We start from the raw sequence: 279,907 nt of genomic DNA, 5'->3' as shown, positions 1-279,907 counted from the left end.
AGCCTGAACAGGCAGACTCATGTAGTGTGCAGAGCCCTGCAAAACCCAGACCAGCCCCTTCAGGGCCCAGTAAGAAGCATCTCCATGGACAGGGTTTCAGTGTGGAGATGGAGATACAGGCTGACAGAGCACACTACAAGGGCTGGAGGGTCTGTAGCAGCCTGGGCACACCTTACCCACTCATCCAAGCAGCAACAGGCAGGGGCAGGAGTCTGGCATCTGTGCAAGGTGTAAAGTCCTGCTGTTCTCTGCAGCACTATGTAAAAGTCTGGGTGGGGGGACTGCCGGGGGAGCAAGAAGAGGAGGACAGCAGGTCTAAACCTCCCTCTCCATGCTCTCCACTACCTGAGCAAACTATCCTACTTCCATCATCTGGGGGACCACAAGCCCTGCTTGGATGAGGTGTTGCAGGGGAATATGTGGTGCAAGACAAGGGCTGCAACAAAGATCCACAGACAGAGGTATGCAAAAAGCCCAGCTCCTGGAGCCCTGATGAACTGACTATGACTCCTATTCAGGGGCAGCTTCTGCCAGTGCAAAGCGTGGCCCTAAATCGGTCCTGCCAGGCACTGTCTCATCAGCCTTTATGCTCAGTTGCTGCTTTTCTGTAGCAGGGAACATCAACAAAATGTGGAAACTGAGTCTCAGTGGCACACAAGGCTGGACTTTGAGGGCATCTCATCACAGCATCACTTTGCACCAGCATACGCATTGAGTCTAGCTCTCCTCACATGAGTCTTTGGCTAGGGCTCAGCCAGATGAGCTCTCTCTGTATGAAGGGAAGATGGATGTTCATCCAAGTCCATTGTCAACAGCCTTGAGCCCAGGACCATGAAACAAGCTGGGTAAAATGGTGGAGAGAGGAGCACAGGGAGCTTTGCATGCTGCCTGGCGTGAAGCATGGCTGGACCTTCTGCAAGGTATGATGAACCATACCTCAAAGTGTCTGCTTCTCCCCATGACTATGCAGAGACCTCAGTCCCAACCAGTTTGCTGCCCAGCATGAGCAGGATGAGCAAGGGCAGTGGGGACAGCTGGTCTCTCCTGGCCTGGGAGCCCAGAACAGTGGGTAAAGAGCAGCCTTCTCCACCCTGAGCTCACACAAAGGGTAGGCGGTTGCCTAATTGCCTACCCATGGGAAAGAGGAGACTTGCTCTCTGGAAATGGAGGGGCTGGGCAGTCTCAGGCGGCCGAGTGACTTATTGCAGGCTCCTGGGGTAATAAATTGTAGCTAATTGTGGGCAGGTGACAAAGGCAGACTAAGGGAAAGGGAGCGGGGACATTCACTCCCCTGGCAGCTGCTGCCCAGCCCTGCCCCCTCCTTTCACTGCTCCTTTCAGGCCATTTGAATTGTGCAAACGCAGCACTTTCCAAAACCTGCCGACCTCCCTCTCAGGGGTCTTCCACCTCTCCTGCCCCCTCCCTTCCCACTCCCTCCCTTGCTGCCTGCTCTCACTCCTTTCTCTGGGGTGGGAGGTCCTGGAAGGGGACAGCTCTGCCAGCAATGGGCTCATGCCATGGGGCAGCCCTTACGATGCCATGGCATGGGAGTCCAGAGGATGTTTCTCCATGCCCCTGAGACCCACGTGTCTTCTTCAGGTCCTGCTCCCAGCCCTGATGCAGGGGGGTCACCTGGGCAGGAGGAACAGCACCATGTTCTGGCTATCTATCTTCAACATGCCACTGAAGGAAGCACCAGGTAGTGCAGCCCTAGAGTGGCTTCGATTTGGACCCCGATGAAGGGAAAAGGCCACTTGGACCCACACGTTACTCTGATCTCAAGTCAGAGTGGGGCTAAGTTGAAAACAGACCCTGTGAGGGGAGAATCCAAGGGTTCAGCTTGAGGAGATGGGTTTTGTCCAGCAAGCGCTGAAAGGCCAGGAAGCAGCATGTGCCCACCAGTCCATGTTGGACCCTCCAGGGATGACCCAGGCTGCCTGGCCTTGTCCCACATTTTTGGTAGCTCTTTTCTCTTTGCTCCATGCGTGTGCCCTGGTGAGCTAGAAAAACAAGCACTAATAGGGGAAACACCAGCAGCAAAGAGTTTTCACTGCATTGCCAAGCCCTGGCTTTCCAGAGACACCTCTGTGAAGAGCTGGATCAGGGCTTACCATGATCTGGAGAAAAGCATCCCATAGATGGGACAGGGAGTGTGATGACCCTTAGGAGGGGCTGGATCATACCTAGGACAGCATCAAGCAAGGTCCCTGGCCCAGCTGAACCCACTGTAAGAGCCCAGTGCTCCTGCAGGGTCTGTGGTCCTGGACACATTTGTGACTGGCTCTTTGTACAGGTTGGATGGGTCAACCACGGCAGACACTTCATACCCAACCCATTCCGTGTTGCTTTTGTGAGGCATGTCCTCAATTTCTCTGTGCTGTGTTTGAAGACAATATTTTGCATTTCTCCACTTCCCACTTCCCCTTGGACAGCCTTGCTCACACTCGCCTGCTTCTTCGCAGCTTGTCAGAAGATGATACCCACACTGGAAAAGCAGTTTAAAATCAAGTCTTAGCAGGCAGCTGAAAATTAGCAAGTGATATGCTATGCAAAAGAGCTAGAATTAACTCCTTCCACGCTACAGGGGCTACTCCACACACCCACCATCCACCCTAAGCCACTGACCATTTGAACTCAGTCAATAGTCTGATAGCAATTAGTTGGAGAGAAGCAGCTGGCAAACATCAGCTACTCATGACCGTGCACTAACTGGATTTATCACATGCTTGGAAATCATGAGTACTTGCCCGTAAATTCACTGTTTCCATCTCACTCAGCCACAAATGCCCAAAAGTTAAAACCCCATATCTAAGTATGTCCCTCAGCTCTCTTTATACACAGTGGTGACCTCTTCTAAGTATCTGTCTTGGGATGAGCTGGATCACTCTGTGGAGGGTTATATTCCTTCCTGCTGACTGACAGAAGTCTGTCATGAAGGCCTGGGGTCACCAAACTGTCCCATGAAAAGCACGCACTCACTGAATGATGGAGCTTTTCCTCAAGGGTTTCCCAAGAAAATTTCAACTTTTAGCAGCTGCTTGCTAGGAGCTGGATATAGACATATTTCTGGGAGATCAGACATGCATCCAGGTTTAACCCAACACGTTGACCCCTGAGGTACACCACTAGTTACTGGCCTCCAGCTAGACTTTGTTCCACTGATCACCACCCATGGGCCAGGTCATTCAGCCAGTTTTCAGTCCACCTCACTGTCTGCTCACCCAACCCATACATCAACAGCTTGTCTATGAGGATATAACGGGAGACAGAATCAAATGCCTTACTGGAGTCTAGGCAGACAATGTCCACTACTCTCCCCTCATCTACCAGGCCAGTCTTTTCATTGTAGAAGCTTATCAAGTTGGCCAAGCATGACTTCCCCTTGGTGAAGCCGTGCTGACTACTCCTGACGATTTGCTTGTCCACCATTTGCCTGGCAACGGTTCCCAGGATTAGCTGCTCCATCATCTTCCCAGGGATCAAGGTGAGGCTGATGGGCCCATAGTTCTCTGGGTCTTCCTTCTTGCCCTTCTTGAAGATAGGAGTGACCTTTGCTTTCTCCAGTCTTCAGGCACTTCTCCCAGTTGCCATGAATTACCCCCTGGCCTCTGGGACCTGGGATTCCTTAAGGCTGATCTTGCTAGTAAAGACTGAGGCAAAGAAGGCATTCAGTATCTCAGCCTTTTCTGTGTCCTCTGTAATAAGGTCCCCTGTCTTATTCAACAATGGGCCCACATTTTCCCTACTCTTTGTCACCTATGTTCTTACAGAAGCCCTTCTTGTTGTCTTCAATATTCATGGCCAGATTCAATTCCAGTTGGGCCTTAGCTTTCCTAACTTCACCCTGGGTGCTTGGACAATGTTTCTGCATTCCTCCCATTCCTCTTTGCTTCCACCCCTGTATGCTTCCTTTTTGTGTTTGATTTTGCCTGGAAGCTCTTTGTTCATCCACACAGACCTCCTGGCATTTTTGCCTGACTTTGTATTTGTTGGGTTGGAAATCTCTTGAGCTCTCAAAAGAAATTCAGAGAAACTTATCGATCAGAAATGTTTATTAGTCCTGGTGCCTCTGTATATTCAGGACAATTTCCTTCCAAGGCTGGATGTGACTGAATCAAGCAAAGACAAGATTTAAGCCTGCCCAGGCTAACATGATGCAGGTGAGATCACATCACCACAACACAACATGTGGCAACAGGAGCTGAGCCATCTTCACATGCAGCTCAGTCCCTTCCAGCAGAAAGCCTCCCACAAAAAGGTGTCTTTGTGCACCACTATATTGCTGCATGGGCATCTGCAGTAGAAAATGGGAAGACATCTGCGTGATCAAAAATGATTGCTGCCAGACTCTGTGGCAACCAGGCTATTTCAGGGGTGAAAGAAATCTGAACTCAAAATGGATGAGCTTATAGCTCTGCTGTGCTCTGACTTGGGGTATCTCCAATAAGCTTGGCACTATTAAGCTCATGACAGATGCATGACCTCAACAGCACATCTGCAAGGCTCTCAAGAGACAACTGGACATCATGGTCCCAAAATGATTTGCTGAGTCCATCAGGGAGCCCTCTGACTTGGACATCTGTATGATCATTCAGCAATGTCGCCTGTGGGCATGCTTGTCTACCCAGATGTCTCGGAGAGCACAGGAAAAGATATCATGCATGTTATTCCAAAGCAGAAACCCATGTATGCTCAAAGAGTTTCAAGCTGCTGAAGCCTCATTAAAACTTAATACTAGTTCAGATTTAGTAGCTACCAATCTTCTGGTAAGCACCTGATCTCCCTACTTGCTAAAACTAATTTTGAGTAATGAAGGACTCGCTCACCACCTTCCATACCCAGGTAAGGACCTTGTCCCAGAGTTGGGGGGATGAAACAGGAGAGCAATTCCTGCCTGATGAGCATGCTGTGCACATCCTAAGGGTGGAGACTTACTGACCAGCACCCCTCAGAAGCAACCAGAGCTCCAGCCAACACAGAAACCTAACTAAATGTGACCAGGAGATGGCTTTACCCACATCACTTCCAGCCCCCTCTGCCCAGAGAAATGGGTTCATTAAGGCGATAGCAAAGGCCCATCTGAAGCCATTTGGCAGCCCAGGAAAGATGCTATTAACTCATTGCCTTACATCACTTGTGTTTAGTTTCAGCTCAAGCAGGTGCCTCCACACTCCCATTCCAGTAAAGCCACAGCAGCTTTGCCACCCATCCCACACAGCTGCACTCCCCATTTGGGCCAGCTAAGTCCCGCTCTGAAAGACCACAGTGTCCCCGTGGCACTGCCCTGTCCCTGGGGTGGTGTGGGAGGAGGCTTTCCACTTCCAGCAGCCACTTGCTGGCCCAAGGCACTGCTGCTCCAAGCGCACACTGGGCAAATTAGATATTTGTAAGACACCTGACCTCACCCTGGGATGCCAAACCAGGCAGTCTGAGCTCAGAGGGTGCACGGGGGTTGTCGAGGCTGATGCTGTCAGCTTTGTCCCACACTGGCTTGCAGAGGTCCCATCTACTCTCTGCAGGCAATGAGCAGAAAGTGCTGCTAACAGAGATGTGAGTGAGGAGGCTCCAAGCCGTGTTTCATGCCAGAGCTCACCCTCATGTCTGCCCTGATTCCCACTGTCCCTGCCCGGCTCCTCCTAAGGCTGGCATCACCCCCAGCATTGTCCCCCTGGCTAGAGCTGACCCCTGGGGCTGTGGTTTGAGCTATCATGATGTATTTCTGCACTGCCAGCTGCCACTGATCTGGTGCCAGGAGCTGATCCAGTCTGGAAGAACAGGTTGAGGAAGAGCATGGTTCGACTGGAGAGCATGTGTCAGCCTTTCCCCTAAGCCCTGTATGAGGGTTGTCTCACCACTGCATTTCTCTCTTCACTGTGCAGAGCTGATACCTCCGCTTCCCTCACTGCCACCTCCCTGGGACACCTGCAAGACCAGGAGCTGAGAGCTAGTAGTCAAAAAGCCACGCTGGCCACTGGCCACTGCACCGATGTGTTCAGATGACAAACTCTGTATTCGAGGAGAGGTCTCAGCATCCCTGTCCTCTGTACCAAGCCCTGAACATCCTGTAGCTGCTGCCTGGGCCAGGGGAGGCTTGCATTGCAACATGTCATGGACTTAATTAAACCACTGCAATTTCCGGGGCAGCAGGACAGCTTTTCCCTGAGGGCACGTCTGCCTCCCATGCTCCACAGAACTGCTCTATGAGGCAGGCCTATGGTTGCCACGCTTAACTGCCATCCTGCTATGGAAATCCAAGTGGTTTCCCATGGTCTGGTCCCTGCAGAACGTACAGACAGATGGAGCCCTGATCCTTGCCTCCCCACTGACATCCACCTGGTCCCTCCTGCATCCATGCCAGCCGGCTGCAAACATGGCTTTTGCAGGGCTCTTTCTTCCTGGACCGCAGATGCAGGATGAAGCCTCTGTGGCAGAAATGCACTCCCTTGGCACAACTCTACCCGCAGGGTGGTGGATAACCACCCCTGCCTCTCATGCATGGCGCGTCCTTTCACCTCCAGGGTTGGAAAGCGCCATGCACTAGGAAAAGAGACACATCAGATCCCTTCCCTCTTCCAAATCTTTCCTTGCTGCCTCTGGTCTGCTGTGACTGCCTGCACAGCTGTAGATGGCCAGCCATCCTCCCTCCCATTGCCACAGTGCTTCAGTCCCCAAACCTGCAAGAGGGCTGTGAACTGCCCTCTCTCTTTCAATAGCTCATTTCCCTATTTAACTACCTGGGTTGCTATCCTGGGGTTGTGGGGATTCAGCAAAAGTCCTCCCAGGGGACTCAAGCACCACAGGAATAGCCCCCCCCTTGGCCGGCCACGCTCCCCACAGCCCCGTGCTGGGGTCACAGCGGCTGCTGCAACCAGCCCAGTCAGCACCAGGGCCGCAACAGCATCCGAACCCCGGCTCCCTCGAGGGGCTTGCCAGCACCTGGCACCACTCGGTGGGTGTTTGTCTGTCTGCCTTTCTCCTTTGAAAGGAGTTTCCATAGGAACAGGCAGGACAGCAGCCCACTGCAGCGTGGTTCTGGTGCATTACCCAGCGTGAAAGCACGCAGCTGCACAGCATTGTCCAGCAGCTGTTCCCACATCCCCCCGGCACTCGCTCAGCAGTGCCGTCAGAGCATTGCGAGGCCGCTGGGCCGTGGGGACAATGGGACCACAGCTCTGTCACCCAGGCCCTGGGACCCAGCCAGGGCTGGAGACGTGCCTCCTCGCGGGGTCCGTTCCCTCTCTTCCACCCGCAGCGTCGGAATGCTTCCCAGCAGTGCAATAAGTGACATGGGAGAAACCTGCCCCATGTGCCGTGTTTCCCCCCCTGCTGCCCTGTTCAAGTCCCAGGCAGGACAGGCACAAACCCCTTAGCCCAGCTGGCTCCCCACCATGCACCTCAAAACCATCCCAGACTCTCCGGGTGAGGGTGCGAGGAGTGCGGCTGTGCTCACCATCCCCTCCCGCTCGCAGAGACGGGGAGATGGGTCACCAGGACCCGTCTGCGTGTGTGGCATCAGCCCAGCGCCGCGGCCGCTCGGCGTGGGATTGGCAGCACACAGTAGCACAAGTGGCTGCGCGGGGGGCCTGGAGCTGGCTGGAGCTGGCCGGAGGATGAGGCACAGTGCATCTCCCAGACCGACACTGCCAGCAGAGCTGCTGTTGAGGTCCAGCCAAAACCTAAAGCCGCCTTCCCCAGCTGGGAGCCGCACGGCTCCCTTTCCTCCCTCCCGCACCGACCCCCAACACCCGGCTGCAGCTGCCTCTCCTGACACTGAAGGGCGCTCTCTGAAACCCCGGCTGGTGCGGTGCCGCTGGGAGGATGACGAAAGGGCTCGCAAAGCCCCAGCCGGCTCTCACAGTGCTTGTGTGTGTGCCCGCACGTACCCCGGCCGACGCGGGGCTGCACCTGTGGGAATGCCTTGGCGGAGGGGGTCTCCGCAGGCCAGCTTTAGGGTGGACTCTTGTCCTCCCAGGAGGGTTTTCAGCTGGGAGGAAACTGCATTAGTGGCTGTTTCCTTCCAAATCTCCCTTTTCCCTGGAAGCCAGATGGTCCCCTGCAGCTCCTGAAGGGACAAGAGCTGCAGGTCTCTCTCATTGCTTCTTCTCCGGTTCAATCTGTTTCCCCATTTCTTCCCTCATGTCCCATTCCTGTGATGATGATGATGGGGGGGGGGGGGGCTGTGAGGGTGAGGGACAAGGTTTGGTGAGAGGGGGTAGAGCGTGGTGGGCCACCCTGGGAAGCAGCAAGTGATGGAGAGCGTGGGGGAAGGACAGGGAGCAGGAGAGGAGGAGGATGGGGCAGGGGAAGGCTTCATTTTTCAATTCACTGCTCCACTAACCCTGTAACTAGAGACACCCTGGCCTGGACAGGATGGACAGCTGGAGGTTAGCAAGCACCTTCTCCTCCCCCAGCCAGGGGACAGCAGGGGGGAGGCAGCTGGGGAGCCCCGGCTGTCCGAAAACCCCAGCCACCCCATGCTGCCCCAGCTCTATCAATCCTGGGAGCAAGCCCATGTGTGGCTGTGCCCATTTGTTATGGGGCAGGGTCTGCAAGCCTCCAGCCCTCTCAGTTCAGCTTGCCATCGGTGTGGGTTGGGGGCACAGAGCACGGAGCAGGATCAGACCCAAGCCTGGCTTCCCCTAGGCTCTGCAGGATCAAGGTCCTGCCATTTTGGGCGGGCTGGGTTTCAGCATCACCCAAGCCATGGCGTGATGGGGTGGAAGGTGGTGGTTACAGCAGATTGTGGCACAGCAGGGACCGCGTTGTGCATGGCCAAGGAGATCCCATCTCTGTGGTTCTTGCGGGGTGAGGGCTTCTCCCCATCCAGTCCCACCCTGCTGACCTTAACGTACCCACAGCATGCAGGTGTCCCATGCCGGGGAAAGCTCCTTTCCTGGTTCAGAGAGGGTGATGTCCTGGATGTCCTCAGGAGTCATCCCCAGCCTCTGCAGGCTGCAGTGGAGAGGAGAGAAGATCAGTTTTAGGAAAGAGACCTCCATTCAGGGCTGTTGTCCAACAGAGAAGGGTCAAAACAGGACATACTCTTCTGTAAGGACATACTCTTCTGATGTAAAAGGGCATCACATAATACTGGGACTACTGCGGTGACTTGAACTAAATTTGGAGCTTGACTTCATCTCAGCCCAAGAGATGTTGGAGCAAAATCCTTCTGGACATCTATGAAGGGGTAAGATGACCTTTTCCTTTTTTCTTTTTTTTTTATTATTTTAAAAACATGGCTGCCCTGGCTCATCCTGTACATGTCCACAGCACGGTTTGGGGCCAGAGCAGAGCCTCCCACTGGTGCTGGTTACACCAAGCTTTCAGGCTGCAGCCTTTGGTGACCATGTCTCCATGAGACCTTTCTTTTTGTTCTTGTTGTTTTCAAATCCAAAGTATTTGCTCCAGGGAGCAGCTGGGAGCAGCCATGTGGGCAGGATCCTGCGGGGACTTTGCATGACATCCCCTTGGCATGGGTACCAGGGCAGCCTCTTCCCTACTCTCACACCCACTGGGTCAGAATGTAGCAGAGGAGCTAATGCTGGTGCCCCTAAGCAGGGAAATAGCTGAAGAGCTGAACAAGAGGGAAGTTTTGCACTTTGTTCCTTGAATAGCATCTGTAGAAAATCTGGTCAGAAATCATCCACCAAAGGGAAGTTTTCAAGACATAATCAGATTTTCACTTGAATTTGTCGTTTTTATTAAAACATCTGCTTTCAGAGGAAATCTTCGGTGTTTCGTCTGAAAAAAAGAAAAAGCATTGAATTCAAAAAGGCCACTGCAACATCTCCCAGCAAAGGAAAAGCTGGGTAGACCCTGCCATCCAGCTGAAGAGTGCAAACCCAAAACACCTGAAGGGCAAACATCCCCTTGGAGCTGAAAGGAGTCTGCCCTCCCCAATAGTCAGATTGTCATTTTTTTTGCCAAATAGCTCAAACATCCCATAAAACCAAATGTCCCGAACATGCTTACGTGCCACTGGCCTTTGAACTGTTGTGGACCTGGCAGCGCCAACAAAGGTGCAACTGGGGGAGCTCTGATAATTGTTCCTATACATGAAGCCACTCTGCAAAAAACTTTTTAAGACATAGTAGCATGGAAATGAGCAGTGCCAGGGGGCATCCAGGGAGAGCGGCTCACTCAGCATCCCAGCCCAACCATCGCACAAGGCATCTCACTTCACCCCAGCACTGGGGTCCCACATCCTCTGCCCCCTACTCAGCAGAAGCTCCCTGGCATGTAACTCATTAACGCGGAGCAAAGCTCAGCCCCAAAGCCTGGCGGGGAGCCAGGGCGTAAAAGCGAGGCCCTGTGACATGCACCAGAAGGACAATCCTGGCTGACAGCACCTGGGACTTGGCTGGGACCCAGAGATGCTGCTCCAGCCGACATCCCCAGCAGCCGCCCCAGCAAGGCCAGGTTGGGTGCCGCAAGATGCGGTTTGCATGGACTTATTGTTCCATGGGAAACTGGCTGTCTTCCTGCTCTTCATCTGTCAGCAGGATTTTCAGAGAATATGCTCCCAAATATGAAGTGAATGCGGCAGGCTGGGCTGGAGCCCTTTGCTAGAAAACCTGGATGTCAGAGTGTGTCCGGTTTAATCCCAGAGTCTGTGAGAATCAGTGTAAAGTAGCATATCAAGTGAACTTTTCACTCTGTGGCAGGAGGGATTACCACATCCCCTTTGTTTGTTGTGCACTGCGTAACCGAAAACACTTTAACCCTTTCTTGCAGCCCTGCGGCACTAAGTACCCATGAAAATTCCTAGGAAAACTGCAGCTGTTTCACTCTCTGCTGGGTGGGGGGAGATGGGTACACTCGTTTTCCGTGAGCCGTCGCTCCTGGGCTCCCTCTCGGCTAGGGAAATGGGTCTTGCTTTAAAATGCATCACAACCAAACTCCTTGTGAAGGTTCTGCACCAGGCAGTGCAGGCAGCACCAGCTGCTCCTGACTTGTGCATAACCCTGGCCTTGCAAAACCTTGGAGGAGGCTCCACTGGTTACATGTACAAGCGAGTTTTGCAGCTACAAAGCAGCAGTTTCAGCCCTTTCAGCACCCACACAGCTCGCCAGTCCGTCATCTTTTACAGCCCAGCATTAGCGCAGTTCCAAGGAGAAAAAACACACAAGAAAATCCTGCCAAAATATCAAAGTGAGATCATTTCTGTTAGAAAATGTTCCCTGTGGGGAGGCAAATTTTGAGTGAAGCAAATCAGAAAAGTTATTTTGCTTCAAAATGAATGAAAATGTAAATGCTGGCCTCTGAAAAGTGTCTTTATTTCTGATAAATCACTGGTTTCAGTCGTCCCTCCTTCTTTCTTGGTTCTTTTCCATTTAAAATGTCTCAAAATTTCAGCAGTGCTGGGCAAGTCACCAGGTGACAAGGTGTCACAGTTTTAATGTTCCTTTTCCTGCTTGATAACTTTCCTGCAGTTGGAGAAAACGAAGGGGAAATAAAATGGGGAAAAGGTAGAGAAGAAAAACTCCAGGACATGAGTCACCTCATTGCCCTCAGCAGCAAACTGAGATGAAAGAGGGAAAACTTCCCGTTTCCAGTTTCAAAAGAAAGGCTTTGAAACGCAAACTGAAAAGCTGAGTTTGAAATGCATCTGGACTTTCCACCTTATCCTGCAATTTCCCACCAGCAATAGGAGAAAAAAAAAATAAAATTTCTTTTTTCCTGGAAAAAAGCATTAAAAGAAAACGTTCTTGGTAGGGGACTTTCTCCCTTAGGAAGCTGGTGGTTTCATCTGCAACAGCTTCTCAGCAGTCTCAAACTCACTGTGTTGGCCCCATGATGCACCAATTTGCTCCTCAGGATGCAGTTTCAACCCTCTCCATCCTGCACTGTGACCATCACCTCCAGTCACCCCTCACCTTGTGCTCAGTGATGACATGCCCTCTTGGTCACAACAAGTTTTCCCTCCAGCTCCCTCCTCTGGAGATGCCCAAGGGAAAGCAGCTGGGCAACCCTCCATTCACCCACTGAAACAAAAAATCTTTAAGGCCAGCTCATGTGTAAGTGCTAGAGGAGTTTTGGGGGAGCATTTTTAGTTATTTCATATGTTTGCAGCACAAGGGCCACATCCTGATGTTCATGTCCAGCACTACAAGTGGGCAGCTTAACAGCCTCGAATGTTGCCTTCAGACTCCCCGACTCTGCTAGGACCTGCCTAGGACCAGTAGGTACTGGGGGCCACTCGGAAGGTGCCCCCATCCAGACAAGTGCCTGCAGCCAAACAGATGCCTACTCTCACATCTTCCCCACCACAACCTGGGTGCAGAGCATGTTGCCTCCAGCACGTGAAGGAATCTGTCGCTAAGTGGTTCCTACAGTCACCTGCTTCCCAGCTTTCCTGAGCCCGCGTTAGCATCCAAGAGTCCTCTCTGCAGCTGAATCCCTTGCCTAACCCAGGCTCCAGTGTAGGTGGGTCCTTCTTCTGAATAGCAGGGGGACAAAAGGGAATTGAGATACTGATTCAGGATGGGGAGCTGGCAAGGCAGCCCAAGGAAGACATGCGGCTGTGGTGTCTGAGAAGTTTAAGCAAGGCCGAACTCACCCTGGCATTAGCAACCTGCTAACTCCGCTGATCCGGGGAGTTTCTGACTCTGCTTAGCATCACCATCTGCTGCATTCTCCTCTGCCTCAGCCCAAGCACTGCTGACCTGGAGGCTCTGGAGGTTGACTTTCTCTCAGTGGGGAGTGCGTATCTCTTCCCATGTCCCTACGTCTAGAGCAGTGGTGGAAGGTTTACTGGTGCCCTTTAGTAGGCATCACCCTGAAACTGGCTCTTGTTCTGCAGGTTTCGTACTCCTGAGGTTGCCACAAGGTGCAGGAGTGGAGCAACCAGGTGGCAAGATGGGGAGAGGAAAGCATGCATCACTGTGAGCTTCCCTCGGAGGGTGAGAGATCAGCAAATGTCTCTGTTGTCCATCCTCATACCTCAGGGAGGAGGTAAGCAAGCCCATCCCGAAAGGGATGTGAAGATGCAGCAATAAAGCCAAGTCGGGCTGTCTCAGAGTATAGCAATTTTCCTGTCACTGAGGCATTAACGTTCAGAAAATTTCTTGTAAAAAAGACACCAGGCTGGACCCAGAGTGGGGATAAAATGAGGGACAACCTGGCTTCCACTGTGCTGGAGGGTCCCCAAATCCCTCAGCAGATTGTTGCTGTGGTTAATCCCCCAGGTGATAACATCTCTTCCTCATTTCTAGTCAGATTTTGCTGAGCTTCAATTTCAATCTGCAAGGTCCTGTTATACCCTTTTTTTTTTTTCCTATAGGATTAAACAATCATCCCCCAGCAGGAATCTCTTCCCCTTGAAGGTGTCACATGAGTTTCAGAGATATAGTTTCTTAAACAGCTCTCACTGCAAAATGGCTCCTGCTGCTGTTTGGTGGCCTCCTTCTGGGAGGTGGCAGTGGCACCGCTGGCACCCACATTGCTCCCATTGGCAGAGTATACCAAAGCAGCAGCCACCTCCTCTCCAGTTCTCTGCTTGGACCCCTGGGGCTACTGAACCCACCTGAGGCTCCTCACCCATCCACACTTGCTGCTGCCCCAAAGACAAGCCATAGCCAGGCCATTGTATGTGCTCCATCTGTGGCTTTGCCATCCCTCCCTCCCTCATCAACACTCAATCAGCCCATTTGCTTTTGGAAAAGATTCATGGGAAACTCTTTTACCTTCACAGATCTTCCCCACTGTTTCCATGGTTTCAACGGCTCTGGTTGGTAGCCAACTTAATCATTTTTAGGGGGGTCCCAATTCTCTCTCACTGTTTATATTTCTCCCCTTCGCATCTCCTGGAAAAGAGGATATTGTATTTGCACGTGACAGATGCTGTTGGTTAATAACAGCAGGCACAGGGGTGAGACCTTGCACAGGTCTATTCTGAGTTAGCAGCAGCATGGGCACAGCTGACTTCTGGAGGGCTTGTTCCTCCCTGCCCAGTCAGTGGACATTTCTCACACCACTGTGATTTGGTATTTTAACAAAATCCTATTACTTTTATCTACTCCACCCGTTGCTGCTTCTCCTTATCCTAAGGGTGAGTGTGCTCAGGAGCCTCTGGGTCTTCACATCTTCCTGGCAGGATGAAGAGGCATTAGATACCAGGCAATGAATGGTGCTCACGGGCCACTAAATACATCCATCCTCATCTCCCTGTTAGTTGGGACCTCAGAGGTCATGGCCAGGCACTGGAGCTGGTGACACAGCCAAGTGACCCCAAGTGTTCCCAAAGATGCCTAAGTCTACTGGCCCGCAGGGATGCCTTCTGCTCCAGGTTACCCCAGGGATGCTAAAAGGTGTGCCAGACAAGAATGGTGCTAGCAGATTTGTCAGAGGAAGCAGATAATGGCAGCTCAGCCATTTCCACTGAAGACTTCTTTGCACTGAGATGATACCAAACCCAGATGTCTTCATGGGTCCTTGTAGTTGGTACCTGCTCAGGCTGTGATGAAACTCCTTCTAAGAAAGGGTTTGAGCCTCATACGTTGACTCTGGAGCACCACTTCCATGGTGTAGTTCTCGGTGGGGACCAGCGTGCCTAACACTCCCAACAAGGTGTCAAGGAGGAATGGCATAAGAGAAATGACCTGAGCCCACAGAGTACAACATGAGCAGGCTGACCTTGCAGAGATGAGTCAGTATTCGGTGCAGAGCATGTGAGGAGGGTGATGAGACTATGATGGGCAGGCTGTGAGCACACATGTGAGTTTATGTGAGTGAGATGTGCATGCATGGGGAGGGATGCGAACATGCCCAAGCCCGGTGGGGTACACATGATAAAGAACATGTGTGTGAGAGCACGCATCAATGGATTGCACATAAAGTGTGTTAGGCCATGGGGACAGGTGTGCAAGAAGTGCACGGCCCCACAGTCATTTGGGTGGGCGCTGTGTGGGACATCATTGCATATGCCTTAGGATATAGTGGGATGTGCCTGGAGGGGCATGTGTCCAAACGGGTTGTGATGGTGTGAGTTCGTCAGGCAGGACATGAACACACACGAGTGAGCTCAGTATGGGAGCACACATGTGAGGGCGGGGGTGGGAGAGGAAGAGGATGCCGCACACAGATAGCGCTCGGAGACATTGTGGATTACTGCTGCTAATTCCTCTGGTAAGAACAGAAGTCTGCTGGCTGGGAGCAGGAGCTGAAAGCTGAGCCCCTTGTTATGTTTCCCTGTTCCCGCCTGCACTAATCCCTTTGAGCCCCAGGAAAAAACTGCAGAGAAATCAAACGGGCTGTTCATGCCGCCCCAGCGTCCCCGGGATTAATTAATTTGGGATTTGTGGGGAGTCACAAGGTCACGCTCCCCCCACTGGCAGAGCTGGCTCTACAAGGCAATGGCAGGGCTGGGCTCTGAGTCTCCCATCTGGGGGAAATGCCCCATCACACCACAGTCTGGAGCAGGTCCCTTAGATGGCCACCCTGGGAAAGTGCTGTGCACTGGGCAGGATGCAAGGGCATGGAAAAGCACCGGGGGGGTAGGACTGACAAGCAAGAAGTGTGTCCGCATCCCGCAGAGATCAGCCTTCAGCTAGAAGCAGCCACTTGGGTGGGATCCTGCCTGCGTTTGGCCAGGTACTCCTTGTTTCATCGTCAATATACATGGCGTCCCATCTGGGCCAGCACAGAAACAGAAACACACCAAAGAAGGACAGATGCTCCAAAGAGATGGCTTCAGCCCAGGTGTGACCCTCGCCATCCTATCAGACAAGAGGATAGGGCAGGAGGAGTTGACGACCAGGTGAGGTGAGCTGTTTGCCCCGCTTATCCCTTCCAAGTAGGGAGCTCTGATTGCCTTTTGAAGATAGAGTCTCAGATGCCAGATCCCCACTTCATTCCGTTTGTGGTTATTTAAATGATTCAGAAATTTGTTTTCAGGGAGCAGTTGAGCTTATGATGTGGGTTTTCTGAGTGTTTGCCTAGGAAAACTCATCCTCAAGAGAGCACATTGGCACAAATGCATTTCAAACTGTAATTGAATATTTGTGGTCATTTGTTTGGGCGGTATCTACCCAGCATTTGCAAGGAGACTTCATTCATTCCCACCCAAAAGTACTTTGGGATCCAGGACCGGCATTTGTCCCAGCTGTGTTGAGGATTATGCTTAGATGCTTAGATCTGGATGCTCTGCAGCCTCCTGGTACCAGCAAGTCACAGAGGTATGAGCACTGAGCCCATGGCCATGAAGGGGCCATGAAGGAAGGAAAAGAAATTATTTTTAGCACCTGCAAAGAGAATTGGGAAGCCTGGGGCCTTCCTTTGGGGCCAGGGTTGGAGGGGTCATTAACTCAGCACTTCAGTTTCTAACAACACTCAAATGAAAAGCACAGAAGAGTGTCATGAACAGGAACTAAAACTGGTCCAGCACCCAGACCTGGTCCTCACCCCCTAGTGAACAGCCACTTGACACAGTAGCACTGAATCCCTTACATACAGACAGTTTTGAAACTGTCCAAATCAAGGTGCAAGACCCCAGGTGGCCTTCTGCCAGCCTGCTCCAGTAAATTCCTCCCAAAGCTTTCGAGACCTTAAAGCAAATGGGCTGCCCCAGTCACTGGCTGATGCTGCCAGAATGAAGAGCTCTGCACAAACCTGAACCTTATGTCTCTGAACCAAGATGTTCAGCCTTGCAATCACCCATCCCCCTGCCTCCCAGGTCTGTGCTTCCTTCTCTCCCATCTCTGCTCCAAGCCTCCATGAAGCAGTTCAAACCTCATTATCAGCCAAGCATGGGCACCCTGAGGCTGCCTGCATGGGCTGGGTGGCAGCTCCTTGCCCAGCTCCGAGGGGTTTTGAGTCAGAAATGGCTCTGGTGGCAGGGGAAAGCCCTCATCAAACAATGACATAGTCCCCAATTGATGAGATGCTGGTGCCTGACCTTCAGTCCCCTTCCAGCCTGGCAGCACCCCAGCCATGACAACTATAGCCATCCAACCATTCCTTGGGGTTATTCCAAAGTGAAATGGTGCTGTATGGTGGGATCGGAAAACTTAGCCGAGACTTGGTGCAGACAGCAACTCTTCTGTTTAGAGTCAATACAGACTGATAACTGGGGAACAGAGACATATCAGCTTCCCTCCTAAAACCAGAGATCTTGCTTTCCAGTCGTCACAGAGATTTGTCTGCTCTCTAGTCTGGCTGAGCTGGAGTCAAAGCTGAGAACATCGAGGCCAACAAACAGGTCTTTCCCACACCTGGGTGGAGCAAGTGATGTATAAAGCCTTTGCTTTCTGCTTGGCATGGGCAGCTCTCATGGGGAACAGTCTGCCTGGAGGCCGAGGAGACTGCCCCAAGTGCAGATGGACAGGCAGCAGCTCCCAACCTGCTGAAACCCAGAGCTCAGTGAGCCACTAATTCAGTCCTCAGCTCAGTATCAGCACACTTATGTGATACACTCCAGGTCCAGGTCTCCACGTCTGGGACCAGCTACCATAATTAATGATTTGTGCAAATTGCTCATTTGAAATGGACCAGGGGCTCCGACCCAGAGGAGTGCTTGTGGGTAACCCTGTCTAGGTGACTAGTTTGGGGGTGATGGGGAGACAGAGATGTCTGAAGTAACAAAATATTCAGTTCTTCAAGGTGGCAGGCTCCCCATGCTGGTCCAAATCTGGACCAGCATGGCCTCATGCCACTAGTCCACATCTCTGATCATACTCATTACCTTTCTCTGGGCCTTTTCTAGTTCTCCTCCATCCTTTCTGAGACTGAACAATCAATACCATACACAGCAACAGTGGATTTTCCACAGGGCTGTGATACATCCCATTTATTGTACCATTTATTGCACAGTGTTATCAACCTGGTCATTCAAACCCAAATCCATCCCTCCTGAGCTTGCCAGACCAGATGCCAAGCGTATGGTATATGAAGGGTTTTGTGCAGTATCTAAGGGCAAGGGATGAATCCTGGTGGAGTTATAAGCCGTGACAGCACCGGATACATTTCCCACTGCTCCGGACTCAATGGAAACCTGGGCTTACAAGCACTGTGCATTGAACGTGGCCAAATGCTTCGAGGAAGGATGACTGGGGGTCATGCTTACAAGACAGGGTCTTTTCCCTTGGTAAGCAGCCACACTGAAAGGGCCTTAGGCGACTGTGGAAACAACATGAGCTGAGCATAAGCTCCCAGGACAAAAGGGAGCTTAGCTGGCAAACAGTCTTACAGGCTTTAGCAAAGGGGCAGTGAATAGAGGGGAAGCAGCCTATCTCCCTGCATGGCGGGAGCAAGTCCATCGCTGCAATATGGGCACGGCTCTGTTGTCTGCACTTCAAAGCAGCTCTTGACAACGTGGAGGAAACTGAGGAGAGGGGCACAGGCATGATTCAAGGTCTAGAAAAGCTGCCTCTGAGCAAAAGGCAGCAACAGCTTTGGGTTGTTGGAGGGATGCTTGAGGTGCAGCTCAACCTGCACACCTGCAAGGAGGTTTTCAAGAGCAAACAGGTTTCAGTTCTGCAAAGACCAGATGGTGAAATGCAGCAGACACACACACTTTGCAGCAGAGGAAGCAATAAAATGTGGGAACGAGTGACTTGGGGACCTGGCTGTTCACTGCTTCTCTGGACTCAAGGCTGGCCATCTCACTTTCAAAGTCCTGTTCTAGGCTTGGCCATGGATCTGAGCTTGCTGCTTCAACAAGGTCCTGGCAGAAGGGGAGACCAGATCAGACCTGTCCCTCTGTGCCATGCTCTCTGCCTTGCACAGCTCAGGCAAACAGAAAGCTCAGGAGGGTGTGCAAGACACACACTCATTTTTTGCGACAGAGCCTTATATAAAGAACAGGGCCAGGATTAACGCAGCTGCTGCCCCCAGGCCAACTGCTCTACAGGCTTGTCTGCCAGAGCAGAGCAGGGTGAAGGACTCGAACCTGCTTACCTTTGTCTGGCAACTGATCCAGAGGCTCACGCCCCCCAAATACACGGGCCCCCTGCCCCGGTCTGCTTGCATGTCTTCTCCAGTGCCTGCTTTTCAGCAGAGCTTGTTTCTGATGACTGGTTTTGGGTGTCTGGAGGCCCTTCTGGTATGGCAAGGGCTGGGGCTGGTATTCTGACCCTGCGGCCATCTCCCCGATACTGTTATCAACCCGGCGTGGCCTCGGGTTTCGCGGGGGCCAGTGCTGTCCATCAGGGTTTGCTAGGGAAGAAATCCGTGGGACAGCAGCACTGCCGGTACTCAAGGGACATCCATTCTCCAGGGCATCCTTCCGCACCCCCATGGGACCCTCAGCCCTTTGGGGGCTGAGCCACTGCATCGTCACACTTGAGCTCTTCCAGAGGCTCTGTGAAGACTGCACCAGCCTGCTCCCATCATTTCCCCACCTGCATCCCCTTGCCCTGACCCACAGCGTGCCCCAGCCCCGTCAGTGTGCAGGACCGCTCAAGCAGCACAGGGATGCCTCTGCAACCAGCCATCGGCTCAGGCATGAGCAAAATGGGTCTTTGGGAAAGAGATGCCATGAAAAGCCTGAGTAACATCAGAATACAACTGCTGGGGTGGCAGGACACAAAGAAAAATCAAGCTCACTCATCCCACCCCGGCTTCACAGCCAGCAGGACATAATATGGGTCAGCACAAATCACAGAAATTTAAATACGTGTCCCAGCTGTGCTTCAGATACCTCCCAGCTGAGAGAAAGTGGGTGAGTGGGATGTTGGATGAATCTGTCCCCTGTGGCTTTATCTGCTTGCTTTTTGGAGTCTTTAATGCACTTGGCCTTCACAAACACTGCAAGGCAGTGAGTGCCACCGTTTAGTTACACACAGTAGAAAAATACTTCCTTTAGCTAGATTTAAACCTGCTAGCATCTCCCCTTTGCAAAGTCTGCTCTCCACCCATTCCTAACTCATGAAATGACATTCTTGCTCGGGCTGTGACAAAATAAGAGCTTTTAGTGACGGAGCTTGTCAGAAGCTTTTGGAAAACCAAGAATACTTTTTCAAGAGACTCTTCCTGATTTACACATACATTTCTTCCTTCAGCTAGGAGAGGCACCACCTCCGCAGCAAGAAGTCATCTTAACCTTCTTCCAGGCTAACATGCACATGTCTACTCATTTGGTCTTTTATTATATATTGATAATTTGCTCAGCGCAGAATTCAGATTCACTGACCTTTAGTTTCCTAGGTCATTCTTTCAAAAATCGGTATCATATTTACCAGCTTCCAGTCTTCTGCGACAGAAATTTAGATAGCAGAGTCCACTAAACCTCTGACTGGGCTCCAACCCTGTTGAGTACAGTGTGACCCGGTGACTGTTTCTGTCCAGTTATCAATTCGTTTTGCAACTTTCCAGCTTGACTCCTCAGCACCAGGCAATTTCTCAGCTCTTTTTTTCTGGGAAGCAATGCTGCAAACTCCAGAGACAGGCAGGGGTTTCCCACACAGCTGTGGGCATAGGGCATCTCCCTGCCCAGCCTGCATCACTTCTGGGGTGGCTAATACCCTTGGGGAAGGAGCCGCATCTCCTACTTGGATCTGCTCTGGGATCAGGTGCCATCCCCCAGGGCAGGGGTTGGGACAGGCAACTGGGTCCCTGCCTACTCTCTGGGAGCAGGATAAACCCCAGCAAAGAAAAAGGTATATATTTCAGCATTTCCCCCACTAGTGGCTCCAGAGGCAGTGTATGCTTTGTGTTCATACACCCTGCTTACCCCATCCCACCATGTAACCCCCTGCTTTTCACATCTCTGCCGGCTGCGATATTTTGGGGTGGTAAGGCAAGGGCACATCCTTTGCACATGCCTGACCCTGCAGACAAGTCTGGGTGTGCAAGGTGTATATGTGACCCATGATATATAGATTTTGTACCTCTCACTAATCCAGGCAGGGCGTTATCCAGGTAAAGCCCCTGCTCACACCTCTCCATGGCTATTACCAGAGCAGAAGCAAGTTTCTCTCATGCCAGGACCAGCGTTAGCCTGCAGACAGCCCTTCCTCTTCTTCCCCACCGGCGGGGGTTTAGCACTGGCCCACCAGCTCCCTGGGAGTAGGGCAGGTGAAGCCAAATACTTTTGCTAATCCCAGCTCCGAAGAGCTGCTCTCAGGTTACAGACGATGTGAATAGGATCTATGTTCCAGGGTGATCAGACTTCCTGGAATTTCTGCAGGACCAGTTATCTGTTCCTGTAACCATCTGCAGCTGAATGTGCTGGTATGGCCCAAGTCCAAAATGCCCCCATCTCTTCAGAGCCCGATCTAATGTCTTTGGGTGAAGCATGGCTGGCAGCAGGAAAACTACCCTGCAGCTTCACACATGGGTGTCCTTTATTGAACAGCCCAGAGCACCTCGGAAACCTGATCTCCACAGCCTTCGACAGCCCAGACAAGAAGAGACAAAGACCCCCTCAGCCACTGGACGTGCCGAATGTGACTCCCTAACTTAGATCCAACCACAACCTGACACTGCCTGTGCAGATTCATTTAGGGTTGACTCAGCTCCCCAGCATCACCGAGAGCTTGCAGCACTCCTGAAATGTCCCTGTGCCATCCCTGTCCCTGGAGGAGTGTCTCAGATGAGGAGGAATCCTCACGTTGCACCCTGCTCCTCTTTTAGTAGGTCTGATGCCTCTTTTTGGATGTCACGAGGTCCCCAGGGCTGGGCTGATGGTGGGATATTGTCCCTTGCTCAGGACAAAGCGAACTACAGTGAGCAAACAGCTCAGGTCATGTGAATCCAGTCAGTGAATTTCTCTTCACAACCTTGCCGAAGATGCTGCAGTCTGCCACTCCAGTGCGAACCACAGCATTTTCTCCCCATCACTACCCATGTTGGCTTTCTGGAAAGAACATGTGCCTTAAGGCCTGCAGGCATCACTGCAGGACTCGGGGGCCACACAGGCTGGCATGTTTACCCTGTCCACATGCTCTCCTGCTGCCGGCTTTCAAGCCTCTGAGTACCTCCCTGCTCCACCGCCATCCATGTTACGGCAGCAGAGCTGAGCAGAGGTGTAGGCTGTCACCCATCTGTGCTCCTTGGAGATCAGCAGATGCAGTTCTGCTAGTTGAATGGCACTGTTGCATCCACATGAAAAATGCTTCACGCAGCACACGTGCCCAAAGTCTGGCCTGACCAGAACAACAACCCAAGGGCAGGAGGATGGAGCTGAGCAGTCATGGTTCACAGGATGACCTTGTCCCTGCTCCCCATTGCAGCTGCTAACACTGGTACAGCGGGTAGAACAGCGCTGCTGATCCCAATCTGGGAAGGTGCTGTGTGTCCTTTCTGCCTTCAGTTGCTTCCATGAGGCCCCCAGTGCTACTTCGTTTGCAGATCCCCTTATTTCATTCCCTGCTGAGCTCATAGCTGGCCCTTCATAGTCCTGTAGTTACCTCTCTACTAGGGTCTCTGCTTGCCCATGAATTTGCCTCCTCTTTCCAGCCTGAGACACCATGAGCAGAAAGAACTGCCAGGGAACCACAGAGCAAATATCCCCTTTACCCATTTCCCACCACCCTGTAGCCCTGATGCTACACTTCTCCAGCCTTTGCAGCCATCACACACGTGGTGCCATGCATCCCTAGGGACACCTCTGGGTATCCAGGGATCAGCCTTAGTAGCTGCCTGACACCACATCAAGCTAATCAGCCTGTCCTCTCATGGCAAATGCTGCCCAGGGCTTTGCACATTAATAGACAGCAATTAACCAGGTGAAAAATAACAGAAAAGTCCATGGAGCGAGCGTCTCTTTGATCTGTGCTTTCTGCTCCTCAGCAAAGCATGTTCCTTGCCAGGCTTTGCAGGGGAGAAAACACTTCTGCGTGGGAGAAGCTGTGTCTGGCAATAGCAGCCTCAGCGGCATGAGACTTATAAATCCGACGGCAGAGCATCCTCAGCCAGATCACACCATCCTGCAAGGGCTCTGTCTGCTGCTCTTGGAAACAGCTCATCCAAAGCATCCCAAGCAAAAAAGAGGGCATCCAGCTCCACTACCAGCAAGCCCAAATCCTAGCGCCACTCCAGACCCTCAGTTGGGGGAAGATGGACAGAGCCGCGGCATCCAAGCAGGGTTTCTAGGAGAGCTCCATCCTCGCCACTGCAATCCGGCTCCCGGGGAGCGGGCTGTGTCCTGAGGAATGTGGCTCTTGAACTGAACTCCAAAGACTTTTGCAAGCCTTTCAATCCCAAACACAGAGGCTGAAAAGGGGCGAGTGCCCCCGCAGAGGGGAGAGCAGTGGGGTGGGATTAGAGCCGGCACTAACGCCCTGCTCTCAGCAGCGGCGTCTGAGCAGCGCTGGGAGAGGTCAGGATTAGGGGAAATCCTTTCAGACCAAAAGGGAGTTAAGCAGCTCTCTCCTTGCACACACAGAGGGGGCACCCCTGAATCTCTCCCCTGCAAAAGGCCGTGCTGGGGGCAGGAGGCAAGGGGCAGCCTTTGTCCCTTTGATTCAAAGCAGAGGGCAATTAGGTGATGGACTTAGACCCCAGGGAGCACCACTCCCCGCCTCCACGGGGATCTCTCCCTTTTTCTCTGCTTTCTTTCATCCTCCACCCCAGCTCCTAAATCCATCCGCACTAGGCCTTTAATTGAATTAGCCCAGCACCTTTCACTGAGAACAACTTAAGACGATTTCAATACAGTGTGATTGCTTCTTACAGCCCCAGACAGGTTTGACAGAGACCACAGGGCTGAGTTTAACACTGGGCAATTTATCCTGGGTGCCTCTTACACCTGAAATACTGTAGGTACTCTTAAAAACCCAGCCTCTGGAGCCCTGCCACAGCCTGGAATTACAGTTTTTATTAAAAAAAAAAATACAACAAATATTTCTGGACTTTGTGAGAAGACAGAGCTTGAAAATAGAAATCCCAAAGGGACAACCCAGAGCCTCTGGTCTCTGCAACTCTGAGGACCTGATGGCCGGTGTTTGCAACACTGAACATCACTACAGGTCGCTTGGACACAACTTTGGAGACCACAGCACCCCCTCAAGCTCCAGAGGCACGGCTCAGCTGGGCCAGCACGATGGCTAAGGCAGCCCCTTGGGGGTTGGGAAGGTGCTGCTGCTGTCCCCATAAACTCCTCCATCCTTTTCCACTCTTGTGGTGGTTCCCTCATCCCTGTAGAGATGAAGGCACCAACTGCTGCCAGGTCTTTCCTGCTCACCCAACTCCTCTTCCTCGCACTTTGATGCATTCACATAAGATGCTCTAGAAGTGCCTCTGTTAACACCCCATATTTTTAAATCAGTTTCCAGCATGTTAAGTCCTTCTGGATGGGTCCTTTCAGTCCCCAGGCACTTTGGGGCGGAATTTCTCTTGCATACATGTGCACAGCACAAGGGAGGGAGGGAGGCCAGCCAAGGGCACATCAGTACCTGCCATGTCTCCGTGCATATCTCTCTGTGCTGCCGGCCAAGTGGCATGGCTAAGCTCCTGTATCTTACCCCCAGGAGGGACTGTCCTGAGCAAATAGAGATGGATTTCAAATCAGCCAGACCCACACACTGCAACAGCATGCAAGACTTCTGTCTTTCTACTGGCTTGTGATTTCAGGGTATATTACAGAGGCGTTGAGATAGGTGTGTTAGCAATCCCTACAGAGCCAGTTGGTGAGGAGGTGGGTTGTGAATGAGGCCGTCTGGATGGGTTCGCATGCAGATCTGGGCTGCTCCAGGCCCATCCGCTCAAAGACAAGCCTGAGAAGGCACCCTCTAATCACAAACACCCCTACCCTGACCAGCATGCTGCCCACAGCGCATTTCTGCAGCAGCTTTACCAAGGGGAAGATGGTATCAAACCAGTCTTACGCTGCCTCCTCCTCCCTGTTTCCCATGTTCCTTGCCTGGCAGCATTTAATAATGAAGGCACTGCAACCTGGGATGGATATGGGGTGCTCAGCCCATGCAATTGAGCAGCCTTGCTCTGCTCAGATCTTGATCTCTGCCTTAATTTGGTCAAGGACAGGAGACATCCACTGTCTGGGAATGGCCACAGACCCACTCTGTGACTGTCTCCATTCCCAGATCAGCTCTGAGGGGCCAGGAGCTCTGCAGGGGCAGACGCTCTAAATAGCTCATGAGAAGCAGTCTGGTCTTTGCCTAGAGATTTCACCCCCAGCGCTGCTTGCACCCATCCCATGAGCTGGTTACATGGAAGCACCAAGGATATTTTTAATAAGAGGAAAACAAGGAAGAGGTAGACAGAACTGTGTAATTAATCATCCCTTTCACAGGCTGAAAACATCACTTTCTTTATCCCAGCCCAGAGCTGTTATGAAAATCTTTCAACTCTGCTCAGGCTCAGCTGTGAGGTCCTGCACCCCGTGCCCTCGTCCCTGCTTCCCCGGGGAGGGGGCAGTGCCAGAAGGTGGGTGGCTCTAATAGAATTTGGAAACATCTGCAAGTCTTGTCGTACAGATGCTATAATGGGGAATGACACATCAGTCATTCGCACTTAAGGATGGAGAAGACCTGCCCACCCAGTCCTTCCTTTTCTCTTAATATAGTTATGTGAGAGACAAGAGCAAGCAGACTTTGGAGGAAATGGAGAAGACAAGGCAGATTTCAAGGGATTTCACTCTCTTCTTTCCGAAGCATTGTCTTCATATTTCCTCCAAGGCTGAGATGCACAGTCCAACATCTGTCCTGCCACCCAAAAGAGAGCAGTGGCATCTCACCCTCCTCCCCCCAGTGCCTTGGCCAGTATAGTGGTGGGTTTGGCTGGAGACTGAAGAGAAATAGTAGGAATGCTGAAGTGCAGGAGAGGCAGCCAGACAGGCTTTCCAATATGACAAACCAACATTTGCAGGGGTGGAAGTATGGCTGATGCACCTGAAAAGCCAATCATAACTTGAACAGTCTGCCAGATATGCCTGCCATGGTATAAACTGAAACAGGCCAGATTTTTTATTGCTATGTTTGACACAGGAAGGTTATAAGATCTAGAAGATCTCCATTTTATACAAAGACGAGGCATAGTTTCACTCCCTGTCCCCCTGTGCGTGTTCACAGCTGCTGGGGAATCTCACCCGTGCAAAGCAGAGTACTGCATAGGTACAATCTTCTCTCTGTATTGGAGAGACTAGGAAGATTTGTGTCTTCTCATGCTCCTACAGTACTCTTTCCAATCCCCACCGTGAAAAAAAAAATCCAGGTCTCATTTTGCTAGGTGCTGGAAATGCACTTACAGTCGGCGTAGGGTAAAAAGTATTATTACCTAGAAACTTGTCCAGAATCCTTCAGGGAACAAATGACAAACTCAGGAACTGAATTAAGCTATAGGGCACTCCTGTCTAATACCTTAGCTCCAGCCCATTTTCCCTCTCCTGCTATCTTTCATTTAATGCACACCTTGGAATTGCACTGAGTAATTACAGATGTTCTGGGCAAAACTGCAGGTTACTCCTCTAGCTGCACAGCTTGTGATTTGCAAGGCAGCATGTGTACAAGCGAAGATACCTGGGAAGAAGCAATTTGCAAATCATTTTACACGATGAATTATAGAAATGAACAAAAATGTAGGTCAGATGGGCCCTCTGGAGGTCTCTTGTTCAACCCCCTGCTCAACACAGGGCTAAATTTGAATTTAGCTCTGATTACTCAGGGCCTTGTCTATCTGTGTGCTGAAAATCTCCAAGGATGGAGATGTTTTTTGGCCACAGCCCCTCAGGGCCCCTGTTCCAGTGCTTGACCACTTCCAGGATGAAGAAAATTTTCCCTTATGTCCTATCAGAATTTCTCTCAGTGTAACATGTTGCCATTGCTACTGTCCTTTCTCTGTACACCTGAGCTGGGTTTTTCTTCTGTACAGTTGCCTTTAGGTAGTGGCATGGGCAGTTAGATCCCCATCAAGCTCCTTCTCCATTTCCAGCAAACCTGTTTCCTTCCACTTCTGCTCAGACGCATCGCATGCTCCAGCCCCCAACCTCCTCTGTGACCCACTCCAGTTTGCAGACACCTTTCTTTTGTAGAGGAGCCCAAAACGGGGGACAGGATCCCCACTTGTCCTTCCCGGCATCCTGTTCCATGAGGATAATGCATCCCAGGTGCCAGGATCTGCCTTTGCCGTGAATCTCATGAATTTCCTGCCAGCCTCCTGAGCACGTTGATGTCCCTCTGAACAGCAGCTCTGGCCTCCAACGTATCGACCACTTCCCTCAATTTAGTGTCACCCTCAAACTTGCTGAGGTTGCATTCCCTCCTCTCATTTAGGTCACAGCAACCCAGGGCATCTTCATTTTATCCTCCTAAACAGAAAAACTAGATGTTTCCAAAGAAAAAAGGCCTGTGATTTTGAACACAGTTGGTCAGTGTCTTTCCCAGCCATGCCTTTGGTTTCAGAGACCAGGGGGACCAGCCCATCCTCCACCAGCACAAACCATGGGATGAAACTTCTCACCAAGTGGGAAGTCCACAAGCCCCTAAAAGGCTGCTGCAAAGAAAATAAATCCCCCCCCAGGGGTACAACATGGGGCATAAATTGCAGGGAGGGATATTGGAGCGTGGGATACTGGGAGAAACATTTAGCAGGAGAGTAGGAGCACAAGGGCAGGAGCTTGCTGGATAATCTTTCAGATCATGGTGACCTTCTTAGCAGGGGACGTGGACCATGCACTTCTTGACAGGTGTCAGTTTGTCTTCCCTCTGAGGAGCTGAGGTTGTACATGGAGTCCAAGAAACTGCTGGGCTGCAGCTCCTTTGGTGTCTATAGGAAAAAAACCAGCTTGAGATGGACAGCACAGCCTCCTCTATCCTCTCCTCCTCTACTGGGTGACAAAAGGGGTCCCCAAGGACAACAGGACCTGGGAGCCAGAGGCATGCAGAGCCAGGAGGAGTAACCCTACAAAGAAGCCCAGAGAGCAAGTCCATGCCACAGGTCTCAGAGCACTCCCACCTCTCCCTGCCCAGATGCCAGCACCTCAGGGCTGGAGCAGCAGCAAACAGCCCCCGCTCCCGTCTGCGGGGCCGGAGCGGGTGAAGGCAGGTTCCTGGGCCGTCAGCGGTGTGAGCAGGGTGCACGCAGCAGCGAGACGGTGGCAGGGACCGACAGCCGGGCAGCCCACAGCTGAGAGCTGTCAGGCAGCTGCCTGCCAGGGTGGGCTGGCCAGCCTCTCTGGCAGGAAGATCAAGGGCTGGAGGGTGGGAGGAGGACAATAGTCCATTTTGGGGCTGAGCAGGAAGGGTCTTTCGGAGGAGAGAGGCTGAGCAGAAAAGGGCAGAGCCTGCTGGAAGAGGAGGTTTTGCAGGGAGGAAGAGCTTGCAGGGTGCAATGAGGGATGCCTTGCAATGCATGGGGAAGCTGGGCTCTTCCCCGCTGGCCTGGGCAACCATAGGACACTTCTGCCTTCCCACAGATGCTCAGGACAGGGCAACATGAGGCATTGAAATGCTTTTGTGCCAGGCCTGGATGTTGTGCGGGGGGGGGGGGACCCAAAGAACCTGGGGCTGGCCAGGGCTAAGGCTCTGCAAATAACCACAGAAACCAAGGAGGCAGCCAAAACGTGTCGCATAATTGCAGATAAACACATAATCTACTCAGGTTATGCTGGGGGGAAACCACAAACCACGAGCAGACAGGAGAGGAGAGAAATAAGCCAAAGGGAGAGAGGAAAATCCACCAGAAGAGATGAAAGCAAGTCAGTATATCACAGGGGCTGCTGCTCTTCTCCTGACCCTCCCCTTGTCCTCCCTGCCCGGGAAATTTCATCCTTGCAAATTTTTCAAGGAGGGGTTCAGAAACTGGCAGAATGAAGCTGAGGCAGGAGCCCCACCAAGAATCTGCATCTGTCAGGCATCTCTGCTGAGGTGCGTGGAGAAGTACATGGGGGTTTACCACTGGGCACCCAGGGCAACAGGGATGGTGGCCAAGCTCTGCACTCCAGCAACAGGCTCTGCAGCTCCGTCCAGCTCCAAGAAATGAAAGGTCTTGGAAATACTTTGGAAATAGCCACACTGGTAGAGAGGATCCACCGCAAAGCCCAACTCCCACAGAAAGGAACAAGGGAGGATGCTGGGAGTGGGGCTGAGCGGAGACAACCACTCTCATCCAGGGAAAACTATTCAGAGAGTGTTGGACTGAAGATGTGCAGATGGTCTGGAGTAAGAAAACTGCAGGCATTTCCTTTCCTGCCAGCGCCTCCTGACCAGCCCTGCGCTGGTCTGCTGGAGCCGATTCACAGATGAGTGCAGGCACAGGAATGCAGTGGGAGTAGACACTCCTTTGAACATCCCAGCCACGGCACGGCCGGTGGGAACGCGTAGCCAGAGAGGCCGTGCTGGGAGATAGCCACTGCTATGAGATCTGCCGTGAAATCGGTTCCCGGGAACGTTCTGCCAACCAGCCACGGCTTTCCCGGCAGGGGTAAACATCCACCAAAACAAAAGAAGATTTTGCTTTTCTTTTGGAGACATGGAAGTAAATGCAATCCAAAGAACCCAAAGAGCCCTTTGTGCTCCTGCCCCACCACTCCAAGGCCTGGGTGAGCTTCAGCAGGTCCTTGTAGGGTGGATGTCAGGGGTTGCTTGCTGGAGGACAGCGCTTCCCAAAAAAAAGAAGAGCATCTGGCGCAAAAGACCCCATCGGCACTGTTGCCATCCCCTTGCCTTTGGGTTCCCTTAGCTCTTTCCATGGTGCAGAGGTCTCCAGGCTGCCAGCACATTGCATAACCTTGAGAGCAACACTTAAGTGAGACTTGTCACAGCTCTCCCTTCTCCAGTACCTGCCAACGTTAACAGAACACAGATGAGCTGGAGGGTTAGGCTTAGACTTTTAAGGACCAACCTGAGACCAAAAGGTGACATGTGAAGTTCCTGGCTCTTCTGGCACTTGAGGACCAAGAATCTGCCCAGGTGTCCCCCATTCAGCTGCAGCCCAGACAGCAGAGCAGGGGACTCAGCACTGATGACAAAGCATCCTCTCAGCTTGGAAAGCCAGGCAGGGTCCAGCCCCACCATGGGGTGCATAATCCTGTCCCTCTACGTGTCAGTATGGACTGTCCCTCCGTTCAAAAGCTGTGTCCCAGGTGCTCCAAATGAAGCCAGGACATTCCCTGTCTCAGGGCAATGGGTGGCCTGCGTGGGAGTAAGTGATGCTCTTCTGGGACCCAGTTCCTCTGCCGTAGTAACAGGTATATAAAAAAACAGAATATACAAAATATTCCCCAGCCATCAGCCAAACATCCCTTCTGCTAAACGCTTGACCTCTCTGCATTATGAGCTTTCTGTAGAGACCACACATAATGCCCGTGGATAAATCTCCCCTCTCCGGTTTCCGTTTCCATGAAGCCAAACTGCTGGCTCACACCTTCCTCCGCTCTTCACGGGGCATCACGTCCTGAGCGAGAAAAACCACCTGCTGTTCCGCTTCCCTCCCAAGACACCCACAAGGGACCACAGCCCCAGCCCCCCCCAGCCCCCCCTGCAGGCCAGGCAATGCTTAAGAAGCTCCACAGGTCCAGGCTGAAGGATACTGCGAGCAGCGGCATGGGGAGGATGTTTGTGAGAGCAGAGGCACTTTTTGCCCGTCCATGGGGGAGACGGAAAAAGCGCAGCTTTCCCCAGCATGTCTATAAGTGAGGGCTCCTCACCCTTTTCCCGAAGGCTTACTTGACCTCCAGCCCAGGTGTAGCCATGGGGCAGCCAAGCTGCTCCATGGGGCAGGAGATCGGACCACGCAGCCAGGACCACCCCAGGTGGGTTTAACCCTGCGGGAAATGGTTGCCAAATGGTAAGGAAAGAGGATGTGGAAGAATGTCAGATACTGGGATGGCGGGTTGGGTGAACCTGGTCAGATAACTGGGGGTAGGCGGAGAGTTGTGTGGGTGGACTGGGAACCCAGAGCTCAAGGGAGGAGACAGTCAGAGGGAGCGTGGGAGTGCCTGGTCAGCAAAGGGCTGGAGGCGGCTGATGGATTCCCTTTGCGGACACGATGGGAGCTGGCGGCAGAGGGGGTAGGAAGGTGTCCCACTGGGGTCTGTGGCTGGAAGCAGGGCTGCCATGTCCCCAATTCACAGGAGGGCAGGAGGCCCCCAACCACACAGGCAGCAGTGCAGGATGACCTTGGAATATCTCCTGAACAAAGGTCACAAGGCCAGGGAGAGCCCAGCTTCCTTTATTCATCACTGGCCTTAGCCAAGCTGCTCGGAAATAGATGCAACACACCTTCAAATAACGAGGCTGAGCATCTTTACAGCCTGAATCCTGCCCAGAGGGGCTGCAGAGACCATGAGTCAGCTCTGTATTAATAGCAGGGCAGAAGCCAGGCAGGTGTCAGGGGCTAACAAGGGCACTACAGACACCACGCTCCCCTGGCCTGAGAAGTTATTATTCCTCCAAGGAGTGAATATTTCCTTTGCTCCAGTCATTCCCCACTTCCCTCCTTCCTGAGGGGCTGGATGGGTCTCACTGTCCCCACCAGCTCCTATCTGCTGCACTGGACAGATGTGGCTTCCCACAAGGAGGGACCCAACACCACTGGCAGCATCCCAGGCAGCAGAGCAGTTTGAGGAAGGATGCTGAGCTCGGTCCCCAAATGAACACCAGGGCAGGGGAGCTCCTTGAATGCACATCCCCCAGCCTGACCCATACATCCCATGGCCAAGGGCCACAGGGTGCATCCCTTGGAAGCTCCCGGCATGCTGTCCTGGAGGGCTGGGAAAGCCTTGGCTTGCACATGCCGCCCGGAGCAGACTCCCAGCTCACTTCCACCTGTTTCCGATAAGCTCGCTAATCCATCCCCATAATGATTCTTTATTAATGGATGCTGCTGTCTTCATTACATGCCTTAATTAGTGTTTTGTGAGCAAATTCAAGGGGATAAGAAGCGTGTCACATTTTCCAATGGGGGGTTTGCGCACAGCTACCAAAATAACTTTGTCTGTGAAGCTGGAGTTCCTGTTTCACCCTGCCCATGAGCTGTCGTTGTGAGAGCTGTTTCTGCCTAATCCGGCAAGCAGGCTGGGCGAGCTGAGCTGCTGCCTGCTGCCCAGCCTCCCCTCCCTTCCTCCCTGGCTGGGCTCACTGAGCTCCCGCGAGCCAAGATGAATTTCAGTCATGCACAGACTTGAAGAGAGATTTGTCATCGGGAATCAAAAAATCCTAGAAAAGTCCAGACTGCTGCTGCCCTGCTTGCCCGACTGCTCTCCCCCCGCTGCGCTGTCTGTCTGGGGATGGGGATGGAGGGCAATTGGGGCTGCTGCGGTCCCTGCTGACCGATGCTGCTCCAGTTGGTCACTTGGGCTTAAAGTATGAGGATGTTCCCTAAGATACCCGCAGCGTCCTTGGGGAAATGACAAAATCCCCTCAGAGTCTGCTTACTCCTGGCCCAGGGGCAGGAGTGACCTGGGATGGCTCCAAAACAAGAGGACGTATGGAGCCGCATCCACAACAGGAGCAGCACTGGCCATCACCAGCCGCCCTGGGCAGAGAGAGACTGGCAGGAGCCAGTCCCATGCAGGGAGCACCACCGGGATTGGACCTGGCACAGCCAGCCCTCAGCCCCACCTGAAAAGGAAAAAAGCCAAAGCAGTTTGTTAATGTGACCAGCACCACTCCTGCCCCGGGCAGGACGTGTCCTCCCCTGGCACAGGCTGTTCTGTATCCAGCACCCTCCTGAAGCCAGCACAGTCCCTGGCACCCATGGGTGCTTTGGGACCAGCCCCCTGCCCCTCATACAGGTGAGACCACAAGCAGAGACACAGCAGAGGTGCCCCGGTCATCCTGACCCCTTCCCTGGGGCCAGCCACCATCCATCCCATCATCACAGCAGAGCGGGTCTGGAGACCCACTACTTCATGTGGCCCTGACCCAGGTCTGCAAACCCTTGATCCCACAGGCGCACATATGCCAGGTCTTGGTGTCAGAAATTTCCTAAAGTCTAATTGTGCCCGAGCTGTTTGCAGTAACAGCCTGAGGCTCCTCCTGGCTTGTGCCTGGTCCAAAGATCCTTATGCCAGAATCAGGGAGAGGATCGAGGCACCAGGGGAAGTTCTTCCACACGAAGCAAGCAGGGATGCCAGGTCCCGGTGCGTGCCAGCCTGGGCTGCATTACACTGAGATCCAGCACAGCCAGCATGAACGGGGATCATCTCCCCAGGTGCTGCAGTCGTTCCCCCCTGCATTAACCCCTTGACATCCCGGCCAACACATTTCGATTCCCATTAGGGGTTTTCCTACTTTCCCCGAGAGTGAAATGAACCAAAACTTGCCCCTTCGTCATGGCTCTGAGGAGAATTTAATTCCAAGGTTCAAAGCTTCCCCATCCCTTCCCAGATAAAAGGGTGATCAGCAAAAGGGGATGAGCTGGTTAATAAAAGCTGAGGAAGAAAGCAGGACAGAAGGGCTGCGCCTATAGAGCACAACCCAGCAGGAGAGAAGCAGCTTTTCTCCGAGCAAGCCTTTCCCCAGTTAATAATTACAAGCCAGGCCCGCCAGTTCCAACCCGCTGCTCCGCAAGAAAAGGCAATTAATTTAAGACTAATAGGATTTTAAATTCAAAACAATCCCAAGCGGGTTTGTATGGCGGGCTGTGAATGCGCCAGAGAGCCAGCCAGCAGCAGGCGGGATGGAGGCTGGATTTGGCAGAGCGGCTGGAGGAATTAAGGGCGAGGAGATGAAATCTCGTCTCCTGCAGCCGCTGGGCTGGTGATGGCAGCTCCTCATTCACCAGGCAGCTCGGTGGGGGGGTCTCCTCAATGGGACGACAGTGAGGAGGCGTTTTATTGAGCTCACGCCAGTGGCAGCGGCTGGACACAAAGAGGAGCCGCTGGCCCATGCCGAGCCCAGACCACCTCTGATGCTGGGGCCAAGGCACCCCAAAGCCTGTCCCCACCAGAGACAGCCTTGTGTTGGCCTGGGGACTACAACCATCCCCTGGCTCCCCACAGCAGGTCCTCCATGAGGTGTAAGCATGCCCCAGCCAGACTTTCTCTGACCTGGCATGGAAAGCTGGGGTCCTGGGAAGGTCAAGGTGGGCTCGGGGCTCTCCAGGGACCTGCAGCTCAGCCCGCAATGGCAGAGATGCTCATAGCCCCATGGCTGGGTTTCCACCTCCCATCCCAGATGGGCTGGTACAAAATTTCCTCCCAGTCCCTGAAGGACTTTCCAGCAGCACCCAGCCAGGCTGAGCTCAGAAAAAGGGAGTGATGCCAGCCCATGTCCTAGGAGAGGGCAGGGGACTCATCTGTCATGGGAGTTGCATGGTGATGGCAGGGAAGGGACAGGCACAGGGGCCCTGCCCTGATCCCCTCCTTGGCATCCAGAGCCCTGCCAGCTCACCAGCATCTGCTGGGAGATGCTGGAGTGGGAATCCATCTGGAGCCACCCAGCACTAGAAGTGTGTGTAGAAACAAGAGAGCAAGGAAAATAACAAGAAGTGCTCTGCTATGGGCTGCGCTGACAGGGATCTGCAGCCTCAATGACCAAAGCCACGAATGGGGCTTGAGCCCACGGTTCCTCCCTCTTCACACTGCAACCCTGCAAGGTCTGGGATTTACCATTGCTGCAAGGGAAGGCTTCCCTAAGACTGACTCAAACAGCCTCTCCTGAAGTATTTTAGCATGAAGGCATCCTTCATTTCACTCCAGAGCAGCTGGAGATGTGGGCTTAGCCTCACAAGGGGGCTTAGATGTCACAACACCCCCAAATACCCTCATGAATCTGGGTTTTGGCATTTGGTCTCATTGGAGCAATTCCCTGCTGTGTCGTCAGGGACCCTGGGGAAACAGGGATCATCCTGTGCATCTTCAGTGCCATCAGCCATCATGGGAGCATCCGCCTCTCACAGTGCATGTGCAAGGCAGGGAAAGGGATGCTACATTTTGGAATATACACCTCTTCCACAGGTGCATGAAGAGCATTTTATGAAAGTCCCCATGCAAGTCAATGGGATTGGTGTTAAGCCCTCTCAAGATCCCAGGGAGCTCAGCCTAGTAAATAAGGACTGTTGGTGTCTGTGCAGTGCCCTGCACCACCCTCAGTGCCTCTGGGCTATGGAGAACCACTCATGTTGAACCGCAGCAACCCCGTCCCCTGCCAGGTCCCTGAGAAGGCACCATCCAGACTGGGGGCCAAGGTCACGTCTCACACATCGTATCTGTCTCCAAAGCAAGACAGGTGGAAAAGATGGCCCTTGGCCAGGCATGGGAAACATTCAAGAGGGTGATGAGGAAGACCTTCCCAACACCAGACTGTTCCTCCACCAAACTTTCCACGTTCACAGGCACCAAGCCTGTTCCTAACCTGGGTCACACAGTGCATTCCTCCTTGCCTTATTTTGAGAGATCATTTTTACCAAATTTCCCACTTTCTGTAGCAAAACAAACCACAAACACCAGCCTGAGGACAACTCCAGCCTCAGCTATGAGAGTTGACAAAGCTGTGAAGCACTCAATGCTGAGTCTTTCATTCTGGGAAACACTGAGCAACCTATGTGTAATGGGTGGAGTTTCTCCAGGAAAACAGGAGGAATTTATGGACCTGGCCACAGACTGGGGGAAAGCTCCCATGAAATGTCTTTGTCACTAGCCACAGGAAAGACATGACCTATGGTGCTGCCCTCACGGGCCAAGGATCTGCATGAAGCAGGGGGCTGGTCCTACATAGTGATCCCACATGAATAAGATGAAAGGCCAGGGATGTTCATCCAGTTGCTACCATTAAATGAATTCCAGCTGGACACACTTAGCAGGGAGGTACAGGGATGGAGAAGAGTGATACCCCAAACACACAAGACTGTGACTATGGAGGGACGAAAAAGAAGGTGGGCTGGTGTTTTGCCCCACTGCAAAAAGTTGCATGTCCTTGCAAAGCTGATAAAAAAAGCTGTCAGGATAGTAGGTGGAAGTAGGACAGCAGATGAGGAGGTGCAGTGCAGGGGGAGATGCCAGGGGCCTGAGGAAACAGTCATTGCCAAGGCTCCCCAAATTCTTGCTGCATCCTCTCATGTGAAAGCACCAGTGGGAGGAGGAAAATCCAGTGGCTTGCAAGACGGCCAAGAAGTCCCAGAAAAATGGCCATACAGTTCTAGCATAGGAAGGAAGATAAAGTCTTTCTTTGCTGCAGGTCTTGATGAGGAAGGAGTGGAGCACCATTCTACTAACCATCAATAGCCAGACAAGGGAACTCTGGTTTGGTTGGATGTCGATGGGACAACAACCAGCTGCTTCTCCCCTGCAAGAGGAGTGAAACTTTGTCCTGTCTGAACATCACGGTGAGAGAAACAGCACCCAAAGCTAAGCAGGGTCCTGCTCTGCTCAAACCACAGTGTGCAGAGGGTGGGTATCTCATACAAGTCTGGGTCTGGATGTGAAGGAAGCCTGGGGAAAACACAGATGTAATGTTTATTGGAGTAGGAGGAGGACCTCATACCCCTGGTGCAGAGACAGGCCAAAGCATTATTAGAAAGCATCACCCAGCAGAGAACAGCAGGAGCTCTTTCTAGCTGTGGCTTATGCCACTGTAGGGAAAACTAAAAGCTAGCAAGAAAGGCAGAAAGAAAACACACTGTTGTTCCAAGAGCAAAAGCAGCAAGAGGCTCATGGCTGGTGGAGGAAAAGCCTGTCGGGACATGACGCAGAGCTCTGCTGCTGACATGGGGTCAGCCCAGCTGAGAAGAAGCCCGTTCTCCTGGGTCAATAACGTCGATTGGGTTTGGGATGCTCAGAGGACCAGTGACAAATGCTGGCCACCAGCCATTCAAATAAACAGTAGGCAGCCAGTTGGCCAGTGGCCACTCAAATAACCAGCCCCAAGCTAAAAAAATACAGTAAGCTAGTAAATTTAGTAACCTAAAGAGAAACATTCCTCTACCAACCAGCATGCAAATAAGCCAGAAGGGGATATAGAGCTGACACAGTCCCCTGTTCGGCTTTTGATATTTGATGGCCCTTATCCAACTGGCTGCCAGTTGGTTATTTGCATTGGAACAGGAAACAAATTTTTCTCCTATTTATACTGCTTACCTCAGGAATAAACTAATTACTGTTATAAAATCCCATTCCCACAGTGTCCAGCACACATCTGTAACCCCTGGAAGGGACAAATGCACACAACTTGCCAGCTGGACTGTCCCATCAAAACGGCCAAATTGCGACTTGCTTTTTTGCTGGCTCTCCTCACTGGGTGATGAAGCAAAGCCTTCGTTACAAATACCCCCTCCTGCATCAGCTGTTTACCTTGCTCGTAAACAGATCGCTGCTACAAAACACTCTTCCAAAACTGCCCAGTTCACAGCAAGACAGCCTGGGGACAGGAAAGAGGAGCAGGGAGCAATCTGCTGGTGTTTCAGTTCCTGTGGCCAAGGACAGGGCCAGCTGGTTGCTCCAAGTGTCCAGGCTGTGCAGCAGCTGGGATGGAGATGGTCCGGCCATGCCAAGGCCCAGACATGCCACTAGATGGAGTTCGACAGCGAGACGTCCCCATGTTCCTGTCCGCCTGCCATCTCGGTCTCCAGTGGGAGATGGTCTTCGGCCGCGCTGGCAGAAGGGGATTTCTGAGGTCCAGCACTGGCAAAGGACTCCAAGTCCCACCACGGTGGAAACCATCCCACCGTCATGCATGCATGCAGATGTCATGCCACGTGCTCTTGGCAGAGAGGCCCCGCAGTGCCTGACACCTTTCCTAATCTGGATATCACGCCCAGTTCCTTCCCACCAGCTAAAATACAAGAGGAAGCTTCAACATCAACCACCGCTCTGTGTGCACGAAGGGACCCAAGAGCCATGGCCATGCCCAGAAGCCCTAGTCAGCATGGACCAAGCAATGCCCAGCAGTGCAGCAAGAGACCAGGCTTTCAAGGACACTGAGGGCTGGCCAATTCTCAGCATACATTTTGCAGGATTTGCTGTTTCCTTCAAGACCCAGCTGCCGGAGTCAGGGGATTAGGAAAGAAAGGCCGCATTCTTCCTCTTCATCCTGTCTGTAAAGACTTTCTTGTAGCATGCCGCTTGCAGATGGCAGCTAAGGAGCATGCAAAGTGTATGCTTTGTTTTCATCTGGTTTTTAAAGCCAGACTTGTGACTTGCCAGGTCCTGACCCACGAACACTTTGCAAGCGCATGTTAGAGCCACTTTCCTCACTGCAAACTCCCTGCTGCCTTTGGCTCCCTCCCCACAGGGAACCTGCTCCACCTTTCAGAGGGAAGATGCATTGTGGTTCCTCCTTTCCAGAGTCCTGCTCACCTGAGCCAGAAGACCCCCTGATCTTCGTGGGGTGCCATGCCATGGCATCCCCTCTGCAGAGCCCCGCTGGGGTCCACATGGCTCCCTGGATTTGGAGGCAGGGAAGAAGTGATGGGTGATACCCAGTCCTCCGGCTGAGCTGCCTACAGGTTCAGGCAGATGTGGCCACCTGCACCAGACACAGGTTTGAAGAGTCACCCTGCAGGGCTGGGAACTGGTGTAACGAAGTGCAAGTGGCAGGGAGGCAGGCTCACAAGGGATCCTTAACTATATCTTACTTGGGATGCACCTCATCTGGCATTCTCCATGCAAGCTTGTGACACCAGACTACAGGAACAGACTAGCAGAGATGAGGTGTGAAAATGAGGAGGAATGTGGACTGGGTGACAAGGAACACAGTGCTAGCTAGATACTGCATTCACAGACTTGTCTGCTGGGATGTGGATAGAGCAACAAAGATAGTCTTGCTCTGGGCTCACCTGGTTACTAAGAGCTGGTGATTTCCTTACCTTTGGCATTTAAGTACTTCAACACTCTTTGCTTGCGCGTGACTTTGTCCCCAGGTGTGGCCAGGCAGAAGTGTGCATGCATCTTCAAATATGGCAAGACGGATGGGGACAAGCATGATGCTATCCAAAACGTGCATGGCTGCAAATGACACAACAGCACTTTTTTCTTGTGAGGGTGGAGTAGTCCCTTCCAATGTTTAGAAACAGGTTTCCATTCATACGTTAAAGATATGCTAGGAGGAGCCACCTCAGGAGAGGTCACACCATCATGCTGAGGAGCCTTTTCACATCAGAGCAAACACTTTCTGAAAACATCCAACTTCTCTTTCAATTCCCAGATGTGGGCTGTTTTCTATCCGCACTCTCCTCTGGAGTGTTTGTCTGTCTGTCTGCTGTCTGCACATCCCAATCCCAAGTACATCTACCCTCCTGCTCCCCTTGCCCAGAGCATAAGCAGAGGGAGAATCAGAGGAACTCATCCAGTTTGGATGAAATACCAGTTATGACCCACACCAGCGAGCCTGGTGTGGATAAACCCTCAGCACTCTGTGACTGTCATAACAATCCACAGTCAGCCCAGGAAGGTGGCCTGGCACTGGTCCTCGCTGTGGACATCAGATCCAGGAGAAGGCTTGCGCAATGAATTTCTGAACATTCATTCCTGCGTGTTGAGACTTCACCTCAGGGGGTTCAGGACCCATGGAGAGCAGCTCTAAGTGTTAGGGGCCTGGGTGAGAAGAGAAGATGCTACATGGCTATAGCTCATCACCCAGTCCTTGTTGGACGTCCCGTGAAGGTTGTTGCCTGCTAGAGCCCAGCCTCTACCCAGGGAGAGGGTCTAAGGGCAGGGTGATGGAGGGGCCTGGAGCTAGTCCCCCACATTTCTGATCTGCATTCAGATTGGCCAGCCCCAGGGAGAAAGCAGTATCTTTAACATCACTGGGGGTTGTGACAAGGGCCAGATGTGTCCCTAGCACCAGCCCAAGCCAACCCTGAATGGGACAGCTTAGGCAAAGAGCATCTGTGCCAGAGCAGCACCATTAACCCAGGAAAATAGCCACAGGACTTTGAGGTCCATGTGTCCTTGCTGGCTGCCATAATTGGGCCACAATGCCTGTTTGGTCACCAGCCATCCAGACAGATGAAATGAGCTATAAAGAGACCCAGACCGACAAACCCAGCCCAAACAGCTTACTAAGTTGACAGGCAGGCCCTGGCAGAAAGCAAGGCTGACGTGAGCTGAAGGGGCTGCCCCGGGTCTTCCTTGGAGCTGTCAGCATTGCAAGAAGCTGGGAAAGGAGAGCAGAGCTGATGGCTGCCGAGCAGGGCCACCCCTTGCAGACGGGAGAGAGAGCAAGCAGGGCAATGGCAGCAGGAGAGGTGGGGTATTGGCGCAAGAGCAACTTGCGCTGGGCAAGGGAGGCAGGCGGACAGGGACACATGGGATGGAGCCAGCTGAAGATGGCTTGCAGGAAAAGATGGACATTTGTCATTGCAGGTGTAGACAGAGGGGGTGGGATAGGTGCATGCCTGCCCTTGCAGGAGGCAAGCAGTAGGTGAGGATGGAATCAGGATGGGTGATGGATCGGTGAGCTTCCTGGGTCCATTTCCCAGTGATGTGCTTTCCTATAATCCCTCCTATCTCGTGTCCAACATGATGTGCTTTCCTATCATGAGCAGAGCTGGATGAGAAAGGCCCCTCCCATGATGGAGGGCATGCTGAAGGGTCTCTGTCACACAGGGCAGCTGTGCACCAGGTGTCCTGGTTTCAGCTGGGATAGAGTTAACTGTCTTCCTAGTAGCTGGTACGGTGCTATGTTTTGAGTTCAGTATGTGAAGAATGTTGATAACACTGATGTTTTCAGTTGTGGCTCAGTAGTGTTTAGACTATAGTCAAGGATTTTTCAGCTTCTCATGCCCAGCCAGCGAGAAAGCTGGAGGGGCACAAGAAGTTGGCACAGGACACAGCCAGAGCACCTGACCCAAACTGGCCAACGGTGTATTCCATACCACGGGATGTCACATCTAGTATAGGAACTGGGAAGTGGGGGCAGGGAATCGCCGCTCGGGGACTAGCTGGGTGTTGGTCAGCGGGTGGTGAGCAATTGCCCTGCGCATCATTTGTACATTCCAATCCTTTTATTACTACTGTTGTCATTTTATTAGTGTTATCATTATCATTATTAGTTTCTTCTTTTCTGTTCTATTAAACCATTCTTATCTCAACCCACGAGTTTTACTTCTTTTCCCGATTTTCTCCCCCATCCCACTGGGTGGTGGGGGAGTGAGTGAGCGGCTGCATGGTGCTTAGTTGCTGGCTGGGGTTAAACCACGACACCAGGTCAGGAGGTTCCCTGAGCTCTGACAGCAGCTTGGAAACTCTGTAATGCAAGATTTGAGCTGAGTTGGAAAGCCCAACCCAGCAGAATGCCAAATCCCCCTCCCCACCTGCAAATCCCAAATCCAGACATGTCCCCTGGGACCTGAGCAGAGACAGCATTTCCCCAAGGTCTTGAGTCTACCCAAGATGGAGAAAGAACCTCTGAGGCTGGGGGGAAGCCAGTGGTGCCCCCGGGGATGTTTCCACTGGGCTCCCTGTGCAGCAGCACCACCAGCTTCTTCACGCAACCTCTCTCCACAGAGATGGTCTCCCAAGAGGGCCCTGAGCATCCCCCAGGATAACTCATGAGAGTTAGGTAGACTAAGACTCAGAACTTAAGGCCCTCTCAGATAATCCTAAACAAAGAGATAGAAGGCTGGAAAACTGGGAAGGGAGTTTGCATTTAGAAGACATCCCTTTTCAGGAGGGCCATGGAAGAGGGGTACAAGAGCCTTTCCTCTCTCCTGCAGGAAGGACACGACATCGAAGAGAAAGCAAAGCCTATGGATCTGCCAAAAGCCATTTTTGGAAGGGTGCTCCTGCGGGGTCTGGCAGTGGTAGAAAACCCAAGTGGCTTACAGCAAGAGAGACATGAAAAGAGGAACTGGTGTGACCAGGCCAGAAAGTGTTCAGAGGGACAGCTCAGTCTCGGGGACATCTGACAGCTTTGTGGAGCCAGCCCTTAACAGAGCAGAGTGGTTGGTGGAAACAGGCATGTTTCTCCTCCGCTTTGACCGTGGCAATATACCTGGTGAATGGGGATGGGGAGTCCACACGACACCATCCAGAGCCTCTTGTGATCACCTTGGACCTTCCATAGCTCACCAGAGACCTCAGACCTTCTGCTCTCTGTAGATCACCGTGGCCTTGGAGATGGTGGCATGTGTGACCTGGTCCCTTCCCACTCATGATCTCAGCCTTGTGTCGTACCTTCCCCATCCACGTGCTGGTGCAAGGCTGCTGCCACACAAACGTGTGACCTTCATTTCAGGTTCAGCCTACCCCAGCAGCAACACCATCACCAGTCCCCCATTTCCAACTCCTGTCATTTGCTTTATTGGCCAAGTGTCCGATGTCTCCTCACACATATCTGGAGACAAGTCACCACCATGTGGAGCAGGCAGAGCCCAGGACAGAGAGGCACTCAGAGCGGATTAGATTTGAGATTGGGTTAATTGCGCCTTTCCATCATTTGTTTGGCTTGGGATAGGTCCAAAACATATGAATGAAATCCCCCCATGCACGCTACGCTGCTGACAAGCGGATATTGCATCTGGTTTGAATATGGCAAGTGGCTGCAGAGGCAGAGACAGTGTGGAGCTGCTTGAAATACAACACACACCTCCTCATGCTCCCGGTCCCCCTGGACCATGTGCCCTGAAGTTACGTTATGCTGCAAGACCCCACCCTGCATCCCCAAACTTTTGTCACCACCTCCTCATGCCATCATCTCAGGCCACCGTCACCCTGACCTGTGCCTCTGCCACTGCTGAGAGGTTCATAACCCTGGCCAAAAGGCAGGAGCAGGAGATGGAAGAGGAGGAGGACAACCCCTTGGACCAGCATGGGGTCACGTCCATAAAGTGGGCTGCGATGACCAGGACGGCTGTGGATGACATAGATGAAATGGTGATGTTCCCTGGCATTGGGAGAGGGTGGGAGGGGAGATGCAAAGGGAAAAAAAAGCAGGGTGGATGCCAAAGGCTTATTTCTCTAACCCTCCCCAGAGCCCCTCGTCAGCCTGTGAGCAGGGTGTGCGATCACTGCGGGAGCTGCAGCACGCAGGACATGAAAGGACTGGCGGACAAGCTGTCCCCAGGGTGCTGAGGCTGGCTCAGGGGGAGGTGGAGCCGATGCCAGGAGAATTTCAGGAGAGGAAAGTAACCTTTGGTCTAACGTCGCTGGCTGCAGGGTGCAAGGTGCCAGGGGCAGCCTCTGAGGCAGTGGCACCGGCAGCGCTGGGGTGCTGGTGTGGCAGGAGAGCACAGGATGCCTTTATTCCCCCTGTATTCCCACAGGTCAGAGGCTTTGCAGGGGCTCCAGTAAAGGAAGAGAGATCCAGGCCTTTGTAACTTTGCATGAAGATATGGGAGCCTGCAAGACCTGCTTGCATAGAGCCCCTCAGAGCATGGTGCCATGCAGCAGCTGGAGGTGCAGGGCAGTGAACGGGTGCCCTGGCAGATAGAAGCACATGCTAGGGAAGATACAGGCTACGAAACCACTGTTCCCGGGGTGAACATACCCAGGAAATAAAAAGCAGGTCTGGTGTTAAGTTGAGGCACAACATCGGGGTTTGGCAAAATAGCTTTTGCTCACAAATGACCCAAAAGTTCATTAATAAACTGAAAGCAAGCCCAAACCCCAGCCCCCTCCCTGCAACGCTTCCATTTCTTGCTTTTCAGGAGGAAGATGCAAAAACATTGGCCTACATTAAGCTGTTCCCCATAGATTCTCATTTTAGTTTACCTCGCAGGGAAATGAGCCCCCAGGGTGCGGTGGTCACTTTGTTGGTAGCTGCAGCAGCACCATGCCCAGAGGACCGGGATGGAAGCAGGGTCCAGCCATGGAGATGATGGATGTGCATTGGTTTCCCTCCTGGGCATTGCTGCTGGCACATGCACCCCGGTCAATCCCTGCCCCAAAGCTTAGCTGCCTCCTCTCACTATGAGCATCCGCAGAGGTGGTAGATGGAGAAGCCAAGAGCCTTCCACCCTGGTGGTGTGTGGTCCCCAGCCACTGCCTGGAGGGCAAAAGGATTCCCCTGTACGTTTACTCCAGCTCCCACCATGGCACAGAGGAATGCCGATGTCCATGTCGGGAGAGCCACGTAGGACCCTTCCTCCTCCTTGCAGGACAGCCAAGCCCTGATTTGCACAGGTGTTGAGCACCCACCATCCCCAGCAGCCCACAGGGCTGCCATGATCACTCAGCGCCTCCCAGGATCTGGCCTTTTTTCCCCTGTTCTTTTATGAAGATGTTATTTTACGGCTTGTTAATTTGTACTTTTTCGAGCTTTTAACAGGGAGCAGGGGCCAAGTCCCCAGGCAGCCCATTGGCCGTGAGAAATCCCATTTGGTATCATATAAATTATTGCAGATATTACTAATATTGCGTCTATTGTGTAAATACTGACTAAATGTTTGAAAAACACAAATAAATACGAGCTGAGCTGATGGCTGGAGCAGCTGCCTATGAGCCATTCTGGGCCCCCAGGGGAAAGAATCCACATTTTAAACTAATGTGTAAATATGTAACCTGCCTCCATCCCCCGCCAGATCGGCGTGAGCAGTCCTTGGAAGCAGCCCAGTCCCTCAGCTGCATGGCTATGATTTAACAACAGCTATAAATACATCTCATCCGCCGGGCAACTGCACAAACAAGGGCTCACCTGGCAGTAAGGGGTCACCGAAGAGTCTCCCACCTGAGACCACTGCACACAGAGGGGCACGTGCTGGTGGGAGATGCTCAGGGCTCCCCAGTCCTTAAAGCCTCCCTTGGGTCCTGGATCTCATCAGCCCAGCCTAGCAGACCCCCGTGTTGCACGTTGCAGCCAAGTATGAGCTGATGGACTGCCGTCAACTGATGGGCCACCAGGATTAACTAGGATGCTGCCTCCAAGCCAAGCAAGCTTCCCTTGTTGGGGCAGGTGCCCCCTGTCGCTTGCAAGCTCTTCCCCCCCGCCATTCCCCATTGTTGCAAGAAAGTCGCAGAGTCCTCCAAAGTCCTGGTCCCTTGTCGCCATCCAAAGTCCCAGAGCAACATGTCCCTTGCCAGAGGGCAGGAGGACTGGCCAAGGACTGTGTCCCCACATCCCACTGCCTCCCAGCTCAGATGCTGCAAGTTTCCAGCCCCTCCCCATGAGTCCCCAGTTCCCCCCGCATCACCCAGGGCTGGCTCTGAATGGAATGAGGAACCCCCTTAACCCCTTCCCCACCCAAACCAGGGGTACTGCAAATTGTCCTCTCGGCACAGCAGACGGAGTGGTGAACTACAGGCTGCAGACAAGGGAGAGGAGACAGCCTGCATCCCTGGGCTTTGCCTTTGTTGGACATGGGATGATGCTGGTTTTTACCCAGCCTGTTTTTTTGTGACCTCCCCAGTCTTTTCAATCAAATTTAACCCGTGGCCACTACTCAGTTGGGTACAAACACTTCTGGGTTTGCCCAGAGCGGCAGAGCTCCTGCGGAGAACGAGAGCCGCTGGGTTGGCTACGAGCAACGGCGTGGGGAAGATTTGCTCCTCCGCTGATGGATGGCAGCGTGGCAAAGGTGGTGCCAGGCTGTGTAATGGATCCTATCACCCGGGACTGCAGAGGGAGGTGCCGGCAGCTCCAGGGCCCTCAGCACCCTGCCAGCAGGCGGGTAGCGCAGGCAGGGAGTGAGAGGAGAAACCAGGCCAGGAAGATGTGAGTCAGGGCAATAAGGTCATTGCAGTGGGAGCTGCTTGAGACACTTCTGGGCGGGTGCCTGTCCCCTGAGGCGAAACGTGGGATTTAATGCGATTTCTCTTAAGAAAGGTGAAGATCGCAGTACGGGTTCCCATTTCCAAAGATGCAGGTATTTTTCAGGCATGGGGTGCCAGCTCTGATCTTGGCTGTAGATGGGAAACTAAACCTGCATGATCTCCACAGGACCAAACGCTGCAGGGAGACTTTCCCCAACTTCTCCTGCCTCCTACCCCCTCTCTGGGACACCCAGAGAGATGTTTCCCCACTGATTTTCTTAGGGTCTCCCACTGGAGATCAGCCCAGTGCAGCATCTGCTTGTGAGCTTGGAGCCTCCCAGGCACCACCATGGCCACAGACTCCTCCAAAATCCAGTTTGGCTCTTCCAAGCCCCTGCAGTTTCTGTAGGTGCCCAGGTGCTCAGACTTGGCCTAACAGGAGCAAATTCCCTTCTCAAAACTACCCTTTTGGCTCTTACATGTCACACCTCTGAGCCCTTATACAGGTTCAGGCATGAGTCCTTGGCCAAATGCATCAAATGGAGACAAGCAGGGTGAGGGACCAGGGAAAGAACAGTACAGGATTGGGTTGTGTATCAGGGCTCAGCTCTTCCCCTGTAACTACAGATTAAAACAATAAACTCAGAGAGATCCAGTCTTTGGCAGGGCCTACGAAGAAGTGAAGTTTGACTGGCCCTCAGTTCACAGGCACACCCAAATAAATAGCATTGTTTATAAGGACTGAAAATTAAAAATTAAGGGCTGTGATTTTCAAAGCTCCCTGAGGAGCCCTGACATTGAACTCCCATAAAAGTTAATGGCATGAAATCCCATCCCTACATTTCTCTGGAGTGATAAAAAGAGCTATTCATTGTGCAATCAATTGCAGAAATTCATAATAATTTATACTAAAGAAATCCTAAGTAATTTCACTGCTATGGAGGGTTTCAGTTAGCAATAAATCTAGTAAATAAAGTATGTACCATTTGAGTAGGAGAAATGACTGTAAGATTCAGCAAATTAGCTAACACAAAGCAATTTCAATTACTATCTCCTAGGAATTACAAGCCACCAATTTAAATTTGTTTACTCTAGTTTGAATTTTAAGTCATTTCTGCTTCAGATGAAAGGCAAAACTTCTGTGGCTGATTGAAAAACATTTGAGGAAAATGTGGGGGTTTGCATGGTTTTTGACAAAATCATGACCTGTCAACCAAACTGCATGGACCATTGCTGCTTCTATCAGCCTCAGTTCTGTCCAGAGAAAAACATAACCAGGAGAGATTTTGATGCAGACTTTGGCCTTCCCTAGACATCTCTGCTGAGTTTCTGCATATCGGCATGCACCTGCAGGTACTGGGTTCCCCTGCCATCACCCCTCACTTGCAGAGAATTGTTCAATTTGATATCAGGCACCTTTGTCTGCCCTTTTGTGTGGTCTGCTGAGGATGAGATAGATGGTGCATGGGACTAGATATGCCACATGAAACACCACTTCTGGAGACATGCCATAAAGTGAGTTAAGCCCATCCAAACACATGCACGCAAACACACACATGCTCTTCAAGTCCCATATCCTCCCAGCCCACCCATGTCCACGCTGCAAGCATACAACAGGAGGTCACCAAAGCCACACGTGCCCCACTGACACTCACAAGCAGCCAGGAGGGACACTCCTCCTCACCCCATCCTCAGACATCATCCGTGCTGAAGGAGCATGTGAAACGCACCCAAGGTGTCAAATGCCATGGTTGGAACATACATCCCTCTCTGAACACCATGGTCCTTTCTCCACTGCGTGTCTGTAGCTGGGCATCACACCTCTGGCTCCACTCAGCAGATGGACCCTGCAGCCATGCAAACAGCTATCTCACTTCCAGATGAACAGAAGATCAGCAGCATCATTCACGCCCAGGTATAATCCTCTTTTTTAGGAATTTGATCCACAAAATTGTAGCTTTCAAGTTGGCTGAAGAATTAAGCATTGATCCCATTACAATTCAGTAGGAATCATGTACCATCCTCCTTTAGGTTACTCTGAAACCCTGCCCTACTTTCAAGCCTTTACACAGATGTACATCCAAGATCAAATCAGCTGTACCATCAGAAGTCACTGCAGCTAAGAGTCACCAAGAAAAGGTCTGTAAGGAAAGAGAAGGATGCTGCAGGTCACGACATCAGGCATGCACACAGTGTGGCTATCCCAAATTAGTGATCTCTTTTTAAAGAGATGTTACAGTAAAGGGAAAGATAAAGTGGAAAACTCTTGAAACTCTTCCTCTCATTTGAGTAATTTTTGGGTCTTCCCCACAGGCCACAGCCCACCATGCCATATGCCCACTCCAAAGGCTGAGCAGACCCAATGCGGGGTTTCCAGGATTTGCACACCTGGAAAATGCCAGCCAACCTCTGGAGTCATACCAATGACGAGCAGGAAGAGTGAAGAGCGAAGTCCACCCCATCCCACACCACAGCAGTTGGCTTCACCATCAACCAAAGGGCCAGAGCGTTTTACGTGCACGTTGCCTTCCTGTGGGTGGGTGTGAGCTGGCTGCAAGCACCACGGACCATCGAAGTCCAGAAGGTCTGAGAGGGCAATGGCTCACGCTGGCCAGCCAGTCACTGGGCCACTGAGTCTGTCCCACGGGTCCACGCTCGTGGCCGGTGGCCCCGTTCCCTTACACGTGGCTGTGTCCCCCTCTAGTGGCGTGTCCCAGCCAGCACGCTGCTGGCCACCGCGGTGAGCTGGACGCACTCACCCTTGGCCTGGTCACCATGAATTCACGCCTCCATGATTCCTCGGTGGTCCTGTGCTGGGTGGCAGCATGGTCAGGCCTGTGATGCACAAAGAAGACCTCCAAGAAAAAGTGCTGCTGCTGCCCCGTATCGAGCGCCAGCCTCCACCAGCCATGGCAGGGCAAGGTTTTCCTGTAGGGAAGGGCTGGTCCATCAAGGTGAGCAGGACGTTCCCAGTCCTCCAGACCTCTCCAGCGGCTGGACTAGGAAGGGCTGGAGGATGGCTTGGCCAAGCAGGACAATGTTACAGTCAGTCACAGGTACCAGAGTTTGTAATGGCTCCCCTGCCTCATATCAAGGAGGGGGTTGAGAGGGTTGGAAGAATTAAGTGGAATTCACTTCTGGCAGCTGCTGCCTGCAGATGAAGACATGAGTTATGGCTATTCAGGCTGCAAAGCTAGCAAGATGCCTCCTCACCACAACTAGAATATAGCACGCTGCATCACTGTTAACTTGGACTTCCTCAGTGGTTCTGGTTTCATGTTCCCCCCACCCATAGTATCACCACAGGGCAGGATCGAAACTTGTTTCTTTGCTGCATTTGTCTCTCAAGATTGTGTTTAGTCCTGAAAAACACAGCAGGTCAGGCTCCCTGTTAGCTGTGTGTGCACCATGGGACGTAGCTGTTCTTGCTCTCCTAAACATTTAGTGTTTGCTTTGCTGGCTGATTCTCTTAAGCAACTGCAATTTTTTCACAGCTTCGTGTTTCCATATATCCTGGTAGAGTAAGCAACGCAAACTGCCCTGGTTTCCTCAAGAGAGCAGACCATGATCAATCAGCGTGGCGTTTCCTTTGCTGGAAGAACAGACTCACCGTTGGTTTTGAAATGGTGCTAAAGCAGGTGACCATAAGAGCTCTAAGAGATGATGGGACACCCTGGGAATCTGCTGAGCATGCTGGGATTGGGTCAGAACCTTAAAAATGCATCTCACCAAAGTGTGTTTCAATTTCTCTCTAAATTGTGATCCCCAAATTAGACGTCCTTGTACACTTAGCATCAGAGTATCTGCTGAAAAGGATGCTGTGAGTGCTGCAGGCTCTGCTCACATTCACTGTGAAGTTCGTGCCATCATCTCCTGCACCTCTGGAGAGGAGCTGCTTGGAAATCAGTGCTCTAAACGTTTCCCAATTTTCTTGAAAACTAGGAATTTTCCCCAAGCGACAGAAATCAGTAATCTGAATAATTAAGAAATTACCAGAAAAATGTACTTTGGGAAGAGAAAAAAAAAAAGAAAACTTTTGAGTATTTTTCTAGTCATTTCAGCAGGCCTTGGTTCATGCACACTGGCCACTCTGTACTGCTCATCTCAGCTTGGTAGAAAGCCAGAGAGATGGTTAAACATCTTCCCTTTGGCTTTCCCTCGATGCCAGACGTGCCCCAAGGTATTTCCTGAATCTTGCAACATTTTTGGGCTGTATAAAGTCTGTCACTTTGTACAGTGTTTCTAGGATGGAAGATGACCCATATATCAATGTCAGCATTTACAACTGGGAGTCCTTTGAGACCCTTGAGTCACCCACGACTGCACTTATGAATTTTGGCATCTGTGACAGCAGCTCTGTGGGCCTGGGTAGCCTGACTTGCTGCTGTAATTTCCCCTTCAGAGACACCTGGGGAAAATGCCTCAAATCAGCAAGCGGTTCACAAATTTCATTTTTGAGTCCTCCTCACATGGGCTGCCAGGGATGAATTCATCTCAACCACTCACCCAAAAAAAGTCCAGTCTTAGGAACTTACATGGGCTTCTTTACATCTGTGCCAAGAATTGCCACAGGCTCTGCAAGAATTACCCACTGGGAAGAGATGCGATGAACACCCACCAGAGAGGACAGAATTTCTCCATGGATTAAGAAGGGACCCTGGCTGATTATCTCACAGCTGACACCCATTTTTCAGGTGGTTACACTTCAGGAAGTTGTGTTGAACCCTTTGTGGTGGACTGCCATGCGTGAGCTTCCCACAGTGTGCTGGGTGTCTGGCCTTTGTGGGATGGTGCATCCAGCAAAGGACCTAAGGACCTCAAAGAGGTCCAGCGGGCCAGCGATGCCCTCCAGGCCCTCAGGTTTTTCAGAGACCACTGTAGAGTTTTACACATCTCAACATGGCATCCCCACCCAAAACCTCAGCATTGCCAAGGCCTTCCTTCCTCCATGGGTTCTGCTATTTCTCCCTCCCCAGGAAAGGAATAGGTGCCCATGAGGGGAAAGAACCCACTGGGGTCCAAGTCAGAGGACACTGAAGAAACTCTTGGGAGGAGGAATGTGGCTGACCTCTCAGCTTCAGTCTCCAGGTTGGTTACTGCCTAGAGGGTCTTGACCTAGGACATTTCCCTTGATGCTGAGCGTCTGCCTCAGAAAATATCTGTGTTAGGGAGCTCCTGTACTCTTAACATCCCTCTTCCCTGAGGCACTGCTTACCCAGACACCCAGGAGTGATGGGAAGCTCCGCATCCTCCATCTCCACTGCTGGGTTTCCGTGCTGTGCCTTCCTGCTCCTGGCATCTCTTCCTCATCGGCTGCGATTCAACAGCACCGCTGTTAGTGCATTCCTCGTAGGTAGCCCCAGAGCACTGTTCTTCTGTGTCTGCCTCACTAGCACCATCCTGGTAGGGCTCCTGCATCTCAGCACTCAGTGGTTCACCCTATGGCTTGGACACTTTGCCATCCTAGTAGCCCACAGTGCTCTCCGTGTGTCCAGGGCACAAAGCCCTCTGATGGGAGAGGACACTGGGTCTAGTAGCCCTAGAAACAGTGCTTAGCTCATCCTCAGCCCCCAACAGCCATCCCTCCACTGGCCTTTGCCCAGAAACACCCCAGGAGTTACTCTGGAGGTGCAGCTCCCCTCATCAGGGAGACAAGATGCTGCTTCACTATCCATCACCACCTGGTTACTGAGTACAAGAAGCACAGATACATGGACAACACAACCTATAATTTTAATCTCCTCTCCACTTGCTATTTAGCATTCTCCAAGGCATCCTTGCTCCTTCCACCTGCCCATGGCTTGTCCCCCAAACATATGGAGTTTCCCCTCTCTTTCCTCCAGCCATTTCATTCTTTCCCACTAACCTGAGTGAGACTGTGAACATGTGCCTTTCTGATCCCGTCTCCTCCCCAAATTTCCTGTGTCTGAGCCCCTCTGCAATTCCCCCCTTTCCCTGGCTCTGCGGTACTTATGACCTATCTCTTTGTTCTGCTCTGGAGAAATCCCAGTGCTGCAGATTTGGCTGGCTGGGGTCCCTGGGCTGCAGCCACCACGTTGTCCCCAGGATCTTTCCCATGAACAGGGGACAGGCGATGGACGCAGCACTGCCAGTGCAGGACTGATTTCTCATCCCCTGACCCATGCAACATTTTCCTGACTTCAAGCTAAATTCACAGATCAATATATACATATATTCATATTCACAAGTCAAACATATGCAAGCACCCACAGCCATTGCTCACCTCAACAGTCCCAGCCTTGGTGATTTCTGTTAGAGGTTTTGTGGAGCACATCTGCCCCATGGCTGAAGAACCCCTCTAAATTCAACATGCAAAACGATTCACGCCTAACTGATTGACTGTCTCCCATGTATCTCTTGGATCTGCACTTTTGAACCTCTGATCCGCAAATCCCTACTTACATGGGATCGACAGAAAGTAACTCATCAACCTGGAGTCTGTTATCAGTACAGTTAAGTTGGTTTAGAAGGGCCTGCATTGCCACAGGAAAATTTTTTGGATGCAGCAAACCAAAGCAGGTTGAAAACCACTGAGATTTGGGATTCTGAGGAATGATGATTCAGAGGCTCTGCACTTCTAGAGCTGGAATGTTAATAAGAAACTATTGACTTTAGTTGGGATGAACGCTGCTATATTGACGTGAGAAGGAAGTACCAACTGAGAAAAAATAAAAATTAAGTAAATATTTGCCAGGTGGGATAATAAATCCTGATTTATGATCAATGCAAAATGCAGTGGTTGCGTTGCTATATACAGTCCATCGGATAAACCGAGCCACTGCATTTCCTTTATTTCAATTAGCTGCAAGTAATTTGCTGAGATATTCAGGGTAATGTGTAACCGAGATGTTCTGAGGGCCATTCCCAGCCTACAGCTAAATAACCTGACACCTCTAAGTGATGTGGAACATTTTTAGCCTTTGCTGGAGGCAAAACTGAAAGTTAGACAGCGCGACCCTAATTCTTCCCCAAATTGCTGGGATGGTTTCTGCTGGGTCCCTGCCCCACAGCCACGCAGCCTGGGTGGGAGTCAGGGGTAAGGAGGCTGCCCGAACACCCCAGGGGAGGTTGGGTGCAAGGGGGGTCCCGAGCTACGGCTCCTCCCAGCCTTCACAACCAACCCAGGCAAAGGCAGCTCACGTCAGCACGGAAAATTCACCCCGTTGTCTCTGACCACGGAGTGACTTTTAGCAGATGGGAGATCAGCGGTTCCCTTCCTCTGTGTGCGTTAGGCAGCTTTTTTGTCCGGACTTCTGCACGTCTCCGTAGAGCCATAAAACTCTGCCTTTCTTCCCTGCCACAGACGTTTCAAGCTTCACTGATTAGGTTTGCATTGTATGTAGCTAGCTATTAAAGCCAAGCATTTACGGTCCTTCCAGTTTTGCAGGATAATTTCACAAGTAACAGCCCCAAAGAAGTCCTTTGCTATAGTTGAATAACCTGATTTGTACAAATATTTTAGCAAAAATCTGAACTATTCTGATTTCTACGTGGCTTCCCTCCCTTCCTAAGAATAACTGTGTGAAATCCTCTAAAACACAGGATAAACATAGTGGTTTCACTTTATTATAACAAAGTATAGATTTTTTGCTGCTGCATCACCAGGTCTCTCACTTGCCTTTGTCTCCAAAAGGTTTTGTTTTCATCATTTTATCACCATATTTACGTAGAAATGCGCTGGACAGCTGAGGGGATTTTACTGTCTCTTACATTTCCTGTTCTGTTGTTTAATCAGTCATTTCTGAAAAGAACATTACTTAAAATAAGAAGTTTCCTGCTTCCTGCTACAAGAAAAAATTAAATTGAGGAGCCCCACACAGCCCAACACTTCTGTGCGAGCTTCATTCCTGATGTGTTTCAGCAGAAACAAGGATTTGGATAGGGATAATCAGATTCAATTATTGATTACATTTTGGCAAAGCAGAGGACTCGAAGTTGGTCTGAGTGCAGGAACCTGTCGCGTGGTTATCTCCCAAAGCCCAGCCCTGTATCTTCCTTCCAACCAGGAGACAAAGCCCTACCCATGCGCCTTCATCAGCCACCAGCATGAAGACGTTGTAAAGCCACGGCCAACGCTTTGTTGCATTTGCATCTGAGAGGCCCCATTAAGCAACGGACCAGCTCTCCAGAAGATGCTGCTCATATCTCAGGTTTCTGTTTCCTCCACTTTGTGGATGCAGATTGTACATTACGCCAGCAGAAGAGATGGTTCAGCACAAACATTGGGACCTCCTGGAGATGGGTGTGGAGGGGAAATGCTGTCCTCATTTAAAACATTCCCCACTCAGGGAAGGGGAAGACAGGTTGATGTCCTCCATAGCCATGCTCTGCCGTAAGGCCGGTGTCTTGTCATTTGTCTGATAGCCAAAGACAGAAAAAAACTCTGTTCCTTACTGATACTCCATATGGCCTTCAAAGGGCTTTGCGAAGGAAGCTCCACGACTTCTTTGCCAAAGAAAAGAGGGCAAATTTATGCATGGAGAAGGCAGACACCTTGGGTGAGATGCAGCAGAGGACTTTGGTCCTGGACTTCTCCACTGGCACAGGCAAGCTTGCTTGTCTCTGCCCTTGCCCCAGGAGGAAGCTTGGAGGCTCTTTCCAGGCTCTGGTGCACAGTTTTTCTTGCTGCCTGAGATTTAGAGGATTTTCTCCAGCAGCATTTTATTCACCATCAGTAGACCCAATATCCCAACTAGCATCTCTCTTTTCCTTGATTTTTCTTCTGTCCCTTCCCACCTCTGGGTTTGTATCCCCAAAAGGTTTTGTCTGCATGACTAAGCAAAATAGGCCAGGGAATGCTGCTACAGAGGGTTAAATGGTATGGACCTGCTAGGGGCCATATAGCTAAGCCTAAAACAAAGCTGCCTCGTCTATCCCATTCCTTGGGACAACACCTCCCTTGAACCTTGCCTAGCCACTGCCTGGCGGGATGCAAGTTGGCTGGGCCAAAACCACACTGGCAAGAGCACTAACAGGTTGGGTGGTGCCAGGAGAGACCTGGAGCAAGACACATCCCCACAACCTCCTTTGAAAACGGTCACACGCAGGAAGAGAGATGTGAGCATCACTTAGGCTGAGCACCTCGGCATTGATTTCACCACCTGGTGCGGGAATAGGTCTTATCTGCAACATGCTGAATGTGAAGACAATGTGAAGACAACCCCACCACAAGAGGTGTTCACCCCTGCCCAGTCCGTTACTGGCCATGGCCAGGCTGGAAGACCCTTTGCAATCCTGGTGGCCACCATCCCTCCTCCCACCCTGCTCAGCTGAGCATGGCTTCCCACTGGCTCCAGCGACGGGGGATGAAGTCTCAGTGCTCCTGAATGCCTGGAGGTATAATAAGCACTGAAGAGGAGTCGATCAGGGTGTTATGTATCCGACCAGCCTGCAATCTCATTTTCTTCCTAGGCAGGGTGAGTAGGGCAAAGGTTGCAGTAGCTGGCTGTCACTCCAGTGCTGGCTCGCTGCACGTGCATCACCGTTCATGACCACTTGTCCGGCACCTGGATCAAGATTTGTTTCAGCAGTGCTACAATCTGTTTGGTTTGGATGGCGCCCGGGTGAGTGGTGAAGTCAGTTGTGATATATTTTAAACCCCAGAGCCTGGAACTGTGATACAATCTCCTCTGAAGATAGTACAAGCCAGGGGACAATTCATTCACAGCCCTGTGAAAAAGGATATATTTGGCTGGTGGAAAACTTGGCTCTTTCTGCGATAGTTTGGTTTGAAAGCATTCACCATATTCAGTGATGCTCTTAAGTTCCCGCATGGACAGCACCCACAAATTCACCACAAACACTCATTTTTGCCATTTCATGGTCTGTTCAGAGGCACATCCAAAAGCAAAGACCTTAAATCCCAAGCCACTCTGCTGGTTTTTTCAGTGCCCTATTTGACAATAAACTCAGAGGAGTGAATTTTTCCAGCCTTGGCGCCAAATTTCAGGTGATGGCATGGCAGATTTGTTAGGACTGAACGTCTGCACCTGTGGTTTCTGAAGACTCACACAAATAAATGCACATCCCCAAGCACACATGCTGAAGTGCTCTGCAATCCACACGGACCTAAAGGCTTCCTGTTGCAGCTGAAGAAGGACCGTCTTGATTTTCTAGTGACCATCATGTTGTGTTTAGTCAACCAGGTGAGCACGGGTTACAGCAACCACTCACTGTTTATAATGCACTGGACACAGTTCTTTTGTCAGAGCAATTTTCATCTTTGCAAAGCTGCTTCTGTTTGTGAACTGCACTCCTATACAGCACTTTCTCTGAGCAGTCATCAGTGCTGCTCTGAAATGTTTGGATAGTTTGAAATAAATTTCATCAGAAAAACCACAGGTTTCTATAAAGGAGTACAATTGTCCTGTGTTTTCTGGTATGGAGGCTCTCAGAACAGCTTCTCCTTTCTCCAGGACAGGATTAATACATGTACTGTTGCTAAGTGTCCGATATTTATGTTCCATTAAGTTCAAAACAGAATTTATTTCTATTCAGCATCAACTCCCACAGCCTCAGATTCACCCATGAGTTTTGCCTCCCTCTTTCTCACAGCTTTTCTCCCCATCGCATGGCTGACACCACCGTCCAGACTGCAGACTACCCCACTTTCAATCCCATTTCGTAAGCCCCAGGGGCATCAGAAAGTAAAAAAGAACCTGCAGAATATCTCCCACAACCTCGATGATTAATAGCACTCGTCAGATCCAGAAATTGAGCAAGAGTGCTACCTGCCTGCACTTATTCTTCAGTGTAGGTGCATTTATATCACTTAAATCCAGAGTCTGGCCACACCTTTGCACGGTCCTTTGCACGGGACAAGGGGTAGTAGCTTTAAGCCAAAAGAGGGTAGATTTAGATCAGATGTAAGGAAGAAGTTCTTCACTGTGAGGGTGGTGAGGCACTGGCACAGATTGCCCAGAGAGGTTGTGGATGTCCCATCCCTGGAAGTGTTCAAGGCCAGGTTGGATGGGGCTTTGAGCAACCTGGTCTAGTGGAAGCTGCCCCTGCCCACAGCAGGGGGGTTGGAACTAGATGACCTTTAAGGTCCCTTCCAACTCAAACCATTCTATGATTCTATGATTTGCAAGCTCTGTGCTTTCACGTCGGTCTCAGAGTTGGAAACACCCTTCCTGCTACCACCACTGGGACCTTTCCCTTGCCTGTGATATGGTGATGGTAATTTCTCCGCAGCCTTTGAATAGAGAAGCACCTGGGCAAGCCTATGAAACACTCATCAAGTGCATTTTATTCCTCTTCCCATCCGACGAAACATTTACACATCAAAGGGAGCCGCCTTATCTAATGGGGTTTTGATGTTCATTAAAGCACCACATGGGCAGTAATAAAGAGCGATGCCCTGCAGCACTGGGGTGGTCAGCAGGCGCTGAGCTCCAAGCCACACTGGGGGTGACAAGGGCTCTTCGCCCCCAGCTGCTGTCCTGAAAGGGTGGCAAAGGAGGGGCCCCACTGTGGAGGATGCTCTGCACCAATGCACAAGGCCAGGAGATCTGGTAGCTCCCTTAAATGCTCTCCTGCATCTGGGCCTTCGTCTCTTCCAAATCAGCTGGGCTTTGAAGCGTTTACAGCAACCTGGCATCTTCTAAGAGGCCAAAAGAATCTAACTCGCAGCAAGCACCTCAGCTGCAGGTAACGACTGAGTGGTGTTTCATGGGTAACTTTGAAAAGACCAAGGGACACCCCCCTCTCCTGGTGAGTGCCCGTTTCCACATTCTGTCCGTTCACACTCATCATCTCCTCCACAGCAGAGGCTGTAAAATAAACACCCCTCCTGCCCAGCCACACCGTTATCATCTCCACAGATAGCTCACACAGCACTTCCCTTCAGGGTGACTCACTCCAGATGTGTCTGCATCTGCCTTCCCTCTGGCATGGGGCTCCCACCCACCAGTCCATGGACACCCTAGTCCCAACACATCCCGTGGATGTGATCCCACGCTGTGACTGCTGCGAACAGCCTGGCATTCATGCATATACCTCTGCATATACCTCCCTTCCTGCTGGGAAAGTCGTGATGTTCCCCTCTGCTCTACTTGCTACGCTGGAGACAGTGGCTTGAACCTCCTGCAGAAGCAGGTGGACACACTCTACAACCCCTCGCCCCAGCCAGGAGAAGGTGTCAAGGCAGGTGTGTTGCAGGTAGAAGGTGGGAAATGAAAGGGAGGAGGGAGCAGACCTGGGGGGGAGCATCTCCACGGGTGCTGGGGCCAAGTGGCTGGCAAGCTCTGCTGCTGCTAGCAGGGTGAGGAGCAGAGTGACCGGGGGATCTGCCTTCCCAAACACCTCCTTGGCCCACCTAACCTAACCCACCCTTAACACAGGGCCGGTGAAACGAGTCTGGAGCCACGTGCTGGGAGGGGACATCATGGGGCAGAGGAGCCACTCTCATCACCCAGAGCACACGGGGCCCATACAAAGGGCCCTGGGAAATCAAACTATGGCATTTCACAGAGGTCTTCCCGCTCATGTCAGGCACCCACCGCACCATCCTGCCATCACAGCTACCCCAACAAGAGCCGCGGGGTGCCCTGAGCCTGCCAGCAGCCAGCCCTGGCAGCAGGAGCATCTCTGCCAGGGATGTTCCTCGGGCTGCAGGTGTCCACACCAGCCCCTGTGACCCATGCAGAAACCTGGGACCATGCCCACCCCTCTGGCTTCTGTTGAATTCTCTGGTGTTTCTCCCTGGGGAGAGAATAATACAATCGAGGCCTAAAAATATGATATTCCCGTGGACCCACGTGGCTCTGGCTAGCCAGCCATGGCCCTCTAACCTCTCATTCCCCTTAGCCTTTCAATTAGCTCTTGCCTTCCTGATGACTTCACTCAACACCCAGAGCGATTAGAAGCCAGAGGAAGGCCACGGCTTTGTCTCCAACGATGAGCCAGATTAATCAGCTCCAGTTGCACTGAATTACCCAGTCGGGGCTCACAGCAACAACCTCCGATTCTCCAGCAAAGCAGCCAGCATCCCGCTTTCAACCGGGATAATCAGCAAGGACATGAAAGCCAGATGAATGACTAGGTGAGGGTGGGCTGCCGCCTGTCAGGAGCTGGAATATAAGTCAAAGCACTTTGAAATTAAATCCTCGCTTTGACAAGGAACTAATGCAGAGATTTTAAAGTAGGTGTAATACACTTAGACAGACATGTGTGCAGCCCGGTACGAGTTGCCGTCCTTTGAATAAGTGTGTCCCAGCTACACTGAGAGCAGGAAAATGGAGTTGAAAAGACAAAGGGAATTTTGAATAGCTCCAAACCAGCTTGGCAAGATTTTAGAGATGGTAGCAAGAGGTTTTAGTAATGGACCTAACTAACAACATTGTCGGGAGATTTGGTGCACAGTTGTTGGATGCCTGGGGTCTTGGATTTCACACCAAACAGCCATCTCATGTCGCTCCTGGCTTTCAATTAAGTCATTCGTGCCCACGTGGACCGCTGGGGATAGATGGAGGCATTGTGGATGGGGGAGGAGATAGATTCCCACCGCATCTCTTGGCCTCCAGGGTGGGCAAGCCATGCTGCTAGTAGCTCCTGGGATTCCCAAGAGTTGACTTTTCTAGACAACTTCAGAGGTGGGTTTAAGCCTTGATACTCGGTCAGGCATCACCCTCCGCATGCACAGCCCGGAGCCCGTCACCAGAGCTCCGCGGCCGGCTGCTCTCCCTGGGGGCAGCCCTGCAAAGACACCAAAAGAGTTTGCAACCTCGTCCCTGCTGCCGGCTCTGGCCGCTATTCCCTCCTGAGAGAAACCTCCCAGACCCCTCTCCCCGTCTGTGAATTCTCAAATGCCAAACTTTGGCATTTACAGTGAATCCTCAGATACCGGGATTTGGGAAATCCGAGTGGTGGTGAATGGGGAAGGCAGTCTCGGCGATGCCCAGGCTGCTCCCAGCAATACGGAAACCCGAGGCAGCGCCAGGCCCCCCCCATCCCGAGGGCTGTGTTTTTTCACAGCCACGCGGAAACTACCCTAAAAGCATCAAATGCGAGAGAAAAAACAAAAAAAACAAAAAAAACAACAAAAAAACCCCAAAACCTTCGAGATGCCCCCATCCCTCCCTGCACCTCCAGGAAGAAGCAAAGCCCCGGTGCCCCCATCCCACCGCTCCCACCAAACCCACCCGGGGGTGGGGGGTTGCGGAGGGACCGGGGGGGGGGGGGGTGTCTGCAGCGGGGCAGGGGGCACCGGCAGAGCTCCCCGCCGCCCCCCCCCCCCCGCCCCGCCGCCGTCGTCCCGCCCCCGGGGGTGTCCCCGCCGCCGGGTCCCGCCCAGGTAGCGGCGGAGCTGGGGCGGCCCCCGGGGCTGCCCCCGCCCCCGGCCCGCCCCCGGCCCGCCGCTCCATCCCGGGATGGGCCGGCCGAGCTGACAGTCGGGCTCGGCGGCCGCCGCGGGCGCATCCACCGGGCAGCGCCCGCAGCCGCCGCCGCTCCTGCCCGGCGCCCACCTGCGGCGGCGGCTGCTGCTGCCCCGGGCGGGGGCTCGGGGTGGGGAGGGGGGCGGCTGCGGCTCCTCTCGCTCTATCCCTGCCTGCCCTCCAGGATGAGCCCGGAGTATTTCCTGCGCTCCTTGCTGCTCATCATCCTCGCCACCTTCTCGGCCAACGCCAGCAACTGGCTGTGAGTAGCCGCGGGGCGAGGGAAGGGGAGGAGGGGGCTAGCGCTGACACTTGTTGATAGCCCCCCAGCCCCCCCGGGGGGGCGGCGGAGCAGGTGCCGCCGGGGTCGGGCAGCATCGGGGTGCGACCCCCAGCTTCCCCCCCCCCCTCCTCCAGCAATGATGCCACTCGGTGGTGGCAGGGGTCGCAGCCCGCATCCCCGGGCAGGTGGGCTGCAGGGGATGCCGACCCTCCCCAGCCGCTCGGGTCCGGTGTATTAACGAGGCCGGGTGGACAGGGGCCGGTTATCGAGCCCCCGTCCCCTTTTTGGCCTTCAGTCGTGAACCCGGACCGCGCTGGGGGGACGATGGAGGTCGCGGCGTTGGGTCGGAGCGGGGCCTGGGGGTTGGCGAGGTGCCGCACGAGGGTCAGCGGTCCGGGGAAGGATTTGGCAGGGCTGGGGCAGCCGAGCGCGCCGGCCCCGGGGATCTGCGGCGGGCAGGGCTGCCCACGCCTCGGCCCCCCGGTTCTGGCAGGAGGACGGGTGGCGGGGGGCTGTCGCACGCCACAGAGGAGCCCGGTGACATTGGGAACCCGCTGAACAAACACTGAAATAATGTGTAAGGTAAACAGGGGCGGAAATCGTTCTGGAAAATTCCTGCGTGTTTGCCAAAGCGGTGGGACTGTCTTCTGGGGAGACCCCCCCCCGGGGCAGAGGGGATGGAGCATGACAGCACCTTCCCGCCTAACTTTGAACGAAGGCACCGGTTCCTCCTAATTAATCTGCTCTGGTGGGAGATGGCGCTTCCCCTGCTCCCGGCGTTGCCGGCTGCCGTGAACTAATTAGTTCCCGGTGCATGCAGCCAGCAGACCCGCTCTCGGGCTGGGAACAGGGGCCACCTCCATCTCACCTCCCCAGGTCTCCATCAGCAAGGGCAGGTACACCACAGCCAGCTGGGGAGCCCCTGGGGTTGTTGGCACGAAAGATCCCAAGTGGCTTGTGCCTCTCCCCACACCTGCGCTCAGGTGGGCACGGTCCCACAAGCACGAGGAGTCCTCTCCGCATCCGCCTCCCATCTCTCCTGCCTTTAGGTCTGGCTCGCCGGAGGCTGTGGGACGTGGGTGGATTTTGGAGGATGCTCCCTACGCCCCGGGGAAAGTGCCAGGTCAGCGGCATTCTCCGAGTGTCCTGCCCGTGGGAAAAGGTGCTCGCCCTTCGGTAGCCGCCTGAGATGCGTTAGCACTTAGTCCTCCTCCCCTCCTCCTTTGCCAGATGGAGTGATTTGCGCGCCACGCGTCTCCGGCAAGTGGTGGGTGGATCATAGCAGCTATCGAGGTGGTCTGTTAAGCTGTCACGCTTCTGGTGAAGGTATATTGGGAACTGTGGGAGTGTTTTTCCTGCAGGGAGAAAGTCCTGCTGAAGGAGCCCTGCGGGATGGTGGCAGGTCCCCGGAGAGAAGCAGCCTCGGCTGCCGCAGGACGGGCACGGGGAAGTGCTTGGCGAAGGGGGATTTCACGAGCGAGGCTGACGAGCCGCTCAGCTTGGATGCGCGGAGGTGGGACCCCCCGGGTCCCCGGCACCGCAAGCAGCTGGGATGGTATTTGGGAAGCCGAGGCGGAGGGGTGGTTCGCCGCAATAGACGGGGAGGGCTGTGTGCAGCCGTCCGTGCTGGCGAGGCAAGGGGTGGGCGCGGGGGGCTCAGCGGTGGGAGAGCGGAGGGCTCATTCCTGCCAACAGGGGAGGAAAAGCAGATGCATTTCAGTGCGTTTGAAAGGAAGGGGGTCCACTTTTTTTGATGTTGCGAATGTATCATGATAAAAGGATCGTCCACGGCTCGTGCTTTTTATTCTTTGCCTTTAGGATTAAGACAATTCCCATTGTTTATCTTCTCACATCAGAAACAAAGGCCGCTGGAGGCAATAAAGAGAGTTAGAAGGATCCCAGGAGTTATCAGATATTCGAGGAATGAGTGTGCCTCGTACATCTTCGTGAAGCCTCACGCGTGTGGGCTCCAGCATGCTCTGCTTTATCACGGAGCTGCCCGGGCGCTGCCAGCCCGTGCCCAGCACACCGGGGCCGGATCCAGCCTCGCTGGGCGCATATTTCTGCGCATAGGTGTGTGCGCTGGGTGGCAGCGCACGGTGAAGTTTGCGTTTCCAGAAACCTGCTGGATTAGTGATTAAGCTCAGTTGTGACTTTTTTTTTCTTCCCCCCCCTCCAAAGCTTCTTTCGACCTGTCCGGACTCGCATTCCCCCAGCGCTTCAGAGAGACGCTGCTTGCAACACTTGAGCTGAAGGTTTTTCTGTAAGCCTGGCTTTGTGGGGAAGGGCTTGTTCTGGCCATGCAAATGGTGTCCTCTGAACCGCCCCATCCCGTATAGAAGGGAGACGCTCTAGGTATCTCTCGGAGGGATTGCTCTGCTACAGCGACTGTTGAGCTGGAAGGGACTTTGCCAAATCTTTTCATTAAACAGACCAAGCTACTTTTTCTCTGGTTAGGAAGCAAACCTTAGGTGTATTTTCTCAGTGTTGAGTTTGGGGAGTTGCTGCTTGGCTTGCTGTCTATCCAGAAAACCTCTGTTCTCCAAATCTGAAGAGATGCTCTGTTCCCCTTCTCATGAGAGCCTCGCGCTTGCTCTTCCTCCTGCCTTTGGAGGCTCAGAGAGTTTTAAAGCTTTTCCTCCTGCCTCTTCAGGCGCAGAACTGTAAAATTGCATAAAGGGCTGTAGTTAGTGCCTTTTAGATCTAGCTGGTTGTGCATGGGAAGGTCCCTCCAGCTTCTGCTCTATCTCTGGAGGAGTCCAGGGACATCCTTTATACGGGGGAAATAGCTAAGTTACTTTCCAAAGCAACTCACATTTCACAGACTCGATTCAGCTCTTGAACCTGCACGTGCAGTAGTGTGGTTGAATTTGGAAGCATGTTCTCTCAGTCGTCCAAAACCATCCCGATGCTGGGGGGCGAGGTTGTAGAGGGTTTCAGCCAAATGAGCACCTCTCTAAAGCCAGCATGCGAGCACCAGGCTCTGGTTTCAGAGGGAGGTAAAGGGCAAGCAGTCACGTAGTTATTTATTTATTCATTTATTTATCTATTTTGGAGGGAGGGAAGCCCACCTGAAGAGGTGAACTAGAAAATGTGCAACGTGGGGTGTGGGTGTAAGCATCCACTAACTGCACATGGCACTGGGGCTGCTGTGATCTGTAGCTGTTCGTACGGTTTGAATGATGAGAGTCAAATCCCATGACCGGAAAGCATCAGATACAACAGGGCAGGGGTCCTTTATGGGCGAGACCCCCGGTTATCAAGCTATCTGGAAATCATTACAGCCTCTCTCCATTTTCTTGCAGCTAAAACTGGCTTTGGAGGAGGCTCTCCATATGTATGCTGGGTAGTTGATATGCGGTTATGCCGCTGCAGAGCAGGGTGTGCCACCAGCAGCTCCGTCTACCCCCTATTTACAGGGGTTTAAAACTTCCGTCTGGGCTTGAGACTTGGCTTAAAGGGCCAGGAGCACAGATGGGCTTTTAAACCCTTTTAAAAAAAACCTGAATTTGAGCACTCTGGGAAAGCTTGAACCTTGCAAGTATCCGAACAAGCCTGGCTAAGCAGCTGCTCTCTAATAGTAACTACTTTTGAGGGCTGGAGAGGGAGGGATAAAAGGAGTTTGGATTTCTCTGGCCCCCTTTCATCTGAACATCACAAGGTGCTTTGCAAACGCTGGGCCTGATTCTCCGTGCTCATCCCTGACAGCTTCGAGGATGTTGCAAGAGCAGCCTGAATGCTCATTTTGTGCCGGTTTGGATCATTGTGCAATGTAGAGGATTTGGGAAGAAGCATGCTGGGGTCCTACACTTGAATCCCTCTGTTTTTAAACCAGACTTGATTTTTTTTTTTTTTTAAGGTGAGTCTCCCCAGCTTTGGTAGCGGAGAGATCTCACTTCACCTTGAGCCTGGCTTGGTTTAATTTTGTACGAGATTCTTTGCATTGTCGTTGCGACCCTCCCATTTTCCACCTGGCGAGGAACCAGTCCAACATTTTCCCAGCGGATGCCATGCCACCACGGCGCTGATTCGGCAGGTGCAGCTAGCTCCAGGGCAGAGCTGCGCCTGCCGAGCCCCGCTCCCCTCCCTGTGCTCTTGTTTTTTGATGCGAGGATAGTGTCAGGAAAGTTCCTCAAGTCACATCTGCTCTGGCGGCCGGGATGGTGGATTGCACCGATGGGGTTTGATGGAGAATTTCCTTGCTTTGAGGGCTGCTGTGGGTCGGATGAGCGGCTCTCCACTTCTGGGGTGCCCAGGGCTCCTTTGCATTGCTCTGGGGATCCTGCTGCGTCCGCGAGGTTGGTGTATGCAACCAGTGACACCCATTCCCTGAGGCTGAGGGGAGGGAGAGTGAAACCGGCAGCCTCCATTGGAAATATTTATTAATTTTTATTTACTTATTTACAATCCTTGCCACTTTTGACAAAAGCAGCTAATTTTAGCTCAGCGATGAAAACAGACTGGCTTTAAGGGTTGCATCTTGCCTCTGCCAATCTTGGTGCTGGACTTCCAACCAGTTTGGCTTGTCTCTGAGTGCTGGTCCTGTCTGGCAGGAAGACTTCAGGGCTGCATTTGCCAGGGTGTAGGAGGGACCTGTGCGCTCTGGCTCCTCAGCAGTGATGGGCATTTGTGTCCTAAGGAAGCCTCAAATAAAACTACATCCCAATCTTTAGCAGCAGAGCCTTATTCTAGGGAGGATGGACATGAGAGAGATAAAACCACTCTGCACCCCAGATTGTGCAGAACTGGAGCAGCTCCAATTATGAGCAACAGCAAGAAGCAGATTTCTTTTTTGCAGTGGTTTGCTATAACTCCGTGAGTCAGAACTGGACTTTTGCATTGAAGCAAAAAAAATATTTGTTACACTGATGAGAGCTACTGTCCTCTCAATTAATTCATCCGTGCTGATGGAGAGAAATGCATTACAGCCATTTATCTGGACTTTCTTAAAATGATGAAATTGCTGAGCAATCCTGGAGGTTAATGGTTTCGAGGAGGTTCTTCCGTATTTCCTTACAAGTGCAATGACACTGGCTCTTACAGTACTTGGTGATTTTTTTTCTTAAAGCTTGAAAGCCTTGCGAATCCACAAAAATCTCAATCATCCAATGCTGCTCAAATGGCAGACTCTGCTCTGGGTACAAAGTGCAGGTAAACTTTGTTTCCTCCAGCCCCAGGGTGTCTGCCCCCCATGCCTGTGGGTGACCCCCAACAGCATCCTCCAGGCTCTCCAGGAGCTGCTGCCATGGGCTGGTGCAGTTTGCAGCTGGGAAGGCGGCGTGCAGGATCTGGCTGGCTCAGCAGAACTGGAGCCAGTATTGTGCTTTCACGAAATTACTTGGGGGAAAAAAATTAACTGAGTATCTTGGCCGATGGAGAGCAGCCTAGGGTCTATTGCAAGTTGGGCGAGATCAAACTAATCCTGCAGACGGCTTCTCTCGCCACATCTTTGCAAATTCTGATTGAAACTAAAAACTTATCAGATTTTCTCCAACCAGGTCTAGCCTGAAGCGCTGCACAAGGGGAATTCCCACAGAGCTCAGCCTGGTGGCCTGCACTTGCCTCCTCTTGCAACAAGGCATGGCTGTTTGTATTCGAGTCCAAGAGTAGCTTCTGTTGACTTACAAAGGAAGATGCAGTAAAGGATATTTCCTACACATCCAAAGCAGATTTCCAAAATGGATGCCGCTCTCAGGGTCTTCCCAGCTTCCATCCTGGTCTTCCCAGCTTCCATCCTGGTCTTCCCAGCTTCCATCCTGGTCTTCCCCATCACAAAGTGGAGATGTTGCCCCTGGATGCTCAGAAAGCCAAGAAGCAGCACTGGCTTGGGACCAGCAGCTGGGCCATCTCGCTGTCCCCAGAGACTTGTGATGGGGGAGGCAGGCCACCACCAATGGTTGGTGCATGGGTAGATGGGTGTTTGCTAGGTGCACGTGGTGTTAGGTGCATGGCCCACGATGTAGGGGGGACAGGATTTGAGCTGTAAGCTCACCTTAGAGCTCAGGCGGTGGAGCTGCATGCTCAGGTCTGTAGGCAGGTAATGGTGAGCATGGCAATGCCTCCTCCTGGGAGACTGTTTTGGCAGCTGTTAATGGGAGATGGGGATTAGGGTATGAAAAGCACGGTTTCAGCCAAGAGATGAAATGTGCAGTAACTGTGACAGGAAGGACTGAGCCAGAGAGCTGCTTTTCTTCCAGGGAAGAAACCAGACAGACTCTCAGATGATGACTGTGTAAATCATGGTTTACACTTAGAAGGGATGGAAAGGCAGGCTATCTAATCCCAAGAGGGGGATACCTAGTCTCTGGGAGTGACATGTCCTGCTGCAGAACCATCAGCTGGATAAGGGCAATGTTGCAAGTTGCAGGTCTCTGGCAGATCCTGACAGGAACATGCCCAAGTCCGCAGACCTGCCGAACCATGCCAAGGATGTGGGTGGTACCTACGAGCCTGGCCGTGTTGGCACAGGGAGAGTGGTACTAAGCCCAGTGCCGGACACCACGCGAAAGCGCAGGGGCTCTCTGGCCCACCTAGACCTGCCAACCCTAGGACATCTCTCCATGCCTTGTCTCTGCTTGGAAGAGGAAAGTAACAAGGAAAAGATGATCCTTTTCTCCATAGCTGCAGGATGGCTCCTTGTGGTTCCTGGTCAGTACCTCTATCTGTATGCATCTATCTGTCTATCTTCATGTACCTTTTTTTTTTAAATCCTGAACAAGCCTTTTCTTCTTCCTCAGAAGAAACCTGTCTGCACTAGACAGTGTCAATCCTAAATACAACCCTGAGTCACTGGCTGACCATATGTCCAGCCACAAGAGGCACAAAGATGGGCCACTGATTCAGGCTGACTTTGTTCCTCCATGAGCAGGGAGGATGTTTGCAGAGGCTGCCTCTCAGAGAGGAGCAGAGCTGAAGCATCTTTGCCATTTAAGACTTGAACAAACCTTTTGTAGCCTTGGCCAGGCAGGTTGAGTGTTTGCTGAACAGGGTGAAGCTTCTGAGCTCATCTGACTTCTCAGCATCTTTAAGTGATATATCTGTGATGCCACTGGCCTGGGTCTCACTGTTATCATATTAAAGAAAATATTCCCCAAATGAGACAGTACAAAGAGTTCTCACACTTGAAACTCATTTGTTTAAATAAAAGAAACACCAGAGATTTCTGCTTTCTCCAAGACATCTGCTACATCTTCCCTGAACCGCCTCTATTAAGAATTTGTCAATGACTCAAATTTCCATACCTTCCCACGGCAGGGAATCTCCTCCCCTCTCCTTCTGGCTTTATCTGCCAACTGCTGTGGCTCTTCCTATGTGTTCTCGTCATTCCACCAATTATTCTTCCTCCTGAAATTATTATCGTAATTTTTATTTAAGTAGGGCTTCCCCGCCCCCGCCTTTTCAAAGCTCCCTGGATTTGAGGTTTCCTTATTTGCCATCTTGCAGGGTGGATCAACTGCAGCTGCTTAAATTATGGGGCTTCAATCTTGATCTATATACTGTGGATGGAAAAAAAGGAAGGGCTTTCTGTCAGTTTTGTGTTAAATCAATGACTTTTATTAAAAGGGAGCTTGTTCTGTGAGTGACTTGTTTGGATTTAAAGGCAGGAGAAAAGAAACGTAAATGCCATGGTGAAACAAGAAGACAAAACTTGAGCAAATGGCTTGGGCAGCAGCTCACCCCTTGAAACATTCTTTGCCCAATCTTGGAAAGGGAAGAAAATATGCCATTATTTGGGTTTTTTCCACAAGCAGGGCTGTTTTGAGGCTGTATGTGAGAATTAAGTCATAATCTAGAGCTCTGTGCAGCTCTGCACAGCAATCAAGATGTGGTACCAGGATGGAGATCTGCACCGAGACCTTGCAGAGGGCAGGAACTGTTGGGTTTCCTCCTGTTGTGCCTGTCTTGCTGTGTGTGCAAGTAGACAAAGGCTTTGTCTGTGGTTTCTACCACCTCGGTCCAGGAAAATGAAGTTTGGAGCAAGGTCCTCGTTAAGGACCAGGTGCAGTGCTAAAGCTGGGTTTTCATGGTGACCGTGGGATGCTGCAGATAGGTTTGGTGCCTTGCTTGGGCTCCACAGCCCCGAGAAACACTCCGTGAGTTGCGACATGAAAGCAGCTTTGAGTGCTGCTGAGGGCAGAGCACGTTTCCCAGCTCTTATCTCACCCTTCAGCTGCCCCAGAGAGGGGAAAGGGGGTGAGATGTTCCTGCCCGGTGCCCCTGCATATAGTGTGGAGAGATGCCATGTGAAAGCCTCAAAGCTGAGGTCCTTCAGCAAAGGTCCTTCCTTACATCCTTGACTCGAAACTCTGGATTCCTCCTGGACCAGGGACCAGGATGGGAGCCTCTACCCCACCCAAAAACCACCTTTTTTGGAAAGCAGTGGTGGTACTCATGGGACGTAGAAGACTGGTAGCAAGCTGGGAGTCTGAGGGGCCATGGCATTTTAGGCACAGTTGCCTCCATCCCCAAGGAGGGGAGGACACACATGGGCTGAGGAGGGATGATGGCATACAGAGGACCTGTCATGGGGGAGAGAGGCCAGAGCACCGTTCTGGATAGCTTCATCTGATTTGCCTGCCTTGCAAAACAAATTACCAGACCTGTTCTTGGAGAGCTTTACCTATCTTTGAAGTACCCTTGGCCTTCGTTTTATCATCCCAAACAGCATTAAACGCTTGTTGGGGAGGCATCTTATCAGGCACATCTACTTGGAAAGGCTTGAAAGGCTCGGGTCACGCTTTTCTTCATGTGTGCTTTGAATTTATAGCTCCCCATTGCCTGGAGAATCCCGCCGAGCTGGAAAATATATTAGAAAAGGAGATGATGCCCCCATCCTGAGTAGAGCTGATGTTAATGTGGCTGTTACACCTGCGGTACGGCGCTCTCCTGCCAAGGTGCCTGCAGTTGGACCGGGCACTGACTCATCAGCAGGACCAGCCGTGCTGCTTTGCAGGAGCTGGTTCCCTGTTATGATAAATGCTGCTTAAGTTGCAGGAAGTGGGAAAAGCCAAATCAGCACATGGGGTTAGTACTGGAGGCAGAATATGGTTTTCTTGGCTTCCAGGCTCAAAGCTGATCAACTGACCCACGGTGTCTTGGGATGAATCTCACCGCTTCATTGTGCATCAGCTTCTCCACGCTCAGACTGAAGTGATGGCTGGACCTGGGAGGGGACAGGGCTGTCACAGTCACTCTGGGTTTGCTCAGTGTCAAACCCCCTCAAAGCTCCAGAGGGTGATTTGCTGCCTTCATCCTGGGTCAGCCGAGTGCAGCGAGATGTGGGAACAGCAATTGTTGCACCCTGTGTCTGGGACCACAGCGCAGGGATGGGGACGCTCGTTGCACGGTGCGGGGGCCAGCAGAAAGGTGACAGCCCTGTGTTTGACCACGGTGCGGTTTCCAAGCCAGCCGTGTGCATCAGGGAGCTGCACGGCCGGTCCTCTGCAAACAGGGCTGTGCCCTTGGAGGAGCAGAAAGCCTTGGGCAAAGATGCTTAGCTAGTATAAAGGCTAGAAAAGAACTTGGCTCTGAAACCACGGCAGCCTGCCACTTCCCGCTGTCCGAGAGGCATTGCATCAAGTGATCTCCATGCACAAGGAAAGCTGAATGCTTTTGACGGCTCGCCATGCAGACTCCCCACGGACACTGCAAGCCAAGCCGGCTTTCTCACCGTCTCCCACGGCCTCCCAGTTGTAAGCATGAAACCAAGCTGGTGAATAATTCTGCTGATGCACAGAAGAGAAAATCCTGTTCTCTCCTCCTGGGGCAGACTGGCAGGACTAATGGGAGGAAGAGGCTGTGACAACTTGATTTTGTGGCTGAAGTCAGCAGATCTGGCTCCTGGGACACATGGGAACAGGCAGGGAGCAGGAGCCACTTTTGCACAGTCACTTCTCGGAGGCAAGCGAGGCTTCAAAGGAAAAATCCTTAGCAGGATGTCGCAACTTGGGAGGAGGAGGAAAAAAACAAGCAAACAAAAAAACCCACAAGCTCTGTAAGGCTGGGAAATGCAGAATCAAGGAATGAGGTTTCCAAAAAGCCTTCGCTCAGTACTCGCATCTCTTGGTGCAGATGAGGTAGCAACATGAGCTGATGCTGGCGATTCCCGAGGACGTTAAAGCTCGGTGTGGTCAGCGGGTGCACGCATGAGTTTTGCCTGTGCAACGCAGGGGATGTCCCTGCTCCACAGCAGGACGGGGCTCCACCAGTGGCAGTGTCACTTAAACCGGGTGCTAGCAGCTGTGGGAAGGAGGGAGTCTCAACTATGCACATGCTGGCACAGGCACAGATAGAGGATCTGGGATTATCCTGACCGAGCTGTGCGGGTCTATCTTAAAACCCCTCAGGGATCCAGAGCCTGGGGCATGGGTGAACACGCACACATGCAAGGCACAGTGGGGTGGGTTACTGGATGTGCAGGATGGACCATTGGGCCCATGTGCTCGGTGGGGACATGTCAAGAGCTTGTGGGGTCCTTGCCCCAAAAGGGGCAGCTCTTCTTTCCCCCTAGTGCTGACACTCAAGAGCAGCTCTGTAACTCCTTCTGCTGAGCATGGGGCAATGGAAAGTAGAGCACGTCACCTCCACGCTGGCCCAGTCTCTTCCAGGTCGGCAAAGACCTCATGGCCACGTTGGCTAGCCGGGCTGGTGGAGGAGGTGCCCAGCATATGTGGTTTTGTCCACGGCAGGCTCCTGACTCTGTCCTCCTCACTTCAAGCCCTGCTCAAATCACAAGTGACAGGAAACCTGGCAGTTCCCAGAGGCCATCCTTGCCTGCTGGGGGCCGGGGGAGCTAAAAGCAGGCTGCAGGAGGGAAGTGGTTTGGAGGGCAATGTTTGTCGGTGATGAGCACAGAGCCATGCTGCGGGAGCAGTGTGGCAGCTGGAGCTGGCAGCCGAGCGCCTGTCCTGCTTGTTTTGGCTGACTTCAGAGACCTCTGGCTTTTCCTAGTAGCACTTGGATGTGCCGGTACTCAGGAGACCTGACCAGGCACATTCAGACAACACCGAAAATATCTTCCTTGCAGGCAACAGAGGCAAAGGGGAGCCAGCAGCTGGGCTCCCCCAGAGACAGGGGACCAGGCTGCAGAGGGATGGTTGTTTTGCTTGGGCTTGCTCTCTGCCAGCCAAAAACACATCCTGCGGAGCCACTGCAGTGGCACATTTAAGGTGACCCCAGATGGGCACCAGGCCTCGGCTATGGAGGGGATGAGAAGCTCACTCTCCTCACTGTCTGTGGTGCAGGGTGTCCCAGCTGAACATGAGTTCGTGCTCCCCCAAACCTTACCTCCTAACCAGTCGTGCTGGCTGTTGCGGCAGGTACCTGGCAAAGCTGTCTTCAGTGGGGAGCATCTCCGAGGAGGAGACTTGCGAGAAGCTGAAGGGCTTGATCCAGCGCCAGGTGCAGATGTGCAAGAGGAACCTGGAGGTGATGGACTCGGTGCGGCGCGGAGCCCAGCTGGCCATTGAGGAGTGCCAGTACCAGTTCCGCAACCGCCGCTGGAACTGCTCCACACTGGACACCCTGCCTGTCTTTGGCAAGGTGGTAACGCAAGGTGAGCCGGGAGGACGCGTGCCTGGGGTGATGCTGCATGGGGGGAATGGCTACAACAGCAGCCCAGTGGGCTGCAGATGGGTTTTGCTTGCTTGCCCCTGAGCCAGCGGCTGGGGAGAGTAGAGAATGGCCCAGTGCTGGATTTTGGGGCTGACGGGTCTTCGCTGGGCATTTCAACAGGGCTCTTTTGACAGTGTTGGGGGCAGCATATCCAGACCCTTGCAGTTCCTCAGCTGCTGGGTGCTCCTGCCCCCCACCCCAAACCTTTTTCACGCCCAGCGGGTGCCCATTGCGTGGAGGCAGCAGCCCAGAGCATCCGGAGAGCCTGGATCTTTTACAAGGACATGCCAAGTTCGAGCGGGGGGCCCTGCAGTCGCCCTGCGGTCTAATGTCTTCCCCGCCAAGCCCAGGAGCTTTGCTCCGAAAAGCCATGGTTCCATTTATTCGGTCTCTTCTCTGGGCAGCCCCGGAGCGGTGACCGCTGCCAGACTGGTGTGCTGCTCTCAAGCAGAGCCGTCTGTGGGCGAGACCTTGGGAGGACAGCCCTCTGCCGCCCGATGTGAGTAAAACACGCGGTGGCTGGACCCTCCAAGGTCAGCATCATCACCCACCACCACCCCCCAGCTGCCAGCCTTCGGGGGGATTTATGGCCAGGGCAGCCCCTAGCCCCTCTGACCCCCGCTGCACAGAGGCGTCCCGGAGGCACAGGGCTGTGATCAAACCAAGCAAGGAACCAGAGCATCAGGGTGAGGAGACGGAGGGGAAAGCCTCTCTGCAACCCCTGGAGACCACCAAAGCGGCCCTTGCCTCCCCTCAGGTGCCACTGCCATCTCTGATGCGCCCTCTCGCTTCCCATCCCAGGACCCATAGACAAAGCCTCCCCCCCCAGCTCCTTGTTTGACTTTCCTCCCCTCAACGCAGGGGTGAAGATCTCTTCTTGTGAAGGTTCAGGGACTGGAAATACCAGAAATACCAGAAACTAAAAGTCGTCTCTTTTTAGGCAGCCACAGCACAAACCGACCAACACGATCCTACTATTAACCTCGATTAACTTGGAGGCGGTTCAGTCCCCGCGCTGGCTGGGTCCTCCCCAGCCACTGCCGCCTGGGCCAGATTACAGCTGGGCCACCAAAGTCTGGGCTGCGACCACCAAAGTAGCTGCTCTCTGTCCAACCGGCAAGCCGGGGTGATGTCTGCTCGCAAGCTGTCCCCCCCTCTACACCGAGCATGGGGCTACCCGAAATGCCAACCCTCCTTGCTCAGAGATGGAGGGGCTGTATCCTCAACCGGCCTCGGAGGACGGTGGGGATTTGGGTGTTGCAAGAGCTGATCCCTGGCCACGCCGCCCTGTGTGTTTATGCCCAGGGGTGTCCCCTGACTTCCCAAACCAGCTCTTCCTAACCGTGTGGCACCACATAGGTAGACGCAAGAGCTGGGAAGGGGCTGCACGCTGGGGACCAGCGTGGTTTTGCAAGGCGCTTTGGGAGCAGGGTGGGGTTTTGCAGGGTAGTTTGGGAGGTGCTGGGAGCTACAGGACCCTGTGTGAGAGGATGACAAGGATCTGCAGCTGCAGGGGCTGTTCCTGGATGTGGAAAGCAGCCAGCTATTCTGGATGCAGGAGGGATTTCATGGCAGAGGTGCCCTGCAAGCACCAGGCAAGACAGTCTCTCCATATAAGCTCTGGAGAGCTCTCCCCACATTGGCAATACAGCCTTTGCACCTTCCTTATTGCCAGGTTGTAATTTACCTATTGCATTCATGCTTTTAACCTTGTGGGACAGTTCCCAGCTCCTTCACTATTGCAAGACAGGACTGTCACTGCTGCAGACGATCTCCCAGCACCGAGGTGTCTCTGCTGAGACTGGTCCAGGTTTGGCACTAAGCAAACAACATCCCTAGGAGTGGGGAGGATGAGTGTCCTGCATGAGGTACCCCATCTTGGGAGGAAGAGACAGCACAAAGGGCTTGACCTGATAGCTCTGCATAGCATGTTTTGCTGAGAGCCAGTTTTCAGACCAGCTTTTCAAGGGGGTTTATGTGCAACACCTGCGTTAGGAGGGAAGAGGAGCAGAGACACATGCAACAGCACATCAAGGGTGCACCACACCTGGCTGCACCCCCTCCAGAAAGTCCTCTCACATGCCTCACACTTGCTGCCACGTTTCCCACCGTTGTTTGTGCTGTTGCAGGGACGCGGGAGGCAGCATTCGTCTATGCCATCTCTTCAGCAGGGGTGGCCTTCGCAGTGACCCGAGCCTGCAGCAGCGGCGAGCTGGACAAGTGTGGATGTGACCGCACGGTGCAGGGGGGCAGCCCACAGGGTGAGCATGCAAGGGCGGAGGGATGGGACAAACTAGCAGGGCTGGAAAATGGCCAAGCATGGAAATGCCCACTTTCTGGAGCCATCCAGAAAGGAGGTAAAAATAAAAAAAAAAGCCTCCTGTTAGTCTACATCAGTCCCTCAAAAAGGCATCTGGGGGCATCACCCATGGGACAGAGAAAGCATCTTGTCCCTGTTCCCCCCACAAGGCCACAGTCCCCAGCTTCCCCAATCCCCAGCTTCCCCAATCCCCTAGGCAGGCCAGCCTAGTCAGCAGCAAGACAGAAGAGGGGGCAGGTCAGCTGTATTTTAGCAAGAGCGGGGCTGGAGAGGATGAGCAAGGCAAGCTGGCTGTACGTCTCATCCGTGCTCTCTGCCTTAGGCTTCCAGTGGTCAGGCTGCTCCGATAACATCGCCTACGGCGTGGCCTTCTCGCAGTCCTTCGTCGACGTCCGCGAGAGGAGCAAAGGGGCTTCTTCCAACAGAGCGTTAATGAACCTCCACAACAACGAGGCAGGGAGGAAGGTAATGGTGAGGGGGAAACCTGGGCAGCCAGTGCGGCTCTGCAGCATCCCAGCTGGGCTCTGCAGCCATTGCTTGAGCCATTTTGGCTTTATTTAATCCTACCAGCTCACGTACATCAACATCACTTCCTGCACAATCCTTCCAGACCCCATACTTTGCACCCTTCTTTCTGCATCCATCCTGAGCCGACCATCCCATCTTGTTTCTTGTGTCTGTTCCTCCAGGCGATCCTGAACAACATGCGGGTGGAGTGCAAGTGTCACGGTGTGTCAGGCTCGTGCGAGTTCAAGACGTGCTGGAAAGCCATGCCCCCCTTCCGCAAAGTGGGAAATGTCCTAAAGGAGAAATTCGACGGTGCCACAGAGGTCGAGCAGAGCGAGATTGGATCCACGAAAGTGCTGGTGCCCAAAAACTCCCAGTTCAAGCCACACACGGACGAGGACCTCGTCTACCTGGACTCCAGTCCCGACTTCTGTGACCACGACCTCAAGAACGGGGTGCTGGGCACCAGTGGCCGGCAGTGCAACAAGACCTCCAAGGCCATCGATGGCTGCGAGCTGATGTGCTGCGGCCGGGGCTTTCATACGGACGAAGTGGAGGTTGTGGAAAGGTGCAGCTGCAAATTCCACTGGTGCTGCTCCGTCAAGTGCAAACCCTGCCATCGGGTGGTGGAAATCCATACATGCCGGTGATGCACAGAGGGGAGCACCCATCTGTCCCCGTCTCTAACTGACCTTGCTTCTCCCTTGCCCCAGAGCCAGGACTGAGGAAGTAACCCAGATGCTGCAGGGAGAGTGCAGCTCTTTACAGAGACAAAGCCCCAGAGGAAAACAGATTTTAAGAAAAAAAAAAAAATATTTAAAGTTTCAAAAAATTGACCATTGTTGGATTTTTCTATTTTGTTTTGTTTACTTGCTTTATTTATTGCTGAAGCCAGAGCCCCTTGGTGTCCTGTGCCAGCAGGGACATGTCTGCTCTCAGCGGCTGGCTGGGGACCTGCGTGCCGCCTGCTCTCATCGGATGAGCTCCCGCTGACTCCGGAGCATTGCAAACAGGAGGTGTTTAAGCCAAGGCTAGCGTTAGGCACTCGGTATCTTCTGTCGCAGTTATTTTTATTTAAGGCATGCGCTGAGCATCCCAGAGCACTGCTTGCCTTGGCTGAGCCTCGGGAGGGGATGGAGCACAGCCAGCATGTGCAGCCAGGTGCGTTGCAAAGGATGGGCAGATGGTGACGGGGCGGCACCGTCCCCAGGAGTTAAGCTCCATGGGGGGAGAGCCCAGCCAGGGTGATCAGTATATGAGGGGGCCATGGGACACTCCTGCATCCCCTTGTTGTGGGGTGCTCGATGGCCTCCCAGGCATTGGCTGGATTTTGGAGCAGCTCCAGTGGCCACTCTGATTTACAGAAGCTCCTCAGCAGCTGCCCAGAGCTGTCAGAGGACGCAATGTTCCCACCATGCTCCCCTTCCCCTTGCAAGTCCCCCTCTTCCCCCCTCACTTCTCCAGCATCTTGTTCAGCTGGAGACTGTGAAGAGGGTCCAGAGAGGCCATTGTACCTCTAACCCAGTGACTCTTAATGGGGCTGGGAGCTGATGGGAGGAAATCCCAGGGGATTTCTTTTCCTCTGTCCCATAACTGCCCCCACCTTGCTCACCAGTATCCCACAAACAGGTCTCCTCTTCTTTCTCCACATGCCTGTTCTCTACACCCAGTGAGGGCTCTGGGGACAGTCCCCGTCCTGTTGGCTGCCGAGAAAAGCAAAAGTATAAAGTGGAGCAATTTTGGGGGGTGAGGGAAAGACACTGCTGGGGGGAAAGGCAATGCTCGTGCTCTGCCGCTATCACTGTCTTGCCCTTGGGAAGCGTGAGAGCAGGTCTAAGCCAGAGGGATGCTGCCATGTGTGCCCCGACCACCAAGATTTAGTACAGCAGGGCCCCAGCTGCCCTGTCTTGCTCCCTGCAGGCTGGCCTGGAGCGATGCCATGAGGATAACGCGCTGTCCTACCCGCTCCGGCTTCCCCTCTGCCTGGGATTGGGTTAGTGCAGAGTCCTTGCTGCAGGATGAAATATTTGGAGAACTAATAAGCAGAGGGGCACTGCGAGGGGAGGTAGAAAGCAAACCAGTTCCTCTCTCACTCACCCACTTGTCTGCAAGTCAAGAGGCAAAAGGGGAGCAGAGAAAAACCTCAAAATGGCACCTTGAGCCAACAGGAACATCTGTCCATGCTGCGGCGAGGAGTCGGCATGGGGTGGCATTGCTGAGCCCTTCTGTGCAAGCTGGGAGTTCCCTGCGTGGTCCAGAAAAGTCTGGAACTGTGATCATCACCCTCTGGGCTGGAGGAGGGAGTCCTTCCAAACCTGCAGTCTTGTTTTTCTTCCTTGCTTTGTCTTGAGAGGGGAAAGGTTGGGGGAACACGCAGACATACGTTAAATCCCGTCTGTGCTGTGGCAGTGATGGGCTGGGGGAGAGTCTGTGGTCGCTGGAAGGTCTCCAGACACCATCCGGCTGGAAGGCTGCTGACAACTGACTTGAAGCAGCACAGGGCAAGGGAGGTTTGTATCAAGGCATCCCCCCAGTACGCCCCAGCTGCCTCCCTCCTGCCTGCTCAGCCCCAGCTCCAAAAAACCCTAAGCAAAGGGTGCCAGGTGGCAGGGGGGCTGGCACCCTGGGGAGATGCCGAGGTGGAGCCACCACAGGTTAATTCACTTCAGTGCAAACCAGAGATCTCACCAGAGCAGGGATTGCCTTTTCAATGGCTTGGTTGGTCAAGGGTGCAGCATCCTCAGGGGGTGATCTAAGCTTTGCCCCCACGGCTCCATCTCTTTAGCCCCCCAAAGCTGCAAGTTCTCAAGAACCTTGGAGACTGTTCCTCCTCTTCCCAGCTCATGCAGAGGAGGTCACAGACCTCAGGCCACTGGCCCAGTTTTCTGTTCGTTGTCCATCTAGGATAAGGGCCAAAGCTGAACAAGACAATCCAGATCAGTGTGGAGATAATCTCTGCGCACAGGATTTTTTATCGCTGCGATGAAAGCTGAGCCCTGTAAACGTCACCCAGAGATACCCCAGCTCTGCAGCGCTCTGGCTCTTCTCACAACTGTAAATTTCAGCACCAGAGCGGGGGTGGGAAGTGCCTTTTTTTCATATTTACTTTGTCTATTAAATAATGAGTTCATGCTGAATGAGCCACAGGGTTTTCTTCTCCTAGCAATCAGGCTCCACTGGGCTGTGTAAAACCAGCACGTGCTGCAAACACCTAATCGTTGTTGGTCTCCTCCTGAGAGTCCTTAGCTAGGAGGAGAGGTGCCCACGTGGTGTCTCTTGACAGTGCAAAGGGGACACTAAGGCTGTCCTTGTCCCTTCTCCCGTCTCTCCTCAGGAGATGCTTGTGTTTGGACCGCAGGCTGCATCCCTGCTTTCCCATCAGTGGAAGGAGAGCTTGCTCACTAATCTTCTGCCTTAACCACTTGACACACCACTGGCTTAAGAGGCCACTTATCTTAGATTTCAGTAAGTCTGCGACTTCCTCCTGTTAAGAGGGCACTGATATTCATCTGCTTAAAACAGTGCTCTCCTCCCCTGCCTGCAGCCAAGGGGCCACAGCTGCTACATGTGCTGCTGGAAGCATCTTACCAGTGGCGTCAAGGTACGTTTGGGCTGGGAGGGGGCAAGAACTGCCCGTAGATGCAGAGTCAGGGACCTGCATCCTCCTGCCTCCATCCCTGTGCTGTGGGGTGCTGGATTTGGAGGGGATGTGGTGCCAGATTCCCAGCACACTCCAAGCTGCCCCCAGCCAGTGCATCTCACTTGTCCCTTACCCTTCCACAAGCCAGGGGCACTCAGCTGCATCCTTTCCATGCTGTTCCCTACAGTGCAGTGCTGCTCGCTGCAGCACGGGCTGCTGCTGGGTCCAGCTGCACTAACGCTCTGCCTTGTCTCATTTCTTTAACTGTAGCTCTCCATTTTTGTGGTCTCCAAGCTCACCTTTCCACAGGGTTCATGGTAAAACCAATGGCTTCTCTCACTTTGGCCTCCATGGGTGCCAGGGGTTGAGGGCTATTTTTTTTAAGTTTAACTGTTGTTGCAGAAATTGGATGGTAGGATGGGAGAAAATGAGCCCCGAGCCTCTCAAAAACCCTTCCTTCAAACAGCTCTTCCCCTGGTGGATCCCACCCCACAACCCCCCAGTTCCATCCCTTCCTCTCCCCACTCCAGCTTCAGCCCCAGGTGAGGGACTGGCTCCACTCCCCCACATCACCTCCCAGCATGGTGGTGAAACAAAACATGCTTCACCCTCGTGCTGAAACAAGGTGCAAGGAGATGCCAGTTACTCTGTGACCACAGACAGAGCAAAACATTCATGTCCTCCTCCTCCTCCTCCAGTGCCCCCCAACTGCTCAGCCTGTCCCCTACATCCCCCATACACCCAAGAACATCCCACTAAGCCTCTCCCCACCATGGCATCCCTCCACACGCTGGCCCCCATCCCAGCCCCACAGGCTCGACGCTCAGTCCTCGGCCCCCTTGACACCCTCTCCCTGGTGAGCTCATCTCTCCTCCGAGGACTCACAGACCGACATCTCCACCCGGCCTCTCCCACTCATAAACCTTCCTGCACGTCCCACTGCCAACTCGAGATCATTGTGGCAAAAACAGGACATCCCCTCCAAGTCCTCCCCACCCTGCTCCAGCAGATGGGTAACTCCATGACTTTTTTCCCATTCCCCAAACTCCCAGCTTCACCATCATCTCTTGCTCTTTCTTTTTTCTTCACCTTTTCTCCTGGAAAATCCATCCCATGTGTCATGTACCTTCAACCTCAGCTACTCCATGCTCTGGGCTTCACGTTTGCCAACTCTCCATCCTCCAGTCTGAGCACGACAGGGCCAAGCACATGGGCAGAGCTGATATTTCTCTCCAGCTGTTTTTGGCCACATCACCCTCGTGCCCTTTATTGGCCATGAACACTTTCATCACTCCCAACTATCTCATCCTCCCTCCCCGGGCATGCTCAGCCTCACCCGCCACTCTCCTCACAAAGCAATTAAATCACCATCGGTGACATTAATAGCGCTCACGCAGAGCACGAATTAGCACTCACATCCTTTCCCTCCCTTACACCGTCAGCGAATGTAATAGCAAATCCCTTTGCATATTCCGCCAGTGGCAACCACTGTAATGTTCCTGTATCTCCTGCTCTCCCTTTATACACGTGAATTTAGCAGCTGGCTGTAGGGAAGCCAGGTGATGGAGACAGCAGGACACAAGAGCTTGGGACCACTGAGAAAAGATGCTTTAAAGATGGGATGGTGCCTCTTTGCACGGGCAGATGGCAGAAGAGAATGAGTCGTTATAGCTGCCACGTCATGGGCATTGGAAATGATGGGTCTCACCTCAGTCTGGCACAAGAGCACCCACACTGGGGTGATCACTGCTCCCACCTACACTTGCTGAAGATGTCAGCAGTGTCTTGGCCACCCAAGCACTTCCTCCATCAGCCCCAAAGCTGCAGCAGAAGGCCACACTGAAGGACGCCCGGCGGAGCAGAGCCTTTGACAGCAGCGTGATCCCGTGACAGCAGGAAGGCACCCAGCCAGCGCTCCTCAGAGAGGCCTCCCGACCCTGACTGCCAAAATCCTGCTTTAAGTACAGGAAAATAAATTGTGCAACCTGCCTTAGACTGGATTGTAACACCCAGTGCACGCGGAAGGGGAGGAAGGGGCAGGAGCCGGGCTGAGGATCAGGCCCCACATCTCAGCATTTAGGCTGGACCATGCTAACATCTGGCACTTGAGCAGCGCCTGCACCAGACACTCCCCTCCTCGTCTCTCACAGGTATGCCTGGGATGTTTCTGCAGCCGCAGAGCCCTTCCTCAGGGGTCCCAGAGATGTGGCCACACACAAGCCCCGTTCTTGTGCCTGTGCTCAGACCTCAGGAGCCACGAGCTGCCCTAGGCTGGCCTCCTCACCTGGCAAGACATTCCTCCCCCCATCCCAAATCTGACCATTAATATGCATTAAGTGCATGTGCAAGGCATGTTGGCTGGGTGATTCTCCATACCACTGCAGATCCCCAACCTGCCCTGGGCAGTGCCTCAACACCAGACGCTTGGTCCAAAGCAGCTAAATGATACCTCAGGCGTCCTCTCCTTCCAGATCTCCATCGACCACGAGTGAAAGCTCAAATTGCAAGCCTTAATTAGAATCAGTTGCTCAGGAGTGCAGAAAAAAAAGCACCCAAAAACCCTCAGTGGCTGTTGAGCCCACGTGTCCTTCCAGCTCTTACCTAGGACAGTTGTTGCACTATCACAGCTTTGCTCCTGTAATGGCAGCCACACGAAGCAGAGGCAAGACAGCACTGAAATATCCGTGTGAGCTTCTCCACATGCACACCACAAGTGAGAGCAATTATAGCAAGGCATAATAAGAGGGGGTTGGAAAATGCAATGGTCTGTCTCTTCAGATGTCACAGCCTCCCTGAGCTGGGTGGTAGCCAAACTCAGCCCATGAGAAGGTCTCACCACTGCCTCCAGCCCCTCTAAAGAAGGCTATCAAGCAAGGTTGCAAAGCAGGCAACCACCAGTTAGATAACCTCCCATCACAAGTGACTACTGGTGTACAGACCAGGAACCAAAACCAGGATGGCTGGTCACCTCTCTCACCTGCCTTATCATCCCCAGGTGCCCAGAAGGTGGTCTCAGAGGTACATGCACCCTTTGCCAGAACAGGACCACTGTTTAGCAAGCAGGAGCTCAACAGAGCTGTGACTTCTTCCCCACACCATAACCTGAGATGCCATCAGCTTCTCCAGTTCCCATCCTTTGGCTTGCAAGATGATTTCAACTACATGCATGTACAAGCATTTCTTTGCTGGTCCAGAAACAAGAGATGCACAATCTGCTCCCACCACATGTCAAGGAACTGTCAGAAAAATTGCCATGGCCAGGAAAGGATGTAGGAAGCCAAAAGTGCTACTGCATCTTCCTTCTTATCTACAGTTTCCACCACAGAAACCCAAGAGACTCAGCACCTGACAAAGCATGCAATTTACAGCCTCAAAACCTCAACTTTTCTGAAGGAGAGAAAGTTGGTGTATGGAAGTTTATCAGTGAATGGCTTTTGAACCCAAGAATGAGAAATTTAAAAGGGAGTTTTCAGGCTGCTTCTGAAAAACAGTTCAGGCACCCTGTTGTATTGCAAAAAGTTGCTTGCCGAGCTACTGTCCAAGAAGGAAGTTGTGCAGAGAATTAAATGTGGCAGGATTATAGATGCCTTCAAACTCGAAACTTGGCTATAAAACAAGATGTCCAAGAAAGACTACAGAAATAGAGAACACGTTCAGAGCAGTGGCAGGGGTCAAGGCACTGTGGTTTATATGCAGCTCAGCTGTAGGAGTGAAAAAATCTGGAATTCTGCAAAAAAAAGGAACATCAATATTCATGTTGCCTCGCAGAATTACCAGGGGTAACAGACCTTGCACAGACAAGCTATCTGAGGCCAACCACAGGGTGACTGTCAACTTGCAGCCACTTCCAAGGACACCATGAAGATGGTTCTGGAGTCTCTACCTGCAGCAGGATATTTAACTTATTTCGCATGGTAACAACACCCTCCAGGCTCAGGGCGGGCTATAGGAAATGCATCTCAGAAGGCTTCATGTTGCAGCTTTCTATTCTAGAGCCAAGTCCTGTCTCTGGAAAGTCAGAGGCAGGTGAACTCGAGCACTTCATCTTTTGCTTCATTAGCAATGAGCCACACTTCCTTCCACCTGGTTTGCTTTGTTTTGGAGCAAAAGGCAGGCTTGTTCCAAGTCCATCAGTAGACCTCACTAGATCTGTGGTAATAAAGACAAGTGGGGAATGAGCATGGAAGAGGACAACTCGCAGCTCCAGGGCTGCCTCTCACATACATGGAAGTTGGTGTGATGGTACTGCATCTTTGCTGTTTCCTCAAAGCCAAGAGAAAGACACCAGGTCTGGATGGAAAGCAGGATGAATGAGTAACCAATGGGGCAAAAGAAGGAAGAATACACACAACCCACGGCACAGCAGGAAGATGCACAATCTCAAGGGGACTGGGACCATAAGGGGGAAAGTGGGACAGATGGGACCCCCAGGATGCTATTAAGAAAAACAAACTTTGAAATGAACATGGGGAAAGGCAGAACAGCCAAAGTGAAACAGCAGCAGTGGAAGCCCTGCAGATAGCTCATTTGGGACTTGGCCTGGTGTAAGTGCTCTGCTTTCTGTGGCCAGCTGGAAAATCTGCAGCCATTTCATTTCCACCAAGAAACCTGGAACATCTGGGAGGGCCTCAGAGCTGAATTAGATGCAAAATAAATCAGTCCTTTGTGTCTTTTTTTCTCAATAAAGTCACTTTGCCATCTCAATTTTCCACGTGCCACAGCTAGGAAAGGTCAGGCTGATAAAGAAGCACACTGGGATGATGGTGCACCTCAGAGTCCTTGTTTGAGGTTGCCTGCAGATTCAGGAAGTCAAAGCATCAGTTACACTCTGCTCTTGGGCTTTTTCCTTTTACATTCTCTTGGTTAGAGAAGGCTGGTGTACATTGTTGTACGTGCAAACCACGTGGAGGTTTGAACACAATCCTGGTCTCCTAGGTGACTGTCAAAAGCACAGAAGCCCTGATAAGAGAGGACAGTCATGCAGTGTGAGGGGATCTGCCAATACCATGGCCGTGAGAGAGCTGCCAACCTAAAGGCTTTAGCAGGTGAAGATGCTGGAGGCAACAGCATACTATCTAGAGGAGCAGAGGTCAGAACAAAGATGGGGCTGAGGAGGCAAATGGAGATTTTGGAGGTGGAGAGCCTGTCCAGGCAGACAGCTCAGGGCAGAGGCAGCGGTGGAGGTGCTGCGACTTCCCCAAGCCCTCTCTGAGTTTCTCAGCCAGCATGAGCTGGAAACCTCCCAGAACCGGGCAAACAGCCCAGGAGAAGCTGAGCTCTGGACTAGTGGGGATGGTGCCTGGAGAGCAGATGAAGCCGAGGTCGTAAAAGCCAGTTAAGAGTGAGGGCAGTGGGACAAATCTACTTGAAATCTTCCTGCACGGCTCTGCCACAGGTTTAAGAGCAGCCCTTTGGAGGTGCCCAAGCTCTCCTAGCAGAGCAGTTTCCCAGCTGATGCAGCTCCTGCATCTTCCCGTGGTGCCAAGACCCATCTGCCCAAGTGCTTCCCCATGAAGAAGATGCCCCACTGCTATGGAGACAAGAGAAGTAGATGCTTGACTGGGTAGGTGGAAAGCAGTTGTTTTGTCACTGCTGGAGAAAGTGCTCAGCCCATCAGAGATTTGGGAGGAACCCAATTCTGCCATAGGGCTGAGCACCCACAGCCCAGTGCACCGAAGGAGGAAGGACAGGATCCCAGCACTCGGTCAGGGATGACACTGGGCATTTCACAGGTCATGTGAGCACAACGGCCATTTCCAGGGACGCTCTTGGGCACGGTAACAGACTCTGCACATGTTTTTCCAGCCAAACCCAGCTCAGGAGGGTCTGTTCTGTGCCCTGATACAGCAGAGGCCCTGAGCTTAATTCTGAAAGTACAGTAAAAATCCCCTCTAATAAACAAATTCACAATGGTCCTAATAATGCCAACCCCTTTTTTTTTCCTTTGTAGCAACCAATGGGGAAGCCACCTCAAGCTGTTTTTTCCTCATCCTATTTCTGTCTCCATCTCCCATTTCCTTCTATCCAATATTACCTTCCAAATTCCAGCTCTGATCCTCGGATAATTCGAACATATTGCATTGCTTTACAAACTGTGTTATTTTATCCCTTTCACCTGCCACTTTTCTTTTAGATAAACACTCATAACTCCCAACATATCACTTTAACTCTTTGACCATCACTGGAAATTGAACTAGCCAAGACTTTCACAGGGAGAAATTCTTTCCTCTCCTTTCTTCTTTGTTTTGTGCATTAAGCCAAGCAAAATCTCACCTGCCTTAGCACTGTCTTCAGATCATTTTACTTAAGCTCTGCCTAATAATTTCACCAACTTCTTGGGTTATTGTATCTGTCCAGGCTGGACTTGTGGTGTAAAGCTGTCTTAATCACAGCTCCTTGTTGAGGGCTACTCATTTCCTGCCCCAACCATCACCTCTCAGGATTTGAAGACCCTGAGCTGTGTACAGGATACCAGATTTAGATACAGGCACGCCCGCAGCAAAGCAGGGAGCTGACACATCTCACACCTGTTTCCCATCACAATGCAATGGGCACAGACAGCACCATGAGCAGGAGCTGAGCAAAAAGCTCCCAAATGAGGAGCATTTTCCTAGTGCTCCTTCCATATCACTGCCAGCGCTTGAAGTCCAGTCCTGGCTCGTCCTTGCTGTTGGATCTCAGCTCAGAGTTGCTCCAGCATCACCTCTTGAACATCAGCAGTGTCCTGGAGAGCCAGAAACAAGCCATGGTGGAGCTGGGGAACAACAAAAACATGGGGCAAAGGGAAAAAGTTGCAAGCTAGAAATCCCTTTTTCCCCTACAAACAAAAATCAGGAGCACTTTACTACTCATTCTCACATCCATCGCCCAGGGATCCCTGTTCAGCTCCTTGGGCTTAGCTGTACCTGCCCTCCTCAGGACTCAGATCCACCTCCTGCAATCATGGGATCAGCTAAATCACCATCCTTCAAAACATCTCATCCCCTCAGTCCAACCTTAACTGCCTTAAAATCTGTTGTCCTTCCCCAAACTTCCTCCTTTGGGACACTGGACCAAAGTGGATTTTCGTTGGAGTTTGCTAAGGCAGGGGTGTTGCAGGGAAGCCAGCCACCTTGCATGGAGTCCCTGCACAGGTCAGAGCCAACAGCAGCCATTCAGGTGTGCTAAAAGGAGACCAGCACTGAACGTGTCCCTCTTCACTCTGCAATAGCTGGACCCACACTGAGACCTGCTGAAAATCGTACCTTGGCCAAGTGCTCCTCACTGCCGGGCCACCATGGCCAGCAGCCTGGTCCTCTGCCTCTCATGTGCCTCACCAGCACCACGTCCTCAGTTCGGGTGTCACCCCAGTCCAGATGGGCTATGGGAACATGTCACGCATGGGGCAGGTCAGGTGGTAACGGAGAGAAGCTACTTAGAGCACAGCTTTCTTGCTCCCACGTGAAAGCATTTCCTGGTATTCACCAGTGGATGCAGCGCTTACTGTCACCTTCCTCCAGGACCACCTTCATCATCTTTCAGACATCGTTTTGGGGGGAAAAGAGCCAAAACATGAGGGTCTTGTTGCAGGGTCCCACACTAATGCAGACTGACCTCCTGGCCTCAGCACTCCACCATGGAGCCAACATCCCCTTCCCACTCAGGGGGAAAACCAGAACTCAGGGGCCACCAGGGGGACCAGATGGACTAAAGTTCTGACATGAGGGATAGCAGGGACACCTCACAGTTCAGGAGGGAACCCACAGTCCTCTGAAAACTGCTGCTGGCTCCCTTGCCATGAGCCTCAAAAGGCTGCCGGGAGGCGCCTGGGTTAACAGGGCTGCTCCACAGAGATCCACCCGCTCAGCCTGGGGTCACAGCCGATCTGTGTCGCAACGTCTCTCTGAGTCATCCGCTTCCTCCCAGTCACCGAAAATTGCCTCTAAGTTTGCACAGATGGTGCTTAATCCCCGTTTGGACAATGGGCGTTTGGGCTTTTAAACGGCAATTACTAAATGAAAGCAGGGGGAGGAAGGGGAGATGGTGAGGGGTGGGAGAGGGCACAGGCAGGACTGCAGGATGGAGGCCAGTGGTCCAGCAAGCCAGGCAGTGCTTAGCATCCAGCAGGGATGCAGGCACTGGACACGCACCCTGGTTTAGCCCACACAGGCTCAAAGCAAGTCAATGCTAAATCTGAGAGGGATGAGGACCAGGGGACTGTGTTCCCTGGATAAGGACTAGTGGACCATGTCCACCACAGAGACCTTAGCCTGCCTGGGGCTTTCTGTCCTTGACCTGGTCTAGACCGCTCTCCCTGCACATCCCCCTGGGGGTGCCATGGGTCAACAACATGGTCATTGCTGCACGAAAGAGAGTGGTAGGGTGGGTGGCTCCTTCCCAAGGCATCTGGCAGGTCCTCCTCCCACCCTGGATCCCACCCACCTCTGGGAAAGGACATCCTCCCACCACAGATGGATGGCTGATGCCATGGTGAATTTGGTCTCCTTGAAGGGGAGTGATGCTGAATGACGCTGCATCCAGCCTGCAAAGGGAAACGCTCAGCACCCTACAATGTGTGCCCTGGACTTTGGTGCTTGCATGGCTGGAGGTCCCAGAAACGCTCTGTACAACAAGCAGTGTGGTGCTTTCAAGATCTCTCCTCTCCTGCCTGCACTCAGCTGGACTCACATTGAGGTGGGGGAACTGGACCCCTTTGCACCACCACCCCAGCCCCAAAGCTATAGCAGGACCAGATACAGTGAAGGTTCAGGGATGAAGGGGGTCAGCCCATGCTTGAGCAAGGGGGAAGACCTTCTGTGGGGCAAAATCCTCCTTTCCCACTGCTCATCCTTTCCAGCCACCAGCAGGACCACTGGGGGACTTAAAACAAGCATGAGAGCAAACCTGGGCTGAGACAGGGCAGTGAGAGCCAGCAGGACTCAGCATGGGGATTTGGGGCAGGGAAAGCCTCTTCCCTGCCAATTCCTCCTCTCCAGCTCAGAAGAGGTGACGTGGGGCAGGGAAGGGGGTTGCTCTTTCTCCACCAAAAGCAGAGCATCGTTTCTCAGTCCCAGGGCTCCCAAGCAACGGGGTCACAGCTGAAAAGCCTCCGCTCCCTGCAGATTAAGTAGGGCTGATGCAGCCAGGAGAGGCGAGATATCGAGGTCTCAAGAGCCCTGAGCAACATAGCATGGGGCCAGCTTTCCTCCCCGGCTGCACTCGCTGTCCCCGTCACGCGTTTGCGTCCGTTTGACAGAGCCCCGCACTTCAGAAGCAATTAGCAGCCGAGTTGAACTAATTCCCCGCGTGGCAGGTCCAACACAAACAGCGCACGCTGGCCTGCGCCCCACACCTCCGCGTGCATTCACCTCTGTTTCGGAGGGCCAGGGCGTCCCTGCCAAGAGCAACACAAATAACCCACTGCTTCTCCAGGTTAAGAGGCAGCCCTGGAGGGCTGGAGCTTGGTGGCCGGGGCCGTGCACACTGCTGCTGGCTCCTAAGCCGGCAGAAAAGCAGCCTCTGTTAACAGCTCGGGTCAGGACGGAGGCAAGCAACAAGGATTCGAGTATGCGGTGCTTGTCCCGGGGGGCCGGGGGGGAAAAGGCGCGAGGTCTGGGGGCGGGCAGCGAGGGAGTCCCAAGCCAGGGAGCGGGGGGGTTTCGGGGTGGAGGGGAGAAGGTACTTGCAAACAGCACCTGCGGGGTGTTTGTCAGCCCCGCGGAGGCTCCAGCAGCTGAAATAACAACTTGGCGAAGGGGGGAAAATGCTGCTGGGCCCCCTCGCTCCAGCGCCAGTCCCTGCTGCTCGGCTCAGGCACTGCTGGGATGCAGGCCGGTGGGTCGCCACAGGGACCGCCCGATCCCTTCTGGAGCCAGGGATGTTCCTGGGCTTGGTGACAGCCCCTGGCAGGGTTTTGGGACTCACCCAAAGGGCTCCTGCTCCTGTTTGACCCCCACGACGCTACAGCACAAGCAGGGTTGCCAGGCTCTTCGGAGGTGCGTTGTGATTTTGGGTGTAACAGGTTTGAAGAGTTAAAATCGGGCCCCCTGTCTCCGAGGACAGAATGCAGGACATGTCTTCTGACAATGAAGGGACCCAGGCTGGTCTCCAGGAGACGAACCCACTGATGGCTGAAGACAGGAGGGGAGGCGGCAGCAAATTCTCCCCCTTGGCACATCAGCCCGCATTGGGCCAGCTCTGCTTGGAACCCTTCGGCACAGGGCACCACGATGCTGTTGCCAGGCCAGGATGCCACCCACACAGCCTTGAGCAGGTCAGGGCTGCCTGCCTTGTGCAAGCATGCCGAGACAGCCCCAGGGCAGCAGCCGAGCACCCACTGGAGCCGAGTCTTGTAGGGAGTGGTGCGGGAGAGCAGCCAGCAGGGTTACAGCAGCGCTGAGCACCATGTCTCACCTGGGATCAGCACGTTCTGGGGATTCCAGGCGGCATCAGAGAGGCTGTGACCCTGGTGTGCCAGCTCCTCCTCACTTTTCACTGCCTCTATACTTGGGGACATATTTATGCCACCCCCCATCCATGCCAGGACACAGCCAGGATCATTCTGGGGGCACCCGCTAGAGGAGAGGAGATAAAAAGCTGCATCACCAAGCATCAGCCCCAAATCCACATCTCCCATGTGTGGCCAGGGACAAACCCTGCCTCCGTAGTGTCCCTTCAAGTACACTCAGACAGGCAGGGTCTTGGTTGCTCATCCTGCCCATACTCCCCTGACCAGCCCCATGACCCAGCAGAGGGGTAACCACATCCCCCCTGCAGAAGTCAGGCTCACACAGCCCATCTAGACAGGGGACTGACATCTCCAAGACTCACAGTGTGCACACAAGCCTTTGGCCCACAGATGCTCAGTCCTCTGCTGCGAGCAGAGGTCTGTCCAGCCCCTGTTGCAATACGTGGCTGGAGATCCACCCCAGCAGAGCGATACCTAGCTCTGGACACGTTCCCACACATGCTGCAAAACCACAGCCGCTGCCCCAAGCAGGCGATGGAGAGGTCCCAGGGTCAAGCTATTAAGCCTCCTATCTGTTTAAACCCTTAAGCTGTCCTGTGATCTTGGCCAGGCATCCCCGTGCTGGAGCCTATGGTGGGGACGGACAGGGGCATGCAGCAAATGATGCCTCATGCAATCGCCCCAAGGAGCCAAGGATTGGGGGCTGCCAGGACTGGGGGGGAGTGGCAGTAGGCGGAGGGCTTGGGGGGCTGCCAGTGGGCTGGGAAGGCCTCGCGGCACAAAGCAGCCCCTTTTCCACCTCTGCCCAGCCCTTGGGCTCCTTTCCACCATGCCTGCGTGCGCCCAGCAGCTTCCAGCCCCTGAATGCATCCACAAAGCCACAGAAGAGGAAAACGCGAGGGGGCCAGGGCAGAAGCTGGTGGATGGATAGGGTGGATGGATGCACATTTTGGCCTCAGTGGGAGAGCCAGCCAGTCATACCTGGCAGGACCAGGCTGTTCTTGGGCACTTACCCCAGGCAGCAGGGTTTGGCCTGCTGCTCAATGTCTGCTCAGTATATTCCACTGCTCCGGTGCATCCAGTGGCTGGGATTTGGCTGCTGCCACGTCCCCAGGGTCTTATCCTCAGCAGGGTGGGCAGGAGGAAAGAAGCCATAAAATGCAAAACATGCCCTGAGATGGGCCATACATATGCTACACGAGTGCCACCTCATTTTGGGAATGTTGTGCAGGCAGGAGAACTCCTAGGACATCTACCCGTGAGCTCTCCACCCTACCCACACAAGGCCTTCAGGGACAAGGGAAGAGCCAGGGCCACAGAGGAACAAACCTCCAAAAGCCACGAATGCACAGTCTGACCCACAAGCTCCAGCCCAACTGGGTCTGACCCAGCACTCTCGGCCACCAGCTGTGCCACCAAGCAGACTTCTAACCCAGCGTTGCCACAGCTGTGCATAGGATGCACAAAGCATATTGCCACCCAGTGATGGCCCTTGAAACCAGGGGCCTGCTGCAACCACTGCCTGAGCTCAGGAAAGCTTGGATAAACCAATGCTTCCATTTTGTCTTGGTTCCCTAGCCACCAGCATCTCCCCAAAACAGAGGAAACCTTCCCAGCCAGCCCTTCTGAGATGCCAATACACCACCATCCAAATCTCAGCCTCTGGTCCTTCAAGCTCTGACAGCACCCAGAATGACCAAAACGATCCTTTTTGTCGCTGCAGTGACATCACAACAGATGTAAGTGCTCGTTCTGCCCATGTCTGTGCCTTCCAACCAGCCTTCAGGAGGGAAGCAGGCAAGGAGCCAGAGCTGGCAAGCTAAGCTAGCAGGTTCAGGGGCTTTTTGGACAGGACAGTGTCAAAAGACTGACAGACCCAGCTGCATACCAGAGCCCTGATTCTCTGAGCTGCTCCCAGAAATGAAAATACAGCGACGCAGACCTTCTAAACCAGCACCCAATCCCGAGACATTCCCATGGGTCATCGGAGTCAGCAGAAGCTCCCCCAGTGTGGTTTGTTTTCATGTTCCCCCCTTACTCATCCTCATTCTCCAAGACTCCAGGTCCCAGTGTTGGTCTTTGGATACAGACGTTACCCATGGAAAGCTGCAAGATTGCTTGGGTACCCAGGAAGCAGCCTTGGTCCCCTCCCAGCTTTCTTGGGGTGCCTTGGGGGTAAGCCACTAAGAGAGAAGGGGGTCTGGCGATGAACACACAGATCCTCCCCTACAACTCCAGCCCTGACAGGACCCACAGGGTGCACTGTGCTCCCTCCAGCCTGACATTTTGCTAACTCCACCCAAGACAGTAATAAAATGCATCTGGCGCAGATGGGGAATAATACAGCTGTAGCTCTCAGGCTTCATTATCTGCACGCAATTAAATCTCCCCCCACCCCCCCACCCCGAAGGCACGGTGCAGGCAAGGAAGGGTCTGGAAACCCAGCTTCGCTCACAATGCCTGTGCAGAGCAAGCCTGGAGCAAGTCCTGGGCTCTGAGGTTGGGCTGTGATTCCTGCCGGGCAAGGCAAGCCAGGCTCACCTGCACCTCCAACAAGCAATAGCTGCCCTGAGCACCGCCACATTAGCAATGCACCTCCACGAGTACATGTGCAAGTCCTTCCCCAGATGGAGAGCTGGGAAAGGGTGATGAACATCACCTCTGGCCACAGCAATGGCACTGCTGGTGACTTGAAGTGATTTCAGAGACTGCTGTCACCTTGGAGCTCCCCAGGGCAGAGATGGACAGTCCCCTTTCCAATCACACCACTCCGAGGCAGTGCCTTGAGGCTCTGCACTTTAGGAAGAGTGCCCAAAACCTGAGCTAACCCCCACAGCACCCTGGCATGGCAGGGACATCCATCACCACATCCCCTGCTCCCCTTTGCAGGCTGACTCCCACCCACATGCAACACAAGCAGCAGGTTGAGTGACCAACACACTCATTGTGCGGTGTGCTAATTTTTAAACACCACAAGAGTAAACTGAACCTTTTGCAGAGCTGGAGCCTACCACATAAACTCAGTTATCTTTAGCAACCAAACCTGCAATCTCCCCAGAGAATGAAATCAGGTCTGTTAGACCAGGACTATTGTTTTCAAACCCAAATTGCCATCAGTCCCAGGAGGGGAGAGGGGACAGAGATCTGAGATGGTTTATTGTCTGGGTGGGTTTGTTAAAAACAGTTTGACAGATTAACCCATGCTGGAGCCAGGCTAGAGCCAAGCCAAAATTAAAGTAGAAGGGAGCAGAGTAAAGGGCAGATGCTTAAAATGAGCAAGGTTGAGGCAGAAGTTAAAATCCAGGTGCTCTTCCTCTGCAGAGGCAAAGCCTACGCCATGCAGTGGGGCAGGGACCCTGCCGCAGGGGTCCGAGGAAGGACCAGGGCAGAAAGTAGATGCCCACAGCACCACACTATGGCTTTCCTGCATTCACAGCCAAGTTTGTCATTGAAGGGCAATGCAAGCATGGCACTATGCATGCCCCACTAGCACTGTAGACACATCACACAGCCCAGACCCTTCCCATTCCTCCCAGGGTTAGGAGTGCATCTGAATACCTACCTCAGTCATAGCAGGCAGCCCCAGGGTGAATCATCCCCCATCATGTCTCCAGACAGGGCTCCGGAGCAGGACAAGCTTCATCAGGGCACCGGGTCAAAGCTCACATTTCCAAAAGCCCCCTCGAGCAACACAGTCTCCTCTTCAAAAGCAATACTGCTTTCTAGGCACAGCAGCTGAGCTCTGGCCAGACACCATGGTCAGATTTTCAAAGATATTTCAAACTCTCAAGATACAGATTAAAGTCTTGGAGGGGTTTTCAGAGGCAGCTCTCTGGGCACCACAATACCTGCATCCATCGAGCTCCTGAATTACTCAGGCATCTTGAAAAAGTCTCCTTTCACAGCCACGTCCCCAGGTTCTCTGGACTGCTGGTAGCAGCTCTTCCACATCATGAGACATGCCAGCCCAGGAGATTCAAGCTTCCTCACTCTCGGGAGGCAAAAGATGCTCCCACTGTTTCCCTGAACCCTCAAAAGAAAAGTCCCACCTCACAAACCTGAGCAGCACCTTCCCTTCACGCAAGAACATGAAAAGGTCCCCAAAGCTGGGGAGAGGCATCAGCCTGCTGGCAGTGTCCTCCCTGGGACAGGTTTGTCCCATCCACCTTGGCAATTTCTTTCACCAAAGTGGCCAAACCACCCCAGGATCACCAGAGCTAAGACACCAGGGGACAGAGAGCAGCACTGAAGGGACATCTACAAAGAGGGATGGGGTGTCTGGGCAGCGCTGCAGCTGGTACAGGCTTCTACGAAGCACAGATCAGGGCACCTGAGAGGGGCTCAGCACTTTCTGCCCACTCTCCTGTCCCCATGCAGAAACCACCCCATGGGGACACAGCTTCAGGGCAAACAGGCACTTCAGATGAGCCTGCTCCACAGCCAGGGAGGTGCAGGGAAACCCAGGCTGCTCAGCACAGCCTATCAGTGGAACAAACTCCTCCACTAAACTCTCTTGTCTCTCTCCTCTTCCTCTTGATCCTCTCTAAACCAGGGCCGGGTTCATCTGGAGGAAGCCAAAAACAACAGAGCCTAGGCTGCTCTCTGCAGTCCAGCAGCAGTCGGAGCCCAGCTGGACACTGCTAATTCAGCCACGCTCTGTTGATGGCGGAGCCCCGGCACAGTTGTAAACAGCTCAGCAGTTTGTACACTCTCCAGTATTGATGTTATACAAAGGAGCTGGAAATGTAAATGATTGCACTAGACCTACAGCCGGTGGCTGCTGGTGCAGACGGCCCCCAGAAAAAAAAAAAAAATAAAAAAATCTCCAGCCCACTCCTTGGCACTGCAAACAGGGCCTGATTCCGGCCAGGAACGGAGGAGCAAAGCTTTTACGTGTTTGCCATCTAGTGGGCTTGGGAAAGGCTGCACAGAGGTGCCGCCCTGCAGCGCAAAGCCTCGCCAGGTTGCAGGACTGGCACAAAATCTCTGCGATTTGGCCAAGACAGGTCTGTTTGGTCACCGTTCAGCCCACTGATGCTTTGCAGTGGTGTCAAGGCAGGGGGGTGGACCAGGACCTTCTAAAGCATCTGGCTGATGAGACCCCAGCTCTGGACATAATATGTCTTGGGAAAAGACAACATCCATCAGGGGCAAAGGGTCTGCACTTACGTGGCAGAAGCCTGAAAATCCACCCCAGGACAGCTAAGGTGGCCACATCTCACAAAAGCAAGGATGCCACCTGCATTACATCTGCTTCGCCTGTTCATAGAAGAGGCTAAATACTATTTTTAGGAATAATATTTTCATTTTTAAAATCAGCGGTTTCAAGGGAAAGGGGCTTAACATTTCCACCGTGCTCCCAGCCAACTTGGCTGCTAGCTCAATTAAAAATCATTTGAACTGTATGGACCCACACAGGCATGCTGCCCCGTAGCCCACTGGAGCGTCTTTAGGATCATAAAGAAAAGGGGACATAAAAAGAAAGAAAAACACATGATACTATGTAACGGCACTAACAAGTAAACTGTTTTAATTTTCACCCGAATAATAATTCCTAAGGAGGAAAAACAAAGTTTATTCAGCTGTAGTTAAGGTTGAGCAAACATAACACTAATCACTTTTGCTTTGCCTCTTGGAAAAGACTCCACAAGAGTGTCACATTTGGGAAAAAAAAAAAAACAAAAAAAAAAAACCACAACAGTACCAACTCTCAGCCCCTGGGAAAGCTCTGAAGAGCTGGTGCAACTTCACCCCCACCGAGAGAGGTGTTTAAAAGTCTCGCTGTGACCTGGAGCAAGCAGCCAGCTCTCCCCACACCTGCTCAGGAGGCTGCAGCAAGGCCAGTCCAGCTTCAGCAGCACGTTTTCACCCTCTGAAAGGCTTCGAACGATACGTGACCCCACAGGAATCAGGTGCACAACTGTTGGCAGATCCTACAGCACGCCGAGAAGTCTCCAAGAAAGCTTGAGCACATAGGAGCTGCTGCCTGGCCCTGTCTCCTGACATTACTTGCCAGCATCTCTCCACGCTGTTCCATAAACAGGTCCCCTCTCTGGGGAAGGGGGGACCTAAGAAGAGGCAGCTCAAAAGGACAGAAGGCAAAATGGGGGCAGGGGGAAGAAGAGAGAAGGAAGCTGTGGAGGGAGGGATAAATGGAAAGAGAGCAATGGCAGAGGATATGAGACAGGTGGAAGGGGTTAGAGGTACAACAGAGAAGAGTAACAATGTCAGAGGATACTGGGAGGACACACAGAGAACCAAGACATGGGAGAAGACTGCCAGTGGGAGAAGGAAAGGGAGAGGGAAATCAGCAGGAGCTCTCCCCCACCTCTCCTCCAGCCTCCCACAGGACAGTTCGTTGCAGCACAGGGCTCACTTGGGATTAACTGGAGCAGTGACACCCCCTTTGGAAACACCAGGCTGGTCCTAAACCGCTCCTTTCAGGTCACCAAAGGTTTGCCAACTAGCCCACAAGGAGCAGGTGATAAGCATACACAGAAAAGGGGGTACCTTGCCCACCCCTGCAACCTCATAACTAACCCAGACATAACATCCCTATGGTTTATCCCCACGGGATCTGCTCACATCAGAGGCCAGACTTGCACCACCTCCCTCAGACTCTGGTGCCTCAAGTTCCTTCCAGCTTCACCCACAGCTCTGGCGACAGTGCCGCAGCCATCCTGCATGTGACAGCAACATGAGCAAGTAGGAAAACCTCCATCCCAGATGCTGGATTTGATCCCAGGGAAAGCCACCGTGAACCGAGGAAGGGGACAGCACCGTGGCTGACAGGACACTGCGGTGAGGTTAGCCGCACAGGCCGTAACAACCCATGTGCTGAGCAGCAGTGAAAAATTCCAGATTATTTCTTGCAGCCGACTCCGTCCCCACACGTTCCCCCACTGCATGTAGGTGACAAATTACCATCTTTGTTATTCGAGCACATACCAAATCAGGGTGATCAGTATTTGTCAAGTAAGGGAAGAAAAATATATTGCGCAAAACATTTCAAGGTTTATTTTAACAGGGTTTTAAATATCAGTCAGTGCCAGGTTCATAAGCACCTCTTGGGACGGTTGGCCCTGGTTTGCTGTAAGAGACTTATTTTTCTTCTTTTTTTTTTTCTCTTTTTCTTTTCATTAATTCAAAGGAAATAAAAAAAAGCCCGCTGCCTGCAGGGGCAGCAATAAGGATGCCTATCCTATCGGAGGACAAACACTGTGCTAAGCAACACCAGCTCTGCTGTATAGCAATGACTTAAGTACAGCTTGTGCTTGCCCTTGCCTCCACATGAGCCCAATACAGGCAGCAAGGGCTAAATCCCTGCCTGTACACAGAAAGCAACACTTCTCAATCCCCAAGCAACAACAGGGCTGGCCTTGCCTCACCCTGCACCAGTGGGCAGAGTTCCCAGGAGATGCCAGTCTGCACCACAAATGCTCTCGATGCCAGGCAGAGCAGAGACCCGCACGAGCATTCGCAGCTGCTGGTCTCCCACAGGCATCAGGTGAACTCACAGCACTCATGGAGCTTGGGCACTGACAGCAGATCCAGTGCAGCAGCCCAGATTTATCTGCCCGAGATAAACACGCAGCTGGTCATCCTCAGAAGAGGTTGGTGAGCTCATTTCTTTGCCCACAAATCCAAAAAACACTGCAAGTGCCCCCCAGTCCTGTAAAAACTGTGCCTACAGCAAGCAATACCTGCCTAGTTTACCCCCAGAGCTCCACTCCCAATACGGAACATGAGTGGCGAAATGCAGTGTCATGGAAAAGGCTTTTTCTTGAGCTTCAGAGCCAGACCTTTGGGTGCTAGAAAGCTGTGATTGCTGCTGCATGCTCTGGTAAGTTAGACTGAATGAAGGCAATGCAATACAGGACAAGCTTCAGAGCTGTCCACAAGCAAATCCTGACAGCAAGCAAAGGGTGCAATGCCACATCAGTTATGCCCGTGACATCTCTGATTTACTCTACAGAAGCCACTGAGTGTCCAGTTCCTGTTCTCCAGTGACACACTGTGCCTGGAGAGCTGAGCAGACCCCATCCTCTGCCAGATCTGACCCAGGGCCAGGACAAATTCACAGTTGAATCAATATTCGTTAGCTCACCCTTTGCTGGCACAGGAGGCTCCAATGCCTAAGCAGGGCTGAACGTCTCCAGGGATCTGCCATAGTCACCTCCTGGGTTGCAAAGTATCCCCTGCTGCCAGTGGCGACCTCAGCAGCCACCTGCACATCCCAACATTGCCACCACTTGGGATGAAGCCAGGGATGTTGCGCTCCAGGGCGGGCCAGCCAACACCTCTTAAAACCAAACTCTGGATAAAAAAAAAAAGAGAGCAGCAACCACGCAACTGTATCGTAGTCCCCCCTCCTGTCCGCCAGCCCTTCTGCCTCCTCCCGCTTCTGCTTTTCAGAAAGCAGAGTGGCTTTTCCTCCACAGCTGCGTTGCTCAGAAACAGCCAGATCTCCCCATCAGCGCAGGAGTGCAACGGAGACCCGTCCCTCGCGTCTCCTTGCAGGAAACGAGCAACAGCCTCTTGGCTGCCAGGATGATGCCTCAGCAGTTTCTAAAAGTGGTGCCCAAGTCAGACACTCCCCAAGAGAAAGAAGCCAGAGCATGTTTACAGGGCAAGCTTTTCACATGCTGTTAGCTTCTACATATATTCAAGCATCCCCTCTACACCCAGCACAGCCCCACACCTCCAATGCACACATACAGCCCACCCAGGGCATGAAGGAAAGAGCTGACTGTGCTGGCAGGCCACAGATGAGAAGGCTGAAATGCTCCTCGAGGGCCAAAGCAGTCACTTACCTTGCTTGGATGATATCAGTTCTCAACTCGTGCATGAAGGTGCTCATCGCGAGCTTCCAACCATCATCTGACATTTCTGGTTTTGCCTGCGTTACCCCTGCTCTGTGCTCATGGTTGCATCTAAACGAATTGCTTCTCGCCCTACACTGACCCTTGGATGTAAGCACAGCCCAGAATTGGGACAGGCAGGTTAAAGACAGCAAACAACTCAGAAACCACCAAGAAGTAGGGGACCACCCTGCTGAGAGCTCTGGGAAGCACGCTGCACTGTGCTGGCATCTCAAGTTCCCCTCGGGTACCAAATTGTGAAAGATGGGAGGAAGGAGACCAGGGAAACAAATGACCCAAACCAGGACCAGCTGCAGAGCAGGAGTACAGGACTTGTTAAAGGCTCCTACTTGATGGGAAGGGGAAGAGAAACGCCTTCAAACCAGCAGAGCATCATGGAGCAGGCAAGATAGCTACTTGTTTCACTGCTGCCACATCTCTCAGGAAGGGAACCTCCCCACACATCTGATGCTCCCAAAATATTCAGGAAGGGTCAAGAGCTGTGAGCTTCTCCTGGGTAAGCTGTGACCATGTCACTGGGAACACAGGGAGGTCACATCGATGTGAGGGATAGCACTCTAGATCCCATGTTAAAAATTCAAGGAAGATGCATACAGCACTCTCCTTACTACCCATCCATCTTTCCAGGGCTGTGTGTTGGATAAAGTAACCATTCCCCTCTGTGTCAATGTGAAAAATCCTCTCCCCTCCCCACACAATCACAGGTATGCTTTGGCGAGCATCACCACCCCAAAATAAGAGATGCTGATGTCCTCACACATGTTGAGCATTGGCAGGTCGTCAGTGTCCAAGACTTGTGCAGAAACCACTTTTATTCAGGAAAGAGAGGAGCTGGACTTTTCAGCAGCAACATTTGCTGAGATGTCAGCACAGTACCTGCAGATGTCCTAGGTTTTTATACAGCTCACCCACTGTAACTGCTACCAGGGAAATATCAGCCCATCAGCCAACAGGCAGATATATCTGGGGTCACCCCAGCAGGAATAAGCCACACAAACCTGCAGAGTGTTCATCCAACTCCGACTAGCATCTCCAGCAACTGTACAAAGGGGACCAGTACACTCCTTGTAGTGTGGGGTTTAGGCTTTTTGCTTGCACACCTACAACTACATCTTTCACACAGGCACTTCTCTAGCTTGAGAGGTGCAGTAAGCAGAGGCACAGGAGGAGTGAGCAGATGCACACACACTCCCTGTATGTGCAAGCAGCAACCCTAGGCTGCACTACGCAACCCTCAGCAGGGTCCCGATTTCTTCAAAACCAAGGAAAAGATAGAAATTCAAAACTAACAGAAGTATTTTCACACATGCATAAAGTCTAAAAGTCAGGGACTTAGTAAGTAAATTACCTAGCTCAATTTTATGTTTATGTAGTTTATCCCAGCACAAATACTGATGGCAAGGGATTAAAGGTCATTGTAAACCTGTGCTTCAGAGCTCAAGCCCACTTCTTATCAAAGAGCCCATGAAGAAGCTGCTATAAGGCCTTCAGCCTGCATTTTCCTGCTCCAGTTCCACCACCTCACCCTGAAACATCCAGTCACCTCCCATGCAGATACCATGCTGTGTGACCCTTACAGGTGGTTTGTTTAGTCCCTCATCAGGCTTTACTAGCAGCACACATGACCCAGGCACCACTGCAGGCTATCCAGGAGGCCTGCTGGATTTGAGCCCACCCTGTCCCACCCTGCTGCCGGCTCCTGCTCCGAGAGTTGCTCAGCTCCGGAAGGTCCCTGGGTGTGGTGCGGAGAGCACTCAGTCCAATTTGCTGCAGAGGCTCTTACGAGTGGCTGACGTCAATGACACAGGCTGATTTTTCAGCTCAGTCCTTCTGTCCAAAACCACCAGAGGGCAGCTTGAAACATAACCATTTACAAGCTTGGCCACGTTAAATATTTCATTTCTGAGCACTGAAACCTGCTTGCCCAACTACTGCCCAACAGTAACTTAAAAGACACCCCCCACCACATATTCCCTACCCTTTAGAGGGGCTTCAGGCGTGATGAGATGACTGTTAACATCTCAGGGAAGCCCTCTTCTCTGCTGCAAAGCAGTCCCAGTGGCCTGCCAGCACACATGGCAGAGGGTCTGTGTCAATCTGGTCCTTAGCAGTATGCTCTCAAGGCTTATCTTGACAATTCAGGCCCAAAGCCTCCATGGGGCAAGAAAAACACTTTACCAATTTCCAGGGTCCACTAGATTAGGGTGTGATCAGACAAATACACCACCTTTATTACTCTCAACCTCCAATAAAGCTGAGAAGCAGGCAGAGGGCAGCAGCATGAGGCTAGATCTAAAAAAAGTACATAGTCTATACCCAAGAGAGTCCTCAAAACCAGACAGGAGCCCTGCTACAGCATCAGGAGTTTCATTCCTCTGCCCCTCATCCAGGTCTCTTCTGTCCAGGTTAAATGAAATTTCTTTTTTATCCAGGCTTTTTATCCTGGTCCAAGCCCATGATAAATTATATTTTTTATTTCACCTCACTGTAGCGAGCAGGAGTTGGTCAGCTGATACCAGGTGACAAGGGAAGAGGGAGGAGGTCCTGGACTTGCCAGTGTGTTTATGATGGGGCAGCAGGATCTCTAGTTAAGATAACCTCACCATTGAGCTCAAGCCTGTGCCCTGCTACCAGTTTCTTACACAATCCTGGACAAGTCATTTAGGGCAGGAGTTCACAGGAAAGCTCCAGCCAACCAACGACTCCCTGCTCATGGTTTCTTTTTTCCCAGGCTGGGTTTCAGGGGCTGATTCAGCTTATGAAAGGGACAGATCACCACTGGGACTAAGGTAACAAAACCAGCAGAAATGCACTGCCAGAAGCAGGGGCCTGCTCCTTTTGCCAGCTAGAACTAATTTATTCTTAGTTTAATCCCTTTAGGGTTATTCTTTACATTTTTTTGAAGCAGTACTTTCCTCTTTCATGCTTGATCTTCTCTACTTGTTTTATTGCTTGCTAGCAGAAAGGTCTCTGGGCACCCAAAGAGTGACTTGCAGTCCTCAGACAGGAGACCAGGGGTTGAAGAGGAGCAACAGTGAGGAATGTTTTTCAGAGGAAGTAAACAAGAGTATGGGCAGCAAGGGAAAGCAAAGCAGTGCACCTCCCCAGCACAGGACCCCAGAAGCACCCCACATAAAATAGCTGCACAGTGAGAGAGAGGCTGGTTCATGTAAGTTAAGGCAACAGGAAGGCTGGGTCAGGGGCAGTGCTGACACAACAGCTCTCACAAATCCCACTCAAAGTCTGTTTTTAAAAGGAGGCAGCTGCTACCAGCTGCAAAATGAGACCTAGATGGTGGCCAAGTAACAGAGGACACTGCTGCCTCTTGGGAACACGCCAACATCATCAGTCTGTTTTTAGCTGTGTCTACAGCAGCAAACAGCAGAGACGGCAGGAGCAGATCTGCCAAGTGAAACCATACCCAACAGCAACACTGAGCACTTTTCAGGGCGCCCTTCAAACTAACTCTAGCTGGGTCCCAAAGACCCAAACTCCATTCGCTGCTGGAGGACAATATCAGTTTAAATTTTACCTAGTATAAATCCAATCAGCACACTCCAAAAAACACTCTGGGATGTGAAATAGAGCATGTCAAGTACGGACAACTTGGAGATTCACTCATCCATCTGACCTAACACACTAAAGTAGCTGCACCTTGTCCAATCTCCCTTCTGGGAGCCCCTTAAGAAAGAAAGAGCAGGCAGACATAACCCAAGCACAGAAGGTAAACAACAAAGAGGACCATCCCCAGGTCAGATGAGATAGCACACTGCTTGGAAAGCCTTTCAAGCAACAGGCAGCATTTGACCACCGTTTGGGCAATGCCATGAAACAAACTGCTAAGGAGCCTGGGTGACTCAGTGGTGCTGGTAAAGATGCAGTTGCTCCAAAAAGCTCTTCTCTCAGAGGTCTTATCAAGTGTGCTCATCTTTCCTTACATACCCTACCCTCGTTTTAATAAGGGCCACACCTAGGTAAGTATAATGCACAGCGCTGACGGCAAGAACTAGCACATTACTGGGAAGGAGATGGAGGAGTAAAGAATATGGCTGAGCAAATGAACTCCCTCCTGGGAAAGCTGCAGAGCTCAGCCTGCCTCACTGATCTCCCAAACGCTTAAGGAAAGACGACCCTAGCTGCATCTGTTGCTCAGCAGCACCATTTCTTCCAAGGCATAACATAGTTTCCTGTCGCCCCACAGGGAAACAGGCAAGGGAGAGCAAGAAAAAGCCCACGTCTCCAAGGTGTTCCTGATGGCACAGCACAGGAAACATTGGAGACAAAAAACAGTCACCAGTTTAACACAATCTTAGCACCAGGCTGAGTTACAGCAGCCATATAGAGACTATGTCTACACCAGGAGCTACAGAAACAGCAGGGTTAGTTACATCAGCATATGTAGTGTGGGAAATTTCTACACATTACTAAATCAGCAAGGGACAGACTGAGCGTAAGGGTGTGCTTAGTTATCTCCTGCTCAGGAAAGCAACTGCTGCCCTGGAACACTCTTCCCACCAGTAATCAACCCTGGAATCCAACCTCTTGCTTTGGATTTCTGATGCAAGCATGTCTCTTAGGATAGAGACAGGACTTTTCTCTGAATTAAGTACTTGCCTATTTAGCTGATAGTCTTCAATTTCCGTATTTCAACTCTGTTGACAATAGCCCAGTGGGAAAACAAACTGATTCATGCTATTTGTCACCACAGCATACATGTGTTTACCCAATACAGCTGAACTGGTCAGACCATGTGCATGCTCCTACCTCCTCCCTAACCCTCTATGCCAGATCTGCTCTCCTACCTCCTCCCTTGCGGTCATTTTGGCATCAGCTCGACCACAAAAAACAGGCAGTAGAGTCTACTAGTTCAGCAGGAAAGTATCCTGCAAGATGTTACGTTTCCATGCAATTAGTGGATGTAATCATCTCCCTGTACAGCTGAATGGAGCTAACGTGTGTGGAGCATGCAGCCAAGGCAGGGAAAGGGGATCATCATTGCTTCATAGACAACAAGCAGCTGCTAAAGATACAGAGCCACTTGTTCAGAGTAGCCAAAAGAAGCAAGAGCTCCGCTCACTACCTGCTTTTAAGCAAAACTGGTTTAGTATTCGGAACTGGAGGTTCACATGAGAGCCAACCAAAACTCAGAACTCACTAACCAAACCAAAAGATTTCACTAAGAAACTGATGTGCATCCCAGCCATTAAAATAAGAAGCTGCTCTTCAGTGTCCATGCAGCCTTCAGTCCTTGGAGCAATTTTAACATGATTCTCAGATGCTTTCCCATCAGAGATTTTGGGCCCTTTACAAGAGACACCATTAACACATGTAGCAGTTGGTTCAGCAGCCAGCCCAGATCTCCTGTACTACTTGTCCTAGTGAGCTACTATGGGTACTTCAAGAATCCTCAGAGGTGAGAAGGAAGACAGCCCTGAGCCACGGGTGCATCTTCAGATAGGCAAGTCCCCTATTGTAAAAGCAGTAACATGAGGCAATCCCAGCCCATACCACATATTTGCCAGACTAGCATTAAGGGAATTGCCAAGTATTCCCACCTGCCTCCAAGACCTTTGCTTTCAAATGTGCTAGCCAAAAATGGCAGTCCCAGAAGGGGAAGAAAGTGGTGTTTTCTCACTGGTTTTGCCCCTGTTTTGCATGCCTTCACACAGGGAGACAGTCACCAAGGAGCTCTTTTGAGAAGCTCATATAACCTGGTAACACAGAACACATCTCACACACCCAGCTTGAGAGAGACCTCACTACTGAGCTGCAGAGAAAAAAAAGGCATGGTATGAAAAAGCCCATGAGCTAAGCTGTTCAAGCTTGTTTAATCACATCCAGCATCTCATCCTCTCTCTGGACAAGGACAGCTATGTACTAGCAGAGTCATGGAGCTATCCAACTTCTGCAAAGCTAATGCAACACAGAGAGGAAGAAAGCAGCACTGCTCTTTGAAAAGGATGTTTTTCCATCATCCAGCACCTCCAGGATTCCCTCCAGGGCCAAGTTTAACCTCATGGCACCAATGTAACAACACAGAATTTACTGCTTAGCCAAATGGACCTGCATGAAAGGACTGGTACAGGTCACTGCCATAAAAATGTATGCAGAAGGACCAGAGAGCTATAGGCAACCCCCACGTAAGGATACATTCAAGACAGAAAAAGCTTGACAGGGTAACCCTGCTACCACTTAAAGCAGAAGTCTTAAAGGGTGATCCCTCCACTTCAGAGGCAGTTTCCTGCCTGATTTCATGCAGGCAATCCCTTGGTCACCAGTCTTGCTGCTGGCTTTAGACACGTGAATTAGGTTTAGCTATTAGTAGGTGCAGAAGCACATTTCAGTCTGCTGTAAGCACACAGAGCAGCCACCAACGTTCAACTGTCACCAAACATTACAAGTACCAGGAGTACTTTCAACTGCAACCTACAGACCTACAGCCAAGCCTCCCCGCAGAAGAGAGCAATTAAAAACTGAACTGCAAAGTTGAACAGCAGCACTAATCACTATGAAAAGTGAAAAGCACACATTTTACCCTGAGCTTTTGGATTACAGCACCCACAAGTCAGAGTCTTAAAATAAAAATGACCTTTAATGAGGCTCTTTGGAATGTGTTTTAATAATTAATACAAGTTACACATCAACAGTGTAAGACTCCACTATTTCTTTGGAGAATTAACAAAAAGTGTAATAAATTCTGTGAGCTTTTGGGTGAGAAACAGGTGTGATATCATTTGTCCCTTTACGGTTTTTGCTATCTGCTCATGAATAAGGAACAACAGGAAACTTCCACAAAGACTGGATTCTTGACAGAAGGGGTGCAAGAGCCCAGTAATCCCCAAAAGCCAACTTTTAATATTTGGGAACACGCACAACAACAAGTATTCCTTTCATTAAGAACCACTATGCCCTCTCTTCAGAGTTGGGTATGACAGCAAGGACACTGCATCAAAGATTAGAGCAATCTTGACAGAACCGAGGCCAGCAGCAGAGATGAGGGAAGACATGAACTGACAGGATTAAGCAGTAAGACCCAAACTAACTTGCAAGGAGGAGAGTGGGACTCGCAAGGGCTAAAAGTCATATGTACAAGTCCTTCACACTCAAGAGAAAGGCAAGGGAAATAACTACCCTCAGGCAGGCTTGTGAAGATACTTTGTTTAATACATCTGAAAAGAATGCATATACAAAGAACTTAGACATGAAAAAGCATTGCTTCAACACTAATGAGTCTACAAGAAATTGGAATTTTGGATGATGGAGAAGATTCCCTAATCTTAAAAAACTTTGAATTTGCAAGCCAAAATATATTTTTGGTAAAATCCCTACAACACTGCAGTCAGTCTACGTAAAGACCCTGCACACAATCCTCAGCGGGCTGGAGCCCATCTTACAGGTTGAAGGTTACGTACAAGCGAAATGCAGAAAAAGGGGATTCCCTTAACTGGTCCCTATATGGTGCCACACTAAACACTAGAAAACCCCTCCCTGCAGTTCCTTCCTACTGACACAGGTTTATCTTTCCACCCCTCCCTGAAGGATGCCAAGCCATCCAGGAAGAGATGCACCACCAGGGCCAGCTCCAAAACTTGTCTTAACATACACCAGGTCCTTTCAGAATGTCCAAACAGCAGTGTACATGCTGGTCATTGCAAGCATTTTGCTAATAGTTAAGGATTGGCAGAAGATGGATTTGTTAAAAGCCAACTGAATCAGTTGGGCATGCTTAAAAAGGTGCAGTTATTTCTTCATCACGTGACAAAAGCTTATGATGTCAAAGATTAAGGAAGAGACTGGCAAGCTAGTTTCAAGTCTGATGGTGCATCGAGAAAAGGATTCTCCTATTCCTAAGGCTTCATAACTTAGAGGATGGGGTAGAAATTTATGACCTGCACAGTGGAAAGCCAGGGGAAGAGATACAAGGCAACTTCAGAGGAGATGCAGATACTTTTTCTACACTCCTCCTTAGAGGAGCACCAGCTTGGGACATTTTACTTTCCTGTATTTATCTTGAGTACTAAAGTCTGCTCACACCCAGGCTGCTGGCTGGCTGCAGAACAGCCCCAGAAGTTCTTGAAACCAGAACCAAGTCTTACCAGACTGGCATAAAGGGACAAGGCTTCAGTAAAACAGCCTAGAATTAGTCTGTTACAGAAAAAGTCATCACAAGCATGCCTGGATTTTAAACAAAAAAAAATTAGAAACAGTAAACAAAATAAAAAACTAGTACTGATCAGTGTTTTCTGATAATACATAATTACTCAAAATTAACTAGTTTAACTGAATTGAGGGGGCACTGGGGAATAAACACTAACATTCTCATCTCACACAGGGATCGTGTGGGGGAGATGGGAGTGCAGGGCATTTGTCATTATTGCAAAAACAAATTTTAAAATTTGTATCTTTAGTTTGATTTAAACATTGCTTTTAGTATGACATCGAACACCAGCTTTGCAGAAGGGGCTGTGGAGGGACGTTCATAGCAGCACACACCTGCGAGTCTTCTTCGGCTCCGGAGGCTCCAGGGCAGCCAATATCGCTTCGTCAAATACATTCTTTAGGCCTTTCTGAAAAGGGGCAAAGAGAGAAAGGGGCAGTCTCATTTTTGAGTTTTTACACAAACAAAACCACAGAAAGCCAAGTGGCAGACAAACCCCTCTAATGACAAATCAAGGTTTGCCATCGACAACTCCCAGAGTCTCCTTTGCTCAGCTAGGCTCTGTCCAAGCTGCGCTGCTGTGGTTAGCAGTTCCCTAGCACAGCATCTGATTTTCTGAACAGGAACACAAATCCTTTGAGACCAGACCGGTATACTTCACAAGAAGCAAAACACACATAACCAAGTCATTTCCTTAAGGCAATTTTTATGATTAGTTGGCTATTAACACGTTTCACATGCTAATGACAAAGCAGAAAGTGCTGCATTCAAATGGAAGAGCTTGATCTGGAGCACACCGGGTACAGCAGTGCAGACACCCGTGTGTCAGGGGAGAGAAGACACAAGGCAAGCATGCAACGATATATCAGTCCGGTACACGCTCTGGTCAGGCTTCTGGCCCCAAACACCCGATGGTTAGAAGCAGCCAGGTAGAGCCCAGAAGCTGTGCATGGTATCAGAGAAGTCAAGATGGGAGGAGTATGAAGCAGATACTGTACATTGCGTTAAGTGTTAAACTGAAGCCAGGAAGTGCAAATCGGAATAAAGCTTCATCAGTCATTTATACAAACAACTGCAATTTTTAATTTCAAAATTTAAAGACAAGCTACAATTGATGTTTTCTCCTTAAAACAATAAAAATCAGAAGCATAATAGTAAGAAGCAGCTTTACATGTTACAGTAACAGGCTTTAAGGATCTATTATTGAAATGAAGAAGAGGTCTACCATGTTAGTGAAAGCAAGAATTTTAACAGTTCATAAAGCAGTAGCAAGTACATTGATATTTCCTTCCCCCCAAGGACTGACAAATACTCCACTACAGCACAGACAGCCAAAGCAATAGCAACAGAAAAACATCTCACTGCACAAAGGAGAACCAGAAAACCCTTCACATTACAGCGTAACTTGCAGATCACTGTTTCATGTACTTTTGTCATGCAAATACAGTTAACAAGAGTCACAAGTAGAAATTGAAAAAAACACGCATCCTTTCTTCCAGTTGGATTCAGGAAGATCAAACATCATGTCTTATTCTTTTGATCTTTCTTTAAATAATGATGTAACCAGATCCTTTCCCCCAACAGCCTGAATTATAAAGCTACCCACATCTGGCAACCCAAGCAGCAGAGAGTTAAGCGAGTCCAGTTCATGTTCCACAGTCACAACGTTTTACTAAAGATCTTAAGTATTGTTTTCAGTCCAAGAGCTAATACAGAGGTTGCTCTAAGATGGCAAGCAGACACAACAGCTTTCAATCAAGGTGGTTTTATTCACTTTTTAACCAGGTTTCTACAGTAGTGGGACAGAGGAAGCAGCAGCAAGAGGGGAAGGAGAAAGTTTAGAATATACAGCACTTCCTTTTGGGCTGAGTTTCCGGAGGCTCGAGGGCAGCTAGGATAGCCTCATCAAACACATTCTTCAGACCTCTCTACAAGACAGAGGGGAGGAGAAAAAACAGCAGCCAGGTTAGAGGATTAGAGAAAAACAAGCAGATACAAAGAGCATTCAGGATAGACCAGGCTGAATTCACAGAGGCAGCAAACAGATTTACTTTGCAAAAAAACAAAGTAGATCCCAGGAGGAAATCTCATTTAGATGACCCAGAAGTCAATGTCAGAGACAGACAGAACATGTGATAGACCAAGTTAGACAAAATGAACACCCAGAAGGGCAGAGGCACAAACAGAGGCAATTGGCAAGAACAAGGGGGTGGGAGGGGCCGCAGAGAAGGTGATGGTTTCCATTTAACTGCTGAATATACACTGAGGGGATTTACAGGGGAATAAACACAGGGGAGAGCAGCCTGCCCCACCACAGGGATCCAAAAGGTCAGGTAAACCTTTTGTAGTCACCCACCATGAATAAGCAAGCACCTCAGATGCATGGACTTACTGCTCCCAACTACCCCAGCGGCAGCTAGTCCAGAGCAAAGGCTCCAAACAACTCTGCTTTGTGAATTCAGCCCCTGAATAACTGAAGATCTCCAGATGGCTAGGGAAACATGATCTGGGATCGAAGCAGTACCTCTCTGGTAAGCCATCGTCATCTTCAGACATTGGCTATCAGTCTTTTAAGAAGCGATGCAATACCTTACCAGTGCTGCTATTTTGACATTGAGAGCCAGCATGGAAATGGTGCATTTCAGTTATTCAGTTAGTTACCAAAGCAAGTATAACCACTCAAGTCACAGGAAGACAGAAACGGTGTTAGGATTGGAATAACCGAGATCCAACACCAGACGAGCAGTCACAGAGCTGCAAGGAGTCTGCAGGGATTACACTGGAGCACGAAGCATGCGTTGCATTTGCTATAAGCACAACAGGAACACTGCAGTGTGTTACCACTCCCACGCAACTCTGCCAAGTTACACATGAACACCAGAAGTGAAACCTGGCTCAGTTTATGCTAACTGGACTCGCCTAAATCTACTGTCATGAGTGCAACCTTCATAAATTCCGAAGAACTGCTTTATCCCAGCTAAAGACAAAAAGAAAAGCTTAAATTACTTCCTGTAAACAATTGTAGCCTTTGCAAAATTAAGATTTTTTTTTTTTTAAATCATTCAAATGTAACTGGTTTCTCCCTCACAGGTTAGACTGGATATATCCCTTTTAGAAGGTCTTTAATCTTGTTTCACTGAAGCACATACATGGGAAATCTCTCAGACAATTCCATCTGGAAGCATTTAAGTCCATCATGTTACATGCAAGATTATACTTGGAAGAACAGAAGTTAAGGAAATCACCATGTACAATCATTCTGTAAATCCTCCCCAGCAACTTTTTTTTTTTTTTTTTAAATGAGTTGCAACCCTGGCTGACAAAAGAGCTAGAGACTTCTGATAAATAATGCCCATGTGAAGTCTGAGTGCTAATTAGATTTTCTTTCTCTGCAAGAATATGGCTGTAGTATAAACTCAATTATGTACTATTATATAGATTAAGAACCCAGGCAGGGCAAGAGTCAAGAAAACACGCTTCCTTAATTCTCCTACTCAGGGACTCTTTTGTTTTCCTGTTGCACAGGAGAAATTAATTTGTTCACAGGAACAGAATCTGGGATTTGTTTTGAAGGACCTAGCAAAAAAATGGGATAAGGGAAGAGAAGAAAAAACAGGACAGGGACAACATTATTGTAAAAATGGGACTGGGGTTAAAAGCCTGGATGCTACAAGAGTAACCACATGAAGGGAACCATGTTCAATACCACTGGCACACAGACCTCGATACCCAAGTTAAAGTAACACTGCTCCTGTGCTGCACTGGGGAACAGGTTGAGCTCAAGCTCCCTTTGCCCCCTCCAGTCATGGACAGTTTAAGACACTTTAAAAATCTGTGTCAAAACTGTAAACCCAGCATCAGAGGGGAAAAAAGGAACTGAATTCAAAAGTTGTCCTTTGTGTTAGGTACTAGTGTTGAGCTTCAGAAAGTTCACTCAGACATCCAACTCTTACATTTAAGAGAAGCAACAATAATTTTAGTTGTAATCTGTGTCAGTCACTCTTTCCTAATAGCAAAGTGTTACCCACTTTTTACAGTAGTATTGGGTGCTATTTTGCAGAGAAAGATTGAAAACAGATATTGAAAGTGCCTTCCTCACAATAAGGGATTCCACAACCTGAGGAAAGGTGGGGATAAGAACTGACTCCTCAGTACTGCAGTCACCCAAACACAGGGAGAAGAAGATACTCTGCCTTTACAGAAAAGGCTCAAACTCGGCCTCTTACAACTCACCTAGTACTTTCAGAACATCGACCCTTCCATACAGACAAGCAAATTCTTCCTCCCAGGAAAAAAAAAAACACATGTTCTGGCTCCATGATTTTATGATTACTTGCTACCATGGTGTCAAAGTAATCCGTAAATTAGTTCGGAAGGAAAAAACCACCCTAGACTGCTGAGGTGAGCTGTGTAGACAGAAGCCAAGGTAAAGAGAGATTGAACTACCCAGCTGAGTGTAGCTTCAGTTGAAACCAGCCACCACAACATTGCCTTGCAGGTAGGAGAACAACCCTCCTAGCTAGGAAAGCCAGCCGACTTCTGTGTTTAGCAAGCTGCCAGCTAGATCACTGCCGGGAAATTCAAACAACTCTTCACAGATAATCTACATTTCTGTTTGGCAGCTGTTACTGACAGATTGAGGAAAAAGGTGTTTTGTAAGGTGAGTCAACAACAAATGAAGAAAGAATAAAGCAGATGCAAACCAACTAGTCTTCCAGGTGAGAAGGCTTCTGAACCCTCCTCCCAGGTTACTCTTGATTCCTAAAACCATCAATGGGTATACAAGCACTAGTGCTCTGGAAGAAATTCAGGCTGAGCTTCCAAGTGCATAAAGCTGTTCTCTGCAACAGATACAGTTTAGTCTATCTGGAAATAAAAAAGAATGGATAAACACTGAAATTTTTAATCATATCAGCTCTTACTCTGGTAATTCTAAGTGCTTCCATGCAATTTGAGCAGACTAAACAAGGTAAGTTTAAAGCTACAGAGGAAACAGTCTCAGTGAGCAATACAGGACAAAAAGTCCTGGTATGTATTTATCCAACTAGCAGGTTCTACAGCCTAGTTAGCAGCAGCATTCAGGATGTGCCAGACACTATCTAAAATGGTATTTTGGGACTGAACGGATCTAGGAGAATTACAGCACAAGCACAAATAACCCTCAGCTTGCATGTGGGCAGTAAGGAAGCACAGCCAAGACCACCTTTTGATTAGGGATTCCCAGGATGAACTGCAGTGTGCCTCACCACAACACCTTCAGTGCCAGTGTCCTGCAAAATTCCATCAAAAGCCTCTTCTCAGCAAACTCAGGCAAAGCTTTGTTACAAAAAAAGTCTCAGGATCCCAAACGGAAGAGTCAACATGCAATCTGGGCAAAAGGTGCAAGATAAGCAGAACTTCAGGCTTCATGAAGTTTAGCAATTAAAGCTTTGTGCTCAAGATACTAGAGACGAATGCAGAACAAAACTGAAAAGAGTGAGGTACTTGATACTGTGCATGCCTAGTTCCATGCACATCAGGTAGGGACAAATTCTTTAGAGTAGTGCTAAGGAAATTGTGAGAGAGTTGTAGTCAATTCTGCAAGAGTAGGCACGCAAGATTAAGTTCCCAGGGCATCCAAAGTCAAGGCAACGCACCAGCTAGCCAGCCGATGGCTCCCATCTACCCCACCCTAGTATTCCTACCTTGAAGGGAAAGGATAATCAGGTTTCCTGGCCTTGAATCAGCTACTTCAGTTGGCCTTAGACTCATGTTCACAAGTTAGTTCACACAACATCACCATGTTTATGCCTTAGGAACTATTTCATTTTCAACATAGCTTCCATCTTAAGGTGGACAGAGAAAACACAGCTCACCACCAACTGCACAGGAAAAGAAAGAAGCTCTGAAGTATGAAGGCTTCTTCTAGTCTTAGAAGTACCAGAACTAACTTTTCTGAGAGGTTTTTTCTTTGCCTGCTCTCTTCAGTAGTGAGCTGCATCCTGCGTCCTAACCCATTTAATGTCCTTAACGCACCTTTAAGTTTTCAATAGCTATTTTCCTCCAACACAAAAGCAAACACAGCAAGCACATCCTCCTCCATCACCTCTCTACACTATGCCTAATCTTCACAGGCTGATTTTCTTTCTACCACTGCCAACTCCTTGTGCCCTAGAACAATGGGACAAAGAGAAAGATACTGTCTCACCAGCAGAAGCAGAGCTCATACCCTTTCACAACCATATTGAGCTGGTTTTCCCCTTAACTGAAAAAAGCATGGAATACAAGCAAGCAAAAATGGTCAAAGACCAATCCTCACCTGCGTAAGTGCAGAGCATTCCACGTATTTGACAGCCTTCAGGTCCCGGGCCAGTTTTTCAGCCGTCTCTGGAGTTATGGGCTTCTGCTTGTTCTTGGCAAGTTTCTCAATTGTTGAGGGATCATCTCTTAGATCAATTTGGGTCCCAACAAGCAGGAAAGGAGTCTTTGGACAGTGGTGAGTAATTTCAGGTACCCACTAAAGACAGAGAAGACACAGTATTTGTTACTAATCACCTAAGATAACTCCTCGTGTATTTCTGAAATCAATGCAGCAGCTCCCTTTTCTGGCAGAGTTCAACCAACCTTTTCTTTCACATTTTCAAATGAAGAAGGAGACACCACTGAAAAACAGACCAGAAATACATCTGTCTGTGGATAGCTGAGGGGTCGTAATCTATCATAGTCTTCCTGACCTAGAAGAGGAGAAAATTAATGCCATATTAGACCCAGACAATGAAATACTGCCCTTTACAGGTGGTTAGAATGCATATCCCAGCACAACAGCATTATTGTGATTAATCCTAACTCTTCAGCAAATACAGATGCCCTGAACTCAAACATTCGAAGTGCATTCAGGCTGTCTAGCAGCATTCCCCTAAAAACGCACTGAAGTCCCAGTGCAAGCTGTGCTTCAGAGGAAGCCAGGCTCTTTCCTTTGGGTCCGTAAGAGAGCAGGCAGTCCCTGTAGAGCACCAGTAGCACTGACCCGCCCAGCCCAACTGCCTGAGCTCATTCTTAAACCCCCTCATCTCAGTTCAGTAGCACTCTTTTTAGAAAGCAAACCTGGCACTAAAGGAGCTGCTCTACTTGCTGGCAACCAAATCAGAAACACTTGTTCAAAATGTCTCAGATTTCAAGTGATGCTCTCTTGCCTATCATACAGGACAAAGACCTCTGAGATCTTGAAGGAGATGACTCAACACCTGGGACATCTCAGTAGAGGAAGATCTACAGTTTGAAGATGGAGGCCTAAATAGCTTGTTACAGCTATCATGCTTGGCTGGACACAGAAGAGCTAAGCACTGACCAAAATATCTTGTAGCCATTAACAGACTACTCCAAAAAGCTTTGTCTTCCTAGTACAAACTCAAAACAAAGACCTTAAGGTTGTTTGTTCTGTGGGTTTTTTTAATTTGACAGTTAGTAATAGGGGGTTTATCCATTGTTAAGTTCTGTAACTTGTGCTAGATACTAGTTAGCAAAAAGCAGGTGACCTTTAAAGAACAAAAGCCTCCCACTTCAGAAGCCCAGCTCCAAAAGGAAAGCCTTTATATTCACAAGTACGTAGAGTCACCTACATGCACTAAAGTAACTTGGTAAGTTTTCAGAATTACCAGATGAGTTACTACACTCATGCTGATGAACAGTACGTGGATATGCATATCTACACACACACCAGTTTCCAGAGGCCTGAACCCAGAGGACCTCAGCAGGAAAACAGGCAGAGAAAGACCTAACACAGCTTGTATCCATGCAGAATGGATACAAAAAAGAAGCCAGAATGCTATAGTTGAGACCCATGTAAGTAGTGGTCCCTACAGCAGCCTACACAATGTGTGTCAGGAAGGAGACACTTCTCTACTTAACTCCTTATTCCAAGAACTAGGGAGTGTGCAATAACTAACACACAAATCACATTTGGGAGGAGAATGTGGAGAGCTAATTGAAGCTACAGTGTTTAATTGGAAGCACAAGATTTTTTTCATTAATCAAATACGACACTAATGATGCATCTGTAAGAATACAGCTGGAAACAGTCAGATTAAAGTTCTATCAAGGCTATTTTAGGTAACAGCTTATCAACTAAACTCTCTGGAAGGACTTTCTTGAAGCAGAGTTTACAATGCCAGATGCTCCCATACCACTTTGGTATTATTACAGGTTGGGGACTGGGTAACTAGCAGTTGAACCAGTTTCTACCCTTTCTTGCTAAACTTTTACATGCACAAAGCAATGTGTTTAGCTCTTTAGTCATTATACATTCCTCCAGCCAGAAACTGAGATACAGTCTAATAACCATAAACAAAGCAGCCTGCAGATGTATCTTTAATTTAAAAAAAGCACACAGCGAGAAGGCTTATGACACTCCACATAACATTCTGATTTCATCCATGTTAGGAATGCAGAGACATGCCACATGCACATCTAAGACGTTCTAATGTTAGTCATTCTGTCTTAATATTTCATCAAAAAATAGGCTATTTACTATACCAAAACCACAAACAATCCACATATTTTATTCAACACAATTTTCTCCTTTAATTTTGTTTAAAAACATAGAACCCCCTTATCTTTCAGGTATCACCTAGATTAGAGGTGAAAGCTTGAAAGTTGTCATCTGGTGTCACACAATAAAACAGCTCTAAAACAAGTAGAAGATGTTCTTGTTTTGTTTTTTTTGTTGTTGTTTGTTTTTATTTGTGTGTTGTTTGGGATTTTTTTAATAAACTCAATTTTGCAACTCTCCAAAGGTCAGGAATGAAGAATCAGGAAAGATGATTTTTTTTTTTTTTTTTTTAAATGAAAGGGGAAAAGAACCAACCGTATGTCTTTATGTTCAACACCACCTCAATTACATCTTGGGCAGTTACAATGACACAAGCATTTGATTTCTCACCTGCAGTATCAAAGAGGCCTAGGGTGTAAGGCTCTCCTCCAATCATCACTGTTACAGCATAGTTATCAAAAACCTGGTAAGAAAAGAGAAACACATTTAAGAGAATGCGAATAAGCCATCTTTCAAACCATCATCCTACTCACCTTGCCAGACCACCTCCAATTTGTAGAGGAGTCACCTGCACAGGATAACAGAAGCCATTAGGCTTACAATGGTATTACCGTTAAGGCTGTTAATAGGACAATTCAATATGGAATAGGGATGCAAGAGCTATTTCCATGATGTATATAAAGCAAAGGCACACTAGATATACCACTGCATTTAACAGGGTAAAAGCCACTGAACAGAACACCTGGAACAGCTCTTGCCTGTAATTGCAGAGGTTTCCCACACTGCCACAGAGATTTCAACCTTCACACTTGGTCTGACACGCTAAACACATCCCCACAAAGACAGACCTGATAAACTTCAGCCCTGCCCTTCAGGGCACAGAGCTATGGGGCTTCTTCTCACAGGACCTAAGTCCTCTGAAGTTCATCTTTCTGAACATCTAGGGAATTCAATACAGAGTCCATCTTTTCAACAGGAATTTATCCTCCATCTCTGGAGGAAGCAATATAGTTGGTCAAAATCAGTCTGTCTCAAATTCACTCTCAACCTAAATGGAGAATCCAGCTCCAGAAGACCAAATTATATTTATTGTCTCTGTACAGCAGCTGGCACAATAGTCCTGTCCTCCAGGGCAGAGCTGCTACGCAGATCAAAAGCTAACACCACCAAAAACGTTTCACCCAGCAACTTGTTTACAACACTACTGAGCACAAGGACCTACCCAAAGCCTTCTCCTTCACCACCCACACACACAGCATTAAGGAGTATACTGTCTGAGGTCAGTTTCCTAAATTTCAATAACCATTTTATCTTCAGAACCACAATAGAGAGTGTTTCAGAAAGTACCTTTAGCAAAAAATCCTTCCCACTCTAAAAAAAAAAATACAACTGTCCCTGCATGTGCTGCAAGGTTATCAGAGACAGTTGAGATCTCTGAATAACAATAGGGAAGCTCTGCTTCAACACAAAACTGAAGTCTGAGCAGCCCCCACAGATGAAGTAAACCACAACATTGAAGAGGCCAGCAGTCATCTCAAAAGCTTTTCATGGAAGTGAGGGAGGGAGGGACATGGAGAAATAAGCAGTCACATGCATCTATTAACAGGGCTTTATTAAGAGCTTAGGTTCTTGAAAAAAATCCCACTAAAAATTGAGATAAGACCAATGACACAGCACTTCAAAGCTGAACTTCCAAGAGTTCAGATCTGTCTCCTTTCCACCTGACTGTCCTGGTTAAAGCAACACCTAACACCACACTGATTTTTTCAGCTTTTCACAACTCACTGTGACTGAGAAAGCAGCTCTGGCCGCAGCATGCTGCATATCCCCAGGAAGATCAGCTAGAAGCAGAAGTCCACCTCTCATACTATTTTAGATTAGCAGTCAGGATTCTAAAGTACTGCAAGAGTTTTCACCACTCATCTCCATTACCTGCAGCCCAATCCTGTACACACTGCACTGAGTTTGCCTTACTGAACACCCCAGAAAGTGTCCAGCTACAAGTAAGAGGTTTGGGCTGGGGGAAGGTGGAAGGCATTTCACAGAGCCTATTCAATATGCCACAGCTACTACTTCAGGACTCCAAAGGACAAGTCAGGATGAGAACTCATCTATTGCTAGGTACAGAACAAGAAACTGGTATGCTCTGTGCTGAAGGTCAGAGCATTTGCTCTTTCAGATGTCAGAAGATGGTCAGTAGCTTAATCCCCCAAAGATATCCCCTCATTTTCACCCAGTGGACAGGAAGTCGATAATACTACTTGTAGCTGCCCTTTAGGGGGATTAGCATGCACTCTCCCTCATCATGGGATTTTTGTTTTGGGCTGTTGGGTTTTGTTTGGTTTTTTTAAGCTCCCTATCTGCAAAATGCAATTTTTTATTTTTATTTTTTTTAAGGTACAGCAACTATTGAAGAGGTCTGGGGTTCAGCCCTAAGGAGGCCAGGGTTACAAGGCTAGCCTTCAGACAAACCTGACAACTACAGTCTCATAGTGCACTCTACAATCTTATCCTCAATTGTGCCAAACAGGCTAAAAACCAGAGCAACAACTAGCCCAACAAGAAGTTTCAATTTCTGTCAGTGCCAGACAGCCCATTAGAGCAGGTGGCATGAGTTTTCCTGTTACAGGACTCGCACCTGATCTGCTGCTTACCCGAGCATTCCCAGTGCCTTTCCACAGACACATCCCTTGCTTCTTTTTTTGAGAATACCAATAACATCAAAAACATGCAGGTGACAAACCATGTGCAGTACCAGTATGAAACCCATCTCCCACTGGGAAATATCCTCAAAAAAGAGAAAGGGCTGCAAAACACAGGGCCAAGTGAAACTAATCTAATCTATCAGTCTGAACTGATGCATTTTGGCCGCGCTGCTGCACAAGTACAGCTACGCGGGGCAACAGCACAGGCAGTTTACACCAGCCACTCCAGTGCCTGCACAGGCAGAGCAGCTCAGTTTGAAGCCAGACTGTTACTGATTTGCTAAAGCATCCCTACCTCCTACTAACTCTCTATGCCCAGTACCACTGAACACCCTCAAGGAAGAAAGGTGCCACCTTCCTCTCACGAGACACTTTGCAGTAGCTGCTGCAGCTGGATTCCCAGTGTTGGTCAGTACGCTGGCCTTGAGCTACCACCAGTATTTACCAGGTTCTCAAAAATCAGAACTTTACCTCTAGGTTCTCCTCCTGCTTAAACATTTTTGTTAAGCAGTGAGTCCTACCCACTTTACTCTAGGGTCCTTATTCAGCCACAAACGTTCTGGAGACATTAAGGTTTGCCAACTCTCAGACAGCTTGCTTTCATTTTGGGAACAATGCTATCTGTTATATTCCTTTGCCCATTTATTACTAGAAGTATTAGCTGGAATATCAGAGGTTACTTACTAGTTTCCAGAGTCTGAAATATGCCTCTAAGTCATACACAGAATTAGGCATAGGCCTGTGATATCCCCAGAACAGCAAGTTCCTCAAATCATGAAGTTCAGGGGTAAATACTATTCCAGAAACATGGGTCAGTTTTAAAAGGCACTATAAAGAAGCCTTAGGACACCTTGAACACACTTTACTGGCAAGTAACTTTCTTTGAATAGCCTTTTCCACATTGCTTGTTAGCAGAGATTTATAGACAGTACTACCATCTGCAGGACAGCACACAAACTTGCAAGCTTTCAAAATACACATTTTAAGATTATAATGTTTTTCAACATAATTAAGGGTCATTTCACTAAGGATAAGTATAGAAACACTCACTGCCTGAACTCACTGACCACTTTCATTTTGTCTTGACCATAAAGAATAGCTTAAATAGGGCAAGCAGGGCTTCCACAGGTTCAGCACAGGATGTGGTTGTCCCAGAAGCATCACAGCAGGATACTTGACACCACTCTCAAAAACTTGAGAATGGCAAAACACAGTTTCAAATGCAACTTCTTCCCTACCAGTCCATAGTGAGAGGATCTCCATGAGATGAACTTCAGTCTCCAGGCCTACAGCACAACCCTCAGGTTCCTAGCAGTGGCCACTGCATCCAACCTGAATACTCTCAGGTTTGGAAGTCCTTTCATTTTTAGTTCCAGAACTACAACACAAACATTTTCGTTCTGTGAAAGTCTGTCCTATTCTTAACAAACCTCAAATTTGGCAAGTTGAAGATCTTTGGATAGTGTACAAAGCCAATACCTCAAAGAGGCAATGAAGTTCACTGCAACTTCTTTCCCATAAAGAGAGGATATTTTTATAAAGAAGTAGCTATTCTGAAAGAGCTATCAGGCAGAGCTACCTGGCATCTCAGAGGAGCTATCTGCTCTTTTAATTGCTTTATAATAACAGAAAAGATCATTCACCCTTTCACTGACAGGCATTCAACCTCTTTGTGATGCATTTCCAGATCCAAATTTGTTTGAGGTACCTAGGTAAACTCTTCAATTTGTATATGGGTAGAAGATGGCCTTTTCAGGTCCGTAACAGAGAAAATGAGTAAAAAGAGCATCCAGATGTCCAAGTCTCTTGCAGCAACCTCACTAAAAAACTGACCCACCTCAGTGTCAGTACACTGGTCTTGCATATGCAATATTAATAAGAAAAACACTTTCCTATTAGAAAGATAATGTACATGCCCCGCAGGCAGTCAGCAAACTGCTCCCAACTTGATCTTTAGATAAGTCAACAGATTCAGTATCTCAAAACTGAGCCTGTAAAACTCAAAAAGGTTACTTAGAAATAGTCAAGGACTATACACAAAAGTTTGCAAATGTTAGTAAGTACCAATGAATGAGATTGCGCAGTCTAAATCCAAACATATTTCTCATGCTTAGCTGAAGTTAACTAGCCACACTCCATAGTTCATTGCACGACCTCTGGATCTTTCGGAGTTGCAAAGCAAAAATGAGCATCGGAAAATGTTAACTGTAGTTGCTGACTATTCTAGCAACATAAAATACTTCTTTCCCTAAAAATGAAGATTTAGCAAGAACTGAGACACCAAGCTGGAGAGGTGTTCCTGCTGCTTGCTCTCCACTTAGCAGTCCTAACAACGACAAATAATCTTGTTCACAGAATCCAACTGGTGGCCATCAACAAACAGCAGAGCAGTCAAGCAGCAAGAACTGACCAGATACAGGAAAGGCACCCCAGCACTACCAGGTAATACAAAATATAGGTAGAAGCAGTGTATCAGACTGATCATTACTTTTCCATGACAAATTGGTTAGTCTCCAACAGGAAAGCAGGCTGTAAGAACAAGTATTAAGGCATGCACACCATAAAGGTTAGTTGGGAAGGAAACTCATGCTGCTCTACCCCATCATGCCCAAAGAACAACCGGAGCCATTCTCACACTTACCGTTGGTACATATTCCGATGGGAATTTATTTGTTGTATAAGAAATTAAGAGACAGGTTTTACCAACAGCACCATCACCCACAACTACACACTTGATCGTCTGCATAGCTGAAGTCTACTAGAATATCAACTCCAGTGAGCACCTAGAAGAAAAAAAAAAAAAAAAAAGAGATGCATGTATTTAGATGTTTCTCATACTCACCAGATAGCAGTACATGTCAATGATGAGCTTCAACTGGAGCCCAAACCACTAACAGCACATTTGGGATCTGAAAACAAAACTCCTAAATGATTTGGTAGATCCATTCCCTCCATCACACGCAATAGGAAGCCGCTCATTTTCATAAATGCAAACACCTCCTCCCTATGGCTAGACCCCTCCCACTGCATACAACCATCAAACACCACCTAAGACTATGTTTGGCACGGTCACTTTTCTACACTGGGAAGAAGGACTAGGTAAATTCAGTCACTCCAATATACAGGGGGATTTTTGCCTAGTTACCTAGAGGTGGGCAAAAGAAGTCTTTAGGCTTTTCCAGACTCTTTTTAACACATAGAAACATCCAGCCTTAAATGCACTGAAAGCTGAAACTGTAAGCTTGGGTCTTGATAGCTAAGTAACACACATGCCTCCCAAGAGATCTTCCCTCTGGAAAGCACGTCAGTAAAGAAAGCGCAGCAGGAAACACAGCCATATGAGCTTCGAAACTAGTTTATGGGATAAAAATAAGCAGGTACAGACAGAAGTAAGCATGATTAATTCCTCCTCCCCTCACCTTTTTAAGGCCTAAGTACAGTTCTACAATCTTCTGGTTAAAGTTGCTACTTAACATGTACCTTTTTCCCCACTTTGAAGTGGCTAATAGCACTGAGAAGCTCAGCAGGGCATCCAGTTCCCAAGGAATCATATTACTCTCCAGACATTACAAAATCATGATGCACCCAGCTACATCAACACTGTCCCAGCAGACTTTAGCACATGAACTAAATCAGTACTTGTCACCAATACCCCCTCCAAACATCAGTTAGCAGCGTCCAGTGCCAGACACAGCTGCCCTTCATTAATATATTACTTTAATTAGAAAACTAACAGGCCTCTGACCATTCATTCACATACAGGTGCGAAATCCTGACCCCGGCAAGCCTAGTGGCAAAGCTCCCACTGACTTTGAACATTTCCATATTATTGGAAATACTTTTATTTACAGCAACAAAGACTTGCAAACTGAGTTACCCCCTGCCAGGGCGTGGGGGGAGAAGACAAGAAGAGACATCAACTGCAGCAAATTTACCCTCAGAATGGTAGCAATGCTTTAGCCTAGCACAGATGTTGCCATGGCTCTCAGGTCTGGGTAACAGCATTAAAAAATTGAATCAATCCCTAGTGAACTATGCATTTGGGCACTTCCTGGGGATTTCAATTCTCAGAGTGATCTGGAAGAAGTTTTTGAGCGCTCTGGTCACAGCTAGCAAAGTGATTTGATACTGCACATCACATCATCACACTTGCAAGGAAAGATAATTGCTAGCAACTCATAACAAACCTTACACCACTAGCTTTTCTTCAGATGCTGCAAGGATGCTCAAACATTTAGACAAAGCCAGCTACCTTCCTAATAAACACCCTCATAAGTTCCTAAAAACAGTACTTGTAGGGGAATACTAATCACCACCATTCCCACAAGCCACAGAAAGATCCACAAGCAGTCAATTTTAGGAAATGGCAGCAAAGACTTTCTCAGAGCAGGACATCAGCCAGCATCTGGTACGTCATGCACTCACAACACTGCTATCTATATATCTTCATCTATACATCTTCTTTCAACACATACAATCAAAGATTTGTGTAGGCATCAGGCATTATCACCAGTCCTCTACTTGGTGCCATATTTCTTATCAAAACGATAGAATCTGTTGATCTATGCTGCAGTAGCAGACCTCAGTCTCACACAGAACAATCAGCAGTATGCACAGCCAAGCCCTAGCAACAGGCCCTTCATTAATACTACAAAAAGCTCTCAAATTTGGCCCTGAAGCAAACGCACATTTACTCAGGAGGACAAAGTAATTGTTTCCATTTCAAAAGACATTTTCTGTGTTCAGGTCAGCTCAACCGTTTATATCTAAGTAATATTAGTCAATATTGCCTCAACTGCTAAGGTGCTCACATAGTTCTGCCTTGCCACACTGGTGGCACTGATCACAGAGAAGTCACATTTTAGAACAAAAAAGTCACCAGAAAGAAAGCAGGCAACGGAACAGAGCAGCTCAGTCCCAAATTAAGGCAGGCTTCATGCGCAAAACAAAGGTGGAAAGGGATAAGTCACTTAAGTAGATTTTAAAAGGAAAACACATCAAAACAGGTATCGGGCCTAGCCAAGCAACTCAAGTGCACTCCAACTAAAACCAGCCTAAATTACCAGCATACCTCACTAGCTTGCCAGCCTTATCCATGCAATAAGGCACCATCATCTGCCTTTTGTCTGGGGATTTGCCCAAACACAACCATTCAGCTGTGTTGCTGCACAGCACAGGTAGCAGCCTTTGTGAATTTCTCTCAGAATTAATAAATGAAGTACAAAACAACTCTCCACACTGGGTTTCCCAGCCACTTCTTGTATGCTTTTTCAGTTGCAACTGGAATTCATTACACTGCCCACCCAGACTCAGGAAATCCCTGCTCCAGCTGACCTTGGTCACCCCAAGTGCTGTCACAAGAGGACCAGCACATCCACCTCCAAGTTAACAGCATTGTGCAGTCGCCCGTTTAGAGAAACCCAATCTCACTTGCCACCCTGCCCTCCCCCAGCAGACACCTCCTCCTCCATTCTGTATTCTTCTCCTCCCTTCCTGCTCTACCTCCTCTTCTACCCTCTTGCCCCAATTATTTGTATTTCCTTGTTTACCCATAATTTTCAGGTTACACATCTGCTTCAAGACAGCCTTTCCAGAACCCAGAAAGCACACTAGAGGCAAAATCCCGACTCTGAAGCACTTCCTATGCTCACTGCAGCATACCAATCCATGATTCACTATAAATCTTAAAATTCTATATATGCACTTGCACAAGAAAAGCTCACATATGCCTTTGTAAAAAAAAAAAAAAAAGGATGCCTTTGTTACTCTTCAAAACTCATTACTCCAGAGAGCACCAAGCAAGCAACAAAATGAAACCACACTATCAGAAAGCATATCAGATCACGAGTGCACTGCAAACCTTCACTTCTTCCCTGTCCTTAGACACAGCCAAGTCCCCACACTGGCCCTGGAAGAGAAGCTGCGGTACTCTGGTGAAGGCTCAGGTCAAAGACTCCAGCTAAGACAAAGCACAAGCTGTACACACATGCCTTGCACACAGATTGCATTATTCCTGCAACAGAAAACTCTGACTCTTGCAGTGAATGATCAACTTTACATAATTACTCTCGTAGAGAACACCAGCAGTTCAAATTAAGAGTATTTCCTATAAAAGTACTGCTTACTCTCACATTTACTTCACTCCCAAAGTAAAGGGTTAGCACAGTCCACATCACCAATGGAAACATGTACCACCCCCACCCTACACTGGGGTGTCAGTGTGAGGCAAAGGCCCTGAACTCAAACCATGCACCACCTCTTCTTTCTGGCAGTGGGAACAAAACAGAGTGCAAATAACCCAAAGCCTTACTCTGGAGCATAAAGCAAAATGTGAACTGCACAACAGGGGACCTGGAAAAGCCTGAGGGCATTTGTTTTCTTTTTTTTTTCTTTCTGAAGGAAGAAATTAACAAAATTTACCATGAAAAACACTGAACTAGCACACTAGAAGTTCTCTATGTACCAAGCAACTACCACTTCTCTCACACAGTTGTTTAATTGCCCCTCCCCACACACTTTATACACTTCAGGATTAATTACATCTTTAAAGGACCAAAATGCATTCAAGCACATCTTTAGGTAAAGGGATCCCCTCACCTTTTTTTTTTTTTAATGGATATATAACTTTATTTTTAAATACTGAAATAAAATGGCCTAAGTTTTAAACAGATTTATAGTCTTAAGCATAGGCCTCCAAGGTCTTACCAGTGGGAAAGTGGAATTGTTGAATAAGTTATTTTATTTGGATTAGTAGGCTTTCTAGATTAGCTGGATGAGCTACTTCATATTTTCCACTTCTTAGAAGCCCACAGAACACAGCTGAAAACAAGCTCATTTTTAGGGAGCTTAGATGCACTATCCTGGGACCTGCTCTTCCATAGGAATAGCTTTAAAGACACATACATCATTGACTTGTGGTTTAAAAGTAATTTAATCCAATATGAGATACGACTAGAGAATAACTCATCCCCAGAGCGCAATGCCAAGGGAGGAAGAAACAAAGAAGTTAGAAGAGGTTTGGGGTTGTCCCCCCTCCAAAGCAGCCTAATAAAAGGAAGTCTAACATATACAACACCCAGCAGGACTAGAAAACACTCCAAGTAGTTTTAAATATCTGAGGGAATTGAAACAGACTAGAAAGAGCTGAAGTCATCCCAGTTCCGAGTGCAGTGAGTGGATTTTGAGCCATGTAATCACGAGCCATCTGGCCAAGCCCAGAGAGGAGAGCTGATAAAGACTGGGAATGTAACACAAGTCAGTATGACTTAGTTCTGTTCAACAAGATCTAAAGACTTCTTAAAAAAAAAAACCCAGCACATACACTGAATTTATTTAATTTCTCAAACTTCTCTGTATTGTAATCAAAAACTTCACTGCTTCAGTAAAGTATATGTTAACTGATCATACTTCTCTGGATTTTAACCTGTTCAGCACATGATCACACCAGCAGGATTTCACAGAATCATAGAATCATTAGGTTGGAAAAGACCTTCAAGATCATTAAGTCCAACCATCAACCATGCCCACTAAACCATGTTCTGAAGTGCCTTGTCTACACACTTTTTGAATACCTCCAGGGATGGTGACTCAACCACTTCCCTGGGCAGCCTGTTCCAATGCCTGACAACCCCTTCAGTAAAGAAATTTTTCCTAATATCCAACCTAAACCTCCCCTGGCGCAACTTGAGGCCATTTCCTCTTGTCCTATCTCCAGCCACCTCACAGAAGAGACCAGCACCCACCTCACTACAACCTCCTTTCAGGTACTTGCAGAGAGTGACAAGGTCTCCCCTCAGCCTCCTTTTCTCCAGACTAAACAACCCCAGTTCCTTCAGCCACTCCTCATAAGACTTGTGCTCCAGGCCCCTCACCAACTTGGTTGCCCTTCTCTGGACACGCTCCAGCAACTCCATGTCTTTCCTGTAGTGAGGGGCCCAAAACTGAACACAGGACTCGAGGCGTGGCCTCACCAGTGCCAAGTACAGAGGAACAATCTCTTCCCTAGTCCTGCTGGCCACAGTATTTCTGATACAAGCCAGGATGCCGTTGGCCTTCTTGGCCACCTGGGCACACTGCTGGCTCATATTCAGCCAGCTGTCAACCAGCACCCCCAGGTCGTCTTCTGCCAGGCAGCTTTCCAGCCACCCTTCCCCAAGTCTGTAGCATTGCATGGGGTTGTTGTGACCGAACTGCAGAACCCGGCACTTGGCCTTGTTGAACCTCATACAATTTCACAGAACTCAACAGCATCCTGGAAACTGTGGATTGCAAAGCCTTGTAAAGTTTGTCAAATTCATCAGATTGCCCTATTCCAGACTGAACAGGCCTATTTTACAGAATTTTGCTTTAAAGTTCGATTACACTTCTATGAAAGATAGCTGATCTGCATTTAGGATTAATCCTAAAAAGTGGTAACAGAAATGCAAGTGCTGCAATGAACAGTTAACTGAAGTCTCCAGTGGGATGTTGTGTAGATAGGTAATCCTTCCTACTGCAAAGGAAAATTTGGAACTATGCACTTTCTCCACACAGGCCTGTACGCACACCAGAAGACACTGACGGATCACAAAAGGCTGAAGAAATCCATGGTACCTGTGGCAGGTTCCCACTTACTAAGTGCAAGTTGCAAGAAATGCTGTCCCAAATGCACCTGACATTGAGGACCACAACTCCTCTTGTGCAAGCCTAATTTTCCCATTTTAATGGCAAGCACATGAAATGCGATGTTACTATGGGAGCTCCTTAGTTTTAAAAATTGCCTGTAATGCAGAGTAGTTGCAATATAATCTAGCAGCAATATGAACTACCGACTGAAGAATTAAGTGAAATTTTGTCGGTCTTTGTACACAACCGGCGTTCCCTCCTAAACCAAGAGGTAAGAATCTGCATGATCTTGCCTTCACTCTTGCTGTACCTGCAATCTGAAGTAGAAACCACAAGCCTTCAAGCTTGTTAAGAATCCTTTTATTTTTAAGCTACCGAAGCATGTTTTCAGGTTAAAATGTGTACATTCTCCTAGCCAAAGGAAACCAAGCTGTCAAATCTGTCCACACATCCTGCACTAGTTTCCTGTCGAGCCCCGGCAGCACCAAGACTTCCTCTTTTAGGCAGGACTGAAACTGCTGCCATTTCATCACAGGTACCAGCTAAATGCAGCTTGCTGCAAGCAACTACCAGCTGATGACCAAGAACCATTTCATGATGCTCTTTAGTATACACCATTAATTCACAAGGCAAAGCTTAACCAGTCCGTCACAGCTTCCAGATCCTGTTTGAGAGCCTGCTCCACATTGCAAGAAAACAGAGCCGTTTCTGAAAACTAAGAATAAGTCCTTTCCCCCGTTCCCCCAGACAATGTAATTTTACAGTAAACAGGTTATTCCTCTAACTCCAGTGGGCTCAATGCACTTGGGAGTCCACAATGAAAGGAACAATATTCACAGGATCTTACTCATGATCTCTGTTAACCACTTTTACCCTTCCACACTACCTTCATGTCATATCTTATAAAAAACACACATTTCTAAATAAAGTCTTTGTTTGCATTTGATAATCATTCCTAGATTAATTACATCCATTTCAAGGCACCCTTGCCCTGCCATTTCAAGGTCCTTGCCCTCTGGCACCTCCTCTATCCCTACTACAAACTAACACTTTTGCTTTTCAAAGTGACAAGTCTCCCAAATCAGGGGCACCAACAAGAGATAATCAGCTACTACGATCCAAGCAATCGTGTTTCCCCACCAGAGACACCTACCAGCATTATATGGAGAAGGTACTGACTGTGTGCCTGTATTACAAACCTGGCACAACAAACACTTCAACCCAAAGACCACTGCACACAACACACCTGTTCTCTGCAAAGACTGCAAGCCACTAATGAAGAGACCACACGACTACAGCTGTCAACCGCAGAGCTAGAAGACCCTGGACCTCTTGGTACACTGATACTGTCACAAACCTATGATGCAAAACACCAACAGAAGCCACTCTCTGATTAAAAGCTGAATTCCAAAAAGACTAACTGGCACAGAAGGCAAAATTGGTTTCAAGAGCAGTATTACCATGGCCAGCATTCTCCTCTGCAGGTGTACAGCAGCCATTTACAGACATTACCTAAATCTTCCAGCCCAAAGCCCGCCTTTCAGCCTGCTAGGAATCTTCTTCTTCAGCGAGATCTCACCCCAGAACTGAACACATCTGTCACTTCTATGCTATCAATGTGGTAAATTAAATTTAAAAGAATATATTATGCTCTAAACCACTTGGTGACCAAGATCACCCGCCCATCTTCCCCATAGCTCAGACTACTGCAGGCACACAAGCTATATACACAAATGCTTTTGCTCCCAAAGGTTCCAAGTTGAGCTTAAGGCCTGGGTACTTAATTTCTTAAACAGAGCCTAAAAAGGTTGTCAAACTACAAACCAGTGCAGGAGTTGCACTCCCTTAGAACAAGGCAAATCACGAAGTCCAAGGCAAAACCTGCAAAAAGCAGAAGGGACAGACTCAAGAAACAGTCTTATACCATATCAGTTCAGGATCTTGAAAAAGATATCCTTCTTTTTAAGCATTGGTTGATTGGTTGGTTTTGGTTTTTTTAACTGCCACTAACAAGTCAGACAATCCTTTAAATCCTATCTCAGAATTTGCATTCCACGAGGGAGAACTATCTCCAAAAAACAGCGCTGTTATTTGGTTTATATGGAAGGTGTCCAATTAAGCTACTTTGCATATCTTCATAAAGGCTCCTCACAAGAAACTGGTAAAGCAGAGACATACGCAAGATAGGAAGTGAAGACAGCTGGGTGGGGGAATTTTAAAAGCCTGAACCTAAGCTACCAGCAGTACTGTAACATGTTTCAAGTTCTACAACTTCAAAAAAAGAAGGGGAAAGCCATATCATCCCATTTTAGTCCTAAATTCAAAGCAAGAAAGCTGCCCATGCAGCCTCGTCAGACAGAGAGCATGCGACTCAGTGGGCTCTTTGCTGCCACACCAGTTACACTGTGGTGCAGCCACACCCACAGCAGCTCACCTGCTTTAGCGCCAGCATTGTCAATCTATCCCACTTCACAGCTCAAAACAACTACCTTAACTTTATCATGAGCTCAACAGAAAAAAGCAAAAGCATCAACTACTTCTGTTATCACTCTGGTTAAGGTTACACAGTCAAACCAGCCACCAGCACTGGGAAAACCTGCCCCAGATTAAACACTGGGAAGTATGTGGGCTTACATTAAATCCTTTTCCGTCAAAGGCATTTTAATCTTGCATTATTACTCTTCACTTTCATACTCTACAAGAAGCTGTTTTACTCTACCATGTAACAAAATCCTGTTCAGTATTTTTAACACCACATTAAAAAAACCTATCTTTATTAGCTTAGTTTCATACTGTTAATATTTAAAAATACAAGCTGTACCTATACTCCTATTTGCGCATACTACCAAATAATGGTGCACACTAGCCTCGATGCTTCTCTCCCCATACCCATGGCCAGCTACATTTAACAGTGGTAAAACAGACACTGGCAGAAGTTCCTCTATTTTGAGGCACATTTTTGCATAGTGGCAAGCACCCTGCATGCACATCAGTTGCAACAGATCACCTCTCCTTCCTGTTACGCTCAGGGAATGGGAGAGTTGCGGGTGCTCCATGCACACAGCCTGAAGAGTTCCTTGAGGATGCTGTGTGTTTGGGGAGGGGGATAGCTCAGGCTGAGGAGCAACATACTGTCTGAGGACTAAAGAGAGGAAGCTTTGTTAAAAAATATTGCAAGAGCAACTTTTCCCAGACACTGAGCTATCTTGGTGTTTTATATTAAACCTTAACAAAGCAGCTGGAAGGCTCGCTCACACCAGGACTGAAGCAGCAGTGGTTGTCCTGCGCTCACCTAACCAGAGGAAGAAACCAGAGCAGCTGGAACCACCCTCCCTTGCACAGCAGAAGGCAAGCCACCCACAGTGCCGTGATTGTGGCAGAGGAAGCAAGACCAAGAGCCTGTTGGGCAACCGGCAGCTTCTCAGCAGTAGGTAAATGCAGAAAATGCTCAAGAAGAAGTAACAGCCCCCACTCCAGGAGATGGGAGAAGAGGATCCTTCTGAGAGGAACTAAGCCTTTAGCTCAGCAACACTTCACAAGCACTAAGAAAAAAAAATTACTAAACTCAAGCTAACTGCTCAAACACACCAAGGTGAACCACAACCAGAGCATGCCTACTGTCAAATCCAAGCCCAGCACAGCGCGGTCCCACAACCAGCCCTTTTGCATTCAGCTGTTTACCAACCACAGCTGGCCCAACATAAACAGCTACACCAGTTTATGAAGTGGCAGATGCCTTCTTTCCTTGCATCCAAAGCTGCAGGAGCATTTTTGTCATTTTTTTCCCCAAAACAGAACACTCATCATTGGCCAACAACACAGCACAGCATCTTTCAACTTGAGAAGAGCTGAGCAATTCAAAACGGCTTGTTACAAACCAAGACAATTCTGGCAGCCTTAGCTATTGCTGTGAGTCTGGCACCACAAGTGACAGCAATCCTTTCCTGTTGTACTCAGCAGTCTGCCTCTGGGCCTCCCCTAGTCCCGCACCACTACACAGTTTAAGGTTTGCTCTAACGCTGTATTAGCTTGGTAAAAACCTTCACCCTGCCATAGTTTGGTCTACACTTGGAAAACGGGCGCTGATACCACACAATCTGACCACAGGCATGGAACTCTTAGTACACATGAGCTGGTATCTGCGTACCACCTCCAGAGAGAAAGGCTCAAAGGAAGCCCCTGCGTTACTACTTTAATAAAGGTTTTGATTTGGTTTTTCACAAGACAAGAGAACAGTGCACAGACCAACTCTCCTGCTAGGAATTACGCCATAACATTCAGAAGTAATGGGGTGAATTAGCAGCACAAGAGCTTAAAATAGAACAATGGTTTTCTAAAAAGTTTTTGCAAAACTAACTCTGTTTTCTCTTTATAAAATGTCACTGGTTTAGAAGAAAAGTCAATAATCTCAAGAAAAGGACAGTTGCTTTACCGAAAACAGGCCAAACAGTGTTTTGAAGTTTTAAAACTCTTTAAAACAGAAGTCACTATCTGAAACTCAAAGGGAAGCTTACAAAGATCAACAACATGACAAGAACATTGAAACCCTGCTTCTTGTACTCACTATTTTAAGTTTACTGCACACCCAGGGCTGGGTAAACAAATCCAGTTCTTCCATCCAAGAACAACGTAAAGGATCCACCACCAGAAGCTAGAAATACCTTGTCTTAATGCCTTTTCTGTCACTTATCTCAGGCATTTACCTGCACACCGTCATAAAGATGCAGCAGGGGCTGCAAGAGGCAGCTGACCACTACACAGGGGTGGCCAGACATACTCGGGGTGGGATAACTTTGTACCAGGCTTTAGCCCTAGAAGATACGCTGGTGAAAGGGTTTTACCTGCCATTTCTAGGGGTAATCCTTTCTGATGGACACCCTTAGCCAGTATGGTGTAAGCTATTTTAAACAGGGGTTGAAGGAAGCCACCTAGTTAAACGATGATAGGTTACAGAACTGTAAAAATACTCTAAATCTCTTTAAAACTTCAGCATAAAAGCTTATCTAATCAACACACTGTTTTATTTGTCATGTATTAAATACTAAAAATAGAGGGGGGGGTTCACCTGCATTCAGCATAATGGGTTGAGAGAAGCCAAGGCAGAAGTCTACCATACACTAAGTAGTTAAAGAGAGCTTCTTACTAGCTGGAGTATCAGAAACCAATTTTGCTTCCATTTAATTTGACAGCACCTTCATCTTCTACAAAAAAAGGTGGTGTTCTTTCCTCAGAAAGGGAGCCTCAGGAGCCTCAAGAGCGAGGATAACTACATCCCCCCTACAATTCCTCCTTACAGGCTATTACTATAGAAGCTCGGATCATTGAAATTCGTATGATCGAGCCTAATGACAGTGTGAAAGCTCAGCTGACCACAAAAGGCAGGCAGAGGAAACAGAGGGCTAAAATACACAGGCCCATAAATGACTTCTAAAGGCTGTGAGCACTCACATCAGTGTAAAATAGATTACGCACACCTCAACTGCAGTGATGCATATTAATTTATTGTACAAGTTCTCAGGAGCCAGAAGCAATGTTGCAACCGAGATACAGCAATATGCTGTATTAACTCTGAAGCTTGTAGGGTAACAGATAGCTGTTGAAAAGATTTAAGATGTCCGGCTGTCTGTGCTTATAAGGCTTGGAAATTCATTTTAGTACTACAGCTGCATTTTAACCAGAAGCAACTTTTACATCGAGATTAGCAGTCAACTTCATGCTGCACCTCACATCGGGCCTTCTCGTGCTTTACAGGAAAGTAAGAAAAGCACAGTTGCACACTCATCAGGGAAATCCCTAGGAGTTTCAGATGGGCTCCATTTCTGTTTATTATTGTTCTGTTAGTAGAAGATCCACGGTTTCTATTTTAGATAGGCCAGACACTCTAGGACTTCCAGAACATTTCTATTAAACAGTGAAAACATCATAAACTTCCTAAAACCGGCCATCAGTTTCAGGCAAGCAACCAACCCCAATGCAGGGCATATAATGAATTAAGAGCATCAGTTGCAGGTCATGAATAACCAAGTTCAAAGTATGCAAATCTAATGACTAAAATTTCTGCCTAGAACATGTTACCAAAGTGCAAACATGTTTTATCTTGCATCACAGTAGTTTGTATTCGTTGCCAAGACTTAAAAATCCTTGTCCTCATTGTTACTGAGGCATACAAGTGAACAGTTTAGACACAGAATCATTTCTACAATTAGCAATATACTGATTCAAGCCTTAATGTGCATCCATAAGACCTGTTTCAAATACACATTTGCCTACACTGCCTTCCCCATAATCCTATACTAACAAGAAGGAACAGTTTACAAAGCAGAACAACACATTTTCCACATATAGCTAGCTGAATACAAAGGCTTTCTATCTAAAGTTGGTTTTGCATAAGACCCTTTTGCTAACTGAAGGAGAGAAGCTTTAAGTGCTTTACTGAGTTATTCCGATTAGCAATACCAGGAGCTTGATCCAGATTTTAAATACCTTTCCAAAAAAAAAAAAAAAAGGGGGGGGGGACGACATTGAGACAACTATGATTTAACACTTTGAATAAAGACAGCTAGCACCTCCTTTCTAGGAGAGAAGGAACACAGACGAACACGAGACAAAGACAATCACAGATGGCCAGACTGAACTACTTCTGACTACCAAGTTGTCATCTAACATGGCCTCCTTGTTAAGGCCTTGTCTTCCCCATGCTTTTGTCAAAAGAGGGTAGCAAAGCCGCTCTGGCTCCACCCGTTGCAGTACCCACACAGACAGGGCAACAGGAATTCTGACCACTTTGCAATTCTTCATTAAGCACACATTTCACAATGCCGGTTGTTATGTTCACAGCTACCTGGCTATACAAGCGTCTCCCGCTGTTGCCACCAGCTGCAAGTTCTACCCGCTTACAGGAAAAAACGCTACTGAAGTCCAGATCACCAAAACAAACCCTTAAAACACAGCTAGGTGACATGCTGCTGCAGTATACACATCCTGATGAGATTTCAAAGGAGAAAGAGAAACGTATGTCAACGCCAACCCTCGAAGTGGCACTGGCTCCTACCCTAGCCAAAACCAGCGACATCACTGGGACTGTACAACGACAGTAGCTGGACGCTCTTTGCATAAGCCAGCCACCTCACACCTAGGCAAACAAGCCTCCCAACTCCTTTTCGTACAGAAACTGACTTTTTGCAGCGCACACTGCTTAAGCTAAGCCTTTTCACAGTGCCCGCACCCCCGCTGCGGCTCAGAGCTCCTATGGTGCCCGGCGCTGCTCGCCTGGAAGAGACCAGAGAGCCCCAACCTGCAGCCCCACGAGCACAGGCTGACCCTCGGCGTTCCTCCCCGCAGCCCCCGACCGCAGCCAAGCCGCACCGAGGAGCGGGAAGCCGCCGCAGCCAGGGCAGAGGGGTCCCGGCGGGGAGCGAGGCCCGTGCCCCCCGGCGATGGCCGATGCACCCAGCGCAGGAGCGGGAGCGCTTCCTGCCGCCGCTCCCGAGCGCCGAGGGTCCGGCCCCCGCCCGCCGCGCCAGGAAGCGGGGGAGGGGAGGAGGAGGTTGAGGCGGCGGCGGCGGCCCGCCACCGCCGCCCCCCGGCAGACCCCACAAAGGCCGAGCCCCCACCCGCAACAGGCACCGGGAGTGGGGGGTCTCCCCGCGAGCCCGCGCACGCCCACCTCCCCTCCCCGCCGGCTGCCCGGGGAGGCCGCGAGCGCACACACACATACATACAGGCACACACACAGAGCCCGCGGGCCCGGGAGGGCGGCTCCGGCACGGCGGGCGCACCGGCCGGCGACGTGGGGCCGGACGACGGGGGGAAAAAAAGATGGACGGGGGGGGGGGGTCGCGGCGGTACCGTGCCCGCCCCGGCGCGGCCGCTCACCTCAGAGTCTCCGCCGGGCGTTGGCAGCTCGCTGCGGGGTCTCCTCGGCTCAGGCACAGGGGCACGCCGCCGCTGACGTCACCACGCAGCGGACGCCGCACGGGGCGGTGGCGAGGGGCGCGGCCGGCAGGGGAGGGGCGGGGCCGGCCGAGCAGCGCCCCCTGCCGGCCGCGCCCCTCCTCGCCCCGCCCCCCCACGGGAGCGCGCGCCGCCGCCACCCGCAGGGCGGTACACGGCGCGGCGGGGGCGGGGAGAGCCCCGTCCACCCGGGGGAGAGGCCGTGGGCCGTGCCCGCAGCACCCCTATGCCAAGCATGCACCCCCGTGCAGGCACCCCGGGGAATGCGGGACCCCCCGCCCTGCACCCGCACCCCCGCGTATGCACCCCCGGGGGCTGCGGGACATCCCCCCCCGCCCCTGCACGCCCCCAGGGGCCACAGGAGCACACGGAGGGCACAAAGTCTCCCCTCCATGTTGCACGTTGCACCCCTGCATCGCCGTTTCCAAATTCCCTCGATTTTTTTCTTCCTTTTCTTTTCCTGCCTGGAGCTGAAGCTGAAACAAAAAGGGCCGAAGAGCTACAACTCCCCTTGTTGAGATCCAGGCTTCAGTGCCCAAAAGAAAGGGCCTAATTAAGAATTAAATCATCGCCCAGACTTCGGAGGCCGTCGGGTCGCAATTCTGTGTGGGTGCTTCCCTGCGGGTTTGTCCCAGGTCCCCTTGTCTCCTAAGGGGAAAACAAAATCCATCCCCAAATTTTATTAACCTTGCTAGATCCGCTGCACGTCCCCTAACGCTGGGGGATTACGGATCAGGGGTTTTATCACCAATAATGAGCTAATTAGTGCTGCCATCCCGGCAGGGCTTTTACTGAAGTCTCCCTGGCCGGGAGACGACCCCACAGTGCAGGGGATATTCCCAGGGGGTTATAACCAAATACCCCCAAGCCCCCCTCAAATAAAAGGAAACACTACCCTTCAGGAACAAGAGCACAAGAAAATCTCCAGGTGCTGGCAATTTGAGAAGCAGGAGCCAAAATCTGGCCTGAAACAGAAAACTTTTTTTTAGAGTTAATTCAATTTTTAAAAGCCAGGAAGACCTGCCGGTCTTGCAGCGCGGCTCAAGAAGGTGATGTGGAAGCAGCAGAAAGCCCGTGGTTAAAACTGCCTGCTGTGGGCAGCTGAAAACCACCTGAAAAGGCTGAAAAAAAACTTCTATATAGTTTTTCATTTTGTCTGCAAGTGCTTGGCCCTGGTTCAGTGCATCCTGCAATTTGAGCATGTCTGAGAGATGTTTTCTCTCACTCAGTTATCGTTCGTGCCATCGAGCCGTTAATAAATCCATCTCTCAGGACCAGAAGACAACAAGAAGGCTCACGGCACCCCTAAGAGTCAGCGAACGTCAGCCCTGGGGAGCACCCAGGAGAGGACCAGACGCTAAGAGCATCTTTCTGCTGGGCCTTTTAAGTGAGCCCTGGTTTAGCTGCCTGTTCAAAGATGGAGCAAAAACCACTCTGCCCAACATTAATGGTGTCAGAAGCCCCTCTGTGTCTTCTCCTGCCAAGATTGTCCATCCATGGGGATTTCAGAGCAAGCCATTGCCTTCAGACCACGTTCACTGCTGCCCTGAGTGCTCACAAAAGAGCAAATGGAGAGGAGTATTTTCAAAATGAATTTTCAAGATGAAATTGTGAATGGAAACAAAGTCTTGCAGGAGGCAGCTGATTTTTAACCTTTTTATCTGGGAAATGTGTTACGTACTGCAGCTGGAACAGCAGCTGTGAGCCTGCAACCTCTGGTCCTGCCTTGTTCACTCCTTACCTACCCGCTTGTTCCTCTGAGCAAAGCAGAGGGCACACACTCATCTAAATGAAAGGCTTGAAAAACACGTAGGAGCGAGACGCGGCCCATACCCCATCTGTGGACAACCTCTGCCCTCCAGCACAGCAGCCCACTGACTCTTCCCAGCTGATTTTTGGATGAAATCCCTGCCCCATCGAGCCAAAAACCCATAAAGGCAACAGCTCAGTAGAGGCTGAGCTGAGCAGATGAGATCATGAACCTGGAGGGACTCGAGGAGTCCTCTGCCGAGTACCATCTCCTCGGTTCTCCAGAAACTCATCCTCGCTGCAAGCATTGCAGGAAACTCCAGCTCATCTTTCTGCCACCAGCTTCATACTTGCCAGCTTTCCACAGGATGGGTTGCTTGGCTCCGCAGGAGCACCTTCCAGCATTTCCGACATCACCGCAGCTCTTTGGGTTTAATTAGATCAAAACCCAGCCAAGATGGCAACGCTGGGTGAGCTGTTTCGGGGGAACAGTTCTCCCTTTCCAGCACCACCTCCTTGCCCCACAGCAGGATCATTCAGCAGCCGCATCCCCGCTTCCTGCAGTGCAGAGAGCACGAGCCCACCATCTCCATGTCTTGCCTCTGGATACGTTCTATTTTCATACAAAGCTATGGCCATAGTGGTTTTGCTCTTTTGAGGCAAATCCAAGAAGACTTGCCAGTGCCCGGAGGAACTGCAGAACACCAGCGAGTTATGGGGGACAGAGGCTCAGGGGCATTTGTCGGAAATGTAGGAAAGCATGCGTGAAATCCCACCAAAGGCCAGCACGCAAAATCACAAGCTATGGAGGTGTACAAGCATCACCCCCATCCCCTTGCGCATGTCATTGTACAGATTTTAATGATGGGAAACAGTGATAAAACTGGGGCAGGAATCCCCTCTTCCCAGAGGAGCATAAATCAACACATGTGAAGATCTCAGATGTTGCTGTAATTAGCACCACGGCAAAGCCCATGCAGTAATTAACTTTCTCCCTTCCAAGTTAAGATTTAATAATACACAGTAAAATAAGACCTGGGGCGATGAAACAAGCAGGGGAAAAAAACCATCAAATTAGACACTTGTGACTCGATAAGGAATGAATTATACCCTGGTGTAATAATAATAATAATACATTGCTTTTAATCTGCCCTTGGTGCTCCAAGTGAGGGAGGGTGAGCTGGGAAAAGGTGATTGAAATGTCCTGCATTGACTCCAGGGACCGGGTTTCTGCCAACCAGAGGTTCAACCGTGTTGGGTTTGGGATGAGCAACTGCACCTGGCAGAGCTGGGAGAAGAAAATCTAGGACAAAAAAAAGTCCTGGGCTGCCAGGGAGCTGTCTCAAACCTCCCATCCCTCTGTGATCCTGGCAGGGAATGGCTCTTCCCATGGGGAATCGGTGCTGCCAGCAGCCTCGAGCATCTCTCAAGGCAAATCCCAGGGTGTGCCAGGGGTGTGGGGACAAGAAGAGAGGGAGGCTGGAGGCTGGAGGAGAGGCTGTGCCTTGCCGATGGGGGAATAAACTGCAGCAATGGCAAGACCCAGTGATGGTGCTGGTCCCCAAGGGTCTCTTAGGGATGCAAAGAGGTCCTCCCACCCCTTGGCAGAGTCACTGCAGCACCTAACTTGAAGCAGTAAATTCAGGCATTGAGATGGAGAGGCATGAGTCAAGGGTGACCTGGGAGAACACGGTGCTGCAGCAGCCTCCTCTGCAGGACTCTGGTGGGGCACCCAAACCCCTCCCAGCTGCAGGCGAGGGCCAGGAGGAGCAGGGTGCTCTGGGGACTTGGTGTAAGATGAACAAATCAATGCTAGAAAGGGAACAAGGAAGTGTAGAGGAGTTAAAGAGATTATTTTGAGAGCATATGCATGAACCAATCCAAGCCTGACACACAGACTTAGCCCTGAATTGTGTCAGGCATCACCCAGCAGAGCTGAAGGCAGCGGTGTCTTCCTCAGCAGCGGTAAGGAGAGGAGAGGCAATGCCTGGGAAGGTCACTTGAAGCTGAGTGACTGCCTGGAACAAGCAAGCCCCCCAGGAAGGTGAGTGACCGCTGCACCCAAGGCCATGCTGTGGGGAACAGAGGACACCAGACTTCCACCAACACCTTGGAAGTCAGGAGAACCCAACCGCAAATTGGAGGTGGTGCTTCTTGGAGCCCAAACGCAAGTGCACTTGTGTTTGTGCTCCACCAAGAAGCACCACCTCCACCCTTGGTGGACCCAGACCCTGGGGTCCCAATCCCCTTTCCTCAAATGGTCCCCAACCCTTACACGCCACCAGCGGAAGAGCTAAGGCCATGTGCATGTGCAATGCCTTGAGCAGCGCATAAGGTCACCACCTTGTCATCTCAGGGAGGTGAACAAGTCATGGCAGGATCCAACCAGATCTGACGTTACATGCTGGGATCCAACCTGGACATCTCCTTCTCCATCAGTACGTTCCCACCTTGGCTCCTCACAGAGGAGCAGATGAGCTCCTGGAGGAGCCCTGTGCAGCTGGGCAGAGGGAGGACATCTCTTCAGCAGCTCTGATCTTTGCCTCTCCCCAGTTCTTGGTGGAAAAAGGCTGGAGATGTCCTACCAGCCCCACATGCCACCAAGTCTTCCTGGTAAAGCCAAAGGGATGCTTGCCATGCAGACAGGACACAGGGCCTGTCTCGGAGGTACATCTGAGATCAAGACTGATTTATTTTCTTCACTGCTCTGGCACAGTGTCCCTGCACATTCCAGTCTCACCCTCACAGGTTGTCATGGTTTAAGCCCAGCCGGTAACAAAGCACCATGAAGCTACCAAAAACCCTGCCACACAAACCCAAAACACAGATCAACCACTCGAAGCCAAGGGGAACACACGAGGACTGTGAAACACCCACCTTTTGAAGAGCACCTGAAGCCTGCATGGCACTTTTGAGGACGCCCTTCCCAGAGAAGAGCTCCAGGTCACCTTGTGGGCCAGACTCAGGGATTTGGACCAGCTGGGACAGAGACCAACAGACTCCGGTCACAACAGACCCTTCTGCGCAGGGTTTTGACCGCTCTTCCCAGGCCACAGAGCTAAATATGTACATTTTAACAAGGGGCAAAATCCAGCCCTGAAATCATTACCTGCCGCAGGTAGTCACAGTGAGGTACACCAGAGCCAGACAGGTAGGACATATTTTATAGCATTATCACATCTGCCCCAAGCATTTTTGCTTTTTGCCCCAAGCTCTCTTGGAATTGACTCCACCTGATATTATCTGCCTCTTGCTACAGCTTGGCATAAGTCAAAGAAATAAATTACTCAATTACTAGAAAATCCAGTAAGACCAAATGTAGAATTAGTCTCATTAAAGCACAGAGCAAGTACTGGCAGCATCAGCGTTTTTGTTTCTTGGTCTCTTTCCTTGCCCTGCCTTTGGCAGCATGCAGGCACTGCGTGTCCTCACGCAGGCACTCTGCTCAACATGTCCCGTATGGTCACTTGTGTCACTTGGTCAGGCCCTGGAAGTTGGGCTCTGTACACGGGGGCAGTGCTGCCTGCCGGCTCAGCAGCTTGTCCAGAATGTTTATTTCAGCATCTCGTCTCTCAATGTCCTCAAATGGAGTCCAGGACATGTCGTGCTGGAGCTTATAAGCACCGAGAAATTCATGGGGACTGGTCCCCCATTCCTGGAGGAGAAAGGAGAGATTCACATTGCTGCTCAGTTTCCCTTGGAGCTGGGCTATGCTGTCCCTCAGCCCAACCTCTGCGCGTGCTGGGTAACCCTACCACCTTTGAAGCAGCCCCAACTACGTGACCATCCCATTTTCTAACCTACAAATAGGCTCAACTACCCCGAGTCTATGACCAGGTCAAGCTACAGTGCTGCTGACGCAGGGAGGCTTGGGGATACAAGAACTCCTTGACCTGCACAGGGCTCCTCTACATGCTCGGTGTTTTGCTCTGAAGCCTTCACCCTGCGTGTAAGAAAACAGGTGGCCTGGAAGGAGGATACCTCCAAGACCACCCCTACCAAGCTGCAAACTCAATCTCTGGGCTGAAGCACCCGAGGAGACTGTACTGCCAGACAGCCACACCAGACAGGGAAGGCCCAGGGCATGTTTACAGTTCTTCCAGAGAGTGAACTGCAGGGACTGAAAGGCAGAATTCAGGTCCATGTACCAAAGGTATTCTTGCTCACCATCCACCAAGAGCTAAGGGAACTTCATAAGATGGCTCTTACACCAGCAGAGTAACTCAGACCAAGGACAAATGCCAACTGAATAGGTGCCAACAAATGCCCCCATTAAATTGGTGCTTTTGTCTGAGGTTCAGAAGTGCCCAAGCACCAGAAATGTGTTTTTTTCCCCTCTCCTGCTTCCTCAGGGGGCTGTAACCACCCACCTTAGGAGACAGGATGGAGAAGTATCGCTGGCCACTCTCCCGCCTGTACATGTAGTAAATGTTTCCTGGCTTCTTCACAAGGTTGCAGGCCACATGGTGCAGATCAGCATCTCTGTTAGCTTCATCCAAGACCTAAAAAAAACCCCCAACTTTAAAATTTCCACACTTAAAATAAAACAACATGCTATTCCCTCTCAGCCAGAGCCTGAGATACATCGCTTGACACACTGCTCAACACACTGCTCACGAGGCCTCGTCCTCCGCAGCGCATGTCTGGCTTCACATGGCACATCTTTACTTGCCCCAGGAAGTAATGCTTTCCAAAGAGATAAAGCTTTCTCCAAGTTTCCCCTGTCAGCTGGACCTCAGAGCTCCTGCACCCCTCCACGGAGGTGGAGATACCTCTGAGCATAAAGGACCTCTTCAGCACAGCCCCAGGTTCACCTCTGTGCCTGACCCCACCACAGGCTAGACTCATTCCTCGTCTCTGTACGCAGCTGCTGGACCCTGGGGGCTTCCCTGCTGCAGTCCCCAAGTGAAGGAACAGCAAACAAAGGGTAATTCATCTCCCCAGCTCCACCAGCTGACTGCTCCAGAGCTCCGGCTCCACCAGTTAACGATTATATGACGTAGTGGCCTTGATGGCAGTGAGCCAGTTGCAGTGACTGGCAGATCCTTTCCCACTCGGGCTCCGAGATTTCACCCCCAAGGGTGAAGTGTGAATTGAAGAGGACAGCCAAGCTCTGCTGGGCTTGCTGCTGGGGCCACCTGCTCCAGCAAATGAGCTGGGACAAACTGGAAAGCCAAGCCCATCATCAGGTAACAGCTCATGTCTCCCAGGGGCTCGGATCCAGCCAGAGCCACATTGTCACCCCACTGTGCTGAGTCCTCCCAGGAGCACAGCGCACACACTATGGTGACAAGAGTCATCTGTCCCAAAACCAGAGTCACCTCTCTGTCCTTCCTGACACCCGAGCTGCTTTTGACTAGCCACTCTTGCTCCTCCTCCTTAACAGAAGTCCTCCCTGATGTGCAGAGGACTCAGGGAAAGCACCAAAAACAACCCTCCCCTGTCCCCAGCTGATACCAGACAATAAACCCTACTTATTTTACCACTGTATCTTCTCTACATGGCTCCTGGCCATGATTCACATCCAGGCCACAGCTCTTCCCAAATGTCTGGCAGTTAAGACAGATGCCAATCTCCCTCCCCTCGCAAGCACAAGGCAACGAGCCTTCTGCCCAGCTCACAGATGCATCCTCACCTTCCGAGCCTGCTCCTGCAAGTACCGGATCTGCTCGGCAATGACGGTCAATTTATTGCAGGCGTTTGCTCGGATGAAGTCGTCTGCCTGTGAGGAAGAATGAGGTTTGGTCAGAATGGGGAAGAGCCACGGCCCTTCGGACCTTGCCGTGCTGGGCATGCGCTGGAGAAGCGGCGGTCGTGGCCTCACTCAAGGCTTTAACGGGGCTGTGGGTGGTGCAGGAGCTGCCCCGCGTGCAGCTGTGGGGCAGCCGTGGCATCCCCAGGCAGCGGGGTGACTGCCGTGGAGCAGGGACCAGGCACTTGGAGCTGCCTGGACATGCTGGGTGGCAGTGGAAGGGAGCAGTAGGACATACTGGGAAGCACTGGGGTGGACCGAGAGGCAGTGGCATGCACTAGGATGAGGCAGTAGGACTTACAGGGAAGCATTTAGGTGGGCTGGGTGGACTGAGAAGCTCCGGGGGATGTACTGGACTGGGACGTATTACTGGAAGGCAATAAGATGTACTAGGAGGCACGAGGGGGGATAGTAGAACATACTGAGAGGCACTGGGGTGGGCTGAGAGGCACTAGGATGGACCGGGAGTCACTGAAGGGGCAACAGAACTTATCAAGAGGTGCTGGGATGAACTGGGAGTCAGACACACTGGGGTGGACTAAAGGCAGTAGGGCATACTGGTATGGATTGGGAACCTAGTGGATGTTCTGGGAGTCACTGTGGGGGGACCAGCAAGGCACAGTGGGAGGCACCGACATGCAACGGCAGGTGCTGGAGGCGTAAACAGCACGGCCCCCTGGGAAAACGGGAAGGTACTGGGGGGCACTGGGGCATACTGGGAGGGGACAGCGGGATATGGTGGGAGGCCGCCGGAGAGCAGCGGGACGTGCTGGGAGGCACCAGGGCGGCCGCCGGCTAAGGAGGCCCTGGGGACGGCCGGGAGGCAGCGGGACACCGGGTACCCGCGCGGCCCCACCTCCACGGTCCCGCCGCCGGGGCACGGCCCTCACCTGCTGGACCTGCCGGGCCAGGGCCACCAGGTCCCCGGGGTCCCCGACGCGGGCGGCGCGGCCTGCGCTGCCCTCCACCAGGGCCAGGCCCCGGCCACCCCCGCCGCCGGGCTCCTCGCCGCCCTCCGCCGCCATTACCGACCCGCCAAGCCCCGCCCCTTCCGCCCAGCGGGGCGGAGCTTCCGCCCAGCGGGGGCGTGACTACGAGCCGCACCGGGGCGGGGCTGCAGGCGGGGCTACAGGCGGGGCAGCTGCGGGCTCTGATTGGTCCGCGGGCGGGGCGAGGCGGAGGGGGCGGGGCGCGCCGCTCTCCGGTGCCCGGTTGGGGGGCGGGGCGTTGGGGGGCGGGGCGTCGGCGGGCGCGGCCCCGAGGCTCGGCCATGGCGCTGCCCGCGCTGCTGCTGCCGCCGCTGGTGCTGCTGGTGCTGCTGGCGCGGGCGGCGACGCCGCCGGACCCGGAGCCGGCACCGGCACCGGTACCGGCCGACCTCCCGCTGCCGGCCCAGCCCCCGGACGCTCTGTTCGCCGCCGGCGCCGAGGCGTACGCTCGGGGCGATTGGCCCTCCGTAGTGCTGCAGATGGAACGGGCTCTACGGGCCCGGGCGGCCGTGCGTTCCCGGTTAGTGCGGTGCCGCCTGCGCTGCGCTAACGCTACGGCCGGACCGGTGGAGGGGGCCGACCCCCAGCTCGAACCGGTGCTCCGCGACCTGCTCTTCTTCCGGGGGCTGCTGCGCCGAGCCGCCTGCCTGCGGGGCTGCGGGCCCGCCGCACCTTCCCGGTACCGACTGGGTGACGAGCTGGACCGAGAGTTCAGCAAGCGCAGCCCCTACAACTACCTCCAGGTCGCCTATTTCAAGGTACGGGACCGGCAAGGGGAGGGCGGGGGGAGTCCGGCGGCGGCGGCGGCGGCAGTACCGGCAGCGACCCCGGGAGGGGAAGAGGGGCGTCCCGCTGTGGGGGGACCCGGGATGGGCGGGATGCCCGGAGGGATCGAGGGAGGGACACCGGAACGGGGCGTGGGACGGAGAGAACCGGGCGGGGGCGATGCCGGAGCGGGGGGTGCTCCCGAGAGACCCGGGAGGAGTCCGGCTGTCTGCCCTGGTGGGGTGGGGGGTGCCGGACGGCGGCCCCGGGCCCTGCCCGTCCCTCCGCTCCCCGCCTCCCCCCCCCCGGCAGTGCCACGTCGGAGCTCGCCGGAGCCACCCCCCGTCACCGCCCTCCAGGCTTCGAGACCCCCCCCCCCACCCCGAGCCACCGTGATGTCCCGGGGACTGAGGTCCCCTCCGTACCCCGGGGGGGGGGTCCGCACGGTGTGGCCGGCGCTGTCTCACCCCCCCCTTCCCCACCCCCCGGTCCTGCCCAGATGAACCGGCCGGCGCAAGCGGCGGCGGCGGCGCACACCTTCTTTGTGGCCAACCCCGGGCACCAGGAGATGAGGCAGAACCTGGAGTACTACCAAGCCATGGCAGGCGTCCGTGAGGATGACTTCACCGACCTGGAGGCCAAACCCCACCTGGTGAGAACCCCCCCGCCACCTCCCCTGCCTTGAGCAACCGCTCCCCAAACACCCAGCCACTGCCGGACCTGGGGAGGTGACACCGCGGCTGTTGGCTCGGCAACCTCATGAGATGCCACCTTGGTGCTGGGGGGCCATCCCGTGGGGACAAAGCTCCCCAGGCGCTCCACTGCAGGGAGCGGGGCGCCGAATCCCCACCATCGTTTCTCATCCATCTGCAGAGCGAGTTTAGGCTGGGCGTCCGGTTTTACACGGAGGAGCAACCGGCCGCTGCTATCCTGCACCTGGAGAAGGCGCTGGAGGAATATTTTGTGGCAGACGCCGAGTGCCGCGCGCTCTGTGAGGGACCCTACGACTACGAGGGCTACAACTACCTGGAGTACAATGCGGACCTTTTCCAGGCCATCACAGGTGGGAGCCGTGCGTGCTGTGTCCCGTCTCAAGAGTTGGGGACAATCCTGGGGGGGGTGGGTCCCCAAGAGGGCAAATGCCATCCTAGGCTTGACTAGGAGGAGCGTGGTCAGTAAGTGGCAGGAGGTGTTTGCCCACGCTTAGCACTGGGGGTGATGCCCAGGAATGCCCCAAATTCCAGAGGGATATGGAAACACAGGAGAGGGGCCAGCCGAGGGTCACCAGGACGCAAGGGTGGGAGGCTGAGGATGGCCACTCCGCCTCCAGAGAGCGGCACAACCCCACCACCGATCACACAGAGGTGGGCAACCACCATCCGTGAGGCTTTCCACTGCCAAAAAGCTGGCAGCAGCCCCACTGGGAGAAGGAGGTTGGAGCTGAGACCCCCTCAAGGTCCTGTCCACCAGCCCTTGGGTGACCACAAGCAGTGACATGGGGTTTTTCTCCACCAGATCACTACATGCAGGTGCTAAGCTGCAAGCAGGGCTGCGTTACGGAGTTGGCCTCGCAGCCCGGCCGGGAGAAGCCTTTGGAGGATTTCCTGCCCTCGCACTTCAACTACCTCCAGTTTTCCTACTACAACAGTAAGCAGCTTGTTGCCCCATCTTCCATTGGCTGTCTGTGCTGGACATCATGCTCTGCAGGGGCTGTTTTTCATGGGCAGAAATCGTAGACTCACAGAATGGTTTGGGTTGGGAAGGGACCTTCAAGCATCGTCTAGTCCAACCCAAGCTGCAGGGACATCTTGCGCTACATGAGGTTGCTCAGAGCCCCGTCCACCCTGACCTTGAACGCTCCCAGTGTCGGGGCATCCGTAACTTCCCTGGGCAACCTGTGCCAGTGTCTTGCCACCCTCATCGTAGAAAATTTCCTCCTTATGACCAACCTAAACCTACCCTCTTTCAGTTTAAAACCGTTGCCCCTTGTCCTGTCACTACAAGCCTTGGTAAAAAGTTGTCTCCATCTTCCTTGCAAGCCCCCTTTATACATGGAAAGGCTGCAAGAAGGTGTCCCTGGAGCCTTCTCGTCTCCAGGCTCAACAACCCCAACTCTCTCAGCCTTTCTTCGTAGAGTGTTCCATCCCTCTGACCATTTTCACGGCCTCCTCTGGACCCGCTCTAACGGGTCCATGTCCTCCTTGTGCTGTGGACCCCAGAGCTGGACACAGTGCTCCAAGGTGGGATCCCGTGAGAGTGGAGTAGAGGGGGAGCATCACCTCCCTGGACCTTCTGGCCACATTTCTTGTGATGCAGCCCAGGATACGGTTGGCTTTCTGGGCTGCGAGCCCACATTGCCGGCTCATGTCCAATTTTTCATCCACCAGTATCTCCAGGTCCTTCTCCACAGGGCTGCTCTAAACCTATCTCTTTACTGATACTGGTGGAGGACCTTCCACTTGACCTTGTTGAACTTCATGAGGTTCACACAGGCATGGTCCTCCAGCCTGAAATGTTCTGCAGGAGATCTGGATCTCGCTGAGCCTCGCTGCAGTAACCCTCCCTGTCTCTTTAGATGCTCAATTCCCGGGCAGCTTTGCTTTCCAAGTGAAATAACAGCCTAGAGAAGCATTTATTTTTTTTTTTTCTCCTGCCAGCTATCCACATCTTGCTCCAAACCACAGAGGCACCCTCCCCTCCAGAACTGTTAGTTATAACCCAGAAAAATATACCCCATTTTACTTTATTTTTTATTCACCTCCTTAAAAAAAATCTAAATTGTTTCTGTGCAAATTTCTCCAAAAGGAGGGAAAAAAGATGAAGTCCAAGAGGATTGAAAGGCTGTGTTCCTTTGCATGAAAGTGGGTCAGGGTGCTTAAGTGGCTGAAAATTGCAGGTTAGCCTGGAGATGGTTGGGTCTTGCTGCCTGGAAATAGGCTTCAAGATGTTGTCCAAGCGAGAAAACTACCCAAGCACTGGCCCTGATTTCTGGTGAGGTGATTTCTGGAGGCAGGATAACTCCTCAGACTCTTCATTTTTGCCTTTGTGGCAGCAGTTATCTTTGCTCCAGGGTATCTGCCCTGCTTGGGAGACCCTTTGGAGAACAATGATGACTTCCTCTCATTTCTCCTCCATATCCATGTTTGCTCTGTCTCTGATGCTCTTGGACGTGCTGTTAACAGCCCCGTTTCTCTTTGCAGACGGGAATTACGAAAAAGCCATTGAATGCGCCAAAACCTATTTGCTCTTCTTCCCAAACGATGAGGTGATGAACCAGAATTTGGCCTATTACACCGCCGTCCTGGGGGAAAACCTGGCAGGACCCATCCAACCCCGAGAGGTGAGCGACTGGCTGGGCTGAGCTGTTCAAGGGACATCTTCTCCCCTCCTTGGGGACCTCTGCAGAGGTTTTGGGGTCTGCTCTGGTCAGGTTTGCTCTGGTCCAGCCACCCTTTGGTGACAAGGTGGAGAGGAATGGATGGATGCAAGACCCAACAAGCTGGAAAATAGTTGAAAAACTGAAAAACATCATGGCAAAATATCTTTGGCCAAGTGAAGGCTTGATGGCTTGCACAAATGGACCAGCTCTTGTGGGAGAGGGCCGTGAGAGGCAGACGGACAGGCTTTTTAGGAGGCTCTGAGCCCACCTCTGCTACAGACCTCTACAACTGAAGTGAAATTGCTTAAAAAGGAGAGGATTTGGCTTCAAAATAGCTGGATCCAGATGCTCGGGTGCTGCCTGGGAGGTGGTAGGCAGGGATGGAGGTCTCTGCCCCACGTCAGCTGGAGCAGGGAAGGGAATCTGCTTCTGAAAAGCTTCCCGCAGGAGGGACACGCATGTGCCTCTGTCTCCCCCATCCTCTCCCCAGGGCTCATCCACACAGGACAGGGAAGTTCATGCGGGATGGGGAAACCCACTTGCTTCCCGGCTGCCAGAGGGACTGGGAAACCAGGGCTGCGGGTCCAGCGCAAGGACCATGGGAATGATGTAAACGCTGCACCCTCCTGCCCTCGCTCGGGGTCTTTCCAGAACCCTCATGCCGTGCCCTCACCTGGTCCCTCTGCCCCTCATCACAGGAGATCCAGGAATACCGCCAGCGAAGCCTGATGGAGAAGGAGCTGCTCTTCTTCAGTTACGACACCTTCGGCATCCCCTTCGTGGACCCGGTGAGTGGTGCTGGATGCAGTGGCCAGTTGAAAAGGGGACAAGGGGTCTGCATCCCAGCCAGATCCTTGTCCGGCTCCTGATGTTGTTCTTCTGGCTGCAGGACACGTGGACACCTGAAGAGGTGATACCAAAAAGGCTGCGAGAGAAACAAAAGTGAGTGCTCTCCCAGGCTGACGGCCAAGGCTATGCAACGGGGGGACCAATGGGATGTACCCCTCTTCCTCCGTGGGGTTTGGGCCAAAGACCGTGGCCATGGAGCTGCCGCCAGGGAGGTTTTTTGGTGTTGGGGCTGGAAGAGGCTGCTGGAGGGCAGAACTTTGCTCCCCATAGGCCCTTGGGTGATGGGGATGGGTAGGTCATCCCGAGCAGCTCAGGGTGAGGGCTGCGTTGAGATGACTCTCTCCAGCCTTGGGCATTGTCACCAGCCCCTGGAGACAACTTGTCCTGCCCTTGTCCTGATCCCCCTCGTTGGGTTGATGGCTGCCGCATGCCCAGGGTGGAGCGGGAGACGGCAGCACGGATCTCGGAGGAGATTGGCAACCTCATGAAGGAGATCGAGACGCTGGTGGAGGAGAAGGCCAAGGAGTCTGCCGATATGAGCAAGTTCATCCGAGAAGGTGCGGAGGGCCAGGAGGGGAGGTGGGATGGGGACCTCCGTGTCCCCCACTGCCAGCTCACGGCCCCTCCACGTGGGTGGAGCAGGAGCAGGTGGCAGGACCACAGCTTCCCACAGCGCTGTACCCCAGGGTTGGTGGCACCCATCCCTGCATCCTCCTGATCCCATTTGTGCCACAGGTGGCCCCTTGGTGTACGAAGGAGCCAGTGTCACCATGAACTCCAAGACCCTGAACGGCTCCCAGCGCGTCGTGGTGGATGGAGTCCTTTCTGCTGAGGAGTGCCGGGAGCTGCAGAGACTCACCAACGTGAGCACGGGGATGGGAGGAGCGGGCAGGGTCCCATCCTGCGGCTCAGAAGTCAGACCCATAACACCAATTGGGTTTTACAGGCAGCTGCCTCGGCCGGGGACGGCTATCGTGGGAAGACATCTCCTCACACTCCCAGCGAGACCTTCTATGGCGTGACTGTCCTCAAGGCCCTCAAGGTGAGGGTGGCTGTGGGGAGGGGGGAGAAACAGGCTGTGGAGACGAGGGAGGGGGTGGGTTTGAAGGCAGGCAGCTGCCCCTGCTTGCCCAACCCACCTGGGGCTGAGCCCACGTCCTTTCTGTCCCCCGCAGCTGGGCCAGGAGGGCAAGGTCCCCCTGCAGAGCGCCTACCTCTACTACAACGTGACAGAGAAGGTGCGGCACATGATGGAGTCCTACTTCCGCCTGGAGGTCCCGCTACACTTCTCCTACTCCCACCTGGTGTGCCGCACAGCCATCGATGGTGAGCATGGCCTCGGAGGAACACAACCTGAGGAGAAGCGAGTCTCCTTCAGCCTCTTGTCCTGTCTGGGTTCTCTCCAACAGCTGGAGTGGTCAGGCCTTGGACCTTTCCTTAGAGACCTCCTTGCTGCTCCCTAACCTGCTCCTTTTCCCAAAAGGAAGGCGTTGGGGAGCTTGTCCCTAAGCCCAGTTTGGGAAGATGAGCAGCTCTGTTGGTTGCCTCTAAGGGGGCAGGTGGCTTCATGCCGTACCAGATTTCAGCACCTGGAGGCATTTGGGATTGGGTGCTGGGAGAGGCTGTGTCTGGAGGGCCATGGAGATGCCATGGGACAAGTCAATGGGGGCTTGTGCCCTCCAAATGGCCTCTCATGGTCCACGCTCCAGCAAGTGGAAGGGCTTTAGGCTACACATGACTTTCTTGTCACCTCCAAGCACATGGTGCTTGGGGACGGTCCCCGGTCCTGCAGGGACAAAGGGGTCCTGATGTGCCAGGTCTTCTTCCACCCTAGAGAAGCAAGAAGGCCGGAGTGATAACAGCCATGAAGTGCACGTGGACAACTGCATCCTCAACGCGGAGGCCCTGGTGTGTGTGAAGGAACCTCCAGCCTACACCTTTCGGGATTACAGGTACTGGTGGTGTCCATCAGCCAGAGCTTCCCCACCTGAGGGCACCATGGCTTGGTTGGCACCTGGGTTGGAAGGAGCAGAGTGGGAGGACAGCCCAACCCGGGCTCTCCTGCCTCTGGCTCTTGCTGTGGCATTGGGGGTGGTCCCGGTTGCTGGAGCTGTGGCCTGGGGTGATGGTCGTCACCTCCACTTGTCCCCTGCTTCGTTTAGCGCCATCCTCTACCTCAACGGGGACTTTGAAGGAGGAGCTTTCTACTTCACCGAGCTGGATGCCAAGACGGAGACCGTAAGTAGCTCAGCTCCTTGAGGATCCACATGCAGCACCAAACCCCTGGCCCCATCCCCTGTGCCACCACAAGGGATGAAGTTGGGTTGGGGGGGACCAGCTCACCCCCTTGCCCACCGGGTGCATCCTGACTGGGGTCTCCCATCCATGACAGGCAGAGGTTCAGCCGCAGTGTGGCCGTGCCGTGGGCTTCTCCTCTGGCTCGGAGAACCCCCACGGGGTGAAAGCCGTGACCAAGGGCCAACGCTGCGCCATCGCCCTCTGGTTCACCCTAGACCCTCGACACAGCGAGCGGGTAAGCCCCCTCCCCAGCAGCGGGTGGGGTTTTTTTGGGGGGGAACAATGGCCGTGCTTATCCCCGTGGGTCTTGCCCCACAGGAGCGCGTGCAGGCAGACGACCTGGTGAAGATGCTTTTCAGTGCGGAAGAGGGAGATTTGCTGCCAGAGACGGAGCCGGAGCAGGAACCGCCAGCTGCCGTCGCGGGGGGGAAGGACGAGCTGTGATGTCCCATGGGGACCAGGACGTCCCCTCCGGGACCAGCAACACCAGCATTGCGGCTTCAGGCTGCTCAGCCATGGGGCTGATGGACAGGACCCCCCCCTCTGCCCCCAACCGACGTGGGATGGGGAATTGGGGGATGCCCTGCACCACCTCTGCAGCATCCAGCATCCCCCCCGCGGAGCTGACCTGGGGGTATGGCAGAGACTCTGGGGGGAGGTGGGGGACAAGGGAGGGATGCTTTTCTAGGGGTGAGGACCCGGTGCCACAGTAGCAGACACGTGCCTTGCTGCTCAGCTGAACCTGCAGCTATTTAAGTGCCTTCTGCAGAAAATGGGTGAATAAAGGCGGGGGTTTTTTTTTCTAAGCTGTCGCCTGCTGAGCGGGGGGGGGGGGCAGAGGCTGCTGTCCACCCCGCCACCTTGGCTGCCATCTGGTGGTGGGACACATCCTTCCCTCCTTGCAAACATTTACCTGAGGGTTTTGCAGCCCTGCAATCCCAGGAAGGCATTTTTGGGGGGGACAAGGGGGACTTTTTGAGGGTGCTGCAACCCCTACATAAGCCCCACAGCATCCCCTGGACACTGCTCCTGCAGCGTGGGAAGGGACCCACGATTTTAGGGAGGGAACCGTCCTTGAACAAGAAGGACATTGAGCACCGTGGCACCCCCCAAACAGGGCATCGAATTGTTCCCGTGGGTGTCTGGCCATTACCATAACCATCTGGGGAATGTGAGTAAATAAATCCTGCCCCACGCCGCCGGAGCTGGGCACCCCCGTAATATTTGGAGAGGGCGTAGGGCAGGTCCCGTTCAGCATCGGAGTGGGAGACGAGGGGTCCTGGGGGACCGTTTCTCTGGGATGAATGGATGGTCCCGCTGGTGGTTGCCCACCATCCCGGTGTCCAACCCCGGCCGGCCGAGCGCGTGAGCAGACTGCTGATGAGGTCGGGGTGGTTAACGATTGCCAGGTCCTGGGGCTGCCACTTGCTTGGTGTCACCGGGGCGGTGGCACGTGTCCCCCCCGCACCGTCAATGGGGGCTCTTGTTGATGCCGTGGTGGCGTGCCCGGATTCCCCCCGTGGAGAGGCGAGGGTCAGGCCTGGGGGTGTGGGGAGCACGACCCCCTTCTCCGCTCCCGTGCCAAATTCCTAGAGCCACCCCTGGGGCCTCTGTGGCTGGAGGAGGGTCCCGGCCCACGGCGGGGGTGCAAGGGGTCAGGGATGGGTTGGGGGCTCACCTTCCCCCAGTCCCCCTTCCCTGCCTCCCTTGGGGACCCCCATTTTCCCATCTCCCTCCACTGTTGCTTGGGGGGTCCCCACCTCCCTCAAGACCCAAATACCACCCCATGCTCCAACTGTCCCCCCCCCCAGGACTCAAATCACCCCCCCAGACCCAAATCTCCTCCTCCAGACCCAAATTGCCCCCGAGGCCCCAAATCTTCCCCCCCCCCAGTACCCAAATCGCCCCAGACCCAAAACACCCTACCCTGACCCAAATCTTCCACCCCCCCAGACCCAAATCCTCCCCCAGATCCCAAATCCCCATGCCCCCAGGACCCCAATCTTCCCCCCTTCCCCAGGCCCCACATCTCCCACTCAAGACCCAAATCTCCCCCCAAAAGCCCCAAATCTCCCCCAGGACCCCAATCTTCCCTCCTCCCCCAGGCCCCAAATCTCCCACTCAAGCCCCAAATCTCCCCCAGGACCCCAATCTTCCCTCCTCCCCCAGGCCCCAAATCTCCCACTCAAGCCCCAAATCTCCCCCAGGACCCCAATCTTCCCTCCTCCCCCAGGCTCCAAATCTCCCACTCAAGCCCCAAATCTCCCACTCAAGCCCCAAATCTGCCCCAAGCCCCAAATCTCCCCCAGGACCCCAATCTTCCCTCCTCCCCCAGGCCCCAAATCTCCCACTCAAGCCCCAAATCTCCCCCAGGACCCCAATCTTCCCTCCTCCCCCAGGCTCCAAATCTCCCACTCAAGACCCAAATCTCCCACTCAAGCCCCAAATCTGCCCCAAGCCCCAAATCTCCCCCAGGACCCCAATCTTCCCCCCTCCCCCAGGCTCCAAATCTCCCACTCAAGCCCCAAATCTCCCCCAGGACCCCAATCTTCCCTCCTCCCCCAGGCTCCAAATCTCCCACTCAAGCCCCAAATCTCCCCCAGGACCCCAATCTTCCCCCCTCCCCCAGGCTCCAAATCTCCCACTCAAGACCCAAATCTCCCACTCAAGCCCCAAATCTCCCCCAGGACCCCAATCTTCCCTCCTCCCCCAGGCTCCAAATCTCCCACTCAAGACCCAAATCTCCCCCAGGACCCCAATCTTCCCCCCTCCCCCAGGCTCCAAATCTCCCACTCAAGCCCCAAATCTGCCCCAAGCCCCAAATCTCCCCCAGGACCCCAATCTTCCCCCCCTTCCCCAAGCTCCAAACCTCCCACTCAAGACCCAAATCTCCCCCCCTCCCCCCCCCCAAGTCCCAAATCCCCCCCAAGTCCCAAATCCCCCCCAGGACCCCAATCTTCCTCCTTCTCCCAGACCCAAATCTCCCCCTATGGGACCCCAAATCTCCCTCCCGGATCCAACACACACCCCCCCCCCCCGCCCCGGCCAAATCTCCCCGGGGGGGCGTGGCCGACTGGGGAGGGGGGCGTGGCCGGGAGGGGCGTGGGCGTGCCCGCGGCGCGCCGTGGCCGTGGCCGTGGCCGTGGGGGGGAGCGCGGCGCGGGCAGGCGGGAGGCGGCGGCGATGGGCGGCGGGGCGCGGGAGCTGGCCGGGTACCTGGCGGGGCTGGGCGGGTGGGTGGCGGCGCTGGCGGCCGCCGTGCTGCCGCAGTGGAGGCAGAGCTCGTACGCCGGGGACGCCATCATTACGGCCGTGGGGCTTCACGAGGGGCTGTGGATGAGCTGCGCAGCCCAGAGCACCGGGCAGGTCCAGTGTCGCCTCCACGACTCGCTCCTCTCCCTCGACGGTGGGTACGGGGCGGGGAGGATGGGATGGGGGGCGGGGAAGGGACCGGGGCCCCGTGGGGATGAGCCTGGCTTCTTTCCGTGGGATAGAGACACCCCCCTCCGTGGGGCTGAGCTCCCCTGTGTGCCCGAACTGCCCGTGCCCCCCTGCAGGTCTGAGCCCCTCTCTGGGTTTGAAGCCGCTGTATGAGTATGAGCCCCTCTTACGGGCTTGACACCCCCCCCATAGGGGTCTGAGCCCCTCTTATGGGTTTGACCCCCCCCATGGGTCTGTGCCCCTCTTATGGGTTTGACACCCCCCCGTAGGGGTCTGAGCCCCTCTTATGGGTTTGACACCCCCCCTTATGGGTCTGAGCCCCTCTTATGGCTTTGACACCCCCCCTTATGGGTCTGAGCCCCTCTTATGGGTTTGACACCCCCCCCATGGGTCTGAGCCCCTCTTATGGGTTTGACCCCCCCCGTAGGGGTCTGAGCCCCTCTTATGGGTTTGACCCCCCCCATGGGTCTGAGCCCCTCTTATGGGTTTGACACCCCCCCCATGGGTCTGAGCCCCTCTTATGGGTTTGACACCCCCCCGTAGGGGTCTGAGCCCCTCTTATGGGTTTGACCCCCCCCATGGGTCTGAGCCCCTCTTATGGGTTTGACACCCCCCCCATGGGTCTGAGCCCCTCTTATGGGTTTGACACCCCCCCGTAGGGGTCTGAGCCCCTCTTATGGGTTTGACGCCCCCATATGGGTCTGAGCCCCTCTGTGGGTTTGACCCCTTCCCTGATAAGGGTCTGAGCCCCTCTGTGGGTTGGAGTCAGCCTCCCGTGGGTCTGAGCCCCTCTGTGGGTTTGAAAACCCCCCCCAACAGATCTGTACCCTCTCCACGTCTGAGTGCCCCTGAGGGTCCGAGCTTCCCTGGCCCCACCAGTGGTCTGAGTCCTCTGTAGGTCTGAGCCCTCTTGTGCAACCCCCCCGCCATGGGTCTGAGCCCCTCTAATGCTCCTGAGCCCCCCTCAGAAGGGTCTGAGCCCCCTTCACCCCTCCACTGATCTGAGCCACAATGTGGGTCCAAGCCTTCCCCCTCCACCCAGTGGGTCTGAGCCCCTCTTGGCCCCTGACACCCACCCCCAGGTCTGAGCCCCTCTTGTCTCCATGGGTTTGAGCCCCTTTGCGTGTCTGAGACCCCCCCCCACCCCGGCCCCTGTGGGTCTGAGCTCCAGGGTGGGCATCACGTTTGGGGACTGACAGTGCCCCGTGGGGACATCACAAGCCCCGGGGCTGTGCATCACCCTTGTGGCATTTGGGGACTGCGGTGCCGCTGTGGGCAAAGTGTTTCCCAGCCCAGGAAATCATGGCGAGGATGAGTGTGGTAGGGAGGAAGGTCAGGGAAGACATTGGGAGCGGTGCCCTGAGCTGAGGTCTCCCAGGCTGGGGAAGGGGTGACACGGGAGCCACACAGCAAGGACAGGGTTAAGGACAGGTTCATCCCCGGCGTGGGACGAGGTGACCTTGCTGTCGGAGTCCGGCTGTGGCCGAAAGCACATGCTGGCGAGCAGCTTTTCTCCCCCCTGCCCCCGCTTACAGTTCACATCCAGACCTCCCGGGCTCTCATGGTGATTTCTCTCCTCCTGGGCTTCTTCGGCATCATCGTGAGCGTGGTGGGCATGAAATGCACCAAAGTTGGCGAAGAGGATCCCGTTACCAAGAGCCGCATCGCTGTTGCTGGAGGCATCCTCTTCATCCTCTCTGGTAAGGCAGCTCCAGCCTTTGCACCTCTCTGATGCAGAAGACCTCAAACACCTTTTAAAAGCTGTTTGATGGAGGAAGGGGAGAGGTTTGGTGATGGGCTGGGTGTTGGTGATGTCCAAGGTTTGATGTCTAGTTGAAGAGGTCCCTGCTCATTGCAGGGCGATTGGACTAGATGACCTTTAAAGGTCCCTTCTAACCCAAACCATTCTGCGATTCCATGTCCAGGTCTGTGCACACTGGCTGCCGTGTCCCTGTACGCAACACAGGTCACCTACGAGTTCTTCAGAGAGAGCAGCGTCCCCATCAACGCCAGGTAAGAGCCCGGCTCAGGGGATGCTCTTTATCTGAATCCCATCTTGTCCCTGCGCTTCCCAGAGGACCTTCCCTTGCCAGTTTTGGCAACGCGCTGGGTCGTAGGCAGATGTCCCACGCAGGGTGGGACCTGTACCACCCCACAGCTGCCATGGTGCTGAAGGTCTCCCCGATGCTAAAGCATGAATGGTACCAGCGCCAGCTTTGCACTGGGACAGAGTAAAAACACTCACGTGGGATTTCAGTCCAAGGGAGGATTAAAGCACGGGGAAACCTAGTCGCTGGATTCGGCCAGAGTAAAAGATGGGGGTAGCCAGAGAGAAGAAGAACCAATATCTGCCTCAACATCGCCCGTAGCCTCGTCAGGGCTTCGAGCATCCTTGTGCCCACCTCAGTTTGCACTTCTGCCTTTTCCAGCTCCCCCCCCTCCCCAATGCTCCCCTCTCTCTCTCTCCCCGCAGGTACGAATTCGGCTCGGCTCTCTTCGTCGGCTGGGGGGCCGCCAGCCTCACCGTGCTGGGAGGGTCCCTCCTGTGCTGCTCCTGCCCCGCCAAAGAGCGGCGAGGACAGCAGTACTACCGACAGTCGCAGCCTTCGACGACTCGGGAGTACGTCTGATCCCTAACCCTGCCCTCTTGCTGCCCACTGCCCCCCTCCCCTCCCCAGAAACCGGCAAGACCCCGGCACTCCCACCCTGCCTGGTCCCTGGATGCCCCACGAGACCTTTCTTCTCCTCCTCATCCTCCAGGTTTCAGCACCATTTGCAGCGCCATCCCCTAAAACGGGGGGTTTGGGTGGTCGTAGCTCCCGTATCCATCCTTACCAGGCTCCCCCCAGCCGGGCGGGTCGGCCCCCCCCCAGGGTGGCCAAGACCGTGGGTGGCTGGACCGCGTCCGTCTGCGGAGCAGTGGCAGCGGCGGGGCGATGCCGCTCCCGCGGGGGCACGATGCCGGTCCCGTGGGGGTGTGCTGCACAGAAGTGCTTTGTGCTGTCACCCCTCCACATCCCACCCACCCTCTGCATCCTATTTTCAGGAGCAAGCGGGGAGCAAAGCCGGTGCTTGGTTTTCCCGGGATGAAGCTGCTGCCCACCTCCATCAGAGCCAGCCCAACCCAGGGCTCGAGCATCCCTGCACCCCGCTTTTGGCAGAGGGATGCTTTTGGGGTGCAAGCTTTCCCCTGCCTCGTTGCCACCCAAAAGCAGCATTATTTTTAATTATTATTAATTCTTGATTTAAGCCCAGTTGCTGGTGCTCCAGCTGAGTTCTGCCAGCTAAAATCTGCCCTGGGCTTATTTCTCACCAGGCACAAGTATGTGGCCTTGTTAAGCAGAAGAATAAATGGCGTTGGTCAAATTAAAGCAGGCGAAAAGGGGGCTTTGAACACAAAGCAGTGGTTTGTTTTTATTTTTCGTGCCCAGCACAGCTATTTTGGGTAGCAGATGGACAGACCCATGAATTTTGATGCCTCCCCACTGTGTCCAAATCCCTCTTCCCCCCAACAGGATCCCCTGGAGCAGGCGGTGAAGTCTTCAAACACCAACGTGCTAATTGTCTCCACCTCCTTGTACCTCGTCTTGACAGCTACTAACTGCTCTGCAAACGCCGTAGCTCCAATTTCATCTGTAAATCCCCCCCAAAGCTCCCCATACCTCCATCCATCCATCTGTATTGCGTGTGCTATGCCAGCTAACCTGCAGGAAAAAACAGTGGAAATGATCCAAAGAGTTTGATTATATATTTTTTTTAATCCCAGTTAGCTGAAATAGCTGATTTTTTATTTTATTTTGCTCTGTTTTATGTTGCTCTGTTTTATTTCATTTTCCTCTATTTTATTTTGTTTTCCTCTATTTTATTTTATGTTGCTCTATTTTATTTCCTTTCCCTCAATTTGATTTTATGCCCATGTGCTGTTTTGGGTCCTGGTCTGTGCTGGAGGGGAAGCAATGATATTTTTGCCCTGGGGGGGGGGTGATTCCTCTTTCTCACTTGGGACTAACAGCCCTCTTTCTCTTTTAAATTGCAGACCCCCTATAAAAATGTCTTCTTCACCCATCAGGGGAGAGCAGTGCTTATAGTCTGTCTTCACCCATCAGGTGCTTGGTTGGCTGAACCCAACTTGTGGGGTTCCCCTCCAAAAATACACACCAAAAGCTACTGCAGTGAGGATTGAAAAGGAAACTCGTGCTTTAAAAAAAAAATCAATCAAAAAGGTGTTTTTATATCAGGAGCACAGCATTGTGTAGAATAATGTTTTTATTCTTTTAATATAAACTTGCATTAACTTTTCTATGGGATGCATGGCCGTGGGAATGGGACCGGTTGGGATTTTTAAATGCATTTTTTTGCTGATTGTTTGTACTAAAAATTGTGACTCAGTGGTATTAAAATGTTTCCAATCATGGGCATCTTTCTAAAATCGTCTCTTTGTTCTCCCCTTTTCCAAATCTGAGCCAGTCCCCTGCAAGTGACGCCTTTGCTGAGTCGAATCAACTTGGGCAGCGTGGTCCAGGCAGGTGATTCCCTCCCATGCTGAACTTTTTTTGCCCTCCTGGTCAGGTGCTCGCTAAATATCTCGAGTCTTTTGCCACGTGTTGCTCTCGAAAGCGGGGATGTGGCCTTAAAAATTGCTTGATTTAAGGCTAAAGCCATGGAAGAGCCCAGATGTCCCATGCGGCAGGGTCACATCCAGCATCTCGTGCTCGCAGACACCACTTGGTCCCTCCGCAGAGCTCTTCCCAAGGCTGAACACGACCAGCATCCTCCTCTTATTGCCCCTCTAAGCTGGGCTGTCCCTTATTTTCTCCCATTTTCCATCAATTCAGAGCTGGCTTGTGCCTAATTGGGCACTTGGCTAATTGAAGCTGATTTTTGCTTTGCCGGTGGAGGGGCAGGACCCCCTGTCCCATGACACTGTGCTTGGTTTTTCCTTAGGGGATGATGCTTCTCATCCAGGATATTGCAAAGCCACTGCCTTAGCTCAGCATCCTCATCCTGTCCGTGGCATCTGGACCACAAATACATCCCGTCCCACCTCAAAGAGCAGGGATTTTGGGTCCTCAGTGGCTCCCGGGACATCTCCATGAGTCACCCAAGGGCTCCCAGGGGATGGATGCCCAGGCTGGAAGCACATCAAAGTGTGGGGGGGGAGGGTGTGGTGTGTGGGAAAATAGCTGAGCGACGATAACGTGTTTGGGGGTATAAAGGCCCCCACTGTCCTCCGGACAATTCCTCATGTGTTTTGCACAGGGCAAAGCAGGATAAAATACGGGAACAGGACACAGCGTTCACTGCGATACGTGGGATCTGCCTCCATCCGCATCACATGCAGGCTAAAACATGGGGGGTTTCCCCCCCCCAACATACTTCTATTTAATAAAATCAGTATGATGACCAAAATTGAGATTTCTGGTCATACATCTTGCTCACATCCAAACCCCTGTGAAATAATATTAATTTTTAAATAGGCAGAAATGAGGCAAAAGGGAAAATGACCCCCCAGATGCCAAGATCGCAGCAAATCTCACTAAATTGCCACAGCACTGAAAAAAATCACCTTTTTTTCTTTAAAAAAAAAAAATATTGAAATAATTTTAAAAGCCATTTCAGTGCCCCTTGTTATATTTAGCACGAAGATGTTTCTGTGACAGTGCTGCCCTTGGCTGGGGGCCTGCAACCGGTCTGCACGCAGAGGGGCTTTTCTCATGCCTCTGAGCCATGACTGGTTTAATTTGGTGGTGGTTTTATTCATTTTTATACATTTTTATTTGTTGGCCTGCCCCACTGGCATCTAGAGTCCTCTCTGCCTCTATGAGATGGCCCCATCAAAGAAAACATCTTTATTTCTTTTTTTTTTCCTTCCAACCATAGCAGGTTTCCCCTGCACAGCATATGCTAAAACACAAAGATTTGGGTCTTCTGTCAACACCATTTTTTTAACACAAGGGTTTTACAAACCTAGTGGGACACAAGATCTGATTTTCACCTTCATTAACGAGGGAAATGATCTTTATTCAACTACCGATAGATCTGCCCCTCTGCCTGCATCTTTTCAACCCCCCCAAAAGGTTTCAGCTGAGAATTGACAAGGCAGATTAGTTCGATATATAATAAACTGACTGTTTGGATGAGCAGAAAATGAAAATACGGCTATTTTATAGGTGTCACCAGGGCATGCAGCTGCAGTTTTGTATTGCTTCAGGGTCACACCAGAATTTCACATCATGTATATCCAAGTACCATAAAATCCTGAGATGTAAATGTTGGAAAATGAAGGTACACAAACCCTCCTGGACGTTCTCATCCCTAATTCCCCACTACACGCTGAAGTGTTGGACCTGCCGTGTGCCAAAATCCTGGGAAAACAGGATAACCCAAAATAAAGCCACAGCGATCGCACACATCAAGCACCCGGGTGCCTCTGCGGGGCTGAAGCTCAAGGATTTGCCAAGACCCTGGTGTGTTGCCAAAAGCCCCACAGTTCAATGCTGCAGAGGATTATCTAGAGGGGAAAAAAAAATCAAAACCAAACCCAAAACAAACTCAAAAAGCCCAAGTGCATCTCTTAAATATAATCCCCGAAATAGAAATATGGATGTGTTTTCCACGGGTTTAGGAGATGAGGGTGTAGCGATGTCTGAGAGCCATGGGACACAACTGATCCCAGGGATGCTCGGAGGATGCTGCAACATGACACTTGGTGAGAATGAGAGCAAAAGCAATTTTTTTCTGAATAGTAGGGGATCAGGGAACAAACCTGAAGCTTTTAGGGCAGCTCCAAGTGCCAGGCAGCTGGGGTACCAGTTTCCAGGGTGACAAAAATCTCCTCGGGGGCCTGACAGACCATGTTATCTGAGCCGTAACCACTGCAGTGGTTATCACTTGTTTTCCACTTCATGAGGAAAAAAAAAAAAGGGTCTTAATTATTGACTGCATGCCTGGCCAAAAGGTTCTAATTATCTTCCTTGCATTTTAGCTTCTTTCTCTGGCCACCTCCACCCCTCTTGCACCAGTCCTGGGGACCCAACATGTCTCAGACCACTCACTCCAAAGCATTAATTAAAAATATTGGGCTATTTGCCCGGGACACAGAGTCCCCCACCTAAGGAGTGTTCCCGGCAGGTTCCCACAGGTTTCCCCACGTGATATTTTTGGGGGAGGCTCCATTTCCAACCTATTACCGTTTTAACTGCAGGGATGCCTATCACGCTTTGGAGCACAAAGCCCATCTGACGTGCTTTGGAAAAACCTTAAATAGTCCGGCACTGGCTCTGGCAGGCATTGCATTTCCCCGACTCCATCAGGTGGGTCAGGATTGAATCCCATCGACACTTGAAAGAATCTTCAAGACCCACGTCCCCAGCCCCACTCATCGGCAAGAAAGAGCTTTTGTCATCATCCCACACCAGCAAGGATGAGCCTGTGGTGAAGGTAACACTCCCGCCCCGAGCCCCTTTTTATTTTTTTTTTGCTTGCTGATATAACTCAGCCGGCTGAACAGATTTTCTTCAAAGGCCCCAAAACAGCTAATGTTTAGTGGAAAAAAATAAGGTTATGGAGAGTTAGCTCAGAAGGGAGCCTGGGAAATTAAAAAAATATTGCAAACGGGGGTCTAAGCAGCTGCCTGTTAATAATGAGATACACTCTCAGAGTGAAGCTGACGGAAATGCTGAAAGAGTGGGGGTGAGTGGTACCTCTGCTCCCAGCGACATCCCGAGAGGGGATGTGGTAGGAGATGTTGCACTCTGGGTGTGGGGACCACGACCTTCCTTCCCAACTCTGCCCCAGGGGAAGCCTGTGCCACGCCAGGGTGGGCAGCATCTGGGTGAAGGTCACAAACCCAGTAATGGTGAAGAGTCATCACCCTACAATAATTAACCCATGCAGCTCAGAGACCCATCCAGTCTCATTAATTAACTGACTCATGGGAACCCCTCTGTCCAAAGGGCTGTCACAGTGGTTGCGACTTCAGGCACTAAAATATTTAGCATGTTGGGTTGCAAAACACAGCAAGGTGGGATTCATATCCAGGCTTTGGAGATCTGTGCTCCATACCTTGGGCACAGCTCCCCTTTCTGCAAAATCCCTCCATCTCTGGCAAGGATGGAAAATAGATGGTCTTTTCTGGCTTTGGAAAGCCTTGGCAGCACTTAAGGGCACCTACATCAAGCCCCAGCAGCCCTCATCCACCTTCATAATGGGAGATGCTTTCTTTGGGCTTTCTGCTTGAGATTAGAACACCTCCATGGGACACTTGCTTGTGTTCCAACCTGGATGTTTCAACACTTCATTGCTTTTCTTGGAGGAAAAAAAACAAAAGCAAGAAAAGGAAGGTGCTCTTCCCACCAAACCATGTGGCTGCAGGGATGGAGGCAACAAGAAAAAGTCAGGATATCAGGAGATGCATGCTCAGATCACAGGTTTTGACAACAGCAGTTGTTTGGCAATGGTTTCCCGCAGCTCTTGATTCCCAAAGGGCAAGTACTAATGGTTGGCAACTTCAGATGGTCTATTTGGAAGAGAGGACATCCAGAGAGCAGCCTGATGTGTGTATGTCTCCACTGCAATATTAATGTATCCTTGAAGGCCCTGTCTAAGGGTACCTCGGCTAAGGGTGTTAGAGCATTTTGGCAGCACTGAGGACCATGCAATGGGACCCAGATGACTCACAGGGATTCAGGGGACGCCTTGGCCTAGGTGGCACTTTGTCCTTGGTGGATCGGGTACCTGGGAAGTGGTCAGAGTGGAGGCGGCAGACATCTCTGTGCCCTTGCAGGTAACCCCATGAGCACGGCCTTGCAGATGACAGCGTTCGGTCTTGCTCTTCTCTCAACCATCTTCCTGCTCCTTGCCACATGCACCGACTGCTGGATGGTGAACGCTGATGACAGCTTGGAGGTGAGCAGAGCAGCCATGGTCAAGGTTAGCAGAGCAACCATGGTCAAGGTTAGCAGCTGGGAGCAAGGTGGGTGCCTTGATGCCCATGGGGTTGCACCATGTCTCCCCGGGCTTGGCAAGGGGACACGGTGGGACAAACCCACTGCTTTCTGCATGAGCTGGAGGATTAGAGAGGTAGAGAAATGCTGGAGCAGAAGGAGGAGACAGAGAGCAAGGTATGGATAGGGAGTCACCAGGACATGTCCAGCTGTGGTGGTGAGAGCCTGAAGGTCTGCCTTGCTGGGCTGGGATATCCATGAGGAGCTGGGGTGCTTTTTGGTGCTTTTTGCTTGAGTGTCTTTCTCCGGCTTCCAGGTAAGCCACAAATGCCGGGGGCTTTGGAGGGAGTGTGTCACCAACATGCAGGATGGTGTCAGGACCTGTGACCAGTATGACTCCATTTTGGCTGACCATCCAGGTAAGCTGGCACGGCCTGGAGGCATTTTTTAAGTTCACAGCTAAGAGTTTTCCCCCCTTCCCTTTTCAAGAAGATGATCCTTGTTGCAAAGGGCTGACCTTCATCAGTTAGCAACGCAGGCTCGGGGCTTCTCTTGGTCTCCTGTCCCATCAGCACAGCCTGGATAGCAACCCGTGGTTCAGCCAGATCTGCCATGGGGTCACCAAGCAGGAGAGAGGCCATGAAGCCGTGCCACCTCACAACAAAGGTGTTTTGGCATGCAGACCCCAGGCGCAGCTCCTGCCCCTGTTGCATGGTGGGGTTTGCAACCCCATTGATGTTGCATGCAGGGGTGAAGACCGTTCCTACTGGCCAAGGACTTGTGTCCTCAGCTCACAAACAGTCATCCTGTGGTATGGAGGTTTCTCCTGGCCTGCACAGGGGACGTCAGGCACCGCACAGGAGAGCCCTTGTCCTGTATAGGGTGATCACATGGGACAACACAGGTTCGGGCAGTGGAGAAGGGAACAAGAAGTCAGGGTGGACTAAGTGGGGCTGGTGTGCTGCTCTGGGGAAAAAGCTTTGCAGGGAGAAGTCACATTGCACACGGCTGGTGATGTGAACCATGCCAATTCTCATATTTTTCGCTGGTATGTTGACATTTGCTGTTCAAAACACCAGCTACACAACTTGGAGGAAAAAACAGACAGTCTGGACAGAAGCACCTTCTGTCCAAGCCTGTGCAAGAAGGTCTTGAGTAGGTGATCACATCCCGGGTGCTGACTGGTGCACCTTAAGTTGTTTGATTTCTTGAGCTCGTCTAATAATGGGCTTATTAAGTCCTGTCGCAAGGTTTCTGATGATCCTGGTGAGCACCTTGCCTATGGCACATCACAGGCATGGGGTTGGTGGGTCCCAGTGTAGATATCTCCTATGGACATGGCCACTGGTGAGCTGGGTGACTCTAGCAGGGGCACAGGCAGCAATCTTGAGTGGGGAGACCAGTTCCTCTGAGCATTCCTCAGTTCCCTTTCTGGGTGTTTTTTTCCTTCCCTGCCCAGTGAAGATCGTGGTGACGCGGACCCTGCTGATCACAGCGGACCTCCTGGCTGGCCTGGCTTTGGCTACGCTGCTCCTTGGGCTTGACTGCATCAAGTTCCTCAAGGAAGATCCTCGTGTCAAACTGAAGATGTGCTACGGGGCCGGTGTCATCCTTGGCGTCGGGAGTGCGTGGCTGGGAGAGCTCGGGGGCAGATGGACCTCGTGTCCCACGGGGAGCGGGGGGGATGCTGGGAACTAGGGGTACCCCCTCAGAGGGGTCTTGGGGAGCATGGGGGGAGGTTCTATGGCTTTCTTAGCCAGCCCCGTTTCTCCTAGGCATCCTGGGTCTTGTGGGCTCCGTGTGGTATGCAGTGGATGTCTACTTGGAGAGGGCCATGCTGGTGTCGCACAACATATTCCTGGGAGTCCACTACGACTTCGGGTGGTCGTGCTGGCTGGGGATGGCTGGCTCGATGGGCTGCTTCGTGGCATCCGTCCTGCTGACCTGCTGCCTCTATGCCTGCACAGGTCAGTCTGTCCTGTCCCACCCTATCCCACCTTAAGTAGCTTTTTGCCCTGCAGGGATGTACGTGGGGCAAAAGACCAGCTCGGAAGGCACAGGCAGTTCTCGCAGGGTTCAGCCAAATCAAAGGGAACCCCTTCATGTCTGGTCTGTGCACCTTGGTGGGGTAGGCTGGGTCATGCCAGGCAGGATTGGGCTGAGCAAGGACCCCATAAGCCCCATCAGGGGCATGGAGGGGGGGTACAGAAACATTCCATCCACATCTGTGGGATGTTGAGGTTCTGGTAAAGATGTCTTGATGTCTACCCAAAGCAGCGGCCATGCTGGAGCCGCATCACTGCAACCAGCCAAAGCCTGAGCCAGTTTTCGCAAGGATGTGCCGGTGGAAATCTGGCCATCCCACCATGGGGGACGTGGGGCCGGTGATGCCTCACCAGACATCATCTCCAGCCCTTACGCCTGGTCCCACTGGGTGGAAGCCGACCCCACTGTCCGCATTCATTTCTCCTGCCGCATCCCCATGCTGTAGCATCCCCCCCCAGCCCCCCTGCTATTGCCAACCATGACACAACCCCAACTCTTTCCCGGCAGACCCCAGCAGCCGCTGGCAACCCCAGAGGTTTCCTCAGCCCCAGAGTCAAACGGCCACCAGCAAGATGTACGCCATGGACTCCCGCGTGTGATGGGCAGCAGCACCTCCTGCACCCGGCCCTGCTGCGGCACGCTCTCCCCTCCCAGCCTGACCCCATTAAAGCACCATCACCTATACTGGGACATCTCTGCGGTTGCTTTAAGGCTCTGATTGCAGGGTCCACGTGAGCTATAGCATCAGTGGCTGCAAAAAAGCAAGGGTGCTGCAGAAGTTACCCACAGAGGAGGTTTTTTTCCCCGCTTCCAGCCAGGTTTTATGGAAATAAACCCCAGAAAAGTGTTGCTTTAAGCAAAGATGCCCCCTGAGTCGCCTGGGGAAGCTGTTAGGACGCTGAGGGCAGAGGAGCTCCTCTGACATTGCTCAGCTGGTGCTTTGGAGGAATTTAAGCGGAAAGTCTTTTCTGCATGGAGCAACACTGACTCCACGTGGCCGGCGGCCCTGCAGGAAACCACCCCTGCGCTCAGAAACTGGGCAGCACAAGGTTTGCATTTGAAAACTGGGTAAAGCTAGCAGCCTGGAGCATTTATTAATGTTGTCATGGGGTGACCACTGGAGGAACGCTGCAGCCGTACAAGTCAGGCACAAGGAGGTGAGTCAGTCTGAAGCCTAATGGAAGTGCTCTACCTGCAAAGTTGGGTTTTGAAGTCAAAAAGGGATTTCTGTTTTCCAAGTGAATTATTATCCTTCTTCACTTGCAAACCATTATGAAAACAAACCAGAACCCAAAACCACCAACACCCCCCCCACCACATCTGCTGACTGCTCAGTCTTCATACTTATCCTTTACTTTCCACCCAAAGGTTAGCACACAGAAACCACGTCAGCACAGGGAAGCAGGGCAGAAAGCTCCCCGATACGGGCTTTGTGACCCCAAAAGACACAGCAGACCAAGCCTGTAGCCTGAGCAGATATTGCTGCAGGGCTACAGCCAGTTCCCACAATGGAAAGGTGCAGAAGAGACCCACAGCAGCACTTCTGTAGCCTAGGCAGGCTGCAGAACACCACCACCCCCAAACAAGAGGAGTTGCAAGGGTCCTCCAAAGCCATCTGTCCCCAGGGAAGACGGGGACATCGTTTCTAATCTCACCCAAAGCTGAAAGGCAGCAAACCCACCACTTTATTGCAGCTCCCTGCTTCAGGTGCGATGTGGAAACACCACCACTGCTGCGTCCCACAGCGTGGGATCAAATCCATCAGTATCCTTAGCAATAATAATAAGCAATGCGCCAGGGACCCGAAAAATGAAGAAATCCGGTCACTAAAGCTGTGTGACAGAACTAAAGAGCGTGACTGACTGCTGTTGAACAGCAGGATGGCTGCGGTCCAAAGGACAGACACATCTAGAGGATGGGCAGTCAGAAGCGCATTAGGTGTTTAGAGGGAGCAAAACCCTGCGCATTTAATGGCTGGCACTTGAGCACATAGGACAACAATTAAGAGCAGCATTGTATCATTTGCATGATACAAGCATAGAGCTCATTAGTGCATAGAAAGGAAAGCTCTCAAAAGCTGCCATCAGACAATCATACCCCACCAACTGGGTGCTCCTCGACGTTACTGGTAATTTATAACTGGCATTGTACGAGCGCAGCACGGTGAGCTGTGGGGCTGGGTGAGGCCAAGCGAGCAGAAAGCGGCTTCAGCGCTGGTCTAAGCACAGCGAGAGGTGGTTTTGCTGCAAGGTGCGGCCGTCTCTCTGCTCCTTCGCCCCCGGCATGACAGCAGACTGCGCCGTTAAGTCACCATACGGACACGAGGAGCCTGACACCACCTGAAAAGGCTTCCGGGCAGCAGCAATCCAGCTTCTCCAACACTCACCTCTCCAGAGGAAAAGCGGCCGCAGGGAGCCAAGCACAACAGTTAAGCCCAAGCCCGCACACACGAGGCTGCCGCATTCCAAACCCAGCTGGGAACCGCCATTTTCCCCCAGTTTTCCCTCCATTCCCCTTCCCACACAGCAGGAGCGAGACACACTTGTAAAGACATCATGTCTGCAATGTAAGAAGTCAGGAGTAGCTGTGCTCTGCACACCTCCAGTAACAAGTTTGAGGGTTTGGTTTTTTTGTTTTGGGGTTTTTGTTTGTTTTGAAGCCCCCTCACACCACCCCAGTTTTGCAACAGCCCCGTTCCACCAGGGACACAGCTGAGCTGCTCTTGGGAACGCACGGGACTGACACCAAGCACCTCCCCTTTTCACCCTCCAAGAGCCTTCCCACCCAGCTGCAATCGGGGTCAATTACTTTTTTTTTTTTACTTTAATTTTTTTTTGCATTTTACCCCAACAGTGTGTATGCTGAAGAAATAAAGCAGTCATTTTTCCCCCAAACCTTTTATGAACACTTAACTTAAACCCTTCTATACAAAAGCAGGTTTAAAATGACCAAGCACTCAATGTAACTCTTTAAGACCTTTATTAACAGATGCTTGCAGTTTGACTTGAAAAAATCAGGTGTATATTTCATACAAATTAAAAATGAGGTTCTTAAAAATCTCAACTTGACCAGATATGAAACAATTTAAAAACCTTTAAAGGTATATTGAGAAAAAACAGGCTTTTAAAAAACGTGTTTATCGTTTCCAAAAGGAGACTTCTTTAGGTAAAAATAATAAAAACCCCATGCTGCATAGATAATGCAGATAGTTCTAGTAATCTGGTCAACAGCAAAAAGCAAGCACTTAAGGTCTTCAGTTCCAATTCTTTTGTTCATTTCTTATTGCTGGAATTTCATTTTCTTTTCTTCTTCATTTCTTAAGTCTTTTCTTTGATGACTAAACTGAAAAAGAAAAAAAAGGATGATCAGGCAGGCGTCGGAGACTTATGCAGGTGTTTGGTCTACCAACACTCACCTGCAATTCACAAATGCTCACTGAGCTAACTTTCATACACGCACAGAAAAAAAAAAAAACAAAACCAAACAAACAGAAAAAACCACCTGCAGCTCCTCCATCAGTCCACCACAGCCCCACCATCAGCCCACTTTCAGTGGCCAAAACTGCCATCTTCCAAGCAAACAAGATGCAAAGGACTCCAGAAAGAGAAGACACTGAATTTGAACCCAAAGGAATCCTGTCTATGCCTCTCCCCTCCCTGGCCTCCTGCTCCAGCCTCTTCTCCGACGGCCTCCCGAGGGCTCCACAGACACACACGGACCAGCGCTGCGGGACCAGGTCTGGGAACATCAACTGCAAGCCGCCTCGGGCAGGCGGGAGGACAACAGAAGATCTTCAGAAGACATCTGAAGGGCAGATTTCCACCTGTGTCTAATGGAGGCAGCATGACTTCGGTCAGCCACTGCCCAGTCCACAGAAACCACCATTTATATTCTCCAGTACTATCCACAAACAGAAAGAGCAACCAAAACATCATCTCGGATACTCAGAATTCACCCAGCAGGCGTTAACCATTAAGATAACACCAGCATAAAACAAAGGTTCACATCAAGCGCACAGAAAACACTGCAGCAAAGCTTGAAGAGGCATCGAGCAATCCACCTGCATGACAAATCCAGCAGCACCCAAACCCTTGAAGAAGAGTCCCTACGCTCTCACAGCTGGGAGAGGTCTGCTCTGCGGCTGCTGCTGACACCAGGCTACTCTCCATGCCCAACTCCTGTGTTCCCTGTTCACCCCATTATTGTGACCATTCGTTACCGCTCCCACCAGAGCCTAAACTCATCTTTCCGTCCACCTGCCCTCCAGGCAATGAGTGACAAGCGAGGCACAACAGGAACAGGGTATGAACACTGGCGAGAGGAAATAGAGAGGCAGAGAGAGGAAGAATGAATAAGGAACGTGCCAGAAAAAAAAAAGCAGAACAAGAGTCCTAGCAATGAAAATACTCCCAAATTAGCAAAACTGGCCACCAGAAGACAGTACCAAGCAAGTGGCAAATCACAGCCGGTCCACCTCGCAACGAAAACAACATTTTAACATCAACCTTTATGCAACCCTGCCCAGCAGCAAGCCACAGCAGTACCACAGTACTTCAAACACAGGCACCCTGGGTGCTCCATAAAAAGGACCAACTCCACCAGTTTTTCCAGCACTTTTTCATTTAGGTAAAAAGCTGCTACTGAGAGACTCCTGCAACTTGTGTGTCAGCTTCCTAGAAACTGATGCCTTGAGGTCTTAATGCTATTCACCTCCCCTTTGGGACCAAGCGATAAAAGCTCAGACACGTACAGAGCTGAGTAAATGCCAGTGCCTGCTTCTCCTAGCTACTTTCAAGTCACTATACCAGCACTGCTGGAATTACTATTTCCTGGGTGGACAAAGACTGCCATAAGCCTGAACCACTGGGCACAGCCAAGATTTTTAGAGTAACAGTATTCCAGGCAGTGACACCATCAATGAGAATTAAAGCCTGTAACCGAGTCTTCCCAATTAATCAGCATTTGTACAGCCAAGTCTCACAGTTCAGTTCTGCAGGCAGTAGTGAGCACACTCACAAGTATGGCCAGTTCAGTTACAACATGAGCAAGAACAGCCCGAACCTTGCAAGGCAAAAATTAAAGGAAAGCATCAAAAGAAAATAAAAGCCAGGCATCAAATCATATCCTCAAGAACCTCGGGACATGTACCCGGATGATGGTAGAGATGGTAAGCCGGTATTTACTCAGCCCCGCCCTGCTCGGCCTCGGGAGCGGACGTGTTCTCAGCTGGTGGTTCGGCTGTCTTCGTCTCTTTGCCATCTTGTGGTTTAGGGTTCTCTGGGCGTCTGCGTCGGTAGTTGAAGTTACGACGGTACCGACGTTGAGGTGGCTGCTGACTTTGGGTCTCATCCCCTTGGTTCTCTTTATCTTCTTCATTCCCGTCCTCTCTAGGCTGTCTTTGACGAGGAGGACCCCTGAAAGTCAAGCTAGGCTTTAACAATGCAGCATCTGACCATCACCATGTTCTGTCTCTGTTGCTAAAAGGCAAGGTTTAAAAAAAGTAAGTTCATCTGCAGCATACCTGCGAAATCGTGGTCTATAACCTCGATACATGTTCTGCCTGACTGGTCTGCCTTGTTCTCCTGCACCCTGGTTGTCAGCACCCTGGAAGACACGAGGCAACAAACCATCTTAGCCACCTGCAAAAGCCTATTAACGCCACAACTAGTCAAGCCGTGAGGAAGATGGCCACAAGGCAGCTGCCAGGCGAAGTCTGAGGCGTACAACAAGGCGGGCAGCCATCTAGGGCACAAGAGTACACACAACGTGGAATTTGTGTTTCTTCCAGTTAATCATACAGAAAGTTAACACAAATTCTAACACCCTCTGTTTTTTCTGCTCCAATGTTGCATCTTACTGCCAAACCTTACCAAAACCATCCTGAGTATCTACAAAATAGCGACAAAAAGCAGCATCTCATCACCCTACTCCAAAGCAATCAAGCCAATTTAGCATCACACTTGAAGCAAATGTTACCTCCACTATCTCTCCCTGCACGGGAGGGTTGGAATATTGTGGTCGACGCCCGTAGGGCCTACGCATATAGTAAGGTGGGTACCGCCGCCTGCGATAGGGACGGCGTTGCTGGGCTTGACCTTCTGGTATGTTCTCTGCTCCTTCGTTCTTTTCCCCACTCTCACTGTTCTGGTAGTTTTGCTGGTAGTTGCGTGGAGGACCCCTACGACGTGGATATCGTCTGTAATGGTTACGGTCTGCTGCGTATTTACTGCCTTGCACTGGAACTCCACCAGGACCTGTAACATTAGCTGCCTCCGCACCCTAAGGAGCAGGGATAGCATTAAGTAAACAGTCAGCATCAAATCAGTTATAGCATAATATAATTTAGTACTGAGCAACAATTTACATCCACATTGTAAAGCAATGGAAAACCATTCATCTCTTTGGATGTCATCAGGCATCGACTCAAACCACAGGCACCACACCAAAGCCGGCAGACCAAGTTTTCCGTGCATACTCTAACACCCAAGAGATATGTTTACCTTTTCTCCCTCAACCACATCAAACTCCACGGTCTCTCCATCTCCTACGCTGCGGAGGTACTTCCTGGGGTTATTCTTCTTTATGGCAGTCTAACAACACAACATCACAGAATTACATTTACAGGCACAGCATGAGAATACTATTTCGCATATCTGAAGACTTTTTAAAAAAAGATTAAGGAATTTGAGTATTTCATATCTTAGGAGGAAGACCTGTACTCCTGAAAAAGCAATTAAACCACTGTGAAAATCCAGGAAGCCATAAAATCTACCTGTATTACTATAGTTCTGGCCTATTTGAAGTGTGCAACAGCTTTACCACTGACTGGAAACATCTGTCAGCATGTTGTCTGCTAGCTGAAAAAGCAGTTTGAAAACAAACAAAACCCACAATACACACTGGCCATGGTATTCCTAAGCAGAGTTTAGCATTAAACAACACCCCCACAGTATTTATACATTCCTCTGAAGTCTATACACCAATATATAAGCCCTTCCAATCACACACTCAGACTTCCAGCCCTCTACCATTTCCCACACCACACCATGCAGTAGCCTACATGTCCCTACTTCGATGGCCAGAAGTCAAAAGATTTCTTTCTCTGAGGCTTCCAATACCATTGCTTCAGCCACAGTATTTACCAATTAATCACAAATCTACTCTAGCTGGGTATTATACACCAAGGATTAGCCCTTCCAAGGTGTCAGCACCAGACAAGCCTTTGTATCAGTATCTGCATGGTAAATGACATTACTAGAAAACACTGAATTTTCTGTGCTATTCAGCAGTGGATTACATTTTTGACAGATGAGTTAATACTCAATATGCACTGCTCTCTGCCACATTCTGCTTATCAAACACTTTAACTGAACAGTAATACAAGTGTAACAACTTCACAAAAAAACACCAGCAACAGAATTTGACCAGATTTTTTTTTTTCCCTAAACGGAACAAAGTCTATGGAAAAACATGCCCACAAGTCTCAGCCTATAAAGCGGTGACTTTAGGGAAAGACAGGAAGCCTTATTACAACAGTAGCTGAGTCTAACAGCTCTTTAGGAGACCTAAGCTTGATAACAGGGATGGGAAAAACCATACACAGCTGTAACTCCCCAAACAAGCCAATTTCTTTCAGATTAGACCCCTAAAACTGTTTTATTGTGAAAATGATTACATTAAAACAAATCACTGCCAAACTGTGGTTTTAGAAACCTAAGACAGTAGTTACATGACAAGTTCTGAAATCTGACTTGTCAGCCAAGGTCACTTGCAGGTTACCCTACTTGCAAATCGAGTAATAAAGTCTGAATGCTTTCCCCTTCAGGGTATATATTCCTGCCTCAGTACACAGAAACACAGCAGAGTTGCTTGGCCCTTCTCCACTGCCCATTACAGAATAACCTTTTATAAACAAATGCCTCTACATCTTAACAGCAGGTAACTCAGACACAGCACAAGCAAAAAGGTGAGAGCTGGCAAATCAAACTCAAGTCAAAACACTTTCCAGGAGTTACTTTTTTCCTCCCTTTCTGTTTACAACATCAGCAGTATATCGCTAACTCAAAACAAAAGAACAATCCATGGACTCCTAAATGCCGGAAGTAAACCACGCTCCACTAAGAACATTCTGTGGGCTGCTTCACAACGAGAGATCCTGAGACAGAAAGGGTAAAAAGCACATTGCTGGTCACGGCCTTATGAGGCAGACAAAGGACTAAACTAAGGCCAACCTGCTCCATGAAACAGAGTTGATCTAGTTTCCAGAGGTTTACAGGCTCGCCATACATTATATCTAAGTGTATATATCTGTTAAATTGAAAAAATGCCTATTAAAATGTTTGCAGACTTTCATTGAAAACCTGGAGCATTAAATTCTATAATAGTTTTGCCTAAAACCAAAAATCTTCACTGGCACTTCATCCCTATTACAGCCCAATTAATTTCTCTCCCTGCTGCAAGCTTTTCATTTAACTTTATTTCCATATGCTTACTTAACAACTATATGAATTCACAAGGCAATTTAACTGGACTTCAAACAGTTATTCCCAAGCCAACAGAGCATACCTGCAGACAGTGCAATTTTCATCACTATACAGTATCAGCCTGCTCAACCCCACATATCTCATGTCCTCACGATTGATGTACATGGATATGCAAAACCCCCAGAGCCAGCAGGCTCTACTTGCAATCCAATAGTGAGAAACAGTTCTTGGAAAACGTGAGGCTCTTTCACAACTTCAAGCCTACTTACACAGGTCACACATAGCAAGTTATCGAGAGGTAAAACCTTTCTGTTTCAAGGAAGTCTTACCTGATGGACAAACACATCTTCCTTGGTGTCATTCCTGCAAGACAACCGGAAATTGAAATTCATGTATGAAATGCACAGTACATTAAACATTCAGTTGTTTGGGGTGGGGACAAAACATGGATCTGTCAAGACAACTAGCTTTGCTTCTCAACCTGCTCTCACCTAGTCCCATACTAGCTTACTGCTCAAAGTGAAGAGATTGTCAGGCAGCCTATGCAAGGTTCACAGCACAGGCTGAAGTCCATCCAGTAAGTCACATGTGAAAGCATTCTTCCTCCCTCCTGCACACCCCTCTACCCTTCACATCCCACCGATGGAGATGTTTGAAGAAGAACACCTGACAGTGTCCAGTCAGTCATTTCTGGTAGTGCTCTGCACGAGAGATTGGCTATCACAATCTCTGAGACAGGCTATGATATCACCACTTGAGCCGTGCGTGATCTCTCCAGAGTTACACCCTCTCAGCCTCGATGTTTCCTTCATTTAAGGAGCAACAACACTAGCTGACACTGAAGACAGCAGGGTTAGTCAAGCTGCATTTGTGAGCACAGAGAGGGAAGAGCTTGGGTTTCTCCCCTCACAAGAAACAGAAAACAGCTCAAGTCTGTACCTACAAGGATCCAAAAGCATCCTTCAGCATGATCATGATGCAGCTTCCACAATTGCCACGCTGAGGCCAGACAACCACAATATGGTACCAACTTAAGTCAAAAAGTTTCTGTTCTGCAATTAAGAGGTATAGCCGAAACAGCCTCCACACTGGTTTGAGAGCTGTATGTGCCATTTCCACCACTCACAACAAACTTACAGCCACACACCCAGCTCACAGGGTACCGACTGAACCTCGCTGCGGTATTAGTTTCATTAGTCTATGGAACGGTTTGAATCAATAGCTAAGCGGCTTTTCCTTCCTAGAATGACTGGTTAAAGACATTGCAAAGCAAGCTTGTGTGAAAACATGCTCAGAGCTGGAGAGCTTAACAGGTATGGATAACAGAATACAGACATTTTTTAAAAATTTTTTTTGAAGACAAAGCCAAGCATTCCTCACCACTGGCTTCAAAATGAGACAATGACAATTAAGACTTTTCCAAAAACTCAGTCCAAGCTATGGCTATTCTGTCAGACAGCACCAGTAAAAATAAGTCACCCTGTTTCCTCATGGAATTGATGCCTACAAGCCTCAAATGTTACTGGAAAAAGGTAGTCAGAAGGCAAGAAAGCAGAGCCAGCCTGAACGTCATGAGGCAGCTTATCTCCAAGGCCCCATGATGCAGCACCCAGAAGCCCTTGCAAAGCCTGAGCCTAAATACTTTCTTCTTTGCAATCTCTTACCAGATGCTCCAAAAGCTGAAATCCTTCAGAAGAGCCCAGTAACAGGTTTTCAGTAAAAGCACTTCGCACCTTCCTTCACTCTCAACCGAAAAACGGTGGTAGGAAGTGCTCATCGTCTGTGCTCTGCAAGCGTGGACGCTCTACGCTCTTGCCCAAGTTTGATTTTGGGCAACGACACCAGATGCTTGTTTTTAAAGTCCCTTTGAAAACACAGTTTCCATTTAAGAGGATGTTGGATGTTTAGATCGATGAATGACTAGGTTACACAGATAGGGCTCAAGGTGTCTACACAGTTAAAAAACACACTGGTCAATTTTAAAGCCCAGTGCGTGCCACAGGATTCATGACACCATTTTCCAGCAAGCACATCTAGAAGCAGGAAGTGTACTGCCACTTGGATGGTATAACAGCAATAGTGATCACTTTCTCAAAGAAAGCTTGAAACGATACAAGAGAAACCCCCACTCTGAAGGTCTGATAAGCCATTTAGCTTATCTTTGCACTAAATGATTCTCCCCTCAACATCTTTAATCCGTAACAATAAAAAAAAAAAAAAAAAAAGGAATCAGACAAGCAGACGGATTAAGAAAACACCACTGTTAAGTCCAGCAGAGCACTAAATACAAATCCAGATATCAATGTGCAGCTCCAATTATGGTAAGAGGACCAAGTCAGTGGCCTGCACATCCATTTATTATTTTGACAACTGTGAGAAACAATTGACAGATACTCAGGATTCAAGCTAGTATTTCAGAACAGAAATCCACTTTTAACGTCAAAAGAACACAGGAAATACCTGAAGTTAACGTGCATCTACATCAAAGCTAAATTTTAGTTCCAAAGCTAATTTTAGCTGCAAGCAGACCCAGCCGAAGCAAAGACAAGCAAGGGCAGGAGCTCCCGCAAAGTTTCCCTTGCAGCAAGCCAGAGAGATTCCAGAGTTGAGGAAACGTCCTCCAGTTCAGTTCTCAGGCTGCAGCTCTAATCTCTTGATAACACGAGATCACACTGGGTTTCTCATTAAAAATGGCAACCTCAGGGATTAAACAGCTGCCAAATTAACGACTGGGGAAGCCATTCGGATGTCTTAACTAGCTGCTGTTGCTTCCTCGCTTGACTCACATCACTGAGCATTTCCACTACTGAGGGAAACAGGAAAAAAGCCTTCCCTAGAGGTAGGGTTTGTGGCCTATGACTTTATACACGTTTACAAAAGCCAAAGACGCTAAAGCTTGCAGCACCAACAACTACTTGACATTTAACATTAAAACCTACATGAAGAGTGCAAACTGGGCAGACTCAGAGTCAAGTTTTTAAAGCTGCAGACGCAAAACCCATTAGGGAGCTTGGCAGACACTTAAGGCTGGGTCATAAGGTAACACAGAGTTAAAAGAAAAAAAAGCAGTATTCAAAAGGAACCTAAATAAAAGGCCCAATAAAAGCACCAGTATCTACGCTTGCTTCCCTGAAAAGGCATTCCCAAATATTCTGCCAAATTCTGAAACAGTGGGTTTGAAATACTAGGTGTTTAAGAGAACATGGCCTCTGCAAAATACAACTCACAAGGAGGCCCTCCAGAGCTGACTGGTACCAGAATTTCCCATTTTTCCAGAACTGGTTTGCAGAGCAATTCCAAGACTCCTCCACTACTGGATAGCTTCACTGACAGGCCTGTTTGAAGTATGTACACAACTCTAAGTGCTCAAGTTTTTCTTTAAATATCAACTACTGTCATCGAAAGAACCTTCTAGGCACTTTTTTCTTGAGACCCCTCTACACACCCCAGTCTTGCGATATATAAGAAATCTGAATTTTGCTCATTTCCCTATACATTTAGGGTTTCCTCAAGAGAGCGTGCTTTTAACTACCAAGCGGTCAAAGCAATTTTTGCTTACATTGATACGCCTGAACCTCATGCAGGAGTTTAAACAAATATTTTGTGCGTGTGCTAACAGCCCGCAGACTTTTAGACCCCTAAGAGCAAAAAAAGAAAAAGCCCCAAAACCCAAACCACCGTGAAAAAAACCCGAACAACTTCCACGTAAGAAATTAAATTCCCTGAGAGAGCAAGGTGCTCGCTAAGATTAAAGCACTAAGAAGCCAACCCAGTAAAAACCGAAGGGCGAGAGACCCTGGGATGGAGGCAGGACACATCACAAGTTTCTCCTGCCAACCGTCACCAAGCAGGGTGACAGGAGGTGACAGAGCCCGCCCCGCTCCCAGAAGCGTGCTTCGCCTCGGGTCCGACACCTGCCAGGCCCGAGCACCAGCCACCCCCGCCCCGAGCCCTCTCTCCCCCCGGTGCCGGTGCGCGTGCGGGGGTGTGCGTGTGGATCCGCCGCCGCCCCCGGGCCCCCTCACCTGTTGATGAAGCCGTAACCGTTCCTCACGTTGAACCATTTCACTGTTCCCAAAACCTTCGTTGCTGAGGGAAGGGAAGGGGGAAGAGAGGGAGAGGAGGCGGGTGGGGGGGGGGGGGAGAGGAGAGAGGCGGCGGCGTCAGGGCGGCACGTGGCGGGGCGGCGCACACAAAGGCCCCGCGTGGCGGACATTTTGAGCCGCCCCGCCCCCACCCGCCGACACGCGGGGCCCGGCGGCGCGCGCGGGAGGGGTGGGGTGGGGGGGGGGGGGGGGGGAGGAGGAGGAGGGCGCCCAACGGCCGTCGCGGGCGCGAGCGAGGGGGCGCGCGCGCCGCCCCTCAGCGAAGGGGGAGCTCGCGCCGCCCCTCAGCGATGGCGGGGGCGGAGGGGGGGGGGGAGCGGGGCTTCGCGCGCGCCGCCGCCGAGGCCTCCCAACCGCCGCCGACCCCCTCACACACCCCACCCCCCCGCCCCGTCCCCTCACCGATGACCTTCTTGTCCCCGCCGGCGGGAGGCGCCGCCGAGGCCAGGCCGCTGCCCCCGTTCCCGGTCCCGCCGTTAGGCTTGGAGTCGGCGGGGGCGGCGGGGGCCGCCGCGGGGACGGGGGCGGCGGGCGGCTGGGTCTCGGCCTCGCTGCTCATGGCGGCGGCTGTTCGGTGCGGACGGTGGTGGTGACTGGCTGTTTGCGCCGCCTCCCGCGGTGTGATGGTGACTGAGGCCGGCCGTGGGGGGGCTGCTCCCTGCTCCGGGCTCGCTGAGCTCCGCTCTCCGCTCCCGATACCGATCGAACTGGCCACAATGGCGGCCCGCACCGGCTAGCCACCCCGCGCGCCCCGCCCGCGCGCCACCCTATTCGCCGCTCGGCCCGCCCGTTAAGCGACCAGCGAGCCCATTGGCTCTCTCCTTCCCGGCCACCGCCCCTCGCCGAACGCCTACTGGCGGCGGCACCTGCCTTTCCTCAGGAGCGCGCGCCCACTGGCTGCTCCGGCCGCGGCTGCCAGGCTCTCTTTTCTTACCGGCCTACCCGGAGTCCCCACCCCCGCGCTCTGATTGGCCGCCGTCGCCGCTCCCGCCCCCAACTGGCCCGAGCGGGGAAGTGCGCGCGACCATGTGGCGGCGGCGGCGGCGCCCGCGGTCGCTCCGTCCCCTCCCGCCCCGGGAGCACCGCGATCCCCGGTTCCTCCCCATCCCTGTCACACCGGCGTTACCGGGACTCGCTTGGCGGCGTTTCCCTTCGCGACGGTGTGGGCGGCCTCCCCCCCCCCCGCCCTCGGGTGCAGCCCCGGGCGCTCCCCCCGGGGCCCGCGCCTCCCGTTAAGAAAAATAACGATCAGAAGGAAGGAGCCCGGCAGCGTTAATTAACGGTGGGAACTGACGGATCTGGAGAGATGGCGCAGCTGCTTAAAACAGCATCATTCCGGGCGGCTTAAAGCATCGCCATGCACCTCCCGAGAACCGGCGTGCTGCCCTAACCGACTGGGGGGGGGGGTCTCTCCTCCGACCCCCCCCCCGGGGAGCAGGCAGAGGGTCCCGAGCCCTGCGCCAGCCCTCCCGGCGAGGAGGGGAAAGGGGTCCGGGCTTCCCCCGCAGAGATACGGGCCCTGGGTTGGTTTGTGGTTTTTTTTTGGGGGGGGGGGGGGGAGCTGCCCGAGCCCCTCGGCGCGGGGGAGGCACGGCTATGGCTCTGCTCCCCCCTGCCTCGCTCCCCACGGAGCTCCTTTGATGGCACCTGCCTGGGTAGTTAAGATAAATGCCTCCTAATTGAGCCGTTGGAGAGCCAGGCCGCAGCCCCGGGTCAGAAGTCTCCTGAAAGTCTTAATTAGCCTTTTCCTAAGCATCCTACCCTTCCCTTCCCGGGGGAGCGTCTCTGCCAGAGGGATGGGGAAAGGCTGTGGGGCAGCTCCCCTCACCCCGAGCCCTTCTCCCCACCCAGGCAGTCGGGAAAGCATCACTGCTGGGTTGGAGCCCTTCTCTTAACGACCACCCTTCACCTCCATCCCCCTCATCTTCACCTTACAGCGGCTCAGAGAGATCTGGGATCTCTGCCGGATTCCCCAGAGGGAAGGTCCAGGGGAAACCCAGTGTTCTAGTCCACCAAGTTACTTCCCTCAGACACTTGAAAAATGTGGTTGTTGGCCTACAGATTCATAGCCCTGCCCTTGGCTATGTGATTCCTCCCACAGAAAAGGTCACCAGCAGCCACCAAGAAAGTCTCTGGGAGCTGACCCATCACTCCACCACCTTTGTGACCAACGTGTATCCCCTTGGGATCCGCCCTTACAGCATCACCCACAAAATACTGTCAGTTCCCCCATCCTAGCGTGAAAAATAGAAGCCAGGGACCCAGTTTCCCACATCACACCATGGCCAGGTGAGGGGCTCAGAGGGGGCCAAGGTCAACCTACCACAACAACCAATGTGGGTTTACGGACCTAGGTCTTGTCAAGCTGTCTTGGTATCTTTTCCACGAGATCTCCAACTCGGCTAACAAAGGAGAGAGCTTTAAAACAATAATACAATCCTGCAAGGGATCTGCATCACGATCGTGACCTTGAAACCAGAATGATATCAAAATGGGATGATGCTCAGTAAGTCCATTGAAAAATAAAGTCTTAAAATGTAAGGGCAAATAGGGAATCCACCATGCAAGAGACCTTAGCGGGATAAAATTGGGGAGAAAACTTCAAATCTCGGTGCTGAAGCCTGTGAGGATGTCAGGGCCATGCACCTACAGAAGAAAACATGGGCCACCCAACAGCTAACAATGTCTTTTGGGGGAGCAACACTGCAGGGCCCAGAGGCTAATCTGATCCTCAGATGAATCAAAAGGCAATCAGAAACACTGTCTCCAGTTGCAGCATCCACAGTTGGAGGAAGACGCTGGAGCTCAGAGAGAGAAGATCCATCATCTGCTCTACAGCAGGAGATTCCAGGACTTGCTACACACAACATAACTGAAAGGGGACTTCATCATGTGGGAATTAAACCCCAAAATGTGGTCTTTGAGAAAACTTTCAGCCTGCAGATTAAGGAACAGCAAGATACATAAGCTGGAACTGTGCATTTAGCATCAAAGAGAAACGTAACAGGTTATAGTTAGCCATTGGAACAACTTTCAAAGAGGCTGTAATGGATTTGCTGCTGTTAATTAATTTGGGGAAGCTCTGTGACCCCTGCTGTGCGGGAAGTCAGACTAGCTGATTGCACTGACATAAATACATCAGGCCAAGAAAGTGCTGCTGAGCCTGGACCCAGAAATAAGCTGGTTTCCCTGGTGAAAAAGTATGGTGAATTTGGGTACCTGCAGCCAGAACTGCAAACCTCAGCACTGCAGCTGGCAGGCAGAGCTCCCCCGAGCCGCCTGGAGCCAAGTTCCTGCCTAAACCCCATAGGGAAGGGCCATCTGGACACGTTCCCTGAGCAGGACCAGTAGCCGAGTTTGTTTTTGGTCACGTTTATCTCACAGCTGTCACCCAGCTCCAGTTTTCTCCTCCCTGTTGGGAATTTTCAACCCTCATCTCACAGGAGAAAGCCCTCTGCAAAGTCTTTTTTGGGGCTGGAGAGGAAAGGGATGGTGTCCTTTGTGTTTCTTTCATCACCTGACATTCTGGAGGTACAAGGTGAGATGCCTCAGGCTGGAGAGAAGTGAGCACGAGTGTCCTCAGCAGCTGTGCAATCCCAGGAATGGAGACCTGGAAATCCTGACAGCCAGAGCCTGCTTCAAGGACTTTAAACAGCCACGAGATAAAAAAGCACACCAAAGCACACCTGCAGGATCTGTCCTCCAGTACGTCAGTGCTTGGTATCTAGCACTGGTTAACACAAAAGCCAAGTGCACGGACTGCACCTCCCCGAGACAGCCCCACCCAATACACTCCTGCTGCCCAAGGAGTGATGGGACGTATCTGGATGGGATGAAACGCCTGCACGTGACAGAACAGACTTTGTCCCAACTCCTTTACATTTAATCTGCTGGATAAGAAAACCCACACTGTAGCCCAGCCCCCACGAGGGGTGCTTTCTTGTCCCCCAGCAGGTAGGTGAGCTTGCAACCTGCTTCTGGGAGAAAAAAGTCAGTTTTTCCACCAACCTGCAGCCTCAGCTGCACTCTTTGTAACCATGCAGGATAAGAAGCCCCCATTTCTCCTCCTACAGCATAATCATTGTCTGCTTCCTAGCCCAAAGCCCTACTCCAACACCCTTGTAGCACTCTGGTAAATTCCTGTAACACCCATGGCACGTAACAGCCTGATGACCTAGTGCCGTTATGTGCCAGGGGAGGTTTTACAAACATTTCTTTACAACGTAACTCACCTCAGAGCCCAGCAAACTCATGCCGATGGAAGTCTGTGCCATACCAATTTCTTGTGCTTCAGTAAGGCTGCACATAGAAAGGTTCTGGAGATTCCCAAGGTGACAGGAACCTCTCTGCCAGGCAGCTTTATTTACCTGCCAAGTAAAGGAGCTGGTGTAGCACAGCACTGCCATGCTCTGCCATGCTCCTTTCTCCCCTTCTTTCCCATTTTGCAAATGCCCAGCAGCAGTGCCCCTCAATACCATGCACAGCAAAGGTTCCCTGCTGAACCAGCTAGGGATAATGCACATTGCTGGAGATGCTACAGCCCTTCTCACCTGAAGAAGAATCTGTTCCCAAGCATGTTAACTGATGTGCACTGCACACATATTTAACAACATTCTTTATTTACATTTCAAAATGTAAAAAAAAAAAAAAAAATATAGATGCCAATTATTAAATAATTTCAGGAGAACGTCAAGAGCGTGGATCTGGCCTGCAGAGAGGACTGGGACAGTGGGGGAACTGGCTGGAGTTGGAACTGCATGGAGCCAGCACAGGCCTAAACACTGGTGAAGGAACACTGAAACAAAGAAGAAACAGGTCCAAAATGCTGGACAGCCATTCCCAACTCATCCTACAACAGCAAGACTGTGCAGTGACACTGGGGGCCGCTACAGCGATTTTCAAGTGAGTACTACTTGCTGTATGCACTAGTTCATGTCAACCCTGAGCTACAGAACTCAGGAGTCGTCCTGGGTCTCCATACCAGGCATCTGTATCTAACTCTCAACTTAAAACCAACAGTGCCTGTTTCTCCTGGCTGATTTTAAAGGATCTTGACAAGTAATGATTTAGCTGTCTGAAGTTGGGCAAGACAAATGCCGTTCTTGTCTACAGGCAGCTGAGAGGCAGCAGGGTGCAGAAAAGCAGTTCCTAAGACCTGGCTGGGAAGTAAGCAAAATGGCACCAGCCTCGTACCTAGAAGTGAAAAGTTTCCAGTCCCAAGTTGGATGTTGGCCAGAGATCATGTACTCCAAATTGAAATGATCAAGTCTGGGCCTGAGGACAACCCTAAGGGGACCCAACCCATCAGCACCTGTCTGCCCATCTGCAAGAAAGCCCATTAACAACGTTGTCCCCATCTTCAAAAGGCTATAAATGCCACCAGAAGTACCAGGGAAATGAAAGAATGATTACATTCCCTGTTATCACTACATCAAATAGGAGGAGCTCCCAAGAGTCTGAAGCACTGCAGATCTGAAACACTTTATTATGGAAGCAGGGATGCATCTTCGTGGCTAATGCCAGATGTCTTTGGAAATCATTTAATGGGGAAGGTCAAAAATTGTGGGGGTTTGCTTTTGTCAGTGCCTGCCTGCTGAAATTTGAAAAATCAGCAACCAAAAGGCTAATACAGCAGATTTTTGACAAGCTGCAGCTTGACACATTGAAATCTAGACAGATTTGTTTAAATGCTTGTGTTTTTTATGGTGAAGTGGGCGGACAAATGGAAACAGAATACTGTACGTTAGCCTGAGCTCTGTCTCGAGCCTTGGGTTTAACCAAAATGAAGCCTGAATAATAGTAAACGCTGGAAACATCTCCCTTCAGATGAGGACAGTGGTATTTTTTCGAGTTAAGACTATGTAACGTTAATTCCTTGGCCCTTCAGTGGTGGCAGTCCTGCAGCTGTACCGTGCAAGGAGGCTCAAGTCCTCTCTTCCTCCTCTTTTCTTGATCCCTGCCTGCCCCACACACAGATACTCTGCTTTCTGTAGCAATAGGAGAGTTCACCAACCTGCAGGTCAAAGTGAAGCCCCCCACCCCCAGACTGCCTGGGTAATATCAGCTGGATTCCTGCTGCAGTTCCCTTTCATACACTGGTTTCTAAAGCTGAGGCTTCAAGGCAGCCTAACCCCATCCAAGGCAGAGCTCCCACAACCCCATCTTCCCCCTGACTGCAGCTGCAAAATCTTATCCCTCTAGCACTGCCTTTGGTGTTTTTGTAGCTCAGACGGAAGTCAGTTCAGGGAGTTGAGCTGGCAAAAAACTAACGCTGTTAGAGAAGCATTTTCTGGTGTTTCACTGAGCTGAGTCAGCTCTCTGCAGACTCAAATGAAAGTGAAAATAAGTCAAGAAAAAAAGCAAAAAACAGAGCAGCCCAGAGTTCAATTGCACTGGGTGCCTGTGAAGACTGGGACTTACCACATTTCCGTTTCATTGCTTTACATTTCCCCACACTGAGAGATCACAACTGGCAGCTTGGGTTTGTTATTTGGACCCGTAGGCACATTCTGGGGACAAACAAATACATAATGTTAAACCTTATAAAAGCACAACAAATCAAGCAAGTGACAGGTATTTGAAGACTGTTTAAGAGGTGTCTGTGCAACATCAGGAACAGGGAAATCTAGACACAGCTCTGAGCAGTATAGAAGCACCATCACGCATTTTGGCAGTGTTCAACTGGCTCTGTGTGCAGAGGTTTGGGATACAGACCACACCCTGATCCTTTGAATGGGAGGGAAAGAACAGAGGAAAAAACAGAGAGCTCCTCATGAGATACAGCAGGCATCATGTCACTTGAGGCTGCTCTGGCTTACATTTTTAAAGTTCCTAATTACAGCTGCAACAAGCAAAGCAAACTTGTATTGTACGGAGAGGGAATCTACACATGAGATAGCCACAAAGCAACCCTCATTCTGAATCTCTCATTCTGCTGGACTCACTGATCTTTCATGAGTCTCTTAATTTAGTTCCTTTAACTTGCCCCTTACTGCAGTGATGCACAAAGCAGGCACACCACAACCCTTCCATCAGAGCTTCTGGTGAAGTCAGCTAGCAACACATGGGTTCTATCATGCTGTACAGTTCCTTGCACGTGACCTTCTCTCAATACCTAACAGTTGTCAGCTCTGTCTGCACCCCACTTTTTGGATTCTCTGATGGCAGAGGCCCTTGTGCACATTATCCCATGCGTATGCCATGAAGTTAGTGTCGGCTGTCTTGAACTCACTGCTATTTGTTAAATCTACTCATTACCTTGCCATGACACCCAGTCACAACGTTGGTAGCAACCACCACCCTTGAGCATATTTATCTTCAGCTTCTGGAAGCCCATCAGAAGATTAGTTTAATTTTTCTTATTAAACATGCTGATCATGGATCAGCAGAACTGATGATTTAGCATCCACTGAATAATCCCAGGCAATGGCACAGAAGTGATCTGCTTTACACTCTCGTCTGAGTTGCTGATGGAACAGCTTTTCAATTCAGCTTCCTGAACAAATGCAAAGCATTGCAAATAAAGCCACAAGAACACAATCCCCGCTCAAAGACTAACTAGCAACTGTGAGAGCATAGCATTTCTAAAGTCAATCTATATGACAGCCTTTGCCTCAACAGATTTCCTGCTATTTTATAACGATGACAACCTATAATACCAGTTATCAGCACTGGTATTGCCTGGTATCCTGTAAACAGACAGCGGGAGAGAACAGAACAACCCTTGTTAATCCTCTACATGACTTTCCAAAGTGGACATGCAGAGAGAAACAGGCAAATTCAACTTACTTCAATTTTTCTCATGACCAACAGCCCATCAACAATTTTACCTAGAATGAGAAAATTTATCCACGTCAATATGGCCATTTTTTACCTTTGCTCCCCCACACTCATCACAGGTATGTGCATTTTTGTTCCTCCTGGAAAGTCTTGTGCAGTGTATAGCTACTGGGCACTTCAGGGTTTGTTACCGATCTCTAAACTGATAAAAGAAACAATCCCTCTTAAAACATTTTCCACATTAAGTGCATTTTCCCATCGCAGGGGTGGCACATGTAGAAATCTAGGTGTCAAGACCTACCACCACCAGCTGTGCTAAAATACAGCATGAACAACCTCTCTATGAACACAACCTTTGTAATGATGCAAAAATGGCAATGAACAATATCAGTGTTACTTAAGAATTGGAGGAATTACTAAGTAGGACATCAGCTTCAAGGCTGGCATTGGAATCCTACAGCTCAAGTGGCAGTACATGAAAAGTTAGCAGATGTGGTTTCATAGAATTACTATCCAAAAACTCTGCTGAAAGCTCCGTCCTCTTTGACAGTGGAAAAGAAAGGTATCCCTTCACTCATCTGTCGCTTCTGCACTGGCACAAAGATTTATATAGTAGCACGATACACCGAGCAAGGAACTGATCTAAAGCTAATGTGCAAAAAAAAAATGTTTCATTTCAACAGTGATCCATCTCAGTGTCTGGCTGCACAGATACCTCCACTGGCACAAGTGAGGGGGGAAGAACAAGCAGTCCATGGCTGTTTATTCTAGCAGCTGCACCACAGGGAGTGTCTGTGAGCTGGTATGCCAGGCCTCTGCTGCAGGTACTCACCAAATACAACGTGTTTTCCATCCAACCAGTCACATTTGGAGCATGTAATGAAAAACTGACAGCCGTTGGTACTTGGACCACTGTTTGCCTGGGGGTTGAGAATGGCAAAGTACAAAAAGCGTACAATTTAAGACTTCCCAAAACTGAAGGCACACACATCTCACATAGGAAAGAGTTGTTGCTCTAGACCTAGCTTAGCTTATTTTTAGCTTATTGCTACACAAACCAAAGGAAGCAAGATATACATCAGCAGGAGAGTACCCTGTGCTGGGACGTGGCATGCCACCAAGTCTGATCATGCCAGCGTGCGCAAGAGCCAGGTCACCAACTTTTTATTATGCTTCTATGAAGGCACATTCAGCACAAGACTGTGCTGAAATCTGGGCTCTAGTGCATGCTCCTGAAAAAAGGCTGAACTTTTTGGTGATGAGTACTTACTGGCTGCCATATTGTCCTGGGGAAAACTGAAAGCCAGGAACCAGGGCAGAAAAAAGCACAGCTGATTTCTGCTATTTAGAAGGTTTCCTCAGAGTAAGTTAGGGGACAGTGTCTGTTCCAATGATCAGGATGAAAGAGGTGACAATCATACTGGCACAGGGCTCACAGGAGCAGTGTGATGCTGATGTGAAATCTAATTCACACCTCAGCACAACACCCAGGGCATTTGCGCTCTGCTAAGAAAACAGCTCTGCAACACTTAAGTCCATTTCAATTTTTCAAAGCTCTGTTGACAACTGGGAGATACCAAAGCACGTGTCTCTGCTGACAGGTGAACTGGGCAAGTTTTGCAGCTGTAGGACTGCACAGGACACGGTCACATTGGATTTTTACTTATTGCTAGCCAGCTTTGGAAGGATCCAGCTGGGATGGATCATGGTTTGGCCCAGCAGAGCAACTCCAGAGCCATGCCACTTTAACACAAGGCTAGCAATACCAGCATGGATCCCTTCTCCCACACCAGGGTACACTGGTTGCTTAGCTGTGTCATGACACCTCTTTTTGGGCCGTGTTTTGAACTGGATGAATAACTAATCCAAATGGTGAATGCCCTAAGCAAGTGGTTTTAAGAGCAGGGCAGCTGAAAGAGCTGGGGAAGAAGCAGCTGTGGATAGAACACTGAAGCACTGGCTCTACTTGATTTCTATTACAAAACTCAGTGTATTGTTCCTACCAGACAACATGCAATGGTTGCAGTTTTTCCTACAATGTTGAACAGGAAGCATATGTTATAAAAGATACCATGGTAACACTGCTATGGCTTTGAAACTCCCAAATCTCTTTGTTTCATCCTTGCTGAGGTCAGTGTTTGATAACAGTATCAGGGAAGAAGAAAACACCACCACTTGCCAGCGTATGAAAGCTGTAAGAATCAAGCTATTCTGAAAGCTGACCAAACAAAGCCTGCCCCAGCACTCCAACAGGTAAAAAAGAAAGGATGCTGCAGGATCAGGACTTTTACGTTACTCAACACATTAACCCATGAAAAGTCTTCTGACTAGTAATTACAAGGCAGGTCTTTCAGACCTTGTATCCAATGGTGGAGATTTATGTTGCCCGGCAAGTAATTTATACACTTTGGAAAAGGGCACAGCGAAAGTACCAGAAGCTTTTTAGTCTTATAATATCATTATTTTATACTCACCATAGAGAGCAGCCCAGGAGCAGAGTGTTTCAGCTTGAAGTTTTCATCTGCAAAAGGACCCCTATATATACTGGCTACTCCAGTGCCGTCTCCCTGTGGGAGAGAGGTCCCCAGTCAGCCACAGCATTTGTTCTGTAGCAATTCAATTTAAAAATTAATTTTAAAATCCCCAAGCAAAAGGACAGGATTAAACTCAGCCCAGAATGGATGCTGTACTGCCATTTATACACACCAGCAGTGAACACATTCCATGTTTCATTTCTGAAGACGAACAGTGACTGGTTTCTAACTACACAGTAAACTGTTTGCTATCCATATGTTGGCAGAAACCCACGGAGATGGTCAGGCTTAAGTCCAAGCCTCCCAGAGTGAGGTGGAGGCTATAGATTGCTTGGTACAGACCCACCTGGACTTGGCAGGGAAAAGGGAGGGGACGTAGAAGTATGGGCTGGTGTGACAAGGAAAGAAGAAGTGGTTGTGTGGAAAAAAGTCGGCTGATGGTATGCTTACTTATTTCACCTTATTTTCTGTGACTTTACTGGAAACAGGGAAGTGATCTCTCTGTTCAGCTAGGAGAGTTTCTAAAATACAGAGTTTCTAATTTTTGCTGTACTTTCTACCAAGTCAAGACATCTCATATTTAACTACAAGCCTGAGCACTCAGATCTCAAGACACTTATAAATTCAAGCAGCATGGCCCGGAACAGCTGCAGATTGCAAGTTTTGACTGCTCACAAGTTTATAACTTTGCAGAAGCCTGACACTTAGTTCACATAAAACACGTTAATTTGTGAGACTGCTGGAAGGCCACCCTGCCCTTTGGTCCAGCATTGCAGAGACACTCCTATGTGATGCCAAAAGGACCGAGCAGGGACCTTTCAATAGAATGGCCTTAAAGATGCTGCAGTGGGGAACCCTTCAGGGAAAGCTGTAGAAGCAATGCAAACTGGTATCTCTGGCACGGTCAGTTAAATTCACTACTCTGACAGTAATTTTTTCCCTTTCTGTGTTGATTTTCCCTTTCGTTGTCGCTTCAGCCCCATTTCTTCTGCCTTGCTGCAACCTGTCTCCCTTCGTTGCCCTTCTACTTAACACATATGTTCTTTATTAGGCCAAACTTAACAGGAAAATAAGATGTCAGTAATATACCATGTGCAGGTCCACATCTGTTGCTCTGCTTGCCTAGCCCTTGCTTCTTTTCCTCCTATTCTCTGTGGTTCACTTAAACTGTTGGCTCTGAGAGAGGAACATACACGCTATCTTAGTGGCTGGTGTGACCATTCTTGCTCCTCAAGTGGCTTTGTAATAAGTGTCATTTATAAATTACAAATACTGGTGTAATCTGTAATGCTTGTTGAGCTTCAGTAGAAGTAATAAAGCCCAGTGGGACATTTGAGCAGCATCACAATTAGCAACTACCTAAAAGTCTGGCGTGGCTGAGCCACCCTGCTGTGTGGTCAGTTCTCTCAGTGACTTTCATACAACCAAGTTTTATAAGTTTGGTATTAAAAAAGCTTTATCACCCCCCTCATATTTTCAAACACTTCCAGAAATGAAATAATTCTACTGGGTCCTAGGACAGTGAAGAGACCCTGTGGTCCTCCAGCCTTCCCCATACACTCAGCTTATCCCCAAGTCAGAGCATGACCACCACTGCAGGCACAAAGTCTTTTCTACTTTGAGACAACTCAATAACAAAAAGTTAGTTTTGATTTAAACTCTCTCTTGCAGTAGATACTTGGTTCTGTACTTAGGGTTTCTCTCCACAAAGCTAATAGAAATTCGCAGGGTTTCCTGTTTGGGGGAACAGGAGAAGGGTAAAGGACAAAAGTGTAAAAAAAAAAAATCTTTGCAAGTTTGAAAAGCCTCTAGCTGTACTGCCATGTTTTTTTTAGACAGGAAATGTTTTGGGAAGGAGCAGGTATGTTCACCCAAGACTCCAGATTTGTTTTCAAGTACATTACAGTCTGTTGCAGTAAGATGGCAGCAATGCTATGAGGAAACCTCCAGTTACTACTGCGTACCTCAAAACAGATCCCACAAATCAGCACGGGCCCTTGGAAACAGTTGCATAATATACCATGTAGGAAAAATACAAAAAGAATAGAGAAGTACATACGTTTACAAAGTCACCTCCTTGGATCATGAAATCCTTTATTACCCTAAAGAAGTAAAACAACTCTTAGTTCTCTGTAGACAAACGCCTCAAGAAGCTTAATCTGTGTGATCTCTGACCTGGCACAACAGGAATGGGGGATCCCTCCCAGTGACCGCAACATACACATCTGACAGCACCCCCAAATCCCCCAAAGCTAAAGAAGGATGACATTAGCCACAATCTACAAATGCCTCCCAGACCTAAAATGCCTAGAGGCAGGCCTCAAAACCACATCTAGCTCAGACTGCTACTTAAGTGCCTAAACAAAAGCAGATGAATTACCTGTGGAATGTGCTTCCTTTATAACCTATAGGGACACCATCTTTCCTGCAAGGAAATAAAAAGGAAAGTCATTGCAACTTACTGGATATCCCAACACAAAACCCTCCCAGGAATTCAGAGTCTCAAAGCATTGCCCTATACATTAGTAACTGCCTTGATATACAATCGAGCGCTGCAGCGTGGCTCTCAGCTGGTGCTATCAAGAGGCAAAGGGAAACCACAAGTGGGCTCTGCACATTAAATGACATGGTACCCTACAACAGCCATACCATCAGCTTTACAGGATCCCACTGCAATTTGTATCATGAGCAGGTGGACTTTTTAGAACAACCTGAGCATGAACAAAGTCATGCCCAAAAGAGAAAGTCTGCCATCTCTGTGACTGGCTGAGCCCGTCACAATTTCATCACAGCAGATTTCTGTAACTCTTTCATTTTGTACTGGTATAGTAAGAAAAACTTCCAAGTGAGCCTTCTTCCTACTCAACCAGCCCTGTTTGTCTGAGTAGGCTGCTTAAAAGGATGCTATAACCCACTTACCTGAATTCACCTGTACAAAACTGCCTGGAAAACAAAACAGAAAGCAGAGTGTGAGGCAGATCTGAACTCTGAGGACACAGAGGGCTGTGTTCAGCAAACAGGCACCAACTGTTGTGCAGGACCCTCCTTACTGCATCGGGAGTATCCCCAGTGAAATGGGAACAGGCAGTAACTCCTCCCCACTTCCATTTCAAAACAGACTTCTGCGCTTTCTGCAGTTGAGGAGGTCAGATATCTAACACCAAGGTTGTAAAAGATAGTGAATGTGGGCCAGGCAACGTATTTCAAAGAACAGGGTATATCCATCTCTCCCATGGAAGCAGGATGTCCAAGCGGTACATCCTTCAGTCAGTGGCAAGAGAACTGGGTGGCGAGGAGAACTCTACCATGACGTTAAGATACTGCCTTTTGTAAGTGCACTGAGTGTATCAGAAGCTCCACACAGTGAGCAGGGAGGGACCGGAGTCCTTCACCTTCCAGCCAGATGGGCTGCCCTGGGGGATCAGGATGCTGCACGGTGACATCTCTCTGGGAACAGCGAGAGGAGCAAAGCAGGTGCAGAGCCTTGCTGAGGGGCAGGTGGTAGCCACCCTGCCACCAGAGATGCTCCTGCACCAAATAACCTTCGCAGCCCAGGTCCAGGCTGAGCTGCAGGAATGCCAGCTGCTCCTTACCTGAAGTTCTCTGCCGTTTTGGGTACAACGTCAGCAAACAGCTCAATCTTCATGCGGCCGACCTCCTGGGGAGACGGTGGCCAGATGAGCCTCCCCACACACACCAGCCACCCCACCTCCGCGCCCATGGAACTCCCACAAATTCAACCTCCTGCTGCACCCCCCCATCCCTGCAAGCCCGCCCCTGATGCACCTCTACACCCCTCCCCGCAGAGCTCCCACAAGCCATTCCCGATGCCCCCCCATAACCCTACAGCCCCCCGATGCTCCCCTGCAAACTCCCTCCCGCTGCACCCCTCCAGGCTCTTTCAGTTACACCCCTGCAAACCCCACAACGCACCCCTCAACCCCCCCTCCCCAAGGTACCCCCGCCATCGCCCACTGCGCTCCTACACACCCCATTAACCTCTGCAAGACCCCTTCCCCCGCCGCTCCGTGCGCCCCTGGGTGATCCCCTATCCTCCCCCCCAACTCAGCGCTCCCCTGCAAGCCCCCCCCCCCCCGCCCCGGTGCAGCCCCCGGCCACGCCGCGCAACGGCCGGAGCCGGGGCCGCTCCCTCACCCACCTGCCCGCCGATAGTAACATCGAAAAAGACCACGGGGTTGTTGGGGTTGGATGCCAGCACCGCCATTGCGGTCGCCTCTCCCGGAAGCGGAAGTGGCACCGGAAGCGGAAGCGAGGGGCGGGGCCGAGCCCCCCCCCCGCGAGGCGGCCGAGACGGGCGGCGCAGGCGCAGGGTGGGCGCTGAGGGGAGCCGGTGGGTTGGGAGGGTTTTGCGAGTGGGCCCGGCCGTCCCTGCAGTCAGCCCCGCCACGGTCACTGACCTGTGACGCCAGACCGCGCCGGGAGGGCGTCAGAGACGGGGTTGAGGACACCGGCGTTCTCGTGGCCGTCCTTTATCCCTCACGGACAGCTCCGGGCTTCCCGCAAGCAGATTCCTTATGTCCAGGGCCCTCCCGTCCAAGATGGTTCCCCTTCCCCGGGAGGCCCGGCAGGGCTGCGCTTCGGCAGCGCGCGGGGGCCGGTTTTCAAGCACGGCCCCTCCTTCGTTTGTGCAGACGTGTCGCAGTGCAGAGGGTAGATACGAAATCGCCGGCGCCCGATTTGAGATTTTCATGGGCTCTGGCAAGCGGCCCCCGAGGAGAAGGTGTTGACGCCGTTGCGTTAAAGGGTAAAGAAGTTTGGCAGAAAATAAACCCCCTTGCATTCCAGCTTCTCCTCAGGTGTCAGAGGGGCTGGGGGCGGCTAGGTTTAACTTCTGAGTGATGTCCAATTCAACGCTATAATTCTGGTCGCATTCAATATGCTGAACTATCACGATGAGGGATGCACTTAATAGCGTACTGAACTCTCAGCTTAGCCTTGTTCAACGCACAAGAATTACCGGACTTAGGGAGTTTAGTTGCATTAAAGAACTATCACGACTAGATTAATGAGCAGCGCAGTTTATTAAAGCAACAGTACAGATTCTTTTGGATTGCTGGTGATAAATACACTGTCTGCAAAGCACGTGCAAATAATAATACAGTCGACTACAAGCACGCTAAATTACAGGAAAACTCTATACGGGGAAGCACTCGGTACAACCAAGGGCTGGAATCTTACCCAACAGGTGTCCCTATGGGGGGGGAAGAGTGCTTCAGCCCGTCGACTGATCCCAGAAGTCAGCAATGTCCTCTTGACTTGTCTATGATGGTGTCTTCCCTAACATTCCTCCTCTCTTAAACCCTTTTATATTTTCTTATTTTTTAGGTGGAGCTTGAGTGACTCTAGTCATACATACCTTTACTTTGACTGGTATAAAGTTCTCTCACTTTACTTTTAAAGGTATATGCTAGAGAAAATTCAGAGCACATGCTCAGTGAGGTGTGGTTGCACCTTGGAGGTGGGTAGTTTTTGAGATGGAGGTGTGTTTTGGGATTATAATGAGATTATAATGAGCAAAGTTCACCCAGAGAACATGATGTAGCGTGTCACTACTCCAGAACTGGGCACTTATGATATAAATCAGAAGTAAGGCCATAGCGTTGACAGAACCCCCACTGTTTCACCTCCTTGCTTCAGTGGATTCAATGCAGGGACCTTCCATTTTTGTTCCAGTAGTTCCAGTTCCCGATCCCTGCAGTGATATCACAGAGCCTACCTGCAGTGTCTCCACTCCACTCCACCCTCCATGTTGTTTCTCTTAGAGCCAGCATACCAAGCTCCCCTGGTGCTGCTAACACCTAAGGTTGCAGGTTATGTTGCTTAGGGCATAAACCCTGGAGGTTTACCTTCCCTTAAGTGGGTGGACATATCAGTAAGTCACCGCCAGCAATCATTCCACAGACACGCATCAAGGTGACCATGAAAGTCGTGTGGCCCTTGACTGAAGGCAATGACTTTGAATTTTTAGTCAAGAACATCACCATCCTGGTGTGCTGAGGAAGGAGAGTGGTCTTGAGGTTCTTTGAGGAGCTGCTCCTAGATGTGGATAAGATGGGGATCCTGGCTAATGTTTTTCTCCGTGTACGTCTGGCACATTTTCAGTGCTCCCTCTAACTTCTTTGCGGGCGGGTCAAAGCCATGGCCTTGGGCAGGTTTTCCTTGTGCAGGTACTTGTGGCTGGGCCTGCCCTTCTCCTTCCAGAAAGCCATGCCTGAGGGCCGAGCTTGTCATGGGGTATCCAGAAAGGTGCAAGGGTGGGTCCAGACTCACCAGAAAGGCACATCCAGGGGTCTGGAGATGCCCTGAAACACATATCCTGTGAGAATGGGACACCCTGAAGTACACATCAAGCTGTTTGGGGTGCCCCGAAAGGCACACCCAGGGGTCTGGGGTAGCCAAAAGCACAGCAAGGGCTCTGAGGATGCACTAAAACACACAAAGTGAAGTTCATGCAATGCTGACGTGCACGCTGTGGGGACGAGCCAGGAGACACATCCAGGGGTCTGCGACACAGAAAATCACATCGAGAGATGCCGTTCCCCCTGAAAGGCACACCAGCCAGAGTCCAAACATTTTCTTTTTTCCCCCACATAATACAATATGACCCTTTTCATCGTGGCTTTTCCATCCCACATCCCTTTCTGGCATCTGGTCAGCACGATGTGGGCACCTTCAAGACAGCGTCCTTCTCAAAAGACTACACCTTGGGCTCTCCCATCATGCAGGCCTGTTTTTGTTTCTCCTTACTGACCCTGAAGGAACGAAACTAATCAGGCCTGTCTGGAGAATGCTGTAGTTGGTTTTCTTTTAACGGTTTCCTGTAGCCATCTCCTCTCCCTGCGTGTATGGTGGAAAAGGGGAGCTTAATTTCTGCTGCTGTTATCCTCCTAACTTGGCCTAGACACACTTGAAAGGGCAGAGGGGACAGAACAGGAGCCCGTGAGGCAAAAATAATCTATTCAGCTGCTGTTACAACGGTGCCTCTTCAGTTTGAGTTTACACTGGGAGGAGGGGAAGAGCCCAGAGTCCCCACTGCCTTCTAGGAAAGCTCCTACACAGATTGCATGGAAGCCTGAGAAGCAGCCCATTTGGATGCCTCAGAAGTCTATGTTCCTAAGTGCAACGGGGTACCGTCACGCTTGGGTGTCAGTGCCAATATGCACAACAGTCGTTCTTGCATGCTCCTGCATTTGTCACAGGGCTAACGAGGAGCTAGCAGAAGCCAGTGCTAAGAGCCCTCAGCAGCAGCGGCGCACACTCTTCAGTCGCAAGGCAAAGAGTCTGAGCCAGACCAGGGGACAGAGCAGAAACCCGTCGGGCTCAGGTAAGCAGCGGCAGGCTGGATTCTCCAATGGTCAGGTGGGTTAGGGCTTACGGGTGGGTTTTGCCTGTGATACTGAAATACCAGAAGTCTTTCAGAAAGCTAGTTGCCTGACAGTCAAACATGGAAAATCTTGCTTCTTCCTTTGCCTGTGTCCCTTTCATCCATTGTTTCCTCTGGCGGGCTTAAATATCTCCAGATCTTTACAGTGTCCTGTCACAGTAGAGAGTTGTCCATGGACTTCCTGGGATAGGTCTGCTGTAGAGCTAACATTTGATCTTACTTTTTCTCTCCCAGTCACTGGGTAACAGGAAACCAGATCTGCTGGGGATTCTCCCCGGGCACCTCCTGCTCTACCGCCAAACGTAAATGAGGTCCAGGATCCCCCTTCCAGGGCAACACAGCCTCAGCACGATGCTCTACGGAACAGTTATTAAGCTGGTAGAAAACACTTCTGAGAGTTTGTTCAAATTCTTTGTCTACCACGATCCTCCCGTGTTTTCCCATCACTGTCCCTCAGCCGTCCACAGGGCCTGGGCATGGCCGTCCCCTCTGCCCACAGCCTGCTGCCGGGCTGGGAGTGTCTGGGCCAGGCCCAGTACCAGGCCTGGGGTGGGGTGGGGGTCCCTGGGGGCTCTTCCTGGGGGCCAGGGGTGTTTGAGGGAGGTAAGGGCTTGAGAGGCATGCTCGCTTTCAAAAAAACCAAGAATCTTTTCCCTGGGTTGCAATACAAACTGAGTGGATTACAGCTACACTCTCAAGCCATACATTTGATTTTCACAAAGACTTTATAATGACAGAAAAGCATCTGCCATTGAGCATTTTAATGGCATGCTCTGAACAGAGATGTGGAGGTATTGTACAGCACACAACACTTTTTGCTATGTTATTTTCTGTCAGAGTTCATAAAGAGCAATAACCAGAGTTTCCACAGCACTACTGGAGCCAGGCCTGCAGATGTGAACGCTTCAAACTTATCAAGGGTTTAGAAAAGTGTATATGATGATGTTTTTAAAGACTGTGCACCTCTGCTCAAAAAGGGAGACTCTGTCAGGTTGTCCAGAATGAAAGAGAGATTTGAGAAAGGTTATCAACAAATGTTCACAAACAAAATGTTCATAGTAGCTGAAAATGTGAGAAGAGGACGGATATCTGTGTATTGCTTAATGATCACGAAGCAACTGAGGGGCTGTTTCATCCTGAAGAACTTCAGAAAGTGAACCTGACAAGGACAGACTCTACAAAAGGGACATCATTGCTCCAACAGGGAAAGGAAGAAACAAACAGGGCTGGCCACAGAAATTTAACAGTTGGGTAGAAGCCACCCAAGTCCAGGCTTTGCAGTGGAGCAGGGGAGAAAAGAGTCATAGACATTGAGCTGTTGACCGTTACTCTCTGGATGCAACCATTCAGCCAATTCCTTAACCAAAAGAAGGGTGCCAGGTGTGGCTTTCTACATCACGCTACCCAGCAGTGCCAGAACCTTTCCACAAAAAAAAATAAAAATAAAAATTTAAAATGCTTGAACTTGACTACACTTGACCAGGGGAGGCCCCTGGATCTCTCCGGTAGCAAGAGGTGGAGCTGGTGGAAAAACAGGACCCACAGTGCTGGAATGGCATCAGCAAAGACACCATGTCTGAAATAACACTGCAGAGAAAGACAGGGCAGTCTGCTTTGCAGAAAGGCTATTATCTGTCCCTCTCCACGTTGATGGAATGTATGAATCATCTTCTTAACCCCCACAACAGTGCTGCAGCTGTCAACTTTCCAGCCGTGGCAAGGAAAACAGAGCTTGAAAATGTTGAAAAGCCTTATGCTTTTTCTATGACTGGGGATCTGGCACATATTTTGTGGGGTTCTCTGGAGGGTTTAACTATGCCTCTACACAGATCTGGGGTATAGCACCATTTTTGGGGGGACTATGCACTTCTTTTATTGTTCTGTGTTCTGACTGGTGGCAATAACAAGATCCTGACAGTGATAAGCCACACTACTTGCTGGTAAACTGCCAGCACAGTGACATGACCAGCATTAAAATAAACACTGACCAGAACAAGCATATCTTATTTAGCTTTGGAAAAGGACATTGTGAAGCTGTATCTTCAGCCCTGGAAGCCTCTGATATTTTAAAAAAACACACCAAAAAGGGGGCAGTAAAAAATTATGGGGACCTGTCCTTGAACATGAATACAGAGCCCAGGCCAGCAATGGTCTTGCCACAGTTTATGGTGCAGTTGTCAGAGGCATAGTCCATGGCCTGTTTAGGAAAGCTCTTTTGAAAAGAAGTTTGGAAATTAAGTCACATGTTAAAAGCACCACCCAAGATATTGCAAAAAAAGTACTTCCAAGGTTGTCACGGACAACTTGGAAATGCTGTCAAATCAGGAGCACTAGGGACTTGCTTATATTCAAAGAAAAAGCCTTAAAATAAAAAGCCGTGTCAAGCCTCTGGAAGGAAGGTCCACCCCAGCCCTTGGAGAACAAAAAGGAACAAGAGAACAGTTGGACCAGGACAAGAAAAAAAAAGAACAGCAATCCAGGCTCTACCATGCAAAAGAGACAAAAAAAAAAAAAACTGATAAAGAGGTCCCCTTATACTAGAAAAGGAAATATATTTTAAAAGGGATGGTTTTCATTCATGACTGCTCAGAATAATGTACCAAATATGAGCTGGATTTGTTTGAAGTGTCCCCAACACAGACCAGCCTTGAAAAAGCCAGGGACAACATAGGGCATGTTGGAAAGCTTTGGAGAAGAGCCTTGCCCTCCAGATTGCTCCCTTCTCTCTCCTCTTCCCAGGGCATGCAAGGTGAAGGACAAGCAGGACACACCACCTGGAACCTGAGCAGGTCCCAGGAGGGACAGCCCCTGGGAAAAGCCCTGAACACTGCCCCAGGCTCTCTGACTGGTCATTACACCCTGCCAGCAAGGCTAAGGAAGACTCCAAAGAAGAAAGCCCATGTTCTTTCTTCATCTTCAGCTTTGCTTTTCCTCTCCATTCATGCAGAAGTTGCTCTCCGGCAAAGCTGTCCACTGCAGTATTCTGCTGGGGCATTTTTTCTGCTTTCTAAGCTGGGGGAAGAGTAAAGGGCAGGGAGAGGGGTCAGGACACATCAGAGTCTGAGGGAAGACAAGGAAAGCAGCCTCACCTTGTTCACCAGCAGCTCGCGGCGACAGCATTCCGACACACTATCCCAGATGTCTGTGATCTCTGGGGAAGAAGGACGGGCCATGCTCGCAGTCAATAAGCTCCCCACCTTGCCAAGCCAGCAGATGCAGACATCATCCTACACCACCACCTCCCCCCTGAAATCACCCGTGCAGGAATTGGCCTGCAGAGCTGAGTTTTAACCATGTCCCCATGAGAAGACTTCCCTGATGGGGACAGAGGTCTGCTTGAAATAGAGACATGAGAAGGCTTTGCACAAGGATGTCCTCCCATCCACAACTGGAAGGCATCTCCAAATTCACAGTGATCTGTCTTGAGCATGGGACCTTCTGGCAGCACTTACCCTTTGTGAAAGCCACCAGGTGTGGGGACAGCACATGGAAGAAGGCAGAGGAGAACCACTCCACGATTGCAGCTCCTCCTGGCCGACCTCATTCACTCCTCCTCCATGCCTGGGCTCATCCCTGACTCACAGGGAAGTGTGGGTTGGGGTGCTGTGGGGACATAACGTGGCCTGGTGAGGTGGGGTGTCCCACTGCAACCACAGCTCATGTCAGAGGGGCTGCAGGGACCACCTCCAGCCCCTCAGGCACCCTGCCAGGCTTCACCCTACAAGGGGAAGGGGGCATTTTGGGAGGCTTCCCCCATCCATCCACTGCCCTCTTCACAGGGAGGCCCAAAGAGTCACGGACAACCACCGTTGAACCTCACCTGAGCAGACACAAACACGGTGCCAGAGAAACAAGATTAGAAGACTTGAAGGTTGAAAAAAGTCAAGTTGAAAATAAAAAAAAAACCTCTCAAAGATAATTTAAGTTCAGGAGTCCTTGCTCAAAAGTTGTACAAGCAGAGAACCTCTGGATGAAGAGGACCACATGCCTTGGGAAAAGATTGCTTGAAACTGTTTTGAGATGGGTATGAAAAGTAGCCTGAGTGGAGAGCAAGACGACAAATTCCAAGAAAATATCTTTAACACTGGATCTCAGCACAGATACAAAACATCATGGCAGACTGGAAAACAGTTTTTCTTGGAAGTGCAGTTGCAGCCAAGTAGGCTTTGTATAAACCTCACCTGATGTGTGCTCAGATCCTCTTCATTCTCCTGAGAGATTCTCTGCTCCCTCACTTACTCTCTTCCTGTTGGGGACCGCTCTTATCCCCACTGTGGCCCTCTGTGCCAGTTCAGATCCTCTCTGTCCCCCTCCAAGCACACTTGGATGGCCTCCAGGCCGATTCATTATTTTTCAGGACTTCTCCCATTCCTCCTCCAAACACTCAGATTTCCTCAGTTCCCCCTCATGCAAACTGTGATTCCTCCCATGTCCTCATGAGTATGCACAGATCTTCCATTCCCACGCACGTGTGTTCAGATGCCTTCTCTTCGCCACAGCTCACACTCTGATCCTTTCTGCTTCCCTCTTTGCATACACAGATTCCCCTCTACACCCCTGTTCTGCATGATCTGATGCCTTCCACTCCCACCCAAGCATCCTCCTAGACCCTCCATCACTGTCCATGAGCATTCACAAGATCTACCCTCTTTCCTTCTCTGGATGTTCAGATCCCCTCCTTTCTCCTGCTCCTATTCCATTTCCCTCGTCCCCCTCTATCGCCATCTGCCTTCTGGTCCCTTTACCCATCATCCTCATTCTCAGAGCCCCTCCTTTTCTCCCCATCTTCTTTCTCTACCCGTTCTCATCCCCTCCCTCAGTACTCTGATACCCTCCGTTCCCCTCCACAGGCTTGCACGAAGCAAAATGGAAAGGGTAAGAGCATGCAAAAAGGGGAACGACTGGCATCTGAGCACAGATCGAGAGGAACAGAGAAAAAGTGGGCACACAGTGGAAGAGAACACTTCTCCAAGTTTTATTTACAAAGCTTGTAGTTTTGGACTGGACAAGGAATTGGGGTTCAGGGGAAGATATGCTTCACCCCACCCCTCTTCCATTTTACTGAGTTTATCTACAAATTCCAGCCTCCAGGTGCATCTGGGATCACACACACACACACATTTATGGTTGGGTAAGTTGAAAAAAAGCTGTTGAATAATTTAGTTTAGAAATGACCAGGTCAGTCCATTTGGCAATTCTCCCCCTCCAGTCCTTGTCATCCCACAGCAACAGGAGCCCAAACCTTGCAGTCCAGCTAATATTTTACAAACATCTCCCCCCATTTAGAAGTTCTCAGAGCTGATGCTCTGACTCTCCTCCTGCAGCTGGGAGGCTGTGGTGTCTCCAGGTGAAGCTACATTTAAGTACCCGATCTCAGAAGGTTGAGAGGGGGATAAGCAAAAGGATGAGTCTTGGCTTTCAGCTTCTCCTTCAGGCTTCGTGTCTTGCGTGGCCTTCAGGGTGCTGAGAGAGTCTGGTGGTTCTCGTGATGGGAAGCTGAAAACAGATTTCCTCTCTTAAGTCATTCTGCAAACTCTATCTGACGCTCCAGCACCTGCACAGCCCCAACGCTCCTCCCAACATCTCTGTGAGGCAGCGCAGGATAATGGTCAATGCCTTTTGCTGGGACTAAGGCTCCAATGCTCTCCCTCCAGCCAAGCAGCTGGTGGCCCTCATCTACGCCAGAACCTACTCAGACTGTCTGTCACACTCCATAGCACCCAAAGCCTGTAACCAAGCCCGCTGCGCTGGGTCTCCAGCAAGCAGAGACCAGAGTTGCAGAGTCTCTCTGCCTTCCCCTTGCCTGTTTTGGCACAAATCGTGGTGCTCCTGGCTATACCAGTGGAGAAATAGCTCAAGCTCCCTCATGCCCCATAGCCTGGGATGTGGGTCATACAGCTCTGGGCAGCAAGTGGTCCTCTAAGCCTCATAAGCCTCTTTTGTAAAGACACTCCTCCAAAACCACTAGACACCAAGCCAATTTGTAAATCCCAGTGTTCCCTGACATATTTTGATAATTTTACTTCTCCACTCCATTAGTTTCAGAGTCTTTTTAATACCATTTTCCCTATAATTTGACCAAAAACACCCCAACCCCCTAAAAGAGACCCTTGGAGGTGAAAGCACAGGGTGGAGCAGCCAAAATGCTCAACTTCTCCCTCTCCACATGCACAGAGGCATTCCCTGCCTCCTCCTTTTACCCCACAGTACCTGGTACGGGGAGATGGCAACACCTTACTCTGTAGTTGGCGTTCAGAGAAGTTAACACTCTTTGAGTCCTGAAAGGAGGAACAGAGACTTTCAAAGGAGGAGGTGCATGTCAGACTCTGAATTTCAACATACAGTCTTGGTCTTCAAAGTGCTCCCAGCTCCACTGACAGTTCTCCCCATGAACTCCAGCCCCACAGAAGTACTAATCATAGATTTGTCCTTTGGGTCTGAATTTAAACTAAAAAAACCACAAAAACTAAAACAAACAAAACCAAAAACAAAACCCCAAACCAAAACCCCTAACTAGCCCAGGTAAAACAAACAGAAAGAGATAAAACACAGTGGAACACACAAACAGCTCTTTCTGCCAGGCCCCAAACAGCGCTTTTATCCTTAACAGCTCATTTCCAACCAAAATGGGTTCCTCCAAATTTCAAAATGTACCAATAAATTTCCAAATCCACCTGTTTTCTTTGAAGAGCTGTTGAAACACAATTTTTTACTTTCCTGGATTTTTTTTCCATGTCTCCCCACAAAGTTCATCCTTAACTTGGTCAATCCAAAACTGAATTTTTAGGTAAGGCATAGTCTTCATTCAGTTCAATTTAGTCTGGGTTATTCCTCCTAATTTTAAAGCTAACTCTAAAACTAAGGTCTTTTAACAACTCTAAATCTGCAAAAGAGCCAAAGCGAAGTTTCTGTCCTTGTGAAAAAGGCTCTCATCATGCAGCAGCTCGGGGGTGAAGCAATATGGCCAGTGCATTGAGCTTTCACCTGCCCACAAAGTCCCTCCTCACTGACAAAGCCATTGCAATCTACTTTGTGTTTGGTGTCCCCTTCCATCCCAACCAAAGGATCGATTCAGCTCTTCTCCAGCACCCTCAGCTGCAGGTACAAACACCAACCCGCACTCACAGAAGACATCAGCTCCTGCAACCTATCTGCTGAGACCAAGCCCTCTCAGAGTCTCACCTCCACGTTGGGAGCATGGATGCTCCTCGGCGCGCGTTGTGAGGTGGGCATGTGACCAGAGAGCTGGAGTTTGCTCTCGTGCAGCCGCACATTCTCCTCATCCAGGATCTTCACTCTGAGCACATCACACATACAAGGCACAAGTTATTTTCCTTCCGGCACGCTACATTTTCAAAGGGGCATTTTCTTTTTCAAACTCAGACCCTTTGGCCTCCACAGCCTTCAGCTGCATGCCAAGGGCTTTGCTGGGGAAAGGGGCTGATTACATCCCACAGCAATTAAAAGCCACAGCACTAATGACTGGGGCATAGTTCAGGCTTTCCTCTGGATTTAAGAGAAACAGGCATAAAACCAGAGAAGCACTGGGAAGAGGCAGGGTCCCAGTGTATGACCATCATTATGTGCCTACCTGCTCTGCAGGGTGGCAATTGTAGACCGGTTGTTCCAAGGGGTCTCCTCTTGGTCAGTTATCTTCTGGAGGAGCCGTCTTCTTTCCTGGAGTAATTTCTCATTCTCAGCTGTGATCTGTGCAATCAGCACCTTCCCCTGAGCAGTGTTGCAGAAGGAAATAAGAACTAGCAATTACGCTTCACTCTTCTCTGTCCTCTGTAAACCTTAGAGAGCTTTACCAAAGCGGTCACCATCAAGCATTAACTCCTAGAAGTGATATGCTATTTGATGTAACATACCCCAAAAAGAGGCTTTTGAGTCACTTCCCAGCAGTAATATTTCTGAGGCAAATGAAGATGGAGCTTAGGTAGTTTCTGAAGGGGATTTGAGGACATGGGTTCGCCCGAGGGCAAACTTAAGCCAAGAATCTCCTTTTGGCTTTTTGTTCCTACAAGGACAGGCTGAAGCCCCTTGGCACTGCCAGCTGTTTCCCAGGGCAGTGTCAGTCCTGCGCACAGAGCGGGAGCAGCACATCAGGCAGAGCTCTCCATGCTCTGACTGCCTGGCTGTTTAACAGTGCAATCCCATTGCATGCAAAACAGCTGTTCCTAAACCTCATTTCCTTTTTTCCTAAACTGCATTTCTATTTGGAAAAAGGAACACTCCTGCAGACACACTGTAGTCTACTCCCCTGCCTTCCCTTGCAGGAGAAACCCTTGGTGTCTTCTCTCACCTTTTCTACTTGGAGCTTTGACTCACTGAGCTCATTTTCAAGCTGCTTAATTCTGCTGTCCCTTTGTTTCACCTCATGGATAAAGGTCTCCTTGGCTCTGCGGATCTTGTCTTTGTGGCGGAGCTGCATTTCGTTATATTTCCTTAGGAGGCAGAGAGACAAGCATCAGGCTGTGAAATGCTTTTGTGTTCTGGGTCAAAAGTAAGGCAGAAGGTGTCCTGTATTTATTCAGGGTCTTCAAAGCCTGAACTGGGAGCCTCAGCCACCTACCCAACTCCTTTTGGCTGTGCAGCTAAAGGCAGAATGAGTACACTGACTTTCTGGACGATGTCTTTTCATTGATCAGTTTGGGGTTTTTTTTGTTGCAAATGTTATATTGTTAACTGTCAACTAAAGGGAAATTGATTGAGGGAAAAGGACCCAAAGCATCCCCAAAACTGACTCCCATCTTTACAAATCCTTGTGCTCATCCCTCTCAGCTCTTTATACCAAACAGGATTATAATATCACCAAAATTGGAAGTAACAGGGAAAGGGTAAGTTGTTTATTTGGGTGGGAATGTGGGTGGTTAAGGACAAGTACTTGTGTATGGGGGGGAAAAGGCTGAAAAAAAGAATTCTAAACAGCAAGGGTCAGGCAAACAGGTTGCAGAAAGAGCTACTTCAGTGGGAGCTTCTTAGAGCTTTGACACTGAGGTTAAATATTTGTCTCTACTGAGACTTGTGATCGTTGCTCTTCCCTCAAACTTGTCCTATTTAGGCAGCGTTCTTGTTTATTTTTATCCAGTTGGGTGAGAAGGGAAAATAATATCCAAAAAAAGAGAAATCTCTACTGTATAACAGATTATTTGCCCACGTTTGCTCAAAACTCATGACAAAAAGGCTACTATGCTTCAAAAATTAGATCAAAAGTGCTCTGGGGAGAAACGAGCAGCTCCATGGAGCATCTCTGCCAATGCCAGACCCTAAACAGCAGCACCTTCAGCCCTCCCTAGGCACCCCCTCATTTTCTGCACTGCCTTCAGCTGCTGAAGAGAACATGACAGCAGACACGCAATACATAACATAATTGAATGCAGGGCTGTCAGGTTAAGGCAGATCTCTCAGTGCTAAATGCCTTGAACAGGAGAGACAAGAAAGGCTACAGAACAGTCAAATCCAGTGTCGCTGCCAGACATGTAAGGGGCAATTCTTGGGTAGGTTTTTTTTGTGTCTGCACATCCCCTCCCTGCTGCTGCAGTTGTTACCTGACATACAGATCCTTCTGGTTCAGGAGACGGACTCCTTCCTCATACAGGGCTTTGTTTTCCTCCTTCAGCAGTGAAAGTTGCTCTGAAAGCTTCTGGTTCTCCTTCTGACACTGGAGCTGCTGGAAAACATCTAATTTTTATTTGTGTGTGTGTCCTCATCTGTAGGGGCCCCTCTGCCTCCTTTCAGTCTGGTCTCCAAAGCTTCTCTGTCATAAATCCTAGTGGTTCCCACTACAGATAATATCCATCCATTCTGCCCCCCAAGGCCACTGCCTCCTCCCCTTAAAGAAGGGGGAGTGTGGATTTCTGTGCTTCTGGGGGGGCTGTAGGCTTCAACAGGGCAGAGAGGGGTAATGCTCCCAGGCAGCAGACTCTGCCAAAATTTTCCTGCAAAAATCTCCATGCTCTGCAAGAAAAGGGGAAGAAGCCATCAAGTCCTCCTTCTGTGCCCTCAGAGCTGCATCCCCAGGAAACCTATGTGAATAGGATGGTGATCTTCCTCCAGCTTCTGTTTAAATCAGTGGGATTTGCAAGGGCTCAGCACCTGGCTAGATTTGACCCTATTTCAGCAGTTCCCAGGTACAGATTTCACACTGGGATGGTCCCATTTCCCTCCAGAGCTCAGTGGCCTGATCTGGAGTCAGCCACCAGCACAGCATCCCCTTGGGTGATGAGGAGGACCCATCCATGCTGCAGCTCACCTCGCTTGAATCAGTTTTCCTCTCATCTTCTAGGACGTGCAGAGTCTTGGCCTGCAGCTCCACGTGCATCTTGGCCAGCGACGCCTCCGTCTCCCTTGAATGCCGGAGCTGCTGCCGCAGCTCCTCCACCTGCTGCTCCAGTAGCTTCCTAAAAGCATGTTGGTGTGACAATGAGACACTCACGTGGAGGCCAGCTCTTGATGTACCACAGTGAATTCAAGGCTGGCTGTGATCTAAAAAGAACATCACACTGCTCTGCAACTGCCCTGGGCAACACTGAGGGTAGAAAGAAATCAGTATATCCTGGTTGTCCCCATGTCCCAGTGGCACATGAAAAGGTACATGGCATATCTGGGATCATCAATCCCAGCTGCACAAGAAAGGGGACTGCTGGCATCTAGAGGGTAAACCAAATCACTGGGCTGGCAGGAGGGGCCATGCACCTTCCGAGGCAGCTGAAGTCTCCAAGAATCTTTTAAATCATAAAGAGGGGATCCTGTGAAGCTCTGCCAGGGACACTGGCAGGTCAAAAGGAGAGAGAAAATGTAAAACCAGTGGTACAGCGACTCCTTGAGCCCACCTAGGGCCAGCCACTGAGCTGCAGGAGGTAGCTGCAGGCTGGCACAGCAGCATTTGCTGGCACACACCTCCCCTCTGCACACAGCACAGGCCTTATCCAGCTCTGGGTACCTTTTCAGCTGCTCCTCGTGAAGTTCTTGCTGCACACGAGCTTCATTTTCTCGGGCTTCCTTCAATTCCTCCTCCAGGAGTTTCTTGTCTGAAACACGGGCCTCTGCCAGCAGGAGCTGGTGGTGTGAATCTTTTAGCTTTTGCTGGAGTTTTGAAATCTTGGATTAAAATTGGACATGGATTAAACTTTCTGAATTTACAGGCCAGTATCCGAATCCAAGGGATTTGGATCCCTTGGATCGCTTAGTATCTGAATCATGGGAATGAAACATTTGCTTGCTTCTACTCAAAAGTACTTCTGCATGTCTTTGTGTCAAAGTCCTTTAAAAGCAAAACCTTTCCAACAGCTACCAGATTTTGGATCAGACACTATCTCATAAATTAACAACAATCCTTTTTGCACCTAATTTGATCCTGCACACTTCAAAACCAAATTCAATGATTAGTGCAGAAATAAGGCAGAATCAATGCCATGGAAAACACAAGCTTTTGCAATTTACCAGGTAGCAAACAGCAGCAAATCTCCTCAACAAGAACATGATCTGAGCATTCTGCGCCTGCCAGCCCTACTACCAGTATTTTCAGAGATATTGAGCTTTAGAGACAGGAGTTGAACCATCAGATTTGACTTCTACTATCTTGATTATGCTCCCACTAATAACAGACATTTTTCCTAAAATATTTAGCCAAGTGATCTCAAAATGGACTAGAAAAATGGACTTCGGGGAACCGATTCATGAGCTGATAGTGCTTCTTTTTTCTGAACTACAGTTGCACAGAACTGCTAAAATCTTATGTCCTGTTAATTTAGCTCACACTGATGAGTTACCTTTTTTTGTGCTTCGCATACTTTGGATTTCTCCTGTGCAAGTTTCTCTTGCAGACTGCTCTGCAGTTTATCAGCCTGGGAGCACTTCAAGAGCTCTTGTTCAAGTTCTTTGACCTTCTGCTGGCTTTTTTCCCACTGTGCTGAGAGAGAGGAGCATGTTTCAGTTGTGTCCGAGAGTTTTGCCCGGGCTTGCTTCAGCTCATCTTTGACCTGAGTTTCAAAAGAAGAAATCAAGTTTGCACATCAACATATATCACCTGAAATGTCTTGATTAGGAAAGAGGCAACAGGATTACCAGAGAGTGAACAAGAGTAAAAGAGAAATGCAGGGAGCGAGTACAATACGTTTTATTTGGAGGCAGTGCAATTTCCATGGAACTGAGGAAGAGCACGCTTGAGACCCCAGGTACTGTACAGTCTAACATAAATGAGGTCCAGCCTGTTGCAATCAGCACCTCAGACCTCCCATAACTTGTAAAATGAGGTGATGCTCTCTTCAAGCAGTGCTCCCTGCTCTGTTCCTACCTTGGTGCACTCCTGTTGGAGCAAAAGATTTTGCTTTTGTAAGTCGACGTTCTTCTCCCTTTCGTATCTCAGCTCCCTCTCGGCTGAGCTGCACAAGTTCTGAACTCGACGCAAGTCCTGCCGCAGTTGCTGCATTTTTTCCTCCTGCTGCTGGAATCTCTCATCGGGCAGACTCTGTAGGAACAGCAAAATGACAAAGGTTACATGGAAATTAACTTCAAGGAAAGTAAAGACTAGTAATTAAGAAAGGTAGAAGTATGCCACTAGGATTTAAGGGCATTTAAGTAGCAAGATGGGTAAAGCCAGGCAGCATTTCTTCTGCCCCCACACTACATCCTGCTCCCTACCCTGTCCATCCCCTCAGAGAAGCCAATACAACTCTTGAGGTTGAGGGAGAAGATGTGATAATCTGGATGAGGGAACAAATCCCTCTTAAAATTAACCTGTCAAACAAAAGCAAAACCATCCAGGTTTTCCTTAACTCTTGTGCCAGAGTCTCACTAAGGCAACTAAGCAGGAGCAGCACATCCAGCTGCAACTCCCAGAGGTAGCAGAAACAAGGGAAGTCCTGGCAGCAGTAAAGGAATGGACACACTGGCACAATGCAACAGCAGCCTGGACACCATGAGGTGATCACCAATGGTCTATGATGGGTTTCAGAAGATAATTGAGCTCTTTGGTTCACCCACTTTCTTGCAAGTGCCCTGTACACAGACTAAAAGCTCTTCCCATGTTTGGTGTAACAAAATGCTTCTTCCCAGCATCACTTTCAGCCATCTGCATTCCTGCTTTTCGTCTTCATCCTCTGTTCTTGGGACCAGATGAAATCCACTGAACATCAACCTTCCCTTCTCAGATAAATTCCCAAGCTGGGAAGTCTTGATCCAGCACTGTAGGCAATGTCATTTGTCCTCAAGATCAGTTAGGTTTCATGGGGTTTTTTCCCCCCCACCTGCTTCAGTTGGGATCCTTTTCAGCATCCCCTCTACACCTTGTATCTTGCTTTGGTCTGCTCTAACTGTACAGATTTGCTGCTTCTTGGTATCAGCACGACTCTGATACTCTCCTTTCCACACCCTCTCCTGCCTACAGGTCACCCTGTCCTCTCTTCTATTCTAAACTCTTGCATATAATCCTTGCTCCCCATCCTTTCTTCCCCTTTTGGCAGGGCTAGCTGCTCTTCCCTTTCTTTTTTTAGATCACACAGTACAAAAGGTCAACAAATTGCATTTAAAACACAGCTAAACATAGTAACAAATAGGGGTCTTGCCTGCCAGCTGGTAGAACAACTAGAGAGAGTAACTGAGCCATAGGCACAGGGCTGCAGCGAAACCCAGCTGCTTGTCAACTGCCACTGCAGGGCAGCAGTTATGGGATGAGTTCAAGCACTGGAGCATAAGAGCAGAAAATCCCAAGGAGGAGCACGGAAGATGAACAGCTTCCGCCTACAGCAAGAGCAAGACCGCTGTGGGAATAGCAAGCCAGCTCTGTCACTCACACTCCAAAAAGGTGTTGAGAAAGAGCTCCAAAAAGGTTTAAAACATCATTTAAGGACTGTATGACTTATTTCTTTCACATGTACTAAGGGGGCCATTCAGTTTATCCAAGTTCCCGCTACGTCCAAAAACACAACAGAAGGAAGTGATGACATTCATAATTTCCAAATATTTTCCACAAGGAAATCAGTCAGCCTCATCTCCCTGCTGTGTGCTAACACTACAGGACTGGCTTCCAGTCCTCTGTAATTAGGTTTTGCCACTAAATTAGTGAAAATAAAGCACGGTGCAGATGGCAAAGCTGCCCATACCTGTTTAACGCTCCCATCTAAACTGCCTGCAGAGCTCTGCAACACGAGAAACCTGTTATCTCTATGCGCCATGCCTTGATTCATCCTCAAAGTCTCTTCAAGCGTGTTGTCACCCTGCTGCCGGGTAGTCAGGGAATCTTGTTTTAACTGGGCAATTTCTTCCAGTAACAACCGTTTTTCTTCATTGCTCTCTTTTAGCTGCTTTTCTAGCTCCTCCCTCTTCTTGTTGCTTTCTAGTAATTCAGAACTTGAAGGAGAAATAGTAAAGGAGAGAGATAACTATACACATCCAAGGAAAACCACCCTCTGAAGGGGAAAAACTTGGAATACAAGAGTCCAATGAAACACTCAAGGCAACGCCCAAATGTCTCAGGAGGCTCCAAAGGGGATTTAATCCTGGGTCTAGCAGTTCTGGGCAAGGGTCACTCTCCCCTGGACACTGACCCACAAAAAAACATGTGTCCAAAGGGTCAACTCTCAGTCATTCATGAGTAGGTTAACTGCTGGCTAAGGAAATATTCGCATGGGGCCACATGAGGGGGTCTGCACTCACAAGCAGCACGGAAGCACTCGCACAACACCTCGCTGTACAGAAGCATGGGCTCAGGTCTCCTGATCAAGCTGTCTCACTTATCTCAATCCAAACTATATGTCCTCATAAGCTAACCTACCTGTCTTATCCTGGTTTTACTTTATCTCAGTACCTAGTTATCCAGGCAATCAAACTGACTGTAACTATACTGGATTTAATCCAAGCTTTTAGTTACTAATGAGAGCCTGAGCATGGATGCTCCAACTCCAAATTTGTATTGCTCTACTGAAAAAGGGGAGTCAGGGGACCTGTAAGAGCTTTATTTACAACCCTGATGCCTACTGACACCTGCCCTCCAAGGACAACTGAAATCCACAGCAGGATGTATATCATCAGCTGCTGGCAGCAGTTAGCCCCAAGGAGCCCAAGACCATGATGGGAGCTTTTTGGGACCATGTTAGTCCAAATACTACCTCAACCCAAGAGAAAAAGCTTCATCCTAAGGACAGCTCTCATTTATGCCATTCAGAAACTAGAATAGCTGCAGGAAAAAAGAGGTTTACTCCTGACTGATCATGATGTCACTAAGGGAAATGCTTATTCACCAAAATCTCTACAGAGAGATGATTACTTGAAAAGGAAGACACAAAGCTGCTGTGCCCATTTTTGCCAGAAGCAGCACTATGGGCATCTTTAAAAGACTAAAAAATTAGTCAGCAGAGGTAAGGGGCAGAAAGTAGCACAGGCCTCATTAAGGTTTACCAGAGCAGTTCTTGTTCATCCCTCAAGTTTTTGATCTGTTCTTCCAAAAATACTACTTTAGCCATCTGTTCTTCACACGTCTTTTCATCGGTACATATATCTTCATGTTTCAGCTCGAGTTTGTTAATTTGTTCTCTTTCTTGTAGGAGTTCAGAGACCTGTAAGGTCAGAAAACACCACGACTTTGATTTTCTTTGGTCTCATGGAAACCTTTTGAGCAGTGTAAGGCAATCTGGGGACTTCAAGACATGGCTTGTGATTCTGTAGCTAAATTATTGTAGTTCTTCACCCTTGAAGATACAGATGCAAGTTCTTTTTTCTGCATGGGAAGTAGCTGCATGTAAACTATCATCAAATCACATTTCTTTATTTGATTTCATCCTTCTGTTGCCCATCTGTAGTTCTCAGGGCTTTATATCATGTGCCATATCTCTTTACAAAACTAGCAACTCCTGGGAAAACAGGACGAGCACAAGGTGCACATTCAGCTGTCTCACACAGAAAGCATCCTCCATCCAAGTCAACCCAAAACAACTGTCTACAAATAGCTGCTCTCCATGTCCAATGTTACCTCATGCCTCAACACCAGGCAATGGCAGACCCAAAACCTGAGACATGGAGAGAAGACGCCAAGAAAATAAAAGGGGCAAGAAAGGAAGGCACAAGGAGCGCATAAGGACACAGGAACTCCCAGACTGGATTAGAACCAGAATCTACCAAGCCTAATATCTCCTGCTAAGCAGTGGTAAATCCAAATCCTTCAAAGAAAAATGCTTATCTACACCAAGATAAATTTACTTACATGTGAGCAACATACACAGCTTCTGTCTGCATCAGACACCAGAATGGGGATTTCTTTACATTTCTCACTCCTGTATCTAACAAAGCATTATCTTTTTGTAGGTTCTCATGGGATACATTAATGAGAGCCCTGCTTGCTGATGTTCTTTGGAGGCTTGGGAAGTATTACAATGGCTCGTAAACTCCAATTTTGAATCAGGCAACCCCAGTGAGAAAACCACAGCAGTTCGCAGACATAATATACTCCTAACTACAAGTTCAGAAAATGCTTTCTCCTCTCAAATGTCCAAAAACTTCTTAAAAACAAGAAGAGAGTTCCAAACAAATGCAAAGAACTCTTTGCATAGCATCAGTTCATAGCACATCATTAAAATTTACAAGAACAAAAATACTATCCAATTTACTCACCCATTCTATGCGTTGGACATCCTGGCAACATTGAACAACCTCAAATCTTGACCTCCGGGTGTATATCACCCATGAGAACCCAATGATTTCATGCCAAGCTAATTTCCAGCACTGTGTTGGTAAACAATTTGTCTCAACACAGCTGCTCTATCAAAAGGGAATGAACACATATGTGAAGGCAGGAATCCCACCAAACACATGCAAAGTCCTCTATTTTAGAGACTGTTACAGCCTAATGCAGGCCACTGGATTTCATCTTGTGATCCCTTTCATGGAAAAATAGTCCTCTCCTTAGGCAAAACCACCAGGCAACTGGTGGCTGAATTACAACCAAACTTACAGGAATGTATGATTTTGATTAAAAGGTCCCCGGATTGTGCGTAGATTGAATTATTGGGGTGCAAAGGTTAAAGAGTGACTCTTCTTGTTTTCCCCATCATCCCCCAAATCAGATAATTCCTTTTCATGTGCGTATTCATAGACTGACCCAGCCCCTTGCTAAACCACTCTTCAGCAAGGCTTGGTCTGCATCCCGAGCTTTTACAATGTGGATTTGTTGCTTAACAGCCCTACAAAAATCCTGTCCTCTAGATGCCACTGTTCCTCCAGTAAGAATCTTGTGTATGTGCAGTTGTGCCAACAGTTCAGGACTTTCAGAGTTTCAGGACTCACAGCTGATTTAAGGCCTCTCAGAATGCTGAAAAATGGGGTTTGTAATAAATGTAACCCCCTCTTTGCCAGCCTCCCTCAGGTCCCCCTTGTCTGCCTGATCCAGGCCACAGATCTGCAGCTCTCCTGAACTTTCAGCCTAATTTTCAGCCCATATTCCTGCCTATGTCTGCACCAGTCCTTGGGCAATTTTGCTAGCATCATATGCTCTCTCTCCTCTATGGCCCAACTGGAAGACAAGAGCACCAGCAACTCCCCCAGCAGATATAAACCTCCAAGAAGTCTATCTAGCAGTGAAATTGCTTCAAGCAAAGTGTACTGAGGTCCTTAGCACATGTAACAAAAGGCAGCGCTGGGATCCCCACAAGCTGTTCATGTAGACTTCTCTGACTCTAAGGTATTCTGACTTCTTATCACACCATATTCTGGTGAAGAAAGAATACTATTAATATTAAAGGGGACCCATGTTAAACAGCAGTCGTTGCTAACAGGTAACCATGATGTTGCTCTGCAGGGAGGTCTTGGCTCAAATCTACAAGTACCCTGCCATGTTGTGACACAGAGAGATGACAGTTCATGATCATGAGTCTTATGGTCACAAATAACTCTGCAATAAATACCTAAGTCTGAGAACTTCTACTCTGCCCTCTAGAGAAGGGGGCTTTGGCTACAAAGTTTGAATTACTGTTTTGTTATTAGAATCACTGAAAGGAAAAATAAATTACAGAGTTAGAGACGGTTCCATTAAAGCAGATGGATTTAAAACCATCTACCAAAGAAGCTTTGAAACTGGCTGGACTAGAGAAATGCATCAAGAGAAGTCAAAGAACACACTTGGGGGGCAACTGGGGCTGTTTTATGGAGTCACAAAAGGCAAGCCGCCTGCAGGGAGTCCCACTGTAGGAGCTATATGTACTTGGCTGCCCAATACCTTCTTCTCAGCCTTCAGATCTTCTCGTAACAGTTCAAGCTCAGATGCAAGTTGCTTTCTCCGTTGTCTCCGCTCTCCCAGCTGACTTCCCAACTTTTCTATTGTTTCCTGACAACTTTCCAGCATCTGAAACAAACAAAATTAAGAGTCACTTCCACAACAACATTTATTCTAGCAAAAGAGAAACAAATTGCAGAAAATGTGTCTTCTAGGAAAAAAGGCTAGGGAAAACGGTTCTCAAAAGTTGCCAGCAGGATTCCCATACCTTATACGCAGGGCTGGCTGGACATCTCTGAAGGCCTGGAGCCTCCACCTGACCCAACATACCTTGGGAAGATCATCTCCCACATGTAATGAGCTCCGTCTGGCTTAGACAACTGGCAGATCCAACTGGCTGGCAAGGAACAAATCGACCGCAGTCAGCCCCAAACCAGCTGGGAAACAGCCTTGTAAATGTACCTACACGCTACCTAGGTTTCACTAAACCCTAAACAAGAGTCAAGCACCTTCACACGTGTAAACCCTTCACTCTCACCAGGGAGAGAACAAGCTCCGCAGCTTGCAGTGCTGAAGGCAAGACAATCTCATAAGAGAGACGAGTTATCATGGAGATCATATTGGCATGTTAGCTACTTTCCTCCCAAGATATCCATCTGTCTTGCATGAGCTGATGGGCTACAAATATTCAGAAGATGGTGACAAAGTGCATTCACAGGAGATGCTCATTTGATACATTTCTAAACAAAACAATTTCTTTCCCAAGAAAAACCTCTTACCTCTTGCATCTCTTGTGCTCCAGATGATGCCTGTTCTTCCCCACTCATCTCAGTTTTGTTCTTCTGCACTTCAAGTAACTCTGTTTCTAAACTTGCGATCTTAACATAGACAAACCACAAATTAAAACCAAACCAGTACTCACAACTAGTACTAAACGCACAATTACTACTAAATTGCTCCTTGTGCTGCTATTACAGAATAAGCCCCATGTTTGGAAGCAAGGAGTAGGAGGGGATGTGGACAGCCGCCAGCGTGGGCTAGCTCCAGCTCACATCTTTCATCCTGCTGCTTCAAAGGGTGAAGCAGCCATCCAAGGCCAAGTCAAAAAATGAAAGAACCCTACTCCACAAAAGGAGAGAAACGACACAGACTTATGGTGAAAATTCAAGGCCTCCACAGCTTGTGAGCCTTCTACATGCTGCTCTCCCAACACGGAGGACCCTACGAGACCCTGATTTGTATCACAGGCCATCCTCCTTTCCCATGCTGTTGCAGTACCCACTGCCCAGCAGCTGATCTCATCCAAGCAGATGTTGGACCTGGTCCACCAGGACTTGTCCTGGTCCCTCCACCGCTCAAAGGAACCTGTAATTCCCTCTTGCAAGGCTCTGAGGACTCTTAACTTAAGCCAGCGAAACGCTGACCTCCGTGCTTCTCCTGGCAGGCAAGAGTTTGTCTGGACAAGTGCTCACTCTGCATCTGCACCATCCACTCCCCTCCACCCCAAGGCGTGTACCCTTGTGGAGGATCTCGTGGGAATGATTATTAGTCCTGCAGTTTTAAAGGGTTTAAAGGAGCTAGGAGCAGTCCAGCTTCTCCTCCCCGTTACGGTTCCTGCAGACCCTTTTGCAAAATCTGAGTCTCAGCACTCACAACCACTCTGCTCCACTGCCAGCCAGCGCAGCATTCAGCAGCCTTTCCTTTCAGCTCCTTATGCTTGGAAGAAAGTTTGTGCTGGTTTTCTTACTTCTAAACCACCAAGCTGGCCTCCCCAACTGCCTGAGCTGGGCTTTCAATGAACAAGGCTGCAGAGTGAGCAGGGACACTGGAAGGAGATGAAGTCCAGCTGCAGATGAATTCCAGCTTAATCTGTACACAGCATACCCCATACCCATTCAAGCCCCACTCAATACAGATGAGTGTATGGTGAAGCATCTAAGATGCCTTATGCCTTTCTCACCCTCCTTCCTTTGCACTCATTCGCAGATCATTTTTCATTCCTTTCCAATGGGAAGCCAAAGCCAAAAATGTGCCAAGTCTCTGCCAATCCCAGTCCGTTTAAAATTATTACAAAGCAGCACGTCAAAGCCCAGGAGCTTTGCTTTCACTGCCAGGTTTCAGGCACAAGATGGCTCTCTTGAGGCTCCCAGCAAGGAATAATCTCTAACAGAGGAAAGCTGCTGTGATACTGCTTTCTAAGACAGATGATGTTACCCAACCTAGGTGTTAAAAGCAAATCGGTGGGGTGAAACACCCAGGCCTCTTGCAGAAGAGCTAGAGAGCAATAAACCCCCTTCCTCTTGCATGACTAGATGATAGTTTGGGGTTCAACATGACTTTGGAGTTCTGGAAGGGCTTTCAAAGGCAAAATACACCTCCCTCCCCACCCCCCAGCCAACTTTTGGTCATTAAGTTGACACCCAGATATGCACTTCCATCATTTTGCTTATTTTTCCTCCAAGTCGCTAACTTTTAAGCATTTAAATTGCTCTCATAAGTCTCATGCCAATGGCAGAACAATACTCACATTGTATCCTGGTGTCCTCGTTCCGAGTCAGTGGCCTAATCAGCCAAGATTTTTGTAGGCGTGCCAAACCAGAAAAGACTTCCAAGTCTTTCTCACATGGGGCAGGCTGGCAAACACCCAGCAGTGCTGCTTTCTCCAGGCTCCAGCACACCTGCCTTCATGCAGCCCTTCCCTCATTACCTCCAAGGCACCCAAAAACCTATTGGAGATGAAGGGTGCAGCTCTGCAGCCCTTCATCTGAGCAGATGCTGGATCTAACCAAGGGTTAACCCACCTCCTCTTCCATCCTGTAATCCGCCTGTCTCTCCTCCACCGTGTGCCTCATTTCTGCCCCTTTTTCAGCTACAGCAGCTGCCGAGCTCATGCCAGCCAAAATGCCTTGCATCTCCCTGGCTACTTGGCACTCCCTGCTGCGCTCACCCTGCATCCCCCAAAGCGGCGTTCCCAGGGATCTGTTTAAGAACGCACTGAGCGAAAAAGGGATTTCTCCAACTTAAAGTGCATCTTCTTTGATTTGTGGAGGGTTGTGTTTATTCTACTGCAGTGAGAAAGTGGGAAACATTTTAGTGTGTGCTGAACAAACCCTGACTTAAACAAAAGCACAGTCATGGTGGACACACCTTTTGCCATTCCCATCAGAGAGCCTGCCCTTGGCTTCTCAGCTACACACTTAGAAACATGATGTCTGCTGGCATCCTTCATTAAGGTATTTGACCATGCCTTCAGTCTGTTTCACTGTATTTAGAGACTTCTTTCTCACAGCCAGAGGCTACTGACAAGTAATTCATCTTTTCTTCCTTTGAACAATTCATCTTGGACATGTGTGGCTGCTTCAGCATTCACATGGGATATGCCTTCACACTTGTACTATTTCCTACATCATGTTTTAACACAACAGCAAGCGTATGGACATGTCCAAGCACCGCTTACTCCTGACTGAAAACCTCTGTGTGCCTTTCCTTCTCACCTCAGAAACCCAAGGTCCTCTAGGGACACTACAGACTGGCCCTGCTGCGTGGCAGTCCAGGACCACGATCACTGCAGAGAGCATCTCAACCTCAGACAGAAGGGAGAGGGCAACTCAGCCCAAGGAAGGAAGAGCTTTTGGTCAAGCTGCAGGGCTTCAGCCAAAGGAAAAGACCTCCTCAGCCAGCCTTTTGGGGGAGAAGCCCACCTACCCTTCCTTTGTTCTCCCTGGTTAGAAATTCTTCAGCTGCCCCGTCTGCAAGGGATCACGTGCCCTGGTAGTGAAGCTGCGCAAATGCTGCAAACGGTATGTTCCCTGGGGGCAAGCAGTGACAAACCAGTCTGTAAAGTGCAGGTGCTCCTCACAGAGCGACGTCCAGAGGGATGGAGAGTCCATCCAGTAAACTGAGGCTAAAGACCGCTCTGACAAAGGCAGCATCAGGCTGAGAAGCTTCAGCAATAACTTAATCTTTGCTTAAAACATGGATGGAGATGGCTCTCCAGGTGTTGCAAGAAGACATCTAATGTTGCCATGGTTCTGGTAAACCAGATAATCAACACGGTGCTTCACATCTGCAATTTCCCAGAGGTTCCCTCACATGCAAATGAGCGGAAACAACAAAGACTTTCTATCAACCTCCTAAAGTCAAAGGATGATCTGAATGGTCTTGGCCTATTAACAGGAAAAGATTCAGACTGCCCTGGGTTGGGGGTGCCCAAAATCAAGCAGGACACAGGTTAGGAAGAAACTAGTGAGGTCATATCTTGATCAAGATTGAGAAGAGCTTCTCCAGCTTCTCTTCTTGATCAGCTTATCACAGTTCTTCAGAAAGATGTGTCCAGCCATGCCTGCCCCATTCAACAGCAGATGCTGCAGCAAAAGACAGCAGGTGATGAGGGAAACTCACTGTCCCCCCAAATTCTGTATTTTCAGCAGGGATGTCCCCACACAGTGTAGAACCTGGCCCCCCACACCCAGAAGTGCCTTGGTGTTTGCCACACGGGCTGACAGGTCTCCAAGATGTTGTGCTTGGGGAAAAGCCAGAAGTGCAATCCTTTGTCACCAGCATGCTTAACTGGTGACCTTTCCTGGGATCAAGGAGCATCAATGTTCCACATTGACCATTCTCATCCGTTGGACAGGTCTGGAGAGGGGTTAGGGATTCAAGTCAAAGCGTGGACTTCTATCATGGGTGCCAGGTTAAGGGACAACTCACGGGCTTCAGGAAAACCTCTTGCCTCTCTTCTGAGCCTCAGGAGGACTTGGGGCTTCCTGGAACTTGCTCTTCAGCAGAAACCACAGGCAGAAGAAACAACCATCCAACATGGAAAAGAAGTTCCTGCAGGAGACCAACGCTGAAGTCCATCAGGAGCACTGATGCCATCTAAGACAGCCTCTCAGGGGAAATCAGAGCTTCTAAGCTACAAAAGCTTCAGAAGAAATAGCTCCAGAGAAAAAAGATGCAACTTGAATTTGAAACTAAAAGGCTTTGCTTCAGCTCAGCCAAGAAACTGAAGGGTGCACAGCCCATACATACAGAAAGGCTGTATGGGAGGAGAGTGTTGCCTGATCTCACTCATGTGGATGCAGGAGGTACGTTAGCTAGTTAACTCTGCTTGCCCAAGCACCAAGGAGCGGGGACAGGAGCTGGAAAAGACAATGCTGCTGTGACACTGGAGAAATCTGTACCTCCAAGCAAGCATCATTTACTCACTGCTGGAATTTTTTCCTTCTTTTCCCCTTTTTTCTGAAGCTGGCAGGTTTTGCTAGTTGTATTTCTTGTCAAACTAAACAAAGCAGCATGCAAGCTTTAGGTCAAACATAATTTTATTTTACTAATCAATATGCAGAGAGAAAAGCAGCTAGAATTAAACAAAACCAAACCATATTTCTTCCATTCCTTACTTACTTTCCGGTGAAGTCCCTCCACCTCACTCTCAAACTGTTCCTTCTCCTGCTTGGTTTGGATCTGTGTCTCTCCCAGAATTGATTCCAGCTCTTCATTGCGCTCAACCAAATCCTCGTGTTCCTGCTTCAGTTTTTGCAGCTTGTGAAGGAGCTGTGAATTCCTGCCCTCGATGTTTTCAATCGCCTCTCGGCACCTACACACCAAAGACGGACATCACCCAGGCTAGAACTGCTATGTAAATGCACTGACACACATCCAAACTGCTTACCACTGGTGAGGAAAAGCCATTGTGTTTTTCACTATAGAATATTTCTGTCCTGCTAATTTTGAGTCTCACATCCAGCATGACCTGTGCCTGCTCTTATTTAGGAGGTGATGCATGGGAATTAGTGGTGACAGGCTCTACACAAGAAATGATGAAGGTCTGGGGAGAAAACTGGTCAGGCACGAGGATGCTAACAGAAGAGAGGCAATGGCAAATTCAACTGCTTGAGGTGGAGAAACAGGCTTGGGCATTTGAAGGGAAAGAGAGTCAGAGGGATGACATGGGATCAGACCCCCTTTCCTCCTTGAACCTGCTAGAAGAGGCACAGCAGCTTCCTGAGCAGGCCACAGGAGAACGAAGCTTTGACTTCCCTTCAAAATCACAGTTTACATATTTAAGTTTGAAAGCCAAGTGTTTTAGTACACCCCTGGACAGCAACCAAATCCAGAGAAATCTTGCCAGCAGCAAAACAGTTTTGAAAACAACACTGTTGTCTGCAGAGAGCCACAAAAGCCCAACCCTATTCTTCTAGGAAAGCCATAAACTGGAGAAAGTGTCAGAAAACAGCTCGCATTCTTGATACCAAAGGCTACAGACCCACTCAGGACTGCATTACCTCCAAACTTTCTGATTTGGAAGCAGAGGAACAAAGGTAGTACCAAAGAGTATTCTAAAGAATCCAATACTTAAATCCACCCTGCAAGACAGAATACCAGCAACCAGAGTGCCAGATAAGCCACTGTGAAAACACAACAGATGAAGGATTTCTACACTGCTCACCTTTTATGAAATGTTTCACTACCCTGATATCTGTCTTCTTGATCTGAGCCAGCTTTGCCTGAAATGCAGTCTCCTTCAATCCTCCCTTCGTCCATTGTGCCTTGTGTCTCAAGAGAAAATGAAAAGTTAGCACATAATTAAGAGTGAAATCTTAGCACAATGTGATTCCAAAGCTACCGGAGTCTCTCATAAATAAACAGGACAACCAGAAAACATGAGCTACATCATCTACATCTATCTGCATTAGATGATCCACTAGCCATAGGAGCAAAACCCACCCAAGACCCACAATAATATGAAGGCACTAGTGGGTATTAGTTTACGCCAAGAGACATGCTCTACACATTAGTGTATTTGTCAGGCCCAGCATAAATCCTACATCACACCTGCACAGGATGCACTCATGCATACATAGAAAGAAGAACACATGCATTTCTGCACTACAAGCCATGCATCTTCATTTATGGCATGGGGCTGAAATGCAGAGGGGGGCCTGTTTGCTCAATTTGCTTTCTAGAATGGAAAACAAAAAGCCCTTGAAAATACCTGCAGCGAGGACGCAGCGACTTCTTCAGTCTCGGCTGGCGCAGGCAATGGAAGTCCTTGCTTCTCACTCTTCTGATACTCACAGATCTCCTCTTTGAGCTGTTCAACCTTCAAAAGGAAAACACTTGCTTTTATTTTTGGTGAACGTTCATCCTTCTGTCTTAGAGAATTAAAATTCCCCTCAAATTTGCTGTAGATAAACTGCAGATTTATTAATATTAACCACTCAGCTTGAGGGATTGTTTGAGATCATGTGGCTACTCCAGCTGGGTGACCTCAGACTATTTAGAGAGGTAAAGAGCAATAAAAGGGGGAATGTCGCACTGCATTAAAGGGTAAAAGATTTTTCTTCATTTACTTCAGTTACTGATCATGCACATGTTGTACATCCCCTTTTACCAAACGGGACTGAAGGCAGAGGGCTAGACAGATCACAACCACTACTTCTGAAGACAACTTTTAGTTTTTGCTGTTGTCAATAGGACCAATATAATATTATTATTAGCAGGCAACTGTTCACACCACACAGTCACTTACTCACTTGCACACTCACTCTTGGCTACTGGTTGGAGCAATAGCTGGGAGGCCAACCCCAGCCATTTACTCGGAAGTGGAGGGTTGTACCGCAGTGGCTTCTGGATGGGTGTTCATGAAGTCCTGCAGATAGTGCTCACCTTCATCAGATGCAGATATAATCCTGTACTCTTCAAGGGTATCCAGCAGCACACGTGGATGCCATCTGAGCCTCACACGGATGATGCTAGGGACCTTGCACAGGTTCAGTGGACCATTACTGTCCCAGGGTTTTTTTTGTTTGTTTGTTGGTTGGGGGTTTTTTTTCAGATTTAACAGCACTGCTAGTCTCTGGAGCTATCAGCCCTTGCAAAGCTTTCACACACCACCTTCTCAGCATGCATTTTTACTTTCTTCAGTCTCTTCAGCTTCCATCCACACCCACAGGCACCTGCAGAGCCCGCTCACACAGACTCACTCACACCACACAGACACTGACCGAATCCTGCACAGTTAAGGCTCAATACTCCAACTGGTGGAGCACATGGTAAGAACGAGGTCAGTCTCCCACAGACAACCAAACCAGAGTCAACTGGCCAGCCTGCTCCTCAGCTGGCTGTCCATAACTCGCAGGCAGAAAAAAAGACTTCAGGATGCAGAATTTCTGTGACTTGTAATAAAGTACATGTTCAGCTTCTACAAATTAAAAATCATGGTTTTCTAACTTCTATACCAACAGTTAAACCTCATCCCTAAGGAACAAAGGTAATTTGCTTTAGCTTAACAACATGGTTGGTTGGAAATTATCTCAATCTGGCTTTTTTTTTTTTCTGTACAGAGAAAACAATACCTTATTTGTATCTGTGGGTTTTTTTGTGTATATACAATTCTTTTTTATATATATTTAGAAAAAAATATATATACACAGGTGTATGTATACATAGTGACTGAAAGAAGCAATGTCCTAAAGCAAAGAAAATGTTATTTGGAATAAAAAAAATGTAAACTGAAGAATGTGAACTAAATTACATAATATTTTTTTGCAGACCCAGAAACAGACTGTCCTGTAAATACAAGGTTTGAGATTACAGATATGCTTAGATGCTGTGCTAAGGAAGAACCAGCAACTTTTTTAAATGCAAGGAACAGAACTACATACTAAAATTTTTAATCCTCAAATGTTAATAAATTATGTTCAATAAAGTAAATCTTTGATATTATTGTAATGAGATGGGCATGGTATTCTCAGAGATACTCATATTACTTTAAAAATACTCGTTTTAATCCAAGAGCCCCGCAAGGCAGCTGCTGAGCTATCTGTGCTGGGATGGTGTAAGTAATTATAGGCTGCTGGCAACCAATTATTGGCTGCTGAAGGTCTGATATAAAGAATTTGAGAGTTAAGAACAGAAACAGAATTTGTGCCAAATGACACATTTTAATGGGAAACAGACTGTTATATTCACTCACTATTGGCAATCTCAGTAAGGAACTATCTTGTTGATAAAAATTATTGCATTCGGAGAATCCTAAATGTAGTACATCAAGTATTTAACTACTAGTAACGTAACACTAAGCATTTAACTAATAGTAATGTAGGTAATTCACTTAAGAAAGCCCACACAAAATCAAAAGGATTAAGTCTATCTTCTACTGAGCAAATCAACGTAACCACATTTTAATGCAGCCAAGGAGGCTGAGAGGTATCAAAACATGAGCATAAATTTAAAATTGTTTTAAAAATAGCTAGTTTGGGGGTTTAGACTACACTTATTTGCTGTCTTTAATAACAGTCCTCAAGAAAAGGTAGAAATGTTGCTTATTCTGTTTATCCACTTGATTTTTTGCAAACGTTGGCTAGTGACAGAAAGCATCGACCTGATCCTGTACACTGGGCACAGGAAAACATGTCTTTCAGGGCCCTGCGCTGCAATCCCTAAAGCACATGCTCAGTTTGAGCACACACAGTCCCCTCCGTGTTCAGTGGAGCATCAAACTCTTCCTGCACTGAAAGACGCTATGAGAGCTGAATTTTTTCAGGGCTGCAGTAACAGCAGATGCTTTAAAACACTCTTTGGATATTTATTCTGCCTGTTTCCCAAAGTTTATTACTCCACGAGCCATGAAAGGTCAGAACCACAGCTCTGGAAAGACTTGCTATAGAAAAGAGAGGGGAAAGAGAGAGGCAGGGCAGGTTAAGGAGTAGAACTGAATGTCAGGAGCCAGCCCAGCAGTGTTGGCCATGCAGAGGCTCGTTGGTGCCATGGCCGACCAGGAGATCCAGCAGCAGGAGATGGGTACTCACCAGATCGAGGAACGCTTTTCTCTCCAAGTCGAGTGTTTGGACCCGTGCTCTCAGCGCCAGAATTTCCTTGTCCAGTTTGCTGTTGTGCTCCATGGCCTTCTGTAGCTCAGTCCTGTCTGTACAGAACAGAAAAAACAGGTCACCAGCACTGGTTTGGACCTTGACCTCCACCAAGCTCAGAGGGGACCTAACACATGAATAAGGGTTCTGAAATTGCCTTGCCCTTATGCACAGGCGTATGTGTGCAACAGCACAGAGGGGAGTTCCCTGTACATATGGGAACACATTCTCTTACTCACATAGTAGAGGTTTGTGTTTCTGGAGATCCAGATTCAACAGCAGTGCTATGTTTATGACAGGAGCACAGCAGTCTCTCCATAGTTATTCCAGGGATTCAGTTTACCTCTAGATCATGGCAAATGCCTCACCTCAGATATTTAGGTATGGGTTTGACAGACAACTAGGGTAAGCTCTGAAAAACCCAAACAGCCACATCTCTTATTTTCATCCTAAAATTCATTATTTGCTACGAGCAGAAACACAATCACAGTAAATGTATCAGTGTTGTGCTAGCATTAATATTTATGAAATGGCCTGCACAGTAAAAATTAGGGTTGCATACCAACCTTCAAGTCTGAATCAATAAACATATGCAACCGTCACACCAATTAATGCAGACTACCTAGTATTTCAAGTGCAAGAAATAGGAAAAGATGTTTGTATTAAGAGCATATTGACATAAACATGTCCAAATATACAGTGGTATCCTAATAAAAACTAGTGAGAAGACAGTTTTTCTTACAGAAAAGGTGAACAAAGATTTTTCCCTTTTCAGCTTAATGCTAGGCACAGGAAATTTCAGCTTAAATTTTACTTTTATTTAGGCAAAAATAAAAACATATCTTCTTTCTTGATCCCAGTGTTGGAAGAGGGTGGGGAACCCAACCCTGTTTCAAACAAGGATTTTGACACTGGATTTTCAGTTTTGTAATTTAAAATAAAAGGCAAGGAACCCCTTCTACCAAACTGTTCATTTTGCTGAAAAGCCCATTTACAACTACAGAAAGCCTTGATAAAATTCTGGATCTTCTCCGCTTGTAAACAGTGTGACTTACCACTCTCTCTCCATTCATTCACCCCTTTCTCCCGGCTCTCAGGTGCTTGCAGGGCTGACCATGCAGCTGATTCTACAAGGATAATAAAGAGACAATTTTGCTGTGGCAGTCCATTTGTATGCTGCTGAACGCTAAACTCTGCAACATTTTTAATGCACTTTGTTAAACATAGAGTTGAAGGAAAATTAAACAACAAAAAAAAAGCAGCAGCTAGCTAGACACACAATTTAAAATCTCTAATCACTGAAAACCCAATAACTGGGCTAGAAACTGGCCAGGAGCAATCTTGTATTTTCTCTTCAATACAGGCAAGCAGCTGCAAGTTATCATTGAACGAAAATACACTAAGTGGAGTGTTACTAAAGATCAGAGATTTCATTTTAGGTTTGTATTAGAAAATCAATTTATTTATAGAGCAGTTGCATCTGAAGCTCATCAGGAGGAGAAGGCATGTAGATATACACCATCGAGGAAGCCACTAAGATGTTATAACACTAATTTTGCACACTAATACTTGCGGCATAATAAACCACACAGACATAACAAGCATTAAACCCTTACTCACAGTTTGGAAAGCCTTATATTCATTTGATATTTAAGAAGATTATAAATATGCAGGCTACAATCCACTGAGAAGAGTCGCACACTGCAGCCCGTCCATGATCTGGAGAAGCAGTACTGTTTGGAGGCTGCAATACAATGCTCGCTCCATCCCCAGGGACGCACGTGTACCAATCGATACACAAAGCAGATGCCCACGGAGTGCTCATTTCCCTGCCTTTGATTAAAAGGCTGAAAACAATGATTTTGGAGGCTGACTAGGTTTAGCTAGGTCTGAGTGTTGGGCATGAGCTGTGAGGTCAGCATCAGGACCTGCAATTCACACATAAACCCTACCCAGGTAGTACCAGTCTCCATAAGTAAGTCAGTCTCTGCAAAGGCACATGGGGCAGGAATGTTATCTCATCACATTTTGCTGTTCTCCACTGAAATTCTGCATCACAGATTTTGGGACAACATAAGTAACCCAGAGAAAAAGCATCCAGAAATCAGTGTTTTGCTTGGGAAATGTCCTGTAGGAGGTAGGAGTGAAGCACCTGGCTTTAAGGACCACTCCAATAGGAGCTTTATCAAGTAGTTCGATTTCCCACCAGAAAACTGTTTATTTTTACAGTCAGTATTTAAAAATAAATGTAATATTTAAGGGCTGGTCAACAACAGTTATTTCAATAAGGAGGTTAAGCAAATATTAGCAGTGATAAGAATCTAACCAGTCACTTCAAGACTGCTGATAAGCTCCAGTTATGTGCACTTGTTAACGGCTCCTAACAAGGCAGCATCCCAAACATAGCATCTGAAGAACCTAGAGATGAGCGGTCCAGCTGTGCTACCACTGTGTACAATATACTTCAGCTACTCTGTTTCTGGACCAAGTCATGATTTCCTCTCCATCGCCTCCTAGGGCATGAATTTCTCCCTGCATATGAGCCAGGGAGAGGAAGTCAAGACCCTGCTGCTGTAATCACAGATCAGATAACCCCATGTCTCAGTTTTCCCCACTCAGAATTAATTGATTTGTGACTGTTAACGACTGCATTCTGATATCCTAGGTACAGGATCTCAGGCTAACATCTGACACTGATTTTTCCACATTACAAGCAGAGAGGATACAGGACAGCCTGCCTCCAACTCCCCTGGGTGAGAAGTCCAAGGCTTACACTAACCAGGGGTGGTCTAAATGCAAGCCAGTAATTAGGAATGGCACGCAGCCACAAAAGAAGTGCTTACCGATTCTGCTCTGCTCCTTTGTTTGTGCATCCAGCTCATCTGTCAACCTCCGGATCTCCTCCTGGGCCATCAGCAGCCTCTGTGTGGCCTCATCCAGATCTCGTTCAACTCTTGCACGTGATGCTTGTTCCCTCTCCAGCTCCTCTCTGTAGGACTAAAACACAGGGGCTAATGCTCCAAAAGAAATGAGATAACCCTCCTGGCGATGCAACCACAAGGCATGTCCCCCCTCTGCGCTACTCCTGGCCCACCAGAACAGGGGTGGTAACACAAACAGAAAGCAGATGAACTCGGGGAAGCCACTGCAGAGGCAAGAGACAGACACGCAGTGAATAACCCTCTTCACCATGGACACATGCCAAAAAGCAGGTGCAGACCAGCATGCTGTGGCTGTTTTCCTACACAAGGCTCTGTTTTTCCCTCCTCAAGACAATGCCATTAATTACAATGCATTTTCAAACACATAATATATGAGGTTTTCCAAGGAGAGGGCTCCACCACACCCCATGACAAGTTTGGTCCAAGGACAATTCAATTCTGCACATTTGTGGTCCCATGGCTGTTGTGAGAGCTAGCCCCAAGCCAGCCTCATGCTGCTAACCTCCTCTTCCAGTCTGCACTTGATCCTAGAGTGCAGGAGATAGATACTGCTCCCACTCACATGTGATTCTGCAGAAAAGTAATTTCAGCTGATACAAAAAGAGCTATTTCTCACCCCCTTGACTTTGGTCCACTCATCTCCATACCATTAAAGGCAGGTGAGTGCTTACAAGCCAGCCCTGACCCAAAGCTGGTGAGATGTTAACCCTGACTCTCAGCAGAAGCAATTAACTCAGGCTTAGCACCAGGCTCATGTGGTCAGAGCTCACTCGCATCCCATCAGCTAAAAACAATAAAAAAAACTCACAGCATGCTCAAGAACAGACCCACTGCTTGAAATCTAAACTACACGCCATGTCATCAGCAAGAAACTGTGCATACATATTACCTTATTCATTGTCTCTCCAGTAAGCTGCACGGATTCAGGCTGTTGTTGGAGTTCATCTTCTAGTGACTGATGAACATGACCAAACTCATCCTTGCACTGAAAGAGATTTTAATAAATCACCACCACCAGAAAGCATGCTGCCATGTATCCCTCAACACCAGTGTGTAGGATTTGCAGTTTCAACATATCTTGATTAGAAGGGGTTTTGTAATCATACCTTATATTTGAAGAGAACATTTCAACCAGACTTATCCCAAATCCTTGTGAAAATCCCTCAGTTGTCTCCATAGTACTGGGAACTCCATGGGTTCACTATTTATTTTTTTTTAAACCTGTGATCTCCTTGGCATCTTCCTTTTAGAGCCTGTAGGCTCAGCTTTGCCCAAAGAAATGTATTGGGGCTGAGCATGCTTGACTCACTTTATCAGAATAACCCTGGGTTACTTCCCCATGTCCCTCTCTTTTGAACCACTTATCAAGATAATGGATTCCTGCTCCCCTGCAGCCTGCACACATAAACCAGCATCAAGGATTTGCTAATGCTCAGGAGGTTGGTTGTCATTATTTTGCACCTTGGCTCTAGAGAGGTGAGTGTGCTTGTACATGCCATGCCTTCTACCAGAGCTCAGAAAGCACTTCCCCACGTATATATTAGAGATGACTACACAAAGATGCATGTTTGTACTCTGGCTTTTTGCATTAGCGAGGATGCATCAAAAAAATCAATTATGCTTGAGCAGTCTAGCTAAAAGCTGCATTCATTACTGTAACAGACAGGAACATATCTGGACCTCCAGTATAAGAGTGAAACAAGTACGTAACAGGTCATTTGCGAATAAGAAAGGCTACACGTTCCAGTAAACAGAGTAACAAGAGCAATTAACCTATTAACCTGTAACACTGCTGTGACTCTAATGATTCTGTAAAACAAGTGTGATGCTACCCCAAACAATGGAGTGCTTAATCAACAGTTTCTAGTTCACAAGCATGGACAGCAATGACATCATCTGGGAAGAATAAACAGTCCGCTTTAGAGGAATTGTTTTCCTGAAAAATAGATCTCCAATGTATCTTTCACCTGGTTTTAAAAATACAGAAAACAAGGTGCCCAGTATAAGAACTGCAGAGAAGTTGCATTTGATTAGAAATGAGGAGCATTAAGCTTATAATGTGTTTTGATCATACAAGAATACATTTTCCTTTAATAAGTCTCATTCCTCTAAACAGCTGCAGGAAAAGTGGGTCAAAGTCAGGTATTTATAGGCCTGTCTACCTACTAGGGGACTCTGGCACCATGTACCAGGAGGAATTCAAGTAAACTCCACATTGTTCTTCACACATAGACAGCCTATATTATTTCCACGTACAAGACTTTTTGCCTTGGGGCTCTGTCCTTCACCCAGCCCAGGTGCAACAACACTCTCTCCATCTTTATCCAGCATTCAAGACCAGTCTTGTTACAGAAACATGTTCATTACAGGATCATTAGAAAGAAAGGTCCTGAGAAGGGACTGCTAGGAGAAGTCAGCTGCATCCTCAGAAGGACGAGCTCCATGCAAGAAGGTTTGGATTCAACACCAGACTTGCAGGCATCTGCATCCTTCATTTGCCCTGGCCCTACTTCCCTTACTCAGCTGTGGCACTGAAGGAAGAGCAAATCCAGTCACACCTGGTAAACACTCGGTAGCAGATACAGTTAACTGACACTTAATTGGAAGGTTACAGCTCTGTCTCCCCTTTTTAACTACAGTGGGGTTTCTATCATGCTAGTCCGTAGGAAAAAATGGTGTGTTTGCAGCAAACATTTGTACCAAGTGACAGGCATTCACGGGTAGATTATTCAGGATTTGCAGAGAGGCATTTTATATCCAAGAGCAAGAGACAGTGCATTAGCGAAGTTTCTCTGCCTCACTGCAAACAGATTCTTTGATTCCAAGGTGGCTATTTACATCTGAAGGTGTTATTGTACCATGGATGAATCCTGAATGACACCCAGACCTACAATAGTTAGGCAGACTAGGGCTCTCCAGCCAGAAAGGGATGCTCTTCAGGTCAGTAAAATCCCAAATGGCACAGAAAAGGCAGATAAAAAGGCAATTGTTCCCTGCCTCTTAATACAAGAGCTGGAGAGCATCAAACAAAGCCAGGAGATGGTAGGTTGAAACAAAGGAACTTCATGTGACAGTAGCTGAACTGTGAAATTCCTCACTGTAAGATATTGAGGATATTAAGAAAACTGCATGGGTTTAACAAGCCACCAAATTCATGGAAGGTAAAAATTAATCAAGGACTACTAGACACAACGATAGAGCCTCTGGTTCAGACATTGCACGCCACTGGAGGCAAGGAGAGCATTTGTGATGAACTATCACAACATATTTGCCCTCCTATGACACTGTCTTCTGCGGTTTTGCATTTGCCTTCTGGTGAGATGGCACAACACAGCCCAAACCAAGCTGAGCTTCGCAGCAGGTCTGCCAAGCCTCCCTCCTTCAGCGAGCTTGCCCAAAAAAGGCCAATAAGCTTTTGAACTCCAAACCAGTTTTATCAGAATGAAAAACTAGAAACTTAAAACTCTAGAAAGTTCAAGAAAGTGACAGAAGATGAGACAGCAACAAATTGGTCTGTCTGCAAGTCTTCCACCTGCTTGTGCCCCAGCCAACTCCAACTTTGAGGTCACCAAACCCTGCCAGTCCTCTCTGTCCCCAGGAGGGCTTTCCTATGAATCCTGGCTGGCTGTGCTTTGGAGGGGCTGCAGCTCCTGGCTCTCTTGTGTCCCCCTTGCAGCCTGGAGCCTTCTCCCCTAAGGTCACCCACTGGGTCCACAGGCAGCAGCAACCCCTCTCCCTCCAGACAGGCAACCTGGCCTGGCAACTTCTGAAGCGGCAGGAGGAGACTGGGAAAAAGAAGAAAAATTTAACACTGTATCACAAATACTGCAGGGCTAAACAGGCTCTGGACCTGGCCCAGTACAGCAACTTTTGTGCTCCTGTACATCTGACAGCCATTGCTTTCAGAATTAAGTTATGGATGAGGCCAGTAAGCACAGCAATGTGGGAGAAACAGCTATGAGAACCAAGCAGCTCCTGGGGTCCAGTTGCCTGAAATGGCCGTATTCAGGAGTAGATGGAAGTCGGGGGCCTTGGTGGGAGGGAGATCTCCCTAAGTGAAGTGATCAGTCACAAACTGTCTCTCCAACAGACAGTAGCTGCTGCTGCTCCTCCATCATTTGTCAGTGCCCTTCATCTCGACCTCAGAAAGCAACAAATCAAGACATAGATGGTCCTCTCTATCCTGCCAATCATCAAGTCATGCTGTGAAATTTATTTACTGAACTCAGTTTGTAAGCAGAGGTTTGCTTAACTTCCATCCTCTAGCTCAGCAGCTAGAAGACAAGGGAAGAGATTTTCTTAAACTAATGATTTTCAGGGGAACTCGGTCATCTGAAGTTAAATACTGGATCATCAGGTAATCTGGATTTAATAGAAAGTCATTATTGCTCAGTGAAGATCCTCAAACCAACTATATCACACTCTTCAATGTTCTCTGTTAAAATTAATCCTGTTCACTATCACCATGCAAGATGTGGGAGCAAATCAAGTGTAAAGACACAAGTGTGAAAACTAATAAAGAAATGAACTTCAGCATTAAGAATCCACAGTGTCCTCATAGATAGGAGAAATATTTTTACTTTAAAAAGTATCTCAGAGACATCCTTTTCCCCAGAACGCTTTCAGTCAGCCTGAGAAGCTAAAGCAGGAGGTACCTGAAGCTGTGCCGCACACAGCCTGTCTATGTAGCTGTGTGAATTCAACTTCTGATCTGCAATCTCCAGTTTCTCCAGCAGCGTCGTTCTTTCCACCAGTAAATAAGCAATCTGTTCACTGGCATTACTGTGAGCTATTTCGGACAAGCCTTCCTGTTCCAGCATCTCCTCAACCTCCTTCAGCTGGGCTTCTGCAAGATAAGGCTTTCTGTGAGCAGAGGAACAAACGAAGCCCAATTCCTTCCAGATCTGCATTCTAGCTCCTCTAAATGCTCCCCACCACAACAGCCCTGGAGCTCACCAAGAGCTCATAAAACATGTAGTCTCTTCTCCTGCTTCTCACCTCCCTTTCTGACTCCTATCCCCTGTTCTTATCTCAGCACCATTCCCACTGTCCCAATGTTTCTGATCTGTTCCAATGTTTCTCCTGACATCTATTACCCTGCCTGCCAAGCAAGTGATAGGACCTGCTACGTCTAGACTGAGTTCTCCTGCCTTGTTTTAAGTAGGGGAGTTATTACGACCATTTTCTTCTACCCAGCAGCTAAGCTTCACCAACCTGGTTATCCTCGACCCTTTTAACCCTTAATACAGCTTGGTGGAAACAAAACAACAGATTAAATAGGCATTGAGGGAAACCAAACAGATGGACATGCAGTCACATAAACATTTTCTTTGGAAGATGTGACATAAAATACCATATTACTCATATAAGCAGAGCATCACTATTTTCCTAAGGACTGTTTGGTAGGGAGGTAGATCTGAGTATCTTTTATTTTTCCCCATGCACAGCAGTGATGCGCAGCAGCACCTGGTGCATTGCGCACAGCCCACGGGGGAGATCGGGGTGCTGTATCCCATGTGATATGGTAGGAAAGCATGGTGGGGAACTGACGAGGGTCTGAAGTGGAGTTAGAGAAACAGCACCCTGTGGGCACAAAGGGACTCAGAGTACTTCTTAAAACATGACCTTAGAAATCACTCCCTGAACGGGGTTCCTGACCCATTCCTCCAAAACCAGCTATAAACACAGGCTAAGGACTGCTTCTGGTAACACAGACCTGTTATTTGAAGGTCTCTTGTAGGATTAAAGGAGAAAAAAAATCCTTTTAGAATAAAACTTCCAATTCTTCACCATTTATCCCAAAATTATAGCTGGGAAGCCTCTGTACTGGCCTCCAAGGCAGAGAGACGACAACAACCTTTGCAAGAGAAGTTGGTTTATGGCTAGGCATCATTGTGTTTGTGCAAAAAACAGTTGTTAAAAAGAGCCCCTCGTTTGCATGGTTGGAAATTTATCTGCCAGGAGAATATGAGGAACCTTTGGTCTCCCACATGGTCAGGGCAGCAACACGTGCACTGGATCCAGTAGCTTGTTAAGCTAAGGAAGGGTTTTTCAAAACCTCCCTATGTAATTCGTATTAAAAAGAAAACCAACAAACGCTGCTCCCAATTTCGAGCCCAAACCAGATTATAAAGGTTTCCAAGTGCTGTAGGATAGGAACTGGGGAGACTTGTGGGTTTTGTATGGAGGAAAGAGAAATATTCATGCTCTTTCACTGCTTAGGGAGCTAGAGTTAGACACCTAAAGTTAAGCAGAGCAAAAATTCCTCATACTGTTACACAGGACACATGCACAGCTCTGGACAAGTCTGTTCCTCATTTCCACACACTGGATTTAACAGAGGGCCCAGTGCAATCACATCCTAAGGCTCAAATCAATCGCATGTTTCCACTCTGCATTTTGCAGTCAGCTCTGTCCAGCCCTGTGGATGGAAAACAGCCTGCGGTTTCCCGTTTGCCTTCCCCTGTGGTTATAAATTACAGCTTGTTCAATGAAGAGGTCAAACATGGCTGACTTGCAGCTTTCCTACATGAAGCTGAGCAAAACATTGCATTTTGCAATATAAAAGTAGCTGGCCACTTGCTCCATATGCATTATGAAGAAACCACAGCTCATACTAAACTGAACTCCCCCTTGCCTCCAACCTACCTTGCAGTCTCCTCCCACAGTTTTGCCAAATCCCATCTAAAATAAGCCAAAAGCTTATCTGCTTTATGGCCAGAAATGGGACAACCATCTCCATTTAGGACCAATGGTCTGAACTCACATGGCTGGCTTCTGCATTGACAGTTTTGCTTGCAAGTACTTCCCTTACACCCAACCTGCAAAACAATATTAAGCAGTATAGTTTGGTGTAACAGAACCTAGAAATTTTGCACAGGCTGAAGAGGAAAAAAGATTTGTGAGGATGAAGGGAGTCTGCCATACACAGCACAGATTACCTGCTTGTAAAAGCCCACTAATTTCTTACAAGTATCTCAAACACCTTCCCTACCACATCTAACATGTCCTACTTGAGAACAGCAAATGCCTCATCCAAGCAACGTTATACCAGTGCACTGATGTGTTCCCACTAGCAAGTATCTCCTGCGCCACCTCTGCAGTTGCTTCTTTGGAAGCGAGTTTTATATTTGCAAAGGTCTCTTACCCCAGGAAGTTTCTCAGAAATAAGCAGTTCACCAGTATCCTCACACCCACCACAGAAGCTGCATCCTCTCGTCCATGCTGGGTACGTTTAAGCAGTACAGCTGTTACAATAAACAAGCTCAGGCCACAACTACTTATTCTTTTTGTTTCACTTTTTAAACAAATTGAGGCAAGCCCCCAACAGCGTTGTGTTTTACTGCCATTACATTTGTTTTTCAGAAAGGCTTTTGGTAATGCAGCACATGAGTTATCGATCTGCCCTCCAAAAACACTGAGGCGTATTTGACAAGAACCATTGGAAACGGATTGTTAACTGCCTCGAGGAAAGGAAAAATTTCACTCTGGGCAGAGGTACCAAATGAGGTGAAGCTCAGATCAATAGCTCAACATAAAACCAGAAGTGGCTGCTCTCTGCAGTAACCCTTTGAGCCTGTTCCAGCCAAGAAGTAAATGCGTAAGTAGAAACTTCCTTTTTATCATCAGAAACAGGTTTTAGCAGATCGAATTGCTCCCAGCAATCCTCAGACCAAGCAGAGCTTCTGATCCGTTTGGCTGCTGTTGGAAGAGGGAGCACGCTCAGCCCCGAGAGCCTACCCAAGTGATCTCCTGCATCTACCCGAGTCTTTATCCCTTCCCTTCCTGAGCTCTCAGCTCCCCAAAGCTGGGACTCCCAGCTGCCACTACAAGCAAGATCAGGACAGATCCTGTCCGTTCACAGGTCAGGCCCCTCCTTTGTACCACAGGCTTGAACCAGCCTCTGTCTTCAACTGCCCTTTCCCATCTGAACTCGTTATCATTTCAAGCCTCCCAAAAGCTCCCTACCACCATCCTCTGTTCTTGCCTTGTCCACATTTTTGTTTAACCATCCCAGTAGACCAGGGTCTGCCTTTCCACAAGAGCCTTCTCCAGCCCCGTTTCCAGCCTCATCTGCAGTATCATCTGGTCCCTGCTAAAGACAACCAGCTGCCCTGCAAAAATAAGAAGGGGGGTAAAGACCCAGAGGACAACCAACTTCTAGTTCAAGACCTTCAGCCTGTCCTACACCCCACAGGGCTCAGGAGGCATCTCTGGGTTGGTTTGCACAAACTCTGCTGAGAAGCAGAAGCCCAGGGAACAGACACAGTGATGCAGCATTGAACCCTGCAGCAGAGGTACATTAGAGACCTGGAGCAGGCAAAGGCCTGACAGAAGTCGTTGAGAAAGTGCAGTAGCTAAAGCACAAGCACATCCATGTGCTCTGTGCTAGAGATGACCAGTGGGGTTTTTTTGTGAAGCAGCTGACCTGCGAAGCAAAAAGCCAGTCCCTCAAGAAAACAATCTACAAGCATCCCAAAACACACCAGTGCTGGCATCGCTCGCTGCAGAGGACAGCCTGGTGGAAGGCAAGGCTTCATCCACTGCCCAGATCACTAAATTATCAATGCATATCGCAGGACCGCAGCTAATGCCATCAGTAAGGTAATAAGTCTTAAAAACCAAAGTCTGACAGCAATATCCCAAAGCAAATTCCTCCAGAAAGCTGCACAGAAGCACCGTATGACACCAAAGCACTGCAGAACCACAAAAACCCCTCAGGGATGGCTTGCTTGCAATTAGCAACCCACTAGGGTAATAGACATGGATCTCTGTTTCCATTCGAGTGTTAATCATTGCTCAACAGCTACAAGAATCCCTAAAAAATGGGAAAAGTCCAAAGCAGCAGAGCCACTACGAGGAAATAAATGGAAACCCAGCTTTTGGGACATTTTTGTCATTCGCCTGCCACCTCGTGGGGAAGATGAGAGAAGAACCAGTAATTAAGTTTTCTGCCACAGCTATGCTCGCAAAGGCTCATTAGTGATTTAAACCCTTGCATACCAGCATTTTCAACACTAAACGATGGCTTTACATGCCCAGAGGAACCAGATTTTCAGGCAGTGCTTAAGCACACCCATCTTTGAAAAGTCTCTCCCATCAGATGTGCAACCTGAAACCCACAGGGTGGCCAAAACTGAACAGATACTCAAAACTGCAGTTGATTTCCCCAAACTCCTATGTTTGCTGCCCCAAATAAAGCATGCGTAACAAAGAAACTGTTCAAGCTGTGCTATCACCCCCAACTTTACCTTAGGCCTGGGATAATACGCACCACAAAAGGAGGAGTTAATGAGAATGGTGTGCTACTAGCAGTACTCAAAGCACAACAGAAGACTAGGAATACTGAAGAAAATCAAGAACTAAACTCAGTAAAATATATCTGCCCTTACTGAGAGGGACCCCGGGGTTTGAGAGGAAAGCAAATTACCTGAAGTGAAATATAAGTGGAACACCTTCTTTTAAACAAAATTACTATACTAAAATAAGCACACACAAGTTTTGAATCACCATCACAAACACACCTCTGTCCTTCAAAGTTGTTTTAAAAAACGTGGACTTTGTCTAAACCAAAGACAACAGCAAATTCACTGACTTCAGTGGGAACACAGCTCAACGCTCCATTACCCCAGGAGTCACTGTCAAATAATTCAGAGTTTGAAAATAAACAGCACCATCAACTCTGTTCTTCAAACAGCCTCTGGAAGATCCTTAGTGCAACAACAGAGCCACATGAAGTGAGAAACTGTCCGATTCACTGAATAAAGGCAGTAAAAGCAGACAAGAACCTCTAAGTCAATTACAAATCAGTTCTAGTATTTCATCGACACTTCTGCCAACCTCCCAAACAACATACTACGCACACTGGTCTAGCAGAACTCACTGAGAAAGGCTGCTCTCCTCTCAAAGAAGCTTTAAACCAGCTCTGCTGAAAGACCTGTACTCCACTACCTGTCAGTGCATCTCCTCGGATCGTGTTTTGGAGGGAAAGGATTACCCCGCTCCAGCTGCAGCCGTGTCAGCTCAAGCCTGAGCTGTTCATTTTCTTTTTCATATTCGGTGGTGATAGCATCCCGTTCCTCTGTCAGGTTACGGACATGACCCACATAGCTTTCCACCTAGAAATAAAAGAAGACATCGCTATACCTAGGCGCATTTACCAATGCCTCACCAGCAAGTTGTTGGCACAAATAGCTCTCCATCCCCCTACGTTTACAGGATAAACTCACACATTTGTAGGACACTACTTCTTTATGCCTTGGTAACATCTGGGGATGTTAAAAACTTGACTGAAAGTTCTGGAAGGTGGGAGGGGATGGAGGTACGAAGGTGCTGGGATGTGGGGGACTCTCAACCCCGGCTCTGTGGGAGACACAGGGTTCTCTAGGTGCTTGTCGGTACCCCAACACGAGGAACTGGGCTGCACACCCGTGAGTTCTTGAGGGCAAGAGAAAGCAGCTTTTGGCTGGGAACACCCGTGAACCTGCTGCCGCAAAAAAAAAAGAGGGGGAAACGGGAGTGTTTGGGCCCGGAGGGGTTAAAAACCGACGGGTAACTCTGGCGCCTTCTCCCGGCCCTTACATCTCTCATCTCCTCGGCCCGCCGCCGTTCCAGGTCGCCGAGCCGGGCCTCGGCGCGTCGCAGCAGCCGCCAGGCCAGGCCCAGCTGCTCCTCGGCCGGGGCGGCGGGGTCGGCGCCCTCCGCCCGCAACCAGCGGCGGACGGTCTCTGCCGGTACCGGGGCCTCCGCCTGCGGGGGAACCGAGAGGAACCGTAAGCGACGGGGACCCACCGGACCAACCCGTCGCCCCCCCCCGAGCCCCGGCACCCACCGGGGCGGCGGCGGCGGCCGCCTCCATGGGGGGAGGGCCTGGGCCGCCGCCCGGCCCCTCCCGTCCCCATGGCAACGGGGGGCGGGCCCGCGCCTAAGCCACGCCCCTCCGCTCGTCGGGACACGCCCCCTCGCGGCAGGCGCGGGGCGGTGGCAGCCAGGGTCCCTCTTCTTCGGGTGACCAAGGAAGGAGACGTGTCCCACTCCTGACCACCACGCCGGTGGCGTTTGGGGCCTCCCTGCCTCCACCCACCCTTCAAGTCCACCGCACGATCAAAGGGATCTACCGGAACGCTTACGGCTAGCACCAAAAACCAAGCAAAAGGGGCTGAAGGTTTTTCCGATTTTCTTCGGAACCCCCACGTGAAGCTGCGGGAGATGACTGGCTTCCCCCGAGGTAAAGCGAGCACCTACATGAAACTGAGACGGAGAAACTGCAAGGGACAAAGCAGGCTTCATCCTGCAGAGCTGACTCGCCAGCTGAAGGCGCTGTGCAAGAGGACGGTAGGCAAAGACCAAGACGTGAAGAGGACGCACAGTGAGGACCTTTGATGGAGCAGAGCCTGGGATCCTCAGAAAGCGACGTAGAGATGGTCCTGGACTGCAGGAGCCGCCTTCTCCTCATGGTACCACACCAGACATCCCCAAAGGGAAGGGATGGTGCCCAAACACTGCCAGCGCTAGAGATGTTGGTGGGATGGGAGCTCCCCTCCTCCCAAACAGGACCATCACCAACACCGGATCGGGATGGCTGTGGCTTAGTTCGAGCTTTCAAAGTCTCCCCAGCCTGGGCTTCAGCACCCTGAGGGGCAGATGTCACACACGGAAGCCCGCAGCCCTGTTCCTGAGTCACACGGTGCCGCCCCTTGAGACTCCCGCAGGGTCCGATGCCCGAGTCTTCTCCACGAAAAGTTCAGATTATTTCTCTCCTTCACAATTACCTGACACGGGAAGTCCCAAATACTCCAGACAGCAGTGTTTGCACTTCTCCCACCCCTTCTGCCAACACTCCTGCAAGGGCACGTTCAATTTACACAAGTTTTTATACTCTCATCTTTGCTGGCCCACCCCTGGTTGGAAGTGCAAGACTCCAAATAAAGACAACGGAAACCCCTAAACTAGCAGGACTCAGCGTACACATCAGTTACGTATTGGAAGACGAAGACAGGCAGCTCTCAGAGCCCGTGAGCACATCAAACATGCGCAGGACATTCCACCATCTTCTCCTTCCCTTATTTGCACATCTCCAATGGGCACTTCCCACATCTACAGGCAACAGTCTCTGCTGCACTTCTCTCTCCACCTTCTGCAGGTGTCACTCCCAGCCACGTAGAAGTCATTAGCTCCTTCTCCCAACTCAGTTACTAGCTGGATCTCAGCCCTCCTGACTCATCTGGACCGTTTCTCCCATCACTAAACATATCATACTCCTTTAGTGTTCCAATGCTCCCTCCTGATCTGCTGAGCCCATCCTCATGCTCTTTTCTTGCTCTGCTGGGTTTCTCTTCCTCATTTTATGAGCATACCTCATTTTCAGGTGATCGTAATCACTACAAAAGTACCGCTGTCTTCTTGAATGGTCGGTGGTTTTAAATAGAGCACAGTCTCACCTCTGGAGAGGCTTCAAGTGCAAGAACAGCGTTCTTGTGCGTTACTGTGTCTTTACAGATTTCCAGCAAATTTATTTCAAAGAAAGCGTGTAAATAGGCACACAATGGACAGCAGGAGAGCTGCAGTTAAGTTTTTTTACCACAAAATTACACACTTTGCTTCCTGCAAGCACGAGAATATATGCTTAGAAGTTGGTAATCGTATGGAAGCAGGCTTTAGAGAAAACCAGGAACATCCTGGTTCTAACTCCATGCAAACAGCCAAGAGGTAGTTCTCCTCCCAAGGCTGATCACCACTACCCCACCCGCTTTCACCTCCCCACCCTCACCACCTACTCCTTTTCTCCAACCTCTTGTCCTCAAGCCACGCTCAGAGACCACCCACCGCTTGTGCTCTGTGCCACACACCTCCTTGCCTTTATCCCCCACCAGCAACCTATGAACACCCAAGATGGAAGGAAAACTTTTGTGAAACAGCTGCTTTAGGGAGACTGCTACAATACCTGTTTTTTGAACCGTGTTTCTGAGCAGAGTTCCTGAAGCATAGGTCCACTGGATCTCCCCTGGAGCAACAGAAGCTCTCCAAAGTTGTTACCACCTCATTCGCCTTCATCTTTTGCCACAGTTGTTTCACCATCCAATTTCAATACCAGATGATTGCCAGCTCTGTCACTCCACTCCAGTCATAAAAACACATCTTATTTTCTGCAAAGCACCATTCCTTCCGTCCAACAATTCAAAAAGAAACTTTGAAGAGGCAGACTCAAGAAAATCTTTTATATACAGACATATATACCATTTCTCCACCTCCCAGTTCTCCCAGCCCATGGGACAGAAATAAAGCAACATATCTTTTCCTTCCTTAGACACCAGAACAAATATCATCCTTTGGAATGTTTTCACTTCAGTGTATTTTTCTTTTTCAAAGCAAGCAACAATAACTATTACTGAGCTGTAGAAAAGTTACACTGTTTTGGACGGCAGCTTTTCCCAGTGTTTCACTGAGGATTGTTTTATTTACCTGGGATAGAGAATGGCTCCAGTTCCACTCCCTCTCTAGTACAATTTCACTTGTTTCATTCAGAGCCGGTCCTCAGACTTTCTTCTCTATAAATGCAGTATGTTGGCCCTGAAGATAGCTCACTATCTTCTCCTCTATCTCCATGCCTTGCGCTATTTCCTCATCAGAAAGAGATAATGGAGTCTGTGAGTCTTTGGTTACAATAATAACAGAGGTTCTCCTCGACTCCAGGATATTTGCTACCACCACCTGGTGACGATATTTCTCCAGAGCCTGCCGTGATTTATCGATTAAGATCAAGGGATCCGTCTCCAGTTTAAAGGAAATAACAAATGCCTCTGGGGCCCATTCTTTGACCAGAGGAGACAGCATTTTTGGCACCATCTTCATTGTGATCTACATTGGGAAAAGACAGTAGAGAAAAGTTTCAGTAAAAACATTACTCTTCCTAATTACAACATTAGGAAGAGATGAGGGAGGAGGGATAGGGACATTCTAGCTTCAGTTCGTATTATATTTACACTGGGAAGTTTTCCAAGGCGGTACTTGGTCAGATCTCACCAAACAAGGTTAAAATGTCACTGGCATGCACTGTAAAACTCAATTAAGTTATCGGTCTGGTATTAACAATAAGCAGGGTGTTCTTAAGCAATGAAGCAGGCCCACAGTAACTGCATGAACATTTTGTTATGTAAGTGCTAAAACCACTCTGGGAATATAAACCTAAGCAGACGAAGATTAAAAAAAGAATTACAACTGCAGAAGTCCAAGTTTTCACCTCTCGAAAATCCAAGCAGCTTATCAAATCTTAACCCTTCTTTCCATCAACTCTTTAGGGCACACGAAGCACAAATATGCCAAAGCATGGAGAAAAAAGTAGGAGTCTCTGTTCTCCAGCTTCTTAACCTCTGGGTCTGCCACTGGAAATCTGGGAGAGTCTCATTCTTCCTACACTTCGGATAAAGACTTAAGGCTAGCAACTTATTAAAAGCTAACTAAACTAAACAAATTTATATTTGTTATATACAGAGCTGTAGATCCACCTGCTCCCATAGCTGAAAGGGACCTGGGCACCAGAGACAGACGCTACACCTTCGGGGTGCTGCCAGCATTAAGCAGAAAGAAGGCAAGGCAAGTACTCCAGCAGCAACTATTCTTCCGCTGAGACCCACCATCTACTCATCTCCACACTGTCAGCATATACAGCTTTAAAGGGATATTTCCATGGGATTCTGCTCCCATAGAAATTCTCCCTCCCATTGGCAGTGAAAACACATGCTTCTTTGGCCAGCGAGCTGCTGCTTTGCAAATTTTCCCAGGTCTTATTCACAGCCAGACCCCAGGCAGCCGTGACCCCAGCAGGACACTGGGACGGCCTGGATGTCAGGAGGGGAGGAAGGGGAGGTGGAGGGGGCCGGTGCTCACGGGAGCCTCACCTGCAGGGGCCCCTCCGAGGACTGGATCTTGTGCTCAGGCATCTCTGAGGCGGGGATGTAGAAATCTGACACGGCAGCTGCCAGGTAAAACATGACACTGGAGCCTGTGAGAAACACAGCTGTGGTCACCCACCACTGCCGGCCTGTTCCTCTCACTCCAGGGACCCCCAGAACGGACCAGAGCCAGTTGGGCTGCCAACCCCAACAACAACAACTAGGGGAGCCCAGGGCCCTCCCTCAGAGTCCCCCCACCACCTACCAGCGCTGTCCTGAGCAGAGCAGTGCTGACCCCCCCACCCTGGGGTCCCCTCAGACACACTGTCACCCACCAGAGCCACCTCATCCCCTCACACCAAGCCCCCACGGCCCCCAGGGATGACTCAGACCCTCATACCGGGGTGCTAGAGCCCCCTTTGTCCCCTCACACCAGAGCCCCACGGGCCCTGGGACCACCTGGGCCCCGGGGCTGCCCCATCCCCTCACACAGGGGGACACCCCGGGGCGGGGGGTCACCCCGACCCCTCTCACCCTGGCCACCCCTCCCCGGGACCACCCTGTCCCCTCACAGATCCCCTTCCCCCTCCCCGGGACCACCCTGTCCCCTCACGGATCCCTCCCCTCCCCGGGGCCGCCCCGTCCCCTCACGGGTCCCCCGGCGGTCCCCTCCCCGTACCGAAGGGCGCCAGGGCGCGGGCGGCGGCCCGCAGCAGCGCCAGGTACTCGGCCAGGCCGGTGAACTCGATGGCCAGCAGCGCCCCGGCCTCGGTAGCGCGGCGGTAGTCGCGGAGGGCGGGAAGGAAGGCGGGGAGAGCGGCGGGGTCGGCGGCCACGCCGGGCGGCGGCCCGGGAGTGAGGCGGAGGGCGTCGAGCAGGGCGGGCCCGGGCGGCGGGAGGGCTCTCGCCCAGGGGAAGGCGGAGCGGGCCCGGTGCAGGAAGCAGACGCCGTAACCGGCCGCCACCAGCCGCTCGGCCGAGGCGGCGCCGCGCCGCCCGCTGCTGAAGTTCTCCAGGAAGCGGACGGCGCGCGCCTCCAGCGGCACCTGCGTCCCCCCCGACGTCACCAGCGCCACGCGCCGCCCGCGCGCCGCCTGCCCCGCCGCCCAGGCCCGCACGCGCGCCTCCGCCGCCGCTTCATCCCCGCCGCCCGCCGCCGCCGCCATGCCCGCCCCGCCCCTTCCGCCGGAAGTGCGGCGCCCCGCCCACCCGCCGCCACCATTACCCGGAAGTGTCGCCTTGGCAACGCGGCGGCGCGGCGGGGGAGGGGGGAAGGAGGAAGGAGGAAGGAGGAAGGAGGAGAGGGGTAGCGCAGCGCAGCGCAGGGCGGGCGCTGGAGGGGTCCCACCGCTGCGAGCTGTGCGGGGCGGCGGGGCGGCTCCGGTGCCGCCGCTGCCGCCTCACGCACTACTGGTGAGAGCCCCCCTGGCTGCGGGGGGAGCAGGGGCCAGGCCCCGGGTGTAGGCCCGGGAGGCAGGGACGGGGTGCAGGGCGCCCGGGGGGAGAGCCGGGACAAGGCAAGAGGCAGGGGGGAAGACCCGGGACAAGGCTCGGGACGCACGGGCACGGAGGAGGCCCGGGGTGAGGCGCAGGAGGCAGGAACCGGCGCGGGATGAGGCGCAGGAGGCAGGAACGGGCCCGGGGCGAGGCTCAGGAGGCAGGGAGGAGGCCCGGGGCGAGGCCCAGGAGGCAGCGCCAGGCCTAGGACACAGGGGCGGGCCCAGGGCAAGGGCTGAGAGACAGGGACAGAGCCTGGGGCTGGGACGCGGGTACAGGGCAAGAGGCAGGGAGTAGCCCCGGGATGAGGCTCAGGACACAGGGGCAAGCCCCCAGGATAAGGCTTAGGACACAGGGATGATGCCTAGGAGGAAGCCCGGGTGGCAGGGACGAGGCCTGGGACAAAGCTCAGCAAGCAGGGATGAGGGCCAGGGTGGAGACTGGGAGAAGGCCTAGAGCGAAGCTCAGCAGGCAGGGTAGCGGGAACTGGAGCTGGAGCGGACACGCTTGGCAATTGCTCGGCCAGAGCGTTCCTCCTCACTTCCAAATGTGCCCACATCAAATAGAGCGCAGTGCAGTGAGCTTTCTAGATGTTTACACAAATACCTTCACGTACACGGGGGGGGCCTCGGTGAAGTCATATGTTAACGATAAGTTTCACTGGTTTCACCCTGACTTGGGGTTTGTTTGGCTTTGGGGCTTTTTTTTGTGTACCACAGTGTTGAAAGCCGGGCGTTTGCTCAAACCCAACCGTATCGGGAGTTTTGTGAGTGCTTTAAATAAGGTTTAACATACAGAATCATGGTGACTTGCCAGGACAGCGCTGTGTTCCCCTTGGGGGATATCAAGTGTGTACTTGATTAGGTGCTCCATGAGCAGCCTAAGGACTGGTGGCTGTTATGGGTAATTCTTGCAGTGAAAGTCCAGAGGACACAACAGGCAATAATCATCCCTTACATCATGTCCAAGCAAACAAAAATATTGTTCTTCCTTTATTTTGTTAGTAATGTAGATCATCAAAAAGCTGACTGGGTTAGTATCCACGAGCGAATATGCCCACTGCTGATTCCAATCCGTACACCCCTCCCTTGTCTCCTTACTGAAAAGGAAAGAAAACATGGCATGGAACAGCTGGTGAAGAGGCAGGTATGTACAAGAAAAACGAACACCACTTCAAAATGCTGCCAGTGAAATTCAATTAGATCTATTCTTCCTATACTTTGATCTATGTAGTGTTGGGAGGGCACCCTTTTGGTTGATTGGTACTCAGTTGCAGAGCTTTAATTTTTTTTTTTTAACAAAACCTCTATAATAAGGGCAGTGCGAACATCCTCTCTCTGATTCTATGAGCCACTTGCCTTTTTTGCAGTCCTTACTTGAAGTCCTGAGCTTCCTCAGGCAGTGGCAATCCTGGATCTCCTGCCTTGGCAGGTAGTTAGTCCATCTCCCCAGCTAGTCTGGGATCCAGCTGAGTTTTGCTTCTTACGGGCTGTCTTCATCCTTCGCTGATGAGAGGGATTCCCCTTTCTCAAAGCAAGGGGGCAAAGAAATAAAGTCCCTTCCCTTTGTTTACCTGGCCAACTTTAAACGCCCTTTCCCACTAAGTACGGTCTTTTATCTCCACTTTTTGGCCTCGTGGGTGGTGCAGATGTGCAGCTCCTTTCCAGCCCGAGTGGTTTTCAACTCTTTTGTTGTTGTTGTTGTTTGTTTGTGGAGTGGCAGGATCTGCTTTTCCACAATGTTGATAAAATACAAAATAACCCACCCAAATGCATCTGCTACTTAAAATCTTGCCCGTAAAAATAAATTATCCTTCTATCGTTGCATAACTCCTAATCGCAGAATAATAGCACAACAGAACAGCTGAATGTGAGCTGGTAACAATCAAACGGTGCCACTGAGAAGAATATCCTTAATCGTCTGGATTTTACATCAGGTATTCTTTTTAAGGTTGTTTCTGGGCCAGGCATTAGTGCTTTGGTGACTGGCTCGTTGCTGCGGTCTTTCCTGGGAGCATCCAGAAAAAGAAAGTCTAAAAGGGGCAGGACCTGCGTAGCCAAAAGTCCTGCTTGGTGAAAGCTTGCGACAGGCTTTAGGCAGCAGATTCCTTTAGGCTTTGTAGGAATTGGGCACTGACAACCCAGTTTGGTTTTGAAAATCACAGGCAAGATTGTTGACCAGAATCTGAAGAAGGTCTGTTGGAACAGTATGTCCCAGAAGCATCAGGAAAAATGCAGAAGCTCCTTTGTTCCAGGTTACGTTTAAGTTGATCTTTTACAAAGTCTGCAAAGAAGCAAAGTTAAAATTGGTCTCATTGGGGGTGGTGGCGGCAGGGGTTTTTTTTTGCATCCTTAACTGCTTAAAGCTTTTCCGAGAAACTTCACCTACATATTGAACACTGATGTTGAAAATATCTGTTATTGCATCATTGATTTCATAGCAGCTAAAATTATGGTATATACATTACAAAAGACCACGTGACCGCCAGATCAAGGAAGTACTCCTTGATTAGCTGGAAGGTAATCATTTGTTTTTATTGGATTCCGGGAGAAGACAGCAGGAGGACGGGGCTGGTGGAGAAGGGCGAGTCGCTCCTCTTGATTGGAGTGCACACCTAGGTTAGAGACGGCACCTGCAAACCTGCAGCTTGACCCGAGGCTTGGAGTGACCTCATGTGAAAAGTCAGAGAGAGCAGACTCCAATTTTTTTTAAGTAGAGATTTTTATAGGATCTTTAACAACCCTATGGCATTTGTTCTTTGACCTTTGTCTCCAGACTATTTAAATAAAATAGATTCTGGGAACGGTATGTGCTGGGACACTTTGTCTTCCTTCTCTCCTAAGAAAGGAGTGAAAAAGAAGAAACATCTTGTTGGTTACCTGCTTGCTTTCACCGCAAGACTAGCCACAAATGAAGTCTGCCTTTATGTACAGCAAGGTATAGGGTAGGCAGCGTCGGGCCTAGACTGGCTGACAAGCACTGGAAGAGCACTGTGGAGAGGGCGAGATTATTTACTGCCCCATCTTGGTGGCTTCATCGTTTTCCTAGCCACAGAGCCAACAAAAATGCTTTAAAGAAGGCCTTTGGAGCTCAGGGAAAGCTACATAGTCTCATGATGATCAGAGAAAAAACCTTCTGCTGAAAGCCTGCCCATAGGTTTATTATTTTTTGAACATTTCTGCTTTACTTCACAAACTCCTGCATGGTGTTTGTTTAGAAAACACACAGCTCGAGCCTTAGTCAGGACGCAGGAAAGCTTGTGCACATCAAAATGCCCTGTGGCTTAAGGGAAAGTGCATGAAGCTGAGAGCCAGGAGGTTATGAGTTTCATACCTCGTCTGTGCTCCAAAGCTTTGTTGATAGAAATCTGCTTTTGTCAACATAGCCGGGGGGGTGCCTGCAGACAGTACCTCCAAACTGACAAAACTCCAAGTTTCTGTTTGTAGAATAGCCTCACCTGCCTGCATGATGTCAGCTTACTGCAGCCCCTGGGTACGGGAAAAGATCCATGCCTCAGTCAGCTACAGCAGTCCTCCAGCACCAATGCTAGCCCCACCGACTGCAGGTTTCAACTCAAACTAACTGGAAGCCTGCCTTCCTCTTTAAATCATCATTTCTTCAAGCGCGCCATCAGTTTTGGTGCCTGTGAGTGAGTAAATGAACGTGGCACTGAACCCCGAGTGGGTTCCCCACCCCCTGCTCCCACCTGGAGCAGAGCTGGGGTCCTCAGCCTCCTCAAGCCCCAACTGGGGGAAAACTGCGTGGGGGCATCTTCAGAGAAACCTCTGTAATTACAACACACATGAAAAGAGCCCAAAGTGTGCAGGTCCCGGGGCGTGGGGCTATGGGCAAGATGAAAAACAGTGCAGGGCCAAAGCTAATGATCCCCCCAAGGCTTGTAACTGCGCAGTCTTAAATATTCAGTGCTGCAGGGCTTCTGTTGTCTCCTGCCCTTTCTTCTCCTGGGAGCTCTGAAAGAGTGTAACCTGTAGCTTGTCCTCACTGCAGATGTTTTAAGATAGCTTACATCATGGGAAGCAGCGATGATCCTATAGACAAGGAGTAAAAAAAGAATGATGCTGATCTCCAGCACCTCCCCAGATGACAATCTGCTTGATACCCACGCACCAAAACCAGTGCCGGTTGCAACAGAGAGAGAGTGGCATGGACAGAAACGACAGCCTGATAAATAACAGCTTTTCTTGCTCCTTGCCCTGAGCGCGTGCTGACTTTCTCCTGGGCACCACATGCTCCCCCAACACGGCTTGATTTTGGTGCATCCCTTTTTCACTCACTATATGGGGGTAGCTCAGGGGCTAGAGAGGGGATGACCGCTGTGTTTTCTTGCTCTTGGCTCTCCTTGCTGTAGCAGGGTGCTATCACTCTGGGGTGTGTTCTTCGAAGCTCTCATTTATCCAGAAAGGATATCCCTTTATCTCAGCCAGGATCTCCAGGAAAAGCAGGTTGTCCTTAAGGTTCCCCATTCCTGAGCTATTCCTTCACCCACAGCATGACTCTCTCTGCCTCTCTCTAAGCACTTAAAGCTCAACAAAATGCCAAAGCTTGGCCTCCAGAAGCACCGGGATTTGTTTTTTAGCCCTCTGCTCAGCCACAGCTGGAAAACAGAAGGCAATAAAGAGGTAAAATGGTATTTTCTGCCAGCGCTCACTGCACAGGCCTGCCCATGCCTCCTAGCAAGAGAAGAGCGAGTGCCTTGCTGACTTACCATGGCAGCACTGCTAGGCACACCAGCAACAAGATTTCTTTCCAGGCAGCTTTCCTGCTGCACCGCTTGTGCAAAAAGCAGATGCAGAAGCATTGGGAATTGGCAACAATTATGCTGAAAGCAAAGAGAAATAGGTAAATAAGCACACTGGCTCTTTTTTACTGGCATCCCTCAGTGCATTGTAAGGGCGCAGCATCTACAGTTGCTGTAGAGCTCTCGGCAATGAACAGGCATTCAAAAGGGGACGCGTTTGTGGAGCTGGTGAATAGATCAGATGCTGCAAAGGGTGAAAAGACCAAATGTGGTGTGGACTGCTAGGAGTAGTAAAAGGCAGGGAGCAACTATACATACAGGAAACATTATGGATTCTGACAACAAACAGCAATGCTGCAGAAGCTGCTTGACCACCAAACTGGGCTTGGGTGATAGATATACGGAAGTGTAATGCAGCGCATTAGGGTGTTCTGATTTTGACCGGCTTTCCAGACTCTGCACCCAAAATACCAGGCCCAGAACTGGCCGGGAGAGGGTGGGAGAAAGCTGCAGCTCCATGTAAGGAGCGCTCCCCTTGCTTCCAGACTGCGTCTCCTGCAGCTGGAGGTGTGCCATGCTGGCACCAGCTTGGCAAACCATACGCTCCGCTGCCTGCTATGAGTCACCGTTATTACCGTCAGCAAAACCCCGCCGTAGCCTCTTTGTCTAATCTTTTCTACGGTCTTGTGATGATCATTTTCTGTGCTTCACAGCTTTTATTGCTGCAGCCTTATTAGCCCTTTTTCGTAGGCGTAAAGGATTCTTCGTCTCATAAGACACCACATGACCTAAGAGGATGTCCAAAGCTGTTCCTGCTAGAAGTAGGAATGAAAGCCAGGCTCTAATATGACAGCTTTAATTTCCATCCATTAATTATAGACACGAAGAACATTACAATCACTGTTTTACAGTTTGCAAACTTGAATGTAAAAAGAGACTGTGCGTTTCATTTCTTCTTACCCTTTGCTCGCTCTGTCCCATTACTATGTTTCCCTGCAGAAATACATCATTGATCTTGCATACAGCACAGCACAGGAGTTTGTTTTGGATGGAAAGCATAAAGAAGCGATACCTGCAGCTTTGCAGGCACTGCGTTTCAGTACTGAAGTGTACGGCTCAAGTTCTGTGCAATTGGTGCCTGCTTATCTCCTCTTGGCTGAAGCCTCCACCGGTAAGTATTGTCTAAATAGTAACACTGGCAAGGGCAAGACCTCCCTGGGGTCAGGTTTCTGGTTTCCTTTTACCATTTATCAGGGAAGGACCAGCTCTTCGTTTCGACGTTGTGCCATGTCTCTGCCCTGCCTCAAGGGCATTTCAGAGAGATTTGAGAAGTCACACACGCCCCCCTTTTCTGTGTGGGTCTGGGGAAAAAGAATCGCTCATCGGTGATGAGAGATCAATGAAAGCAAATGAAATGTTTTCTCCACCGATTCCCACAAGAGAAGCAGTATGAAGATCTATTCTTTACCTCTGTGGCTTCATATGACTCTCAAAAGCATTAAATTCCCAAGGGTGGTTGGTTGCACTCTTATCTCAGGGAACCAGCAAACATTTCTGAGGCCATTGCATCAGAGGAATGCCTCAGTTCATTCACAAAAGCGCGCTCTGCCTGAAGCAGAGCTTTTTCTCATTGACTGTATGCTTTATAAAAACTGTCAAATTAGGACTCTGCATGTGGAGAACTGCTCAGCTGCAGACGTAAAGGACTGAAAAATCACTGTAAATCATTGCCATTACTGAAGTACACACAGTGGTCTGCTGGTAGAATTGAGCTATCTCAAGGATTGTCGTAAATAGTGTGGCAAGAGAAGGGAAAAAAAATCCTGTGAGTAATTCTAGTGTGATAATACACGAGTCATTTGTGGCTGCCTGTAGCTAACCTGTTTTGAACACATGTTTCAGAGAGACTGAATGCAATAGACAGTTTCTGGCTTCTCTTGTAGCTCTAGACATTCAGCCTGTCTGTAAATTAGATTTTGAACACCTGCTCGACTAAGGAGCACTTGGGAGAGAAGTGAGGAATCCACAAGCTGGGTCTCCATGTCAAACTACTGCAAAGGGATAGCAGGCAGTATTGTCTAAATTTCTAAATAAAAAAATGGTCTTTATCCTGCTTATTTCTACATGTCATTTCAGGTGTTGGCCATCTTCCACAGGCATCTAAGTATCTCTCCCAAGCCCAGTGGATTGTCCTCAGAACTCCAGACTGCAGCCTTGCTGTGCAGTGTAAATTACATCGTAGTCTAGGGCTTTTCTGTGCCGCTGAAGGAAACTTTGAACAGGCTTTATATCACCTGGCGAATGATGTAAGCCAACTTAAATACAGAAACACTTCAATTTTTCTTCGTTCTCTAACACTTACAGATCGATATGAAAACCCCAGCAGACAGATTTGTATTCCTGATTTGAGGTCCCGAGAGGATACATGTTATGAACACCTGAACTGTCTAGGTCTAAGACACCTGTGTATCCATGTGTTAGCCAAAGTTGTGTTTTACCAGTTATCCTTATTCCCTTGAAGTGACGCATACCTTGTCTTTACTCCATCTGCTTATAAATTTATCTATCAGCTTGGTTACAGTCCTGAGATGAACAGACATTCCTATCCCAAATTGGTGTAGTTGCCTTTTATTCAACAGATAAGTTACTTTATATTTTGGCTATCATTTTCCTCCATACTTTTCTGTTAGAGAGCAGTTCTCTGTCAGCCATTATTTAGTGAATGCCTTATTTAACTCTTTAAATGTCTGGTTCAATAGCATTTTCCCCGATTCAATCTGTTTAGCCACAAGAGCAGTTTGTCAAATTTGAAGTGGTTATTGCCAGCTGTGTTCCTGAGGATGCTTTGCCTGTCATTTGATCCCCCAAAGGCAGATGAACTCCGCGACATCCTATTTATGTCCCACATAGACTAAATTTATCCAGTGCAGAGTGATGTATGCCCACCACTGTTGAATTTGATAGTAGCTTTGTGTGGGTGTAAATGATGACATATGGTTGAGGAGAATTAGATCCTTTCTGTTATAATATATACAGCCTTGTCTTTGCTTAGTCTGTAAACCTTTCAGGAGATTCCCTGCTGTGCAATTGGTTTTTTAGGTACCTTAAATCTGATGCCTGAAAGGGCATCAGGTAATAGGTTTTTTGCTATTAGCAAGTCACTGGTCTACGTCAGAGCAGCCCAAGACCTGCCTGAACTTTGGCTGCGTGTCTGAGATCTGCTGAGAGTCACACGCCGGCTCAGAATAGCTGGAATGCTCCACTGCCTTCCCACTCCCCTGGCTTTGGCTGGGGCTTCGGGGGGAGAAACAGGCACCATGGGCAGGACTGGAGAGCTGAAAAGTGGCAGCAGGTTGTGCTTTTGAATACGTGAAACATACAGGTTGCACAGTGAGAGGAGGAGATGTGGGAAATCTACCCCATGCTTCAGTGGGGTAACACGCTGTGATAAAGGTTCCACTGCCCCAGTGAGCAGGGGATTTAGGGGCAATTGCGTTCCTCTGCATAAAACACCAAATACAGCTTTTTTAGGACCACATTTTACAGTCATAATCAGGTATAACTAATGCTATAGTTACATAGGGGAAAAAAAAAGGGAATACTTGTAATAGTATTAATCCATAATGAAAAATTTCCCAAGTTTGATATGAGCATTAAACTTTTTTTTTTTTAATCTTGGTTTCAGATTTACCTTGCTAGTTCTACATTTGGACTAAAATCTATTGAGACCTCTGGAGGGTATTTCCACATGGCTAATGTTTTCTTTCGCCAGAACAAAATGGACATAGCAAACTCACTCTATGCTGAGGTTGGTAAAACCAATGGCCATCCTCTCTATATTTCCCAGGTTTTTTTCTGTGCTCTTTCCAGTGTTTTTCCTGCTTCTGACTGCCTTTAATATGATGGTGATCATATCAAGTGCCAGCATTGCCTTTTAGGATCAATCTCAGAAACCCTTTTCATACTTAAATATTTCTCTGAGTTAAGACCAGGAGAGAAATTCTGTACTCGGTTACAAATTGTTATTCAAGTTGTCTTCAACTTGGGCAGCCAAACCTTGTTAAAAAAATAGCTTTGCTACCAAATACCCTGTGCCAGAGGTTAAAGAGAGTCCCACAGGTAGAGAGGGTCACCAAGGAGTTTCCATGGCCAGGGAAGAGTTGCTGAGCAGCAGTGGGGTACAAACAAGCCATGTAAAATTAATGCTGAGAATCAATGAAAAGTCACCCTGATAAAAGATTATCAGAACACAATGATCAAGCAAGGAAGGTAACAATTACCTAATCCCTCCAATAACTGAAAAAATGAGCTTTCATTTGTTTAGCTTGATTTTCTGTTGAAAGGAGTCTTTGTGGCAGAGCTGCAGTCCGCCTCCATTCCCCTCGCAAACTTCAACCAGATCTGCTTTTGGTTAACAATTTAGTTAGATTTGTTGAAGTTTGATGAAAATTAATAGTCAGATAGAGAAGTGAGCTTCCAACTAGGGCCACCACTGGGAGCGGAGCGGTCAGATCTCTACGTAAAACATCCAGCTTGGCAGCAGCCAGCTCACTAACCAGCCGGCACTCCGGTTATTGTGGTAGGGACGTGCATTGCAGGGCACATTGTTTATAGAACAACTAGTTGCTAAATCCCATGTATTCATACAAGTGAAATAATTCATTTGCTTCCTGATAGGTAACCGATATCTGGCATGCCTTTCTTCTGAAGTCAGTTCAAGCACAGGAGCAAATTCTCAAGTCACAACCGGAAATGTCTCCATTCACGGAGGACAAGGAAGTCAGCAAAGACTGTATGAGTAAGCACTATTATTGCGCAGAATCATTTGGAAGACGGGGTTTTAAAGAATCCATACATCTTACGGTTCATATTTACGGCATTGGGTTTTGCATGGCATTTCCGTAGACCAAATTTAGTTGGAATCACAGGTATTTCTGGTGTTCATGCTCAGCGGATTGCACTGGATGAAACAAATGGGGCTGCTTTAGGAATGAGGGTGTTCAAGTGGAAACACAGCTTTGCCCTTTTTGTTTACATGCTCCTTTTCACAGCGCCCTTGGCAGTGACTTTAACACTATAAGATTTTGCCTTTCAGGATTCAATTCCACTTCAATGTTCTCATTTCTCTGCAGCTTCTTTGTCTCCATTTAATTATGTGAAAGTGACATTTCATCTCACTTAGGCAGGTTTACAACTCTATCTTCTGAAGCAGTAGGATACGGTGGAATAGCATGTACTGATAATTGGATGTATTAATCTGGAGAATACTCTCGGGAGAGAAGCTGAGGAATCTCTCACTGGGACATAAGGGTGCATAAAGCATTAGGAAATAGGCTCGTGTGCATGGTACTACCCTATGCTCCCCTGAAGGCAGACTGGTCTCTGGTCCTTGTCTTCTTTCTACCATCTCTGCTAATGAGAATATTGTCGGAGAAGAGAAACATTTCTGTAAATCCCATTACCTGGCATCATCTCCACCAGCAGTTGCTGCAGTAGGAACCACACGAAGACAGGGCTGCACGATACCATCTTCAGTTATGACAGGAGTATGAAAGTTGCCCTTTTCATGCAGCTGTTATGACTCCACATCCTTACTAAAGGCTAATCAACACAATTACTGACTGGATGAAAAGATATCTGTTAATGGGTATGGAATTTGCATGGAGCTGGGATACCACGTTGATGCTTGTAGTAGAAATGCTTTGATGTCTAGAAGAGATAATTGGACAGTTTTGAATATATTATCTTGCATGCATGCATACATCCAACAAGATTATTTCATTCTCGGTGCAGCTGAAGCCCAGCAAGCAGAAGCAATCCAAATACTGAATGCAGTGTTAGATGTCAGAGAACAGGCACCAAAGCAACGACCTGGGGAAACTGCCAGAGTTTTGCATGCTCTTGCCATGCTTTATTACCTGATAATGGACTTATCAAAGGTAGGTTTTGTCCGGTGAAAGGGTCCAGGAGGGTTGCCTAAATCTGTTTCAGTGCTCACCCCATCCCATGAGGCCAGTTGCCTCTGTTCACCTGGCACCTCTCCTGAATCCGCAACAGCCTCGCAGCACTGGATGAGCGAGGACAAAGCTGCCTCAGTAGCTCTGCAGCTCGCGATCTGTGCTCTGTCAAGGCAAATAAAGACCCCTGGATCTGTTTTGGTCTCTGCCAGGCCGTCCACAGTGGATCCTGTAGTTATCCACATTTTCTGGGCTCATCCTTTATCTGGGATATGCTGGCAGTGGAGCTGCATGTCACAAGCTGTATTTAGACGTGGGGTCAGATGTTAGGCAGTGAGCAAGAGGTGGGCCTCGCACGTGTCTCTCTGTGAGCCGGACTCCTTGTAATGACCATGATGTTGATGTAGATTCACTCTATTGGGGCCTGTAATTCAGTTTTGAATTTGCACCCCTGTATTTTTAAGGCTAAAAATTTCAGATGTGACTGCTAACTTCAGAGCGCCCAATTCTCTGACTTAAAAATCATTGATTTTGAGGAAGTGCTGAGCAGTAGCCATCTGGAAATCAGGCCTCTTTGTCTGGGCTAAGCACTCAAAAGCCCGAGTTTCTTCTGCCTGTGTTTTGAAGGGTGAAAATACAGATTACTAATGGTCTCTTCATTGGATCAGAGAAAGCCGTAATGATGTGAGTCAGTGTTTGGAAGACACAAAGAAACAAATTCAAATTAGAAAAAAAGCAAAGCTTTATAATTGTGAGAATGTCTAATCCCTGGAAGAGCTACCAAGGGAAATGAGGGATTTAGTTCAGACTGAGTCAATACAGCTGGTTTTTTTTTCCTGAAATAGCTTTGGGAATGTTCAGATGAGCTGCTGTATTAGACGGGAGGCAATGATCTCCAGCGTGGGGGGCTGGGGTTAGTAATCTCTTGTCTGCACCAACGGATCCTAAACACGATACCTGGCAGCTTTACTCTCTCCTGTAAAGCAGCTTGTACAGGTCACCCTCTGAAGCAGGCAGCTGAGTGGCTGGAGCCTGGATCTGCTCGGGTGCAGCTATTCCAGTGAGCCTCCGCAGGTATTTTAACTACCCCTTGAGAAAAGGCAAATTCCTGACAATTAGTTGGTCTTTTCTGTTTCATTCTAGGCTCGTGAGGTGGGGATGAAAGCCTTTGAGCTGGTGACACAACTGCCCCAACAAGAGTCTCTAGAAGCCATCGGTCGTTTGTTAAAGTTGATTAACTCCAAGCCTTCCTACACAAAATAAAGAACTCTTTCTACCAGAGCCAGGTGTTTGGCTAGGTTATCTGTTTAATTAGGTTGCTGAAAACAAAAAGCGTTACAAGCCGTAGGTCCTTCCCGCTGCTGCCATCTTTCCAGATGTGTTCCTTTCTGTCTCAAGGTGTTTGAAAATTAAATGTTTTGGTATACTGAGTTAATTTTGATGTGCTGCTCAACCTCTGTAGCCTGTTACGGAATAACAGTGTGAGGGTGGGAAACAAAAGCACAACCAACCCATGATGCATAAATCCTTATCTAATGATTTATGAATAAGCAAACAGCCTCTTACGTCCTCACATTGTCTGTCCAGAAGCTAAGACCAGCTGAGGTGTGTTTGTTACCTGTTTCCTCTATTTGCCTTTCAGTTTGATGAGGGAGATACCAGGGAGGGGTACGGGAGGGGCATGGAGAAGGTCTTCACTGCGTACCTAACTTGGGTGGTTGTCATCTCCTCCTCAGGACCTGGTTGGGCTCGATCAGGTGCTGCACCTCCCTGCAGTGCCCCTCCATCTCATCTATGTTCTCTCTGCAGAGCCTTAGAGGAGTCTCATAGCTCTGGGCACCGAGGGACTCATTTGTTCCACTTATGGAAGAACTTGCATCCAGGAGGGACCACGAGAACAGCATGAGGGACTAGAAGCAGTCTTGGGGGAAAGGATTAAAAGGCCAGCTAGCTCCAGTCAGAGCTTCCAACCCAAAGGAGGTGTGGTTTCCTCACAGCTGAGAGCTCGCCAGCACGTAGGCATCCCGCTAACTCTGATGCCAACCTCAAGAGGAGGAAGTCCCTTGTGTCACCATGCGCTTCTGTCCATGGACCTCCATCGAGTGCACCCCCAACCTGCAGCTCTCACGGGCTTCTGCCCTGGAGAGCAAAGACTGGCAGGGCAGAGGGTAGACGTGACCCTCGGCGTGAAGGTAAAGGGACGTTGGAGAAGGGCTAGAGGAGACCCTGGGAGAGCGACACAGGACACAGTCAGTGCGGTGAGCTCTGTTCAGAGGCCAAAGCATGTGACAGCCTCGCACATCTGGGAAAGAGGTTAAGGGAAACTTGCCCTGCTGCTAAAGTCTGAATTCAGCTGAGCTTTAAGCCTACGATTAAGTCTCATTTACTTCAGGAGGATTTATGAGTGCATTTAATTGCCTTGCTGAATTGGGATGGAGTCAAGTACGCTTTTTAAATGCTTTGTCAAGCTGGGACCTGAGCAATTAGAAGGGATTGATGCTGCTGGTAAAGGGAAAGCCTCCGCTTCAGCTGATGTTCCATTGCAGGGGGTGGGATAGCGCTGGTGGGGGGTGGACAAGGGGCCCCATGGCAGACAGGCTTGGGGGACGGGTGGGAGACCTCCCCGTACTGCAAGGGGAGATGCTGGCAGACATGTCCACCCTCATTGGGTCTCTCCATGGCTGGAATGACCACCTTCCTGGGATGGGGGATGCTGGGAGCCGGGGCGGGGGGGACTGCGCCTGCTGGCACAGTGCCTTGGGGCACGGAGGATTTGGGTCACCGTGGGGATTTGGAGCTGCAGGGTCGATCGTGGCGGTAATCCCTCGGGATGCTCCTCAGCCAGGCTTGAGCCTGTGTGATGTGCCAGGCCGGCGGCTTGGTGTCACTGCTCTTGGCTGTTTAGTGCCATAAAAGATGGCGTCAAAATTAACTTTACATAGGGCTGAGCATCTCCGGGAGCGGGGCTTGGTGAGAGCTGGGAGTGGAAACGTTAGCCTGGGCAATGAGAAGAGCCCTGAGCAAATAAAGAACATTTTTGGGAGCTTTAGAAAGATTTTTACAAGAGCTATTTCCTATGACACGACACGCTGCAACAGCCGTTTCCAGCGCCTGCCCTTCAGGGCAAAGAGACGTTTCAATAAATAGAAAAAAGCCTGAAGTGACCAAGATCAGCGTTTCTTTGCCCGAAAGTGTTCAGACTTGCAGCTCTTGGCACCTCGTCAGTTCAAGGAGAAAGAAAATCCGCCAAGAAGCAGCAACCTCCCTCCCTGCCTTGCTCTGGTGCTGGCAGCAAGAGGCAGGAGCTCCCTCCCAAAGCAGACGATCTTCACAGCCCCACGGGCAGAGCCAGGTGTGGCGGGCAGGTTTGGGGTCCGGTGAGGGGACAGAGGAGGTCAAGGCTCCAGCCTTGCACCAGCTCCAGGGCGGTGGGTCCGAGGTGGGGCTGCTCAGGGCAATTAAAACCCAGTCCTACACCCCGGGGGCGGGTGGTTTACAACCAGAAGTTGTTCCCATGGAGGGAAACCTTGGCAGGGACACGTGCTCGCCAGCCAAGCCAGGGAGACCCACCGAGCTGCACTTGTGTGCTGCCTGTTCGGCCACGTCTTGCTCCATGGACGGCTCCAGTCGGGAGCAAGGAGTTACAGAGGGAGTGGGGCTGCTCCCATCCCAGCAAACCCCAAATTTAGGAAACCTTGTGTGAGCCATATCCACCCAAAAACAGGGCTCTGAACCAGCTGCCAAGGCGGAGGGGAGTGAATTTCCCATTGCAGCTTTCGCTCTTCCCAGCCCTGCCGGGGAGTTAAAAGGGAGTCGGGTTTAAACACGAACGCAGCTGGGAGGATGAGGAGGACGCGGTGACAGAGGAAGGCTGCAATGCTCCATCCCAGGACCAAGCACATCCCCCCCACCCTGCCCTCAAAATGAAGGGGAAAGCCTGGCGAAGCCAAAATAAAGGCACAGGACACGGCCGGCCAGGTCGCTGCATCCATTCTCATTTATTGCGAGCACACCACCACCGCACACCTTCCTCTTGGCACTTAGTTGTCTGTAGTTGTTTTAAAAAAACAAAACAAAAAAAAAAAAACCCACCACACACACGTTCCTCAGGCGCCATGCTGCGCAGAGACGCGACAAGTTTATCACAGGGTATTTTTTTATATATATATATATATATACTTTTTTCCCCCACCTTTATTTTTTTGCAAGTGTGGTCACTCCCAAAAGAGAGAAATAAATTAAAAAAAAGTACTATTTAAAAAAACCTGCCTGTGGCTTTGGGAATGTGCCAGTAGCTCCCCCAGCAGCTGCCCAGGGGAGAGGGGAGGCTTTATTTATTTTCCTTTTTCCTTTCTTTTCACTTTTGTTTGAAACGGACAGTATTTCTCTTCTTTTTTTTTTTTTCTTTTCTTCTTTAATATACTACAGCCTGGAATTCAGTGCAATAGATACAACTACAGTGCAGGTAATGAACTATACAAAAGTCATCCTAACCATGTACAAGCTTTATCTTAGTCGCTATAGAAACTATACCTTTGCGTCTGTACCTTTTTGTATACATTATACAGTGTGAATATACTCCGAGAATATTTACAGTACTTTGCTTGTCAAATCAGAAACGCTATAACTTAAATGTCTACTATTAACAACCATTGAACAAAAATATATATAATATAAATATCTTCCAGTCTATACACAGAGCAGGAAATGGATGTATCCGCGTGATGGTGGATTTTGGTGAGTCTGGGATTTGGGGCAGGGGGTAGCGATGGAGAGGGGGGGTGTTGCTGTAGGGTGTGGCTGCCGGCGCTTCACCGTCAGGCAAATATTGCCGAGATTAAACCAAAAAAAAAAAGAGTGAGAGAGAGACACCCCCTCTCTCCTTGTCCCCTCCCAGCTGAAATTCGGGCAAAGGGAGACGAAAAGCCGCTGGCGGAGACGACACTCCGCAACCGGCGACAGGCCATCGACCTCTCCAGCCGCTCGGGTCCAGACCGCTCCATCCTCAGCGCTCCCCCTGCGCGGGGAAACCGCCCGCCCACGAACCCACCGGGGGCTTCAAATCAAATTCAACTGTTTCCAAAAATAACTCGTTGGGTTTGGTTTTTTTTCCTTTTAAAAAAATCGTTGGTCAATTTGATTTTTCTATGATTAGAACATTAAAAAAAAAAACTTCCTTTAAAAGTTTTCCTTTAAAAACTTCCGCTACGTGATTTCTCATTAAATAACCTATCGCGTCATTAAAAAAAGGGAGCCGCCCTCCCACTGGCGGAGGCTGCACGGTTGATTTTTAAACCATCTATTGGCTTTGAAATCCTGGACGCGAAACCAGCTAATAAAATAATAATAAAAAAAATCGTTTCTAGCAAAAAAAAAATAAAATAAAATAAAAATAATAAAATAGGTCAGTCTGTCCCCGATAAACCAGTGGGGGAGTCTGGAAAAGGGGTGTATGCACAAGAGCCGGACCCCCTGCTCCCTCCTTCCTGGTTTCTGTACAAAGCGTTTTTAAAAAATTCCACCCCAGCGAACTCAGGAGAGAAGGTGGGCGGCCGGGAGGAGCCGCGGGCAGGTTACACCTGGGAGTCGGCACCCAAGCTGTGAAACTCATCCGGGGTTTTGTCGCTCTGGCTCGCTCCCCCCTGACGGAAACCAGAGGCGATTTCGTCGAAGGTCCGACCCTTCGTCTCTGGCACCTTGAAGTAGGTGAAGATGAAGAAGAGGACTAGCAGCACTGTGAAGATGATGAAGACGTAGGAGCCGCAGAGTTGCTGGGAAGGAGAGAGGAGAAAGGGGTAAGCGTGCGGATAGAGACACTGCTCCATCACCGCGGCCCCGAGTGGAGCAACAGACCGAGGCTGAAGGACCATCCAGCGACCGTCCGGCCCGTACCTGCTGCCACGGCCCAAGGCCTGGGTCTTCCTTCCCTTTCAGAGTATCTCCAGTCGGAAGGGACCCACCAGGATCATTGAGTCTGACTCCCCGCTCCCTCCCGAGATCCTGGCCCCATCCCTCTTCCCTAGAAGCCAGTCCAGGCTTCGGGGCTCCAGAGAAGGCGCAAACCCGACGGGTGCAAGGCGAGGCTCGTGCCCCCAACCCGGTCCCCACCGCCAGCATTGGGAGAGGATTACCGCGATGTACTGGAAGCCCATGCCCACGATGAAGTTCGAGGTCCAGTTGGACAGCCCTGCCACAGCGAAGGCAGCGGGACGAGGGCCTTGGCTGAACAGTTCCGCCACAATAAACCAAGGGATGGGGCCTGGACCGATCTCAAAGAAGGCGACAAACCCGAAGATGGCCACAATGCTGAGGTAGGACATCCAGGGCATTTGGTCCTAGTCCAAGGGAGAGAGAGAAGGTCGGTTTGGTGAAGGCGGACGAAGCATCTGGCCACCCCAGATGATAAGACTCAGACACGCATGGTGCTGGTGCGGTGCCAGCACGTGTGGTGCTGGCTTCACAAAACATGAAGTTTCTCCAGACTGGAGACTGGATTTCTGGGACCTCGAAACAGGCAGCGGGGACCACTCAGCCATCACTTCCAGGAGGACAAGTCCTTCCTCCTCCCCAGCCAGACCTCCTCCTCCAAGCCACCACAGCAAGGGGCAGCGTGCAGGATCTCGTCCCAGCCCGCCCGTCCCCTCAACGCCCATCACTCACCAGCAGCGTCAGGGCAATGGTCATGAGCACTGCACACCCTGCCATCCCCGCCAGGCCGATGAGGTGGAGGGTCCTGCGTCCAGCTCGTTCCACCACGAAGAGCTGTTGGATGGAGACACGCGTCCATCAGCACCTCCCCAGCCTGGAGGAAACCCCCCTTCTCTCCACCTTCCCCAGTGAGAGCTTGGTGGGCCAAAACTCACCGAAACGACTGTGAAAGCCGTATTCACCACGCCAGAGCCAATGGTGGCGTAGACGGGCTGCTCCACACCTGACTTCTCGAAGATGCTGGTGGAGTAGTAGAAGACCTACAAAGGGCAGGGATGTGGCGTGAGGAAAGGAGTCAGGTCGTGGAGCCAGCATGACCCAAGTTCTGGGTGAAACAAGCTGACCCACGGCATCCAGGTCCCGCCAGCACTCACTGCATTGATCCCTGAGAGCTGCTGGGACAGCTGCAGGACGATGGCAATGAGAATGGGCTGGCGATACATGGGGGAACGGAAGAGCTCCATTATGGTGACCTTCTTCTCCCTCATCATTTGCCGGCTCTCCTCCTTCATCTCCTGGAGGTCACTGCTGACGTCCGTCGTGCCCCGCAGCTTCTTGAGGACTACAGGGAAGAGGTGGAGTCAGGAGCAGCTGAGGACCATCCTGTGTGGTGGGACAAGCTTGGGGACAGAGATCACTCACCACTCTTGGCTTTGTTCTCCTCGTTGCGGTTGATGAGGAGGAAGCGGGGGCTCTCGGGGGCAAAGGGCAGGATGATGCACTGCAGCAGGGCAGGGACGAAGATGAACCCCAGGAGCAGCGGCCAGAGTGAGTCGTTTCCCATGATCAAGTCCAAACCGAACACCTGCAGACAAGAGGGGTTGGGCCATCCTTTCCCAGCTCAAGCTGGACCCAACTCTGCTGCTCACGGGTGCACTACAGGCTTGGACACCCATCGGAGGGACGTGGAGAGCTGTGCTGCTTCCAGGTGGGCAACAGACGTCCTGTCATGACGCCACCCATCCCAAAGCTTAAGATCTCATGGCATTCCTGCTCCTGCTGAGCTCCAGGTCCATCCCTCCAGCCCCAGCTCCATCTGAAGGGCCATGCAGATCCACAGCACAGGCAATGCTCTGCGCTGCTGCACTAAACCCCATCCCCTGCAGACCCTGATGAACATCAGTATCAAAGATGGAGGAACGCCCCTCCCACCCTGAGCCAGTTCTCCAGCACTTACTTGCGCGATGAGGATGCCCAAGACGATGCCAAGCTGGTGGAAGGTCCCCAACGCGCCCCGGAGTGCAGTGGGCGACACCTCGCCCACATACATGGGCACGAAACCGGTGGTGAGGCCGGAGTAGAGGCCGATGATGAAGCGACCGAGGATGAGCATCTCGAAGGAGAGAGCCATCTTGGAGAAGCCCATGAGGACAGCAGACACAAAGGCGAGAATGTTGGACATCAGCATGGAGTTGCGCCTGGGGAGGAAAGGGAGGAGGGTGAGGAGGACCACGGGTGCCAGAGAGGCTGAAGGAGTGTCAAGAGAAGCCGAACACCACCTCTGGGCAGGAAGGAGGTGTCCCTGGGATGCTGGGGTGGGGAGAGGCTGCACAACCCCCTGCATTGAGGTCCACCACGCTCGGTGCTCACCGTCCGAAGCGATTGACAAAGAGCCCCACGGAAAAGGATCCAATCATGCCTCCAACAGAGAAGATGGCGACGGAGAGGGACCAGAGTGTGGTGAGGGTGGCAGGGCTGATGGGCTCCTCATATCGGTACAGCCAGGTACGGTTGTAGAAGTCCTCAATCACCTGCAAAAGAGCGGAGAGAAATGAAGCCACAGGTTAAAACCACCCCCATTTCATCTGTGCCACCAGTGTTATGAATTGCCCGGCCTCAGCCCAGCTACCTACAGACCCTTGGCCGGTGAGTGCGGCTCACAAGACAATGCATCACTGAGCCGGGAGCCGCCCAGCCAGTGGCTCGGCTCCAACCCAAGGGAGGAAACCTGATGGGATGCGCAGGGGAAATGCAGCCAGACGGGTTCTCGTCTCGCCCTGCCGAGAGAGGCTCGGCATTGCCAAAATAACTCTTTCGCCTCGCCAGGCGGCCACAGGGAGGTCACACTCCTCCCTGGGGCACGGGAGACAGGGAGGGATACTTCCATCACCGGAGGAGAAGCAACACGGCGGGGGGAGATGGCAGAGATGCTGGAGGAAGGTGAAGAAGACAGCAGGGTCATCTGGGCAGCTGGAGGTGGACAAGATCAATTCCCATCCCCCTGGACGCTCCCTTGAATTTAATTTCTAGGTTTTTTTCCGCAATACTTCCACAACGCCATACTTCTGCTATAATTCTGTAATACTGCAATGCTTCTGCTATGCTAACATCCAAGACAGGTGCTTGTTTTTAATTACCATCTTTGCAGAACACCCTTTTTATTTTTTATTTTTTTTAATGTATTTTTAAAGCCAGCCCACTGCTGAAAGCTTCAAGTAAGTTATTTAAGGGTCACCCATACCCAAAACAAAAAAGCAAAGGGCTCGATAACATGCCCGACCAACCCTGGCTGGAAGGAGCGGAGATTTCATGCAAGCAGGGGAAGCTGCTGCTGGACATCAAGTGGCTCAAAGACCTCCCTACTTCAAAGGGTTTTGCATACATGCAGCTCCCGATTATGCGTTCACACAATGCCGCTTCGTTTTCTAGTTTTCCCATCGCTTCAAGCACAAATGAGAGCCCCTGGCAGAGGCAGCGCAAGAAATACAGCCTGTGCTTCACTATAAATTTCAATAACGTGATTTTTTTTTTAAAGTTGTTCCTTTTACAAAGCCCCTAAACCATTAGGATTTCAATATTTAAGTGATTTCATTTGCCTCCCGCTTCACCTGGAAGTTTTGACACCTTGGGGGCTTTTTCCCCTTATCCTAACATCACCAAAATAAATAATTGATATTGTTATTTGGAGAACCCAGGACTAGCTCAGGCTCTCGGTGGGGGTACGCAGGTCTCTGCAGACACTCCACCAAACCTTGCGGTGCTCTAGATTCCTCCCCACTTTCCTGAAAGCCTCCATCTCTCTCCCCCTGAAGCAGAAAAAAATTAATCCAAGCAACAGCAGATGCCCCAGTGCTGGCTGAGCTACGCTGGGCTGTGCTTTGGTTTATTAAGAAATAACACCCAAATACCCCCCCTCCCAGCCCCCTTTCCTCCTACAAAAAAAAATGGATGGAAAAACCCACCATGAGCCCATTGTTGGGAGAAGAGGAGATGAAAAATTATGAGTTTAAAGTGAGAAGCGTGAAAAAAATTAATTGCATTTCCCAAAAGTTGGGCTTTTTTCCTCCCTCCCTTGCCCTCATTTCATTTCAGCTGAGTGCTTCTTACCAGCCCTCACCCAGTTTCAGGCTGTCCCCTCCACACATCACGTCTGCAAACACCCCACAAACACCAAGCCGCTGTTTCAGCAGTGGGCAGGACTATATTAAGAGGACCACAAAACCGGCGCTCAGCCCTCCGCCTGAGAAAGAAGCCTTTCTGCAAGGCTGCCGGCCATGGGGAGCTGCTGCCAGCAAACACTGCTGCGCTTGCACTGCTGAAGCCAGGGAAGTGATGCACCCCAGTCCTGCACGCCCATCCATACCCATCCCAATTCTGTGCCCCGATGCATCCCAATGTATCCCCATCCTGCACCTTGATGCATCCCAACCCCAATCTCAATCCTTTACCCCAGTGCACTCCCATGCATCCCCATCCTGCACTCTGATGCACCCCAATCCTGCACCCCAATGCACCCCAATCCCAATCCTTTGCCCCAATGCAGCCCAATGCATCCCCATCCAGCACCCCGATACATCCCAATCCTGTGCCCCGATGTATCCTGATGTATCCCCATCCTGCACCCTGATCCATCCCAATCCCAGTCCTTTGCCCCGATGCATGCCCATCCTGCACCCCAATGCATCCTCATCATGTATCCCAACTTCCATCCTGTGCCACAATTTATCCCCATCCTGCACCCCACTTTATCCCAAAGCATCCTCATCCTGCACCCCAACGCATCCCCATCCCAATCCTGCACACCAGTGCGTCCCCATCCTTAAAGGTGGGATCAAGCCCTGTGCCCAGAGCATCCTGCTACCCAGGACAACACTCATCCTGCCTCCCCTCGTGCTCCTGATACAAAGCACCCCAAATCCTTTCCTCCCTCAGTTCTGCACCCCAAACACAACGTTACTTACTGGGTGACTTGCCCCTAAAATACACAGCCCATCCCTGGCCTGAGCCCCAAGGGTTTAATCCTAAAACGCATAGGGGAAACTGAGGCAACACCCATCAGGGTGGGATCTAGCTTTCCTGGGGGGTTCTGTAGGAACTGGAGCTCAATCCCAAGGGAAGACCCCAGCTCAGGTGTGATCCCCACCCATGTCACCCCGAGCAGCGTCTCCTGGGTCGGGAGAGGATGGAGAAAAGTCCTTCAGCTGCAGGGAAACGACGCGCGTCCTCGGGATGCGGGGGCCGGGCTCTGACACAAGGTGGTAATTACAGAGCGCTTGTTCCCCGCGGTGCCAGAGCTTGGGGAAAAACGAGGGCAGATGCCAGAAAGCAGCTCCTCAGCATGCTTCCAGGGATTTCCCAGCTCGCCGCCGTTTCAAATGCTGCTCCCGTTGCCCGTCTCCAGAGGAGGATCCTCGCCACGGGCCCAGCACGAACATAGCCAGCGCGAATCGGTCCAGGAGTTTTTAGCAGGGCGACACTTTTGGCAGACGGATGCATGCACCATGGCCATGGGCGCAAGCACCAAGGGTGCTGGGCAGGAGTCGCAGCCTCCACATGAAATTCTGCTTGGGCCACTCACCGTGATTAAATACAATTTAATGCAATACCTCAAATAAAGGCAATTTGCGTCTTTTTTGCTCTTTTCACACTGATGGGGTCTGGAAAATTTTTGTACAGGGTCTTCTCTCCCAGAATGAGTTTTTTTCAGCGCTTGAGGCGAGATTTTGCAGCCCGCTCGCTGGTAATGGTATTAATACTCTCGTGGCATGAATCCTGCCTTGGTGTTTTAAATTATTTGGGATGGTGCACCAGAGGCTGTGATGATGCTTGGGAACAGGCTCTGCTCTCACACAGCAGCAGCTGGACCCCACGTTGTCCTTCGACACCTTACCCTGGCGATTGAGCTTTACCCAGGGCACATTGCAAGCACCACATGGGATTTCTGAGCTAACATTTCCAAGCCTTTAACACCTCAAAAAACCACGTAATTTGGAGAAAGTCAAGTTTTTCAAGGCTCCCACGTACCTATCAGTCGCTGGAGGGTCCTGGCACTATGCTAGGGAAAGGAGCAAGCACCTCCTGCTCTCCATCCCCCTTCGCACGCAGCCTGCCCCAGCCAAGCCTCTGTCCTCCCAGGGATGTCCTGCCCCTGACGCTCCGGGATGCAAAGCTCCCATCGGAGCAGTCATTCTCCCTCTTCGAGATGACTCAGACCCTAATTAACTCCCAGACCTTCGCTAAAAGCCAAGGTTAAAAGTTACGCCGGTCCCACCGGGAGAGCATCCTGCACACGTTCCTGGGATTTTTCCCAGCAAAAACGCTAAGCGAGAAGGAAACTAATTCTCCTGGGAAGGTGGGAGCTAAGTAACTCCCTCACAAATCCCATTACAGGCAGTAAGCTGCCTAGCGGGATGTACTATTTTAGCCGGGCTGGCAATGGATGCCGGTTTGTTTTCGGGCACGGGGGAGGGGTGGGGTGGAATTTTGCTACAGCAAGGTTGCTCAGCGCACGCTCACCTTTTGCGGGGCGTTGATGACACCAGTGTTGTAGCCAAATTGCAAGGAACCCAGCACCGCTCCTCCCACGGCGAGCATCAGGCGAGCCGTCATCTGCAGGAAAAGGGGGAAGAAAACAAAAAAGAGGGGTTAAACTCAGGGTCCCAGCTATGCCCCCCTCCCATCAGAGAGGTCCCCCAGCGCTTCTCCCTGCGAAGCTGCAAGAGGAGGAGGGATGCTCTTAAGGTTGTGAGCACAAATATGCTGGATAAAAGAGAAAACTTGCTTTTTTTATGGCATCCACATGGGCTAAGGGAAAAAACAACTAAAAAACCACTGGTTTGGGCTTAAAAAAAAACAACAAAAACCCACGTTTGGGGACTCAAGGAATCTTTAGCCTCTGGAGTGGGGCAGGAGGTTTTATCTGGGCTCTCAGGATCCCCTCTGAGGGCTCCACATGACACCCAGGCAGCATGCCAGCGCAAGATGCTTTTGGGGACACTGCGGTGACGCCGCCGGCCGGTCGAGCATCGTCCCAGCATCAGCGCAAGGATGCCCCAGACACCCGCTATTAACAAAGTTTTTGCACTGGAGCCTAATTAACAGTCGCTAAGCAAAATCCTGGCTATTTGGCAAACCCTTTGCCCGCCTCCTCTTCCTCCCGCTTCAGCCAGAGCGACAATCGGAGCCTTGTTTGGGAACAGGGTCAGGGCAGGCCAGCGCTCAGGCCACCTTCGTTAACAGCCCAATTATCCCATGCAGGAGATTTTCCCGGCACTCAACTCCGAGAACCAGGATCCGACATTCCCAGTTAATCAGCTTTGGGAAGATCCACGTGAAATTTATAAGCCCCTTAATGTGGGGGGCTGGGCTCTCTCTAGTTATCCCGGGTACTGGTGAATCACCCCAACCCAGAGATGCTCCCCCAGCATCTCGGATTAACGTTCCCAAGGGATTGGTGCCAGTCAGACCCCACCTAAATGCAACCCCTAAATCAAGAGGGCTAATTGCAAAGCAGACTCAAAAAAAATAGATATTTTCTTATTTAAGAAGCAACTTCTTTGTCTTTTTTTAATAAATAATATAAACATAACTAAGTGCTGCTTGCTGACCTCGCCTCTCTGGCCAAGCCACCTCCCCCCTGCATTAAAGTTTGCAGGGAAAAAGCAACAGGGAATAAAGCCAGCCCCGTTAATGAAGCTCATTAATTAGGCTTGGCCCCAACGCAACTAATCAGGGAAGTTTTGGCACTTGGTTGTGTTCGGTGCTTCTGAATAAACCCACCCTGAGAAGAAAATGCCCCGCTTGGGAGGGCAAAAACAGGCTGGAAAGTTGCTGGCATCCCAGAAAAACAAGGTAAAAGCCTCCAAAAATTCCAAAATCCTAACTCCGACCTCATCCACCCGCCCATCACTCCACAAAACTGTGACGGGCTACACCAGGAGCGCTGAAAGCAACCTGTGCTAGAACAAATGTTGTCAAAAAAAAAAAAAAGGTTTATTTTTGGGTTTGGGGGGATTTTCTTTTTGTTTTGGGGTGTTACAGGGTTTGGGGCGATTTTTTTTCTTTGCTTTTTGGGGGCCATCCCTTTCTTTTTGGGGATTTTTACTTTTCACTGCTAAAGGCCGGCTCGCTCACCCCAGAAAGCCGACGGGCGAACCCCCATGTACAGTAAGCACCCCGGTGAGTCACGGCTGCACCGTGCCGCAGGGATGGGGATGCATCATACCGGCATGAACTTTGCTCCGGGAAGGTGGCAGGTAGCAACACCTCTTCGCTCCAACACCAGAACACCAGTCACCACCCCACAAAGGATTAAATAATGAAAGTTTTTTGCTAGAGGTTAAAACTGCAAAAGTAAAAGAAAAACTTAAATTTTTAACCTTTACCAAAAAACTCTTTATATTTCTATTAAAATCCAGCAGCTTGAAGAGGCAAAGGGACAGAGTTGGTAGAAAGGCTGCCGGCATTTTTGGAGGCTCTGCCCAGGCAGGGTCACTGTGAGTCAGCTCCTCCCGCTCGCTTTGGGCTTCCCGGTTCCAAACACGCTGCCCAGCCCGATCTGGGAGCCTTTCGGCTTCAACCTCGCCATTAAAGGAGAGGCTTAAGATGGAGAGTTAGGGGAGGAAAAAAAAAAATAAATTGATTTTTAAGGGCAGCCTTGCATGGGAAACTCCTGCAAAATCACAGACAGGGTTTGGTTTTGTGTTGGGTTTTTTTGGTTTTGGGGTTTTGGTTTTTTTTAACTGCTTGCAGAAAACAGCAGCTTTATTTGGAGTTTAGGAAAAAAACAAAACCACCATACCTCCCCTTCTTTCTTTTGTGCAATAAACTTACTTACTGCCTGGACATATCCAACACTTGTGGTTTGTTCCCTACTAACTCCTATACCTTATAGGAAGGTGAGCGCAGCACTTGTAATTTTAATACGTTCAGATTTTTTTATTTTTTTTTCTGCTTCCTTCATTGCTCGAACGCAGAAGGCTGGACATTTGGAGGAGACAGACCCATGGGGTGACAGCAGCCCCCCCAAACCTGCAACAGGCTGCCTTTGGCTTTAGAAGTAATTTTTTTTTTCCCTTTTTTTTTTTTTACCTCCGGCACGGAAGGATTTCAGGATGCTGCCTGCTTCATGGAACAAGGAAATTAATAATCCCTTTAAAAATAATAACAATAAAAAAGTGTCCCAGGAGTGAATTCCAGGAAAATGCACATTTAAAAAGAGCCCATAAAAATTAGCTAGGAGGCTTTAACAAGCATCCCGGAGGCTGACTGCAAGAGGTCCCATTCTGGGACAGATGCAGGGGGTGACTGCGGGGAGGGGGTGCAGCCTTGCAGCATCTTGCACACTTGCTTGCACACTTGTGCACACTCACCAGAGTGAAGATAACTGGACCCGGCCGTTGCCCGGGATAACACGGCTGCATGCTGGCTCCCAGCCCAGGAAAAACTTACGCACCCACTAAGGGCTGGGTAAAACCTGCTCCTAAAGCCACGGTATGTGCCACAGCGCCGGCATTTACCAATGGGGGGGGTTTGGTGCAGCCAAAGAAGAGAGGTAACACAGGCACCGTGGGGATCAGCCAAGATTTTGGGGGATTATCAGCATGGGAGAAAACTCATGGTGAGGGGAAGCGGAGTCAGAGCAGCATTATTTTTGATTATTATTTATTTATTTTCCTTAAAGGTCAGCTGGGGATGGCGACACGATCCTTCCGAGTTTTGTAACCACAAGAGCGTCTGCGACAAGCCCGGGAGACGTTTTTGCATGCAAAGAGCTGGAGCAGCCCAGCTCTGTGGGCAGAAAAGCATGTTCCGCTTTAATAATATTTAATATTAAATTTAAGGGCGGAGGGGTGAGCTTGTCTCCCAGCACCCCCAGCATCCCTACTGCCGGCTGCTTCAATAAGATCCCTTTTTTCCTTGCAAAATACACTGTGGATCTAAGCATTGCCCAGGAGAGCACAGCAAATTGTTCCTGCAATTAATTACCTTAAAAAACCCAAAACATTTCTAACCCAAATTTATCTAATGGAGTGGTTAGCAAGATGGAAAAGCAGAGGGAGCGCATCTCCAGCTCCATTTCGGTAGCTGGGAGTTAAGCCCGGCCGGCAGCGCATCAGATTTCTTCGTTACGAGAGCAAATTTCTTTTTAATTCCTTCCCCCATCGACGCGCTGCCGGTAGTCACGTTCCCGGCTCCCAGCCCCAAACCCACACCTTGTCCAAAAAAAAAAAAAACCAAACCAGTGCTGGGGTAGAGCCAGTTTTACATAAAAGCATAAAAAAATATATTATATATTTATAAATTTAAATTTATAAAAACCCTAGTATTCCCAGTGCTCCAAAGCTGGGGGGAAAAAACAAGGAGTTGTTTGCCGGGGAGAAAAATAAGAGGAGTCGTTCCTGTAACATCTTTAATTAGAATAAAATTATTATTTTTGTTTTTAATTATGCGTTGCCCAGTGCTTTGCACCGCCAGAGTCAATTTTTTATTATTTCCTTCCCCGGGAAAAAAAAAAGCCAAACACAAAAAAACCACACAAACAAAAAAACCCACCCTACATACTTGAATATGTCCCAAAACGCTCCCAGGAGGGAATATTTTGGGAGGCAGCATCCCCAGGCGAGGCCGGGACAAGCAAAACCCGGGGTCTAACGTTAACGACCCCACGGCAATTAACTCACCTTCCTCACTTAGGGCCTGATGTCGCATTGCTTTAAACCCACCTCTAATATTATAAGTCAGTTTATTTGAGGGGGGTTGTGGCACTGGGAGGACTCGGCTGCTGCCGACTGAGTTTATGTTATTTAACAACTCAGTTTGGGGGGGGGGAAGGGGGGGGTATAAACTGATGAGAATTGGGTCAAAACAGCGCAAAGAGCTCACGCCATGATGAGAGCCGGCCGTACCCCAGCATCGCCGGGGGGGTCCCGGGGTGTCCCCTCCAGCGTCACCCCGGCCCTGCACCCCTCAAAAGCAAACTCGGCACTTTTAGGGCCTTCTTGTCTCTTCCGCACCCCCAAAACGGGGCCAAAAGTGCTCTTTTTGGCTCTTTCCTTCGCATTTTCTCACCTCAGAAAGGTTGGGTTGTTCTCCCCCCCCCCCAAAAAAAAAACTCTTTCCCAGACGCACTACGAAGCGCTGGGGCTGCGGGGTGGGTTCTTTCGGAGCGTTTTCCCTCGTTTCCTGAGGTAAAAATTTTTCAGAAAAATGTTTGTTTTGCGTGGCGGCGTCCCGGCGCGGGCACCCACGCGTGTCGGCAGCGCTGTGTGGGCTTCCCCTCAGCGGCGCCGGACAGCTGGAGGAGGCCAAACACAGCCCGGTTACCTGCTCCCCCCCCGCCCCGACCCCCACTTCACCTCACCTCACCCGGATCGCCCGCGGACGATCGTTTCTTTCTCCGGTTGTGTAACGCGTGGGGGGAGCAGGGGGGGGGGGGGCGGAGGCGGGGAAGCGGACGGGGTGCGGGGGGGGGAAATGTCAGGTTTCCCAGTCGCGGCGTGCTCACCTTGCTGCCGGTCTCCATGGCGGCCCCGGGGTGGCGGCGGGGCGGCGGGGCTGGCGGCGGCGGCGGGCCGGGGCCGGGGGGGGGCGGCGGAGCGGCGCGCGGCGGAGCAGAGCGGTGGCGCGCGGCCGCGGCGGGGGCATTGAAGCGGCTTAAGAGAGCGGGCGAGCAGGGGCGCGCGACGGCGCGGGGCGGCGGCGCCCATTGGGCGGCGCGGGGGAGGGGGCGGGGCCAGGCGGGAGGGAGAGAGGGAGGGAGGGGAGGGAAGAGGGGGGAGGGGGGCGGAGGGGCGGGGGAGGGGGCGGGGCGCCGAGGGGCGTGCGCGGGGGTGTGGGGGGGGCGCGCGGGGGGCGGGAAAGGTGGGGGGCGGGCGGGGAGCGCGTGTGGGTCTGCACGCGGGCGCGGGGCGGAGGAGGGGGGGTGCACGTGCCTGGGGGGGGAGTGGGGCACGTGCGTGAGCGTGCAAGCGCGGGCGGGCCCGCGTGTGCGCGCGTGTGAGCGTGCAAGTGCGCGTGCACTCGCGGGCGCGCTTGTGAGCGGGCAAGCGGGGCGGGGGGGTGCGCATCGGCGTGCAAGCGTGCGTGTGCCTGTGTTTGCACACGGGTGAGCGTGCAAGCGCGGGGGTGTACGCCTGTGGGTGCGCGCGCGTGTGAGCGTGCAAGTGTGCGCGCACGCGAGCGTGCAGTTGCGCACGCCTGTGTGTGCACACGGGTGACCGTGCAAGTGTCCGCTCATGTGAGTGTGCAAGCGCGCACGCGCCTGTGGGTGCGCACGCGTGAGCGTGCCAGTGTGTGCGCATATGAGTGTGCAAGTGTGGGGGCGTACGCCTGTGGGTGTGCGCACGTCTGACTGTGCGAGTCCGTGTGCACACGAGTGCGCAAGCGTGTGCGTGCCTGTACGTGTGTGCGCCTCGGTGCGTGCATGTGAGTGTGCAAGTGTGTGTTCTTGTATGTTTGTGTGTGTCCTCGTGTGTGTGTGTGCCTGTACGCGCATGTGCGCTTGTGCAAGCCCTTCGCTGCAAGCCCCGGTGAGCTGTGTACGTGCACGCACCTGTGTGTCTTTCTGTGCACACGCACGCACACCTGTGTGTCCGCACCTGTACGCGTGTGCGTGTGTGCAATGCATCGGGGTGCGCGTGCATCTGTGCAGACGAACGCATCCGTGCACGCGTGTGCTTGCCTGTGCATCCTCGCCTATCCACAGCCGCGCGTGCCTCCGTGCGTGTGCGTGTGTGTGCATGTGCGCACACACGTGCGCAAAACCCCGTGGCTGGTGCAAAACCCTGCAAGTGGTGCAATACCCCGGGCCCCGTGCAACACCCTGCTCCTGGTGCAAACCCCCCTGGCCGGTGCGACACCTCGTATACGGTGCAAAACCCTGCACCTGGTGCAACACCCTGTGGCCTGTGCGATACCCTGCACGTGGTGTAAAAACCCTGCGCCTGGTGCAAAACCCCACGTGCGGTGCAAAACCCCGCGGGCGGTGCAAAACCCTGCACCTGGTGCAATACCCTGTGGCCTGTGCGATACCCTGCGCTTGGTGCAAAAACCTGCATCTGATGCAAAACCCCAGATGCGCTGCAAACCCCTGCAGCCGGTGCAAAACCCTGGGCCCAGCGCAATACCCTGCAGCCTGTGCAATACCCTGCATGTGGTACAAAAACCTGCACCTGATGCAAAACCCCACACCGGGTGCAATACCCAGCGGCCTGCGCAATATCCCGCACGCGGTGCAAAAAACCCTGCACCTGGTGCAAAACCTCACGTGCGGCGCAAAACCCCACAGCCAGTGCAAAACCCCACGGCCTGTGCAAAACCCTGGACCCGGTGCAAAACCCTGGACCCGGTGCAAAACCCTGGCCCCAGTGCAAAAACCTGCACCTGATGCAAAACCCCGGACCCGGTGCAAAACCCTGGCCCCGGTGCAAAAACCTGCACCTGACGCAAAACCCCGGCCCCGGTGCAAAAACCTGCACCTGACGCAAAACCCTGCACGCGGTGCAAAACCCCGGGCCGGCTGCAAAACCCTGCACCCGCTGCAACCCCTGCCGGGCTGGCATGGGAGCAAGCCGAGCAGCCTTTCTCCCCCTTTTCCAGGGTGCAACGAATTTTTGGGGTGCGCGCAGCCGAAAATCCGGAGGGAAAACCAGCCGGGCAGGGGTTTCTGGGGTGGATGTGCCGGCGTGCACGTCCGCCAGCTCCTCCCATGCCGGCGTCCCACCGCCACGCCACAAAAGGTGCTGCTGGGGGTCCCACGCGGGGATGAGCCTGCAGCTCTTTGTCCCCCCTCGGGCCCCCAAATTTCCCCCTTTCCCCTCCGCAACCCGGTCGAAAAATCAGTCAAAATCCTTCGAATCATAAAAAAAGCGTTCAGGAAATTCGAGTCCTCGCATTGTTTTTCTTCCGAAGAAAATGCAAAAAAAAAAAAAAAAAAAAGGCCCCCCAAAAAGCAAAACAAAGGCAAAAGAAAATTGCAGAGAAATTGCAAAAATTGCAAAAAAAAAAATGCCCCAAAATGCAAAAATCAGGCAAAAAATGCAAAAATAAAAAGCGGCAAAACAGGCAAAAACGATGCGAAGAAATCATGCCAAAAAGTTGAAAAATGCAAAAATAACGCAAAAATAACGCAAAAAACTGCAAAACATGCAAAAATGATGCAGAAAAACTTGCAAAAAAAAGCAACAAAGTTGGAAAACACAAAAATAATATCCCCCAAAATTGGGGGGGGGAGCGCAAATGTAATGTGAAAACAATGCAAAAAGCAGAAACTGGGCAAAAATGCCCAAAAAATCCAAGCCGGCGATTCATTTCCCCTTCCTAAACAAAATTATGCAAAATTTTGCCCCAAATTTGGCCATTTTTGGTGAATCCTCGCCTCTAAACTCCAATAAATATAAATTTTAGCAATCCCAAGGGATTTTTTTTTTTCCCCCCCATTTTTTCGCTCATCCCAAATAGGATGGGGGGGGTGGTGGTGGTGGTGGTGGTGGTAGATTTTTTTGCTGATTCAGCATTTGGGGCGGGAGGGGGGGGGTGGTGTAACTCCCCCAACCCCAAAGTGCTGGGAGTCGGTCGGTCGGGAATGCTGACGGAAGGGAAAAGGGCCGGAGGAGGGATAATCCCCGGCGGTGCCGATGAGCCGGACAGGGATTTAGGGGAGATTTGGTCAGTGCCGGCCCTTTGAACGGGGGAAAAAGGGTTAAAATAATATCCTGGGGGAATCGAGGGGGAGCGGGGAGCGGGGGGGGCATGGGAATGAGGGAAGAAAAGGGAAAATTGGGATTTTTTTTTTTTGAAGGGTCAAAGGGCGGCGGGGGGGAGGCTGGAGGCCACAGGGATGGGCTCAGGGAGTCGGGTTGAGTCAAGGCCAGAGGCCACGGGGATGGGCTTGGCCTCGCCATCCTCACCCTCTTCCCCTCTGACTCACACACACACCCCCACACCCCCACACACCCCCACGCCTCCCCACGCCACGCACCCGCCGGGAGTTCTGCCGAAAAACGTAACTCCTGGCAAACACGGAAACCCGGTCACTGTCCTATCCCTTCCCTGTGCCACATCACGTTGTCGCAGAACGAGGTCGTTACCTCCCGGCCTCTCCCATCCCTGCCCGTGTCCCCAGCCGTGGGGACACTGGGGACGTGGGTGTCCCCGTGACACGCAAGGCTTTGGGGGGAGGGGGGCAGCAGTTTGGGCAGCGGGTCCTAATTTTTTCGGCAAAGTCCAGGCTGGGAGAGCCTTTTTGGGGACAGTTTTTGGGTAATCGGCATCACCGGGTGGCACAAAGGCGGGAAATTGGCTTGTCTGGAAGTCAATAACACTGGCGTCTCAGCGACCAAAAATCTTGGAATATCCCTAAAAAATTTGGGGAAAACTTCTGCACTCGAACTTTGACGCCGAGCATCCTTGGGTCGGAGTTAATCCACTTCGGGGGGGAGATTTATTTTAATATTTCTAACGTCCTTCAATGCGTTTGAGCCTTGAGGAGCTTTAAAATAAGTCCCTGAGCCAAAAGGGTGTTTTTTTCCTTTTAAAATCCAGGCAAAAAATGCCCAAATATGGAATTTCCAGAGATCCACCATCCCAATTTCTCCCCATCCCCAATAAATCACGGGAAAAAAAACAACCCTAACCCACCGGACCTTGTAATTCCTATTGCTGCTTGCACAACAGCCCTGGCCCCGAACAGCTGGAAGCAGCTGTCAACATCTGGCTGGCACCGCACCCCAGTGACCCCATTGGTACAGCGGTGTTCGGCAAATTGGGTCAAGCGGCGGCGATTTTGCTGGCGCGAGGCTCTTTGAAGGTGCAGGTTGTCGACGGGATGGGTTTTGGAAGCGGCCGAAGCTGGAAGACATCAGCCCGGGTGATGAAATTGGGGGCAAAGTCCATAAGGAAATCGGGATTTGTAATAAAATTGGGTTGGGCAATGCCGGTACAACCTTCTGCGGGAATTTCAGCCCTGAAATGTCTTCGGTTGACTTTTCCAGAGGGATTTTGCGTTGCTTCCGGAGGGAGTTTTTTGATTCCATCCTTATCCAAGGGGATGGTCCTGCTGCACCCTGGCACCACGTGGTCCAGCCCGAGGGATGCAGCGGAGCATCAGCCCCGTCACCCCAACCTGGGAGACATCCGAGCTCTTTACCATCCATAGGGTTTGGATTTAACAGCGGGATCCTCTTGGATTTCACTTTTTGTCTTTAAACCAGGACTAGTTAAACCCCTCTCCTTGTTAAGCGGGGATTAAAGTGCATTAAACCCTCCGCTCCTTGGGTTACAGACAGATACTCTGCAGCCAAGAAAGCAATAGTGCAGAACCCAATAAAAGCAATTATTGTCATTTAATTTATCTCAAACCATAAACAGTGAGCCTCGTTTAAAGTTTTCCAGGCTGGGCAGCCACTTTCTAGTCCTAAACTGCACTGGGTTTGGTAGCTTTTCACCCTCTAAAGATGGAAAGGATTGGAAAATAAAGGAAATTTCTGGTTTATCCATTAATGGGGAAAAATGATCCCCTCGTCCCAAGCCTTGCAAAAGTTGATTTTGCATTTCAGCCCTTAGTTTGCATTTTTAGGGCAACCCGACATGCGTGGAAACATGGGGAGAAAAGAGGCCGTGGCTAAAAATAACCGGGTGAGTCATGCCACGGTGCTGGGAGGTGTCGTGCCGACGGAGCCGAAAACCATGGGAAGAGGAGGGGGAAAAAAAAAATCCATTTTCCCTTCAGCTTCACATGTTCATGCAAGCAGATTCCTCTTCCTCCTCCAAGCAGAAAGAAAAAGGGGGAGATATATATATACACACACACATATATATATACACACACACATACATATATATATATATATAGACATATATGTGTGTATCGTGCTGCTTTTCCCTGCCCATAAAAACTCCTTGGACTTCACACAGCCCTCACACAGCCAAAATTGCAGAAAAAGGGGAATTTTTTACCCCTTTCCCATAACACTGAGATTAAATAATTCCCATTTGCTGGAGTTTTCTTCCCTTCGGGAGCTATTTCTGGAGCCAAAGAAGAGCGGCTGTTAACGATAATAATTAATCATTAATGATAAGAAGAGGATAACGACCGTTCCTGTGTCTTAATTTGCAGGGATGCTCCTTTTTGTTCAGTTTTTACTAACCCAGTTTGGGTTTTTTCATCCCGTTCCCATGGTGTGGGCAATGCTATGGGAGAATTTTGGGGGTTTGGGGGAGTTCAGCCACTGGGATTTTTCTCCACTTGGGGACAAAAAGGGTGGAATAAGGACATTTTTGCCTGCTCCGAGGCCGGGCGGCTGACGCGTCCCCAAGGCCACCGACCTCAGCTCAAGGTCGCCGCGATAAGGGATGTGCGAGCAAAACTGCTCGAAAACTCCTGCCGGCAAAGCCCCCTGCACCCCATCACCCTGCAAAAAAGCATCTTCTCCTCCCTGGCATCGCCATCCCAGAGGGAATCCACCCCAAACTGCTCCAGATTTAGGAATTCTCCAGGGTTTTGCGGTGCGGAGGGGGAGATGTTGCAGCAGCCGGACGCTGAGCATCCCACAGCACGGAGAGAAATTGTGGGTTTGCTCCTGGACCGATGGCTTTCTTTGCAAGCAAATTTAGGTCTGCCTGGCCCGTGTTCCCTGCCGGGTTTGGCAAAACCAAAAAATGCTGATTTTTCACCCAAAATAGCCTAATTTTGCTAATTTAAGGCATTCTGCAAGCTGCTGGTGCAGAGGAAGCATCCTTCTGCCTGTTGGCATTCCCAAAATGGGCTTTCAGTGGCCAATCATTCATGGCGAGTCTGCAAAGAGGCTGGAGGAGGATTTTGGGGCTGATTTTCAGAGGTTTTGGGGACAGGGGAGTTACATAAATGTGCTTTTAGAGGCTGGGGAGCGTCATCGTCGTCACAATATTAAATGCAAGCGTGGGACGGGGGATGGCAGGCAAGACGCTCCACGCATCCCACTTCAGATGGAGAAGGAAGATCTAAAGAGCTTTAAGGATGCGCCATGGGACACCATTTAATTTTTAATTAATTAATTTAATGAAGAATTCCCCCCCCCTCCACGAAAGGCCGGAGCTGGGTGGGTTTTTTCCCCGTGTACCCACGGGGAGCCCGTTGGAAGCTAGGCACAGGCGGCGTTGGCATCCCAAGCCGTGAAACACCAAAGAGGGAAAGAAAAAGTTCAAAAATCTTCATATCTTGCATTAAAAATCCCTCCAGCTACGGGCAAGATGGGCTTTACCCCCCCCATCACCTTACTGGACTGGGAAATGCCCATTTTCTGCACTGGGAATAGGTCGGAGCAAGCTCGCTTCGGCAATTACCACCCCGCAAGAAGACGGATTAATCTCCATTACCTAATTAACTCGCTGAATAATAATTAGTCAGGTATTTCTTTGCTCTTCAGTCATAAAAACTGTTTTGCAGGGGCATGTTTTAAAGCCGGTCCCGTACATCAAACGCGTTTCTGCTAACTCAGAAGCAAAAAAAAAAATAAAAAAAAAATTCATCACCCTTGCCCCAGGGCGGCGAGCATCACCCTGCTGCCCTGTGCCCTCCCATGCCGGCAGCACTGGGCACAGGGTTTGGGGGTCATCACCCTCCCAGCATGATGCAATTTGATTTTTTGGGGGTCATCACCCTCCCAGGATAATGCAGTTCGATTTTGGGGGGGTGATCACCCTCCCAGGATGATGCAATTTGATTTTTTGGTGGACCATCACCCTCCCAGGATGATGCAATTTGATTTTTTGGTGGACCATCACCCTCCCAGGATGATGCAATTTGATTCTTTGGGGGTGCTTCCAGCATCCCTCCATCTCACAAAGACTCACCCGCCCTCTCAATAACCCCATTCCCCAAACTCATGACTCAGCATCTCCCAAAAATTCAGGAGGCGGATTGCAAAACGCATGACTTGACCCGTTCCTTTCCAAGTTGGAGAAGAAGAAAAGCCATGCCGCCGGCTCACCTCCAGAAAAAAAACCCTCCCCCAAAACCGTCTCCGTCAGCTTTGGGATTTATTCAAATTTTTATTTAGGCTTTATAAATCATGAAGAATAAAAAGGTTGGATAGAAATTATCTCTATTATTATTAGCTGCGTCAGGTTGGGAGAGGTGACGAGTCAGCAAACGCGTGCCCTGAGCATCGATGGGCAAGATAAAGCAGTCTGCAACCCCTTTGCTCGTGGATTTGTGGATATTCTCCCTATTTTTGGGGGTGTTGCAGAGCCGTTGGATCAAATGGATGGAAAACAGCCCCCCCCAACCCCCCCAGTTGATTTTCTTGCAGCACTGGGTCACCAGCCCCTCGCTTCTCCCAATTAAAAGAATTAAAGAAAGGAAATTGGAAATGCGGCCCCCGCTGCACCTCATCTGGAGTAATTAAAGCCCAAAGTTTTAACGAGTGACTGATTAAATACAAAAGCAGAAGGAAAGGGAAATTGTCCGCTCATTAAAAGAAAGTGGAGGCGGTGGAGCGGGGGGCTCAGACCCCCCAAAAAGGTGAGGTAACGTAAAGGGTCTTGCTGCAGCCATAGGGAAGGGAATCAATACCATTCGCCATTAAATCCCAAAATTTTGGGGTGTTTGTCCTGGCTGGATTTGGCTGGAGGGGATGCCAAGAGGCTTTTTGTACCTTATCTGGGCACTTTGCAAGGTTTAATGATCTTCAATCTGATTTCGAGGCTCTGAGGGAACCTGAAAGTCCCCGACAGCCAAACCGGCTCCGCTATCTTCCAGGTTGGATTTTCCTTCCCCATTCCCAAGGGCTGTAAATGCGACAGGACCACTTCAAAGCCCCAGATATTTGCCGAAGGGCTGCAAACAGGGCCAGAGTCCCTCCCAAAGTGCCCAGGTGCAAAATATCCCCCTTTTTCTTAATCCTGCTTCCCCCCAAATCCTTCATGCACCTGCAGAAGCAGGTTTTTCCTTGGTTTCAGGCTTTGCTTCCCATGAAATCCCATTAAATCCCATGCAATCCCATGTGATCATCCAATACAATCCCATGCGATCATCCCATGCAATCCCATGCAATTATCCCATGCAATCATCCCATGCAATCCCATACAATCCCATGCAATAACCCAATGAAAACCCATACAATCCCATGCAATCCCATGCAATTATCCCATGCAATTATCCCATGCAATCATCCCATGCAATTCCCATGCAATCTGATGCAATCCCATGCAATCCCATGTAATTCCCATGCAATCCCAAAAGCCAGACCCCACGGGCAGCACCGCCGCTGCATCCCGCAGGGAGGGTGGGATTGAGCGGGAGCAAAGCCCCTGGCGCTGTTTTTTTAGCACCAAATTCTTTGCATAAGCGAAGAGAGAGATAGGAAAATGCTGGAAAAGTGAGTGCTTCCTGGCACGTCCCAGCATGCCGGAAAACCGGCCCGGCTGCAGATGTACCAGTGGGTTTGGGGGATGCTCAGAGCATCCTGAAAAAGCCAGGTGTCCAAAAATACCTCCCCATCGGGGTCTTTTAGGTGCTTCAAGCCTCAGTTTTGGAGGCAAGGGGGGGTGTCAGCCAAGTGTGCCAGGTTGGAGACTGATGCCGGTTGGACAGACCCAAATTTTTGAGGATGTCAAAGCCAGGTCACCTTTGGATCCTGCTGGGGCTTGCGAGGTTCCCACGCAGCCACTTTGATCCCTCCCTCAATTTTTAGCCTCCAAAATTCTTGCGGCTTTTGAATTACACCCTGCGCTGCCCTGGATTTCTGATTTATTTTTACCTCCTTTCCACATTCCCTGGCTCATTGAGGGGGTCAATATTTTAGGCATTCTCTCCCCCCATCACCTCCTTGCCCAGGGACCCCCCCAATAACGATGCTCGTCTTTTGCAAGGGGAGCAAAAAAAAAAAAAAAATCCCTCGCTTCCTAAAACCAAGGTCAAATACTGGCAACACCCACCCAAAAATGATCCATCCCAGAGCTGCAGGGACCTGCCCATCCACAGGAGCCCCAAAATTTTTCTTTTGGGGGGTCAGGCCAAGGCTTGTTGCCTCCTGTTGTAATAACTGGGGCTTGTTGCTGGCTGGCAGCTGGGGAGAGCCGCAGAGCTTTGCTCCGGCACGTCGGGCTGCAAGCAGAGGCTGAGGCCTGGGAAACTCGTGATATCAACAGGCGCCGCTTCCCAGTGGGCTTGGTGGGGTCCATGGGGGGATGAAGGTCATTGGGGGGATGAAGGGCATCTGTGGGCTGAAGGACCTCTGTGGGGTGAAGGGTATCCATGGGGTAAAGGGCATCCAGGGGGGGAAGGACATCCACGGGGAGAAGGACATCCACGGGGAGAAGGACATCCACGGGGAGAAGGACATTCCATGGGGTGAAGCACATCCACGGGGTGACCGCTGGTGGATCTTCTGGAGCATCGCTCGAGCAGGGCCCCCCACTGAGAGGGACCGCGGCGGGGACACCTGAGGACAGGTCGCTCTGGGGTGCGGGGTTGGATTTGGGGGTGACGCCCCGGGCAGGTTCTGGCACCTCTTCCAGGATGTGGGGAGAAGAAGGAAGAGGAGGAGAAGGAAGAGGAGGAGGAGGAAGAGGAAGGACAAGGAGTTTCTTCCTCATACCAAGCTCTTGCACAAGGGCAGAGGGCAGCGGGCTTGGGCATGCAGCGGCCTGACGCCGGGGTGATGGGCACCATCTTGCCCGGGAGCAGGCAGCTGCCTCCTCCCTGCCTCTCCTGGGCTCTTCATCCCCCCCCCGGCCCCATCTTCCATTTTTTGGGGTGCTCCCGAGCTGGATTGATCCTCCTGGATGAAGAAATTTCCCCAGGATGAGGCATCAGCATCGCGGTCAAGCCCTTTTCCTGGGGTCACGGTCACCTCCA

General features: G+C 50.3%; 12 protein-coding genes across 31 annotated transcripts; 5 read left to right on the top strand and 7 right to left on the bottom strand.

Annotated features, from left to right (window-relative positions):
- The first annotated feature begins 60,002 nt into the window (after positions 1-60,002).
- On the top strand, positions 60,003-77,549 carry WNT4 (Wnt family member 4). 2 transcript variants are annotated; one of them, XM_075027695.1, is made up of 5 exons: positions 60,003-60,121; positions 71,461-71,696; positions 73,885-74,016; positions 74,398-74,540; positions 74,765-77,549. In XM_075027695.1, the coding sequence occupies exons 1-5, from the start codon at positions 60,045-60,047 to the stop codon at positions 75,230-75,232; spliced, it is 1,056 nt and encodes a 351-aa protein (XP_074883796.1). In that variant the 5' UTR covers positions 60,003-60,044; the 3' UTR covers positions 75,233-77,549. The 2 variants fall into 2 exon arrangements, with proteins under 2 accessions (XP_074883796.1, XP_074883797.1); XM_075027696.1 differs by lacking the exon at positions 60,003-60,121 and adding an exon at positions 61,394-61,468.
- A 27,145-nt stretch (positions 77,550-104,694) lies between these two features.
- On the bottom strand, positions 104,695-133,525 carry CDC42 (cell division cycle 42). Of its 2 annotated transcripts, none has more exons than XM_075027714.1 (6): positions 133,421-133,525; positions 119,583-119,724; positions 114,627-114,699; positions 112,313-112,422; positions 112,008-112,205; positions 104,695-106,118 (listed from the first exon to the last, which is right to left on the bottom strand). In XM_075027714.1, exons 2-6 carry the CDS (start codon positions 119,685-119,687, stop codon positions 106,029-106,031), a joined length of 576 nt encoding a protein of 191 aa, XP_074883815.1. In that variant the 5' UTR covers positions 119,688-119,724; positions 133,421-133,525; the 3' UTR covers positions 104,695-106,028. The 2 variants fall into 2 exon arrangements, with proteins under 2 accessions (XP_074883815.1, XP_074883816.1); XM_075027715.1 differs by lacking the exon at positions 133,421-133,525 and adding an exon at positions 127,370-127,407.
- Positions 133,526-138,393: 4,868 nt separating this feature from the next.
- On the bottom strand, positions 138,394-142,040 carry C5H1orf50 (chromosome 5 C1orf50 homolog). The gene is made up of 4 exons (XM_075027717.1): positions 141,890-142,040; positions 140,883-140,969; positions 139,618-139,749; positions 138,394-138,902 (listed from the first exon to the last, which is right to left on the bottom strand). Exons 1-4 carry the CDS (start codon positions 142,022-142,024, stop codon positions 138,720-138,722), a joined length of 537 nt encoding a protein of 178 aa, XP_074883818.1. The 5' UTR covers positions 142,025-142,040; the 3' UTR covers positions 138,394-138,719.
- Positions 142,041-142,246: 206 nt separating this feature from the next.
- Positions 142,247-150,089, top strand: P3H1 (prolyl 3-hydroxylase 1). The gene is made up of 15 exons (XM_075027665.1): positions 142,247-142,746; positions 143,253-143,405; positions 143,627-143,816; positions 144,269-144,400; positions 145,954-146,093; positions 146,831-146,920; positions 147,022-147,074; positions 147,417-147,538; positions 147,717-147,844; positions 147,928-148,023; positions 148,157-148,307; positions 148,816-148,933; positions 149,144-149,219; positions 149,374-149,514; positions 149,598-150,089. Exons 1-15 carry the CDS (start codon positions 142,270-142,272, stop codon positions 149,721-149,723), a joined length of 2,193 nt encoding a protein of 730 aa, XP_074883766.1. The 5' UTR covers positions 142,247-142,269; the 3' UTR covers positions 149,724-150,089.
- A 2,373-nt stretch (positions 150,090-152,462) lies between these two features.
- CLDN19 (claudin 19) lies at positions 152,463-157,131 on the top strand. The gene is made up of 5 exons (XM_075027712.1): positions 152,463-152,685; positions 154,256-154,420; positions 154,646-154,733; positions 155,194-155,340; positions 156,757-157,131. The coding sequence occupies exons 1-5, from the start codon at positions 152,463-152,465 to the stop codon at positions 156,806-156,808; spliced, it is 675 nt and encodes a 224-aa protein (XP_074883813.1). The 3' UTR covers positions 156,809-157,131.
- Positions 157,132-161,513: 4,382 nt separating this feature from the next.
- On the top strand, positions 161,514-164,310 carry LOC142031010 (claudin-16-like). Its single transcript, XM_075027713.1, has 5 exons — positions 161,514-161,627; positions 161,982-162,084; positions 163,125-163,289; positions 163,441-163,632; positions 164,219-164,310. Exons 1-5 carry the CDS (start codon positions 161,514-161,516, stop codon positions 164,308-164,310), a joined length of 666 nt encoding a protein of 221 aa, XP_074883814.1.
- A 2,363-nt stretch (positions 164,311-166,673) lies between these two features.
- Positions 166,674-176,866, bottom strand: YBX1 (Y-box binding protein 1). Of its 2 annotated transcripts, none has more exons than XM_075027699.1 (8): positions 176,703-176,866; positions 176,220-176,283; positions 172,524-172,557; positions 170,212-170,301; positions 169,688-169,990; positions 169,233-169,315; positions 168,860-169,137; positions 166,674-167,053 (listed from the first exon to the last, which is right to left on the bottom strand). In XM_075027699.1, exons 1-7 carry the CDS (start codon positions 176,857-176,859, stop codon positions 168,891-168,893), a joined length of 978 nt encoding a protein of 325 aa, XP_074883800.1. In that variant the 5' UTR covers positions 176,860-176,866; the 3' UTR covers positions 166,674-167,053; positions 168,860-168,890. The 2 variants fall into 2 exon arrangements, with proteins under 2 accessions (XP_074883800.1, XP_074883801.1); XM_075027700.1 differs by having other exon boundaries at positions 168,860-169,125.
- Positions 176,769-191,235, bottom strand: PPIH (peptidylprolyl isomerase H). 4 transcript variants are annotated; one of them, XR_012650385.1, is made up of 11 exons: positions 190,773-190,868; positions 190,207-190,271; positions 189,533-189,556; positions 188,994-189,038; positions 188,673-188,715; positions 186,554-186,646; positions 184,912-184,999; positions 184,089-184,129; positions 182,721-182,809; positions 180,533-180,667; positions 176,769-179,919 (listed from the first exon to the last, which is right to left on the bottom strand). XR_012650385.1 is itself a non-coding variant. In XM_075027719.1 (10 exons), the coding sequence occupies exons 1-9, from the start codon at positions 190,836-190,838 to the stop codon at positions 182,741-182,743; spliced, it is 534 nt and encodes a 177-aa protein (XP_074883820.1). In that variant the 5' UTR covers positions 190,839-190,868; the 3' UTR covers positions 176,769-180,667; positions 182,721-182,740. The 4 variants fall into 4 exon arrangements, 3 of the variants coding, with proteins under 3 accessions (XP_074883820.1, XP_074883821.1, XP_074883819.1); XM_075027719.1 differs by having other exon boundaries at positions 176,769-180,667; XM_075027720.1 differs by lacking the exons at positions 176,769-179,919; positions 180,533-180,667; positions 190,773-190,868 and adding exons at positions 180,899-181,095; positions 191,032-191,235.
- A 6,939-nt stretch (positions 191,236-198,174) lies between these two features.
- Positions 198,175-238,212, bottom strand: CCDC30 (coiled-coil domain containing 30). 13 transcript variants are annotated; one of them, XM_075027630.1, is made up of 26 exons: positions 237,981-238,212; positions 236,282-236,878; positions 235,619-235,786; positions 235,035-235,155; positions 229,693-229,883; positions 225,927-226,022; positions 224,939-225,092; positions 223,151-223,222; positions 222,036-222,151; positions 219,218-219,325; positions 218,672-218,778; positions 217,627-217,819; positions 213,003-213,101; positions 212,227-212,352; positions 209,418-209,575; positions 208,124-208,370; positions 206,317-206,490; positions 205,793-206,002; positions 204,964-205,121; positions 204,274-204,421; positions 203,570-203,691; positions 202,324-202,465; positions 201,610-201,746; positions 201,201-201,315; positions 200,229-200,296; positions 198,175-199,514 (listed from the first exon to the last, which is right to left on the bottom strand). In XM_075027630.1, exons 2-26 carry the CDS (start codon positions 236,324-236,326, stop codon positions 199,301-199,303), a joined length of 3,489 nt encoding a protein of 1,162 aa, XP_074883731.1. In that variant the 5' UTR covers positions 236,327-236,878; positions 237,981-238,212; the 3' UTR covers positions 198,175-199,300. The 13 variants fall into 13 exon arrangements, with proteins under 13 accessions (XP_074883731.1, XP_074883732.1, XP_074883735.1 ...); XM_075027631.1 differs by having other exon boundaries at positions 198,200-199,514; positions 203,570-203,688; positions 237,981-238,209; XM_075027634.1 differs by having other exon boundaries at positions 198,200-199,514; positions 204,964-205,106; positions 237,981-238,202.
- Positions 238,213-238,240: 28 nt separating this feature from the next.
- On the bottom strand, positions 238,241-241,118 carry PPCS (phosphopantothenoylcysteine synthetase). Of its 2 annotated transcripts, none has more exons than XM_075027701.1 (3): positions 240,608-241,118; positions 239,935-240,038; positions 238,241-238,894 (listed from the first exon to the last, which is right to left on the bottom strand). In XM_075027701.1, the coding sequence occupies exons 1-3, from the start codon at positions 241,092-241,094 to the stop codon at positions 238,571-238,573; spliced, it is 915 nt and encodes a 304-aa protein (XP_074883802.1). In that variant the 5' UTR covers positions 241,095-241,118; the 3' UTR covers positions 238,241-238,570. The 2 variants fall into 2 exon arrangements, with proteins under 2 accessions (XP_074883802.1, XP_074883803.1); XM_075027702.1 differs by having other exon boundaries at positions 239,935-240,011; positions 240,608-241,113.
- Positions 241,119-241,208: 90 nt separating this feature from the next.
- Positions 241,209-253,841, top strand: ZMYND12 (zinc finger MYND-type containing 12). Its single transcript, XM_075027703.1, has 8 exons — positions 241,209-241,341; positions 242,430-242,571; positions 247,184-247,355; positions 248,321-248,490; positions 249,870-249,992; positions 250,862-250,982; positions 251,978-252,123; positions 253,285-253,841. The coding sequence occupies exons 2-8, from the start codon at positions 242,548-242,550 to the stop codon at positions 253,402-253,404; spliced, it is 876 nt and encodes a 291-aa protein (XP_074883804.1). The 5' UTR covers positions 241,209-241,341; positions 242,430-242,547; the 3' UTR covers positions 253,405-253,841.
- Positions 253,842-256,115: 2,274 nt separating this feature from the next.
- SLC2A1 (solute carrier family 2 member 1) lies at positions 256,116-269,707 on the bottom strand. The gene is made up of 10 exons (XM_075027674.1): positions 269,576-269,707; positions 264,586-264,678; positions 260,440-260,600; positions 260,027-260,267; positions 259,492-259,654; positions 259,224-259,411; positions 259,005-259,109; positions 258,802-258,903; positions 258,273-258,476; positions 256,116-257,912 (listed from the first exon to the last, which is right to left on the bottom strand). The coding sequence occupies exons 1-10, from the start codon at positions 269,591-269,593 to the stop codon at positions 257,715-257,717; spliced, it is 1,473 nt and encodes a 490-aa protein (XP_074883775.1). The 5' UTR covers positions 269,594-269,707; the 3' UTR covers positions 256,116-257,714.
- Positions 269,708-279,907: the final 10,200 nt, after the last annotated feature.

This window comes from Buteo buteo, chromosome 5 (genome assembly GCF_964188355.1).
Source record: "Buteo buteo chromosome 5, bButBut1.hap1.1, whole genome shotgun sequence".
NCBI classification, from domain to species: domain Eukaryota; kingdom Metazoa; phylum Chordata; class Aves; order Accipitriformes; family Accipitridae; genus Buteo; species Buteo buteo.
The sequence above is the reverse complement of the archived record's forward strand: the minus strand, read 5'-3'. Positions and strand labels throughout refer to the sequence as shown.

What these genes read in the sequence shown, in the direction of transcription:
- WNT4 (XM_075027695.1), top strand. Translation starts at nt 60,045, where the DNA reads ATGAGCCCGGAGTATTTCCTGCGCTCCTTGCTGCTCATCATCCTCGCC. An exon ending in TGGCAAGGTGGTAACGCAAG is followed by an intron (nt 71,697 to 73,884) that starts GTGAGCCGGGAG and finishes GTGCTGTTGCAG; the next exon opens with GGACGCGGGAGGCAGCATTC. An exon ending in ACAACGAGGCAGGGAGGAAG is followed by an intron (nt 74,541 to 74,764) that starts GTAATGGTGAGG and finishes CTGTTCCTCCAG; the next exon opens with GCGATCCTGAACAACATGCG.
- CDC42 (XM_075027714.1), bottom strand. Translation starts at nt 119,687, where the DNA reads ATGCAGACGATCAAGTGTGTAGTTGTGGGTGATGGTGCTGTTGGTAAA. An exon ending in TTGAAAATGTGAAAGAAAAG is followed by an intron (nt 112,206 to 112,312) that starts GTTGGTTGAACT and finishes CTCTGTCTTTAG; the next exon opens with TGGGTACCTGAAATTACTCA. An exon ending in AATGCTCTGCACTTACGCAG is followed by an intron (nt 106,119 to 112,007) that starts GTGAGGATTGGT and finishes GCCCCTTTTCAG; the next exon opens with AAAGGCCTAAAGAATGTATT.
- C5H1orf50 (XM_075027717.1), bottom strand. Translation starts at nt 142,024, where the DNA reads ATGGCGGCGGAGGGCGGCGAGGAGCCCGGCGGCGGGGGTGGCCGGGGC. An exon ending in TGGCCCGGCAGGTCCAGCAG is followed by an intron (nt 140,970 to 141,889) that starts GTGAGGGCCGTG and finishes TCTTCCTCACAG; the next exon opens with GCAGACGACTTCATCCGAGC. An exon ending in TCTCCATCCTGTCTCCTAAG is followed by an intron (nt 138,903 to 139,617) that starts GTGGGTGGTTAC and finishes TTTCTCCTCCAG; the next exon opens with GAATGGGGGACCAGTCCCCA.
- P3H1 (XM_075027665.1), top strand. Translation starts at nt 142,270, where the DNA reads ATGGCGCTGCCCGCGCTGCTGCTGCCGCCGCTGGTGCTGCTGGTGCTG. An exon ending in GACCCATCCAACCCCGAGAG is followed by an intron (nt 146,094 to 146,830) that starts GTGAGCGACTGG and finishes CCCTCATCACAG; the next exon opens with GAGATCCAGGAATACCGCCA. An exon ending in ACCCTCGACACAGCGAGCGG is followed by an intron (nt 149,515 to 149,597) that starts GTAAGCCCCCTC and finishes CTTGCCCCACAG; the next exon opens with GAGCGCGTGCAGGCAGACGA.
- CLDN19 (XM_075027712.1), top strand. Translation starts at nt 152,463, where the DNA reads ATGGGCGGCGGGGCGCGGGAGCTGGCCGGGTACCTGGCGGGGCTGGGC. An exon ending in CATCCTCTTCATCCTCTCTG is followed by an intron (nt 154,421 to 154,645) that starts GTAAGGCAGCTC and finishes TTCCATGTCCAG; the next exon opens with GTCTGTGCACACTGGCTGCC. An exon ending in CAGCCTTCGACGACTCGGGA is followed by an intron (nt 155,341 to 156,756) that starts GTACGTCTGATC and finishes TTTAAATTGCAG; the next exon opens with ACCCCCTATAAAAATGTCTT.
- LOC142031010 (XM_075027713.1), top strand. Translation starts at nt 161,514, where the DNA reads ATGAGCACGGCCTTGCAGATGACAGCGTTCGGTCTTGCTCTTCTCTCA. An exon ending in ACGCTGATGACAGCTTGGAG is followed by an intron (nt 161,628 to 161,981) that starts GTGAGCAGAGCA and finishes TCCGGCTTCCAG; the next exon opens with GTAAGCCACAAATGCCGGGG. An exon ending in TGTCATCCTTGGCGTCGGGA is followed by an intron (nt 163,290 to 163,440) that starts GTGCGTGGCTGG and finishes CGTTTCTCCTAG; the next exon opens with GCATCCTGGGTCTTGTGGGC.
- YBX1 (XM_075027699.1), bottom strand. Translation starts at nt 176,859, where the DNA reads ATGAGCAGCGAGGCCGAGACCCAGCCGCCCGCCGCCCCCGTCCCCGCG. An exon ending in AAGATGTGTTTGTCCATCAG is followed by an intron (nt 170,302 to 172,523) that starts GTAAGACTTCCT and finishes TTGTGTTGTTAG; the next exon opens with ACTGCCATAAAGAAGAATAA. An exon ending in ATGTGGTTGAGGGAGAAAAG is followed by an intron (nt 169,991 to 170,211) that starts GTAAACATATCT and finishes CCTGCTCCTTAG; the next exon opens with GGTGCGGAGGCAGCTAATGT.
- PPIH (XM_075027719.1), bottom strand. Translation starts at nt 190,838, where the DNA reads ATGGCGGTGCTGGCATCCAACCCCAACAACCCCGTGGTCTTTTTCGAT. An exon ending in AAAGGAAGCACATTCCACAG is followed by an intron (nt 188,716 to 188,993) that starts GTAATTCATCTG and finishes TTACTTCTTTAG; the next exon opens with GGTAATAAAGGATTTCATGA. An exon ending in AAGGAGGTGACTTTGTAAAC is followed by an intron (nt 186,647 to 188,672) that starts GTATGTACTTCT and finishes TCTCTCCCACAG; the next exon opens with GGAGACGGCACTGGAGTAGC.
- CCDC30 (XM_075027630.1), bottom strand. Translation starts at nt 236,326, where the DNA reads ATGAAGCCTGCTTTGTCCCTTGCAGTTTCTCCGTCTCAGTTTCAT. An exon ending in ACGGCTGCAGCTGGAGCGGG is followed by an intron (nt 229,884 to 235,034) that starts GTAATCCTTTCC and finishes CTTATCTTGCAG; the next exon opens with AAGCCCAGCTGAAGGAGGTT. An exon ending in TTGCCATCTCCCCGTACCAG is followed by an intron (nt 199,515 to 200,228) that starts GTACTGTGGGGT and finishes ATCTGTTTTCAG; the next exon opens with CTTCCCATCACGAGAACCAC.
- PPCS (XM_075027701.1), bottom strand. Translation starts at nt 241,094, where the DNA reads ATGGCGGCGGCGGCGGGCGGCGGGGATGAAGCGGCGGCGGAGGCGCGC. An exon ending in CCGCGCCCTGGCGCCCTTCG is followed by an intron (nt 240,039 to 240,607) that starts GTACGGGGAGGG and finishes TGTTTCTCACAG; the next exon opens with GCTCCAGTGTCATGTTTTAC. An exon ending in CCTCGGAGGGGCCCCTGCAG is followed by an intron (nt 238,895 to 239,934) that starts GTGAGGCTCCCG and finishes TTCCCAATGTAG; the next exon opens with ATCACAATGAAGATGGTGCC.
- ZMYND12 (XM_075027703.1), top strand. Translation starts at nt 242,548, where the DNA reads ATGGAACAGCTGGTGAAGAGGCAG. An exon ending in AACAGCTGGTGAAGAGGCAG is followed by an intron (nt 242,572 to 247,183) that starts GTATGTACAAGA and finishes GTTTCCCTGCAG; the next exon opens with AAATACATCATTGATCTTGC. An exon ending in TGATAATGGACTTATCAAAG is followed by an intron (nt 252,124 to 253,284) that starts GTAGGTTTTGTC and finishes GTTTCATTCTAG; the next exon opens with GCTCGTGAGGTGGGGATGAA.
- SLC2A1 (XM_075027674.1), bottom strand. An exon ending in AGCTCTCAGGGATCAATGCA is followed by an intron (nt 259,110 to 259,223) that starts GTGAGTGCTGGC and finishes TGCCCTTTGTAG; the next exon opens with GTCTTCTACTACTCCACCAG. An exon ending in TGGGCTTCCAGTACATCGCG is followed by an intron (nt 257,913 to 258,272) that starts GTAATCCTCTCC and finishes TCTCCTTCCCAG; the next exon opens with CAACTCTGCGGCTCCTACGT.